Raw genomic sequence first — 288,358 nt, forward strand, 5'->3', positions numbered from 1 at the left:
TTGACCGGTGGGGGAGCCGTAGGACCATAGCTTTCTTTACTTTTTTTTTTTTAATAATTTACTTAATTAGTTTGTCAATCATTTTTAACTTAAAATTTTTATTTGTATCGTTTTAATTTAAAAAATATACATGCTACGTTATTTTTATTTTAATCCATAATTTTATTTTTTATATTAAAAAAAATATTCTTCAAATATCATACTATATCATATATCAATAAAAGTAATTTTTTTATATTTACAATTCATATTAATTTTTTTAAAGAAACAAAATAAAAATAGATAAATATGCAAAAAATAATAATAATAAAAAGGCAATCCCGAGAATTGGCTTAGGATTTTATATATGTTGAAACAACCCAACGTCAAATTTACCAACTCAGTATCATTAATGACCCTGAGTTGGAAATGCCCTTACCATAGTTTGTGGGGCTCAATATGAAAACCGTCGTGTTACCACCATGATGGAGGTTAGATGTTAGACTTGGTCTTGTGTTAATTTGATCATGTTAATAAGCACACTAATGTGAAGTAACTAGTGTCTATCACAAGACAAAAAAAAATATATGTTATGTTATATATCGAATTATATAACGTGTTAAATTTTGTGTTAATACTTACTCCGTCTTAGTTACTGTGTCTACCTTTTTTATTTCTATATGTTTTTTTTTTGAAAAAAAAAAATAGATACTTAGTCGCATATTAAATTTTTTAATTTATAATTTTTTTAATTTTAATTAGATTAATTAGTTATCTTAATTTTAATATAAAATTATTTTTATTATACGATAATTATTTTCACTAATACATTCCTAATTATTTACTAATTATACTTCTCCTAAATTTTTGTGTCTATAGTAAATGGGACACCGGGACGGAAAGTATTTTTTATGTGGGTTATATATAGTGATGTGTCGTATAACCTGAGTATTGTGTTTAAATTAAAATATATTGTGGTATATATAATTATATAATGTATTATCAAAATATGTACTATATATTATATCAAAATGTGTTGTCCCGTAAAAAATGACTTGGTGGTGTAGGGGTTAGACTATGTGTTTGTTGTAAAAAATACATTTTTTTCACAAAACATCACATCAAATATTATTTTTATGTCAAATCGAAAATAATTTTTTTTCCAAACTCATCAAAAGAAACACACCCTTAAACACACAAACATACATACCTATATATATTATATATAGAGAGAGAGAGAGTGAGAGAGAGAGTCTACAATATATATATATATATATGTATATGTATATATATCTACATAATAGAGCAGGCGTGGGGGTTGTCATCGCTGAACATTTGGGCGTATTTCTCCTCGACAGGGTTGAGAGTGCCGACGCCGGGCTCGTCCGTGCCCCTCACGTGATTAGCAGGAGCCTTCTTGTCGTAGACTCCCGGGGCGTAGGGATGCGCCATCAGCTCGTAAGGCACATAAGGCCACGGCTCGCACTTCTTCCCCATCCTCTTCGCCTTCCTTAGAACCTTCTTCGCGTCGACAAATCCGTACACCGTCGCCTTCTGCTGCTTCCAGTCCACCTCCACCGATCTTGCTCCTATAATCATCAATAATTCAATTCGATTGAAAGAATAATGTTATAGAACAAAAAGAGAAAACCCTAATTTATTTTATTTATTTATGCTTAGGATTGATTGAAATCTCTTTAATTTGTTTATAAATGCCTAACCTTGATGTAAACTACAATTCTTGTGTTGAACACTTAATATTGTAATTGACGATATGATATGATGATCGGCAACACATAATTTAATTATGTTAATATAAATATATACGTAACAATAGTCTATATGCATTATATAAATCTAAAGATTCCATCTAAAGATCTGAAATGTTAATTAGGATTTCAATCCAAAACCCTAATAGATTACGACCGCTTCAAACTAAAACATCGACAAATGTTAATTAGTTCGATCTAATTTGTAGTGTTACAATATACTTACTCCATTGAAGTCTTCCTAATGAAGCTCTAGTTCGACGTTCTTATTTTTCGAAGATCGAGTAGCAAAGATAACATGTACACACATATGTGTACATACTTATGTCACTACAAAAAAATATTTAATTAACTACAATATTTTTAACTACGAAATATTTTTGTAGTTAAAACGTGTCATTTAGCAACAAAATTTAATTTCGCTAAAAGTATATTATGTACTACAAAATTAATTTCGTCGCTAAAATTTTTTTGCTTAAAATTCTAACTTCATAACAAAAAGGTTTTAGCTACAAAATTATTTTTCATAACTAAAATCATTTGGCTACAAAAATCATACATATTATGTTGCTAAAACTCTTTTGTTATAAATTTTAATTTATAGCAAAAGAGTTTTAGCTACAAAATCATATTTTTGTAGCTATATCTCTATTCTTAATTTTCATTGCAAAAAAATTTATTTTTTGTTACTAAAGTCATATTTGTCGCCAATGACCTTTACTAACGCGGTATAGGTGACGAAATGAGTTTCATCGTAAAAATATTTTTGCTATGAATTATGCTACGAAAATTTTTTTCAATTAAATTTCAACTTTATTGTAGTGGGTCTATACTTCAATTTGATGTATAAAAACCCTAATTACAATTAAGCTATAGCTAAATCGCTTTCATTGAATATAATGCAAAAATGATGGATATATATTGCAAAAACCATATTTAATCAAACAATTTGATAAAAGTTCAGCATTTAACAATGTTTTAGGCATAATATGAAAATAATAATAATAATAATAATAATAATAATAATAATAATAATAATAATTAGGGTTTGGAGATTCGATCAACCTTTGAGGGTGGAGAGAACATTCTTAACATTATGGCCGCAACCTTCGCAATCCATTCGAACCTTGAGATCGACTTTGTTGAGCTGCCTCTTTTTCTTCCTTCGGGCAGCGCTAAACACATCCGACAAGAAATCAAGTGTCCCTTCGATTCCCATTTTTTCTTCTTTATTTTCGCGACAAAAACGATCCTTTGTATGTGTGTCTTCGAGGGGGACAAGCCCTAATCTTTTTCTTGACTCAAAATATTATAGCAAGAGTTGTAGCTTCTAAAGACCAATGTACAATGTGATATAGAGAACAATATTTACGACTTATATATGGAAGGTTTTTTTTTTATTGGTGTGGCGATGAATTTTGTGTGGCCGGAGAAATTTATACTTAGGGCACATGGAAAGTAAAAAGTGTATTATTCCGATGAGTAAAGTTGGAGGGTTACACTCAAAAAGTTTGGACCAAATTTTTTAGGCTTTTATTAGTTTGGAATATTTCGATGGTGTGCTCTCTTTATTTAGATTTTGTATTTTTGTAGATCTAGATTTTATTTTTTTTCCTTCGTCTACTCATATAGAATCATACTTGGTGCGTATCATTATCTACTTTCAATATGTTTTGTCATTACCCGCATTCACTTCAAAAATTATTTAAAAATATATATATATTTTTCATTTTAAAATAATTTCGAGACGATATAACTCTAAAGCTAATCGTATTGTTCTAAAAAAATAGATGATATGAATTGTCTTACTAATTTTTAAAAATTCCATCCAATTATAGGGTATTATTACTTTGTGGATTTGGAATTAAGGTTTTGTTGAATTAGTGTAGTTTATGGTATCATGTGATTAGGATTTTGTTAATTAGATGTATCTTATAAAGTTATACATCATGTGTATAATTATGGATTTTTGTTTATTTTATTTAACTTACTATTTGTGATGAAAGTTTTATTTAGTATATAACTTATTATTATTTATAATTAGGGTTTATGATAATCATACAATATAACAAATTGCCAATAGTGGGTTTTTTTTTTTTTTTTTTTTTTGCCTTAAGTAAATTTGAATGAATGATATCATGAGTTACTAAGCTCGATAACCATATCATACTTTAATTTAATTTAACTCGAAAATTGTAACAATGCCTTATTTTTTTATATGTGTGTGTCCTTTGGTCCATGCAAGAAATATATATTTTAATTTCTATTTTATTTGCTACATATATGTATATGTATATAATGAGAATGTTATGCATGGTCGAATTTATTGCCTTACTCATGAAGGTATGAGAATGTAAAAATATGTTTTTATTTTTTATTCTTTTTTTTTTTTCTTATTATTATTTCACTATCAGAAAAAATGACAAATTCTTTAAAGAATTGGATAAAGGTAATTTATTCTTGGCTGGTTCTACTATAGTATATCAATTTGGATATGGCTGTCACCGTTGCCGTCAGATCATGTGACACGTGGCAATGAATAGATGGTTGAGATGGTCACATGTGGAAAGAAGCAAGAGTATTGACTGAATTCTTTATGAATTATTTGTGGTAAAAAATAATATATCGAAAATAAATATTAAATGTAATATAATAGTAATATTTTATAATGAAGAAATAAGAAGATTGTGTTGGTTGTGAATTTTTAAGTTTTCCACTATTTCAAAATATATATATATAAAAAAAAAGTCATCAAATGTTTAATTTTAATTTATATATATATATATATCGTACTAAAGTTTAATTTTACTATTCAAAATTTAAATTTAAAACATACAACCAAACACACCAACTTTTGGAGGTTTTAAAGTTTTTGAAGAATTTTAAAAATAAATTTTTTAGGTATTTTAAGTTCATACCGTACACATTATACATGGATATCATACCCTATACCAAATGCAACCAAGGGCATCAATAGTGTGATCCTTTTGTCAAAAACAGCACACACATTTAAAAAAAAAAAAAAAATAATATATTACACACCTTCATTATTTTTATATTACCTACACAATTTTCTATAATCCACGTAAATATATATATATATTTTTTTTTCAAACCATTTCACAAAAACAAACGGACCCTTTCACCAAACATAAGAACAGTTAGGCATAAAATTTTTCCGTAGAAAAACTTAACATAAACTAAAAAAAAGAAAAAATTGAATAGTCTCATAGCATCAAAAATTTTTGTCTTATCAGACCTAATTAGTAGACTATTAGGTTCACCTAGAGCTAATTAGTAGGCTATTAGGTTCACCTAGAGCTGTTAAACGAATCGAGCCGTTCGTGAACTCGACTCGGTTCGGTTAAAGCTCGTTTGCAAACGTTAACAAATCGAGCCGAACAACATAAACAGGCTCATTTGATTAACGAACGAGCCCGAACTTTGATCGCGAACGTTCGTTTAAATAATATATTTATTATAAATATTATATATACATATAAAATTATAATTTATAAATAAATAAAACATTAATTTAAAATATATAAATAAAATAATTTTAAATTTTCTTTATAATTTACATATAACTTTTAAAAAATAAGACAAACGAGCTCGAACGAACTCGAATGAACTTAATCGAGCCTAAACGAGCCGAACACGAGCTCAAACAACAAAAAATTCTTAACGAACCGAGCTCGAAAGCTTAACGAACGAACACGAGCCTTGTTCGCGAACGTTAACGAACACTTAAGACTCGACTCGACTCGACTCGACTCGGATTGTAAACAGCTCTATGTTCACCTGAAAATTTATTCAGAGCGCACGTGAAGGGTAGCAGTTACGAATTTCCACTTTAAATCGGCACATTTATTTGTAGATAATTTGGCTTAGACTATACGAAAAATTCTTAGAAGTATATTTTATTTTTGTTTTATCAGTATTGTTTATATTGCATTTTCATTTATATATTTTGGGTCATAGTAAGTGTCGAATGAGCTTTATATATACATATATACATAAATATATAATATAAAAATGCACATCAACTACTCTTTAAATGGTAGATGATAAGTTCGAATCATTTTATTTAAAAGATACCTATTGACGACTGCATATTATTTATATTAAAATATAAATATGTTAAATGAACTAACATCAGGTGACATTTAGAAACAAATAGCTCATATTTTTATTTCACTCAATGCTGTAAAATAAAAACACAATCTGTAGTTTTACAATAACCGAAAGTATTCCTAAAAAGAATTATATTCAAATACTTATATAACTCCGAAAAAATATTATATCAAATATTATTTAACTTTACTATTAACCAAAATTTTCAAAACTCTAAAACTTTCAAAAATCATATCTAACCGCAGCTAACGTACCTTGTAGTGCCAAGAGGACGACGTCAATGTCGCCCCATTCGACCCGAGAAAAAAGAACAAACAAAGCTAGCCATCCATAACCACCTTACCCTTTGCATCTATCTACTCATCCTTTAATTTTTAGCCAAGATTCTTCAAAGATCCCACACGATTCATCCATCCCGGAGCCTATCCGAGAAGGATCGATGAAGGAACGAGCAAAAATAAAATGGCGAAAGATCTAAAAAAAAAAAAAAAAAGAACTTGAATAGGCCCCAAATAAAAGTTGATACTACAACCAATGGTAAATATTCTTCGCGCCAAAAACAGATATACATGATATATATATATATATCGATTCTAGACTGACCTAAATTTCGACATATAATTTATATATATGCAATCCAAAGTAAAACTACGAGCAGAAAAGTTATCAAACAATTCTGATAATGAATGATAGGGCGGAAACCTGGCGAGTGACTTGGAGAAGCTCTCCCAGCCAAAGCAGGTGCAACTGCACGGCTATGGTTGTTTTGCTGCTCAGTCGTTGGCAACGGATTTGGAGATGCGCCATCGCTGTTTGGGGATGGAGTCGAATGTACTCCATCAATATCCTCACCTGGCATGAGAAAAATAGTGAAGTGTGATCGTAGCGAAAATTGAATGAAAATTACTGCAATAATGGAAATATCAGCTTACAATTGGAGGCGGACCAACCGAGCTTCTGCTTTTCCCAATCAAAAACTATTCGATAGCCCATCATTAAGTTCTCTGGACAAATGTTCGGCACAAATTGTTGGAAGGATTAAATAGAACTAAACATAAGAAGTCACCAATCTTCGAAATAAATTAAACTACATTTAGGTGTACTTAAACCACAAATAGGAAAGTGAATTCTTAGAAGTGAAGAAAGTGTACTTACGTCCAATGAGGCCGATATTCCCATCTATCCGCAATATACCCAAACAACGTACATCGACCTGCATAAACATTCCCCTTTTTAAATACTCAACTATAACTTTAACTTGGCTCGTTAATCGTAACAACATGCTGAGCTAGAGGTCAAAAAAATACTCAGAAAATTTGAGCTCATTTAATCAATTAAAGAGCTTGCTCGACTCACTAAAAGCTCTAGTCAATTCGGGTTAAAGAACAGAGCTAACTATCATTACTCAATCATTGCAATGGATAGTATAATTATAGTCGATGGATATATTTTTAAGAAGAATAAATGAATAAAAATACACTCAAAACACCTAATGCCCCAAAGGCAACTTACACGACAATTATATAATCACTATTCTTGCTTGATTTATTTGTACTCGTAGAAACACTATACCCAGCTTTGTCGAACTAATATCAGCTTAGTATCCAATCAGCATCATATTTTACATCAAATCAAACACGTATTTCAATTAAGTTACCAATCACTAATCTTCAAATTAACACAGAAAGATCACACACTTAAAGCACTACACATGGATGTATGTGACCGGACGATTAAATTGGGCTAAGAAAACAGTTGATGGTCGTACATTATACTAGTTCGACAGAAATTGAAGAGAACCATGCAAATACACACCTCATCCTCAATAGCATGGAATGTAGGATTTTCAACCACAAAAGTTTGGTTCAAAGAGAACACAAGTTTCAGGCTTGGGATGTTCGGGCCTTTGAGTGCACTGTACGAGAAAGAATGGGCAAAACCAACCGTAAGTAAAAAGAGCAAACTGCTAAAGCTACCGTAAATAATTCCACATATCAAACAGAGCAAATGCACACAATATGTATATTTACCTAGCCTGATAACAATAATCAAACACGTCATAGGTAGTCCTCGAAGCATTTGCTTGTCTGTGAAACTGAAGATGGAAAAGAGATTTCAAGAACTCCTCAAAGCAGATATTCATGTCAAAATAAGATTGATGGACAAGAATATGAACCTCAGCAACAACTTGGTCGTAGCTGTCATCCGGAAGAAAGGTGAAAGTCGACCCAGTATCAACTTGTGCTGTGTTCCCAGTTTGCTTCAAGCAGGTACCCTCAACACAATACATTTCCACTTCAACAAAGTAGGCACTGTAAGGAATCAAGCAAAATTGTTAACGTAAAGTGGGCACGGGCACCTAAACTGCATTGCACATATAATAAGGTGGGTGTCAGATTGCGTCGGGTACCAAAAATTTTGGGTTAGACCTTTTCATACTAAAGCCTGAGTTGAAAAAACAAAGTACCAAGAATTTCGAGTGCCCCAAAAGATATATATGTATATAACACATTAATATTTAGTGGTATTTAAATATTTTCTTCTTACGTATGGTTTCTGTGATTTTTTAAGCAATCACACTGCATAAATTGATAATCAAACATACCCATAACGTTTTAATAATAATTTTTTCTTAATATCGATGCATAAAATTGAAAACAAACTTTTGATTCACCCCAATCTATGCATGTATATCTTAGTTAAAGAGTTAAGGAGGCCAATATAAGGCTGTTTAAAACGAAGACCACAACATACCGTTGCTCTGAATCTAAAAAGGAAGTGGATTTTTGAGATGGAGGCCCTCGGTCCCCAATGAAGAGCCGACCAGAGTAGCTCTTGTCATAACAAAATGACAATGAGTGAGGAACAAAACCAGACTTTGCAAGCAAACTTGGAACTGAAATGTCGCCAGGTCCCAATCCCATTACACCATCAGGTGCAATTCCCTCTAAATACTCACCACTTTGCCTGCTGCCGCAGCTGCAATCAAGGCAAGAAACAGGAATAAATATTAAGAATCAGGAAACAGAACTTCGCATAATCAGCTACACACACCCCACAATTACTGTTGCACGGTCAGAGCTATTATGTGTATTTCCTCCCGCTGAGGCCAAATGTAACAGATCCTCGAAAAGAAATCCCGAGCTCGAAGTGTCATCAGACATATATTTGGTAGCGTAAGGGCAATGCTCCTTTGGAGTGTTACAGTTAGGCGCCATTTCGCACAACTCATGGCTGCACGGTACCTGCTTGCTACTACTGGAATGGGCCGGGCTATACTCTCCGAGTTCTTTATCCTGCACAGAAGATGCCCCAAACACAAGGGAGCACCTGCCAATCAATCACTGAAGAATTAACAGCTAAACCTAGTACAGAGATCCGACCACCATATAAGGTTTCGAGTCTTAGCATGCACAAGAAAAATTGTGACTCGTGAAGATGTTTCAATGAAGAAATAAATTTTGATTCTTGCAAATTTTCTAGCAAATTATTGTGTTCCCAATGTAGCGATTGAGAAAAACAGTCACTAACTAGAAACTCAAGTAATTTATCCATTCATACGATATTATATCAGTTAATATTATGAGTGTGGGAGTTCAAACTTTGAACTCAAGATCTCCCACTCTACACTATGGTAATTAACCTCGTCTTTTTAGTAGCTTGTATTGATCGAAAATGTATTTTATATCTATTTATATATAGTTCTCTGGCAATGCATCCAACAGAGTATAAAGGGTTCATTTTTCGACACAAATTAACAATAAATAGACAAGAGGATCCGATGTGAAACCAGATAGCATACCAACTTGTTATAGTTGCTCAACGACAGAGGAGCACACTTAACACAATCACATGGGACCCAAAACATATCACTTCCAGTGTCCAGGGCTACGAGGAAAGAATTGTTTGGCGTCCCAACATTGATCCAGGCATAATGCAACCTGAAAATTAAAAACATATATCATCATCCATTGCATTACAATTTACAACAAAATTTAGAAGAGATGATGTGGTAAAAAATTAAATAATCGACCATCACTGACCAACTAACTCCAATAACTCACCTCTCATCTATTTTTTGTTTCCATATATTAAAAATAAAGTAATGATATTAGTCTATAATAAGAACACAGAACTCAGAATGCATAGTACTTAGACTATAATAATTATTTCATCCTATTTATATATGATCTCTTTCTTTATTTACAATTTTCATCCAATTAAAAAATAGGTATGTATTTTTTAGATTCCAAAAGAAATAAGGAATCCAGGTTTAAAGGCACCCGGGATAAGCTTCATTAAGGCAATGGTTGTTGATGAAGGCCAGAGATATTCCTCGACCGTATCTGCTTTATGCTTACCACAATATGTCTATCTTTGCATCATGTTCAATATTCAACAACGTAAATTAAATACCCCTTTCCATTAAAGTTTTTAAGAAAGGAAAATTCCTTGAAGCAAGCAACAAGTACAGAGACAACAGCCATGTATTAGATAAATTTCCTGGGCCACGATTTATGCTTCTTGCTACTTTTAATCTGCAATACTTTAAGTTTTCGAACCAATTCTCAAGTTGTCCCTCTACATTACCGATCTAGCTGTATACAGTTTGAGGTTGCTATCTATGCATCCTCATTCCAAAAGTTATCAATTATGTATAGATGTCCGTGACTCTGATTATCTAGCATCTTGAAACTATTTATCCACATCGAACATGTAGCAAAACCCTCATGTGTTAAACTTGAGAGAAAGTAATGAGAATGGGGTGGTCAGTGAACATACAAGTTGGAGCACAATGTAATGAAATTCAACCACCAACCAAATTATAGCCAATCTGATTTTGACTCCATAGTGAATTGATAATTGTAATAGACTAATTAATGATACACAAAAGATTCTGTAGTAAATTGCTCGATTTTATTACAAAAGAATGTACGGATTCAAGAGCTAGTTAGTTAGAAGACATATATTCAAAACAATGACCGGGCTTATTACCATACAATTCATTGATCAAATTTCTTCTGCCTCGTTGGTAATTTGGGGTGTACATAGTAAAAATGTAATATTATTACACCACACTATAAAATAGGAAATCAGACGAACTTATGTTCCATGTTCGACTAACCTTTTGTAATGGTGGCAATAAATCACCTGCTTATATTCGAAAGTAAAAATTAACGTTTCATGATCAACATATACAATGACGGTCATATCTAGATCTTAGTCGTGACTTCTAATCGAAGGTTTTGGCATGCCGCTGACACTATGGCCATTACGTCACTTCCATTCATGCATATAGATGACGAAACTCATTAGAGGATTCAGATTACTAATTGTAGGAAAAAGGTCAACTTGTTATGCGGTCACCAAAATACCTGTCTTCAAACAACAGTTTGCTTTTCGCTTCGCTGCGTGTGACGCTAGACGAAAATTTTGATTTATCTATATGGCTATAGATAGCTTCTTCCTTTCTTTTTTTCCGATTCTCTCGTATTGTCTGTATGCTTTACTTTACACTTTTTGAGTTGCAGGCAAAACAGACTCACTTAGTTTGAGCAGCTGCTTACGTAGTTTAGGATGGCATTGCACCACTGTCTCTGTATTTATACTGTCCCCCAACCCCCACCCCCACCCCCACCCCCCCACACCCCAACTTTAGATGTGACTAAAAATGAAGAGAAAAAGGAACCCTTCATCCCAGTACACTATAATTCACAATGCCAATATCAAGCTACTCCCTTGTTTTAATTTCCATTTTCATATTTTCAATCTACAGTCCCACATCTATGTTCTATTCCAAAAAATCATGTCAACAACCATTTCCCCTCAAAAAAATTTCGAATGATCAACAAAACCACTCTGGCTAATCCTCATCCAACAATAACAATCAAACTGAATGATCAAAAGCCACCTTTGTTTACACTTAACAAAACTTCAAATCTCAATAGTAATTCACTGAATTGTTCTGTATCTATTTAATCATTTCAACACTAGACCCACAAGAATAGGAAAACCCATGATCAATCAGTACAATGCCCAACTCTAACATCCAACAATCAAGTGAAGATCTGAGAGTATTTTATTTAAGAAATCAGCAGAAGAAAGAAAAAAAAAATTAAAATTAAAAAACCTCAAAACATCCATCATTTTTACAAATATGGCTTCCAAACCCTTTCTGCAATCGTCAGAAACAAAAGTTGCAAACCACATTCCTCCATATAGCAATCAAATATTCAAAAAAAAGGAAAATCCAAAGCGCAAAGGCATTTGAGGGAAAACCAAAACCTAGTAAGTGAAAACAAGCTTACCAACCCATGTCATTGCCATAGTTGGAAGTCTGGCCACCCTGAGAAACCACCAGAGTTTGATTATTAGGCCAAAGCCTCAGCCGCTGGCGCTGCCGCCTCAAATCATTCCCCAGAAGCAACCTCATATGCCGGAAGCTCTTCCTCTCCGGCCACGACGCGGTTCCGGTCCCCATCAACAAAGCCTGCACTTCATCGGAGAACCTGTGGATGAGCCTGGAAGAGTAAATGCGACCAGCTACAAAGCTGTCAGTGGCGAGCAGCATTACTAAAAATGCAGCGATGGGATGGGTTTTCCCCATGGAGATTTGGGAGTGATTGGAAGCGGCGAGGGGAAGGGAAGGGAAGTAGAGAAGGAGTAGGAGAGGTTTGGATTGATGCGCGTAAATGCACGGTGCTTACATTACATTACATATCAGCTTGACAGCTATGGGAGTTTGTTTCTTCTTCTTCTTCTTCTTCCAGTTCCCATTACAATTTACAGTACACCTCCCTCTCTCTCTCTCTCTCTCTCTCTGTCTCTCTCAACTTACTTTGCCTTCTCTCTTTCTTTTACTTCCCAAATTACCCTTGTATTATTTGATGTGATTTTTAAATTCTCAGCGGTTAAATAAAATTTACTTAGTCCGTCCCTAATTATAAATTACAAATTTTAAAATTAAAAAAAAAAATTATGTAAGATAATAAAAATAAAAATAGTAAACAAATTAAATATGATAGATGGTGTATTTTTTAAAAGTTATTATATTAAAATATTATTTTAAAAAATTAATTAATAATTAAATTCAAAATTAATTTCAAATTATTTATATTTATTTGCTTTCAATTTTTATTTTTTTTGTTTAAAAGATCGTTGCAGTTGATGTGGGATTTTTTCTTTTTTTACTATGAATTATGTTCTTTAAATATTTTATTATAATTATAATAAAAAAATAAAATAATTTATAATTAAAAATATTCATATTTTACTGAATTATATGTTACATCTATAATAATTCTATGTTGCATATGTGCTTAATAGAACATATCAGCTCAAAAATAAACTATCATTGATTATTTTATTTTTAATAAATACATATTTTTTTATAAAATATCTTATTCAAATATTATATAAATAAATTTTTCAAAAAATTAAACAAATTTTTTTTATTTTAATAAGTATAACAATACAAGCTTTGTAAAAATAACTAAAAAAATATTTCATCTCTGCCTTTAAGATCACATTTGTATATTGTATAATTTTTTTTACAAATATCTTTCTATTAGTATTAAGACACTGATAAAAAAATATTTTTACAATTTTTTCTTAATTTATACTACGTTTTAATGTAATAATTATTATTCAAATATCAATAAATAAACAAATGGACTCGTACAGCCGAACAAAAATAGTATATTTTAATATAACAATACAAGCTTTGAAAAGGAATTATATTGTTTGATTTTGGATTTGAATTTAAATTAAATAATATATTAAATAACAGTATCACTAAGATTGTTTTGAAATATATGAAATAGTTTTTTTAATTATTATTGATAAATATTGTACAAAGTTCTACCAATATACTCCCTCCCTCTTATATCTATATATATTCATTTGTTTCTTCATCGAGTTTTAGAAATATTAATATTATATTGTGATAAAATAAAAATAAAAATATAAAGACTAAATTAACCATATTAGTATTGTATTATATAAAGGTAATGGCATTTGTGTAATATATTGTAAATTGAAAAGGTGTTTGTAATATTAGGTAGATAGTACAATTACTAAAAAATAAAATTGATACTTTGTTATGAGACGGATTAAAAATAGATAAATTGTTAAGGGATTGATGGAGTATATTTTTTTTATTTCAATTCAATGTATATTTTTATCGTTTATATTTCTCTCATTTAAAATTTGTTAATTATAATAAAAGTAACTATATTTAAACACCAAAATATTTTTTATTTTTATAAAAATATTTACTTTTTTACTTTCAAAAGTAAAAATATCAATATGATCATGTATATTTCCACTAATTAATAAAATATTATTTTTTTATTTCACTCTAAAAAATATATTGAATTAGAATGAATAAATCATATTAGACCCTTAAAATTCCGAAACATTTATCCACCTATTGTGATGTGTTGATAATTAAACTTCAATAAATGTAGGGTATGTTTTTTTTTTTTTTACCTTATTTATAGATAATTGTGTAAGTAATATAAAAATAGTAAGTGTATGATATAATCTCCGTTTTACATAAAAATGTTTATTTTTTTATTTTCTAATTTTTCCTTTTTTATTTTTAACATATAATAATTAATTTTAATCACATTTTAAATTTCATAATTTATATTTTTTAAAATTTTAATTAAAATATTTAATTATTTTAATTTTAGTATATAATTATTTTTATTAATGATTATTTTTAATAATACACTCTTACTTACCCAAATTCTCATGTATATAATAATATAAACATTTTTAGTGGGACAAAATAAATAATAATTTTTTGGAAATTATATATTATACGTTTTCACAAAACAAAGAAATTTGTACTTTTTATAAATATATATAATAATAATAATAATAATATGTTGATATATTTAATCAATTTAATAAAATAATAATTAATATAAAATATTGTTTTTTATATTAATAATATAATGTTTTATATCGAATATATTTCAAACTAATAATTAATTTTTATAAATAAATAAATAAATAAAATATTAAGGGTATTATTGTCAATTCCATTGATATATGGTCTCGTGGGCGTGTCGCTCTATGCGAACGGTGCTCCCCTACAATGTTAAATAATTAGTTAATTGTTTTTTTTTTAACAAAAGGAAATTAGAGGACACGTGGCAGTTGGTAGGGACGGACCATGCCAGCCTCTCTGAGTAATGAGTCACGTCATTGTGTGGCGACGTCTGATTGGTCCCCTAATAAATAGTAAGTTCTATTTTTATTAGTTTTTAAATTATAAAATTATTTATAAGCACAATTGACTCGATACAAAATTAAAAAATAATAAAAAATAAAAGAATAATTGAAGATATTATTAAAATTTAGTTAAATTAAAATAAAATAAAAAGATAATGTAATAAAAATATGATACTCCTTTCTGTCCTCCGTCTCATATAATTTGTCTTTATTTTTTATCTTTGTCCGTCTCACATAATTTGTTCTTTTTATTTTTAAATATAATTATATACTTTAATCGCATTTTAAATTTTATAATTTTTTTAATTTTAATTAAATTATTTATTTATCTTAATTTTAATTTTAATGCATAATTATTTTTATTAATATACTTTTTAATTATCTATTAATATTTGGGGACAGAGCATTTGTTTGGTCAAGAAAGGACTTGGAGGAGAGGAAAAAATTTACAGTTACCTCTTATATTCTTAATATTATATATTATAGTATTTTTATTTAATTATACATAAATTATATTATATGTATTTTATAGTTAAAAATTAGTTATGATATTTTCAAATTATATAATATTGTTAATTTATAAGATAAAATTTTATATTCATTAGATTAAATTATTTTTCATGTAATCAGTTAATTTAAACGTTAAGATAATACTCCCCTTCATCTAAGATAAATTGTCCTATTTGTTGTAGATATTATAATTTAGGTAATTATAATTAATAAGTAATTAAAAAATCTATTAATAAAAATAATTATAAATTAAAATTAAAATAACTAAATATTTTAATTAAAATTAAAAAAATTATAAATTATGAAATTTAGAATATAACTAAACATATAATTATATTTAAAAAAATAACAAATTATACGGGACCGATGAAAATAAAAAATATTGACAATTTTGTTAAAATTAATATTTCTTCCGTCGTGCAAAAATACAGACATTGCATGGATGGAGGGAATAATAAGACAAATTTAATTGATAGATTAAAAAAAAAATATAGTATTATATTGTAATAACATCCGTTGAATTATAGTATTGATAAACATATAGTAATAGGCCGCAATTGATTTATGTCAATATAATATAAATATATTATGTGAACGGACAATATACACTTTAAAAATTCTATTTTTTTTTAACAAAAAATTTATACATGTATATTAAAAGAATATTAATATATCATATATATATTCACTATTTTATATTTTTTTATACATTTTTTCATATTTTATATATATAAAAAAAATATTAATTTAAATTATTTCACAAAACAAATACATTCTAATTGTCTACCCAATATATATTATTATTAATTTCAACGTAGAAAAATATATTTGTATAATACATTTGTAAGTATAAACTATTAATATATAGTTTCAATTAGGAAAAAAATCAATTTTAGTCATAATATAATCAAATTTTATCAATTTTGGTCCCAATATAAAAAATTCATCAATTTTAGTCTCATTATAAACAATTTCAATCAATTTTGGTCTCATTATAAACAATTTTAATCAATTTTGATCCCACCGTTAAAAAATTAACAAAAATTGCTGACGTGGACATAACGGAAATTGTACATGGCCGTGTAAGCTGCCACGTCACATCCGTTATTTCCACGTCAGCAATTTCCGTTAATTATTTTTTAACAATGGGACCAAAATTAATTGGAATTGTTTATAATATGACTAAAGTTGATGAAATGTTTTTTATCTTTGGATCAAAATTAATAAATTTTGATTATATTACGATTAAAATTAATTTTTTCCATTATATATTATATCCTTCGATCATCTGTTTTCACGTGACAATGAAGACAAATCAATCTATCCCATGATATAAAATAAAATTTAACACTTTTTCCAAATGTACCAAACTTATTCAAATTATATTATTAAAAAATGACATCTATAGGACCAAATAGCATAATTATATCTATAAAATATCTTCTTTCCAGGTAGTGAAATGTACTTTACAATAAAGGGTTATTTGTTTATTAATTCCTCCGTCCCACGTAATTTGTCCCTATTTTCTATTTTCGTTAATTCTACATAATTTGTTCATTATTTTTTTGAAATATAATTATACACTTTAATCTCATTTTAAATTTTAAATTTTATAATTTTTTTTAATTTTAATTAAACTATTTAGTTATCTTAATCTTAATCCACAATTATTTTTATTATACGATAATTATTTTTACTAATACACTTCTTAATTACTTACTAATCATATTTTACATAAATTCTCGTATCTATAGTAATAGGCCCATAATTCATGGGACGGAGGGAGTAATATTTATATTATGACAAATTATAATAGTATTATATATATATGAATTAATTATTTAAGCAATGGCTACACTAACATCGAGTCACTATCACTTACCATTATATTATGAAATAAAATAAAATGAAATAAAATGTTAGGTTAGTGATAGAAATCCTATGGTGATAGCACATAACAACTACTTACTTGTCAAGAGCATGTTGGTTATTATTTAAAATTAAATTTCTTTTAAATTTAAATAATCTCTCTGTCATTCAATTGTATATTCATTTGACTTGGCACGAATTTTAAGAAAAATATGTAAGAATAGAAATTTTTAATTTTTTGTAAAGAAAAGTGATATTTTTTTATTTAAAAAGAAAACGGAAATAAATTTGGATGACAATTTAAAAAAAAAATAAAAATATATTTGAATGACTGAGGAAGTATAAAAATTTAAAATATTTATTTATTTATTTAATATTTCAGGAAAAAAATAGTGATAGTGATGAAAAATACGAGTTTGTTTGTTTAATATTTTGATTTGAATTTTTTTATATAATGTATAAAAAATCTTATTGATAATTTTGAAAATAAAATTTTATTTTGAATATTGAATTTTATAAAAAAAATAGAAAAAATATATTCACAATTGTATCGAAAAGAAAAAAATTATGGGCAACCAAACCTGAAGTTTTGAATCAAATCCAAAATATACAATTTGGGTTTGAATAGCATAATTGTTGAATATGATCTTTTAAATGAAAATTTATATGTTATTACTATAAAAAAGATAAAATAAAATAAAAATATATAAAAATTAGTTGTATTAATTCAAAAGTATATTCCATTTTATTTCAACATTTATTCTCAATTTTTTTTTTGAAAAAAATAAAGTTTTGTTTTCGAAATTTGATTTCGCTTTTTTTATTATTATTATAATCATAATTTTATGAAAAATATATATTTTCTAATATTCAAACAATTGTTTAGAAAAAAAAAATACACAGGTCTGTTGGGCTCGGTTTCCAAATAAAAAAATTTCTAATTCTATTGCATTATATTTCATAAATTATGCTCCCTCCGTCCATCACAACGTACACATTTATTTTTGACGCAATATTTAAAAAATAATAGTATTTTAATTATAGTGGATAGTTAAAAATATTGTAATGATATTTTTGCCCTTATTTTTTTTTTTGTGTAAAAGTAATGATGTGATGTGAAGTAAGGGTATTTGTGGAAAAAAGTAGGTATTTAATGAAATGTTTACTTTGTAATTGGACGTTTCAAAATAAAAATATGTATGTTTTCTAACTGGATTGAGGGAGTATTATTTTTCTTTACATAATAATCCCTCCGTTTCAACACTTTGCAACATTTTTTTTTGTCCCAAACTCATTGCAACATTTTCAAATTTAGAAATAATTAATTATATTTTATATATATATAAATATAAAATTCACTTTATCTTATTGCATCACTCAGATAAAAAAGTAAACATATATTTCTCTCTCCAATCACGTCACCTAATCTTTCAAATTATCTCAAATTACTCTACTTAATACTATCCACCTAAATTCTTGTGCCGAATTCATATGTTGTACGATGTTGGGGACGGAGGGAGTATTTAAATAAATCTTAATTGTATTTTTTATGAATTTATTTCTTTTTATATTAAATACGGAGAATTGAGTTGGTGATATAAAAAATAATATTTGTTGGTAATATAAAAAATAATATTTTGTGTTGAATTTTTAATTTTTTTAAACGAATCAAGTATATTCTCTGTCCCACTTAAATTGTCTACATTTGCTTAGGTACGGAGTTTTAGACATTGAGTAATTAGTAAGTAATTAACAAATGTATTAGTAAAAATAATTATGATTTAATAAAAATAACTATAGATTAAGTTTAAAATGACTAAATAGGTTATTTAAAAAAAATTATAAATCATGAATTTTAAAATGGGATTAAAGTGTATAATTATATTTTTTCTAAAAAATGACAAATTACATGGACAGACGAAAATAGAAAGAGTGGATAAATTAAGTGGGACGGACATAGTATATTACATATACTGAATTAATGTGTATATATTTTTAATATTAGGATTAGTGATCAATAACAAATAGAAACGTAAAGTAGACACAAATTTATGCGATTATCAACAATGTGTTGGTTACGTCCACGGGCAGAAACGGAGAACAAATTTACTAATGACGGTTGCGTTAAAATTACATATTACATTAGAGATTAGATATTACACATTTCATGTCTAAGTCTATTCAAATAAACTAAAAGAATACATCAGACGGGCTCAATCTAATACCAACTCCAAAGTCCAATAATGCATACTTCCGGGCCGACGGCCACTCCACGGCCCCAGACCCAGGCAAGGGGACGCCCTCTCGACCCCGACTCGCTGACCGAACAGGATCCCATGAAAACTCAACGAAATGGTAAACTAAATTTAAGACATATCAACATTTTTATATACGAGTCATGACAAAATTGTGTCGAGATAATATAATATAATATATATGTATATATATTATATATTCGAAATAGTATTGGAAGAAATTTTATTGTGCATACAAACTCAACCTAATTTTACATAAAAAAAAAAAAAACAAACAAACAAAAAATACAAACAGAAAGACATTTGAAGATTTTATTATTATTATTTGAATGTGAAATAGTAATTGAATATAATTATTATATGAAAAATAAATATTATGTATTATTGTCAATTATTATTTGATTTGATATTTTATTAAAAAAAAACTATATTTGATATGATATTTTTTAAAAAATAAATAGCATCAGAAAAAAATAACATGATCCTCGTACAGTACAGTTGAAATGCTCTTCTTCGCAAGGTTTCTTTCATCCTTTTCATCATTGTAACCAATACTAATATATATATATATATATAATCATCATTGTATAGACTATAGAGGATCTTTTACGTTTTTTAAGGAATGTTTCTTAAAGTTTTTCTTCTTTAATAATGATTTTATGTGATATTTTATATTATATATATATAAAAAAAAAATAAGAAAAAAGTTTATATATCTTTGTAGAAAAAGAAAGAACTTTGCTGTTAAAAAAACCATCAATGAAATATTATAAACTTTTTAATTTGTATCTTTATTATTTTATTTATGATTAAATATCAAAGTAGACGATAATTCTAATAATTAGTATGTAGCCAATTATTTTTAGATTTTTTTTATTAATCTGATAAAATGACTAGATATAATTGACGGAAAAAAAAGAAAAAAAATGAATTCCAATTTCGAAACTACTATTATTGAATGAAATAAATATATCATATCTCAAACTCAAATGAAATCTTTTATCAAGTCATTTGATAAGAATGTTTGGACATAGCCAAAAATGAAATGAATTCACCTTGTTGAATCAGATAATGAAGTTAAAGTCAAGCCCATAAGTGAACATATAACCTTATAAAGAATTGTCGAAAACTTACGACTACAATCGCTATTTTTCAAATGCGCTATTAAATCTATTTATATAAAATACAGTCATATACTCTATTTTAAACTTTTCTATCTCATGTATCTTGTTCAGGTTACTGTAGATACGAAAATTCAAGATAAATATAATTAGTAAATAATTAAAAATATAATTATCATATAATATAAATAATTATAGATTAAAATTAAGATAACTAATTAATCTAATTAAAATTTTAAAAATTATAAAATAAAAAATTTTAAAATGAGATTAAAGTGTAATATGTTAAAAAAAAAAAAAATGACAGGGACAACAGACAAAAACGGCAATGTGGACATTGTGGGACGGAGGGAGTAATATTTTACAAAAAAAAAATGCTATGAGATCCTATGTAAAATAACTTAGAAAATTAGAGGTAACAAAAAATTAAATAAAACACAACATTGAACCAAAATATTTAGTCTGATTAAATAAAGAATCCGTACAAGAACCTAAAAACCCAAGAAAAGATCCAAACTGAAGTTATAACAACATCAAAAGTTGTATGGATTAAATGGTGTTTCTCTATACATAGTTTAATTAATTTAATTTAATTTAATTTAATTACAACACCACAAAGCTAGAACCTTTTTTTTTTAAAGGGATTGATCGATCGTTCCTTTCCCTGTAAAAAAACCTTACCTTTGTCCATTGCAATAAAACTATTTACACTAAGGAGAAGAAGTCATAAAATACCGTTTCCCGTCGAGGCCGTCAATCGCAATCATCGGCTACTGGGAAGTTTGATCTGCAGCATTTGCAGACGATGTTCGATTCAGGGCAGAAAGTTTCCTCGACCGGACATTCTTAAGCGTCATCTTAAGCTTCTGTTTCTCGCCTTCGACCTCGGCAAACTGCAGGCTCAATTGAGAGTAGCGGTCATGCATTTCCCGCAATTCGGTCTCCATTGCCGCGTGCCTACCCTTCAGTTCCAACATTTCGTTTATCAACTCGTTGATGTCTCGAAAGCTCTTGAAAACTGCTTCCTCGTCTGGATGCTGTTTCAAGAACGAGCTGAAAATAGAAGAAGCACATGCATTTGGAGTTATGCCCCGCGCTTCGTCGAAGCAAGAATGTGTAATAAATAGAATGCGGCTTTTTACAATATATTATCGAGTAAAATGCAAATGACACCGCATAAACCACAGGGTATTTGAAAAAGAACTACGAGAAAACTATGAACATTATTTTATCACTAAGAACATTATGTTCAATATCTAAACTCTCCAGAACATTGCGTCCAACTACTATTTCCACTCAAAAAAATTTAAATCCAAAACACCAAAAAGGTGTGTTCGTTTGAATGATTTTATTTGATTTCGAAAGTAAAATAGACATGTTGATAACTAATTCGAGTTGACATGAAATGGATTACAGTTATTTATAATTTTTTCCCTCAAAACATCAAATCAAATACATTTTTTTTATAGTACACTAAAAGTCAATTTTATATTCAAAATATCACATCAATTTATATTTACATCACATAAAAACAACTATTTAGATTCAAATCAAATATCACATCAAACAACTATTCAGATTCAAAATCGAAAAAACATATTCAATATTACATAAGCACATTCAAAATTTCCCATAAAATCATTATGCTAAACATCTATATTTTTAAAGAAAATAAAAATTACATAAAAAGCACATTCAATATTCAAGATGTGTGTTCTCTTTATATTTTTTTCCCACACGTTTTTTCAAAAAAATTAATACTCCTTCCGTCCGACTCTAAGGGTCTCATTTACCTTTTGCGTCATTGTACTTAATATTAAAAATATCCTTATATTTGTATAATTATTTGCACAAATGTCATTATAATAGTATTATAACATACTAATAGACGTATTTTAGTCTTTTTCTCTTAATTTGTACTATGTTTTCATATAATACTTAATATTTAAATATCAACACGCAAAAAGTAAATGACACCCTTAGAACCGGACGGAGATAGTATATCACAAACATTTATTATTTTTATATTATCTACCAAATTCTCTATACCTCATATAAATATATCCCTTTAAAATATTCCACAAAACAACCACAATTTCAACTTAAAACATGATAATACAACACTTACAATATTTACTTGTATTTTCAAAACTGTCTTGGCACTATTCATAAAAATTTCTCCCTAAAAACCATCACACCCTAAACCTATTTTTTATTTAAAATATTAAATCAGAAACCTATTCTCTGTTCAAAACATCAAGCCTAACACCTATTTATGTCATATCGAATACCTATTTTCTATTCAATTTTTTTACTATTCTCAAACCAATCTCAAATTCCAAAATATATCTAAATGCAAACCTTATTTTTATTCAAATTTTTATTATTCTCGCAACACCAAACTACTTCCATAACACAACTAAACAAACCCTAATATATTTGGCAATACTCAAACAGAATGGTCAATGACAGTTAGCTCTAAATTCTCTAGCCATATGAAATGAGCTGAAGAAGGAGCTCATTAAGAACACAAATAGCATGACAAACCACAAAAAGATTCTAACATATTGGCTGGTAATTTCCCTTCCATCAAAAACACACTAATGTCACCGAGCAACGATCAATACTCATGGCTAAAATAAACACTAGGCTAAATCATCGACAAGATATGATAAACAAGTTTTTATAAAGATTTGAAGTCTTACCTGTGGAATTGGGTGCTCAATTTACTCTTCGCCTTCAAAGCCTCCGCTAGTTCAATTTCCAATGCAAGAACCCTTTCTAAAGCATTCCCACCACCCGAAATTTCATTGAACAAAGGAAACATGCTCCTGAGCTCTTCATTTGCCTTCCACGTGACAACAAGAATAAAACAGACATAAGTTGCTGCTCGACCACAGAGATGAAATAGGACAGGAATCAAACTCACCTTATGCAATTGCAACATTTCTTTTTGATGAGCTTGAAAATCCAGGTCCACATTAGCGCGATTTTCGGTTACTACATTTTCGCTTTTCATCTTTTCCAGCTGCAGTCAAGAAAACATAAATTATAATGGAGCTTCCAAGTGTAAAGCAATTCTCAGAAAGAAATACCTCCTCATGTAAATGCTCCAGGCTCAATTTTAAACTTTGGACACCAAAAAGTTCCTTGTTAACATTTAAACTCCTCCCGTTGCTCTCAGGGAGTTCTTCCATTAAAGCACCGTCCGGAATGTGATGCAGTCCCAGAGGAGGTGTAGCATCCTGCAAATTTAAGGTCAGACATCAAACAAATCTCAATTTAAAATTTTCACTATTCCCAAAGCACATTAAAAGCACCAAACAACCAAATTCGTTAAACTAATGATCATGTTTTCCTGTTACCTTAGCCCCTTAACGCTGAAGGACCATGATACCAAAGGTAAGCAGATATATATGATTTATATTTAGTTGTAAGTAATTCTTCCAAGAAAGTTAATACCTGAACATTTTGCAACTGCACAGGCTCAGTCGAATCTGCAGTTTCACCATCCAGCGTTGATGCAACTCTTTCTCTATTAACGCCACCAATCAACCCATCCCTATTCAAGAAAACAGGAAGTGAGCTTCTAGCTGATCCATTACTCTCATGCTTTCCGTCCTCTCCATAAAAACAATCATCCTTTTCAGAAGACTTTAGCTTTTCCAGCTGCTCCTTCGCTGATGCAAGTTCGATAGCAAGTTGAGTTTTTTCTGCCTCAAAATATTGCAAAAACGATGACACCTTTTCTTTTTCTTCCTTGCAGCATTCAAGGCTTAGTAGCGCACATTCCAACTCTGCTTGTACCCTGTCATAAGCATTGCTCTTTTCGCGTTTTTCTGTAAGTGCCGATTGCAATTCTGATTCCAATGCCGCGAGTCTGACTGATAACTCCTCATTCCGTTTCAAGTTCATAGCTTCAGTCTTCTTCCTATTCTCAACTTCATTGATAGCATCTTGCAGCTTCATAAGCATCTCTTCCCCGTGCTTCTTCGAGACAGAAAGAAGCTGCTTAAGCTCTTGGACCTTAGTTTCATACTGTTCTTTGATGAATGCAATCCTCAGCGAATCATTAGCGGCGACAGGCGTTACTTCTGTTTCTCTTTTTTCCCGAGCTGAAAGGCATTCAGCTTCGGCCTTGTCTTTGAGCTCTTTTAAATGAGAAGATAAATTCCTAAATTCCTCTGTCTTCAAAATCTGTTCAGAGAGTTTATGTGAAAGATCAGCACACTGAGCACGAAGCAAAGTCAGCTCATCTTTGTATGCTTCCGCCAAACTTACATCAGCACACACTTCATCAAGTTTCCCTTTAAACGCTGTAACCAAAATTTCCAATTCCTCTTTCGAGACTGCCAAGTAATCAATGTCTTCCTCAACTTCCATCATTATGGCTTTCATCCATTCAACTTCACAAGCTTGCAGAATATTAGTCAAGGAAAAGCTAGTCCCCACCATTTTCAGTTTCCAGTTACACTCCTCAAGCTGGTCCCGAATCTTTGTATTTGAATCCGAAAGGAGCTTGTTTTGATCTTCACAGGCTTCCAAATCGGATTTTAAACTGTTCAGGCTAATCAAAAAGTTAGTTTTTTCTTCACTCCAGCTAGCCTCCCGGGCTAAACAATGTTCAAACACATCCTCTTTATCATTACACTTTTTTTTAAGCTCCCCGAGATGTTCTTCAGAGGACGAAAATTTTGGGATAAGCTCCCCAAGTAGGGTCGCATACTGATTTGTCAGATAAACAAGCTTAACATCCACCACAAGAGAATACTCAGACATCTCCAATAACTGACTTTCAAGACTAGCTTGATTAGCACCATTCGTCTTAACCTTCTCTATAAACACATTTTGCTCAAACAAAAGATGGGTAAGTCTTGATTTCTCTAATTCAAGATCTGATGCCAGTTCCCTAAAATGCACGAGCTTCACATTCTGTTGTTCAAGCTCGTCCAATTTCTTCTGATCCCTGCTCAAACAAGAAGTGAGATCTGTAACTTTTGCCTCCAGCTCATCTTTGTGAGCCTTTTCCTTGTGCAACTCCTTGTGCAAATTTTCCAATTTCTCTTTCAGAATATCAATTTCATCTGAAAGTTTGGTGGATTCTTCAGTCTTATTCCTCAACAACACAAGAAGTTCAGCTTTCTCCTGCTCAAACATATGTAGTTTCTCCTGGCCCAAGTCCAAGCGAGAATTAAGAACTTTAACTTGTGCCTCCATGCTAGCCTTTTCTTCGAGCGATTCATCACACAATCTTTTCAAGTCATCTTTCAGAACATTAATTTCATGCAAAAGCTTCGTAGATTCATCAGATTTACCCTGCAAGCACAGAGCAAGTTCAGCTTTCTGTTGTTCAAGGACAAGCATTTCATTCTGATCCCTGTTCAAGTGAGAAGAAAGATCTTTAACTCTTGCCTCCAGATCCTCACTTTTATTCTTCTCCTCCTGCAAATTATCATGCAAAACTTTCAGATCTTCTTTCAGCTTATCAATTTCACCTGAAAGCTTGCTGCACACTTCAGTTTTATCCTGCAAGCAAGTTGTAAGTTCATGCTTATTGTGGATAAGCTCAGAAATGGCTAATTTACTCCTCCCAAGTTCATCTGCAACAGCATCCAATCCCAAAATATCTCGAGCAAAGTGACCATTTTTAGATGTCAGCTCTTGCATTTGGTTTTCCAAAAGGGCAAGATCAGCAAATAGTACTTTGCTCTGCTGTGTGAAATTCTCCTCAATTTCAGAACTAATGTGGATTTTGCTTGCAACTGATTCAAGTTCTACTTGAAGTTTGTCCACAAGAGCATTGGACGTGTCCAGTTTAGCCACCATGTCTTGTATGTCATTTTTGAACTTCTGCCTCATCAGAAGAATTTCGGACCGGGCAGTATTCAAGGACACATCGGCAATGTCTCTCTCACTTTGTAGATTTTGATTCTCCTCTGTCAATTGACTAATTTTCTCAGATGCAAGATGTTGGAGTTCTTCTAACTGCAGCAATGCAGTCTTCATATCCATGCTCTCGAAATTTAGACTCCGCGAAACAGCATCACAACAATGGTGTTGATTGTAAGCTTGCAACAGATTAGATAACCTGTCCCGCAAAAAACTTGTATCCTCTTCACGACTTGCCTTAAAAGAAGTCAATTCATCCTTCAGAAGTGACAATTCATTCGTAAGTCGCTCGTTTTCAGAGGCTACATGTTTTAATTGCACTGATATCTCTGCATTCTCACCCAAACAAGCTTCATATTTGGTTCGGTAACTTTTGCATTCCATCAGGGAGCTTTCGCAGTCTTTCAGCTTCTGATCAAGAAGATAATTCTCCTCAGTTACACTTACTAATTTATCTTCTACAAGTTGATTCTGTAAAGCCATATCGCTACATTGCGAAATGCTACTCAACTTGAACTCATTAAGCGCATGAATATCATCCGTAGCTTTCTGCAACTTCATCATCAACTGACTTTGAGATGTGGTCGAAAGCCTTAACTCCTCTTCAAGTTCATTGAGCCTTTCCTTCATGATCCTAATGCTCATATCTGCCTCATGTAAAGATTCTTGCAACGATCTTGAGTACACATCCAAATTCAAATTTAGAGAATACATTTCGATCAGTTCTTGTTCAACCTTTTGGTAAAGTTCTTCCTGCACGGAAAACGATTTTTTCAAGTCTTCTAAGAGCACATCCCCACCAGCAGATCTTTTTTGCATACCCATCTTAACGTTCTGAAACTGAGAGGATTTCCAAACATCATCTTCCAGATTCTGCAATAACTTTGGATCTCCTGGAATTTGTGGCGTCAATGGTAAAGCCTGCTTAATGAGGTTTTCATTAGTTTCAAACATGGAGATAACCTGCGAAGAAAGTAGCTCAAGGTCCTTCTGTAGTTTATCCACCGCAATTGAGTAATTTAAGCGGGCCCTTCTCAAGGCAGCTTCTGCAGTTGTCGTTCGCCTCTCAAGCTCCTTGTTAAGAGCTTCCAAATTACATCTCTCTTCAGCAAACTGTAACATCTGCTGGTTCATATCTTCATGTAGCGATTCCATTTCAGCTCTGCTGGAGGACAGTGTGTACATGCAAGCAGAATGCTCGTTCCTGAGATGATGTAGCTCCCCAAGCAAGCGCTTCTGATTTTCCTCCAACTCCTGAACAAGGGCTTCATAGTAACATTCCATTTGATGCATTTTTTGGGTAAAAGCTTCCTTTTCGACTTTCGCCTCATCCAACTCTCTTACAAGGTCAAAAATTTTTCCTTTCATTGCGTCAATGGCACCTAAAGGGCTAACCTCAGACACAGAAGGATTCAGACTAAAATGCTGGAGAATACTCTCAGGCGGGCACAGATCCGAACCCAGCTCATTTCCTGATACAAACTGTTCATCCTTACACATGCTCCGTGCTGTAATTGTCTTCACATCTACATGTTCTGATGGTACTATATTCATGTTTGGGTCAGTACTTCCAAATTTAATAGTGAGCAGAAAATTAAGTAAAGCTTCCAACTCTAAGTAAATGAACTTAGTGTCGCCATCGTGTGGAACAACATACACCTTGTTCTGAATTTCTCTTACTTTGCTTTCCACTACAGCAATCGCATTTAAAAATTGAAGCTGCGTGTTCTGAACCAAGTCATCAGCCGGATTACCACTTGCTCTGGCGACTGGAATTTGGGTGTTAACTTTCAAGTCTTTGAGGCTGATTATGTCATCCCTGAGCATCTGACACTCCGATCTCATGATAGAGACCTCTTTTTCCAACATTTTAGATGAAGATATCTCAGAAGCAATCAGATGGGAAAACGTTTCTGTCTCGGATCCTAACTGGTCAGCTATGCTTTGCAAAGAGGTGACTTCCACCTTAAGATTGAGCAGAGACGATTCAGCCGATTCCAGGCTTCCTCTAAGCCTAGTATTCTCCTGGAAAACCATAACAAACTCGTTATCCATAGAAGTGACAGACCCCCATCCTTGAGCAGAACCAGGACTCTCTTGTGCCACTTTCTGATTAGATGGAATTCCTTTGACAGTATGTGGACTCTGACATTGATAAACCGCATCATCGGGTATTGGACTTTTGAGGTTTTCAATCCCATGTCCACCAGAGGCCTCATGCTTCTCAGCATATAAACTTTCGGAGGTATGGGATGAGCCATCAAATCCAGTAGCAGAGTCTGCAGATTCTTCGTTCAAGTTTGCCTCTTCATCAAACGAAGAGAGCTCACTAGGATCTTGCTTCAATTTCATTCTTTCACCGATCTGTAGAAAACTAAGAAGGAAAAACAAGAATTAGATTTCGGTCACAGAAGACACTCAAACTGATGCAGCTATACAATCAATAAATAGTATCCTCACTAGTCACTACAGATAATTTTTCTACCCGTCACATATAAGAGATAGATTCCATGACATTACACTGATTCCGCAACCAATTAAAGTAAACTCAAATCATGAAATGCCATTTCACTTTCTGTTATTATGCACTAATAATGACAATTCAGAAGACCTAGCTGTCATATTGCATCAAGAGAAGGAGATGCACCAGAAATACCCTCATCCCAAGTTTGCTTAACTGAAAAGAGCACTACTACAATAGGAAATCAAATTAAAATGTATTTGAACCCAGGTTATGCAACACAACAAGCTCAATGTGTATCATGTGCAAGCACAAATCAAGAAGATAAGAACAAGTACGAGACCTTTTGAGCATGATCAGTGGCAGCATCTTCTGGATATGAGGCTTTATCAGTGGGGCTTTCAACCCCCGATTGTAGCCCCCTTTCCCTGAGCTCTCTTTGCTGCTCAAACTCTCTGCCATGTATGATATATATGTTCATGAAAATGGTACAGAAACACAAATATGCATATATATATATATATATGTATATCAATGTGTGCATTCAGCAAAATTGCTTGGTACCTAAATCCAGTTTTTGAGGTCAGGAGCTGGACGGTAATCTGGCACGAAAAAGGTGCAGTCAATCAAGTATAACATGTGGTTCATATTACATAACAAAAAAATAAAACTAACCTCTGTCAAATACTAAACATTTAAAACACCTTGTGGTTTCAAAAAAAGAAAAAGAAAAGAACTTCCCGCTTTGGAAGGTAAATTCCTAAATTTCATGAGGGTGTACTTTTCTTTCACTGAGTAAATTCCTAAATTTCATGAGGGTGTACTTTTCTTTCACTGAGTAAATTCCTAAATTTCATGAGGGTGTACTTTTCTTTCACTGGGAATTATTTTCTTTAGGGAAAATAGACTATGTGACAAATGAGACCATGCATCAACAGCTAGCATATATATCCATTCGAAAATACTATGCCTTCAATAATTCCAGAGGAATATACCAGTGTTTAAGAGAATAGAATTAAGCAACTGAAGACAAAAGGCGAGAATTGGTTAGATACAGCAGTGGATGCAATGAAGTCCTGTACTTGAATTTTAAAACAACTGTAATTATGCTATTAAACTTGCCACAGTCAATTAGAACCCTCCTTGAACAGTTTTACGTAATCTCGTGATGGTACATCTTGCATTAACTATTTAAAATATGAATTGGGTAATTGACCTTTTTCTTATAGATTATAATTTCAAGTAGGTGTAAAATCTCTCAACACTGTAGATCAATTATGAGGTAATAAAAGCTTTTCACAAGTATGGAGTTGTTGGCATGCACGTATAGCAATTTGAAGCAATTTTTATGCAAGACAAAGATCCCATTACTTGATGTGAAATTCTTGCATACTTACATGTAATATAGTACCAAAGTTGCATCCCTGAAGAGGAAGTGCTACAATAGAAGGCTTTAGAGCATCAACATAGTCAGCAAGGTTGATGGTAGCCTCACCGAGTGTGCTCGCACGTGAAGAACCCTGGATAGTTAATTTTAACAGAAAAATGATCAGATAAATGTGTCTGATATGCTGTGAGAAATCCATAAGCATGGAAATCTTAAATCATTTAACTAAGAGCATAACAAAATCACAAACATGCACATGCCATCAAGATTGTGCAGCTCTCAAATGAAATTATCCGATCAAGATTCACCTCATTTTTGAAACATAACTCTCCCATTGACAGAAACCAAAAAAACCATGGGCCCATTAGTCTTAGGCCATTAACCTTATCTATCCCAGGTTTCATTTTTGCTGAAAAGAAAGACATTTATATCCACTATCACTTTGTTGTTGGGAACCAATGTATGATATCCTATAGAAGATCCCACAGACATATCCGAGTAAGAGTAGTTCTTATAATGTGTTTAGTTAGCATTTGATATACAATGTAGGCGCACTAGTCCCATGCCTACTTTCATATCTTGTGTTTCTCTTGACAAAGTTTTAACTTTTGATATTTGTCAAAAAAACTTAGGAATCAGAGCAATAATATAAATGGTACAGACAAGACAGAGAAAGAAGACAAACATGAATTAATGGATTCATCTTATTTAATAGTAAATATCCAAATCGAGATGTAAACCAGTACCATTGAGACAACAAATTTGTAAAGCTTCTCATCATATTGCTTGCTTTTTGAATCCTGAAGAAGTCTTGTAGTTTCATATATAGGATCACCCCATTTGCAAGTTCCATTCCTCACATTTGCTTTGGTAGTTTTTGCTGTTGCCTTTCCAGAATCAGCAGGTATAAATGATATAAACAGCTTATCCCATCCTGTCTGTGGAATCTGAAGGATCAAATGAAAAGGCATCCATTAAGCATCACAGATAAAATGATGTATGCCATTTAACAGTTCACAGTGTTGCCTTTAATCCAATAGGTCAGAGAAAAAGAAAAACTAAAGGAAAAAATGAAAATTAGGAGACTTGAAAATTCATACATTTAAATACCAAGTTTGATCACCCATTTTCCCATCAAAATAAAATAAGAGGGATTTAATAACCACCTCCAAATTTGTGTCTATGCTTCAATGAAACTAATTCAAACTCGTTTCACTGCTATCACAACGCCAACTCATCCTGACACGCCCTTGCAGTGCCTCGTAGTTACTCAACGAAGAAGGCATCCCCCAGTGCTTTTAACATGCTATTGAATTATTTGTTCAATTTGGTTCCACCACTTAACATAATGTTAAGATCTAGAAGAGAATTTTTCCGATAAAATTTAATTAAAAAAAAAAAAGAAGAAGAAGATCTAGAAGAGTATATATTATGTATTTGATAGTTTCCCATGTATCTGATAGTTTCCCGCCTTAATCTTTGGCCAGACTGAACACATTTGTCAAATACTCAAAATCTCACATAGGTACATTAAAGTTCACAATTACATATTACTAAGTAGTAAGTAGTCCTAAGAATGAAATAATGATATGATACATAAAATATAATGAGCAAGGGAATATATAATGAAAGGAATTTTGAATAATATTAAGGGTACCTAATTATTGCTGTAACTTATTAATAATAAAACAGGTGCTAATGTAATCTAATTGTCCTTCTCTATGGTTGATGGAAAACTAATGAATCTACAGAACATGAGATGAAACACAAACCGAAACGGGTGAAACTTTTGGTACAAATCAAAATTGACCACTGAGCAATAAGAGCATATTACATGATATTACTGATATAATCAAGCAAGGTGAAAACATACGTGAGTAGCATGAAATTGAAGCCGAAAGACGACTTTAACTTTAGTCTTCTCAAGCTTCCACTTCGAAATCCTCGACATTATTTCAGTCCTGATTTAAGCATCCTCTGGTAATAACAACATTTGGAGATACTTCAGCACGACGCCAAAAGTTCAACACCTACACCCCGTGCAAAGGCAATGCATATCAGCAGTCAGCAGTGTCTATGTATGTATCATGCATATACATATATATATGTATGTAAGTATGTATATGTGTGTGTGTGTGTGTCAAAAGATTCACAGCATCGAGCATAAGCCTAATTCGCAAAATATTCAAAGCCATAAAAGCAAAGAAGAAGATCACTTAATAAACCCAATTTGCATATAAGGAATCCAAATTGGACTGAAAAAGTTAGATTACGGATTCGAAATGACTTCTAACTGACTTTCAAATAGGCATCTCAATAGATCAGACAAGTAATATACATTTATACTGAAAATAAAACCATTCAAACAAGGAATCTGTTTTCATGGATTTAAATCTTGTTCCAAATCATTCAACCCCCCAAATCAGCCATTGCTTCAGCTACGCATTCAAACATATACGAAATAGAAACAAAACTACGAATACCGGTGAACTATGAGCAGAGAAATCACTTTCTCGTAATCAATTTCGCAATACAAGAATTGTTAAATTCTAGTCAAATGGAAGTCAGAGAGACAGAGAGAGAGAGAGGGAGAGATCTGGAAACTCATTATAACCAAAAGAAAACACAATTTAAAGCATACATTGAAATAGATCAAGAAGAAAAAAAATTCTTCAGATTAGTGCATGATTTGATTCTCCAGCAGAGACAAAGTAACCCGGAGCAACGCCATTAAAGAAACTCACGCTTGATTCGATCAGAAACACTCTTTTCTTCAAAAAAAAAATCTCGAAACTAGATTCCCAAATACATCGAAAAAACAAAAAATTCCTCGAACAAACTACGCCAGGACAACTTTTAACTGCTCCCACAAAGTGTAACAGCAAAAGTATAATCAACAAACAGACAAAATAACAGCAACAGTAAAAGAAATCATCAATCCCAATTCAAATCAACACTGCACAGCTCGACAAGCTTAAGAAATGGAGGAAGAAAATAAAATAAAATAAAATTAGAGAACCCAGTTGTATTACAGAGGGAATGTCAGTAATGTTTCAGCTCTCACATCGATTCCACCAGCGCACAAATCAACATCCACAATAGAATTAAAGAAATCAGCAACCCTAGTAAAAAGTTGGGTTGTCTTAGTACCTAATTATGGATCTGAGGTGGGGCAGCTTGAAACGCAAGTAAAAATGAGAGGTGACGAAAAAACATAGGAAGAAAGAAATCTTGGGAGTGAAGGGAGGTTGCAAGTGTCCCCAACAGTGTGAAAATGGCGGTGGGCGAAAATTTGAAGAGAGAATTCGAAAAATGCAGCAGCAGAACAGGGAATTTGGAGGATCAAATGGGATTGGGAATGGGAGTTTGATGAAGAAGGGGAGGTTTTGGTTTTGCGTATTGAAAGGAGGGAAATTTGGTGATGCGACAAAAGTCTGCGATGGGAAGTGTGGAATTTTTTGTGCGTTTGGTGTTTTTTGAGATTTTTTTGGTGGCAGCGTAGTGTAGTGTAGTAGTGTGTTTAGTAATAATTTGGTTGGGGACAGTTTGGCAGAATTTAAAAACCAAATTTTTTTTTTTCGTATTTTTAATATATATAATATTTGTACTTATTATTTTTTAATTTTGTTCGTCGCAAGTTATTATTTTCTAACTTAGTAATTGTATAATACTCTTTAATTTATACACTATATTACATAAATGTCATTACTTTTTTATTATGAATATTTTCGTCTTTTTTACTACAACTCATTATAATACTACTATTAAAAAATATACGTGACAATCTTGCAATCGGGACAGGGGAAGTATTTTATTATTTTACAAAATCTAGACTTTGTTTATTTAACAATTTTTCACTCAATTTGACATTATTCATTTTTCAAAAAAATATCACATCAAATATATATATATTTTTTAAAAAACATCAAATTAAATACTAACTTTTTTATTTTTTCAAACTTTCAAAATTCCAAAACTCTCCAAAAACCTCTGTCTAAATGGAGCCCTAATAATTCAAGGTTCTTTACACTCAAAACTTTGTGTTTCTATTATTTGGACTCTAAGTTTTTCGAAAAAATATATATTTTTTTCTGACAAAATATCTCATTATACATTATTAAATATCAAAAAAATATTAATACACTGTACACATTCATTATTTTTATATTCCCTACACGATTTCCTATACCTCACATAAAAAATTTCTACAATATTACGAGTATGTTTGGTAATTAACTTTTTGAACAATTTTTGAGTTTATTTAACAGTTTTTAAATATTTGACCGGTCAAAAAATTATTGAGTAAATAAGTTGTTTGTCTAGTGTTTATTATTTTCTTAGATTAGTATAATTTAATTTAATATTTTTATTAAAAATAGTACCCCTTAAATGTTGAAGATAATCTTTTTGACTAGAGACATAGTTATGATATTATTTTATTATTTTTAACTAATATTATTCATATTTTAAAAATATAAATTAATATATATATAATTAAAAAAAATTAAAATATATATTTAAATATTTTTAACATCATATTTCAATAAAATATATACAATGAATATAATTTTTTATAATAAAATTTATATAATACGATATATATAAAAAAAATTATTTATTTATAATTAACATGAATTAATTTTATGAAAAATAAAAAAATTTAAATATAAATAAAAAAATTTATTTATTGAGGATAAAGAAAAATAAATAGAATTTTGAATGATCATACGTGTACGATAATAGAAATTTTATTAAATTAATTTGTATTTATTAAATATGTTTAAAATGAATAAATTTATTAAAAATATAAATGAATAACATGTTAAATTAATTTGTATTTATTAAATAGATTTAAAATGAATAACATGTTATGGTGCCGAAATAGAGAACTTCAAAATCTTATAATAGGGTAATAAGATGAAATTGCTAATTATTTTATTTTAAAATGTAAATTAGAAATATCTATTGAAAATATAAACAAAATGTGGAGTTAGTAAAGCTGGGAATGCACAAACCCGCACAACCCGAAACCCTGATCCTGTAACCCGAACTAGATTCGGTCTTCGATGAAACCGACAGTCTACAGCTGAACCAAACCCGGTCCGGTTAAGTGGCTTATATATAAAGGGGCAGGGGGGCCCGGTTTGAAAGATACACAGACCCACTCACTCACTCACTCTTGCGTTTTTTCTCTCCTCGATTCTCAAATCTTCTCTCTAGAAGCTCTAATCGCGACGACGGTTTCCTGCGATCTTCCTTGAGTCTTCTCCGACGATCTGTCCGGCGATTTGACTGGTTCGACTGAGTTCCTTGATAAGCAGCCTGTGCTGAGGTTGTTCCTTGGTTCGATTTACGATTTTGAGCATTCCTTTACATTGTATTGATTAGATTGTCTGTTGCGAAGGGTTAGACTTAAATCGTTGATGTTTTCGTTAGATCATGGTCTGGTTCGCATGTTTGTTGCATTTCCGTGGATTTCGGTTGTGTTTGGGTTGTTATTGTGCATTACAGTAGGTGTTGGGATCGATATTAGATTGGGTAAATTGAGTCCGAGCATTTGCTTTCGTTTAATAAAAGATTCTTTAAGTTCTTTTAGTTTAATCCGTGTGTTTCTTGTATATATATATATATATGACATATTGATCTTGAATGTGTAACAACACAAAAGATTAAATAATTATTGATTTTAGTAAAAACATATATTATTCAACTCATAAAATAATTTAAAATTTAGTAAATTATATTTTTATACTTTTTAATAACTAACAATAAAATATTGTAAGATTTTGTAAACACTAAAAATATAATATTTGGACAATTTTTAAAAATGAATATAATCTCATATATGCAATTCTAATATAAGATCGTATTTATTTTGTAAGATTGTTGAATATATATATATTGTAAAATATAAAAATTGCCAATAATATAAAAATAATAAATATATGCGTACTGTATTAATTTTTTTGAAAAAAAAAAATATATTGAAAAGAACAAAGCCATTATAAGTTATCATTTCCAAATTACATCAATGTTGTCCTTAATTATGGAACTACATCAATGATGAGTTCCTTTATATAAAGCTCCATTTACTTATATATTTTTATTTTATATATGTATCTTTTACTAAAAAATAAAATTTATAAATTTTAATATTTTATTTTATTTTTAAACATTATATACAAATAATTGTTTATTTAAAATATTATAATTATATCATGTGCTAATATATTATTCAATAATTTATTATTCTTGAAACAATTCAAAATATTAAAAAGTGTGGTCATTTGACAATTTTTTTTTTTTTACATACTTTCTAATCAATATTATAAAAATATAACATATGCATACTCTTTTTACTAATCAATTACATTTTCTATTACTTCTCACGTTATCTTTTTAATTTTTATTATAACAAGGTCTAAGTTATATATGTTGAAAAATACAGATAATATTTTTTTATTACCTTTATTAATAATTCATTACATTTATAAAAATAATAAATAAATAATTTTTTAATTAATTGTAATTTAAAATTTAAAAATTTAAATTTTTGAATTTATCACTAATTTATTTATATAAATACAAATTCAAATTTATTTCAAAAGATCACGACTCATCTATATATTTTTTAATAATATTTTTTATATATCAAATTTTAAGATAATTTTTTTAAAAAAAGAGATATATATTCAATCTCTTTTCAACTAGTTCTTTAACAAAACTATCGAAAACGATATATTATTCCGACAATATATTAATTCGAATTTATTTTAATCATTCAAATTTTTAAATGTCTATAATTTTATAAATTCGAATAATTTTAATGTTTCATAAAATAAAAATCTATATAATATTATTATAGTTTATATAAATTAATAAAGATAAAATATTATACTTAATAAATACTAGTATTATTTATATATTATTAGATAATAAAAATATATAAAAATAAAAAATTATGATGAATTTTATAAAATTGTAGAAGATAATAGGTAAAAGTGACGATGCGAGTGTTAAATAAGTAATTTGAATGTTGATGTGAATATGATATGAAAGAAAAAGATAAACAAAATAATGCAACAAAGACACTGACGGTGACAGATGCTTTAGCAAAGGTACAAAAATACAATAATAAAATATAAAATATTTTATTTTATTTTATTTTATATTATCAATATATTTTTAATTGTTGGGATGCAAACCAAGTCCCACATTGAAAGATGTGAGGAAAAATTCACACTTTATAAATCCCACGTAAACTCTATTAGTACGAGGCTTTTTAAAAAAAATTAAAAAACAAATGCTTAGGAACTACGCCCAAAGCTGATAATATCAGCGTTGAGTTGACCTAAAAAATAATAAAAATGACTTCACTGAAATTTTTTTGAATGATCACACGGTATTTTAGAAGGGGTGTAACTAGTAAATAATTAAGAATGTATTAGTAAAAATAATTATCATATAATATAAATAATTATAAATTAAGATTAAGATAACTAATTAGTTTAATTAAAATTTTAAAAAATAAATTAAAAAAGTTTAAAATGAGATTAAAGTGTGTAATTATTTTCCAAAAAATGAAAGTAACATAAAATGTGGGACGGACAGAAACGACAACATAAACATGGTATGTACGACGGAGGGAGTACTAAATTTAAAAAAGATTATCTATGCAAACAAACTAATTTACTAACACAATATTTATGTGGCACTAGAGCCGTCAAAATGGGTTGAGCTCGTCGGGTTGGCCCGCCCCGCCTTATTCTTAAGGAGGTTGAATTGTGATTTTTTAAACCTGTTAAAATGCGGGCCTAAATGGGCCAACCCGCATGGACTGCGGGTTGAGGGTGGATTAGCCCGCGGACCAATTAAATATAATAATTAATAGTCAATTTTTACTTGTCACATTAAAAAATTATAATAAAACTAATAAAATATTAATATTAGAATATATTTTAATTTTATATAAATTACAAATATACCATTAATTTATAAATAATGTACAAAAGTAAAAAATATCAAAATCATCTTGTACACTTTATTTAATAAATAACATATGATTATTTTTAATCTACTAAAAAGAAATATTTTAAGTTAAGACGAATAAAATAAAATTTATATTATCATTAGCTTAAATAAATTATCAATATTTTTTACACGATTGTTTTTATTTTGTTATCCATGTCACTGTTGTTTGTTTCGATTTTTCATCATTTGTTTTGTTCGTCTTCCATTTTATAATTTTACAAATTCATAAAATTAATTATGATTTATTTTAAAAATAAAGTATTTCTTCTTATTATATTTTTTTAAATACACCAACTAATAATATTTAGAATTGAGAATTTTTATATTTGTTATTTATTTTAAAATATTTATTATTTAAATTCTACAATAAAATTATTTTTAGCTATTTTTAAATATTAATTACAAAAATATTTATAATATTAATACTATTATTTTAATATTTTTAAAAGGCTCGTGGGCTAGCCCGCTTAGCTCGCCACCCGCCAGTGGGCTGAGCTGATAAAATTTTGATCCGCCCCGTTGCGAGTTGGCCCGCAAACAATCCGCTTATTTGTGGATTATGGTGGATTGTGGACCAATCCGATCAAATCCGTTCCACTAACCCATTTTGATATATACTAGATAATATATTCGAATGATTAATTGCATATCTACATAATACTTATATAATTAATACTATATGCAACAAATGACAAATTTATCGTATGCATAAATTAATTAATTTGCTTTTTTTGTCAGTTTTGATAATTAAAAAATTAATATGTAATTTTAAAAAGTAAATATATCAAATAGAAAGGATATATATATATAAATATAAACCAACCCATGAAGCAATTTTGGCATAATGCTTATTGAAGTTGGTCTGGGCCACAATTGACCGACTATATACTATACTCGAATACTCAATACAGATTTGGTGGGCACCTAAACCACATGCATTTGGCAGGATAATAATTGTGGGGACAGACAGGGGTATTATGGTCTTTTACGCACTCCCACTTCCATCATCCCATTAATATGACATAGTGTTGTCTGGTTTGAATCTCGGATCTAATAATATCTATTCGAATCGGATCTCTCCAGAACCCTAGATCAAGATCAAGGGTTTATTTTTTTTGATACAAAACTAAATTTTTATACACTTTTTATTGTTAGTTATGAAACACAAAATATATTATCATAAGTTATTTTAATATCAAACTCAAACCCAAATTTTGAAAAAGAAACATACCCTAAGCTTTTGCATGTATATATAGATAATAAATAGTAGACAAAATTGCTCATAATTCCCTTGTGATTTCGAAACTCAGCATAAATTCCCCCTCTACTTTAAAAATTGCATGGTACCTCCTTATGTTTTAAAAAATATTGCATGAAACCACAAAAAACTCATCATAAATTCTCATTTTACTTTAAAAAATTGCAGCTCATTTATACTTTCAAAAATATTGCATAAAACCCCTCCGCCATGCAAAAAACATATAGATAGGAAATCATCTTCTTATCACATGAAGAAAGTTTCATGGTGGTGGGGTTTCATGTAACGTTTTTTAAAGTATAAGGGTTACCATGCAATTTTTAAAGTAGAGGGAAAATTTACACTGAGTTTCGAAAGTACAAGGGAGTTATAGACAATTTTGCCTAAATAGTACTACCTCCGTCCGGCTCTAAAGATCTTATTTATTTTTTGCATATTGATATTTGAATAATAATTATTATACCAAAACGTAGTACAAATTAAGAAAACTTTCAAAAATACTTTCATTAGTGTCTTATAATACTAATAGAAAAATATTTGTAAAAAAAAGTATACAAACATAAAGATATTTTGAATGCTAAGTACAACAACGAAAAACGTAAATGTGACCCTTGTACGGACGGACAGAATATGTCATTTGACATACATAGAAAATCCCATTTAACAAACCAACTCATACAATTCAACAAAGAATACCAAACAAATCAATTCACAGTATATATAGACAAGTCCTCTCCCCCCAACCACCCCCCACCCCACCCCCTACTATCAACACATATGACTTAGCAGCTTCATCATATGTAACTATGTAAGATATTCACAGATTTCTTCAGTTATAAAACAAGTACTCGCACAACTGACCATATATATATATATATATGTGTGTGTGCATGTGCATGTGCATGTGCGTGCTATTGATTCAATCCCCAATCATAAGGCAGGTAAATTACCTTCAGCTGAGTATTGGAAAGCAGTTCCAGCAAGGGCTGCGACTCGGCCGCATCCAGGTAGTTTGCCGCGTGCCTCAGCACCTCTATCTCGTTCTTCCCAAAATCTACACTGTACCTATCACAGCAAATCATCCACTATGATTTCCGAAAACTAGTAATTTCCTTCTAGATATAACGACAATGTCCGTGCATGGGCACAAATATTTCTTGTTTTGATAGCACCATAGACGAAAAATTTTCGTAATGGAGAAACATGTGTGAGAAGTAGTAACTGAGCTTTACATGTTTGGTTGTAATTAATTCATCGACATTTTCAGCATAAAAGCAAAATTAATAACATTTTTACTTTTATCCAATTTCAGGTTTATCGATACTAAAAGAGCATATAACAAACACTCTTCTTCAAATTCACACATTCTATTGTAGATATACTCCCAATGTAAAAAAGAAAAAAGAAGTCAAGATTGAATATTTATTAACAATATGTCACCCTTTTTACAAAAAAGAAACTCTTGAAATCAACAATAATATGAATTGGAGCACTTAAATCAATTAAATATAGAATTTTTATATACTTCCCTAGTAACTTAAACTTTAATGCAATATTATTGTTAAACTAATGTGTCATGATATTGGACGGCGCCGACTCAACTAAAACAACTTTGTATTAAACTGTTGCATATCCTTAACAGCTAGAGATTTATTTAAATAAGATTATTATGAATAGGTGAATAACCAACAATGATAATGCATGAAAATCTTACCATTTCAATATTTTACTGACGTACGCAACATTGGTAACAAGATCGACACAAAGTCCTCCAATTCTCAGAAAATTACGAGCAGCATCTGCTAACTCTTTGTCTATGTTACCAGGTGAGTAGCATCGAAGGGCAGGTCCAGATTGGGTACCACAAACCAGTGCAAAATGAACAAGAGGCTCCGGATACGGAAGCGCAACCTGTGCGTGTATGATGCAGATACATTATTCATGCTCAACAACTTCATGATCATATCAATGTGCATTTCAGCATTGTAAACCAATCTAAAACTAGCCAAATAAAATGGTATCTAAACATTCAGTACTTTGATGTAAAAATCACACGTCATATTCTCATAATGCATTTCGTCATAGAGAAAAAATTGCATCTGGAATTTCCATCACAGGTCAACTATATTAAAGCTCCATATCAATAGCATACTGCAATATATATAAATTTTACTTTCGCTATCAAATTTATGAATCTGGAGAATATTAATCATCCAACACAAACACTTAAATAAATCAAACATATATTTCCTAGTAACATACTCACCGAACCAGTTTCAACATGAAGCTAGAGAATATATTAAACCTTAAAAGCATTCCCTGTTTGAAAGTTATCTAACCTTTAAACGCTCATCTTTTGCACCAAATGGCTTGACGAGATTGTATGGTGGTCTCTGATTCCCCCTCAAAATGCCGTTATAGATGGCTGAGAGGGAATATGCGGATCCACCGATAACATATTTGAAGTCTCCCAAAAGATTTCTCCTCTCTAGTGCTCCGGAAGGGTGACCCCACACCAATATTGCATGAATGGCCATCATATTGTAAAGATTAATGAAAAAGGATAGTTTTTCCTCTCGAGACATTTCATGTAGATCTACGCGCTGAAGTTCCTCAACTATCCTCAAGTACCTACAAATCAAATTCAGCAGTTGATTCCAGAAGAACAATAAAATAATACTGCCTGCCCCATCACTCTCTGGCTCTCTCTCTCTCTCTCTGATTGTGTGTGCAACCCCCCCCCCCCCCCACCCCCCCCCATACACACACACATATACCTCTCAAACCAAAACATCTTTACCTAAGGGCTCTCCTTTCCCCCCACAGCAGAACTGAGATATTTAAACATACCTTGCAAACTCTTCACTCCCTTGGATGCTTTTGTAATCGACTCTCCTTCCATCTTCCAAAGTATAAGCTTCTATCATTGCCTGAGACAAAATTCTAAGCCTTGAGGAAATTTCTGTAATAGATTTTGGTTTCACTTCACTAATGCCCTTTGGGATGTTTTGACATCGAGAGATCAAAGGATCATCGTCCAAGAAACGATATAAGTGGTGTCCATCTTCAAATACATTCTCCCTAGTAGTGACAAAAGGACAGATTTACAATAAAATATTAGGAACAGTAACAACATAAACCACTATTCTAGCAAGGTAATAAATCCTAATACTGATAAAAAAAAAATTATAAAGCAAATAGTAAATAGACAAAAAAAATAGGAACACTTACTGGACGACATTTTTGAAGAAGAAATTTTCAGCAAGCTTTCTGCCAAACTCGACAGCCTATTTCAAGCCATTGAAACCAGTCAGAATAGATACAAGAAGACAGGTTTATAAAATCATTAACTACACAACTGCTAAATAGAAAAATAAATTTCCTTCTACAGCTTTTCTCCCCTTTGTTTATAATATGACTAATGGTTGGTTAAGTTCATCGAACAACACAGCATAAAACAGGCATTCAAAGTTCCTATTTATAAGACAAGGGTGGCGACGGTGGAACTTGAATGTGATTGTCTAATCCATAATCTAATTTAACAAGTCTTTTGATTAAATCTTTGCATTTCTTCGGTGTTGAATGAAAAGCATAAGAAAAAATTAACAAAATGTTTCCCAAGAATGTAAAAAATAAGAACTTACATCTTCCCTCTCCAAGTACTGATCTTCTGACAAGAAATCTACAGCTTCTGAACCTAAAAAACAGTTGACAAACCGCCGCAGTTTGTAAAATCGATCTTTCACAGATATTGTCTCTTTCATTTTCCGAACAATAGCAGCCAGCTCATCAACAGCTCCACTATTTGACAAATCATCTTCACCGGGAAGGGGTGGTAGAGGTGCTTCGTATGATGCTGTTTCATTGATAACAAAATCAATCTTATCTCCAAGTTTTCCAGATTCCTCTAATGTCTTCAGTTCATTCAATCCTCCAATCAGGACTTCATTAAAAAAAACCCTAGGTACTGCAGAAGATCCTGCAATCTTTTCCAGCTCTAGCTTTCTCATTGGGTAGACATCAGTATTGATCTCAACATATCCGAGCCCTTTTTTTCGCAGATACATGCGTGCATCTTTACAGTCCTGGCAACCTAACTTCGTATACAAAATGATTTGCCCCTTCATTGCAATAGGTTGTCATTGCAATAGGTTGAGATAAACCTTCCATGAAGTAGTTCTCAGGCTTAGTTTGTCCGCCAGAATCCTGTGATATGCGAATGAGGCTAAGTGGATTCCATCCAGATCTCTCTGCAGGTTTTGGGGAGTGCTCTTTGCCTGCATTTTCCGAAGATGATTCAAAATCTTCATCAGCAATATCTTGACCATCATCACTTTTTCCAGAAAGTCGACGCAGAACGGTGGATACTGCACCGAAACTTTTCTGCTTTACATATTTTGAAAGAGCCACTGCCTTCTCAGGCCAAGCAGAGCCCTGCACTTCTACTTCAGTCCCATCGAAAACAGGTTCTTCCGCTTCATAGGAAGCTTCCTCCAAATTCTTGTCAGTTACCCCTAAATCTACATTACCGACCTCTCCCTTCAAGTTATTAGATCCTTTTTCAACCACTGTTTCATCACTTTCTTCTTTTGTATCCATTTTCTTCTCCTCAGTTTGCTTCTCTATTTCATTCCCATCATTTTGTGCCTCAGATGTATCCACTCCACCTAAATCAGAATCGATTTTTGCTTCCTCAGGAATACTTGCTTCATCTGAGTCATGAGGTTCAATACAGGTGTTTGGATTTGTCACCTCATCTTTCTTCTCTGAGGATTTTTTCTCCATGAAGCGAGAGACTTATTTTCTAAAACATGTTTAGGGCAACTTTTAAGATCACAGAAACAGAAAAAACACACTTATATGTCGAAACTGAAGTATGAAACATATCCCAAGCTTTGAGCAAAAGTGTAAGAAGGATAGCAATAACTATAGTCCATACATATAGAACTGTTCAAAACTGTCAGAATATAGTGTAATTTCGAAAATAAGAAAACAAAGAATGATAAGAACATTCAACATACAACAAACTGAGTGTGTACTCAAAGTCATCAGATCTGTTGTCTACAGTTGATATTTATTCTACTCCCGTCTGCCAGTGCACAAGTTTATTTCTAGGAACTATACAAACAAAATTTGTACTCATCGAACAGTCCAATGACAAATGTATCATCTAAAACTTCCAAGATTAAGGCTTTATCATTAAGCAATGCTATAATTGCTGTGAGTCAGGGCTCTAGTGTTCAAACTATTTATAAAAAAATTTCTTCTACTTAAATTTGGTTGTGAATCTATAAATATACATAAACTCCACACAATAAAATCGAACAATATGATTGTAACACATTTGCCTTGTTTTTCAGATAATTCCATTACCAAATAACATCCTTCCTCAACAACGTTCTCCCCAAGTGGTATTCAAGTAAAAGTATTGAACCATCAAGCAGAAATACTCAAAAACACCAAACAGTTTTACAAAACCCGAAACCCTAATCAGCAATGCAGAGTGAGTGCAGAATGAGCGTTTAAACAGGGTGAAAGCACGAAAGGATTACTCAAGCAAAAACCATACACCGACAGCAAGGAATTGTTGGAAGCATACCTACTCCCATCACCCTCTCCCCACCCCCAAGGCAAAATTAAATCAAAATCCTTAATAATCTTCTGATTCCAGGTACTATAAAAACTCATTCAACTATTGCTAATTAAAATTGAACTCATTCACCAGTTTCCAACAAAACTGCACGGACTAATCATACACAAGACACTAACAGCGACGAACTCGTTCCAGAAAACGATGTACCAAGAGAAAGCAGAACCGGAAATGGATTCTCTCCTCACAAAACATCACACAATCAACCAGAAAAAAAAAGAAGAAAAAAAAATTAATGAAAAAGCGAAAGGGACATGACATACAGATCTGCCACGGGCGAACCGAGCAGTAATTCGCGCAAGAACAGCTTACCTTGGGTTGTAGCGGACGTTGTGAGCGCGCACGAAGACGAAATCACGAGTGAGGAAAAGTGCTAGGACGGATTCAGTCCATAAATATGAGGAAAATGGAAAAGGACGACGACCCTTGTGAATGTTGACAGGAAAACGGAAAAATCGGAGACCGGACTGAGAAGCGGGAAGCCTTTCCTGTGCTGTGCATATTTTTGCAAATTAGTACCTTATAATTACTCTTATTATGCATTGATCCCCTAATTAATGTCCATATTGCCCCTTTTAATAATAGAGTCAATAATGTCAACGAAATGAATATAAGGCATTGATCCCCTAATTAATGTCCATATTCGCCCCTTTTAAAAACAAAGTCAATATTGTCAACGAAATGAAAAATAAAAAATAAAAAATCATATATCTATATTAAAATAATACTCTTTTAATTTATTTTTTTATTTAAATTACAAAGTTACCTATACTTGTGAAATGACAAAAATATCAATTACATTTCATTTGTCACAACTAAATAGAGTCACTATTTCATTTAAAACACATTTATTAAATTAAAATATCTTTAAGATGTGTTTGATTTTAATTTTAATTTAAAATTTGATTTAAAATTTACTTTAAATTCATTTTTATATAATATTCTGTAAAAATAAATAATAATGAATTTTATTTGAAACGGACAAGTTAAATAATTATAAATTTATATCTTAAATAAAAACAAACAAATCCTATTTGTTATGATTATTTTTTTTTGTATTGTTTTTAAAATTTATTATTTTAATAATTTTATAACTTAATTTTTATTTTAGATAAATTTATAAATTGTGTTTTCATGAATAAAATAGAAAAAATCATCTATAAATAAAAATATTAAAATCGGTGTGCCGTATTTGTGTGTGATTCATTCATGAACGTGGCGCGGTGACTCTTTTTTGGCCCAAATTTAGTCGGACCAGCCCATTTAAGGCCCATTAATATTGCTACAAAATCAAAAAATATCTGACTCGCTAACGCTAAGGCGATAATTAAGCATTGTCGCCGGGGCTCAGTCCTCTTCCGCCGTGTCTCTCTCTCGCACTCTCTAGGAGGTCACCGGAGCTCTGTACACTTCCGACGTGTCTCTCGCACTCTGAAAGCTACTGCTGATTTGCGCTGTTTCAAGCTCTATACACCATTGCAAGGTTCACTACATATTTAAATATGTGTATGTATATGTATGTTTATGTGCAGATATTTTGTGGCCGTTAAGTTCTAGTTTGTGTTTTAAAGTCATACATGTATGTGCTAGTATAAGTGAAAGGTATGCATAAATTATTTATGATTGAGTGTGTGAGATACTGGATTCTGCTGTAAATCATTTGATCATCCTGTGTGTTTTTTTTTTTTTTTTTTCTTCCTGTGTAGTGTTTCACATAGAGTCAATCAGTATATTTCTACTGTGGTTGAAGTTCGATTCGCCTCTGGAAACTGAGTGTACGATTATCTAACTCAGCAAGTCATGGAAGAAACCAAAACGATTAATTAATTATGTTGATGTAATTTTTCAACAAAAATAAAGTAAAATTCAAAGATATAGAAAATATCCTTAAACTTGATTAATTAGTGCTGAGATTAGGAATCTCTAAACACTATATGGTACAGAAAATAAACTGGAAAATAAAAGACTGAAATTTAAAGTGGTGATCCCCAAATCTGACTTTGCTTTGTTGAAGTTGATTGAAGATGCCTTGCCAAATGATGATCCAAATAGAACCGTCGCACTGTTTCACCAACCGTTCCCACCAGTTACAGAACTCAGAACTGCCTCTTTCATTGACACATGTCTTTAACCGCCTCGCCAACCGCATAACCCAACGACCGACCAACCGACCAATCTAGATACATAATTGGTCGCCAGATCAAAAGACTCACTGGTCGCCCCATCAAACGACCACTATTTGGTCTCTTCAATCGTCTGACCTATCAACAGACATTTCTTCGCCCGACTTCCTTTTTCGACCGACCCCCATAGCAGCCAACCTTTGTATCAACCGACCCATTTATCCGACTGCGGATAATCCGACCTGCTTGCCCGACCGCGGACCATCTGACTTGCTTATCTGATTGAGAACCAACCGACTGACTCTGGATACCTTATTATTATTATTATTATTATTATTTTTTGTGCGTAACAACATGCCTCCTCCTCAAGACTCCTAAGCATCATTTCTTATGATGTTTTAGGAGTTAGTAGGTTAGCATCCGAGGCTACGTCAGCCTCAGATCCGACTTCCATCCTTTGAGGCTACGTTGGACCCGACCTCCATTTATCGCGGACTGGTGCTGGCCTGGACGTTGGTCGATCTTGCACTACCATTGTATTCAGACTCCCGTCCGACTTATTCCTCCTTTCGGCCACTGTTGTTCTGTCATTCTTTTGCTCGCCTGAAAAGTTATGGTCGGCGACCTGACCTGTATCCGTCCATTCGGCGGGGTCCTCCTGACCTGTATCCGTCCATTCGGCGGGGTCCTCCTGACCTGTATCCGTCCATTCGGCGGGGTCCTCCTGACCTGTATCCGTCCAGGTTACGTAGTCCTCCCGATTTTTGTCCGTCCAGTCGGCGTGGTCCTCCCGACCTTTGTCCATCCAGTCGGTGTGGTTGTCCCGACTACGGTCCGTCCATTCGGTGTGGTCCTCCCGACCATGGTCCGTCCAGTCGGTGTGGTCTTCCCGACCATGGTCTGTCCAGGCGTCGTGATCCTGCCGACCTGTCTCCGTCCATTCGGTCGTCCCTGGTCGGGCCTGTCCTCCTGTTTGGTCCTGTCTCCAGTCTGTCTGACTGGGTATATGCTCAGGAATGGCGTTGTCCGTTTGGGGGCATGACATTTCTGGCGGTGCAGGAACCGAATTCAACATGAATTTTGATTGCTCCATCAAGTTTTGCATTGCGTCATGTATTGCCTGCAGATTTGCTATCTGCTGGTCGTACATTTGCCGAAAACCTGCTGTCAATTCGGCCCGTAGTTGGGAAGCTTCTTCTGCCGTGATAAAGCCAACGGCTGTACTGTGGAATTGAAAATTTGCCATATGGATCAGCAATTTTCTCCCACTGTGGTCGCCAATTTGTTGATGTAATTTTTCAACAAAAATAAAGTAAAATTCAAAGATATAGAAAATATCCTTAAACTTGATTAATTAGTGTCTGAGATTAGGAATCTCTAAACACTGTATGGTACAGAAAATAAACTGGAAAATAAAAGACTGAAATTTAAAGTGGTGATCCCCAAATCTGACTTTGCTTTGTTGAAGTTGATTGAAGATGCCTTGCCAAATGATGATCCAAATCCTTAAATATTCTCTGGGAAACTGTACTGAAAACCGTCACCCGAACGGTTACAACGTCTCCTTCCCAACCGTCTTCCAACCCTTCTCCTGCTGACACGTGTCCTCAGCAAACCGAAATTATCCCTATATTTCACTCTTTGAGCCAACCACAGACCTTCCGCCCTTTAGGCCCGACTGCCAAACTACAATAGTATGGGTCCGACCGCCAATCCTCCCGACTTGCAAACCATCCGACTTGTTTGGATTAGCTACAGACATCCCGACTAACAAACCACCCGATTTGTTGGTTCTGCCGCAGAATTCCGACCTGAGAACTTCCCAACCTGAGGACCTCCCGACTTGCGGACTTCCCGTCCTGAAGGCCACCCGACCTGCGGACTTCCCGTCCTGAGGGCCTCCCGACCTGCGGACTTCCCGTCCTGATGACTTTCCGTCTTGAGGACCTACCGACCTGAGGTCCTTCCATCCTGATGACTTTCCGACTTGAGGACCTCCCGACCTGAAACCCTTCCGACTTGAGGTCTTTCCGTCTTGAGGACCTACCGACCTGAGGTCCTTCCGTCCTGATGACTTTCTGTCTTGAGGACCTCCCGACCTGAAAACCTTCCGACTTGAGGTCTTTCCGTCTTGAGGACCTACCGACCTGAAGTCCTTCCGTCCTGATGACTTTCTGTCTTGAGGACCTCCCGACCTGAAAACCTTCCGTCCTGATGATTTTCTGTCTTGAGGACCTCCCGACCTGAAAACCTTCCGACTTGAGGTCTTTCCGTCTTGAGGACCTACCGACCTGAGGTCCTTCCATCCTGATGACTTTCTGTCTTGAGGACCTCCCGACCTGAAAACCTTCCGACTTGAGGTCTTTCCGTCTTGAGGACCTACCGACCTGAGGTCCTTCCGTCCTGATGACTTTCTGTCTTGAGGACCTCCCGACCTGAAAACCTTCCGACTTGAGGTCTTTCCGTCTTGAGGACCTACCGACTTGAGGTCCTTCCGTCCTGATGACTTTCCGTCTTGAGGACCTACCGACCTGAGGTCCTTCCGTCCTGAGGACTTTCCTTAGAAATAAACCTATTTTCCTTGATTTCCTCACGGTGTCCTTTAGCCAGTTCAATCAACTTTATTGCCAGGCCCATTCTTCTTTTTACCTTGGGCTTTTAACCTAATTCTAAATTTCGTACGTAACAAATTAATTTACAATTTAATGATGATTATCAAAAGTTTTAATTTGTTGGAAATGGTGGTTAGTGAGTATTTTAGGAATTTTAGCTAGATCAGAGTATATATATAACAGTGACTGGGTTCTCATGTCATAATATAAAATAGAAAATGTTACCACGAAAGGCATTAATGCATAAAAGAGATATATAAGTTGCTTTAACTTTTGGGAAGCCTATATTAGATAAGGGCACAAGTGTTCTTAAGGGAGGATATAAAAGAGATGAGTAATGACATTATTTAATATATGAGATGTATAAAATGCAATAAGATCTGGAACAATATTTCTTGATGGAACATTTGCATTGTTTTGATAAAGTACAAGTGTTCTATTTACTGAAGGAGGCATCATATTTGAAAATCATAGTATATGCAACGACTTGAGGTTAAGGTATTAATATGATGAGAATCATATTAATGCAATAAATTTTGGTAAATTACATCTTTTAAAGATCGTTGCATGTTTTAGATACGGGTCAAAGTGTTGAAATTGGTAAGTATCCGAAGAGAAGAAGGTTATGTTATGGCCAATGAGTAGTGACAGACATGTAAATTGTAAAACTAACATTGTCTTCGAATTTCCCGAAATAGCTTCAAATCTCAATATTTCCTTTCTATTTTCAAAAACAACCAAGGGCGTTTTCAAGATATATCAAAAGATAACTTACAATTCTTGCTATTGTCTAGGTGAAGCTTTTTCGTTCGAGTTATGAGTTTACGCTGGATTTGAGCCCTTACTGCAACTTGCAGTTTAAATTCTTTCAATAAATATTTTTCAAGGCTTCTCCAATTCGAGTATATATTTAAAATTTGCTTCTCTTATGCTTTTCACCCATTTCCTTAGGTTCCATTACAAGTGAAACATATGGAGTTTCATATTGATGTTTTTCACTGCTTGTTTTCTTTACTGGTGATTAACCTTGCTGCATGTAACTAATTCATTTGCTTTTGCCATAGGACAGAACATAACAACTAATCAAAATCTTGGGAAATCAAGTGCTCAAGTCTTTTCTATGTTTTCACAACGTCATCTCTCTCCACAACTGTATATACATCAACGACAAACACCTTGCGATGTCAATGCTCAACCATCCAAATGTCGAAAGCTCAAAAGGTACCCTGGAAAAACAAAAATCTGCAGTCTGAGACTCCCTATCTCTGAAAACTTGCCTTCCAAAGCCCATTCTCAATCTCCCTCGACATTTCTGGAATATGTTGATGGTAGCACAGCTGGTCATTGGCTTCAGTCCTGCTCTAAGATTGAGGAAGTTAAGAAGGTACATACTGTTGTTCTAAAGTATTTAAAGGATCCAGGAGTTTATGTTAACAATAACTTGATTAGTATGTACATAAAATTCGGAAACTTGAAAGTTGCTCGCGGCGTGTTTGATGATATGTCGGAGAGAAATGTCGTTTCTTGGACTGCAATGCTGAATGGCTATGAAAGACACGGTGATGCGACTGAAGCTTTGAGTCTATTCATGGAGTTTGTCAACAGAGGTTTCTTAGGTAATGCGCAGACGTACGTTTGTATACTGAACTTGTGCAGCCGAGTTTATGATTTCGATCTCGGAAGACAGCTACATGCTCGTATTATAAAGACCCGAGTGAGTAATTTGATTCTTGATTGTGCTGTTTTGCATTTTTATGCTCGGTGCTGCGATCTCGATTCTGCATTCGAAGTCTTTGATCGAATTCAGAACCGGGATTTGATTGTCTGGACAACCATGATCACAGCTTGCTCGCAAAATTTGCGCGGGCAGGAGGCTTTTGTTCTTCTATCAGAAATGCTGTTAAATGGACTTGATCCGAATGAATTTACTCTTTGCAGTGTATTGAATGCTTGTGGTGAGGAAAAGGAGCTACGATTCGGGAAACAAATACACAGTCTCGTCGTTAAAAGGGGCTATGTCGTCGACGTATATATCGGGACTTCTTTGGTCGATATGTATGCCAAGTGCGCGAAAATCGACGACTCAAGGGCGATATTCGACAGTATGAACAGGCGTAACGCTATCACGTGGAATTCTATAATATCGGGATATGCTCAAAACGGAATGGGAGATGAAGCTATATCACTCTTCGTAGTGATGACAAGATTAAAAGTGCCAGGAAACAGCTTAACCATGGTCAGCATCCTTCGATCTTGCGGCTTACTCCGCGCTTTATCGACGGGTAAGGAAGTTCATGCTCAAATTGTCAAGAAATACTTACCGACCAATATTTTCATCGGGAGCGCGCTCGTGTGGTTCTATTTCAAGTGTCGGGACTACACTTCCGCGTCCGACGTTCTCCGGAATCTGTCGAATAAAGACGTAGTTTCATGGACCGCAATGATTTCCGGCTGTTCTGGCGTCGGCCACGAATACGAAGCGCTAGAATACTTGAAAAAAATGTTGGGCGAAGGTGTCGAGCCGAACTCGTTCACTTATTCGTCAGCGCTGAAAGCGTGCGCGAAATTGGAGGATATTCAGCAGGGCAAACTTATTCATTCGTCGATAAATAAGACCCCGGCATTGTCGAACGTGTTTGTCGGCAGTGCTTTGGTTAATATGTATTCGAAATGTGGGTATCTTCCGGAGGCTGTTCGAGTGTTCGATAGTATGCCGGAGAAGAATTTGGTGTCGTGGAAAGCTATGATTGTAGCTTATGCTCGAAACGGGCTTTGCGACGAGGCTTTAAAGCTTGTGTATCGGATGCGGGCTGAAGGCGTCGACGTCGACGATTATGTACTTTCTGTTGTTCTTACGTCCTGTGGAGATTTTAAATGGCACCGGGAACGTTCTTCACTGCCTGAGCATTATGTGATGCCTTAGATGAACAGAGCAAATATCGTTAAGGTAAATTTATTTTCGTAGTTGCACAAAGTTAGATGCTTGCTTTAGTATACAAGTTTTTAATTGTTTTGAGTGTTAGAATTATGAAAAAAGTTGCTCAGTACATCTGTTATGCCTTGAAAATATTGAGATTGGTACGGTTAAAAAAGAAGATATTTTTCAAAGTGTTCGTTAATAATAATTTTTGTTAGGAAAGAATATTATATCAGATGTTCTTGTTGCTCATACAAAATATAACATCATATGATTTTGTATCGTGTTAAAAAATTTTCAAAAGTTAAAATCTTTCATGTAGTTGGAATCTGGGCATGTATTCATTTATTGATTCAAATTAATTGTTTTCTTTAATTGAAATAATAGTGTTTAAACAATAATGATATCCTATTTAGTACTTTAGGGGTGTGATTACTTATAATTTATATGGTGTGTGTTTCAACCCATTTATTAATTTAGTTCTTCAACTTAATTAGGGTCATATGCTATTTCGTGTGATTAATGTTTGTTTAGTTATAGTTTAAAATTGATTTGAAATAGAGCTGATTAAAATTTTTGTTTAAATAGTATTTTAATACAATATTTTATGAAAAAAATATCATATTTTTATTAAAAATTGTACATAATAAATAGTATTGATTATAATTACCGGATATGCTAAATATTTGCTATCGGCAATAGGGGTGTCAAAAGTAAACCCAACCCGAAAAATCGAATTCGTTCGACATGAAATTTTTCAGGTTCGGTTTTGAAAAAGATCGGATCGACTTGAACCCAAAACGAAAAAAATTTGTGTTGTGTTTGGCGTGTTTCGGGTTGACCTGGTAAATTAGAAATATAAAAATCAGGTTAAGTTTTAAATTTCGGGTTGACCTGAAATCTTTATTATTATTATTATTTTAATTTATAATATTTATATTAATTTATATTTAAAATAATATAAAATTTAAAATAAAAATAATATTTTTTAGGTCAATTTATTTCTTTAAAAATTTTCGGGAATATTTCGTGTCGGGTTCGTATCGGGTTTGTTCGGGTTTCGGGTGACCTAAAACTAATTGGGGTCAACCTGAACCCGACCTGAAAGAATTCGTGTCGGTGTTCGGGTCTAGGGTTTCAGGTCAGATTTCGGGTTCGGATCGACAATTTTTTTGTTATCCCCATGGCTCAACCCGACACGAACACGACCCAAAAATACGAATTGACACCCCTAATCGGCAAGGTGTGGATCTGAAATTCTAATAGTAGAATTTGATAGAATACTTTATTGGAACCTTTTAGAAAATCACCCATAGAATGAAATTCCCAAATAAAATACATAGTAAGTAATCTTCAAATTTCATTAAAATGCTCTCTCATTCACCTCTATAATTAGGCTTTCGTCTCTCCGCAAACGCTGCCAACCCTTCCAGCCGATCTTTCGTGTGCAGCAATTGCTCGTAGCACTCTTCCTCCAAACTCAATCCCGAACTCATATCAACCTCCATTCCCCCGTCAATCGCCTTTTTCGCCATTCGGATTGCCAATGGTCCCTGTATAAGTAAAACAACAAATGGATCTAAACATTTGTGTTGGAAGTAGATATAGATCTATCTGTCTATCTGCATATATATTTCACATCTAAGTGTATCATTACATGTGAAATTTTGCAATCTACATTTCCTACCTGAATAGTTAGTTGAAAAGACCAAGATAAGAATCATTAGGCTTCATTTACTTGCAACAGTTTTTACATTTCCGACTATTCATTATACATTAAACTATTCTTTTTTCTTTTTTCCCTAAAAAGATATTACATCGAATATCTATTTTTTATTTACGAAATTACATCAAATATATATTTTTTATTCAAATATTTACTATCATCTAAACAATCCGTAACACTCCCAAAACATAAACAAACCTAAAGTGATTTGAGAATAATATAGCATGTAGTTAGGGTATTTTTTTGTACCCTTACATCATTCCCAATATATATACTCCCTCCGTCTCATTCAATGGTTGTTGTCTACCTTTTGTACGTAGATTTTTTAATATTAGTATTATATTGGATTTTCGTAAAAAAAGACAAAAATACCCATATTAGTATTGTGGAATATAAAAGTAATGACATTTGTATAGCATATTGTAAGTTGAAAGGGTATTTATTATGTTAGGTAGCTAGTACAATTATTATATTAGAAAATGACAACTTTATTTTGAGTCGGACAGAAATAGAAAATGACAAATCTTTCACTACAAGAAATAATTTTTTCCCCTTATATTTTCTTTAATAAAAATATACTATTTCTCATAAAAATATTTAAAAAGTATAAATATTACTTCCTCAAACAAAATCACAATTCTCCATAACTAACAAGAAAAATCCCAACAAATATAACTACTAAAAGAACAAATTTTTATAATCCACAGTTAATTGTTTACCTTTTGATTTATATCCCGAGCAACTTCAAGAGCTTTGTCACGGACCTTACTACCTGGTACACAGTGATTGATGAGCCCTGCAGAGTAATCTAACTTCAGTATGCATCACTACACAAGCTACACGATAATAAAATCACGACCAATTCATCCCTAGCTTAGCATTTAAAAATGGAACTCAAATACTTAAGCTCTAACCGGACTTACCCAAGGACAAGGCATCCCTGCCCGCTATTCTCCTGCCGGTAAATATAAGTTCCTTTGCTCTAGATTTTCCAACCAATCTTGGAAGCCTTTGTGTCCCTCCGGCCCTGAGAAAGCCATTAAAAACATAGGGTATTTTAGACTGTAGGTGCCAAGGGTGTCGTTCCACCACAAAATAAACGATAACTAACAACAAATGCACATAACAAAAATTCATGGAGACGTTATAAGAGGTTAAAAGCCATATTCTGACATAAAATGACAGTCGCTGTTAATATGGACAAGCACTGATGTGAAACTACTTAATACCCCGGAATAATGGCAAGCCCAGTTTCTGGCAATCCTAGCACCGCATCTTCCCCTGCCGTCGTTTATTGCAAAAGTTTCAAGTTAGAAACACTGCAATAAATTACAGAACCGAGAAAGTAAAACCTTTCACTGACCACATATTCGTAGATCACAAGATAGTGCCATTTCAAGTCCACCACCTAATGCAGCACCTTCAATGACAGCGATTGTAGGGATATGAAGTGCCTGAATGATTATACCTTCTTCATTCAAGTTCATGTTGTGAAAATGGAAGCCTCGGGAAGGACAAGGAGTTCACAGAAAATATGCGTGAACATTGAATTTACAAACAAATAAATAAAAAAAGCAATAGAACAAGAAAATCTAAGGGTGTAGCATAATGCCACACAGTTGGAAAGTCTAAAAAAGAAATATTTTTGTGCCTTTGCGGAAATAGAGCAGTGAGTGAATTAGTTCTTACTACTTTTAAGACCAGCAGGTGTCTCATTACAGATAAAAATTTTAATAAGAAGTTGGCCGGGCTTATTTATTTATGTTTTTAAATACTAATAATTAATCTACATTAGTCTTTAGCTTTATTTGCAAATATTCGATGTAAAAGACAGGTATCTAGAGACATAACTTTATTACTTACTAAATGAATGACAAATGATTGACTTAATATATTATCAGCAAAATTTCGCAAGATGGAAGGATAAGTTTAAACCTCCAGATAAGCAAATGTGGAGCGTAGTGAGCGAACATAATTCTGGACTTCTGATGGAGTCATTGCCTTCCTTTCCTACAAAATTCAATAAAATGCATCATAGAATAAGAAGGGTACCCATTACCCTTTGAAATATGTAATGCCTTAAAAATTCCCTTTTGAAGAAAACACCAATAACTTCCCTGAGTATTATTGTTAAGATCCGTTGGTAGCAAAAACAAATTCCTAGAAACCAAACAAGAAAAGAAACTGCCGAACAATTAAAAGATGCAAGGAAAGAAATTTAGAAACATAAATACGAGGGACACAACAATTTACGTGGAAACACAAATTGGATAAAACCATAGGGCATATGCAATCAGAAGCTACTTACTTATAGGAAGTATACAAAGTCAGGATGAAGGCAATGAACTCAATGCACACCTAGTGAAGCATCCTATCATAGTGGCTGTCACACAACATATTCTATCTTGTGTACGAACTGATCTCAATTACGAGCTGATTTTGTTATACAAAGGATAAAATTGAATGTAACATCTATACGCCGACTCCATAAACATTTAGGAAGCAGCTAGTTTACTCTTATTAAAGATAAATCAACATCAAATGATATATATGAATCTTAAGAACAAACTCAAATACAGTAAACATTTCCAGCAGAAGATTTGCATAAAATACCTTCAAATCAGCACCTGCACAGAACACTTTTGGAACTGAGCTGCTGATCAACAGAACTTTTGATGTATGATCCATATTAACAGCTTCAAATGCATGCTGTAACCCCCTCAGCATGTCATTTCCAATAGCATTTTTCGTCTCAGGCCTTTCCAGTTTGACTTCTGAAATTCCTACAAGTTCAATTGATAAAACGATGAAGCAAAAATAAAAAATAAAAATGGAAGAGGTCTAAATTCCGAGCTCAATACAAAGCAACAGATCCCCATAATTTGATACCGTTCGTCCAAGTATTGTTTAACTAATAGAATAGTAAAGCTAATCTAGGAAAGTATCACGCAACTTCAACAAAAAGCTCGAATCAATACCGAAAACAGTGTTGCTAGGGCACGTGAATCAGTAAGCAGCAGAAACAATCGGTAATATGGCTTTGTATTCAAATTCAACTTTCCAGTAACTGAACTAACACCAATATGAATCAAAATCAAAATCAGAATTTCTCAGATTAAAAAACACTAACGCGAAATCCTAAATCGACACACTTACCGGCGTCAGAATCGGTGTGTTGCAGCAACTTGACGGACTCGGAAGCAGACTGCAGCAGCAGCGTTCGAACATTCTGCAACCGGAACAGCTGCGGAGGCGAATTTCGCAGTATGCATAAATTCTTGAGCGAATTGTAAAACACAACCATTTCTTCTCTACCTCTTCAATTCAATTTGCTGAAATTTGTGGAAAATTTTAGAAGGAGATGCAAAATTTAAAAATCCGACTCTGCCGTTTGTCCGTGTTCAATTGATTATTACTGAGAACGAAACAACAGGCACAACATATCAGCACATAAACAACATATATATACACATATTTAAATATTTAGAGAACCTTGCGACGGTGGAGAGCTCGAAACAGAGAGACACGGCGGAAGCCGGAAGAGGAGAGAGCTCCGGTGACACTCCTTTATTGTCGCATTGGTGAGTCACAGATTTTTTCGAAGCAATATTAATATTATTGGGCCTTAAATGGCCTAATTTTTAAAATTGGGCCCAGAAAAGAGTCGGCCCGTTTCCTATATACACATAAGCCTAAATGAAACCAGCGAATGAATAAGGCTGTTTTCTTAACAAAAATTTATATTTCCAAAAAATATTACTCCCTCCCGTCTCACATATCATATACCGTGTCTGCTACTCTGCAGTAGATATGGTATTTTAGAAATGGTGTAATTAGTATATAATTAGGAATGTATCAGTGAAAATAATTATCCTATATTATAAATAATTATAAATAATTATAAATTAAAATTAAGATAAATAATTAATTTAATTAAAATTTTAAAAAATAAATAAATTAAAAAATTTAAAATAGATTAAAGTGTGTAATCATTTAAAAAAAAAAAAAAAAGTGATATGGAACGTAGGACGGACAGAAATATCAACGGAGATATGATATGTGGGATGGAGGGAGTAATATATTACGTATATTTTTTTTATATTACATAATTTCTCATACTTCACATAAAAAATATCAAAATATAAAACAAACACACCCTCCGAAATAATTATGTCAGTTTTTCAGTTATCCATGTATAATTTATTTATAATAAATAATTTTATTTGCTAATAATTTTATTATACATATTTTAACCAATAATAACTAATTTGCTACTGTTTTTTTTTTACTTATCTTATTATTTTTTTTGTTTTTTGATAAATTATTTATAATATTCTTAATTTACTTACTTTACTTTTATATTAAAATATTATTATTTTTTTATATTTGAACATTGTGGCAAAAAAGAATCCGGACGAATATAGTATATTTTTTACATATAAAATATCACATTAAAATTTTAGTATATTTGTTTCGTATTTTTAATTTTAAGTATTTTCTTTTCTATTAGATACCATGAAACTTTTGAAAAAAAAATCATGAATATTGATTTGCCCATGAAATATTTTATCATCTTGATGCTCGATCTCATCTCCGGATAAACATCATTTTATTTAGTTCAATTTGATTTTAGATTTTTTTTTAATCAAAGTTAAAAAGTGCATGACTAACCCGATAACGAAAACTTCAAAAGGAGTTTTTTATCAAGAAGTAGCATTAGAAGGAGGTTGACACCCTATCCAACCTAGTAGTAAGCGATCTGACCATCAGTGAATAACCAGTCCTCTTTTCTGGGGCGCTTTTGATTTTTTCAGTGCTTGAAACAATTTTGACCTAAGGAAGAATTAAAATGAAAGATCCGAGTTTATTGAGTCTTGTTCGAGCAGGATTAATAAAAAAAACTGTCATGTTGATAATATATTAAATAATATATGTCCATTTTTAAAAAGTTACGAAATTGTAAAAACTCACAAATTTATATCAAAATTATGGTTTTATGTATCGTAATTTTAGCTCAAATGTTTGATAATAATTGTTGTTAGATCCAAAAGATACAAGGGTAAATTGATTTTATTAGTCCCGTAATTGGACCCCTTTATCATTTTAGTCTCGTAACTGGAGCAAGTTGCAAACTAGTTTCGCAAGTAAAAATTTTTTGCACTTCTAGCCCTCAAACGCCGGAAATACTTACGTGGCACCCGGGTGGCTCGCCAGCGGATATATAGATTTTTTTTATTTAAAATTTAAATTTATTTATTTATTTTTTTTTTTTTTGTAAAAACAAAATTTTCAAAAAAAAATCCATTTGTCCATTATGTGTCGTTGATCTGGCAGACATGTGTCATCCGACGAGTTACATGGGTGCCACGTAGGCATCTCCATGCCAAAATGATTAAAATTGCAAAATTTTTTAACTTAAACTAATTTGCGATAAATTACGAAATTAAAATGATAAAATTGTACTTAAAAAATCAGTTTACCCACCGAAGGAGAGAGGTAATCGAGGCCCAAAACTAAAGAGGATCAGCCTAATAGTAATAAATGAGATATACAATTCGAGTCCGAGTCAATTGGTGTGATTTTTTATTTTTTTTCAACGGATTTTTATTTCATTTTATTTTATTTACCAAATCCTTAAATACAAAATATTATATCATAAAAAATTTCTAGAGTAATTAGGAAATTCATTTACCTAGTTTTTGACTGATTTTCTTAGATCATTTGAAAATTGAATATCTAAATTCTTAATAAAACATTAATGGATTATATTTTCTTGAAAAATAAAATCATAATTAATAGAAAAAACGTGTGTGTGAGATGATAGTAGTTGAAGCTGTCTACTACTCTATTAAGAAATTGGATATTTATTTATAAATGAAATTATACTTACAAGATATGTTTGATAAAGTCATCTCCAACCCACCGGGGTTGGTAAATTTAGTTGTCCAACCGACAATCGACAACTGACAACCGACGCTAAATTATAAAAAAATAAAAAAATAAAAAAAACCGACTCCAAATTGTGCCTCATTTTTTTGCTTTGCACAGTAGCAACGCCAATTTTTTATTTATTTTTTAAAATTTTTAATTTTTAAATTTTAAATTTATTTTTAATTTTTCTAAATTTTTAAAAAAATTATTTTAAATTATAAAAATAAAAGTTGTTTAAAATAATAGGAAAAATTGAATATTTGAAGAATAATAGTAAAAAAATGGAGTTATGATTAAAATAAAATAAAAATTATTTAAAATAATAGGAAAAGTTGTTTTTTTTTTTAAATACAATAATTATTAAATTTGATATGAGTATATATATTTTTTTCGTGACCATACGGTACTAATTTGGTCAAATCAACTACTATTATAAACTCTTTCCGTTTGACTTAAGGTCTTATTTATCTTTGGCGTACTTAATATTCAACATATTTTTATAGTTATATAATTTTTTACATAAAGTCGTTGTGATAGTATTATAAGATATTAATAGAAGTATTTTTTGCAATTTTTTCTTTCATTTGCATTATGTTTTTATATAAGAATTAATATTAAAAAATCAACACACAGAAAAATAAACATAACTCTTAAAGCCGAACCAACGTAGTATTATATTAATATTTGTTATTATTTTTTTTTTTTTTTTGAACATTTGCTAATAAGATCGAATCAATATTTTCTAATTGAGTCAAACCGCCAATTTCAATATTCTATAAACAAATTATTTCTATGATACAAAATTTATGTACATTTTTATTTTGTTGTTATCATGAAATTGTATTCACACGATTTTTAGAAAAAAAATATATGCATATATAGATATTTATATATTTTATAAGAGACAAAATGTATTAATTATAATTACACACTTTAAAATCCGTACGAAAAAATTGAACACGCATCTATATATATATATATATATATTCAAAACAAAAAAAAATAATCAAAACATATGTAAATTATTGTTCAAATAAAAAATCAAAACAAAAAAAAAAAATCTAAAATTTCATGATTAAAAAAAGGCTAATATTTAAGAGTTTAATTTTAAAATTTTACTATAAAACAATTGCGATTTTATACACACCTAAGTATTCTTAAAAAAAAAAAAAAAAAAAAAAAAAAAAAAAAAAAAAAAACACAAACAAACAAATATATACCCAATTTTTATTTTTATTTTTAAAAAAACGAAAACAACTAAAAAAAAAATAAAGACATACCTATCTACTATATTTCTTGCACATATAATTCAATAGTATTCATATTCAAATGTGTTGTTGGTAGGATATAGAATATATTTCATCAATACAAGAATTAAAAATATAATTAATAATAACCACTCCATTTTCTATGTCTACATATATATATATATATATATATACACCTCGTGGATTACAGTGTGGAATATAAAATTCAATGTGCATCATAAACAACACATAATATACTTTAATATATACAAATACAACATATGACTTAACAGCAGTACATGATATATTCTCATAAACAACTATAATTATGAACTAACATCATATGTTTTGAAATAATTATTTGATGTGATATTTTGAATATAAATTAAATTTTAATTAATCTAATAAATAAAAAATAAATATTTAATTTGATATTTTTGTCAGATAAAAATTGAAATAGTAAAATCAGATGAAAAATCTTACAAGTAAAGACACTATATTCTTTTCTATATATATTTTGCATGTAGACTAAAATCAGGGCTCTATTTCTCTCTTATTATAATTATAAAATATAACAAATTTAGATTTACTTGCTAGTCCGCCTCACATTTAACTTTTGTGTCATTGTACTTAATATTAAAAATATTTTTATATTTGTATAATTTTTTTGTACAAATGTCATTCTATTAGAAATACTAATTGAAGCATTTTTGTAATTTTTTCTTAATTTGTACTACGTTTTGATATAATAATTAATATGTAAATATCAACACGCAAAAAGTAAATTAAATGAGACCCATCGAGCTGGACAAAAATAATATAATATAGATAAACAAATATATATATCTATATTGTCTATATAAGTATAGTGTATATATATGGGTGTTTATAAATGTATAGATATATGTATATTATATAGATAGATGTGTGTAGATATAAAATATATTTGTTGGGAGATTTCCGGGTACATTAGGGTTGATTGATCGCCTATGTTGTGGTGCAATGTTCCTAATAATTCTTCTATCTTATATAGTATACTCAGGCTTGTTACGACATGAGACGGTTGGTCTGGACTTCAGCACGGGCGTGATTTAGGCGCCGGACATGTTATCTTTTGGGTATGTTACATATGTGCGATCCGTTTGTCATGTTTCTTTAGAATGATGTGTACGACTGTATTGAGAGTCTCGTCATTTCTTATTCTAGTTAAAATTATGTTGTTTCTGACTTTGTGGAGAGCTCCGTCGTTTCCGGCTCTGGCGGGAGTCTCACCGTTTTCGATTCCGTTGAGAGTCCAATTGTTTTTTAATCTATCTCAGTTGAGAGCGTTGTGTTTAGCTTTGACATGATAGAGGGGCAACGACAACGATAGACAAACTTCTGTTATTTTTGTTTGCATCCTTAGCGTTTAGTTCAACTTTCTTATTTTGATAATTATATAATACAATTTTTCAAATTTTTTTTGTAAATTAATTTTAACAAAAGTAAACATATGATTAAATTAGATAAAATAATACTATCCATGATAATAAAATAATACTTCCTCCGTCCAGCTAAAATGTATACATATTTTTATTTGGGACGTCCAATTACAAAGTAAACATTTCGTTAAATACCTCACTTTTTTTCACAGATACCCTTACTTTACATAACATCATTACTTTTACACCAAAAAGCAAGGGCAAAAATGTCATTACACTATTTTTAACTACCCACTATAATTAAAATACTACTATTTTTTAAACACCGCGTCAAAAGTAAATGTATACTTTGTGTGTGAACGGAGGGAGTATTAGTGTACTAGTAAATTTTCATTATTTTGAAAATAACTTATAAGAAGAAATGGTATAGTTTTATTGAGAAATATATGTATATATGTTGTAACACGTTATATCTACAAATACAATATGTATACAATAGATATCTTCTACGTCGCTTTTATGTGGCTTTTGTTACATCCTTCAGTAGCCAAAACTTGTACCTATATAGGTGTGTTTGCTTAATGAAAAGAGAGCAGTGCATTTTATCTCTCTCCCTTTGCACCTTCCTCAAGCATTTATTGCATTTATTACTATCTTATCAAGAATATACATACATACATCAACATCAAACATACACATATATATATTTATATTATACAATATATTAAAAAAGTGATTAACGGTAGAAATAATTAATATTTTTATATGTTAATTCTATATTAATATTACAACAATATACATATATACATTTTTATTTTATTGAGAAATAGAAAAAAATAAAAGAACAAACACACTATATTTGACATTTAACAGTATAACTTAATTGCCATTCAATACATGCCATATTTTTGTAGATCAAGTTGGCTAAATATACTTTTTAATTCCAATATATATATTTTTTTTCACAAATAAATTACACAATTAAGTTTCTATATAATTGCTAGGGTAAATTATATAACACCCTTTTGTGTTTTTAGTAAAAATATACAAAACACTTTCTGTTCTATTTATTGTGTGAAATCCACTTGTGTTAATGTAAAGTTTGCACGAAATACTCTTCTTGTCCAAAACTGATATTTAGTTCTAAATAAATACCTAAATTACGCAAATTTTATACAAATAAAAAACGTAAAATATCTTAAATAATTTTTTTGCATTAAATAAATAAATAATTTATTAATCATTCATTTTATAGTTTTTGGAGACAAATTATTATCTGATTTTTATAAAAATTATAAAAATAAATGATTTTGATCAATTATTTATTTATTTATTTTATTCAAAAAAATTATTTAAAATATTTTACGTTTTTTATTTGTATAAAATTTACGTAACTTAGGTCTCTATTTCGAACAAAACATCAGTTTTGGACAAGAATAGTGTTTCATGCAGGCTTTTTATTAACACACGGGGATTTCACGCAATAAATAAAATAAATAGTATTTTATATATTTTTAGCAAAACATAAAAATATGTTATATAATTTATCCTATTGTTATAAAATTTAAAGAATCAATCAATTAATGTAATTTAAATGCTGCACACCTTTTATCGAATTATTGAAAAAGAAAAGAAAAGTGGGATAGTTCCAAGAAAGTGGATTAAGTTGGATGGAAATAATACAAAATAAAAATAAATAAAAGTTTATAGATTTTGGCATTTGTTAATTATTTCAAAGAATTAGGTACTCAGTTTAGCTTCGATATTTTAATTTGTATTACCAACCTAACCACACCTAATAAGGAAAATATCTGATTTTTATTTATTTATTTATTTTTTAGACTCTTGAATTTATGGAGTTGTTACAATCACAAAAGTTGGGTATATTTTTCTTCTTGAAAATATCATAAAACATAGAAACACCCGTGTTTACCTAAACATTTTCAAACCAACTGTTTTAGTTATAGTTTTTTTTTTTTAAAAAAAAAAAAAAAAAAAAAAATCAATTTTGGTCTCAATATAACCAAAATTCATCAATTTTGGTCCAAATATAAAATTTTTTATCAATTTTGGTTCTAATATAATCAAAACTCATCATTTTTTGTCTCAATATAATTTTTTTTTTTATCAATTTTAGTCCCAATATAACCAAAACTCATCATTTTTTATCCCAATATAATCAAACATTATCTTTTTTGAGTCCTACACTTTCAACAAACTGACGGAAAATACTGACGTGAAAATAAATCAAACCTTATATTTATATTTGAAGAAACTGCACAATCTTGCAACATTTTTCGTCGGTTTGTTGACGGTGAGACAAAAAAAGATAAAGTTTGATTATATTTGGACAAAAAATGATGAGTTTTGGTTATATTGAGACTAAAATTAATAAAATTTTTATATTGGGATAAAAAATGATGAGTTTTGGTTATATTATAACAAAAAATGATGAGTTTTGATTATATTGGGACCAAAATTGATAAAATTTTTATATTGGGACTAAAAATGATGAGTTTTGGTTATATTGAAACAAAAAATGATGAGATTTGATTTTATTGGGACCAAAATTGATAAAATTTTTATATTGGGACTAAAAATGATGAGTTTTGGTTATATTGAAACAAAAAATGATGAGATTTGATTTTATTGGGACCAAAATTGATAAAATTTTTATATTGGGACTAAAAATGATGAGTTTTGGTTATATTGAAACAAAAAATGATGAGATTTGATTTTATTGAGACCAAAATTGATAAAAATTTTATATTGAAATCAAAATTAATGAATTTTGGTTATACCGTGACGAAAAATAATTTTTTTTTTAAAGTAAAATAATTACTAAATATAGTATTTTATATAAAAAAATGAGTTTGAATCTAATAAATTTTGTTGTGAGAAATTGATGGTGTCATTGGTGTCTTTGTTTTTTTTTTTTAAAAATAATTTCAAAGGATATTATGAGATATACAAAATTATTTAAATAATATAAAAATAATAAATATATGTAATATTATTTTTTAAAAAAAAAATATGTAGAAGAAAAAAAAACAAAAAAAAAAAAACACATGCTGAATAGTAAAAAAAATAAAGAAAAAAAATATATACTCCCTCTGTCCTATTGAAAGGTTACCATTTTTTATTTTTGTCATTCCCAAAATATGATTACAATTTCCTAATTTAGTAATTGCACTATCTACCTAACATAATAAATACCTTTCCAACTTACACTATATTACACAAATATCATTACTTTTATATTATACAATACTAATAGGATCATTTTCGTCTTTTTCACTATATTTTTTTTATTTAAAATTTTATATATTAATTAGTAAAAAAAAAATTATAAAAACAATGAAATGTAAAGTGAATAACCTTATATCTTCCTTGTTATTTAATGATCGGTTATGTTGCTCCAAGGAGGTTTGCCCCATGAATTATTTATTTATTTATTTATAAATGAAAAAAATATATATACAGTATATATGTTATTTTGTAGAGAATAAAATTTTCTATAATATAAATAAATAAAAATTTAAATATATATATGTCGAGTATAATATAAATTCATAATCAAATCATACAATATGAATTTTAACAATTAAATTTAATATACATTTATATTATTTTATTCATTATCCATTAAATCAATACACATCAAAACTCCCCAAATTCCAACCAAATCCAAACACAAAAGAAACAATAAAATTCAAACTCTTCCCAAAATTCAAATAAAAACAAAACAAAAACCTAACTTTTCCGAAACTCCCCTGAAGAAACACACCTGAAATAAATTGAGTGGCAATGGTGTGTTTTCATTTAATTCCTGGGGGTCTTTATTTGAATAAAAAATAAGTACAGAATATAATTAATATTTTGAAGAATTTATAAATTGTAAACTAACATGTTCAATGAAAATAAATGGAAAATATAATACTTGTCTCGTCTCATATATTACGTCATGATTTTTATTATATATTTTAGTCATATTTTAAAATTTTATTTTTTTTTAATTTTAATTATATAATTAATTATTTTAATCATAATTTATAATTATTTATATTATATTATAATTAATTTAAAAAAATATTTTTAATTATTTATTAATTATATCATTTCTAAAATTGTATATTTACAGTAAATAACCATAACTGTAATATTATATCAGGGAGGGAGTATTATTTTAGAAAAACAAAGAAAAAAAAGATTAATGTAGATTAAAATATAATACTCCCTCCGTACTGGAACAAATAGTTTTGGTTGTGTTGGATACGAGATTCAAATAATATTAATATTATATTGATAGTGGGTAAAAAATATAGGTAAAAAATATTTTTGCCCTTATGAGTATATTAATGTAAAAGGTAGTGACAATTGTGTAATAATAATGAAAGAGTAGTTATATAATGATACAGTTATTTATGAAAAATAAAACTATTGTTTTAAAACGCACAAAAATAGTAAACAAACTATTATATTGGGAGGAGAAAGTGCCAAAAATGAAATTAAAAAGAAAAAAAAAAGGAGAGACAAGAAATTAGGAATAGATATTTGACAGCACAACATTTAAAAAGAATATTAACGAACAATCTAGAACCATGAAATTAATTAATTAATCAATCAAACCCCACAAACAAATTTAATTAGCGAAACACACAAACAAATAAAAAATACATTTAATTAATTGTGGTTCACAACAATAATTATTTTCCTACCCTCCCCTCAAACAAGATACATACATGGCCTTGATTTTCTCAAAAATTAAAAATTCAGAAGATCAAAAATTTAAATTGCACATATATTATGAAATAAGAATATCTACTATTAGGGGTGGAAATACACTGTGAAAAATTAATCACTGAGTTTAACTTATTAGTCTGTAATAAAAAAATTATACGGTCTGAATCTGACCTATTTTTAAGTCTATGTAGTCTACGAGCCTATTTAAAAGCTTATATAATATTCCCTCCGTTCACAAACTAACGTCCTACTTTTCTATTTGGAATGTCCAACAACAATTATTGTATCTTTCTATTTGTATACAAAAAAATTTACTCTTTCACCTTTACTTTATTTACTCTTTTATTTTCTATACACAAGATTAAGGGCAAATTTGTCATTTTATAAAAAAAATCCTAATTGTCTAAAAATACGTGTAAATATCAAATAGGACATTAGAAAATAGACGGAGGGAGTAATTAATTTTTTATTTTTTAAAATGCAATTATCATTTCATATATATATATATATAAAATTATAGTTACAACTAATCAATTTTATATTTGGTTATTATCACTAAATTAATTTTTTTTAAAAAATATAAATATATAATAATTTTATATATTAAATTAAAATTATATATATAAATAGGTCAGCCTAACAGGCCTAAAAGACTTTTCGTAAAGTTCAAGCCTATTCTAATTAATTAAATAGACTTTAAAATAACCCTATATCGAATTATTTGAATAAATAAATCAGACCGAGTCAAACCTTATGCAGGCCAGACTGTAGAGCCTTGGTAAGCGCCTAACCTATTTCCACCCATGTGTACTATATTTAAATATGTGATTTTCCATACTTTTGATTGGTGATTTTTGAATTATTAAAATAGTTGATATTTGTACTTTATAACAATATGTTATATGCTCTCTGTTCTTGTATTATTAATATAAAGTTAAAAAAGCAAAAAAATATCTAATTTGTAAAATTTGCTGGAAAGATTTCTTGTCCTAAAATTGTGTTTTACCATATTGTGATTAAGATAATATTGTAAAAAACACTCCACCTAAGGGAGATTGTAATAATACTAGTTTCATTTATACCTTATTATCTATAAATCTGTAATAATTTTCACAGTCTAAGAACAACATTTGAACCGCAAATAAGTAATACTCTCTCTTTTCAAAACAATAGATTCATGTTGTCATTTTTGTTTATTTTAAAACAACAGTTTTATTTCTATTTTTTAGCGGTTAATTTTTTATTTTTTTTATAAATTTATCTCTATTTTTTTCAAAATAATTACATAAAGTAGTAGGTGTATTTTAGTCTTTTAAAAATACTTTTATATCCACCTTTAATATAATATAATTATTCATTAATTTTTGTGCTATTGCTAAATGTCTGGGACGAAGAAAGTACATAATTTTAAAATAAAAAGTCTTTTCAACAAAATTCCCAAACTAAAAAAAATTTCTAATTGTTAATTTTGCCTAATATAAATAATATGCTATTTGAACATTCGATCGGTGCTATTTGAAAAAATCAGTTCAATACCACAACCGAACCACAAATGTAAATACAACCATATATATATATATATAGATACAAATACATACATATATATATATATATATAGGTAATGAGTGTCCATCCCAAATTATCCAAATAATAATATTATCCACATTAATCAATGGGAGGTTATCTAAGACAGCTATTGTCTTTCTCCTCATCCCACAATCTCTTCTACCTTAAAGTCCTCAAACTGTTGCTGAGGTTCATAACATTATCCATTTTCATAATCTCCAGCCACCTCAAACTCTCCAAAGCTCGCCGGAAATGTCTACGCCAGATACGTCGGAAAGTCCGCACGTTCCCAATAAAAATATATAAAAATGCGACCGGCGCCGAAAACATCGAGCGCTGCGTCATATGCTTAGCGGAGTACGAGGAAGATGACGTGGCGTCGGAGGTGTCTGAATGCAGACACTCGTTCCACCGGCATTGCCTCCGGCGGTGGCTGATGGAGGCGGCGGGGACTTGCCCGCTTTGCCGCTGCGTGGTGGTGGCGGAGGAGGCGGTGGCGGAGTATCACCGGAAGCTCGAATATCGCGGACGGGATCGGATTGACGAGGTCGAGTTTGCAATAATTTTGATCAGAGTATTGACGTTAGTAGCTGCTGTTGGCAATTGTTGTAGCAATGGGGGAGTAATTTGTTAATATGTTATTTATTTTTTGGTTCTATTTTTTTTTTTTTTTTTGGATTGGTCACCGTAATTAGTGGTTTTTAGGAGATGCCCCCGAGAAAATTTTTGTTTTTAAGTTTTTACCCGACAGAAGGATTTATTTTGTTTTTTGAAAATATGTTTTGAGATTTATGTAAGATAATGGAGGTTGATCGATCTTGTCGTTCTGTGTTTGGTAATATGGTTAAGGTTAAATATGAATATATTTATTTATTTTTTTGTATATAGGATTTGAGACAGAAAAAGTATATTGTTTGTTTGTTCATTTTATATTTCTACACCAAATACTTAACTTGCTTAACTTATGAGAATAGTTAGGACAACCCATATTTAGAGCGATTAATGATTATAAGTTAAGTGTTTACGATCGTTTGCTAATATTCACAAACAAAATTTATGTTCGTCCATTAAACATTCGAGTTCATTTGTATTGTTCAAGCTCGATTTGTCAAAAAATTTTATTGTTCGAATTTGTGAATAGCTTGAATAAGCTTGTTTGAGTTTATTTGAGCTCATTCGAGCTCGTCAGATATATATGATATTTTATTTATTTTTTATTTTATATATTTCTTATTTTCTTTTTTAATTTATATATAATATTCTATTTATTTATTTTTAATTAATAATTTTATATATTTATTTTTTAACAAACATTTGCAAGTCAAGGTAAAAGCAATGAACAATTATATTTATTTTTTAAACCGGTGCAAATATATCTAGTAATTTATTGTGACATTCCGGCTCGCAAGCCACGCAAGTCGGACATGTCGGAATGTCGTAGACTGCCCCACAAGTCAATACGAATTCTTTCAGTGCGCTTTTGTTCTCACACGCGTACACTCTGAGAGATTTGCACGTTTAATTCTAGAGTTCGGACTTTCAAAATGAATATGCATACAACCTCGGATGACCTGAAACCTGCTCATCCATGGAAGTTAGCCTAGCTCCGGCGTAACTATAATGTATTACATTTATAGAGTATATAGAGTGCTCTATACAAATATATCTGGTGTTCTATATAGTATATATTATGGTTTATATTGTATTATTAGTTCACCAGATAATATCAATTCAAAGGTTCATATTACATCGATCAAGAATCCAAAAAGCACCAATAAAATATTCAGAAAATACACATTTTAAATATCTGCATGCTATGTGAACAATTGAATAATACTTTCAAAAAAGACTTAGAACGATGCTATATGAGAAAATGGACATCCATAAATTATTATTAATACTCCCTCCGTCCGATAACAAAGTATTCATTTTTCCATTTTAGTCCGTCACATAACAAAATATCCATTTCTTTTATTAGTAACTGTACTATCTACCTAACATTACAAATACCCTTACAACTTACAATATATTACACAAATGTCATTACCTTTATACCATACATACTAATAAGGTTATTTTAGTCATTTCTACTTTATTCCTACTATATCCCAATATAATATTAATATTTTTAAAACTACGTGCAAAAAACAAATGAATATTTAGTTTCGGGAAGGAGGGAGTAATGTTAATTTATATTTTATTTATGTTAACCTATTCAACTTTAGAAAAAGAAAAAAAAGAAAAGAAAACGAACATTATATAAAAAATGATTATATCAATGTAAACACCAAATTCCCTGCAGAATATTAACATAACATATGTACATACTTAAATCCAAAATTGGAAACATAACTTCGAATTTATGATAATAAACCTGTCATTTCACAGTAAATAAAAATATCCAATATTTAACCAACACATTATTCATTTTAGTATGTTTCAATATATTTGGATTTTGACTATCAAACAAATTTAATAAAGTGCAAATAACTAACCATTAGCTTATGAGGTATGGAAACAAAGGATATATTCACAAATGCTTAAATCATATATTATAAAGATTGGAAAAAATAAAATTCTATACCAGAAACTATTTTCACTTACACATACTTAGTTTAATCATTAGACACAGTCTATACTGGTAATTATCTATAGCAACAGAAGTTGGTTGAGTAGCAGAAAATTTTACCTCAGTTAATCACATGAGTAGTCTGTTCAGAGACTTTATGAGCAATTTTAAATTCTCTTTCAAGGTTTTGTCGCCGGTCAATCCTGATATATCGGTACTAATGTTCTGCATATATCGGTGGGAGAAAATCGGGCATGAATTGGGACAGTTGGAAATCTGAGACTGAAAAGGATATGTGTATAAATCATCTTAAAATGATAACAAACCAAAGGACATTACCTCGATGTTCTTCAATGTAAGAACGAGAGCATGGATGCTGTTTTGAATTAGTTCTGTGTTTTCGGGTGCCAAAATGGATGAATGTACTCTACTGTAAAGTTCACAAGAACTGTCAATTTCCATACAATGGACCTTCAAGAACAAGATACTACGCTTTAACTATTCCATGAAGCTCTTGTAAAGTATATCATTTTTATGTAACATCACATCAAATACTCAATTTTTACTAAAGGGGAAAAAAATGAGGCATAGAAGGGCGATGAACCATCAAATAGTTAATTGAAAAATTGCATAATACTAAAGAAAATGTCTTCACATGGAAAGAGCACAAAAAAAATACTATGGTAGGCTTAAAACTGAGTCAAGCGTAATAATATACTACCTTAGATCATCAGAAGCTCTTGCAAGGGTTTTGGTCAAAGTCTCGACTTTTTTTAATAAGCCCCTGTTGCGAAGTTCAGCAAGCAGAGGTTCTGCATCATCGACCATGGATTCGACCTGTTAAACATCACAGAAAATACATGTCTCTTAATGAGAAAAAATGACACCATGTTGCAACAATGAGAAGCAGTCGAGTAGAATCTGTTTATCAAGAGAAGTCATACTTTTACATGACCCTTGATGATAAGTATGTTGAGCAACAAACAGTCGATTAGCACTCAACATTTCAATAAAGTACAGAATGTGTAAAGGCAAGATTCAGTATTAGCCTCACAAGTTGTGTCCAGATCTATGTTAGTGAAACATCATAGGAAAGTTTGATTATAGTTCCACAATATAAAATAAATTGCAATAATAGAGCAACTTTTGGCAATTTTAGCCCCGTACAAGTATTGGGATCTTGAAGATGATGAAATAATATTACATGAGACACAATTCATCTAATAGTACATTTATTCATCCATCTTCATTGTGAAAACTATGGACTTGTGGAACTAAAATTGTACTTTGTCATATTGCAAACAAAATTGAACGAGCAATACAAGAATATCCGGGAACCACAGCATGCTTCGAAGCCAGACAGGGCTCCCTTTTACACTGGTTACATGAGGAGACTACAATTCCAAGTATCTATATAGCATTCAAACTGTCAACACTAAGATACAATACCAAAAACAAAACGACCACCTAATTACAGAAAATGCTGCATCGTGCTGAATTTCTTCCAGTCGTATCAGAAATCCATTATCACAATAATGAAAACTGAGAATGGGGACAACATTTCATAAGAAGAAATGCAAGTAAAAGTGACATCAATACATATAAGTAACCTAAGGTACTTCCAACTGAATCAAGACGAATTAGCTAGGTCTCAGGATCAATGATTCCGTGGTGTAGATAAAAAAATCAAACATACAGACATACCAAATCATATGTTATATAAATGAAACAATCAGAAATGTGCTGCTTCACAAAGATACTACCACAACAATTCAAAAGCAATTATCATACATAAAAACACAAGATTTATAAAAATGAAATAGAAGCATTGATATCTGCACGACACAACCATACATATGTGAAACAGATTGCCTATTCACTTTGAAACAAGAAGATACTTAGGGACGACTGTTATCTAGTGCCTTTCGAGAAGATACTGTATATATTATTAAATAAAACAACAACAACAACAATAATGGTGTAAATTCATTTTGAAACACATACCACACCTTTCTAAGCAATGGATATGCTTCCTCAATAACAGCAGCAGCATGATCTGACAAAGAATAGGACTTAGAAGCATCAATGGCTTCGACTTCTCTCCCAAGACGAGTCATTATTCCAACCAATTCATCGAAACTCACTCCACGTCGCCCTTGCATCTTTTCCCTGTCACATACAATTAACCCTTCTTCCTTACACCCTGCATCAAGTGGCCCATTGGTAGGCTTCGGAATTCGATTTCCAGGCGTAATATCAATGAATGATCCCATAAGAAGCCCCGATTGATTCACTTCAACCAATGAATTCCTAGGAATTACAAGTCTATCATCTTCAATCTAGAAAAACAGTAAGAGATCATCAGTTCATCACAAACAAGTAACAACTCACAGAGACTTATTGTATTGTAATTTGTAATCATTAGTTCAAAGTTATTGAGGCATCTCACCTCCGCTACTGCTTCTATGCTTCGCAATGAAGGATGGACACGAACCACACTGCCGACGCCTATCCCTCTGATCCGTACAGGCGTTCCGATGCCAATGCCACAGGCGTGGTCGAATTCGAATACGGCTGAGTACTTTCTGAACTTCGATTGCAGGTTGAAAGTCCTCAACCAAGCCAAGCTGAGAACGAATAAAACTATCCCCGAGACGACGAACTGCCCGGCGCCCCCTTCCAGTACGGCTTTCCTACCGAATCCAAAGTTGTTCAACGGCTTCAATGTTTCTCTCCAAATGCTTCGAGGAGCGTTAATTAAGAGTGAGAGCGGATTCCTTGAGTGAGAAGGCGACCTGTAATCCGATGGATCCGCCGCTGAAGCGGCGGTCACGCACAACTTTTTCCTCTTAAGCTTTGGTGGAGTGGAGAGATTCCTTGCCAAATTGGTGATCGAAACGCAATGCAACAACGTGGAACTCATGATTAATTATTCTGGAGCAGGGCAACAAGAGTTCGATCGTATATTTGTAGAAATGAGCGACGAATCGTTGCCGCGTTGGTGGGGGAAGGAGGCGGCAACTGCTGGACTGATGTAAGAGTCTAAGGATTTTAGACTTTTACTGTGGTTAAGCGCGGCGGCGGCGGCGGCGGTGGCGGCGGTGGAGAGAAGGAGACGGCGGTGATATTGAGCGGCACCGGGTGGTCGGAAGGCTTTAAATATTACTCCATCATTCCCACTCCCATCACAATCGACCGCTATTTCCATTTTTTTTCGTCTGTTGACGTCTTTCTATTTTCTTTTAAAAAAATTATTAAATTAAAATAAATATAAATTAACTTAGCTACGTAACCTATCACAAACATTCATTCAATTTTTTTTTTTTTTATTTCTCTTTAAAAAAATAATTATTTTTATTTATATTTAAAACTATACATCTTTTATAAAACTGATTTATATTAATTATAAATAAACAAAAATATTTTTTATTTACTAGTATAATAAAAAATTTATTATTACTAAATGATATCCATATTGCATATATTTTTAATTGTTATATAATTATTAAATATTTAAACGTATATTTTAATTTTTTTAATCATATATATTAAATTTATTTTAAAAATATAAATATTATTAATTATACAAAAAAATAATATCATAACTAATTATTATTATTAACTAATTAAACATTCTTACCTTAAATACAGCGTCTCTAATCAAATGGTTCAATTCACATGGAATTAAGAGAGTATAAACTAATAGTAAATAATAAAAAATTATATATTAGTACTAAATAATTAGAAAATATATTAATTAAAATAATAAAATACAATCCAAATAATTATAAATTAAAATTACAATAATTATTTTTTAAAAATTTTAAAATATAGTATAATTTTATTCATTTATTTTTTAAAAATAAACATCTAACTAAAATAATAATGCACAAGAGGCTTCACACCGACTCTTTTATTCACATTTGTTATTATTAATTTTCATACTTATGTTTAATAAAATTATACTCATTGCCACTTGTTTATTTCTTTTAATTAAAAATTATTTTTGATCATATTATATCATAATAACAATAATAATCCCACGTATTAGAAATTTATGAAATGATATAATTAGTAAATAATTAAAGATGAATTAGTCTTTTTATAAAAAATAGTTAAGGTTTAAGATTTAAAATAATCAATTAATCTAATTAAAATTAAAAAATTAAAATAAAATTAAAATGTATAATTTTTTTTTAAAGAAAATAATAAATAAAACGGACGATAAAAAATAAAAAGAGAGAGAGTATTATTATTATTATTATCAATTTTAAAATTAAAATTAATTATTTTTTGTATCATAATATCTCACTTAACACGACAACTAATACGGACGACCGATTATATGTCTGAATACAGACATATTCATATTTATGTTCATAATACTGTTTTTAAGACCATAGTCTAGGTAAATGTTTACCGTCATATTTTAGATTATATTCATTATATTTATTTTTTGAGTAAAATTATTTTTGGTCTCATTCAATATCATAATTATCAATTTTGGGTCTATTCAAAAAAAATTATCAATTTTGGTCCTATTAAAAAAAATTATCAATTTTGGTCCCACTCAAATGAAAATTTATCAATTTTAGTCGTTGACTAGGACTGAACACGGCCGTATTGGATGACTCATAAGGTGACTGGGCGTACCAGGCAATCAAAGTTATTTAGGTTGTTATTTATTTTCAAAGTTATCGAAATCATTCTAAGTAATGGCAAACAACACACGAGGAGTTCATTTTGTGCAAATTTTATTTGTGATCTCCCTGTTTACTTTAGGTGATATTATATCATTTTGCTTAATTACTCAAAATTATTGACTTATTTTTTCTAAGGACAAATATAACTTTTTTAGACATGTTATAACTTTTTTTTTTTCCTTAAAATGTAGGGCAACTAACGAGCGAGGGAAAGCTGCTTCTTACACAATGCATAGGAAATGTTCGAATTTTAGAGCCAAAAACTTCTTATTTGGGCAATGTATTGAGGTTCCGATACCGTCCAGAGAAGTTGACTGTTGTTGTGCAGCAAAATCGCCGTTGGGGAGAAATTGATTATTATATGATGTGAAACTTTGCTATTCGATAAAGATTTATGTATAAGTTTGAAGTTATAAAATAGGACATCTATGAATAGATAAAAAATAGGTAAACTGTTTTTTTAGTCCCGTAACTGGACTCTCTTGTTATTTTACTCTCGTAAATAGAGCCTATCGCAAACTAGTCCCATAAGTGAAGAATTTTCGCTGTTTTAGTCCTCCGGCACAGGAGATGCCCGCGTGGCTCGCCGGAGGTGACATGTCCGTCAGGTGTCGCTGACCTGACGGACACATGGATTTTTTTTTATTTTTTATTTCATTTTTTAATTTTTTTAAAACTTATTTTTAATTTATTTTTAATTTTATTTGTATTTTTTTATTTGTTACAATTAAAAAAAATTTTTAAAAAAATGAAAAAAAAAATCCACGTGTCCGCCGGGTGTCACTGACCTGGCGGGACACCTAGCGGACACGTCACATCCGGCGAGCCACGCGGGCGTCTCCGGCGCCGGAGGACTAAAACAACGAAAATTTTTTTACTTATAGGACTAGTTTGCGACAGACTCTACTTACATGACTAAAATGATAAAGGAGTCGTTACGGGACTAAAAAACAGTTTACCCATAAAAAATTTATTGTCTTGATTGGTCTTCTATTTAGATTTATATGAACAAATGGTCTGAAAATGCACGCCAATGAACTAAACATGTCAAGAATCCGAAATACTGCTTTATATGTTATTCAAATTTATTTTAATTTTTCTTTTTATTGTCATTTAAATTTATTCTCGTCATTTTAGTTAAAAAAAATAATATTTTTTCTTCTTTTTCTTTATCCTAAAAAATAAAAATTTCTATTTTTATCAATTTTTCTTAATACTCGTGTCCGGTCAAAGGATAACACAATTGAATGGCGGATGGAGTATGATAAATATATTTGTCTCAAACTTGTTGTGTTCTTTTGTGGGTTTTAGCATTCAATTTTTTTTTTCCTCCAAAAATATCATATCAAATAATTACTTTTCTTTTTTTATATTAAACTACAAATTTATTTTACATTCAAAACATCACATCAACTTCTATTTATATCACATTAAAAAACTATTCAAATTCAATTTTTTACTATTAAAAAATTCAAACCCAAAAACTAAAATCCACAGACAAACACACCGTGTTTTATTCAGATTTTATGCAAAACTGAGTATTGCACACAGAATCGTACGACAAACAAGCAAAGTCATATTATTCATTTGATTTCAAAGTAACAAAGCAATAATTTTTCGATTCGAAGAACACAAAAGAGAAAAAAAAAAAAAAATTCTTCAGAGTTATGAAGTAGAACTCGCGTAGGCCAAATACTTTTCCACGACAAGCTCGATCAACGGGTCCTCAACATCTGCATCCGGTCGAGCCATGTCTCGGCTCACATTAATGTTTCCATTCTTTGTTACAATTATTACTCGCTCTTTGTAACTCGAAAGCTCGTTTGCTACTACCATATGCATATCATACTTCTCAAGCGCCATGCCGGCCTTCTCTAGTAGAATCTTCGTATCCGTCTCTAGCTGGTAACATGTTAGAGATCAGACAACCTTAACGGATTAAATCCTCCGCCTAAAACTATCTCCTGAATGGGCCATCACGGTCTGAAATACATCTATTTTTCACATTTTAATTAAAACGAGAAGGCAGAATGGTTTATAACTCATTTGTGATTTGAAAATTGCATAGGCTATCTCGTATTTTGGAAAATATTGCATAAATTTTTTAAAAATTGTCCGAGACTTCTTTGTATTTTAAAAAATATTGTACACAAACTTTTATAAACAATTTTATTCAAATATTTCTTTAAAATATAATGGGGTGTTATGCAATTTTCAAGTCATGGAAGGGAACAATGCAGATTTTTTAAATCACACTTGAGTTGCGAGCAATTTTGCCGAATGAGAAATTAAAAAGGTTCAAGGAAAGACTATCAGCATCGGATTCATTACACATTCTGCAATAATTTGAAGTTATAATTACAACCTCAAAAACTTGACCAGAAACAAACCCATACCTTAAATGAAATGCAAAAGGCCAACGGCGCCCACTCTTTCCTTAGTATCGAAAGCATTTTTGGGACCTCAACAAGTCGAAGGTCTAGAGGACCGGAGCGTGACTGGATTTTATGAACTGCCTGTTTTGGACAAAAGGATAATTATACTATAATACTATTTGTTAGAACACTATATAATATGCAATTAATTATGCATTTCTCTCGCAGCTTGTATTTTTAGATATAAAAGTCATAGATAGTTGACCATGTCTTGAAAATAGTCCTGTAAGTAAATTTTTTTCGCTAAAATAGTCCTTCGGTGCCAAACTCGCCATGTTGGCCCGCCGTAGCTGACGTGGCGTTGACGCGACTGACATGTCATCACCACGTAAATGCCACGTCAGCGACACGTGGAATTTTTTTTAATTTTTTATTTTACACAATGTCTTGATGAAATATATTTTTAGTCCTGTATATAACCTCCTTTATCATTTTTAATATATTTAAATGGACTTTGTCTCAAAATAGTTTTGCAAAGTAAAAAAACTTCGCTAAAATGGTCCTCCGACGTGGCATCTATGTAGCGATGACATGTCAGCTGTGCCAGCGCCACGATAGCAACGACTGCCAGCATGGCGAGTTCGGCACTGGAGGACCATTTTAGCGAAAAAAATTTACTTACGGGACTATTTTCAAACATGATTCACTTAAAGTCCTACAATGATAAAGAGGGTAAGATACGAAACCTAAAAAACAATTTACCCAAAAGTCATTTAACACTGGTGTTTTCGTGAAATGCCATAATAAGACAGAAACTGGTTTATTACCATGCTCCCTGGTGGAACATAGAAGTCGGAAACAGCTGCAGCTAGGAAGAACAAAGCTCTCGGCCCGAATCTTCTCAACGATAGCGCAATCAGCTGCAAAATCTGCATATCAATCAACACGGTATGCAATCTCATGAGAGCGCTAATTTTCGATGTGAATTTGTTAATTTAAGAGTAATATAAGGTGACCTGAAGATACTCGAAAATTGTTGTAAAGGGGATTTTCAACAAGGTGCCTTGATTAATCGCCTGCAACGAGAAATCGGATTCGATTCATTGTTGTCTGATTTGGACAAATCACTTGTACGATGAAAGGGGGGATTGTCCTTACGGTACAATTGGCGCTCACGGCTTTATCGATGGTTTTCGCGTACGTTGGATTTACTACAATGTCATAATCCGCAAGTTCTAATATTATGTGACAAATTGTCTCCCTCTGTCTTAGAAAAAAAAATTTATTTTCTTTATTTGTCTGTTACAAAAAAAAATGACTGTTTTCTTTTTTAATAAAAAAATTACACTCCCTCGGTCCAAAAACAATAAGAAAATTTGACATTGACACAAGAATTAAATAATAATAATAGTATATTGATAGTAGATGTAAAAGTATTTTATAAGACTAAAATGTCTCTATTTATGTAATTATTGTGAAAAAAGGGGAATAGATTTGTAAAAAAGTGAAAAATTTACTACCAGAAAATGAGACTATTATTTGTGAACGCTATAAAAATGACAAAATAAGACTATTGTTATTGTTTTGGAACGGAAGAGAGTATATTTTTACTATTTTAACCATTTTTTTAATAATTTTTTTTTACTATAAATGACAAAAAGTACAAAGTACATTCAAATCCATATCCAAACTAAATGAACATGTTTTTACACGACAGAGGGAGTATTCGATAAATAATGCAGAAGAAATTAAACATGTTCCAAACCTCGAACATTTGAATCGCCATCGACTTCAAAACATTCGAGTAATTGATCGTAAGGAAGCGACTGACAGTACGGCTGGCAGGTTCCTCTGCAATCCAACGAATATATTTCGATTGAGGAAAAAGAAAAGAAAAGAAAAGAAAGGCGAGACGGTTACGAAAGTACTTACCTACGGTGAAGAAACACGACAGAAAATCCAGCTTTTAGAAAATATCTGTAGTTTCATTAAGAAAATTTGTATTAAAAAAGTTGGCAAAAAATAAATATCCGAATTGCCCATTTGGTAAAAAGACGAGGAGCTATGCAGCTTACTCGGTGGCTGCAGCTCCTCTATGGCCGGAAGCAAAATTGTCGATATAACGAACACATTGCTGTTCCAAAGGAACAGTTGTACCTCCCGATGTTACGCACGCAACTTTTCTTAATCCTTGATTATCTGAAAAAAAAAAAATTCGTCGGCATAAATCAAATTATGCATAAAACATTGCATATTTGAGAAAAAATAGCCAGAAAAATGTAGAATGGATTACTATGTAGCACATTAACCATGCGAAGAGGCTCGGTTCTTTTTTAATTTTTTTTACTTTGCAGTCAATCGTTTTTATGAAAATACATTCGTAAAACATCAAATTTAAATACTATTTTTAAGGGAAAATGAATATAGAGGGATGCATAACAAACTTACTAGAAGAAGATGAGAAATTTCTTGCAAGAAATTCTTGTAATTGTCTATTGATTTCTGCAGCATTCTTCAAAATGGGAGCAGAGTCAAAGAAGGACTTGATATCGGCGTAATTTGTTTCTTCGAGAGATCCCAAAATATCCATCAAATGAACTTAATCCCACCTGAAAAAACAACAGATGTACGAATAAAAGATACGAACAATAGGATCGATTCAAATGCATATCCTCTTGTCGAGCATAAATGGAGATTCACAAGCACAAACCAAACACAACCTAAATAAAAAGATTTGCTGAAAATTCATAATGCAACAACATAAATAAAGCACCAAGTGTTCTTCCGTCTCTTCTTGTGTTGGAAAAGATATTCAAATTTATATCGAGTTGTGAAGCTATCCAGATGAAGGAAAAAGAAAATGACCAATCGGAGGTGATAATCAACTTGTAAACAATCTTACTCTCGGCTAAATTGGTAATCTATTGGTATTATTGTTACCGTGTAACTATCAGCTTCTTTTGTGTTCGGCTAAGAGAGCCATAAGAAGGAATAGTTTGTATTGTACCGAAGCTTGTAAAAATAATGATGGATTACTTCTAGATTGGAATCCCCAATATAGGTTTTGATACAAATTGAGTATACAAAACATTGTGTACTTTTTATTAGTTTACTCACTTGTAACGCTGGTAAACAAACCGAGTCGTTCGTGAACTCGGCTCGATTCAGCTCGGTTAAAATTCGTTCGCGAACGTTAATGAGCCGAGCCGAACAACATAAACAGGCTCGTTTGGTTAACGAACGAGCCCGAGCTTTGTTCGCGAACGATTCGTTTAAATAATATATTTATTATAAATATTATATATACATATAAAATTATAATTTATAAATAAATAAAATATTAATTTAAAATATATAAATAAAATAATTTTAAATTTTCTTTATAATTTATATATAAATTTAAAAATATAAGACAAACGAGCTCGAACGAGCTTAATCAAACCGAACACGAACACGAACACGAGCTCAAACAACAAAAATTCTTAACGAGCCGAGCTCGAACACTACCAACGAGCTCGAAAACTTAACGAACGAACACGAATCTTGTTCGCGAACGTCAACGAACACTTAAAATTTGGCTCGGCTCGGCTCGGCTCTGATTGTTAAGAGCTTTACTCACTTGTCTAACCATTGGCCTATGCTTCACTTACACACTAATATTGTAACCATACCATAACCATGTATTAAAATTGTGTTAACCTATTACGGTTTTATAATTTTGTTGCCCAAAAACTAGAATAAATTGACTCTTATATCACGATGTCTAAGTGATTGTGTTCCAACAATCTATTTATTATTTAAAATATAGTGTGAGTATACCTGTTAATAGTTATTGGGTCAAAATGTTAGCCTTTGTTTACAGAACAAACTTTCACGCACTATTTATTCTTTTAAAATATCATATAAAAAGATATATATATATTTTTTTTATAAAATATCAAATTAAATAAATCTTTTTACTTCTTTTCAAACTTTCAAAATTTTAAAAGTCTTCAAATCTTTTTTATTTTTTTGTCTAGGCTGAGCCTTTTATATTTCTCGCAACAGCAAAAGCACACAAAATTTTTAGGGAACATTTGTTTAAAGAATTTTGGTAGATTTTTACTATTCATACAATTTTTTTCTTAAAAATACTAAATCAAATACTTATTTTTTATATTATACCAAAAATTAATTTTATATTTAAAATATTACATTATTAGTCAATATTTATATCACATGTATTCCAATTCAAATTTCAATCTAAAATCCAAACCTCAAACAAAACACCCTAATGTATCAATGTGAATCTTTCTACGCATCCGTACCGTAGATCAATCCCCAATTTCACCGCTAAACTAAACTAAACTAAAGCCATATATCATTTGAGTGCGTCAGTGTAGCCCTAAAATTTGAAATCAACTCACCCAGTAAAAATATATAATCATTCATTCCCGCAAATACGTAAAGATTTAATTAATTAAAGGAGATTGAAGAGAAATTAAAGTTACCTTGATCAGAGCAGATGAGATGCAGTCGAATGGTTAGTTGCAGCAGCTATTGCACGAAGAAGAAGAAGAAGAAGAAGAAGAAGAAGAGAAGAAGAAGAATCGCCGTTTCCTCCAAACAAATGATACGATACAGACAGACAGACAGACAGACAGACAGGCAGTAGTAAGTAAGTAGTATGTTGTATCTACCTCTTTCTTGTTGCCATTTGATTTGGAAGTGGAGATCAATTTTGGCGTTTGGAACTGACACTGACGCGGACGGCCGGACGGACGGATTCTTTGCCGTTGTCTTGTATACTACTCTCACATTTTTCATTTGAATTCAACACCATAATTAAGTAGATAATACTCCCTCCCTCCTTAAGTCTGCTCATATTTATGTTTTGTGTCACTCTACTCTTAAAAATATCTTTTTGTATGATTTTTTGTTTTTTACAAATATTCTTTTATTAGTATTATAAGACATAAGTATATTTTTAATTTTTTTTTAATTTTATAGTATATTTTGATATAATAATTAATATTGAAAGTTAAACACCAAAAAGTAAATGAGTAGAACGGGACGAATGTAGTATTAAATAAGATAATTTAAAAATTAAATAATGTAATTAGAGAGAAAGATATATATATATATATTCCCTCCATCCGTCTTTGTGATCACATTTATTTTTTGTCCAATTATATTTAATATTAAAAATATTATTATATTTATATTTTTTTTATACAAATATCCAGTACTATAAGATAAAAATATTTTTTTAATTGTTTTAATTTGTACTATATTTTAATATAATACTTCCTCCTTACGCACTTACCATAAATGATTACACACTTTAATCTTATTTTAAATTTTTTAATTTTTTTTAATTTTAATTAAACTAATTAGTAATGTTAATCTTAATTTATAATTATTTATATTATAGGATAATTATTTTCAGTAATGCATTCTTAATTATCTATTAACTATACTCCTGTATGTGAGACAGAGCTAGTAATTAATATTTAAAAATCAATCTTAATAAACCCTCAGAGCCGAACGAAAATAATATATTTTCTTATTTGAATAATATAATAAAATAAAGTAAAATATTTATTTATATATAAATATATAATTAATTATTTCTAAATTTAAAAATATTATTCATAGAGGGAACGAATATATATAGATAGGATTGATCCAACAATGTGAAGGAAAATATTTCACATGATATGACCCCCAAAAAAACACAATCATTTTTTTCATATCATCATTTATATATATATTTAAGAAACAAAGCATCAATCACATTAAAGTTAAAACACATCCAAACACTATTCAAATCAATCAATAAAAACATAGTACCTGTCAATTTCTAAATAAATTCATGTAAATTCACAAGATTTATTTATTCATGCTCGTATCTGTAAAATATGTTGAATACACCTGAACTTAAATATACATAAATACAAGTGAAAAATAAAGAGGATGATATATGATATGTCTGTATCATATATTTATTGTTGGATCGATCCATTTAATAACATGCGCGTATATAAATGCTATATTAACATAGAAATACCTAATCCCAGAATCATCCAAGCTTCATGTAGTTGTTCTCAATCATCCACTTGAAGCTCCAATAGTTTTGATCGCACTTGTATGACCAATAAGCCCACCCGAATGTAGCCTTTCCGAACACATCCAGCTGAGCTTTGGCAAATTTTTTGTAATCTTCCATGGAAGCATTGTCATTGTACAAAGCAGCTGTCCATTCCCCTGCGATCCCGTGTTCGATTGCATCAAGAAAGTAACTCAAAAACGGGATATAACAAGCATGTAGGATTTTGGATTGGCTCGGGGCTTTCGCCATGTTCTATGAATACAACAATCCTAAAATACACAAATATAACATTTGTAAATTTAGTTTGTTCTCTTCGATTACTCTTCTATAAACAATAACTATTTGCTTATATTGTGGCTAGCCAATGTTTAAATTCATAGCATGAACTCTTGAACCCGAACTTGAAACTATAAAACTATCATCAGTCTTATAATTATATCTAAAATACTTTCGATCAAAGTAAATTTATCTTTCGAATGACAATACGATAATATTCAATCAGAATACATATCTACATACGATTACACACAGTGAAAATGCTCCAATGATACATCTAAACAAAGCAATTGCTTCGAATATTTTTACCTCAACCGTATTGTTTGGCTTGACGGACTATGAAGTCAAATATAAGTATACTACTGAATACTAGGCTCTGTTCTTTTTGCATTTTTCTCAAATTTTTTTACGATAATTATATCCAACTATTGTTTCACCTACAAAACAACAAATTTATAATAACACAAACCAAACAAACCCGAAAATTCAATTCAAAATTTTCAACAATGTTAGTGAATTCGATTCTAGGGCCTCTAAATTCAGCGATGGGCAGCATTTTTCACAAATGGAGAAATTTAATATCATGCTTGCCAATGATAAAAAGTAATGCTCGAAATGATAGAGAACAAAGGCAACTATTTAGATGAGTATCAGCCATCTTACCAACAAATATCAGAGGACCTTTTTTACGAGTGATTTCCTGCAGCTGCTTTGATCTTTTCTTGTAGACGTACTCAGCGTTTTGCTGGCCATTCAAACCCTTAAAATAGTCTGAATACCGATTGTAGTAATGCACGTCTATGACTGAGTACTTGAGCCTTGCAGCAAATGAAAGCAGCTCTGCACTGTCTGCTTCGCCCAATCTATTTGACAGAATCACATAAACAGTCGGATTATATTCTCGGACTGCTTCATAACCTGCTGTATAATACTCTCTCAAGCTGTCCAATGTTACACCTGGAGCCAGTGGCTCATTCATCAATTCAATAGCTCCGAGACTTGGGTGTGCCCCATACCTGAATAGTTATAAACAATGCGTACAGTGAGATTGAATCAATATGAAAATCAGAAAATATGAAAAATTTGAAAGCAAAGAATGATGTTAGGGAGTTTTAATCGTTAAGTTGATAAAGATATAAACCTTCTTGCCAAGAAGTCTATGACTGCAACTGTTTCAAGTATTTTAGAATCTCCCCATTCGATAAATCCATCTCTGCTTCCACTGTGATGCTTACCATTTTGAGATCCCGGTGCTGCATGGAGATCCAAGATGACCTTCATATTGTTGTTGCTACAGCAAAAATGGAGATAGAAGAAATTTTACTGCAACCAGACTATGTTGTTGCTTTAGTTGTAATTGCTATATATATGACAAACGGAAATATGTAACAGCTAAAATAAAAAAATAGTTGGATGGATACTCACAGAGCCCACTTGAAAGCATTATCTAAAGCTAGCAAAGAGCCGGGGACAAATGGCTGTGGTGGCATAGGATCGTACATGATCCACCAACCGACTGGAATTCTAACAGCATTGAGACCATTCTGCCTCATAAATCTGAAATCGTCTTCCACAATGTAAGTGTTCCAATGATTCTGTGATTCTTTAATGTTGTTAGAAACACATTGTGTTGTGATACACGGGAACCTTGTTGGGATTCTATACAATGAACTAGACAATCAACAATCGTATTACCATCATTATCTTTGAAGCTTCATCATAACCATAGCCATTGGTCAACTGATACTCCCCCTGTAAGGACTTCACAATATGCATTTCAAATACTGAGGGATCTTGATCCTCCCATTGATCAAGATTTCCGGAGTAATCTGCTGTCACGGCACTTTCTGCCTCGGCCTTATACAGATCATAAAGTCCGCACATACAAGAGAATTAAAACCATAAGTTGATTTAGCAAACCAACAATCAATCAGAATCATGAGGTCTTTGAATTTTCTAGCTAGAATAGCTCAATCATCTTAAGATAAGCTCACCTAATTATCTATCAATTTCATCTTCATTTTCAGGTGTTGGGCAAAGATTACCGTCAGGTTGTGTTTACTTACTAGAATTATCAATTTAAGCATATGTTCATTTGAAGGGAGAAAAAGCCTTAAAGCCTGTTACATATGAAGTCTGTAGTGAATTTATTACGGATATTTATCTAATGTATGTGATGATAAATGAATCTGTTAAAATAGTCATATCATAGAAAGTAAACATGATCCAACTGCTTTACCTGCAGAAAAAGGCCATTTGATGCTTGAATTCGTACTCGCAATGGATCATCACTGTTTCTTATAATATTGAAGGTTCCATTTGTGCCTGGTTCATCATCACGAGCAACGAGTTTAACTCCTCGGCCTTGAGTGCTAAATCCGACAAAGTCTTTGTTGGAAACTCTAAAATTGAAAGTTGTTGCATTGATTCTCCATAACTTCAGAGTTCAGATGAGTTCATAAAGTACAAACAAGAACAACAAATTAGACTGACTTAACCAGGAAACAAAAGTAAAACATACACACACTAACAGAGTTAAAAACAGAAAAAATGGTCGAACATACCCTGAAAGTTTCCCATGTTTTAGGGATGTCCCGGTTCGCCATTAAGGCTGAACCACCACCATTTTCTGCACATATATACTTATTGAGCCTTACAGACTTTATATGTACTTGAGTTCCATCCTGCCAAACAAACAGCAAGTGTCTTAAGAGGTCAAAAGGTCCCCTTCAGCTGAATAGTCTTTTTTTTTTGTTGCATTTCCTCACTTTAAGGTCACTAAAAAATATCTACATCTGAATTCAAATTAAAATCATAGTCAAACTCCCTTGTTAAGATTTTCAATCAAAATAATAGTTGGGATGCTTGTAAATAAAATTATAACTAAAAAAAAGGTTTTTCTTTTTGGCATAGGAACCCGCTGCTTGATTGCGCTTTGGGTAACCTCGACCAAATTAATAGGCAAACTAGGTTCAACAAGTCATATCACATTAGGCAAACCATGTGTGCCACACAAGACCATGGAGGGTTTGAATTTTGTTATAATTACAAGAAGGAAGAGTAGTATTTGTGGAAATATAATTACTAGGGATTATAACGTCGAACTATATATATATATATATATATACAATTAAAAAGAAAATACCCTAGTTATATCTCAAAACTACTTCCTAATTTGGCAAACACCCTTTGACTACTGTTTCTCGGCAGAAGCATAAAAGATTAATTTGGGATTGCAAAGAATCCGGGAAATAACTTCACAAAGAACTCTTATCATATATATATATATATATATATATATCCTCAGTTTATTTTCTTAATTAAAAATATCGAAGTTAGCTTATCTAAGTTAAGTTAATTTTTTTATAAATATCATGAAAGGGGCCAGTCTAAACTACTACACAAGATCTCTTTCTTCGCCCATTTATGGAAATAAATTATTTCAAACAATAACCAGATACCACAATTAAGCTATTCAACAATTTCTATTTTCAAATCATCTTCAACCCAGAATTCTCAATCCACAGTGGTAAGTAGCAGTATGCAGTTATTTTAGATAAATACTTCGCCGTTAATTCGAGACAATCAGATCGATTTCTCAAGATCACGATGCCATCACCGACAGATCCACAACAGAGTAAGAAATTGTACAATATATATTTAAAAAATAAAATGAAATTGAAATGCTAAGCAATAGATTCCTCAGTGTATCGTTTAACCAAAGGAGGCACTCAAATCGATTTCTCGATATAGCTACACGATCTCAGGTAGGTTAAATTCAGAATAAGAAATCAAGTGTTGTAAAGTAAAATTAAACATACAACTCACAAGAAGATCGTTATTAGGAATGGCGTCAAAAAGCGAGGGTGTCATCCAGCCTTCGACCACCAGCCATCCGCCCAGATTCGCTGCCTTGAAGAGCGGCAAATCTTCGCCGGCAACACCACCGAGCAGAACCGACGGAAACAGCAGCATTGCAGCTGCAAACAGCATCTCGACACGCTTGTAATGCAATGCCTGTGACTGTGTAGCATGATACATTTCGGGAATCTCCAATTATGCAAATCTTGGAGCTCAGTATCATCATTCAGAGCAAAATCGGTCTGTTTGGTATTTCTAGAACGTTTTTTCAAAAAACAAAAAATATATAAAAAAATATTTATTATTTATTTAGTATTTAATTTAATTTAATATATTTTGCTGTTTAGATATTTTTATTTATAAATATTATGTTTTACATTTATTTATTCATAAAATGTAGTGTTTAATAATTATTTTATTTTAAAATTTCAAAATTTAGTTGATTACTGTGTACTGCCTCCGTCTCATATAATTTGTTTCTATTTTCTATTTTAAATTTTAAATTTTATAATTTTCTTAATTTTAATTAAACTATTTACTTATCTTAATCTTAATTTATAATTATTTTTACTAAATAATACTCCCTATGTCCCATGTAATATAGGTGTATTACTGTAGACACGGGAATTTAATTTAGGTAAAGTATAATTAGTAAGTAATTAAGAAATATATTAGTAAAAATAATTATAGATTAAGATTAAGATAACTAAATAGTTTAATTAAAATTAAAAAATTTTAAATTTTAAATTTTAAAATATGATTAAAGTGTATAATTAATTTTCCAAAAAAGAAAAGGACAAATTATGTGGGACGGACGAAAATAGAAAATATGGACAAATTATGTGGGACGGAGGGAGTAATTATTTTTACTAATATACTTTTTAATTACTTAATAATTATACTTTACCTAAATTTTAGTGTCTACAGTAATATATCATATATGGGACAGAGGGAGTAATTTGATTTGGTTTTTTTATCCAATTCAATTTTATTGTCACCGTTTTTAATATATATGTACATATATTTTCAAAACAAATAATATTAATATTTTATATTATCATACAATTTTTATATTTTATATAAAAAATTATATATATCAAACTAAAATACTTAGAGTTTATTTGATTTAAATTTGAAATTTATTTGAAATGTGATCCTAATTTAATTTTTTATTTAAATAGTATTTAAATGTAATATTTAATAAAAAAATATTATTATTTTATTTAAAAACTATGACGAATTAATAATAATAATAATAATAATTTTAATTTAAAATGTTAAATAAACAAATCTTAAATAAATGCATAAAAATTCCCAACCAATTCCAATTTTACTTCCGTTGGTCTCGTTAGATGCAATTGTTTTCATTATACCTCGGCCCCGGTAGAGATAGAATCTTTAGACATAAAAAAATTTAAGTAGTATAAATTAATTATTTAGATAGTAAATATTAATAATTTAATGATTAAAATTTTTTAATATATTTGTTTATATTATTTTGACGTTATATTTCAATAATATATATAATATAAATATTATTTTATAAATAATAAAATTTATTTATTTATTTATTTATCATTACTACAAATTAATTTTTTTTAAAAGTGAAGAGTTTTAAAGGTAAATAGAGTTTTGAGTAGGTTGATAAATTTATTAAAAATAAAAAAGATATCTTTTGTGAGACCAAAAAAAATACTCCATTCGTCCATAAACTAATGTCCTACTTTCCTATTTGGGACGTCCAACAACTATTGTCCTATTTTCTTTTTTAAACACAAATTTTACATTTTTTCCCTTCATTCATTTATTACTTTTAATCTCTACCACATACTTAAAGACAAATTTGTCCATTCATAGCAAAAAGACAATCACCTAAAAAACCGTGCAAATATACTTTAGGACAATAGAAATTGGACGGAGGAAGTAGTTATCTATGACGAAAAAGAATTACTCTCTCCGTTCCAGATACCATGTCCACGTTGCCGTTTCTGTCCATCCCTCGTACCATGTCACTTTTCTTTTTTGGAAAATGATTACACACTTTAATCTCATTTTAAATTTTTTAATTTTAATTAAACTAATTAATTATCTTAATATTAATTTATTATTTTCACTAATACATTCTTAATTATCTACTAATTATACCCCCTTCTAAAATACCGTGTCTTAAGTGTAACATAGCAGACACGACACGGTATCTGGAACGGAGGGAGTAATATTTAGTATAGTATGTGTATATATATATACACGCATTAAAAGAAAAAAAAATGCTTGAGTAAATAGTAAAAAATATTTATGATAAAAACTTACAAGTAAACATTTAACTAATATGATTGATGCAAGCATTTTATTGAAATCCATAAAAAAGAAAAGAGGTCATTTCAAATATTGTCCGTTCTTACATAAAATTATGATAATTTCATAATTACTAGAGCTTAATGTAGTTATTCTCGATCATCCATTTAAGACTCCAATGATTATATTGACATTTATAAGCCCAATAAGCCCATCCAAATGTCGCCCTTCCGTACACGTCCAATTGCGCACGTGCATATCTTTGGTACTCTTGCATCGGTGCATTTTGCACGGCCCATTCTCCCGACCATTCTCCTATAAAAAATCATCACATTTTTGTAAGAGTTTTTACAAAAAAAATTAAAAATACTCCCTCCCTCCGTCCACCCATTAAATAGTGTAATGATATTTTTATCTTTATTTTTTGGTGTAAAAGTAATGATATGACGTAAAGTAGAGATATTTGTGAAAAAAAAGTGAAGTATTTAACGAAATGTTTACTTTGTAATTAGACATCTCAAAATAGAAATATGTTACTTTCTAACTAAATGAAGAGAGTAAAATAAAATACTAATTTCTGTAATTATTGCATAAACTTACCAACGAAACTCAAAGGGCCGTTAGAAGGAGTAACTTCCCGCAACGTTCTCGCCCTTTCGTTATAAATGTAATCAATGTTTTGTTGTGCACTTAGAGACGAGAAATAATCCGAGTAAAGATTGTAATAATGCACGTCTATTACAACTCGGGAGAAGCCGTTGGCGAGGGGAAGAAGCTCGGAGTTGCTAGCGGGGCCCAATCTATTCGACAATATGACGTAAGCATTTGACGTGTATTTTCTAACTGCTGCGTATCCTTGTCTGTAAAAATTTGTTAAGTCGTCGAATGTGACGCCGGGTGCTAACGGCTCGTTCATTAGCTCGATGGCCGCTAAGCCCGGCCGGCTGGCGTATCTGAAAATAATATTTATTTTTTATTTAAGATATTGAAAGTACGGAAAGATTTTAATTATGAATAAAATTTAAAATTTTATTTACAATAAATAAATATGTGTATATATAATGATTTATTGAGAAAATTGTAAAAAAATATTTTACACTTATAGTCAATAATATTTGTCATATATTTATGTCGTCAAAATATATCCTACATGTTTGCAAAATATATTTCGGCACATGACATTCACACTACAAGGATAAAAATAATCTTTTGCAAACATATAAGATATATTTTGTCAATTTACCTGTTAGCTAGAAAATCAATGCAGGCTACGGTTTGGGGAATGTAGGATGGGCCCCACTCTATATATCCATCTCTTGCTGCGCTATGGTCGTTGCCGTTTTGTGATCCTTGAGCTGCATGGAGGTCTATTATTACCTTCATTCTGTATTGCCTGCATCATTTTATTATTTTTATTATTATTAATTTTTATTTTGAAATACTTAGAATTTTAAATTAATTTATAATAATAAAAAATTGATTATAAAATATATCTTAAATTTTGTATTTTCTGTGAAGGATATATTTATAATATAATACCTAATAAAGAATAATAACTATTCGATGAAATGTCATTTTTTTAAAATGAAAATATTGGCGAGTAGTGCAAAAACAAAATCGAAATTGAAGAAAGGCTAAGGATTATTTATGGAAGTTTTTTTAATGGTAATTTAAATGCAATACTTTATAAATATATATATAGTTAAAAGGAATCACAATTACTACATAATAATAATAATAATAATAATGATAAAAATATAAAATAAAGCCAAATTTCAATAAAATAAAATAAAAAATATATATTACTATATTTATATTTATATATATATATATATTTTTATAACGTAAGAACGCGCAACAGCTACTCGTTGAGTTAGTATATTTGTATACTTACTCAGCCCATGTGAAGGCATTGTCGAGCGCCTCCAAGGAGCCCCCAACGAATGGCCTTGGTGGATTTTGGCCGTACATAATCCACCACCCCACCGGAATTCTTACAGCTGTCAGCCCATTTTCCGACATGAATTTGAAGTCACTCCCCGTTATGTATGTATTCCAATGATTCTGCAATTCAATTCAATTATATATTTTCTAAATCATCCAATTACAAAGCTAAGTACAAACAAAACACACACACATATATATATATGTTGGAAAATAGTTTAGCGAAACATGAGATACGGCGAATTCCGAAAACATAAAATCAGATAGATGTTAAATCAAATTTGAGCTTCGCGTAGCACGCAATTTCCTTGAAGCGAATTCGGCCCTCCACCGATCGCCTCCCAGGATAGAACGAATTATGAACATAATAAAATGGTAGAGAAATTTTCAGAATGAATTTTTAGAATTGATATTCCGTCTTCTATTGAAAAATGGGAGGAAAATATAATATATATATATATTTTTTATTTTGTATTTAATCACGTGTAGAAAAAAAAACTGTCCATGTTCTACCGGACGTTGCATTCAGTTGCAACAAACTATTTATTTGATTATTTAATTATTAATTTATTTATTTTTCAAATAATATAAATTAATCAAATAAAATGTGAGACAAATAATTTATTTCTCTTTCACCTATTTAATTAAATGCCCAACAATATATATATGATATACTCGATTATAAACATTTGTAATTAATATAGTTATAATAATTATTATTATTATTCGGACCTTCATCACCGCGGGAGCTTTATCCGGGCCATAGCCATTAGTCAATTGATACTCGCCTTGTAATGATCCGACAATTGTCATTTGGAACACCGACGGATTTTGGTCGCTCCAATCGTCTAGGCTTCCTCCATAATCGGCCTTCACTGAGTCACCCGTCCATGCCTAGAACATTGATTGGAAATGTAAAAATTATTATTACAATTTTGTTCGCTTTGAGTTTTTCTTTTTATTATTATTATTATTAATTGAAATATTAAATATAATATAATTTTATCCAAAAAATATAAATTAAAAAATTAAAATCAAATAGTAAATGGAGTAAAATTCATGTCAAAATTTCTTGCTACAACTTATATGAGTTTGTTTACTATTAAAATTTTGTATGAAACTAAATAGTAATCTATAGTAGTTAGTGTATACTTTAAATAATTTACAGTATATGATAGTAATTCACACAACACATTTCGATGCCAATAATATACTGAGAAATAATTCTTGAGAAATCGATTAGCCTTAATTGGTACCCTAAGTACCCTCTTATCCTACTTAAATATTTCCTAATCATAATATACATATGTAAATAACTTACCCGCAAATAAAGGCCATTATGGGCACGAATCCGGACTCGATTGTTATTGTTGTTTCTTGTAATAACAAAGGTTTCATTCGGCCCTGGTCGCGATACTCTTGCATATGCCTTCTTACCATCCCCGTAACTCGTTAGACCAATAAAATCTTTGTTGAACACTCTCAAGTTGAACGTATTTTCATTAATTCTCCACAACTGCAATAAATATATTTATTGAAAAACAAATAAAAGTCAAAGAAATCAATGGATTCACTATAGATTTATACGAAGAACACAATACATCGAGGCATATATATAACATTGTACGATATACTCCATCCGTCCTAATACAATAGTCCTATTTACTATTTTTATCCGTTTTAAAACAATAATCTCATTTTTATAAATAATCATATCACTGTAAAACTATCTTTACTTTTTCATTGATATTACACAATTGCCACTATTTTTTACACTAATACATTCGTAAGGGCAAAAAAGTCTTTTACCCGTACTTTTTATTCATTACCAATATAATATCAATATTTCTTAAATCCCGTGTCAAACACAACTCAGACTATAATTTTGAGACGGAGGGAGTATTAAACAACTTCAAAGTTTTTTTTGTTCTCCATAATGTAATGATCTCTTCCTTATCGATAGAATTCAATAATGAACAAGTCAAGACACTCGAAGAGAACAAAAACAAAATACTTCATTCGGCATCTCATTTTGTTTATGTCATTTTCACTTTTGGCACAATATTATATAATATATAATTCCGATAGTAAAAAATATTTCAAATTAAAAATAATAACAAAAGATTTGTAATAGATGAAGTATTATTATGTACCCTAAAAGTTTCCCAACCGGATGGGCTACTCCGATTGGCGACCAAAGCCGAGCCACCCCCATTTTCGGCGCAAAGATACATATTTAGCCTCGTCGACTTGAGTTGGATTTGAGTTCCATCCTATGTAAGTATAATCAAACAAACTAGGTTATTAAATGCAATTAAAAATAAAAGGAACAATAAATTATGTATATGTAATTAAAGGCTTGCCAAACCTCATTAATAATAGGATTGTTGACTTAGCTAGATCCAAGAAAATATATGCATGGCCACATAATTTTGCAATGAATAAATTAAATTGATGTTTATTATTTATACAACAACAAATAAATAAATAAATAATTTATTATTTTGCATAGCAAATTGTAGATACATTATTTCCGAATTCACTTAAATTTATATCAAATTAAGCTCAAATTTTATCTATTTTATATTAAAAATATAAAGTTATCATATTGAGAGAATTAAGCTTGAGTGTTATATAGATATATATATATTGTCTTTAATGTTAAAAGCATTTCTTTAAAAAAAAATTAAACTTAATCTCCTACTATTAATAATTTTTTTACTTTAAAAATTATCAAATCAAATAATTACTTTTTAATTTAATACTCTCCCGTCATCTAATTGTGTATGCATTTAACCGGACATGAATTTACTTTTACTTTTTTTTTTGTAAAGGAAAAATGATATTTTTTTACTAAAAAGAAAACGAGAATAAATTTAAATGACAACCGAAAAAAGAGAATAGATTAGAACGAAAGAACATTTATTTTAAAAAGTCAAATTACAATTCAAAATTACTGTATTAAATATCGATTCATTTCACAATATATATATTATTTCAGTTTACATTTTTATTATTTTAAAACTTCAAACCTTAAAGAAACATACCCAAAGAGTCACTAGGAATGAGTTTGTTCATTTCAAAACAATATTTTTACTATTTAATTTATAAAAAATAAAAAATATTTCTTCCACATACAATATTATATAAAAAATTCTAACCCTTATACAAACAAAATATATATATATATATATAGAGAGAGAGAGAGAGATCTAGAGAGAGAGAGAGAGAGACAAGAAGATCCTTGTTGGGAATGGAATCGAAGAGGGAGGGAGTCATCCATCCTTCAGCCACAAGCCATGCTCCCAAATTCACTGCTTTGTATGGAGGACTCTCACTCTCACTCTCACTCTGACCTAATATTAATATTTCACCTCTCAATAATATAATAATAATAATAATATTAATTATCATTAATATTAACCTTAATTTCCTCATATCCTAACTAATTTCTTATCGAAATCGAAATTGAAAGAAATTAATTCTACTAGTTCGATCTCTGAATAATTTTTTTTTTTTTTTTTATGACTGGTAAGCAACTTAGATATATATATATATAGATAACAGATCTATATATATAGGGACGCCAAACATTTTAATAGAAGATATTTTAGACTTCACTTTTCTTTTTTTCCTTTTTATTTTTATTTTTTGTGTATTTGTTTGGGATTTTGGATTTTGAATTGGGAATTGAATAGTAAAAATTTTGAATTTGAATAGTTGTATGATATAAATAAGTGTTGATGTGATATTTTGAATGTAAAATTAATTTTTAGTATAATATAAAAAAATAAAAAATAATTTTTTGATTTGATATTTTTTGAGAAAAAAAATGGGATGAATAGTGGATTTAAAATCCAATCCCGAACAAACACACCCTAAATGTTTTTCCACATTACGTGGGGTCAAAAATGTCAGCTTCTCGATGTTTTCATATTTTAAATTGTTTTGAAAATAATATAAACTGAATATGGAAATATTAACAAATAAAGAGGAGACAGATATTATTAGCCTATTTTTCTCTGAGTTTGTTATTTTTAAAATTTTATTATTTAATAATATATTTTTCCTATAAAAATATATTCATGTTTATGTTTATAATATATTAAAAAATAATAATATTTTATTGATAGATTACCTAAAAATATTTTGAAATTTTTCTCTTGTATTTTATGAAAAAAATAATTATAATTATAATTTATGTGAAAATTAATATTATTGTTATTTGTATGAAAAAATAATTTTATTATAATAGAAAATAAATATATTTGTATACGGCAAACATAAATAATAAAATGTACTTCCTCGGTTCGGCTCTAAGGGTCTCATTTACGTTTTGCGTCATTGTACTTAACATTAAAAATATTTTTATATTTGTATAACTTTTTTGCACGAATATCATTATAATAGTATTATAAAACAATAATAAAAGTATATTTGTCATTTTCTCTTAATTTGTATTACGTTTTTATATAATAAATAATATTCAAATATCAACATACAAAAAATAAATGAAATTCTTAGAGTCGAACGGAGGTAATATATCTTTTGAGAATAGAATAAGTATAAAATGGAGTACTATGTTTAAAGATTATTTGACTCCAAAATTACAGTTAAGAAAAAAAAAATAAAAATAAAAAATAAAAAAAATGACTGTTCTTTTAGAAAATAATTATTAGATTTTACTATTAATTTTTTTTAAAAAAAAATATCAAATCAAATAATTATTTTTTATATTATACATTAAAAATTAATATTATATTCAAAATATCATATCAATATTTATTTATATCATAATAAAAAAAATAATTCAAATTCAAATTTTTAATATTTAAACAATCCAAACCCCAAATCAAATCCACAAAAAGACACCACTTCCGTTGAATTTGAAAGTCAGAAGTCACAAGTCAAATTTAATTATTTTGCTCATTGACTTTAGTCAATGGTCAAAATTCCTTGTTTTGGAAAATGCATCATCAGTCAACGGTCATATTTTGCTTGATTGAGTGTTCCTCCACCTAAAATGTATCGTATTTGAGTTTCACCGTCTATTTTCATCAAAATAATCGATATAAATTTACGTTATATACGAATCTTATACATAGACAATTTTTTTTTAAAAAAAAAACAATAAGTCTCGAATGCCAGATATTTCATTCTAATATCATATTAAATAATTATGTCACATAAAATATTAAATCAACATACTATATAATATGTTGATGATGATGCATAACTCTATAAAAATCCAATAGGTTACTCCATCCGTTCCAATACAATAATCTTATTTATCATTTTTATTTATCTCAAAATAATAATTTTATTTTCATAAATAACCATATCACTATAAAACTACTCTTATTTTTTTATTTTTATTACACAATTGCCACTATTTTTTATACTAATACACTCACAAGGGCAAAAAATTCTTTTACCTATACTTTTTACCCACTACCAATATAATATTAATATTGTTTAAATCTTGTATCAAACACAACATAAACTATAGTTATGAGACGGAGAAAGTATTTTACAATCCAGGTGAAAAACAACAAAATAATAATGATTAAAAAGCTCGAGCTATTGAAAAAATTTCTTTTATATATTGATTTTTTATGGCCAAGAAATGACATCCCGTGAAATTTTAAGGAAATTTTATGCATCACTTCACGTGAAAGATCTCTTAATATCCTAATAGTGGAGAAGTAGTGGCACTGGGGACCGGTTGGCCTAATGGCAACGTTGGTCCCAAAATTGGATTATTCAACCAATTTGAGAAAACATTTTTTCCTTTACAAACCCAATTAATACATATTTGTGACCAGTGACAAAATTACCATCTAAATTTCGGAGGACAAAATATTATAATTTATTTAATATTTAGCTAATAAATTTAAATAAATAATAATGACAGAATTAGATATGAATTTAGATAATTTGGGAGGACAAATTGTATATAAATACATAAAAATTAATATTTTTAATACTAAAAAATCATAAAAAGTTTGATTTAGGGGTTGACCCCCCGAGCTCTAATGTAGTTCCGTCCCTGTTTGTGACGCATCTTGCTTGCTTCAATGTGAAAATTATGAGCTGAAGGCTTAGTAAAAGTGTTACTCTTCATTGATTGTATTTATACGGATTTACATATATGTTAAATTTTGAAATCATGCCAGCTAGGCTTGATCTGAGTCCAAAATCTAAACCTGAGTACATTTCACTTTGAAATCGTGAATAAAAATCTATATGTTTTTTCTTACAAATCTATAGAGTGTTCATTTTATATTTTATTAATATATGTTGATTTTTAAATATTAATTATTATATCAAAATATAATATAAATTACGAAAAAATTACAAAAATATTTTTTTTAACGTTATAATACTAATAGAATGATATTTTTACAAAAAGATATATCAATAATATAAAAAATAATAGTTTAAATATAAATAAATTAAATGTATTTATTATATTAACATAAGTATATTATATATATATATTCTTCGATAATATTTATAAAAAAATCATATTATTTTAAAATTATATATCTTGCTTTCATCATTAAATAAAAAACTCAAAACTTAAAATGGACGATCCAACAACAAAGAACAACAATCTTAATCAATCAAAAGACGATGTTAACAGGATACTCTTCGTCTTCAACAACGAAGAACACCTCCCCCTTCTCCATCACCATCGTTCCATCTTCCATAGCCTTGCTTAGATGCTCGCATGGCCTCACTTCAAACGAAACTTCCCTCGTCTCTCCCGCCTCCAACGCCACGCTCTCAAACCCCACGAGCTTTTTCATCCCCCGTCTTCCATCCCTCGCGAAAAGCAGCACCGGATGCCTCCCGCCCGCGCTTCCTGTGTTCTCCACCCGAATGCTCATTGACAACCTCGCCCGTTCGCATCCCTCCGCCCCGACTTCGGAAACGGCTATGTGCCGGAGGAGCGATTCCGAGGTTTCATTTGATGCAACTTTTGAGGTTGTCACCATTAGCCGGTTAAGGCGGACAACGGTGTTTAGGGTAGAATGAATGAAGTTGTATGAGTAGGTTGTGTAGCTCAATCCATACCCATACTCAAACACCTTGGGCCCGTTGTAGAACCGGTACGTCCGGCCCGGGTATCTCGTTGCCGAGTCGGGCCTCATTCTCATGTCCGTCATCGGTATGCTCACAAACTCCTTCGGGTACCATGTTACAGGTAACTTACCCCCTACATCGATAAAATTTTAAATTTTGTTAAATAGAATATACAAGCCTGAATATTAAAAAAATGACAAGATTGTCCATAACTCTTTTGTGCTTATGAAATTCAGAGTAAATCTCCTCTTTATTTTAAAAATTGCATCACGCCTCTTTATACTCTAGAAAATGTTGCATGAAACTCCTCTAAGTTTTTTAAACTCAGCGTAAATCTTCACTTTATTTTAAAACTTGCATAGTATCCCTTTATATTTTAAAAAATATTGCATAAAACCTCCGACCATGCAAAAAAATACATAAGAAATCACATAAGGGAGGTTTTATGACGATGGAGTTTCATGCAACCGTTTTAAAAAATATAAGGGGGTATTATGCAATTTTTAAAGTTTAGAGAGATTCTATCCTGAATTTGGAAATCACAATAGAGTTACGAGCAATTTTACCAAAAAAAACTTACCGGGATTGTGTAATCCGAATACGATTTCGGACAACGCGATCCCTCCGGCTTCGCCGGGATATCCCGCCCAAAGCATCCCGCCAATTTTCGGGTCGAATTTAGCGAACGAAACATCGACTGGGCTGCCGCAAACCAGGACAAGAACCACCGGCCTCTTTGCCGCCGCAGAAACAGCCCGGACAAGCGCCTCCTGCTGTCCCGGCAGCGTCAGCTCCTCGCGGTCGCGATCCTCCGTCTCCTGAGTCGTATCCAAACCCATCACCAAAACCACGTACTCAGCCCGCTTAGCCACGGCGACCGCGCCATTAATATCCGGGTTCGCGCACGCCACGTTGTCGCACCCCTTGCTGTACAACGTTTGCGCGGCGTGGCTCTTTATGGCGTTGAGTATGGATAGAGTCTTACAGGGAGGGCCATCGTAATTTCCGCGGAGGGTGTAGGCGTCGTCGGCGTTGGGCCCGATGACAGCGACGGACGGAGTCCGGGACTTCGACAGGGGGAGGAGACGGCCGGAGTTTTTTAGGAGGACGATGCCGTTGCGGGCGGCATCGAGGGCCAGCTGTTGGTGCGCTGGGGAGCAGACTTCGGCGGCTTTGAGGTTGCCGAAGAGGGCTCCGGCGGGGTTGCCGGTGAAGAGGCCGAGGCGCATCCGGACGGCGAATTGGTTGCGGAGGGCGCGGTCGAGGTCGGCCACCGGGAGCTTCTTCTGGGCGATGGCGGATTTGGTGTAGTTCTTTAAGTAGGAGCCACACTCCACGTCCATGCCTGCATTTCGTGTGTGATTAGTAAGTACTTGTTGGTTTACCGTAAACAAATGAATAAATGATACATATTCTAATAGTTTAAGACAGTTATTCATATTAGGTTGTAGATCGGTGATGGTTGATCGGATTCATATAAAGGTAATTAACATATATTATATACTATCGTAGTATATTTATATTATACGGCGGCGACTATAGTGTTGAATGTAAAATTCAGCAATGTGCTAATGCATAACATACGGTATAACCACAAGCAGCACACAATATACGTTAATATAATATAAATACAACACATTAATTAAACAATACAAAATATATTATCACACAACACATGCACCAGTTAATTTTAGCACCTAACATACTCAGCACACACAACAGTTGTTTCTGTATTTTAGTGTGCAAATTTAGAAAATTAACGTAGTGCTGACTTTTCAAATTCAACACCGGAAACCTTCCCTATAACTTAATATATGATATCTTATGCCACAATATGTTAGATTTATATGATATATTAACTTGATCCAATCAACACTATGCTGATTTAATTGGATAAGCACTTTATATTATTTTAACTATTATTAATATTTAATATATTCATTAAAATGTAAACGGATACTTGTTAAATGAACAAGGAACTCATGTAACATGAACACATGCTATATCATTTATTTTAATATAATAAAAATATATATAAATTAACAACGCATATTATATATTTTAATTATATTTTAAATTTTATAATTTTGTTAATTTTAATTTTAATCTTAATTTATAATTATTTTTACTAATAACATTTTTAATTACTTATGATTTATACTTTAGCTAAATTCTCATTATTTACAGTAATATTACATGGGTCGGAGGAGTATAAATCATACTCCCTCCGTCCAAGTCAAAAGTAATTACTTTTGGCGCAGAGATTAAGGAATAATAGTATTTTAATTATAGTGGGTAGGTAAAAGTAGTAAAATGACATTTTTGCCCTTACTTTTTTTGGTATAAAAGTAATGATGTGATGTAAAATAGGGGTATTTTTGAAAAAAAATGGGGTATTTAATGAAATGGTTACTTTGTAATTGGACGTCCCAAAATAGAAATATATATACTTTCTAACTTGATGGAGGGAGTATTTAATAGAATCTTTATTCAAAAAATTATACTTCCTCCGTCTCAGTTCAAAGTACTTTTTATACCATTTTCGTATGTTTCACTTTAAAGTATTTTTTTCCTATTTAAAAAAAAATAATAATAATTATACACTTAATACCAAAATACTTTAATTTTTTTTTAAATTATAAACATATCATTAAACATACAATAGCACAAAAATATCAAAAACCTTTACACATTTCAACTAATTAATAAAATATTACTCCCTCCGTCGCATCTAATATGGGTGTATTACTGTAAATACAGAAATTTACGTAAAGTATAATTAGTAAGTAATTAAGAAATATATTAATAAAAATAATTATTATTTAGTAAAAATAATTACAAATTAAGATTAAGATAACTAAATAGTTTAATTAAGATTAAAAAAATTAAATTTTAAATTTTAAAATATAATTAAAGTTTATAATTAATTTTCTAAAAAAAATGACAAATTATTTAGGACGGACAAAAATAAAAAATAGGGACAAATTATATAAGACGGAGGGAGTATTATTTTTTATTTTTTAATTTACTACAAAAACTCCAAAAGACAGCTGAATTGGGAGAGTATTTGAAAACACTATATTTAATCCCTATTTCCGCATCACATTTTTAAGTTTCTTAATAATTACCAAAAAAAAAAAAAAAACCTTAAAAATACATCTAAACACGAGTCATCTGGAGGGAGTACTTCCTCAGTCCAAACACCGTACAACATTTTTTTTTGGTATATCCCAAATACCTTACAATATTTTTAAAATAAGAAATAATTAATTATACTTAATCTCTACCCCACGCTTTATCACATCATTACCCAAATAAAAAAAATTAAATATAGATTTCTCTCTCTATCATATCACTTAATTTTTAAATTATCTTACTTAACACTACCCACCTAAAAACTCGTGCCCAAAACAAATGTTGCTCCTTGTTTGGGAGGAAGGGAGTATTATTTAAAAATGACGAATTAAATGAAGGGTACACAGGAGCCCAACATACCATGTGCAAATTAATTAAAGCATACGAGAGGAATGATGAGATACATATTTTTCTATCTTAACATTTCTAAACAAAATACACATTACTGATAATTAATTAACAATTAATGAGACACGAGACATGAATTTAGTGTGGACAAGACAATATTGAGCTGTCCACATATTTTTTAAAATTCTATTCACTTATAATATTTTATTATTACTCCCTCCGTCCTATGTATTATGGGCCTATTACTGTAGATACGAAAATTTAGATAAAATGTGAATTAAAAAGTGTATTAATAAAAATAATTATCATATAATAAAAGTAATTGTGGATTAAAATTAAGATAACTAAATAGTTTAATTAAAATTAAAAAAATTATAAAATTTAAAATTTAAAATGAAATTAAAGTGTATAATTATATTTCAAAAAAAAGAATGGACAAATTATGTGGGACTGAAGAAAATAAAAAATATGGACAAATTATGTGGGACGGAGGGAGTATCTTTTTATTCGATAAACAAATATATGTGTATATTCAAACAAATATTTCTATATAAAATGAATTTATACTAATCATATACAAGTTTATATTTTTATTTATTTCTTTCTTAAAATATAATATCTCTTGAATATATTTTTTTTTATTGAAATATAATTTTAAAACATTCAAACACTAATTTTAAATATATTATACCATAAAGTAAAATATTAATACAATAAATTTCATCTATCAGAATTTCTAACTACAAATCCAATTATCAACCAAATGCACCCAATATTCAAGTGTCATTTTCATCCTAGTCTACAGCCACTCGCGCAATATTGATTGAACTTGGTCCCTTAAGTTAGGAGTAGGTTAAAAGGTTACAGCTTCATACAGCTGTATAAATTTATGTGTTCATTATAATTACATAACAAAAAAAAAAAAAAAAAAAAAAAAATCCTACAAATTTCAATGACTTTGAAGAAAATTTGAAAAACGTCCCGTATGTATGTATATGTTTGCTTTTTGTACGAAATTTTAAAAATATTAGTATTATATTAAAATATAATATAAATAAAGTAGAAATAGTTAAAATAACTCTATTAGTATTATGTGATATAAATATAATGATATTTGTGTAATATATTGTAAATTATAAGAGTATTTGTAATGTTAGAGAGATAGTACCGTTACTAAAAAGAAATGGATACTTTGTTATAGGACGAACCAAAATAAGAAAATGGATAAATTGTTAAGGAACGAAAAAAATATATTAGTTTATTATTATTTTTACAATGTTTTTGAAAAATATATGATAACCCCTGAAAATACAGCATTTTCTTTACTTCAATTTTAAATTTCGTTTATACACTAACATTTTTATTCTTTTTCGAAAAATATTATATTCAACACCAGATTCTATTTAGGTATGTCTTGTACTTTAATATTATAGTCACCATGCTGCTGATTTGATCGAATCCTACGCCACATCGGATCAGTAGCCATATCTAAATCACTTAGGACAAGAGTTGGCAAACGAATCAGGTCAAGTCGGATTCAGATTCGGGTCAGCTATAAACGGGTTAGAAAACTTCTGACTTGAACCTGACCTATTTAATTAAACATGTTGATATTTGCAACCTTAACTTGACCTTCTATTAATCGGATCAATTTGAATCTGATCTGTATAAGCTGTTTAAGTCTAAAATTTCTAAATTTTAATTTAGAATTACAATTTCTACTAACAAAATTTTCAAATGCATAATATATATACATAATAAAGCAAAAACTATTTATTCATATTATTAAAACTGATATTCAAGAGTCGAATTAATAAACACTACACAATAGTACACAACACAATCCTTTGTTTAATCCTAATTTGTAGAATTTTAGCTTAAGTTTTATTTTATTTTATTTTTATAAAATTGGCCATAAACATTTGAATCGAATTGGTAAAATTAAATAAATATATTTAAATTTTAAATCATATTAATTAAGCAGATTAAATGAATTATTTTCAGGTTGAAAATTTAGACTAAACTTGACTCATTAAATTAAATGAGGTAAACGAATTTGACCCAATTATTAATTGAGTCAAAAATCTCAACTCAAACCCAATTATTTCGGATCAAGTTCAGATCGAATTATCAAGTCGAGTTAAATTTTGCAAGCCCGGGTAGGACTATCTATAACCATAATAATAGTAATTAAGGAAGATACGATATGCGTACCAGCTTTGAGGACATCGGCCACAGCATCTTCTCTCAACCTTGCATATTTATGATAATCATGGATCGCCAGAACCGCGTCGCAGTCGGACGTGATGTACCTACACCATTAGATTAATTAATTGCATTTGCATGGATGGTAAGCTCAATTTACAAAAATGCCCTGCCCTTGTTGCAATACGGTGTTCGGTTATCATCACCGTAGACATAAAAATTTAGGAGAAATATAATTAATAAATAATTAAAAATATATTAATAAAAATAATTATTGTTTAATAAAAATATTTTTAAATTAAAATTAATATAACTAATTAGTATAATTAAATTTTTTTAAATGAGATTAAAGTGTATAATACCTTTTAAAAAAAATTAACATAATAGGTTAGACAAACGAAAATAGAAAAATGAGTAGGACGGAGGGAATACTACTTATAACAATATAGATATATATATATATATACTTTTTTTTATTTATTTAAATTACTTTAATTTTATTTTACCCATTGAATCCCCAGTTTCTGCGAGCGGTTACAGTCAAGAGATTATAGTCGGCACAGTTGGGAATGCCATTGACGCGATTGTAGGCGCACATTATTCCGCTGGCTTTCCCGTCTTTGATACACCTCTCGAATGGAGGCTGATACGTGTCTGCCAAATCTTGCGCTGTTACCTGCACTACGTGTTAATAAATTAATTAAATCTAAGCATTAAATAAATAAATAAAATGTCATTTTAGATTTGAAAAAAACTATTTTATTTTTTTTAATTATGTATTTGACTCTTTAAATCATTTTAGAATCAGACTTAGTATTTTTATATTGGATTAATCCGGCAGTTGGAAATTTTTTGGCAGAAATGTCCTTGGGTACCGGAATTACTTACGTGGCAACATCGTAGCACGCTAGAGATTGTAAAATGACATGCGACTAACCTTTAAAATATTAATCCAATTTAGGATCGAACTACGATTCTAAAATATTTTTCACGCGTCATCCACACAATCTCCGGCAGCATGCCTCGATGCTTCAGCAAATCATGCCTAAAAACTATTTCTGTCAATATTTTTTAATAATGTAGATAATCTAATACAATATCTAGTTATGTTCCTAAAATAATAAAAAATTATATAAAGAGCTAAAAAGGAAAATTGCTTTAGATTTTGGTGTGTTGTGGGTGTCTCACATTGAAAAAATATTAAATTTCCTAATTTATAAAGGTGAAAATTACTTCCCTTAAAAACGTTAAAAGAGTTAAGTAAATACAAAGCACATTTAAAATAGTTTAATGAAGTTTCAATGACCTTAGGCTCTATCTAGACAGAGAATAGTTATGAAACTTTTATACTATTCGATTTTTTCAAAAATATTATACTCTTTCCGTCCCAAAACTATAGTCTGAATTGTGTTTGACACGAAATTTAAGAAATATTGATATTATATTAGTAACGAATAAAAAGTACGAATACAAGATTTTTTTGCTCTTGTGAGTGTATTAGTGTAAAAAATAGTGGCAATTGTGTAATATTAATGAAAATGTAAGAATAGTTTCATAGTGATATGGTTATTTACGAAAATCAGACTATTGCTTTGAAACAGATAAAAATAGTATACAAGACTATTGTATTGGGACTGAGGGAAGTATCAAATATTTTTTTATTATAAAAGATTATATCAAATATTAATCATTTACTATTCCCAAAAATTTTTAAAACTTCAAAACTCTAACGGAGCCTAAGTTTTGTTTAGATTGGAAATTTGTGTCTTGAATAAAATTTTATTTCGTCCATTCCAAACACCTTGCAATATTTTTTTTTTATTTGTCTCAAACTCATTGCAATAAATAATCATTTCTCTCTTCAATCACATCATTTAATCTTCAAATTATCATACTTAATATTATCTACCTAAATTATCATACTTAATATTATCTACCTAAATTCTCGTGTCAAACACAAAAAAAAAATATTGCACAATGTTTAAGACGGGAGGAGTACTATTTTAAAAATAAATTAGATCAATAAAAATATTCTTAACACACAACTACTTTAACCTAACCCCCCAAGCAAGGAATCTACAGCTGTGTAAAAAGTACAGATCAATGACAATGGTGCTGGTCAATCATTTGGTAGAAATCAATTATTACTACGAAAGTGGATTAAATTAGGGTTTAATTCCTACCTATGTAAAACAAACATACAAACAAATGAACATGGGAACGTGAGCGTGATTATCGGGACGTGTACTATTAATTCAAGGATATTGTTCCAACATGGAAAGTTACGCCGCGAGCACCGGGACCCGCCTTCCAATAAAAAGGACCCACCCCTCTCCCCCTCTGACACTGGTCCTTCCCTCCCTCAATCAGTTTCATCTTTTATCAGTTTTACCATAAATTTCAGACTATTTTTTTAAAATAAATATCAAATTAAATAATAATTATTATTTTTTTATACTTCATCCTTCACATAACAAAATATCTATTAACAAAATATCTATTTTTTTATTTTAATCTCCTAGTAACAAAGTATTTATTTCATTTTTTAGTAACTATATTATCTACCTAACATTACAAATACTCTTACAACTTACAATATATTACACAAATTTCATTACCTTTACATCACACGTACTAATAAGGTTATTTTAGTCGTTTCTACTTCATTCCTATTACATCCCAATATAATTCTAATATTTCTAAAACTAAATGTAAAAGTAAATAAATATCTAGTTATGAGCCGGAGGGAGTATTCTATTCCCTTCATCCCATTGAAAATTTATCATTTTTCATTTTTATCCGTCACTAAATAAGACTAGTATTTTCTAATTTAATAATTATATTATCTACGTAACATAATAAATATCTTTCCAACTTACACTATATTACACAAATATCATTATTTTTATATTATACAATACTAATATGGGTATTTTTGTCTTTTTACTACAACACAATATAATATTTATATTAAAAAATATACGTACAAAAAATAAACGGTAATCTTTATACGAGACGGAGAGAGTACTATAAATTTATTTTACATTTAAAACATCACATCAACTTTTATTTATATTATACCAAACAACTATTCAATTCAATTTTCTACTATTAAAAAATTCAAATTAAAAAACTAAAACTCACGAACAAACACACCCTAAACTTGTTTTTTTAACAAAAAAAATCACACAACAAATTAATTTTAAAAGCCAAAAGAGTAGGAGATATAATGAATACAGCCATATTATGACGTAGAGGCTGCATCCAAGCCAACAAAATTCATGTAATATTAGGGGTGGACAGTGTTAGAATATTTACAAATATGCAAGACATTTTATATTTGAATCAAATCGAACAAAATACTTAAAATTGCGAATCGTATTCGAAGTGAAAATCTCAATTAACCAAAAATATTTGCAATATCTACAAATAATTCGAACCGAACCGAACCGAAATTAAAAATACATATTAAAAAATAATTAAAATTCTAATTAAATAAAAATATTTCAAATATTTGAACCGAATATAACTACTAATATAAATTTTAAAATATAATAATATAAATATATTCAATTTGATTAATCGAATCGAAAAAATATCAAAAATTAAACTGAATCAAACAAATATCAAATATACAGTATTGTATTCGAACTGAATTTGTTCAGTTAACCAAAAGTTAGTTCAGTTCAGTTCTGATCAACTATTCGATTTTTTTGTCCACCCCAGATAATATTAATTGATATTATGATGCAGTATGAATTAAGACACTCGATTATAAATATTTTTTTTTGACCGACCATTATCTTATTCGATTTCTATATCCATTTAATTGGGCATGAAATTTTAAAAAACTGGATGACAATAAAAAAAAAAAAATTATAGTAAATAAAAAGTAGTTAGGTGTGTTCTTTTAACAAAAAATATATATATATATATATTTTTTTAAAAATATTAATATACATGTATTCATTATTTTTATATTTTTATACATAATTCTTTATACTGCACGTTAAAAAAATTCTACTTCAATTATCTTACAAAATTTGTAAGTTTTACTAAAACTGATTAAACAATCTTCCTGTGGATTTTCAAGATGCATGTTATAGTAATTGATCTAAATACGCTGCTGTTAATGGTTCTCTATTAAACTATTTCGATGGTACCAGCAAACGAATCTTATTTTATTATAATATAGGTTATAGAAAATATATTAATTTGTTCAAATTTTTAGATATTTACTCAAACGAGATACTAATATTTTAATAGAAATTGTTCAGTTAAGATTTCGTACGATTCCATCAACTAATAAAAATCTAATTTAACCTATTTTAAATTGAGTCCAGCCATTTACTATTTAAATTTAAATTCTTCCAAGGTAGAAACAATGATTCAATGGCTAATCCATTCACAGCCCCTAATGTCACGTTTTAAATGTTTGATTAAAGCTCCAAAACTAGGGATGAGGTTAGTATATTATTAGCATAAGTTATTTAGATCATCTCCGAACCTTCACTCAATTTTTAAAATATAAAATTATATATTACTTTTTAAAAAATAAAATTACTCAATACATTCCAAAGAATAATAAAAATACAAAAAATACCACAAAATACTATAAAACTTCCACTTCAAAAATGGAGTGGAGGTACAGCCATAATAGAGTAACACTGTACCTTAACAAATCTATTTGAACTGGTATGATACCATGTTAGATTATCATCTAGAAGGAAAGTGTTAATATGTCCCGCATTGAAAAAATGATTTATAGAGATGAAGTGTTTTTCCACTAACACCAATTGATTGATTTTAGGTTGAAAGTTCGGACCCCTTCTTAATATATTAAATGACCTGAATAACCGTTGGAAACTCAGACTCCTTAACATGTTCAATATGTTAAAAGATCGAAATAAATGTCTCACCTAAAAATTTAAATTTTTTCTAACATACGGGAGTTCCTAACACATCCCTCATGTGCAAATAGAGGTATGTGAAACTTCCACTTTTTTCTTGAATATCATTAAAAAAAATTCGGTTTGTATCCCAACAGCTGTACAAGGGTTTATTTTGCCACATGAATATAACGAATGGAGACGAGGAGACTCAAACTTAAGACCTATGTCTATGTTAGACGATGGAATCACAGTCTCACTTAACTTTTATTGAGAGTGTGTTTGTTTGGAGATTTGGATTTTAGGTTTGGATTTGAATAGTAAAAAGTTTAAATTGAAATAATTGTATGATGCTATATAAATAAATATTAATGTGATATTTCGAATGTAAAATTGATTTTTAATATAATATAAAAAATAAAAAAATAAGTATTTAATTTGATTTTTTTTTTTTAAGAAAAATTTAGTATGAACAGTGGAAAACTTTGAACATCCTCCAAACAAACACACTATGACTTAGAGCCAAGTTTATATAATCAATTTTCCTAATTATCATGACACCAATTTATACTTAATCCCACCAAACCAGATTGAAACAAGAACAGCCATAGAACCCTAAAAGAACAAATGCACATATATATATATATATAATTGAAAGAGACAGAGAAAAGGAGAGAAGTGATGGATAGAATCAAACTAACCCGAGCATCAAAGCCGAGACGATCGACGCCTTTCCACTTGTCCAAATCATAGGCAGTGAAGTGTTTGCAGCAAGCAGAGGCTTGCAGGTGACCATTCCCAAGCTTCCCGCCTTCGAAAACGTCGCCTTGAAATCCCCTCACAAACGCCACGGCGTATTTTCCGGCGACCAATGGATCCTCGCCAGGTGTCTCCTGGCCTCGCCCCCACCGGGGGTCCCTGTATATGTTTATGTTTGGTGCCCAAAACGTCAGCCCTTTGGCCTGACCTTCGTTGTACATTGCTCTCGCCTCTTTACCAATTGCCTGGAAAACCCCCAAACAGGAATTCAAAACGACATCGTTTTGGCCGAAATTGAAAATTCCTCACAAACCTAATCACATCTGCTCAGATTGTGCTTAGAGTAAAACTGTGGAGCAATTATTTGAGTTCGATTGTAATCGAACCAGGTCAAATCTGTATTATATCTGCAGTTAATGACTAGTGGCGTTGGCGGTGGAGTGTCGTACGAATATGTGGATCAGAACAAATTCAATTCACAGCAAAACAGTTACAAGCAAATGCAAGGCAAGCGAATTCGGAGAAGAACAAGAGCAACTATAACCTACACTTAAATCGCATTTCTCGGTGAAAAAATCGTTTCAGGATTCTAGCCCTTTTACGCATTACCTGACCAATGCGGTACCAAAGCTGCGCATCGAACGTGGAGGCGGCGAGTATAACTTGGGGGAAGCTCGTGGCGGTGGAGACTCTCCCCTGGTAGGAGATTCCGCGGCCGTAACCGGAAACGCCGTGCAGCGCTTCCGACCACCACTCGTACGCCGGGATCCCGAGGCGCGGAATCGCCGGCGCTGAGTTCACCAGCTGCGAAATTTTCTCGTCTAGCGTTAGCCGCGACACGAGGTCCTGCACTCTCCGATGGATCGGCATTTTCGCGTCGCAGAACGGCAACGACTTTGTTCTGCCATCGGCGGCGTCGCAAGCAAAAGGAGGCCGCTGAGCTGCGGCGGCGCGGAGGAAAACCGCCGTGAGGACGGCGGAGAGCGATAAACGGAGACTCATTGGGGAAATGGTGTGGAAACGACAATTGATGGGAATATCTCTGAGCTTTCTCACTGTATATATATATAAATCGCGAGAAGATAAATCAGAATTGTTCTAAATGAGAAATTAATTTAAATGGGAAATAAAGCATAATTAATTAGGTAAGTATTTATGGCGTGTAACTTGATACAACGGTTTTGGTATTTTAATTAACCTAAAATTTATAAATTGTGTATTTTTTTTTTTAAAGGAAAAAATAATTAATAGTAGACTACTAAAATATACTCTTTTGGTGTGTCTTATAACAAAATATCTGTAATTGTACTATGTACCTAACATTCAAATACCCTTCCAATTTACAATATATTACATAAAATTACTTTTATATCATACAATACTAATAAGGTTAATTTAGTCTTTTCATCTTTATTTATATTTTATTTCAATATAATACTAATATTTATAAAACTCTGTGCAAAAAAACAAATTGATATATAGATATGGGACGAAGAGAGTACACCTTCTTTATACGTTTCTCCTTTTTATGTTTAGTTTATTATCCCCTCCGTCTTATCTATTATGTCTATGGTATCGTAGAGATGAAAATTTAAGATAATATAACTAGTATATAATAAAAAATATATTAGTAAAAATAATTATTCTATTATATAAATAGTTATATACTTCATCTGTCTCAGAAAAAATGTCTCATTGGGAATATGCAAATGAATTAAGGAATAATAATATTTAATTGAAAATATATATAAAATAAAAGGTAAAAGACTAAAATACCCTTAATTTTTTAATGATTTTAAAAAATAAGTTAGATTAATAATTATGAATAGTTTGAAAAAGTATGAATAATTTTGTTATAAAATGAGGATCACGATTACTAAATAAGAAAACAAGATAATTGTTTTGGGACGGACGAAAATGAAAAAATAAGACAACTCTATTGAGACGGAAGAAGTATTAAAATTAAAATAATCATTTAGTCTAATTAAAATTAAAAAATTATAAATTAAAAATTTTAAAATAAACTTAGGGTGTGTTTGTTTGGGGATTGGATTAGATTTTCACTATTCATCTCATTTTTTTCCCCAAAAAAAATCACATCAAACACATATTTTTCATTTTTTATATTATACTAAAAATCAATTTTACATTCAAAACATTACATCAATACCTATTTATATCACATCATACAACTATTCAAATTCAAGATTTTTACTATTCAAATCCCAACTCAAAATTCAAACCCCCAAACAAACACACCCTGAACATATGTAATAGTTTTAAATAATAATAATAATAACATGAAATGTGAGACAAACAAAAATGACAATGTAGAGATGGAGGAGTAAAATTTAGTAAAAGATAATTATTAAATAATTAAAAAAATATTCGTAAAAATAATTATTATATAATATACTATATAATTATAAATTAAAATTAATTTAATTTAATTAAAATTTTAAAAAATATATTAATTATAAAATTTTAAAATATAATTAAAATATACCATTATCTTTTAAAAAATAAAATAATAAATTATGTAAAATAAATCATAAATAAAATAATAAATAAATAAAATATAGTGAAATAAATAATTTTTTAAAAATAATAATATTAATATATTAATGAGAAAGTGATTTGAGTGAGGTGGTTGGGTAGCATCACAATTCACATGTACGTCCATTATTTTTATTTGGCCCAATCTAATTAGCATATCGAGACACGCCCGTGTTGTTTGGCGGGAAAGATGACGGGCAAGATCCGGTGAATGTCGGGATTTTAGCCTGTCACTTCACGATTACAAATTTATTTTCACATTATCATATCACCTTTTACTAATATAATATTTTCGTCTAATCCTAAGGTTTTATTTACCATTTTTTTTTTTTTTTTTTTATGTTGGTCTTTGAATATTAATTATTATATTAAAATATTGTACAAATTAAAAAAAATTATAAAAATATTTTATTTAATGTCTAATAATACTAATAAAATAACATTTGTATAAAAAATTATACAAATATAGAGATATTTTTAAAGTTAAATACAATAACGCAAAAGATAAATATAACTTTTAGAATTGACCGAATGAATAATTTTTATTCTTTTAATAGAAATATATGTTACATTATTTTTTTGTTATCTCTATTATTACCTTGTCCAATATTTTATTACGAAGAGTGTGCTCGTTTCAAAAATTTCATCCAATTTTCTAATATTCATAAAAAAAAAAAAAAAAAAAATTCTGTAAACATCAAATCAAATATTTATATAAAAAAATAAAATATAAATTTCAACTATAACCAAGCTCTAACCATATCATTTCAAACAATTATATTTTATTTTTTATAATTGGGTCGTCATGCCGGGTTCGAGTTGAGAGGTTCAATCCTAACCCGACTCGTTTATTATTGTTTGGGTTCGTGTCAACCCGAATACATAATCGGATTAAAATTTTTTTATTTTAATACAATTATTTCGTGTCGAATTTGTGTCAGATTGTCGTGTGGTATCAGCTTTTACCAGCTCTAACTATACAACACGACAACTTGTCTATTTGTCAAATTCTAATAGATTATTTGACGATCAAAGTGAAAGAGTTTGGAGGTTTCGGAAAAAGAAATTGAGGAAGGCTTGAATTTTAAAAGAGTTGTAAGCAAAACTGAGGAGCTAGAAGTGGAAAATATGGAGTGTAAGTCGTAATAAAGAGGAGAAAGCAATAGCGAAAGCTGGTGGCATTTTCCAAAGAGAAATAGTCCGGAGTTTTGTTTTATAATAAACGTACTAACAACGTGTCAGATTTTTTATTTTTGTACGTCCTTAAAGAAGGATATCATTTTCTAATTTAGTAATTGTACTATTTACCTAACATAATAAATACTCTTTCAACTTACAATATATTTATTACACAAATGTCACCACCTTTATATTACATAATACTAATAAAATTATTTTCGTCTTTTTTACTACAACCCAATATAATACTAATATTCAAAATTTACGTGCAAAAAACAAATGTTACTCTTTATATGGGACGGGGGAAGTATAAAAAATTGTGGCATTTCATAACATAGAGTAAGGAATCAACTAAATATAAAAAGAAATTGTACAAAATGCAAAATACGTTGTTTGTATTGGAATTTATTTTTCGTAATTTAAATTAATAAGTTATTAATAATAAATTATAATATTATTTTATTATTTTTTATATTAGTAGAGTCGTTGAAATTTTAAATATTTTTAGCATTACTTATTTATTTATAATTAATTTAAAACTAATTTTTAAAAAAATAAAAGTTGTGTTCTTTTATGAATTTTATAGTTTTTACTATTCAAATTTTTTCCTTAAAAAATATTACATCAACCAATTATTTTTATATTTTTATATTATACTATAAATTTATTTTACATTCAAAATATCACATCAACAACTTTTATGTTCAAATGCAAATCCAAAAACTAAATCCCACGAAACAAACACGCCAAAGAGTATATTTATAAATAAAATATATATTTATTGAAGAATAATAGAGATAGAAATAATGAGTGGATTATGTTTAAGAGGTAGTTTTCCGTGCCAACAGAGTTGTCTTGTTTTTCCATTTTCGTCCGTCTAAAATCAATTGTCTTATTTTCTTATTTAGTAATCCCACTTTATAACAAAATTATTTCTATTTTTCCAAACTTTATTACTGTAATCTACTTTTTAAAATCATTTAAAAGTTAAAAATATTTTAGTCATTTACCTTTTACTTTATACCCACTTTCAAATTAAATACTATTATTCATTAATTCTCGTGTCCATTCCCCAATAAGAGACGAGGGACTTTTTTATGAGACTGATAAAAAAAAATGAATCAATCCGTTGCGAAACTAAAAGAGTAATTGTTTGGAGTTTAAAAATAAATAGTTTGAATTCATATTTAAAATTAAACATCAATAAATACATCTAAAACTATTTATATTTATATTTTAAATTAATTAATTTTATTTGTAAATAAACATAACTAAACACCAACTTCAATTTACATTTAACAGTTCCTACAAATCGATTAAGTTGTTGCAAACTCTAACATCAACTCTTACTTGATATCAAGGCTTGCCCTTTGATGCATTATGCCACTGCGAGAACCCTGAGTTTTCAACCTTCTTTTACTCTTCAGCGCCGGAGAAGACGAAGATCCGCCATGGCTGCTGCTGCGCCGGCTACTTCTCCGGCCACCGGAATTTCCTCGCCGCATACTCCAGCTGCTGTTGTTGCTTCCAAGAACAGCCTTAGCTGCCCCGATTTCGTGAGCCTTCTGATCGTTTACCGGCTGCCGGTTGAGCAATGCTAGCTTCGGGAGAAGACTGCACACGGCCCTTCGCAGCTGATCGTTGCTCGAGTTGCTTTGGATCGGATTGCCTAACAGGTTCACTGATATTAGAGAACCGTAGTTAGCCACGAGCTGTCCCAACGCTCTCGCCGTCGTTATCCTGTTAAAGCTCAGGTCCAACTCCGCGAGCTTCAGAAGTCTGTGGAGTCCTTCGACGTTGCTGATCTTATTTCCGGCGAGACTTAGCTCTTTGATCATCCCACAGTTCGACAGCCCTGGAAATGTCGAGAAAATCAAACCTTAATGTAGTTGTTCATAGGGGTGAGCATTCCGATTTTCGGTCCGAACCAATCCGAAAATCCGAATTTTTAGCTAAAACCAATCCGATTCGAAATAACCAAAATCCAAGCTAAAATATCCGAACCAAAACTAAGAAATCCGAAATTCTCTATTTTTTGTTCTTAAAATTTTATATTTTATTTCATATTTTTATAATTGTTTTATATTATTGAATATATATATAGTAAAAAAAAATAATTATATTAAATATATAATTAATCATTTTTAGTTCTTATTTTAATTAAAATATTATATTTTTACTAAAATATTTAATAATAAAATATATTAAAATATTATATTTCGGATTTGGATTGGTTCAGAGTATACCGATCCGAATTTCCGAACCAATCCAAAATCAAAATTTAAATTTCGATCGAATTTTCGAATTTCGGATATTTCACTCATCCCTGAGTGGTCAACATGAAATATCAATGTTTGTTCATACCCTGACCGATGGTGGAAATACGATTGTAACTGAGATCAAGTACACGGAGGCGAGTCAGCTCCCGGAGACCTTCGATGGTGGCTATCTTGTTCTTGGATAGATTAAGAATGTGGAGAGCTTTTGGGAGAGATCCTGGAGCTATATGAGCTGCAATCACAGTGATTACAACATAAGAATTACGAACATTTCGAAATCAAGAGCAATCGAAACGAGAAGAAGAAATACCTATGAAGTTCCCGGATAAATGGACTGCTCGAAGGCTGACAAAACGGGAGATCTGGGGAATAACTTTTAGGCCAATTCCAGTCATATGAGCTACAGAGGAGTTGTGATTCAGAGACCGGATAACGTAATTTGCATGAAGAACATCGACCGGTAGTTGAGCCGAGCGATGCGAGTCTCTTATGAGCGATGTATCATTTCCACGATCGATTGGATTTTCATCGTCGCCTTGGCTTGGAGGATGTTTGGAGCTCTCGGCTATCCACTCGCTCACTCTTTCTAAAGGCGAAGAAGAGTTCGCCGGGAAAGCGATCCATTGATTGTGTGGCCATTCATCCGAGCCTCTGTAAAACCAACCCCGGCCGTGATCATCGCCGTTGTCTCTCAACGTGCTCGAATCCACGGCTTTTGTAGGCTCTATAGAGTCGGAATGGTATCCGCCCTGCTGGTCGTGGGCGGATGGCTTCACTTGAATCGGTTGCGGCTTTTTATGCAAGTTCCGGTGGCTCCATAAGAACAGTTTCCACCACAATTTCCGGCTCCGGGAAGGAAGTATCTGACTCGAAGAATGCTTCTTCAGAATGACATTATCGGCGCTGCAACGAGTTGTTATGGAGACGGGACTTGTGGCATCTTCGCCCACTGGAATTCTTGGTCCGTGTAATTTGGTGTATCTCATCTTTTCCTTGTATGGAAGTTCTTCGTCGTCATCGAGTCCTTGGTACATACTTGTCAAGGCGAGATCAGAACAAGAACGCTTCAGCTCAGGGGATGCCCAGAACTCGGCTTTCCAACCTCCCGGATCACTTAAATGATCGCTTACAATAGTGTCGTTCAAATTATTGTCATCATCGGAGAAATGGACCGGATTTCCGTCTTCTTCTTCCTCCTCCGTGTGGGCTGCAATCGGACTGGAGTCGTGGCTTGTTACCTCGACCATGTACCTGGAACTCCCAACAAACGGAAATGGAACCGGAACAGCTAGCGAAGTCGGGATCGAGTTATTACTTTCTGTAGATTTCTTAACCTCTACATGTAGCACAGTCTTGACACTCTCACTACATTGAGTGGTACTTTTCTTGTCTTCCTAAACACATAACAGGCAAAGTAAACATAACAATTATAGCAGTCGATCGAAGAAAGTTTGTCCAAAAAAACTATTCAGTTTTGATTTATAGCAACAAAAATCTCTTGCTCATAGGAATATGTTTTTAGTAGATAGAGAGAGTATATAATTACTGACCTTAACTTTCCTTCTCCACCAAGAGGAACAACCACACTTAACAGGCATCACCATCCTCGACAAATTTATGAAACCAAATGACTAATTGCTATTTATCTACAATCAAAACGGAATCAAAATATTAGAATTGTGAGCAGCAACACAATGCTAAAGGAAAGGCAGATTTGTCTTTCTTTCTTTCTTTCTTTTAATCATTCCAAAGAAGCAAGAAAGAAAGCTCGAGAATATGAACCTCAGCCAGAATGATTACTGCCTGTAGTTTATCCTCACAACACTGACCAATCTAATTCCTGCAAATTACATCACAAATAAAGCTCAATCAAGTCCGAATTAAATAATAATCTCCTTTAACATTGAATAAAGTGAAAGAATCATCCGAGGAGATTTGCATCAATCAGCAACTTATTTCGCAGGTAAACAAACTAAGAACCCTAGGAAACACCATATCCATCAAATAACTGTAGCTCATAGAGTGGCCAGTAATCTTAACAGCAGAAAATCAGGAGAATGCAATTACCACCAATAAACAAAATTGTTCAACAAATCCTCTCCATTTCACTGATCGATCGTCATTTATATAGAGCAGCTACATTGGCCTTGGCACGTTGAGGACGACGGAGTTTGAAGAGTGGCCTGTGACGTTTTTAATAGGTGACGGAATCGACAAAACGACGACGTACGCGACTACGCGCTTTCTACGCGGATACGATTTTTAAAATTAAAATAAAATAAAATAAAAGCGCAATAAACGGAATATTATTAATTTGGTGAATTATTGAGATAATAATTTTATTGTTGAGTGCATTAGGTATTGAATGATTTATTATTTTTGGAATTTGGATATTGTTGTTAACTACAATTGGTTTTTAAAGAGCACAAATTCTTTTAAATAATTTTAATTTAGGTCACTTTTTTGTTTTAATAATCTCAAAATTATGTTCAAAATGGATACTTAAGTCGTAGTATTATTGAACTGGATGAAAAGTATGGGCATATCTTGAATTGTTATAGGACCATTCCATGACCCATAGTCGCATAATAGAAAATTATTTAATCAGTAGTTTTCGCTCCAAATAAACCAAAACCAAATAAATCTATTCTTTAATCAGATGATAGAATGACAGTAGGGGCGACAATTCGGACAGGCCAACCCGATTTCAAATTGTGCTGTGCCAGCATGGCCCAATTGAAAATCGGATTTGGAAAGCACGATCCGGTTTGAAATTGGGTCGTGTTGTTTCGGCCCAAAAATTTTACCATCAAATTATATTTTAATTTTTATCTTTATTTTAAAAATTTATTAAAAGTTAAATATTAATTTTAAAAATCGGGCACGGCTCGGTAAACCAGACAAGGCCCGAAAATTTTCGAGTCTATTTTTTAAAGTCTCTTGGACCGGATTTTCAGACAGTGCTTATTTTCGGCCACCGGTGGTGATGACTTTCACAAATTTAATTTAATTTAATTTTTTCTATTATATATATTGAATTATTATTAGTAGTAGTAGTGAAAATTTGATGATGAAGTATGATTCGATCCTTTCAATTTTAAATGCAATATTTTATGAATGGCGTCAACCTAAAAGTATCAATGTAAAAATAAAAATAATAAACGTCCGGGTGTGTTCGTTTGTAAGATTTGTGCAAAATCTTACTATTTATCCAATTTTTTCCCTCCAAAAACATCAAATCAAACACTTATTTTTCATTTTTTATATTATACTAAAAATCAATTTTACATTCAAAACATCACATCAACACCTATTTATATCACATCGTACAACTATTCAAATTCAAAATTTTTACTATTCAAATCCCATCTCAAAATCCAAACCTCCAAACAAACACACCCGAAAGATATTGATGATGTGTGAAATAAATACCAAGATACACTTATCCCTTGAGCTTCATCAAATGGTCGTTGCCGGACCTTCCACCGGAGTTTTGATCGGAAAAGATGCATTTCAAAGCTGTGATAAAATACAGTGCATTTTTCAGTTGCCCGGCAAAGGAACAAGTAGAGTTTAAGGCCAAGAAGGGGCTTTACTTATCTGTAGCTGGAGCATTCAAGATATGAAAAAGCCCGGTGAAGAGTCGCAAAATCCAGCGCCATCAAGAGACTTGATACAAGCAAGATAGTCGATCGAGAGCTTAGACCAGCAAGAATATAATGACCCCTTTGCCATGAATTAAACCTAAATTATGCAAGTTTTATACAAATAAAATAAAGTAAAAGATCTTAAATAATATAAATGATGAAGAAGGTGTTATGTACAAATTTTAATATAATACGAGAGAGTTTCACGCAATGAATAAAGTACGAGGTATTTTGTGCAATTTTATTAATTATATAATAATTAATGATGTTTAGCATGTTAAAGCTTAAGTTTAAAGAAATTCGCATTGGATTTACGGACGTCTCAATTCTAATATTATGATAAATGTCTATCTCACATAAAATATTAAAATTTTAGGTGGTGGGATCCTTCGGCTCTGATAGCATGATAAATAACCATCTCATCTAAAATATTAAGCTTTTAAATGGAGAATGGCAAATGAAAAGTGGTGAGACTCAAATACAGAACATCTCGGCTCTAATACCATAATCTTTTCCTAAATATTAAGCTTTTAGGTAAGGTGAGACGATGCTTTTAAATAAGATGGTCGTTTAACAATATTTCTATTCTACATAAGCATAAGCATAAGCAATGCCTGATTCTCATAGTCAATTATAGCAAAGATTTTCAGAAAGTGACCGGGGCCAAAACAGCTAATGAAATAAAAGAGATGCTTTTTACAAGGGGCAGGGTCGAATAATAACCAAGTTACCTCAATTTTTCAGCAGTATTTCTGTACAACTTCTCCTGCCGAACGCCAAAACAAGTGCAATGTTTTCCAAGCATTACAGGACGATAGATTCAGCAGCCGAGTAAAAGTTGTACGATTAAAAAGAAACAGGAGCATCACCTATCACAGTCAATTACCGATCAAAGCAGCAAAACAGATGGAACATATTTCAAACATTGCTTTCATATACTTCAATGCCCCTTTAAATTTTCTCTTCGAGGCAGACCATGTCCTGACAACATATGAACCACAAAACAGGCACCTGGTATACCGTATATGGTGTTCTACTATATTATCAAGTCATTTAAAAACTAAAACAAATGACAAGACGAAGAGTACAAGCACACCAATGACTTAAACACATCAAGAAATAATGCAGAAGATCGGATATTTGGACACTAAACGCCTTCTCTGTTATTTCTAGCAAAGATCCATACAAAACCAATAGAACAAAACATGTAAAATCAACGAGCAGTACATCTTCATTCGATACAATGAAAGATGAGGAATTATGTATTCAATGTGTGCTCCAAAATCGTTCCAAGTGTTTAGCATACACAAGATTATTATAAAAACTGATATTAGCTTAAAAGAATCTAATGCTAATAAACAGAACATACTCAAAACAAAACGTTGGCTACTACCCAATTAGCATAAAAAACCAACAAAAGAGTAACTACTACTTCCTATACCTCCACTCCATGATTCATAGCTATTTTCTCATTCGGCTATTGCCAAACTCTTTGCAGCATACACTTTGCCAACTTCATCTATATAAGGAGCAACAAATTTATCGAAGAACCTCTGTTCTGATAACAAGGTAACCGCGCCAAGGACAGGACGGCATTTAATCAACTTCTTACTAACCAAAATTTCCACAACCCGAAAGCGAGGCTTCAACCTCTTCTCTATGCTACATCCAAGCGCCGTTGGGTATGTAAGAATGCAAGCCATATTGTACTTGCCATTGATGATAATAAAATCTGTTGCTCTTATCAATCTTTCTGCGGACAAGCAAAACATTTGCGGTGCCTTCCTAAAAAGTGTGTTTATGTCACATTCCGAAAACCCACGATCCCGCAATGCCTGCAACTTGAGCTCCCAAGTCTTGGGAGAAAATGAAGCAATAGCTCGAATGCAATAAATGAACATGTTAGAGCATCTTTGAGCTCCCATTTTCTCAGCCAGTTCTGCAGAGTTCCTAACAACTTTTGGATTCAACAACAGGCAATTCGGATCCTTGTTGAGAAGAACAAACACGCGCTCCATAGGTATACCACAGCTCTTCAAGAATTCGACATTGGGAACCAATGTCTTCTCCAAATTACCAACTAAAAACCATGGCGATGCCTTCCAGAGCTTCGCTACAGCATCATTTGATCCCAACAAACCTTTCAGAATAGAGAAAGAAGGAATAACTCTAGTTTCCAAGTTTAACAGCAAAATCGAAGGATTGGTCGAGAGCATCTTGGCAACGTCGTCTGAAGAAAATCCCAAATCTGTAAGAACCCTAATTTTGGGTTTAACGGTACTCTCGAGATCTACTTTGAGAACATCAGGCCTGTATTTCGCGAATTTCTCCAATTGAGCGATCGAGAAGCCGCACTCCTTGAGATATGACAGTATTGAATCGGTATTCTCAGGGTCTTTGACTCTGCTTTTCACTCGATTTAGATAAGAGGTGACTTTTGAAGCAGCTTGAATCGAAAATTGGTGCTTATTGCGCAATAAATCGAAGAGTGCAGGCGAGGCAGCGCACTCCCCGTCCTTGGAAGTGGAGAAATAGCGCAGAGAAGAAATCAAGGGAGAAAGACGGTGGTAGGAAGCATGATTCGGAAACAAAGAGGTGAGATTTTTGCGCAGAATTGAAACCATTTTGGAAGGAATAAACCACCCTCCACTGAAATGTGGAGGTATATCAGTTGAGGTTATAAAATCAAATCACTTGCCTGCAGAATTGAGAGCTCGAGGATGAAACTGGTGACCTGCGGGACGGAAATCACAGTTGGAAGATGATCCACGCCATCGCCATCGCCATTGACATTGCCATTGCCATTGCCTGAGAGGTCTAAAGGGTTAGGAATTTAGCAAGGGCTCTCTAATTTTAAACACAATAACATGTTTTTAATCAAAATTGTAAAATAATAATATAAGTAAATTACATAATGCGTTCTTATATGTTAGGGTTTGTTTTTTTTTTTTTTTTTTTTTTTTTTTTTTTTTGAGTTTGGAAAATTTTAGTTTTATTTGATATAAAAATAATGTTTGATGAGATATTTTGTTTGAAAAAAAAATATAGCAAATTAGAAATAGTAAAATTTTAAAAAATTAGAGTAAAAAAAACATACCTTTAGTATTAAAATGTGACATAATAAAATATAATAAAATTATTTATATTATAATTATGGCATAAAATCTCATTATTTTAGCATAAAATTTGTATACCAGAAGTTTTTTTTTTAATTTATTTTATCATTTATTAACAAGATGTATTCTCTTGTTGTCTCTAAAAATGTAAAAATTTAAAAAAAAATTATGGGTACATTTTTCTATTTATATACTCTTTTGTCCCATAAAAATGAGTAAAACTTTAAAGAAAATGTACTCTCTTTTGTTGGTTATACGAAAAGATAGAAGTCGATGTATTTTATTCTATGTTATAATTTTATTTTATTTTTGCAATTTTTCATTTTAATATTCCTATATTAGATGATTGGGAAAAAAAAAATTATGTTTCATGATTTATTGCAAGATTAGTGATGTGATATTTTGGGATCATTTAGTCTCATCTCAAATGAACTTATATAAATTTAATAATTATATTAAAATTGTAACATGCTTTACTCTGGATGTTATAAGAGTGTATTTGGAATCAAACATACTCATACGTACTCATGTATTTTAAGAAAATATACATGTGAAGTGTGATTTGTCTGTCGGACTTAGTTTACAGAATATTAGGTTCGTTCGAAAGTTTACTCAGTGCGCACTTTCGATAACGGTTACAGCTTCCCATGTCATAACAAATAAAAATACTATGATTTTATTGTGATCCCTTAGGCCATCTCCAACTCAAGGCCATGGCGCTTGGTCCGACACCAAATCGTGCCCATTTTTTGGCGTTGGCACAGAAACTCTAATTTTGGTGTTCCATTATAGCAATTGCTCCCTTTTTTTTTAATTTTTAAATTTTTTAATTTATTTTTTATTTTTCTAAATTTTTTTAAAAAATATTTTAAATTATAAAAATAAAAAGTTGTTTAAAATAATAGAAAAAATTGAATATTTGAATAATAATAGTGAAAAATGAAGTTATAATTGAAATAAAATTACTGTAGCAATTGTCAGTTAAAACTAAATAAATGAAATTGAAGGGTTGAAGATGGCCTCAATATGGCATAGGATGAATTCTTACCATTATATCATAATGATTAAGACTCAATTTATACAGAGACTTTAGAAATTTCAATTTTCTTTTAAGATAATAATAAAAAATAATAATAATAAATTAGAATTTGATGTAATGTTATGTTTTGTAATAATGAATATGTATTTGATGAGATATTTTTAAAAAGAAAACAGTGATTTGTTTCTTTTAACTCAAAATCTCAAGTTACTTTGCATTTTCCAAAAAAAAAAAAGAAAAATTATTCTAATGTAATATCTCATCATATACCCAATGTAGAGCTGTAAATAAAACCTAAAATTTGCAGAAATTGATTAGATTAAACTAATTTTACAATATATATATATATAATGAAATAATTTTGCACTAACCAAACTATAGTAGAACTAAAAAATGATCTTTTTAATCATGCGGATTCTCGTATTATAAAAAATAAAAATACTCTTTTTTCTTGGATAATTTGAGTGTGTGTAGGAGGTCAACAAGACAACAGAAAATATAGCCACAAAATTATCACCATTCAAAAGCTTGCAAAACCATCGATCATGGAAATTGCAAGAGACAATCTATACATAGAAATGAAATGGTAGATACCTTAGACAGCGCAACAGTCAAAATTCCAGTGCTAACAAATGGTAGCAAATTGCAGAAGCAATGAGAAGGATGTAAGAAAGCACAAAAACTCCAATCCAGCGTCTCATATGCTTAAACTTTTGAATCTCCTTCACTAACTCTATCTTTAGCATCTCAATTTTCTCCACATCCTGAATCCAAGAGAAACAAATCATGTTTCAAGCATTTTGTAGATACATTTAAAATTTCATTGAAAATCCATGGATTGAATCCATCTTTAATTCAGACTGGACCTAATTTCATCCACCAACACAACCACCACTTTTGAAGATTTATGTTAACGGATCAAAATTTTAATTCAATTGAAAAGCCACAAACTAACCACTCTGATTATAGTCTAAAATTTTCGTTCCATGATAATCAGTTCCTCGATACTGATATTTCAATTATAATTAAGAATCATAACCACCACAACCACAATTTCCTGTGAAAATGGACGATTGAGGCATATGCAGTGTAAGGTTCACCAAAATAGTCCACCAAATCAACAAATCTCATTCTCAAGCAACAATTTCATGAAATTCAATCCTCAGAATCTTAGCGTACAAAAATATGGAACTCCAAAACAGAGAGATAAACACAGTTTCACTCCAAAACGTAGCGATAAGTTCAGAATTGAATTCCGAAACTCCATTCGTGTTAAATGCGCGCAAAAACGAACCTCGAGTTGGTGAGCCGTCGCCTCGGCGGTTGAATAAATTGTGAAGGTTTTAAGAGAAGACAACAGCAACGCAGCTTTGGCGCATCGTATTGCAGTCTGGCACTTAAGTTCTTCTTCTAGCTTACGTTCCCCAACCTTCTCCATCTCAGAATCTTCCTTCTCTGTGTTAACGTTTTCCCTCTCCTCGAAGCTTTCGCGCGAAACAACGAGGAAATCGAGAAAGGAATTAATACTGCTGTATCTTTTCTAAATTTACAACGAGCGTGTATAATAAGATGAGATGAAAATAAAAAAATACTCCCTTGTTAGTGTCCACCTTTCCATGTCTCATTTACTTCAATCATTTTTCTATTTTGAAAAGATTTATATATTTTAATTTACTTAATTTAATCTTAATATATAATTATTTGATTATATGATATTATTTTTATTAATACATTTTTATTAATTACATATTCATTATACTTTTTATAAATTTTTGTATTTATAATAAGCATTATATACTTTTTCATTATTAGCAACATAATATTTAATTAGTTAATAATAATACATTATATATTATTATATATCAATTTTTTTTTAATTTTTTTTAAAATAATTGTAATATTTATCTAACGTTACAAATATCATTATAACTTACAATATATTACACAAATGTCATTACCTTTATATGACACATAGTAATAAGGTTATTTTAGTCGTATCTACTTTATTCCTACTATATCTCAATATAATACTAATATTTCTAAAACTATGCGCAAAAAATAAATGAATATTTAGTTCCGGGACGAAAGAGTATTATTTTTTATTTAATTAATAATATTAATATTATAAATAAAATTAAGTGCAATTTTTTATGACGTTTGAAATTTTTTGTTTGAATTAAATATTAAAATAATATATGGTAAAATATTGTATAGAAAAAGTATACCTTTATTCTGAAAAATGCAAATTTTAAATAATAATGACCGAGTTTGGAGTAAGAAATAGACCCTTAATATATGTTATTAAAAAAACTTATAATATGCATTTAAATATTTTAAAAACTTAGACAATAAGATTTTTATAATGTAAATAAATAAAAAAAACATATTTATTTATAAGTAACATAAATTAATTTATAAAAGATATAAAACTTCAAATATAAATATTTATTTTTTTAAAGAAAAATAAAAATAAATAAATTTTCAATGAATTGATATACCATGTTATATGTTATTCAATTAATTAAATTGATTTATATTTATTAAGTATATTTTTATTTAAAAAAATTTACTCAATATATTAATATGTTAATTATGATGAGACAAATAAATAGAAAATATATCAATCGAAGTAAGACGGAGAAAAGATTTAATTTAATATTTTGAGAAGAAAAAATAATAATAATAATTAAAAAAATTTAAATTTGATAAAGAAAAAAAACACACCGATCATTCGGGGGAGGCCGGGGTGGGGTAGTTTATCTGGGCTTCTAATAATATTAAAATTTACATATACAATATATACATAATAATAAAATTGAGTAAAAATATATAAAATATTTATTTTCTAATATTTTTACAATATTTATATCCCACGGTAAAAATACCAGTAACTATATGAGTTTCTTTGTTTTGTAATAAATATAATGATGTTAGGTATGAACATTAATTTAAAATTATTGTTTTTGTTTGGGGGTTTGGATTTTGGATTGGGATTTGAACAGTAAAAATTTTGAATTTGAATAGTTGTATGATGTGATATAAATAGGGTTTGATGTGATGTTTTGAATGTAAAATTGATTTTTAGTATAATATAAAAAATGAAAAATAGGTGTTTGATTTGATGTTTTTGGGGGAAAAAAATTGGATGAATAGTGGAAATCCTCCAAAATCTTTCAAACAAACATACCCTTAATAAACTTTTAAATTATTTACTTCCAAAAAAAAATATTCATTTATTTTCTGCAAGTAATTTTAGAAATATTAGTATTATATTATAATATAGTATGAATAAAGTAAAAATGACTAAAATAACATTGTTAGTACATGTGATATAAAGGTAATGACATTTGTGTAATATATTGTAAATTGTAAGGGTATTTGTAATATTAAGTAGATAGTACAGTTACTAAGAAAGGAAATTGATACTTTGTTATAAGACGGACTAAAATAAAAAAATGAATACTTTTTATGGGACGAAGAGAGTATTAATTATATTTTACCTAAAATATTGTATTTACAGTAATACGATGATATTGCATGGGACAAAGAAAATAGTAAAATAATACTATCAAAATATAAGGGTGTGTTTGTTTGGGGAATTTATACTATTCATCCAATTTTTTTTCCCCAAAAATATCAAATCAAACACCTATTTTTTTTATCTTCTATATAATATTAAAAATCAATTTTACATTCAAAATATTACATCAACACCTATTTATATCATATCATACAACTATTCAAATTCAAAATTTTTACTATTCAAATCCTAACTCAAAATCCAAACCCCCAAACAAACACACCCTTAAGGGTGTGTTCGGTTGTAGGATTTTGATAAAATCCTACTATTCATTCAGAATATTCCTCCAAAAACATCAAATCAAACATCTATTTTTTATTTTTTTTATATTATACTAAAAATCAATTTTACATTCAAAATATTACATCAATACCTATTTATACCACATTATACAACTATTTAAATTCAAAGTTTTTGCTATTCAAATCTCAACTCAAAATTCAAACCCCAAGCAAACATCCTAGCTTCTTTATCTTAGAGAAGATATAATTTGTAAATAATTAATAATGTATTAATAAATAAGATAATTAATTAATTTTTAAAAATTAAAAAATATATCTAAATTAAAATTTTTAAAATAAGATTCCACCAAATAACTGTAACCAATGAAAAATAAAAAAAAATAATAATTAAAAAAAACTGATAAATGAATGGGATGGAGCGGCAATTTGTGGATTATTTTGTACTAAGGATGTCAACTGGACGGGTTCGGGACGAATTTTGCAGGCCCCGAGACCCGCCCTGCTAGAAAATATTAGGCTCCGAGACCCGCTTCGCCCCGCCTCGCTAGAAAATATTAGGCTTCGCGCCCCGTCCCGCCCGGCAAATCTATTTTTTTTTTAAAAAAAATATATATAATAATAAATATTTTTTAACAATCAAATACTAAAATAAATAACATTAAAAGCACAAAAGAAAAATCTAAAAACAATCAAATATTGATCCATAAAAATAAGATAAATAAATAAATAATATATTTTTATTATATAAATATACATATATTAGGTATAATAATTTTAAAAAATTATTTGGAACTGGCGACTAATTGAATTTTATATTTAAAATTATTTAAGTGAATAAATAATATATTTTTATTATATAAATGTACATATTTATTAGTTATAATAATTTTAAAAAATATCCAAGTTCGAGTCCGAATCTAGATTGAGACGAATTTTTAGTAAAACTCATAATCCATCCCGAACCTAGCCGAATTTAAAATTTTAAATTCACAACCCGACTCAAAACATATTATTTAGATCCGAATTCGCCCCATTAAAAGCGATTCCGGGACGGGTACGAGCTAACCCGCCCCATTTGACATCCCTACCGGTAACAAACTATTCAAATGTAGGGTCCGTGGATGGCAGGAAAAGAATGATTTGGCGTGGCGCTCCCTTCTAGGAGCTTCCAACATGGATCACAATCCTTATTAAATATAGTAGTAGTATTTAGTATATTTTAATTAATCTTTATTGACTAACGTAGTCACCGACATGATTAAGGGACCCCACCACTTTGCATTATTGAAAATATTTTGTCGGATAATGCGTGGCATTATTGCTGTCTTTCCACCTAATGTTTGAGGCTATTATTTATAATTCACTCTTTTTTATTTTATTTTATTTTTATTTTTTTATTATTGAAACATTGTTATTTTTTAAGTTTTTTCTCTCAAAATAAAATTATTATTTTTTAATTTAGCAATTATATTACCTAATTAACATAATAAATACTCTTTCAATTTATATTATATTACACAAATATCATTACTTTTATATTACACAATACGAATTGAGATATTTTTATTTTTTTCACGACAACCTATTATAATACTAATATTAAAAAATCTACTTGCAAAAATAAATGACAATCTTGCACAAATTATACATATTATTCTTTTTTAAAAAATATATATATTTTTTAATATTTATAATTTATAATTTTTATAATTTTTTTTAGACTAATTAGTTATTTGACTTGTAATTTATAATTATTTAGATTATATTATAATTAATTTTACTAATATATATTTAATTATTTACTAGTCATATTTCTCTTAATTTTCGTGTCTAACAATTATTCGGAGACAATGTTTGCGACGGAAAAAGCATTTTCCTATCAATAAAAATGTATTGAAAATTTTAAAAAATTATTGTTAATAAATAACTAAAAGATATATTAGCAAATATAAATACAAAGTAATATTAAAATAACTAAATAAATTATTAAAATTAAAAAATATATATAATTTTAATTTAATCCTACTAATTAGTTATTTTAACTTTAATTTATAATTATTTTACTAATATATTTATAATTATTTATTAATTATATTACTCATAAATCCTCGTGTTTACAATAATTAAAAATAACAATGAGTCAGGTATGAGTCGATCAAACCGAACACGAGATCCAACCCGAATGCATATTGTTGGACCTAAGACCCGAATTGGGTTCGATCTTAACTTAATTAGTTGGACCTAATTCCCGAATTGAGTTCAATCTTATCCAGATTTGATCCAAACAATATCCGACAAAATCCGCAAAAATATTTTACAATTCTTAAATTTTAACTTAAAATTAGACTCGAACGACCTTTACCCGACATACATTTAATTTTTATATTATAATAAAAATAAAAGAAATAAAAAATATTTTTAATATAGTTTATATTGTTAAAAATATATATTTTATTTATAAAATTGATATATTAGTCGGATTCGAGTCCGGATAGGATCCATCCTTAGACCCGAAATCCAATGGTAAAAGTATATAATATCCTACCTGATATTCAAATAATTAAACTTGACTTTAAATAAATGAGTTGATCTCGAATCTACCCGAATCCATTGTCATCTATAACAACAATTGAGACACGTATGTAGGATAAATATGAATAATTTTTGTGAATGAATAAAAAATATATACTTTCTCCATCCGATCTATTTTTTTATTTTGGTATGTCTCATAGTAAAATATCCATTTTTTTTTTTGTAAATGTACTATCTATCTAATATTACAAATACCCTTACAACTTTCAATATATTACACAAATATCATTATCTTTATATCACACAATACTAATAAGGTCATTTTAGTCATTTATACTTTATTCCTATTATATCACAATGTAATACTAATATTTCTAAAACTCCGTGCAAAAAACAAATTGATACATAGTTATGAGACGGAGGAAGTATATTTTATATGAATAAGATACTCTCTCCGTCCCATAAAAATAGTTCTATTTTTAATTTTCGTTTGTTCCAAAACAAATGTATCATTTTCTAATTTAGTAATTGTACTACCTACTTAAATAATAAATACCGTTCCAACTTACACTATATTACACAAATATCATTACTTTTATATTACACAATATTAATAAGAATACTTTCGTCATTTTTACTACAACTCAATATAATACTAATATTAAAAAATATACATGTAAAAAACAAATACTCCCTCCGTCCCAGATACCGTGTCCGCTACACCGTAGACACTGTATTTTAGGAGGGATGTAATTAGTAGATAATTAAGAATATATTAGTGAAAATAATTATCCTATAATATAAATAATTATAAATTAAGATTAAAATTAAGATAACTAATTAGTTTAATTAAAATTTAAAAAAATTAAAAAATTTAAAATGAGATTAAAGTGTGTAATCATTTTCCAAAAAAGAAAAGTGACATGGTACGTGGGACGGACAGAAACGGCAACGTGGACATGGTATTTGAGACGGAGGGGGAATATTATTTTCGATAATACTATTTTGGAAAACATTGCAAAAAAATATTGAAGAAATTTGAAAATGATTAAAACATACACCCTCCTCTCAAAAAATATATTTCTTCCGTCTTTTCATAATTTAAAATAATTAAATAATTTAATTTATATTAAAAATTATAAAGTGTAAAATTTAAATTATAATTAAAAATATATAATCGTATATATTTTTAAAAAAACAAATAAATTAAGTAAAACAATCGAAAATATAAAATATAAAATAAAGATTAATTATGTAAAAAATTTCATCAAATAAATTTATATTATTATTATTTTTTTTTTCAAATTGTCATAAAAATATATATATATATATCTTACTTTTAGTTAAAAAGTATTTTTTTTTTATATTTTTTATTATAGAAAATAAAAATAACATGTTATTATTAAAATATATGTCCACATATTTTAATACACATTTGGACGAAGGGAAGAATATATGTGTGTATAAATAAGAGCATCGTATCTGTGATCTTTCTACAGGCAAAACTCAAAAGGTTAACAGATCATTCTCATCTTCTGGCTATGTCGACTCTCTGCGTCCCATCTCAAGTTCCTCCCGTATCCGAAGACTGCGAGCAGCTCCACAAAGCATTTTCAGGTCTCATTAATCAATAATCGATCACTATTGTTGCGCCTTTTGTTGTTTAATGGAAACATTATCTCTAAAATTGTTTTCGCTTTTAATTTTATTCTCGAGTTTTGGTGATCGTGGAGCAGAGGTTGTGGTTTGTGCGATGAATGTTTGTTGTTTCGCGAATGAAACTTTTTGGTCAGATTTGAATAGATCGCGGCAGAATTGGATGCTTGCTGTCTCTGGAATTTTACAGTTAATTCTCGCCTAAAAAACATGATTTATTTGAAGATGTTTGTGCCTGGTGATAGTGTTTATGTTTCACTTATTCGTCTTTAATTTCTCTCCTGTGTTGGATCGAGAAGTTATGATCGATCGATCGATCGATCGGTACTGTTTGTTGATTGAAACCGATGATAGAGTGATGAGCTTTCACGATCAAAGGCAAAGGATATAGAGATGCGTTGGATCTAATAGAAAAGCAACATACAGATTGCATTGACTTGCCCGATCTGTTGCACTTCGATAGATCTGAAGAGAGAGATCTTTCCTGCCAGATTTTCCTTCATGAATATTTTGTTTTTTTTTTTTTTTTTTTTTTTTTTTGTTTTTTAGCTCCATTAACAAAAACTTTCTGCTTAATCTTAATTCTATGTGTTTGTTGTGTTTGTTTTTGTAGGATGGGGAACAAATGAGGACTTGATCATATCGATTCTAGGTCACAGAAACGCATCCCAGCGCAAATCGATTAGAAAAGTTTATGCAGAGACATATGGGGAAGATCTTCTGAAGTCCTTGGACAAGGAACTCTCAAGCGATTTTGAGGTTTCTCCTAACCTTCACTTACAATTACTTGTTTTCAGTTACTAAGTGATAGAAAATTTGGGAATCCTCAAGTTCAAAAGCAGAAAAGAGAAAAAAAAAAAAATCCTTACTCATCTAGCCCTATTACTAGCAGAATCTGATCAAAATCCAAAGATCTAACAATGTTACATTTTTTTATATATACCAGAGGCTCATCTTGCTGTGGACCTTGGAACCTGCAGAACGCGACGCATATTTGGCGAACGAGTGTTTGAAGAAGCACCATCAAATTATTGCGGAAATAGCTTGCACAAGGTCCCCAAAAGAACTTATTCAAGCACGAGAAGCGTATCATGCTCGTTTCAAAAGATCTCTCGAGGAGGACGTTGCTTATCACACAACCGGAGACTTCCGCAAGGCAATAATAAGAAATCCCCCGACCACCTCTACAAATTAGTCATTTAAAATACAAGCATCGATCCGATTTATTAGCTAATGCTTTCTTGTCGAATGTTTTTCTTCAGCTCTTGGTTCCTCTGGTGAGTTCATATCGTTACTCAGGAGACGAAGTGAATATGCATCTTGCGAAAACAGAGGCCAAACTTCTCCACGACAAAATCTCCAATAAGGAATACAATTGCGACGACATCATCAGGATCCTGACCACGAGAAGCAAAGCCCAAGTCGAGGCTACGCTGAACCAATACAAAAATGAATTCGGAAACGATATAAACAAGGTCTGCAATCTGCATTACCATTCGAAAATTACACAACTTATTAATCTTTTTACAATTCTTTGACATAAATATGTTTTCGCAACAGGATCTTAAAGAAGATCCCAAAGATGAGTTCCTTACCCTCCTAAGAAGCACAGTGAAGTGCTTGGTTTTCCCACAAAAGCACTTCGAAAAGGTGATCCGTCTGTCAATCAACAAACTAGGGACGGACGAGGGCGCCCTCACCCGAGTTGTGGCAACTCGGGCTGAGGTGGACATGAAGATCATCGGCGAATTGTACCACAAAAGGAACAGCGTGCCGCTGGAGAAAGCCATTGCTAAGGATACCCGGGGAGACTACGAGAAGATGCTCTTGGCACTGATCGGACACGGTGACGAATGAGGTGAGTGAGTTATATAAAGTGCTGTGTTTATCTTAATGCTTCTGCTGCTACTTCTTGATGATCTCTTGAGTTTTTAAAAACTGGATGGAGTTTTATGTGTGGTTTGGGTTTGAGCTGAAATAAATGACGTTGCTGGAGCAATGCTTCCTTCTTGATTTTGAATAAATATCACATGCTGTTTCGAATATTTTGGTTTGGTGTGATTTCTTTTGTTACTAGTTTTATGAGTTTTGAGTCCAGAGGTATTATATCAAAACGTAATACTCTCTCTCTCTCTCTTTCGTCTCGTTAAAAGGTTGTTATTTTTCATTTTTGTAAGTTCCAAGACAAGATTATCATTTCCTATTTTAGTAATTGTACTGCCTATTTAACATAATAAATATCCTTCAAATTTATACTTATATTACACAAATATCATTATTTTTTTTATTATATTTTCGTTTTTTTTTTATTACAATTCATTATAATGCTAATATTAAAAAATCTATGTGCAAAAAAGTAAATGACAACCTTGCACCGAGACGAATGGAGTACAAATTAATAAAAAATTATAAAAATAATTCCATTAGTGTTTTATAATACTAATACAAGGACATTTGTTCACAAAATTATACAAATATAAAAATATTTTTAATGTTAAGTATAATGACGTAAAAAATAAATATAAAAATAATATGTTTAGAAAGAGAATTAATTAATTAATTAATTTTATTGGGAATTGGAAAGGCCTGTAAGTGCAACCACAATGGTTTTTCTTTAAAAAAGCTTCTAAATTTGTTTTAAATTTGATGTATCAAAATCTAGATAACATCCAGTGAAATGATAAATTTCTATCCAATGGCTTCATATGCAAGAAGGTAGGAGGGAAAGAGAAATAAGGAGAGAGAAAAAAATAATAAGAAAGAAAGAAATAGAATATGGATTAAAAAAAATTAAAATAAATAATAAAAATAGAGGAGAGAGAAGTAACAAAGAACAGAAAAATATTTTGGACATAACTTCTCCTGCACTATGTCATGTTCAAAGCTTTCGTTATTTTTACACTAAAGATTAAAGTCACTGCATATCATATTTTTCGAATTTGTTAAAAAGGTGTCTGAATCAGACAGAGAGGCCCGGCAAACAATGAGCCATTACAATTACTCTAACGGGAGAAAAAGTGGTTTCAAATCAGTTTTGTTAGGCCAGCCGTTTGGATTGGAAGATTTATTGCTTTAAATAAAGGATGTATTATTTGTGGTTTTGTTACTATTTCGCATTTTTAATTTGTTGTTTTTAAGGTGAAAACAATTGCTCTTGTATCAAAAAGTAAGCGCTATCTTCCGTTCACAAAAATAGTTTATTTAGGTTTAGCACAAAAATTTTATAAGGTAAAGAGTTTGTTTGTCTTAAAATTTTCTTTCCTACATCTTAATGTATAAAGGACATCTTAATGTTATTTTTAAATTTTCTTAATGTATAAAGGACATCTTAAGGTAAAGAGTTTGTTTGTCTTAAAATTTTCTTTCAAAAATCTTAATGTTATTTATTTTTTTAACCTTTATATTATCAATATAATTATCTGATCAAAATTTGATGTACATATGAAATAATAAATAACATGTTTTTTAATGAAAAAACAAACAATAAAAAAAAAAAAAAAAACAAAGAAAGGAAAAAAACACAAACATACACAGACAAAATGAATTCACCAAATTTGAAAGACATCTGGGTTTGATATAATAATACGGACCTGGGCCATCATATGAGTCCCATATGGGCTCATTAGTCACAAATCGGCCCAAGGTTATTTCTATCTAAAATTGGTGGTGCAGTCGGACCTATTCTCACACCGCTAGGTCATCCTTTACGGGAAAAAAAAAAAAAAAAAAGGTTTAATCCAAACATTCCGGATACTAATATGACAATTAAATTAAACACCTTATTTATTATTTATTATATTAAAAGTTAATTGTACAATTAAAATATCACATCTATACATATTTTATTTTATATTAAACAAGCATTTCAATTGAAAATTTTACAAAACCTTAAAAAGTACTCCCTCCGTCCACACATAAAGTTTTACTTTTATCGCAGTATTTAATAAATAATAGTATTTTAATTATAGTGGGCATTTCAAAATAGTACAATAACATTTTTGCCTTTGTTTTTGTTTTTTTTGTTTTAAAGTAATAATGTGATATAAAACAAAGGTATTTGTAGAAAAAAAAAAAGAAAATATTTAATAAAATATTTACTTTGTAATTAGACGTCCTAAAATAGAAATATATATATCTTCTATATTATATTGGGATATTAAAAAATTTTCCTAAATACATGTACGTAAAGGAAAAGAAGATGGAATCCTTCCAATGAATCTAGTTTAGTCGAAAACAAGTAAAAATGCAAGGTATCCTAATTAGATACGTTGGATAAAATAATATTATTCAAAAATAAATCAATCATTTAAAAATAAACAAATCCCGAGTTTGAGTTGTTAGGTAGCTAACCGATTAGACGAGTGCAATGCTGCTCTCCCCGCCGGGAGGCTTGCGGACGCCTCCAAAATAGTCGCATGTTTCCACTTTCCCGTCGGCGAAAATGTCGCTGCCACTCATCTCCCGCAACTTAGCTGAACTAAGAGACTTCTCGGCCGATGCCGGGGGCTCGTCTCCTTTAAAAATGTTGTTCCCAGAAAGCTCCGAAAACTTTTGGTTAGGGATCTTCTTTGCTGTCTTGCTCACTGAACCACCATTTCCATGGCCTCCACCACCCTTTCAATATTCAGTACAAGTTCACATTCATATTTATGATAAATAAGATTGATAGTATAGGTACAAAATTTGAGTGACAAAGCTCAATTGACATTATTATAATCAAATAGCAAGTGAAAAGGCTACTTCAACTAATGATTTTTTTTATATACTCCATCAGTACAATTTCTATTGTCCTAAAGTATATTTGCACGATTTTTTAGGTGATTGTCTTTTTTGTTATGAATCGACAAATTTGCCCTTAATTGTATAGTAGAGATTAAAAGTAATAAATGAATTGAAGGTAAAAATGTAAAATTTGCGTTTAAAAAAAAAAGAAACAGGACAATAGTTATTGGACGTTCCAAATAGGAAAGTAAGACATTAGTTTGTGGACGGAATGAGTATAAACGAAAATGATTATTCCCTAGAGTAAATCATGTTACCAATAAAAATACATTATTTTTTTTAACAAAAGTGCTATATATCACGTCAAAATACTATTAAAATAAAAAAATCAAATAAAAAAAATTCAAATCCAAATCAAATTAACAACAATGATAAAATTCAACGTAGTACTAACAACAAACAATCGTTACATATATATGAAAAAATATCACATAATTTATGTTAACATAATACAAATGCGGCAACACATCACATAAGTCCTATACAACATATGTTATACTTAATTTTAGCATAAGAAATGCGTTCATATGTTTAAGTGTTAAATAAAAACATGTATTGTCAAGACTGTTTTACATGTGTTGAATCAGTTATTCATGTTTATGTAGAGATGTTTACTTTGCATGATCATGTTTATAATGACATGACTGATTAATAATCATGCAAAAGAAAAGGACTCCTTATTGGACAAAACTCCTATAACAATAGTGTGGCTAATTATCATATAATGAACATATGATTACGATTATGAATTACCAAAGTGCACACTAATCATATCCATGTAACTATGGACCTAAATGAAATCCCAACAAATAAATAACCAAGTAAACAAAGGATGTGTAAAATGAAAAACTTAGTAAAGTTGTATGAACATACATTATGTGGTGTAGTCTCTCCAATGGAAATGCTTTCTCGTAATGCCAGAGCTCGAGGAGCCGCCGGGCGGGGCTGAATTTCTGGTGGCGGGGCGAAGATATTATGCCCGCTGAGCTCCTTGTTTTTGGCTAAAGAATTTTGTTTCTTCATTTTAGCATCGTAGTCACTCTCCAGATTTCCGCTCAATTCGCGCTGTTTCGCGAGTGTGATTGGCTTCTTAGGCGAAACTGTTTCTTCCTCACTGAAGGAAATGTGGCTGATACCTGCTGTTGCTTGCTGGTGATGGTTTCAACCCTCAAATGCATCAGGACACAGATTATCGAAATCCTAAACAGCATGTCTCAAGTGAATTCAATAAGCGGAAAACACTTGAAAAGATTACCTGATACATACGCACACCAGTTTTGTTAACTGGGGTCTGATCAGCATCCTCAGTTTCGGATGCTCCTGTTTCTCCTTTCACTTTGAAAATGCTGTTTCCGGTCATTTCTTTCATTTTATAGCCGGAACATGGTTTCCTGGAATTAATACATTATATGCAAGGGGTAATGACTATCATGGCAAAAGATGAAGCCTTTCCAAAAAATTGATTTACGCAACAAGAGGTGAGTGTGGTTGCAAGTAGTTCATCTTTAAGCTATTATATCATATGACAAATGGATCGTCCCATCGGAGAAAATTCACTAGACAACTTCTAGAACTAGAAACTAGGAAAAATTATGCAGGATTTTCAATTCGGAATCCAAAAAGGATGAAACCGTTGTTCATTTTAAAATATGTTTATATGTGTATGTATATTATGTCATTGTATACATGAAAGTAATATTGTAGTATAAATTTAAAATATAAATGTGTAAGAATCATAACCAAGCCAAAATCATTCTGGAATTAGCATCCAGTTCAATTCCAATTCCAGTACCAACTCCAATTGCAATTCCATATTCTAGTGAAATTTAAACCATGTGTATTTTCATCCACATCTAAAGCCCATTAATTAAGATTTCATGTTAGTTCGACGTTTCTAGAAATCACTAGTTATTTTATCATAGAATTAAAAAGGTGGGTTAAGGCAATCCCAACTCCCATGCTTTCTGCAGGCGCTAAATTGAAACAATGTCATTCACAATGCAAAAATCCAAAAAGTAGCGAATTTCATGAGAATCTCGTGATCATACATAAAGAGGAGGAAACCACAGAGATCGAGATATTTTGGACTTTTGGTTGCTTTCTCGAATTGACATTAACACAATTAACTGAACATGATTGGAGCCAAATCTTCACTATCTTAACCGAAAAAATGTACAGAAGCAAAAATTTCAAGGAAGAAAAAGCAAAGAGTAATTCACACACGAAAAACCAAAATTAATAAAAGTAAAAACAAATAAATAAATAAAGCTAGATCTCTAACCTTTTGTTCAAGCTCTCAACCTCTTCATCAGTGACCTGACCTCCAAACACCACCTTTCTGATCCCATCTGACGGCTGTCATCTCACCGAAAATTTTAGCACAATTTTGAATCCAAAAAAAAAAACAAAAAAAAAACAGAGGAGTCCAAAGAGAGTAAAATTAGTGGTTACCTGGTGAGAGCGTGTCTCCGACACCGGTGCAGGGGAATATTCCGACGGATTCTCCGACCACGTGAGCAGATCTGCCGTCGAAGTGTGAGGCTTCCTCACCGGAGTCGTTTTCTTCATTGCCAATCAACTATTCTCAACCAAACAATTCCTTCTCCACGCAAAAAGTAACAACAAAAACTCAAAATGCAATAAAAATCCTGCGCTTCGTGCCTTCAATCGAACACACAATTGAATCAACCGAGGGAACGAGATCCGGAACCTGAATCGTACGCTATTCTTCTCGAAGATCTCAACGTTGCTACTCGTTCATTCGTTCGTTGGGAGCTGCTGCTACAGATGACAGTCCGTCCTTCTCACTTTGTCTATTTATAGTCCTACAGTGAGATCTCTCTCTCTCTACTCACTCCCGATCCGAGCTTCTATTTTTGGCCTTACGCGTGGATACTGCTTTTGGAAAAAGAAGGAACTGCAGGGGTAGTACTGTAGGGGTTTGATTCCCCTGAAATTTAAAACCCCCGTTCATAGGGTGGCACGTGCCTTACCTGGAAGGCACATGACAGAAGATTTCACGTTTACTAAAATACCCCCATGAATATATATTTCTATATATAAATATTTTTTTCATATTCTCAATATTTTATTATTTTTAGTAAAAATATATTAATAAATTATATTTAATTACTGTTTTTTACTTAAAAAATAATAACAATAAAGACCTATATAATACAAACCAAACAATTTCTTCTAGTTTTTACGTATTCATCTAAATCTAAACACATAAAGTTAATATATATATAATTATTAACCAGAATTAAGTTAAAAACGTTTTATTTCCCAGAATATTGAATTTACAGGTTCACGTATACTGTTACTATATAATCTATAATTATCATTGTTGTCTCTTAGGGTAAATTATCAAGAAGGGCATTCATGTCATTTCACAGGCTCAGCTCAATAACGTTATAATGGAATTCAAAATTTCAAATTCTTCAAAGCGCTTCATAGGTCAGATAGTAGAAGGATTCGGTCAAGTGAAATTTTAAAAAGAATATAATATTAATTAATTTTAAATTAAAGTTTAATGGTAACAAATTCTTTTAATATTAATATTAGAGTGTGGTTTTCTGATTTTGGATTTTGAATTGGAATTTGAAAAATAAAAAATTTGAATTGAAATAGTTGTATAACATGTTATAAATAGGTGTTAACGTAATATTTAAATGTAAAGTTGATTTTTAGTATAATATAAGAAATAAAAAATAAATATTTGCTTTAATATTTTTGAAAAAAATAAAAATTAGATAAATAGTAAATTTGGATGAAAATTCTCCATGCTTTTAAAAGATGTACCGTATATTAAGGGTGTGTTTGTTTAGGGATTTGGATTTTAAATTGAGATTTTAAAAGTAAAAAGTTTGAATTGAAATAATAGTATAATATGATATAAATAAGTATTGAGGTGATGTTTTGAATGTAAAATTAATTTTTAATATAATATAAAAAATAAAAAATAAGTGTTTGATTTGATATTTTTCAGAATAAATTTTTGTATAAATAGTAGAAGTTCACCAAAATCCTTCAAACAAATACACCCTAAAGACCTATGCTCATATACACATATTTTTACAATTTGATCTCACGGAACTTGGGTAAATAAATAGACCTACAAATTGTAAATGATTTTTTTGGATCATTTGAAAATAATAGAAACAAGAATAATTAACTTTTAATATAAAATGAATTACTATTAAAAATAATAGTAAAATTAATATTAAAAATTAATTATATTTTTAAATAGATTTCTCGATTTGGATTGTCAAAAATGAAAAACTAAAAACTTGGCAATGTAAGGAGAATAATTTCTATAATTAAAAATATCATTAGATAAAAAATAAAAATTCTTAAAGTACTTTTCCATAGTGTATTATGGAAAACATTTGAATCAAATCAAAATATCATTTATGATAGTGATAAAGAGTAAAGATGAGGATGATAAGAAGTGAAGAATGTTGGTCATGAGTGTGCTGATCTAGTGTATCCAAGTTCACAGCATCATCCAACTGCTCTCGTTCCAGCTCATCAAGTTTGTTACAAGTCTGTTAATTTGTCATGGTGTTGCAGTCGTGTGTGGTCCTTGATTTTAATTTGTTATATTTGTTTAACAGATGATTCATGTGGTCCTGAGTTTGCTTATAAATCTCAGTTGGAGATAGCGGATGTAAATGATGTTTTTCAGATATACAAAATAATTTCTTCTCTCAATTCTCTGTTCTGCAAGTTTCTATATTGTGTTTGTCTTTGTGTTATGATAATGAAGACTGCACAATTCTATTTGTTTCTTCATGGTATCAAAACATGGTAGTGATTCATTGCTCTTCATGGCTTTCAACAACGAATCAACAACTGAACACCACCAACAACAAACATTTCAGCCATCTGAAGCCACCATGCAAGCTGCAGCAAGACTAGCAGCTCATTCTCTCTTCGCTGCTCAATCAAGTCTTCCAGAAGCTCTGCAATTATCTAGTGGTGATTAACCAAATCTAACTCTATCCTCAGTTCCTCTTAATGGCACCAACTACTTTACATGGTCACACCGGGTCTTCAATGCTCTCATTGCAAAAAAGAAAGGTGGATTCGTTACTGGGAAAACTCCAAGGCCACGCAAAAATGATCCAGAACATGAAGCTTGGGTGAAGGTTGATGCTTTAGTTAGGACTTGGATTATCAACTCGATCAGTCCAGATATACAAGGTGCATTTATATTTGTATCCACATCCCAGGCTCTTTGGGAAACTCTCAAAGAGAATTATGGACAGTCAAATGGAAGCTTGATCTTCGAACTACGAAGATCAATATCATCCCTCAAGCAAGGAAGTGATACTATAGCCACATATGCCACTCATCTGCAAGAGCTTTGGCAAGAACTTCTCAGGTGGACACTCCTGTAGAGTGCTCTTGCGGTACATGCACATGTGGAATTCACAAAAAATTAACGAGCAAAATGGATTGTGACATGGTCATTCAATTTTTGACTAGATTGAATGACAATTATGAAAGTGCTAGGGATCAAATTTTGATGATGGACCCCTTACCCAACATGAGCAAGGTATACTCAATGGTTGTGCAATATGAGAAACAAAGAGAAATTTATATAGCTACAGAACACAATGCCTTGGCTATTCCCAACCACACTCAGGCTTCCAAATCCTTAGTTGAAAGAAAGAAGATGCAACAAGAGAAAAAGAACATGATATGCGAATTCTGCAAGAAAAAGGGGGCATGGAAGGGATACATGTTTTTCCTTACATGGTGTACTTTCTTGGTTTAAGGAATTGAAGGAAAAGAAAGCTGCCACAATCAACAACCTGGTGACTGATCAGAGGGAGAAAAATAGAGCTGAAGTTGGAAATTCTGTGAATAAGACTTCATCTATTCCAAATTTTGCAACACTAATTAGAGCTGAACTTCAGAAGATAATGCAACAAAATATAGGTGACATCACAACCAGACAAAAAAGCTCAAACATCGAATACTCACGTAATTTCTCTTCTGTGAATAATGTGAGTATTGATGACACTTCTTGGAGCATCATGCCATATATGCAAAAAATGCCAACATGTTTACCTCCTTGAAACCTCTCCCCTCAAAACCAAGAATATACCTTCTTGATGGCTCTCACCTAATAGCTGAGTTTGAATGAGTTGTTACCATAGCTTCTGCAATTACTCTCCTTTGTGTATACTTTATCCCAGATTTCACCTTCAGCATATTGTCTGTAAGCAATCTTCTAAAACACACTAACTATACTATTGTGTTTTCTAAAGATAAATGGCTTGTACATGACCAGAGATTTAGAATCACTTTGGCCACTGGATATCAAATGCAAAACCTTTACATTCTTTCTGGCTCTTCTCATTCTTTCGACTTGGCCACATCTCTGCCAACAGATTGAAACATCTACCATTTGTTTCCCATTGTGATATCAAGCCATGTGAAACTTGCCACAAGGCTAAACAGCCTAAACACTCATTTAATAAAAATGAGTGTCGCTTTATACGTGATCATTTTATACGTGATCATTTTGCCACTCATTTGATTGTCACTTTATACGTAATTATTTTGCCAAAGGAAATATCAGATTAACTTATGTGTCATCCCATCTTTAAATTGGAGATGTGTTTACCAAAGGATTACAAACCTCTAGTCTTAAGAATATGATTGTCAAGCTCAACATGGGTTACTCTTGCCATGTCAAGCTTGAGGATGAGGTGATAAAGAGTAAAGATGAAGATGACAAGAAGTGAAGAATGTTGGTCATGACTGTGCTGATCTAGTGTATACAAGTTCACAACATCATCCAACTGCTCTCATTCCAGCTCATCAAGTTTGTTACAAGTCTGTTAATTTGTTACGGTGTTGCAGTGGTGTGTGGTCCTTGATTTTAATTTATTATATTTGTCTAACAGATATTCATGTGGTCCTGAGCTTGCTTATAAATCTCAGTTGGAGATAGCAGATGTAAATGACGTTTTTTCAGATATACAAAATAATACCCAAAATAATTCTCTATTCTGTAAGTTTCTATTCTGTATTTGTCTTTGTGTTGTGATAATGAAGACTGCACAATTCTATTTGTTTCTTCAGATAGCTTTTCAAACATATGGAAAAATATAATTAAAATAATATTTTAGATAGTATTTTTAACAAAAAAAAAAAAAAAATACTAATAAATAAAAATAACATTCATAACTAAAAATTTCATCAAACAAATTAATTATATATTTTAAACTATCCTCAACATACAATGATATTGGGGCGACTACGGTATTGAATTTAAAAATTAAATTTAGAGTTGACAGCACATCGTATATTTCATCAAACAAATTAATTATATATTTTAAACTATCCTCAACATACAATGATATTGGGGCGACTACGGTATTGAATTTAAAAATTAAGTTTAGAGTTGACAGCATATCGTATATTAACAGATAACACTATATAAATTAACCACACATAATACAATTCTATACCGCCAATATAGTTCTACACAACACATATGATATAAAATTTCAGTATATAAACCACATGTTATGAATATAAAAAGACAACACATACCTTTATTTTATACAATATATGTGCTATATGAAACAAAGATTCTGTTGTTGATTGTTTTACCTGTGCGGATTGGAGAAATCAATATTGATTGGTAACAATATTATTAAGGTACCATAATGCTTTATGGATTGTTAGTACATGGTGCTTGATCTTATTTTATTTGTAATGTGTAAATATATTTTATGAGACCAATTATCGTGTGGAGTTTATATATTGTAGTTATATTATATAAATATATACTCAATTTAATCACTTATTTACTTTAATGTATTAAAATTTGGGATTGACTAAAGCTCGCTATAATAATATATTAATTAAAGATAATTAATCCTATCTAAATGAATGAGATTAATTTATCTTCAATAATAGTTGTTATTCTATTATATTTAATCAAAAGTAAGTGTAATATTAATTAATATAATAATTATATAATCTATTAAAATAATCGTGTGTATTAATTTAATAACAGGTTATAATGAAAATATACTTGTATCAACAACAAGGGTGTGTTTCTTTACAGCCGAAACTCCGGTTTTTTACTATTTGAATTATACGTTCTTTTTAAAAAAATACATTTTTTCTTCTCACAAAACATTTTATCATATTTTAATACCAAATCCAAACCAATTTTTTTTTTCAAACCTATAAAAAGAAACAAACCCCAAATCTATTACTAGTAACACACTAGAAATAAGAATGACATGATTAATAAATAATTGAAAATATATTAGTTAAAGTATATAATAATTTTTAAAAAAAAAAAGTGACAATGAAATGTACAACAATACAGGAACACCATATTAAAAAAAAAAAAAAAAAAAAAACCCTAATATGATATGAAGACATTATTATTATATCTTTCACCCAAAAAGGAATTGTCTAAAATAGGATAACACAACAAATGATATCTAAAACCAAAAAAACAGCCACAAAATTATCACCATATAAATGCACATGATAGCAAGAGAAATGCATACAAAGCACTAATTGGCATTTTTTAAGCTTGCGGCTAGCGTGTGTGGGTAAAAAAAAAAAAAAAAAAAATCTCAAAATTCCAGTACTAATAATAAATGGTAGCAAATTGCGGAAGCAATGAGGAGGATATAAGAAAGCGCCAAAACTCCAATCCACCGTCTCATATGCTTAGCTTTCTGAATCTCCTTCACTAACTCTATCTTTAGCATCTCAATTTTCTCTACATCCTGAATCCAATAGAGTCATTTTTTACTATTATATATATACCTACTTTATAAATTATATTTTCAGAAATCGAACCATGTTTCAAGCTTTTTGTCGATATATCAAAAATGGCAACTCAAATGAAAAAATCCACAATGAAAAATTCAATCAAGTCGATTGAAAAGCGATAAACTAACTACTCGGATTATAGTCTAAAGTTTTCATGAAATTTAAATCTTAGCGGACAAGATATGGAACTCCAAAAACTTAGAGATAAATTCAGATTTGCACACCGAAACTGCAATTGGATGAAAAAAAAAGGTGCAAAAACAAACCTCGAATTGATGAACCATTGCCTCAGAGGTTGAATAGATTGTGGAGGTTTTAAGAGAATACAACAACACCGCAGCTTTGGCGCATTGGATTGCCGTCTGGCGCTTAATTTTCTCCATCTCACAACCTTTCTTACTGTGTGTTATGTTTTCCCTTTCCTCAAAGCTTTCATGCAAAACAATGGAGGATATTGAGAAATCACTTGTTATTTTTATCTCAGAATTAAAAGGATGGATTAAGAAATCACAACTGCCATGTTTTCTGCAGGCGCTAAATTGAAACGATGTCGTTCAAATGCATAAATCCAAAATTCAGTGAATTTTCATGTGATTCTCGTGATCGTAGATACAGAGGGGGAAACCACAGAGATCGAGATATTTTGATTATTTTCTCCAATTGACATGAACACAATTAACCGAACATGATTGCAGCCAAAATCTTCACTATCGTAGCTGAAAAAATTGTACAAAAAGCAAACATAAAATTGAAGGAAGAATAAGCAATAAGTAAATTCACATGAAGTAGATCTCTTACCTTTTGTTCAAGCTCTCAACCTCTTCATCAGTGACCTGACCTCCAACCACCACCTTTCTCATCCCATCCGACGGCTTTCATCTCGCCGAAACTTTTAAGCACAAATTTGAACAAAAAACCAGAGGAACCCGAGGACAGTAAAATTATCGGTTACCTGGTGAGAGCGGGGCTCCGAGACCGGTGCAGGGGAATATTCCGACGGATTCTCCGACCACGTGAGCAGATCTACCGTCGATGTGTGAGGCTTCCTCACCGGAGCCGTTTTCTTCATTGCCAATCAGCAATTCCTTTTCCATACGCACACAGACACAAATAATAGTATTTCAATATCAAAATGCCAGGGAATTCCTCTCGCTTCGCGCCTGCAATCGAACACAGAATTGAATCAACTGAGAGAACGAGCTCCAGAACCTTAATCGGAAGCTATTCTTCTAGAAGATTTCAATGTTGCCGCTCGTTCGTTGGGAGCTGCTGCTACAGATGACAGTCCTTCACATCCCTCTGTTGTGTATTTATAATCAGTTCTATAGTAAGATCTCTCTCTATTCACTCCCGATCCGAGTTTCTGTATTTCGCACTGGATACTGCTTTTGGAAAAAGAAAGAACTGCAGTGGCGGTACCGGAGGTGTTTTCAAGTTTGATACCCCTCAGATCTAGATAAATCCGGCTGAATCTAATACGCCGGTTACAAATTTAACCCTCACACCACCAACAAGATATCCCTTATAATATTAGTTCAATTATATATATATATATATTTTATAATGTATCGTTATCATTCGAATGCACTTTGGATAAATTTTCAACAGTAAATCACACGAACCATGTGTAACAAATAAAATTTAAAAGGATCGGATTTGATCCTATGACTTAGTTCGATTATATCTTACAATATCATCCATAGACACAAAAAATTTCAATGTAGAAATGTAAATGAAACTAATAACTTGAACAAAATTAAAAAAAAAAATTAAAATCTCTCAAAATCAATAACATGGTGCAATTTAGATGATGTAATATTTTTAATATCTATTTATTAATAACCACTTTGTATCAAGTCCTAATCTTTGACTAATTTCATAAATTGAAATACATGGACATCAATATGTCGAGAAAAACAATTAGAAACCTATATACACGAATAATACTGAATTAAAGCATTACATTAACATATAATTCGTGATCCTATATCAAGTGTAAAATTAAAATTTACAAATAAAATATAATATAAATCTAAACCTAATATATTCAAATTTTACTCAAATAAAGACATTCGAATATTCAATTCCAACTCACCATGCTCCAAACACAAATTTTTTTAAATTTATACACAGTTTTTTTTTTTCTTTATTTTATTAAATCTATAATTTATAAAATAGTTAATATAAAAAATTGATATAAAGTAATAAATAATTAATAAAATAATATACTTGAAATAATAGTAATCTAATATTTGAAAAAAAACAAAAATAATAAAAAAAGGAAAAACGCAAATAACGCACCTTTTTATCAGCACTCCACGTCCAAAGCTTGTTAAAAAAAAGAAGAAAGCTAGATACGAATCATACGATACGAAGCAAACCCTAATGGATACTTTTGAAATCGCATTCTAGGGCTTATGGTGTTTGTATAGATTGAATTGCTGCAAAGGGCAACCGCACTACGGAGGGCTTCAACTCTGAGCTATCAATTTTGCTGCGGACTGATTTCAATTTGTAAGTTGCGTCGTCGATTGAGTTTACGCGTTTTAGTGGCGGTTCTTCTTTTCAAAAAAATGATTTCAATTCTGCGCAGAAATATTACCTGCTTGTTCACGAATTATGCTTCGACCCACAGTATATATCGCGCTGTTTATCTCCGCCTTTTCTCTACTTCGAATGAAGAAGAGTACGCTAGTTCTGCTGCAATTTTTGATTTATTGCGGCACAAGCACCAACTTTCGGCCGAAGTGGCCACTAAAGCTGCCTCTGTTTTGAATCGAGTGAAAGATCTGGATCAGTGCGATTCGATACTGTCATTTCTGACAAAGAGTGGATTTTCAAATGCTCAAGTGGAGAAAATTGTCGAGTCCAGGGCTGTGTTGCTCTTTGCTAGCCTTGAGGATTCAGTTAAACCCAAAATTAGGGTTTTCCAGGGCATGGGGTTTTGTTCTGAGGATATTGCCAGGATAATCTCAACCAATCCTAAGCTTTTGCATTCAAATTTGAATAGTAGAGTAGTTCCTTTGTTATCGATGGTAAAGAGCTTAGTAACAGACGAAGATGCTATTGCCAAGTTTGGGAGGAGATCTGGGTGGTCATTAACCTGTGACTTGAAAAGGTCTATACTTCCCAATATTGAGATCTTGAAGAGCTGCGGTGTACCTATGGAACGCATCATTAAACTCATGTATACATATCCAAGATGTATGATGTTGAAGCCAGAAAGGTTTAGGATGTCTGTCGAAAGGGCTGAGGAAATGGGGGCTAATAGAAACTCCAAAATGTTCATTTATGCTCTTCGAGTGGTATCTCAAATGTCTGCAAAGACTTTGGAGCTCAAATTGCAGGGTTTACGGGATTGTGGATTTACAGAAAGTGAAATAACAGCAATATTTCAGAAGGCACCATCTGTGTTTTGTTTATCCGTGGATGGGGTGAAGAGAACCAAAGATTTTGTTCTTTCTAATGGAAAGTATGATACGAGATGCATTGTTAATAGCCCGACAATACTGACGGGCAACCTAGAGAAAAGGTTTAAACCACGGTTTCAGATTTTAGAAAAATTGGAAGCTAAGAAACTGATTAAAAGGTGGCCCTCTTTGTCTACACTCCACCAGCTTCCGGATGAAAAGTTTTACGAGACTTTTGTTGGCCCTTATCTAAGTGAACTCAACAATGGAAAGAGTTCCATTGACGTCAACAAAGACAATGAAGTTAAAGCAATTGGATAGAGAAATCGATTTTACTTTCAAGTGATTTGGGGCTATTTTGATGGCTTGCACCTGTTGAAGCTAGAAGGTCAGTTTTCAGTGTTTACTTTATTTAGTGTTATTTGTATATGTTAATTCCTTTAAACATGATTTTAGTTTCATATAAATTCTGATGTCCCTTGAATACTATTCTTTTTTACCAATCTTTCTTTAGGATAATCTGTCATGTGACTGCAATAAATTTTGTGATTATCGTTTTGTTTCATTGGGCTTGACTATTGTTATTTGTTAGTGTTCTTTTTCTAACCTGGTGCCCTTTAGCTTGTTTTGAATTCTTGTTAGGACTTGACAATATTTGGTAGTATCTTGGTTTTCGATTCTTTGGGAACTAGAGGTTTTAAGTCAGGGCATCAAACTGCTATAGATGTGGGGCGGTAATGAGTTTATTTTTCGGGTGGTTGGTGTTGGAAGATGTTTTTATTGTTTGTCTGTGAAATATGTGTTTGTTTTGTGAGAATGTTGGAGAATTTTTTTTTTTTAATCTGAGGTATAGAGAATCCGGGAAATATAAAAATAGTAAATGTGTGTAGTTTATTAATATTTTTGAGAAAATGTGAGGGAAAAAGAAAACTTGGAAGAACAGAGCCATTGAAAAGACTGTTTTATTGATAGATTCAGTGACCTGACTGAAAAAATGTGAATTCGTAGTCGACCAAGGGCTTGTTTACTATAGAGGATAGGATATGATTATACTCCCTGTGCTCAGCGTCTATTTTAAAAATATATATATTTTTTAGTGCAAATTTAAGGAATAATAATATTAATTGTGACAAGCTTAAAGTAATGTAAAAATAAATTTGTTTTTTTTTTTTAAATAATGATGTAAAAGGTAAATAGAGGTATTTATAAAAAAAAGTAGAGTCATAGCAAAAGTTACTAAAATAAAGGAAATAATTAGTTTGCAATTAGACTTTCTAACATAAAAATAAATAAATATATATACTTTGTTGTGGAAAATAATTGAGCAAACAAACCCAATTTATTTTTTACAATTTTTTGATTTTTCTATTTATAAAACAATTTATTTTTGTTTATATATATTTTAATTTTGTAATTTACATTTATAATAACTTATATCTTTATTGATATATTTAATTTTTATTGATACTTATAGGGTGTGTTTGTTTGGGGGTTTGAATTTTGAATTGAAATTTGAATAGTAAAATTTTTGAATTGGAATAGTTGTATGATGTGATATAAATAAGGTGTTGATGTGATATTTTGAATATAAAATTAATTTTTAGTATAATATAAAAAATGAAAAATAGATGTTTCGATTTGATGTTTTTTGAGGGAAAAAATTGAATGAATAGTACTCCATCCGTCTCAAATAAGGTGCAATATTTGTTTTGGGCACGAGTTTTTAGGTGTGTAGTATTAAGTATGATAATTTAGAAATTAGGTGATGTGATGGAGAGATAAATGTATATTTTTTTTTTTTTTATTTGGGTGATGTGATGGATAAAGTGTGGGGGAGAGATTAAGTATAATTAATTATTTTATATTTTGGAAATATTGCAGGGTGTTTGAGACATACCAAAAAGAAAATGTTATACGGTGTTTGAGAAGAAGGGATTAGAAATTTAAGAAAATCCCCAAAAGAACACACCCGTAGTTAATTAGTTCTGTATAATTATGATAAAATTATTATAAATTTTAATTTATTGTATAATATGTTTACTATTAGGGTGTGTTTGTTTGGGGGTTTGGATTTTGAATTGGGATTTGAATAGTAAAAATTTTGAACTTGAATAGTTGTATGATGTGATATAAATAGGGTTTGATGTGATGTTTTGAATGTAAAATTGATTTTTAGTATAATATAAAAAATGAAAAATAGGTGTTTGATTTGATGTTTTTGGGGGGAAAAAATTGGATGAACAGTGAAAATCTACCAAAATCCTTCAAACAAACACACCCTTAGTATAGAAATTTGTTATAAAATAAATATTTAAAAATAATAAAATATTAAATTGTTATTAATAATTTAAATAATTCTATAAAATAGTAATGTAAAGGAATATTTTCTATAAAAACAAAAGATAAGTATAACTGAAAATAAATTGCTATAGTAAATCCAAAAATAAAATAATGTTGGGAAGATCTTTCCGGCAAATCAATGTGGTTTTTATCATCAAAAGTTTATTAGGCTGTAGGTTGTGGACTTTTACACGACTTTTTATTATTCAGAATTTTTCTCTTTTAAAAATATTACATTAAACAGTTATTTTTATAATATTTCAATAGTTATTTAAATATATTGATTGTGTCTATTAGTTTACCATTCTTTCTTGTTTCAGCTAATTTTTGGTAATAAATGTTTAAAAAGTGTATTAAAATAGTAATTATTATTTAATAAAAATAATTATAGATTAAGATTAAAATTATTAAATAGTTTATTTAAAATAAATAAAATATAAATTATAAAATTTAAAATACAATTAAAATTTAAAGAACCAATTATTAAAACTTCGCATTGTAAGGAAGCACGTATCTTTTAAAATTCAAAATCAAAATTTTACAACGAAACACACTAGTTGCTTACAAGAAATAGTCATAAGTTTTGTGATAAGAATATAATATAAGTATTATATACTCCTATATTTGTTTGATTAAATAAACAAATCCAAAAAATAAAATAAATATCAATTTAATATTTCCTCCATTTCGCAAAATTCATTTTTTTTTTCTCTTTCCCAAAAAAATAATCACTTTTTATTTTTAAATAATTTATCAATATTAAATATTTGAAAAAAAATAAATCAATTTAATTTTAAATTTATAACGGCACCTAGATTCACTCATGTTTATTTCTATCTATCTCTTCAATTAACTATATCTTTATTTACTTTCAAAATTCATTATTTTTTTTATAAAATCAATTTATGATAATATATAAATAAATAAACAAATAAATAAATATTTTATTTATTTTTATTGTATAAAATTTTATTCTTATTATATACTCATTCCGTCCATAACAAGGTATTTATTTACTTTTTGCATGTTGATATTTGAATATTAATTATTATATCAAATCGTATTACAAATAAAGAGAAAATGACAAAAATACTTCTATTAGTATCTTATAATACTAATATAATGATATTTGTATAAAAAATTATACAAATATAAAAATATTTTCAATGTTAAGTACAATACAAAAGACAAATAAATATTTTGTTTTTATAGAAATATAATATTAAAGGTATTTAAATACATAATTTAAATTTTTTTAAATTATTAAATAATTAATATTTATAGTCTAACTAACTAATCTATGGTGCCTAAATTTGCCTGACCAAATAGAAAAAAATTCTCTCTCCCAAGAAAGAAGTATTTTTAAAAAATAATTAAATAAATAATAAAAAACTATCAAAAATACCCCACTAGCTAACAAAGATATACTCCCTCCGTCCACAAAAAACGTATACAATTACTTTTGACGCGGTGTTTAAGAAATAAATAGTATTTTAATTATAGTGGAAAGGTAGTGTAATGACATTTTTGCCCTTATTTTTTGGTGTAAAAGTAACGATGTGATGTAAAGTAGGGGTATTTGTGGAAAAAAATAAGGTATTTAATGAAATGTTTACTTTGTAATTGGACGTCCCAAACTAGAAACATGTATACTTTCTAGCTGGACGGAGGGAGTATTCTTTAATAAAATTTTAATATTTTTTACTATACATCATTTTTTTAAAAAAAAATATAAAAAAAAATATTTATTTTTTATTTATATATTATTATAAAAAATAATTTTATATTAAAAATATCACTTGTAATTATATTTTAAAATCTTTATTATTCAAATTCTAAAAAAAATTGTTATAGTCAAGAAACACCCAAAACAGAGAAACGGGTAAGGGTGGTCTAAAACGTCGAAGTCAAGAAAATTATTATAGAAGGAAAATAGAAAACAGAAGGTTTAATGGCATTTGGAATATGCGAATACCGAAACGTGTTTGACTCTTCAGTTCCTCACTGCTCCGCGCGGCAATTTTCCATTTTCCTCTTTCCTGCTACCGGAGAAGAGAATGAAGATCTCAAGAAGACGATGAGATAGCAGAAGCAACCTAAACCCCCACCCAGAAAATAAAATTAAAATGAGAGCGGAGACGCTAACCCTGGTGCTGGTAAATCTAGCTGGAATCATGGAAAGAGCGGACGAATCGTTGCTTCCGGGAGTCTACAAAGAGGTTGGGGAAGCGCTCCACGCCGGCCCCACCGGCCTCGGCTTCCTCACACTTTTTAGATCCATGGTGCAGGCCGTTTGCTACCCCTTGGCGGCTTATCTCGCAGCTCGACATAATCGGGCCCGAATCATCGCTTATGGCGCATTTCTCTGGTCTGCCGCCACCTTCCTCGTCGCCTTCTCTTCCTCGTTTTTCCAGGTGAAACCCTAATTTTATTTCATTACTACTTTGTTTTCTTTACTGTGAAAATGATTGGCTAATTTGGATTGGATGGGTATGCTTGCGTTGCGTTGCGGATGCAACAATTGTCGTGAAATTTAGCATTTGGATAAGCATTTCTATAAATATTTGATGAAGATGTTTCTCAATAGGAGAGTGGAAGGTGCACATTTAGAGGCTGAAAAGCTTCTATATCTATGACATGTTCTAGGCTAGGCTAGGAATTATATTTCAGAAATTCTGATGAAATTTTTGGGGAATGTTTGAACCAACTTGGATTTCAATATTGAGAAAACTTGCAAATATTTGCAAAAATTTGGTAAATTTTAAGTGATAACAAATCCAATGCTATCCATCCAATTTTTTTTGTGTTGGATAATGAGTTATTTATTTATCCATCCAATGCAAACCAAATTGTGCGCCCTAAGTTAAATCTGGTATATGGCCTAAGTGGTAGTATTATTTGGATAAAATATTATCCGTTGGATGGGATTATTATAATCTCAAACAGAAGATTTTAAATTAAAATAAATTACAATCGTTTCAAATGGAAGGTTTGAAATTAGACTAAATTACTATAGTCACAAACGGAAAGTTTGTTATTAGAATCAATTACGACCGCTTTAAACGGAAGGTTTGAATTTAGAATAAATTAAATATGTAATTAAGGTCGTAATTATAATCGTAATTGATCCTCTGTCATTTTGGCCGAGTGGGCCTTCATTCTAAACACACCAACAACTCTGTCTTCCTTCTTTCATCTCTTTTAGCTTTCCATCAACCTCCCTAGCTTAGTTCTTTCCTCGCTTTGTTTGTCGGAGCTCCAATGATCAGAGGTGTCACTCTAATTGGGGACGGAAACTGATTTATCTTTGTGTTAGAACATCAGCCACTTGAGACACTATCGGGGCGTATCTAATTTTAAGAAAGAGGATTCATCCTCCACTCGGTTTCACGGTAAATTTTATTATCACAATACCCATTTAAACTAACAATCGAAAATTAGATACTACTTTGCGAGAATGTTAACCCCTGTTGGAGTCTCCGGAGCCTTCGCCGCCGCTAAAGTCGCCAAAGCAGAAGTCAAGGTGGCTTTTCCACTTAGGTTAGTTCCCTTTATGGGTAGCCCTATGTTTTCTGGATTTTCCCCATGAGATGTGGGGGCATTCTTGGGTTTGTGACCGCACCCTCTACCTTCGCGATCCAAACTGTTGATCCTGGTCTTGGCCCACGGATGATGGCCCATGTACAAGATCTACAACTATTTACTGTAGTGGACTTTAAGAGGTGAAGAAGATGCTCTTCTAGCTGACTGCGATTAGGTTTGCCATGTTCGTGTTGCACGATGACCCAATTACTCCAGAGCCCGGTGCGGACCAACAGACGCATGCGAATTATGCATCGTGGGTACGTAGAGACTACATGACAAGAAATACCCTATTAGATAGTTTCTCTAATTCTTTTTATAATGTATATTGTAAAATAAAAAGTGCGAAAGGGTTGTGGAATGCCCTTGAGAAAAAATATAAGTCCGAGAATGCCGGGTCTAACAAGTGTATTGTAAATATTTGTTGTGGTCCGGTTTATAGACTATAAGATAGTAGATGACAAGTATGTCATCGAACAAGTGGAAGAATTTCAACACATTGTTCACTTTGTTATCGACGAAGAGATGCCACTACCAGAAAAGTTCATCACGAGTGTGATGATCGAGAAATTGCCCCCGAGTTGGAGCAACTTCAAGCACGGGCTGAAACATGAGCTAAAGCAAATGGAGCTTGAAGATCTGATTGTCCGAATCCGGATAGAAGAGGTCAACAGAAAGCAACACAAAGCGGAGATTTGCTAAAGCCAACTTGGTCGGAGATCCCTGATAACTAAAATTTGTAATTGTTTCTATGTGTATACATTCACAGGGAATTTCATTCGAAGAAAATAATGTGGTGAATTATAGAAAGTGGGCAGATATGATAAACATTTGTGGTTGTAGACCCTGAGTAGTCATCATAATTATTTATACTCTTTAACTGATGAGTTTACAGGTCGAACGCAGGGATTTTAAGTCATGAATTTCAAATCAAGTGCAGATCTTGTAAAAACGGCGGGAAATGCAGTAAGGGAACCGCTTGCAGCGGATCAAATTCTACGGAAAGTGGTAAGAGAAAGCGGTAAAGTTTTGTGAAGGCAAGCGGAGCGGAGGTGAGCGGTAGGGTGCCAGTGATGGTCGAGCGAGCGGGACGTGAGCGGATGACACAATGTATATATGTATATATATTTAAGCGATAAAGAGTGAATGAGAGGTGTTGTGTCTGAACTGTGAGTTACTTAATGACTAGATTTTCCTGGATGAAATGAGCGAGTTGTGATAGTGTTTAAATGGACATATATGTATAATACAGAAGCGGGAGAAGGAGATGATGTAAATATATAAACCAGATTATAGAAAATCCTTATCACTGGTATTTGACCGGATTTACAACAAGATTTCAACGACACCCAATTGGAACATTATAAGAAAGAAACCCTATTGTCACTAGGAATTTCTGCGACCTAATAGACCACCGCTTATGCCCTATTAATTATCCCAAATTCTGCCTCATTAGTGGCTTTACCATTCTGTTACCTCTTTTTAATCAAAATTGAATTCAAACCAGTAGTTAAGCAGGTCGACAAGGCTCCCGCGTACTTAACTACATTGAACTACATTGAAAATGCTTGTGGCAAAAGACAAGGCTTAGATAAACAATTCTTCTGTGCTCTAAACTAGTGAGACGAAATTCTTTACAATCAAGATTTATATAAGTATGAAAAAGTATGAAAGAATTGGGGATGAAAAATTGAATGATATTACATTACTTACTAGTAAAGCTGGAAGTTCTAACTCTACAAAACTGTAAACGAAAGCAATTAAACTACATTAAGCAAACAGTAAAATATTGGCCAAGGGAGAAGGGGAATCCCCACTCCTTTGGCCATTCATGCGAAGAACTCCCTTACAGGGTCTGAGCTCTCAGAGAACAGAAAGACAACTAGAATGCACAGAAAATTAATCGCTAGTATACTCCAGTCGAAGTATATCTACATACAGATATCTGGTCCTATTTATATTAAGTAGAAGTAGCGGTTACAAGCAGTTATAAAGTGGTTTTAACCGCTAGGCAGTTAGGCAGTTGATGACGGTTATTCTGTTGAGGCAGTTGTTGGTCATAACTCCCAGTGTGCTCGCTCTGCTTGTATGGATTTGTAAGGGCTCAGATCTTCCTTGCTTGCCGGATGGCTGGAGGGTATCAGCGCAGCTAGGCGGGCTTGCTTGTGCTGGCCGGTAATGGAATGGTTGTACCGCTGCAGTTGGGACACTTAGTCAATATTTGAGTTGGGTTGCTGTCACTCTGCAGCGGTGGGTGTCTGGGCCGTCGCTTGTGAGCGGGAGAGACTGCCGCTTGTGAGCGATGGAAGCTACCGCTTGCCTCTCTTGCCTTAGTTTTCTGGGTGATGGGATCACCGCTTGCGAGCGGAGATGGCTATCGCTTGTGGCGTCTGCCTTAGCTTTTCTGGTAACAAAACACCTCTTAAAAGGGCAAAAATCGTTAATAATCTCAACAAACCAACTTTGGATCATGCCAAGTGATATAGATCAATAAAATATGCCATTAATCACCTATTGTGATGGTTTTTATACAGAAATTCAAGTAATACGTAGTTTTGTCAAGTTAAGAATATGCTTATATTTGGGGTCATCAATCCCTTCAAAAGACGCGCACGGCCAACTCAAACGGACACGGACAAAAGCAAACAGTCCAAGTTTACAGGTAACTGTTTTAATTGTGGTGAAACAGGACACCAGATTAAGAACTGCAAGGTACCGAAAAAGAAGAAACCGATTTCCCAAGTGGTCGAGACGAGCTACCAGACTGATCTCAATAGTGACGACCTTGTCGGTGTTGTGTACGAACCAAATAATGTGGAAAATCCGAGAGCTTGGTGTGTTGACACCGGATCAACCTGCCATGTTTGCTCCGACAAAACAAACTTCTCGACCTACAATAAGACCAAAGAGAGGAAATTGCACATGGGAAATGATGAATGCCTTATTGATAAATTCATGACTTCCCCAAAACTTATGGGAGGAGGCAGTAATGACGGCAAATTATATCTTGAACAAAATTCCACTTAAGGGTAAGGATGTTACCACTTATGAACTATGGAAAGGTAAGAAACCCACATACAAATACCTCAAAGTGTGGGGGTGCCTAGCAAAAGTGGAAATTCCGCCTCCAAAGCAAGTCCCTATCGGCCCAAAAACGGTAGATTGCACATTTATCGGATACGCATTAAATAGTATTGCTTATTGTTTCATAGTTCATAAATCGGATATCCTTAGGATGGCCGAAGGAACTACAATAGAATCAATGAATGCCAAATTTTTTGAAAATATATATTCTTGTAAGGAAATGATACAATCCAACCTAAAACCTGTAGATGAAGAACTACAGGTAAAGAGACAAACAACTAGTAGCCCTGATCAAGAGGTTTTAGAATCTAGGCGTAGCAAAAGGTCAAGGGTCGAGAAAACCTTTGGTCCAGATTTTATTACGTATATGTTGGACAATGATCCAACAACGATCAAGGAAGCACTATTTAGTCCTGATGCTCTATTCTAGAAGGGAGCAACAAACAGTGAAATAGACTCAATAATGCAAAATAACACTTGGGTGTTATTTGACCAACCCAAAGGCTGTAAACCACGACGGTTCAAATAGGTATTGAAAAGGAAACTCAAGGCTGATGGGTCTAGTGGTAAATACAAATCCCGTCTCGTAGTAAAAGGCTAAAGACAAACCAAAGGGTTTGACTTCTTCGACATATATTCACTAGTAACTAGATAACATCCATTCGAGTGCTTCTTTCAATTGCGTCTTTGAACAATCTTGAGATTCACCCAATGGATGTGAAGGCTGCTTTTCTAATTTGTGAATTAGAAGAAGAGGTATATATGGAACAACCGGAAGGATATGTCGTTCCTGACCAAGAGAAAAAGGTGTGCAAACTGATAAAGTCTTTGTACGGATTGAAACAAGCATATGTACAATGTCACTTAAGATTTGATAATGTCATGTTATCAAATGGTTTTAATATAAACGAGTGTGACAAGTGTGTCTACATTAAAGAAACACCTTCCGGTTTTATCATAATCTGTCTATTTGTAGACGACCTACTGATCATGGCTAAAGAGGTCAGTCTGATCAATGAAATCAAATGCATGTTGATTCGTAACTTCTATATGAAAGATTTAAGGCTAGCCGACGTCATCCTTGGAATGAAGATTCTAAGACAAGACGAAGGTATTGATCTGACTCAGTCCCACTATGTTGAAAAGATATTGAGAAAATTCAATGCCTACGACAACACTCCATTGAAAACCCCAATAGACCTCGGCATACACTTTAGCAAGAATAGAAGAGACCCCGTAGCTCAAGAACACTATGCCAAAATTATTGGAAGCCTAATGTACTTAACAAATTGTACAAGGTCTGACCTGGCTAGCAACCCCAGTCATGAACACTGGAAAACGCTAGTAAGAGTATTAAATTATCTTAAATTTACTCAGAATTTTGGCATATACTACGCGAAATAGCCACCAGTACTCAAAGGTACTGCGATGCCAATTGAATGTCCGATGCAAAAGACTCACTGTTTATAAGTGGATATGCATTGCACGGTCCACAATGGAATCGGAGTTCATCGCCTTGGACAAAGCTGACGAATAAGCCGAATAGCTGAGGAATTTTATGGATGATATTCTACACTGGATTAAATCAGTACATCTCATAATGATTCAATACGATAGCCAAGCTGCCATTGTAAGGGCTAAGTATGAAATTTACAACGGTAAATCCCGATATATCCGACGTAGACATAACACTGTAAGGCATTTGATCACCAATGGGGTTTTGACTATCGAATATGTAAAATCAATAGAAAACCTAGCAGATCCACTAACCAAATGGTTACAGAGAGATCAAATATACAAACTGCTAAAGGGAACAGCAGACAGTTACAGTGGTAACCTAATCAAATCACTTGGAAATCTCAAGCCTTGGTTCAATGGGAAAACTAAGCTGTGTGAGTCCGACACGAACACTCAATTACAATTCCATGAAAGACAATGAGTGTTATAATGTGCAAAAGTTGTGAGGTTGAGTTAATGACTTTTAATGATCCTAAAGGTATGAGTGGATACCTTGAAATAGGATTACCTATATATAAGTGTGAAGTGTGGGCCGCTTCAAACGAAACACTTATGAATCCAAAGACGAGATCTATGGCCAAAATGGATCAAAATGTGAGAACAAAGTTGAGACTGAAATAGCGACACATTAATATTATTGACTAAGTGCACGTAGACGTGGAACAATTCAATGCATCACGTCAACTGGACCACCAGTACACTCTGTAATGTTGACAATGGAAGGTTCAAAGCCAAAAACTACATGTCCTGATGTGTCAATGTCTCACGGGGATTGAGCTGGGCTTCTGTCATTTATGGGCATTTTCACTCATGTGGGGAATTGTTGGATAATCGGTTATTTTGCAACTTATTAATTTGGTAAGTGAAAATGTGACTGGTCGGTGTACCAAAAGTAATTAGATTACTTTGGAAGAAATAAATAAATATTTATTTATTTATTTGTATATGGGATTCGGTTAATATTTTGGCTATTTTGTTTATTTCGACCGCTTCAAACGGAAGGTTTGAATTTGGAATAAATTAAATCTGTAATTAAGGTCGTAATTATGATCGTAATTGATCCCCTGCTATTTTTGCCGAATGGAGACGCCTATATAAAAGGCCTCCCTCTTCATTCTAAACACACCAACAATTTTCTCCCCATTCTCTCATCTCTTCTAGCTTTCCGGCAACTTCTCCAACTCAGTTTTTCCCTCGCTTTGTTCGCCGAAGCTCCAACAATCAGAGGTGTTACTCTCATTAGAAACGGAAACCGTTTTATCTTTGGGTTAGAACGCTAGCCACCGGAAGTACTACAAGGCGTATCTAATTTTCGGAAAGAGGATCCATCATCGACTCGGTTTTACGGTAGATTTTATTATCGCAATACCTATTTAAACTAACATATAGTTTGTACTGAGTAACATGTGGACATAAGATTAATGTAAATCTTTAATGTAACTGTGAATACATTATGTGGGCATTTTTTATAATTTCATTTTCTTAATAAATGCTATGTGGACAGGCTGAATTTGTTTATTATGAATTCATACAATTCAAAATAAAATATTATTGAGCTTTTTATTGAGAGTATAGTTGAACATAAAAGAAAATATGGTTGGTGTAATTGGTTTATTAGGAGTTTATATTGATATAGGAAAAAAATAAATAATAAAAAAGTTTTCGCTTTGTGTTTTTGGATGGATGTGTTTTTTATGTTAAATAGGGAGAATTGGGTTAATAATATAAAAAATAATATTTTGTGTTGAATTATTAATTTTTTGTGAGCGAAAAAAATATATATGTGTTAATGTGTGTATATTAATTTTTTATAATAATATTTATGAGGAATTGTACCAACTAAAATTTCTAAGGAACAAACACCTACTTTCTTAAGCTTGTACAAATAATAATTTATTTATTTTTATAGTGTTTACACTTTTCCTATATATATATATATGTATATGCTTTGGATTTTTTGGGGGTTATGAGCTACTTAGGGTGTTTGTTTGGGGGTTTGGATTTTGGATTGAGATTTGAATAGTAAAAATTTTGAATGTGAATAGTTGTATGATGTGATATAAATAGACGTTGATGTGATGTTTTGAATGTAAATTTGATTTTTAGTATAATATAAAAAATAAAAAATATGTGTTTGATGTGATGTATTTTAAGGGGAAAAATATTATGAATAGTGAAGTTTGGGGAAAATCCCCCAAACAAACACGCAATGTCTTACGTAAAAATTTAATAAGAATGCGCCCAACTTAATTGACATCAATTCGGGTGTGATGCATGATCTATAAAATTTGCTTTCCATATAACAAGATAGTAAGTTGATAGGACTTTTTTGACTTAAGGATGCAATGATATTAACTCACCTACTTTTCTTTCTATTGTGTGTTAATCGCTATCTGAAAATTTTTACTAGAAGGCTATCGATTAGGAGAATCATGCAATCCTTGTATAGTGTGGGCGGATCCTAAGCTATCCTTTTATAGTAATTATTATAAGGAAGCTAATGTATATATTTCCTCCGGCGGAACTGTTTTAGCAGCTTTGCATCAATTGCTTGTTTGTGCTCATGCATAGGCAATATAAATGATTAGATAAGGTGACGTGAAAATGATGCTACTGTATGTTTTTGGTGCAGTCTCTTCAAACTTGGAAAACCGAAGATCTAATCTGTCCTACGGCTTTGCAGTTGCCTGTGTAAATTTTTAAATCTTATCTCCCAGGTAGCCGTGTCAAGAGCTTTGAACGGGATTGGCCTTGCCATTGTTGCTCCTGCAATCCAATCCCTTGTAGCCGACTCAACAGATGATGGAAACCGTGGCATGGCTTTTGGGTGGTTGCAGCTCACCAGCAACCTTGGGGCTATCATTGGTGGATTATTCTCGTTATTGATAGCCCCGCATACATTTCTGGGGATTCCCGGCTGGAGAGTTTCCTTCCATCTAGTCGCCATTGTTAGCATAATTGTGGGCATTCTAGTCAGGATATTCGCTACTGACCCTCACATTGACAATGGAACGATTAATGAAGCCTCTTCCTCCAAGTCATTCAAGTTGGACATACACAATCTTTTAAATGAATCAAAATTAGTAATGAGAATCCCATCTTTTCAAATTATTGTAGCTCAAGGTGTCACCGGTTCGTTTCCTTGGTCGGCGTTGTCATTTGCTCCAATGTGGTTAGAACTCACTGGTTTCTCCCACGAGAAGACTGCTGTCCTTATAGGCATGTTTGTTATCGGGAACTCTCTTGGTGGTCTATTTGGTGGTAGGATGGGCGATTTCCTGGCAAAGCGCCACCCTAATTCTGGCCGGATAATTTTGTCTCAGTTAAGCTCTGGATCAGGTATTCCACTTGCAGCAATTCTCTTACTTGCTGTGCCAGGAGATCCCTCGACGCCGCTCCTGCATGGTCTGCTGCTCTTTGTCACGGGCTTTTTCATATCTTGGAATGCTCCGGCCACAAACAAGTAAGTACATTCCCCTTTACTCGTTTATTCCCTTTATTAGTTTTCGCCTTTTTATTGGTGTTTGTTTCTCTAAAAATGTTGAACTACATGACTTTTAGGCCCTGTTTGCACTCTTTAAATATTAGGAGAGTATTTGCAGATTGTGATTTTTTGTTTTAATTGCTTAAGAAGAATAGGTTTCGCCTAGAAACGGGAAGCACTCCTCAAAAAGTGCTTTCCATGGCTTCTTGATTTTTGAATAAAATAATTGTATTCTGAAAATTTGTAAAGTTTTAGTATAACATATGTATATATTGTAATTAATACCCATCTCCTTTGTACAATGTCTTTTACTATAGATTTTAAGAGAAAAATATCCATATCCAGAAATGATCATTTATTTTACTTGTCATCGACTAATGGTTTTAATTCTAAGCATGACACTCACATGTACATTTTAGACTGTATATAAAATGGTAAGGGATGTTACCGTTCTAAAATTTCATATTTTCTGAACTTTTAATTATGATTTTCTTTTTTTAAGAAAATAAAATCCAAATACCACCCTTTTTTTAATGATTATGAGTTTATAGGCTAACAATTGTTCTAATTCTAGAAGTTTTGGCTTTTTGCAAAGGTACCCATAATCAAATTGTGTTTGTTCAATGATAACAATGAACTTCTTTGGTGATATATTCTATTGTGATGTGGAATGTGGTAATGGAATTGCACTAGACAGTCCAATTTTTGCAGAGATCGTCCCAGAGAAATCCCGAACAAGTATATATGCATTAGACAGATCCTTTGAATCCATATTGTCATCATTTGCTCCTCCCACAGTTGGACTATTGGCTCAATACGTCTATGGATATAAACCAGTTCCGGAAGGCACCCAAGATATTTCTACCGACAGAGAGAATGCTGCATCTTTAGCCAAGTCTCTTTTTGCAGCTATAGCCATCCCAATGGCACTATGCTGTGTCATTTATTCATTCCTCTATGTCACATATCCAAGAGATAGAGAGCGAGCTCGAATGGAAGCTACCATAGCATCAGAGATGGAACTCATTGAATCAAACTCTCCGGTCCTTATGGGGATTCAATCAAGTGAAGCAAAAGAACTTAACCTGACCATTGATGACGATGCATCTGATTACGAGGAAAGTGATGAAAGGACATTGATTCATCATAAGGTAATATAAGCATCCTTGTGTATTAAGGAGTTGTTTCTTTTTTGTGATCAACTTAGTTTTATACTACCTCCGTCCCGGAAGAAAAGAAACTTTTGTTTTTTGTACGTAGATTTTTTAATATTAGTATTATATTGGTTTAGAGTGAAAAAAGACAAAAATGCCTCTATTAGATTGTATGATATAAAAGTAATGACATTTGTGTAATATATTGGAAGTTGTAAGGGTATTAATTATGTTAGATAGGTAGTACAATTACTAAATAAGAAAATGGTATCCTTTGGGACGGACAAAAATGAAAAATGGTATTCTTTTTATGGGATGGAGGGAGTATTACTAATTAATCATACATTATAAAGTATAAACAAAGCCTAAAGGTTTTATAATGTTGCCCTGCTATGGCGAACAACAGGTACACATTCATCGTTGTATAGATATATACTTAGGGTGTGTTTGTTTGGGGGTTTGGATTTTGAGTTGGGATTTGAATTTCAAAAATTTTGAATTATAATAGTTGTATGATGTAATATAAATAAATCTTGATGCGTAAAATTATTTTTTAGTATAAGAAATTGAAAAATAAGTATTTGATTTTATGTTTTTGGGAAAAAATAATTGGATGAATAGTACTAAACGAATACACCTTTAGTGTTGTTGAATTGCTCGGTTCATTGGCGAAACTAACTGAGTAGGCTGTGATCATGTTGCTTAGTGGATGGTTACCTACACAGGTTTAAACATTCTTGTTAAGATGGTTCGGGTGAAGCTGTTAACGCCGAGCTGATTTCAGGTATGCTTTTCTTGCATTGATCTGCTGTAGTAAAATTTACTTTTAGATGTGCCATTTGAAGTTTTTGATTCATTTGAAAATAGTTAAAGTTGAAAGAAATAAATGTATAATAGTGACATAAATTGCTGAATAGTTGATATTTATATGACAATATGAGTATAGCTTCGTTTTAATCATCTCTATCTTCTATCTGTAAATTTTCAAGAATATACAGAGTTTGTCTTAGTTGTTTATTTTTATCTATGCCTTACAGATTTAGCTGTTTCTATTTAATTTTGTCGTATGTTTTTTTTTTTTTTTTTTTTTTTTATGACGTACTAAACCGCACGCTTTTAAATAAACTCTTGATCGAATATAAACTCTTGAAAGAAAGATCGGATTGATTTCATTTAACAAACATGCTGAAAATAATAATTATGTTGCTTAATAAAAATGTTATACAATTTTCAACATACAAACATATATTTATATTGAAAATTTTAAAAATGAAATAAAATATATTGACAGTATAAGTATTAATTTGGAGCCTACGAGGACAAACAAACATTTTTATTTTTTTAGCAGTTGCAAATTAAGTTCTAAAAGACAAGTCACATTAAGCAAATATGTGTGGCAGGTAAGACCAAAATGCAGTATTATAAAAACAAACATATTTTTTTTAATATGCATTTTGATCAAGTACTCTTTATATGTTTTGGATTAAAAAATATTTTAATATAAAATATTATACTGAGTACCATATTTTTAAATGATAATATTATAAAATAAAAACAAAACATAAATATATTTTTGTAATAAACAATAATATTGAAAGTTGTATATTTAAAAAACAATTTATTTATACTGCTTTGTAATTAAAAAAAAAAAACAAAAAAAAAACATATTAATAAAACAAGTGCTTCTAGTTATTTTGAACTTTGGACTGAGCCCAATATAAAAGTCCAAAACCCTCAATTAAAGAGCCCAATCAAATTAAGCTTAATCATATGGCCCAATTTCAGCCCGCCAAGTAAGTTTTATCTACTCTTATTCAACCCAAGTGATAGCCCTAATTCTGATTTGCTCAGAACACAACCGTGCAATTCTTTGATTCGCAGCTGCCGGAGCCGCTCCGAATAAGTTAATCCGACGAACGATGGCGGCGAAGTACGATTTGACGCAGCTTATAGCACCGCATCTGGACAGGCATCTGGTGTTCCCGCTGCTTGAGTTTTTGCAGGAGCGTGGTCTGTATGAGGATATTTTGAAGGCGAAAATTGAGCTTCTGAATCATACCAACATGGTTGATTATGCTATGGATATTCACAAGTCGCTCTACCGGTCCGACGATGTTCCGCAGGGTACGTGTTTCGATTGAAATTTCGTTACATTTTTCGAGTGGCTGCAAATATTTTAGTCGTCTCGACTGTTCAGTTTAAATCCAGCGAGAATCTTTCGATTCTGACAAAAACTTTAACCGAATTAAATTCGGGTTATAAACGATCCTGGTCGATGCGTCGACTTGGTGGAAGGTGTGAGAGAATATTGAGTGAATTTTTTTATTTTTTATATGATGACCTAGTTAGGGTTTTACTGCAAATTTTGCTCATGAATGTTAATATTTGAATTAAACCATCTTATAATTTCCTTGATTTTCTGTATGATATAGAGATGGTCGATAGGAGGGTTGAGGTCGTTGGTAGACTGAAGGCATTGGAAGAGGCTGCAGCTCCTTTGATTGCTTTTCTGCAGAATCCAAACGCTGTTCAGGAATTGAGAGCTGATAAACAGTACAATCTGCAGTTACTTAATGATCGCTATAAGGTGATGACCAAATTGCAGTTATCGTGATATGCTTACTTTCAGAACGTTTTGTATATTCAGTTACACAAACACCTTGTTTGATATACATCAGAATAAAAAAAAGTAAATAAAAAATCACATTTGCTAATTTACTTCAAGAAAACTTATAGAAGTAAAAATGCATTTACTTTTTTCAATTATTTTCTCAATTAGGTTGGGTGATTGACTAGTAAAGTGTTCTAAACAAAATCTCGAAAGGTTATGTTTCGGTCTTATGTAAATAATTAAAATTTAAGCTTAATCAAAGTTGCTGTTCAGATTGGTCCGGAGCAGATAGAAGCACTGTATCAGTATGCCAAATTCCAATTTGAATGTGGAAACTACTCTGGAGCTGCTGATTATTTGTATCAGTACCGGGCCTTGTGCCCTAACAGTGAGAGGAATTTGAGTGCATTGTGGGGGAAATTGGCTGCAGAGATACTGATGCAAAATTGGGATGTTGCATTGGAGGAGCTTAATCGATTGAAGGAAATCATCGATTCTAAGGTCGATTGATGCACTTAGTAGCTTTAACAATTATACCCTTTTTGATGTGCTAATTGAACTTACCGTGACATCTACTCCTTACAGAATTTTTCTTCACCGATGAATCAAGTGCAAAGCAGGATATGGCTAATGCACTGGAGTTTGTTCATCTTCTTCAATCATGACAACGGAAGAACACAGATAATTGACTTGTTTAATCAGGATAAGTATGACTCTGAAATAGATTATTTTTTATTTTTCCCATTCGTACTTTATTCATATATTTGGTTGTTGAAATTGATTACAAGACTTTTCACAACAGAGGTGTTTGCTATGTAGATCATCTTTTTTTATTTTCTTGTTATGTTTTTCCTTTTATTTTCATGCTTACGTAATATTGAGGGATGATTTATCTTGGTTTTCTTGGTCATATGCTTAAAAGATATTGTATGAGATATTCGATATCTTAATTTTCAACTAGTTACATTCATATGTCTCGGCATGCTGTGTGCTTACCTGGTAGTTTTCTGTTCTCTTTGCTCACACCAATTGAAAGTGTTATATTACCCACTCATCCGGCATGTTCTAATTTAAAAACGAATTCAGGTATCTGAATGCCATTCAAACAAATGCTCCCCATCTTATGCGTTATCTGGCAACTGCCTTCATTGTCAACAAACGAAGACGCCCACAATTTAAGGAATTTATAAAGGTGATCCAGCAAGAGCAGTACTCTTATGAAGATCCCATTGTACAGTTTTTGGCATGTGTCTATGTCAACTATGACTTTGACGGGGCTCAAAAAAAGATGAAAGAGTGTGAAGAAGTAAGCCCTCCTAGTTCTTTATTGCCTTGTAACTCGTGTTTTTTTGGAACTTATGGCAACAGGATAATGTGCTCAGTTTTTATTTTATATTCGTTTATATATTGCTTGGGTTCTTAAAATTGCATGAGAATTAGTTTACCAATATGCAGATCTGCTCTAGTCCAGCATTCACAAAGTTAACCAATGACTTATGTTTGAATTAGACCCGTTTGCTCTGCAGTTCCCTGGTTTTGTGTCATATTTTGTTTTCTCTTTAAATAAGTAGTCACTTTATTTTGTTACAACTGTTGCTACTAAGTTTTGTTCTCGTGTCTTATAGTTGTTTATTTTTCAATCCCGAAGAAGTTAATTTTGGCCTTCTTTAATGTAACCTTTTAAAAGCCAAGTGAATTTTATCCAATTCATTCATGGAATGGAAATTTTAATTAATTGAGAATGCTATGCTTTTTTCTTCTTTCTTTTTCTTCGAGGGAAGTAAGTATAAGCTTGTGAAATTCTAATTTTATTCTGTGGATTGATTTTGCAATTGGCCATTGTAGTATTGATCCTGTATTGCATAATTTTAGTCATCAACTCATTGAATGTAGGTTATACTGAATGATCCATTTCTTGGGAAACGAGCTGAAGACGCTAATTTGGGCACTGTGGTGGTTCCATTGAGAGACGACTTCCTTGAAAATGCTCGTCTTTTCATTTTTGAGACCTACTGTCGCATTCATCACCGCATCGACATGGGGTATGTTCCTGAAATTCTTTTGTTGTTGGAACATTAGTCCTATTAACAGTGTCGGAACACATAGTTTTCTCTTGATCTGTAAAATAGAACCCAAAGCTTTTTATAATCCAAATTCTTTACCATAACATTTTCATGTTTCATATTTGTAATCACCGTCTGAGTTACCGTTTGGCAATCTTTGTGACAGCGTTCTAGCAGAGAAGCTTAATCTGAATTACGAGGAAGCGGAGAACTGGATTGTAAATCTCATTAGGACTTCGAAGCTCGATGCTAAGATTGATTCAAAGACAGGAACTATAGTCATTGAACCCAACCACCCGAATGTGTAAGTTCTGCAAATATGAATATTCCTCATTCATGATATTCGAACAACCAAGAAAAAGCACTCTCCCCTTGTTCGTTATTACCTACTTCTTGTCTCTATGATTTATGAATCATGTTTATGGTGCAGGTACGAGCAACTCATCGATCACACTAAGGGCCTTTCCGGGAGGACTTATAAGCTCGTCAGCCAGCTTCTCGAACATGCCCAAGCACAGGCTGCTCGATGAGGCATTTGTCGATTTCACCGCCAAGTTTTTCTGTCATACTTGTGGATTGGTAGTAGTTTATATTCTTGCGCAACCTTTTACTGTTTTATGTTCGTCAGAAATTTTATTCTTGGTTTTTTGCCCTATCGCCGTCGCCGATTCTGTATTTCTGGCTTGCCATGAATGTGATGATATTTCTTCAACCTTTTCACATGTTAGTGTATTTTATTTTTATTTTTAATTTTAATTTTCTTCAACCTTCTTGTATCATGCTCGGTTGTAAGAAGGGACAAGTTGATGTTCTGATGAGTGTTGCACTGGACTGATCATAACCACTTAAACTACGTGGGAGAATTGGATTTAGGAAAACCGAATTTCAAGTTTAGGTCGAGAAATCGCACCACCTTCCGTGGACGAAAACTTACTGTTGCAACAGTGCGGGAGCTTGAGCTGAATTGAAATTCCAATTGCCGCTTGTTGGCTATTATTGAAGAGGTACACGAGAGTTGGTGATTGGTCAACGGTAATGGATCGTCGGGTTTGTATTGATCCAATTAAATAATTTTTTTATTATCGTGTTATATTAATTTTTATTGAATTATTTAAAATTAAATTTAGTTTAAATTAATTTACAATAAAATTATTAAATTTTGAGTTAAAAGCCCCAATTCTAACTCGATCCGTTTATTATCGTATTGAACTTGTGTCAATTCATATACAGACAAAAGAGAAAATTGGAAGGAAGAAGACAGGTTGGGTGTGACTGTACATTTGGAATATTTTATGCGTTTCTTTACACAAAACTTCCGATTTTTTACTAAAATTGGATGTTTACTACTTAAATTGGACGTTGTCGTTTCCCAAAAAAATATATATAATTTATTTTTTAATAAAATATTTTATCAAATATTATTTTAATTTAAAAAAAGAAAGATTTTTTTACTTCATAATTAAAGTCGCGTTTATTTGAAAAGTGTCGTTTATAAACACGATTTATGGCCATTTCTTCCTTCTCTGTAAGTAAAATTGGTGCCAGAGCAACCCTAATTCTTTTTTACTGTTCCACAAGTTCTTGGCTTTTTACTTCAAAACTAAAGTCGCGGTTTATATTTGGAAAGTGTCGTTTATAAAACAAGATTTATGGGCATCTCTTCCCTCTCTGTTCGTAACAATGGCGCCAGAGCTGAGCAACCCTAATTCGTTTTGGCACTGTATAAATTCTTTTCGTCAAAAGCACTGAGCTTGACTCCAGACTACATTAAAATTGTTCTAGAGTGTCAAACATCTGTGTAATGTACACATTTCAAGCAAGTTATTTGGTTAATATAACTTTGAATGAATCCAAAATATGTGTACACCATATGTATAGTTAACTATTAATCTTTATCAATTCAGCCATACCTCTTTTGTGCTGTTTCTAAGATAAAGAATCCAAAAGTGTTCGAGGCGGCCACCATGGAACCATGAAAGAATGCTAAAAGCAGTGTCTAACTACGAAAAGAATGCTCCGAACTGTAGAATATTCACCGGGTTATGACATCAGAGACTTTTCTAACACCAATCGATAAGCCACACAATAAAGCTACATATTGATTAGCATTGATTTACCTTCAAGAACAGTCATCACAATAGCCCCCGATAACTTGTAAACTATTGACTACACCAATCTCCAATTCTTGAATCAATTGCTCAAACTAACTTTTGTTTCTTCCTCGACACTGCCCACAGAACTCTCTATAGGATACACATTGTTGAGTTCGCTTAAATAAGGGCCAACAAATTTTTCGAAAAACTTTTCATCCGACATCAGGGAAAGCATGCTGAGAGAAGGCCATTTTTCAATAAGATTCCTACTTTCCAAAACCTGTAAAACCTTACATCGCGGCTTATACCTCTGTTCAAGGCTGTACGACAGAGCCGTAGGATATTTCCCAATGCAAGACATATCATACTTTCCAGTAGCAAGAAGAAACTCTATAGTTCTTTTTAGTCGATCCACTGAGGAAGAAAACAGAGATGGTGCCTTCTGAACTGTTGCAAGAATGTCACTCTCCGAAAATCCAAAATTCCGAAAAGCCTGCAGTTTCAGCTCCATAGTCTTGCCAGACATTTGGCTTACAGATTGAACTGTGTAAATAAACATTTGGGACTTTCGATCAGCCCCCATCTCCTCAGCCTTTTCCACAGCCTTCTTAAAAATTTTCAGGTTCAACATCATACACCTTGGAAAAGTATACATGAGTTTAATGATGCGTTCCATAGGCACACCATAGCACTTCAATAATTCGATATTCGGAAGCATAGTCCTTTTCAAGTCACTACTTACACACCCCCCCATTCTGCTCATAAACTTGGCAACAGCTTCATTGTTTCCAAATGAGCCTTTTAGCAAAGATAATAAAGGAATGATTCTGCTATTCAAGTTTATCTTCAAAATGGAAGGATTAGCTGAGATCATTACGGTAATATCCTTTGAAGAAAAGCCCATATACTGAAAAACCTTAATTTTGGGTTCAATGGAATTGTCAAAACGAGCCAAGAGCAATTCAGGCCAGACCTTCACCATTTTCTCCATTTGAGTATTTGAAAAGCCACGCTGTTGTAAATACGACAGCATCGAATTGCATTTCTCGGTGTCTTTCAGTCGTCGATTCAAAACAGAGGCAGCTTTAGTGGCCACTTCGGCCGAAAATCGGTGCTTCTTCCGCAACAAATCAAAAATTGCAGCAGAACTAACGAATGCTCCTTCGTTCGAAGTAGAGAAAAGGCGGAGACAAAACGAGCGGGTAATACAGTGAGGCCAAGCATAATCCGCGAAAAAGTAGCAGGTAATTTTTCTACGCAGAACAGAAATCATTTTGAAAGAAGAAGCACGTAGAATCGATCGATACAACTTACAGACTCAAATCAGTTCTCTGGACACCGGATTTGCATTTTGCAGTAATCGGAGACGTAGAACAGCCGGAGACGGGGAGGAAAGTGCGGCCATATCAGCGAGCCGCTAGGGTTTGCAGTCGATCGTCAAGCGACAAGAAAATAAAAAATACGCGGCCTTTTTTATCAAGTCTTATAAATATTTTTATTATTGATGTTTTTGCTTAGGCTTTGTTTGGCGGATTTGGTACAATTTTTACTATTTACTAATATTAGTCTTGTAAAATACTCCCTCCTTCCATTTACAAGGGTTACATTTACTTTTGCCCTTATTTTTTTTTATAAAAGTAATGATGTGATGTAAAATAAGGGTATTTGTGGAAAAAAAGTAGGGTATTTAATGAAATGTAAACTTTGTAATTGGACATCACAATATAGAAACATGTAAACTTTATAAGCGGACGGGGGGAATATTTTTTATTTTTTATATTATACTTTTTTTTTGTTCTGGTCCAAAAGGGGCGGAGATTTAGCCGTAGATTAAAAAATAATACCTCCCTTCGTCATGCAAATATGTGCTTATTTAATCGGGCACAAATTTTAATAAAAATGAGTAATAATTGTTATTTTTCCTTTTATAGTAAAAAAAAATGCAAAAATATAATAATTTTTTACTTAAAAAAAAAGAAACGAGAATATTTTTCAATGACAACCTAAAAAGGAAAGTGAGTATAGATTTGAACTACGAAGGGAGTAATATTTTATTAGTTAATTGAAATGTGTAAGGTTATATCAATGTAAAAAGTAATTGTATAGTATATAAAAGTATGTTTATAATTTAGGTAAAAGTTAAAGAGTATTTTAGTATTGATGCATGATTACTTTTACTCGAATATGAAATAGATATTTTGGAGTGAGACTGACGAAAATGGTAAAAATAATACTTTGAATTAGGACGAAATGAGTACTAAAAATCAATTTTACATTCAAAACATCACATCAATCATGTTTATATCACATCATACAATTATTTCATTTCAAATTTTTAGTTATTCAAATCTCAATTCAAAATCCAAACCCTAAACAAACACACCCCTGATAAATTTGGTTTTAAAAAAATCAATGAGAACAAAAACAATCAATTTTAAATTTGCATTATATAAAAATATCAATTGATCTCATCATAGAATGTTTAATTACTTTTAATCCAACCATTGAAAAACTAACAAACGTAACGGATCTATGTAGTATGTATGATTAAGAAACAATTTGCAACATATTGAATCTAGTTGATCGATGCTTTTGATTAGGACTAGGAGTGAGAGATGGCGGGAGTCAAATGGCCCGTAATTCAACTTTTCCGTTCACTAATAAACATTCAATAAATTGGGGTAGATATTCTAAGAGCAACTACAATTGTTATATTGAAAAAAAAAAAAATTTAAGTTTATCATAAAACTGACGTGATCAAGATTTTTAAATTTAATTTATTTTAAATCTACAATTTACACACGATAGTTATTTGAAAGAGAAAGAAAGAATAAGAAACAAAAGAAACAAAAGAGAATGTAAGAGAGAGGAAGAGAGAAAGGAGAGACAAAGACAAGATAAATTTGTCGAACAAAGATAAAGAAAGAGAAAAAAAAGTAAAGAAGAAAAAAGAAAACTTGGATATGGCTTCTTCCGAAGCCACGCTAATTTGTGGTGGGAAGAGTTATGGCAGGAGAGGCGAGGAAGAGACAAAAACAGGATAAATTTGTCGAACAAATTTTTCATTATACACGGTCATATTGTTTAGCTTTTTCAGCGTACATGATTGTATTCGGTCCAAATATATGACACATTAAATCAGTTGCATTTACATCACCTCGCCCGTTCATTTTTCTAATGGTAAAATCGAAAGTAAATATTTTGTTTTTATATAATAAAATTAAAATTGATTATTGATTAAAGTTTATTCTCTTTGACTTACGAGTGAAGCTCAGCTTTCCTACCTATTTCTTATTTTGTGTAGATTTTTCTGTTCTAGAAATTATAGATTATTGGTAATATATTTTAATATATTTATATTTTCTCAACAGTAGATTAAGTTGGAAAGAATCCATACATACAGATAATGATCCAAAGTATCTCTTTCACCTTTAATTTACACTCTCTTAATTATCCTCGTATTCTCTTTTATTCACATCAATAAAAAAATACATATATATTTATATTTATATCAAAATTATTTATTTTTAAAATTAGAATTTTAAAAAATATATCAATATATGTATCATTGTACAGAGAATAAAATTCTGTATGATACGAAAAATATAAAAATAAAAAATAAATAAATACAAATATACTAAATATATAAAAATAAGAGAAGGAGAAATTTCTTGGGCGCCCTTATGTTGTTTAAAGTAATTAATTGGGTGCTAACTAGTAACTACATATGCATTAAAAAAAATTTCTTTTTTCTTTCAAATTAATCAATGCAGGTGCACATTCGTAGCTTCCCAAATCAGTGATTGATATGGTACATAACTTTAATTTAATTTGTTCATGATAAAAATAATTAAAAACATCAAATTAAATTAAAGTATTTCACATTAAACTATAAATATTAAATTGGTGTAGGTTGTGGGCACAGATGGAAATAGGCCAGGTCTGTCAGGGCTACCGCCTACGTGAAGCCTAACCTAGCCTGATCTATTATTTAAAAAAGTCTTAAAAGTAACTTTTTTAATTAACAAGCCAGCTTATGTACTATTATTATTATTTTTTTATAAATTTTTTTTATTATTATTATATATTAAAAATAATTTTCTATCTAATAATAATATTTATTAAATAATTTTAATTATAAATTTATTATAAATAAATACAATATTTTAATTTTTATATATATTAAATAATTGTATATACTTAATTTTTTTTTATTTCTAACTAAATTTGCAGATAATAAATAAATAAAAATATCATGTAGTCCTTTAAATAGACTTTTAGATCAGGCTTTTAAAAATACTAATTCAAACTTATAGGCAAAATATTTTTGAAACAGACCAACCCTATCTCCACACCTAGTCGTGGGGTATGCTTTAGGAAGTGGACAAGGTATATGCTCGATCAAAATAATCGTGAACTTTAATAATGTTATTTTTTGTTAGACAAGACCTAAGGTAAAAAGAAGACTTGAAAAGGATATATAATGCTCAATTCATTTTTTAATTGTACTGTAATTTAATTTTTTAATAAGGCTTTTGAAATTTTGACTCAAATCCTAACATGTTGAACTACCAATTTGGCTAAATATATTTCAAAATTAGGCAGGCTAAAATTCAGCATTGTGTTGTCAACGTTGTAACCATAAACAGTACACGATATACTTTAATATAATACAAATCCAGTACATAATCTAACAGCACATGATATAGTTTCACATAGCACATACAATACTTATTTTAGCACATGACATACTCCCATACATCACACGCTATAATTATGAAGTAACAACACATGTTTATATTACAAACAACACATGCTATGTATAATAAAAACGTATGCTATTTCTATATTTTATATGTGCTGATTTTCCAAATTTAGCACCCTACAATTTCCCTTCAAATTAAATATCATCATTTGTGCTAGAAAAATCTATCACACAAATAGTATTTGACTCACCAAAAAAAAAAACATAAAAAATGAGCGCAACTTAGGCGGCAAAAAATAACAAAGAGCACATTAATACCCCACCCCTAACGCAAACATTGCTCGCAAGCAATATTTGATTAATTTTGGTTAGATTCTACTTAATTTGTTAATTTGTGTATACATTGTTCATTCTCAGTCGAAGAAGTGTATTCAGCACAATTATTAAAACAACAATATCACATGTAAGATAAAACGGTTCCATTCTAACGCCTATTGCTATAATAAACTTTTGGCCAAAGACGAATACATTTTTAAAAATGCAACCAAGTAGAAAATTTTATTAAAGCATGTTCCGATGTATTTATTTGTAGTTTAAAAAATTACATTCATATATAAATTTCTCTAACACATGTTTCATCAATGATTTAGAAGCAACTCAACGATGGCACAGTACTAACTGTGGTGCCCTAGATCCCACAACTACAAAACTAGTCGGTACTTCTCAGCCAATACTAATCTGATTCGAAATGCAAAAAGTACAGCAAAAATCACATAATGAAAACGCGAAAACTAGGGTGATAGGAACAGTCATGCCTAAATAAATGTCTGCATAGCACAATTATAGGAAACCAACAGATGCGACGCAAAATGAAAGTAAATATAGATTACCATTTCAACAGTGGTCGCACCAGTCGTCACTATAACCGCAATCACTTGGAAACTCTTGGCTACATCTATTTCCGATTCCTCAACCAATGCTCTAACTTTGAAGAACAATTTGCAGTGTACACATTGCTGAGTTCACTCAAACTCAGCAAGTTGTCGCTATAACCACAATCACTTGGAAACTATTGACTATAGAGAGCTATTAACAATTCTCCAACCAATACTTTAACTTTAAAGAACTATCTGCTGTGCACGCATTTTTTAGTTCACTCGAATAAGGGCGGATAAATCTCTCAAAGAACTTCTCATCTGTCAAATAGCAAAGTACGGGGAGGGTGGGCCAATACTTAATCAGACTCCTATTTTCCAAAATTTCAAAGGCCTGAAACCGCGGCTTAAGCCTCTGCTCTACGCTGAAGGTAAGTGATGCAGGGTTACTAACAATGCACGACATGTCATACTTTCCATTAGATAGAATAAAATCTTTTGTTCTCCTAACGTTATCCGGAGACATAATAACCACAGATGGTGCCTTCTGAAATAATAACAGTATGTCACTTTCTGTGAATCCACAATTCCGAAGACCCTGCAATTTGAGCTCCAAAACATTGCTAGATATTTGTGCTAAACATCGAACAGCAAGTATGAACATTCCGGAGTTTCTATTGACACCCATCTCCTCAGTCTTTTCCACAGACTTCCTAAAAATTTCAGACTTCAACAAAAAACACCTCGGATACGAACACAGGAATTTAATGATGCAATCCATAGGTATACCAAAGCTCTTCAATATTTGGATATTGGGAAGCATCGTCCTTTTCAAGTCACCGCTTACAAACCACCCTGATCTGCTCATAAACATGGCAACAGCTTTATTGTTTCCTAATAAGCCCTTTAGAATAGATAATAAAGGAATGACTCTGCTATTAAAGTTTACATTCAAAATGAAAGGATTAGCTGACATAATTTCGGCAATGTCCTTAGAAGAAAAGCCCATGTCCTGAAAAACCTTAATTCTGGGTTCAATGGAATACTCGAGACGAGCCGATAGCAATGCAGGCGTGAACTTCACCATTTTCTCCAGTTGAGTATTTGAAAAGCCACGCTGTTGTAAATACGAAATTATCGAATCGCATTTCTTGGTGTCTTTCACTCGATTCAAAACAGAGGCAGCTTTAGTGGCCACTTCGGCCGAAAATTGGTGCTTATGCCGCAATAAATCAAAAATTACAGCAGAACTAACGGACTCTCCTTCGTTCGAAGTAGAGAAAAGGCGGAGACAAAACGAGCGGGTAATACAGTGAGGCGAAGCATAATCCGCGAAAAAGCAGCAGGTAACCTTTCTGCGCAGAATTGAAATCATTTCGAAATAAGAAGCACGTAAAATCGATCGATACAACTTACAGATTCAAATCAGTCCTCTGTAAATAAGATTTGCACTGTGCAGTAATCGAAGACGTAGAAAAACAAGGCCAACAGCCGGAGACGGAGAGGAGAGCGCGGCCATATCGGCGAGCCGCTAGGGTTTGCAGTTGATCGTCACTGTATCTGTAATTTAAGCGACCGACTTTTTTATTGATAGTTTTGTAAATATTTTTATTTTTTATTATTTATATTTCCATTAGAAAATAATTCTAAGTATAAATTGTGTTTAGTAGTGTTTATCTATCAATTACCCCAATTCGATTTGGCTAACTTCAACGCACAGACTCTATCTATATAGTTTTTAACTCAAAAAATGAAATTACTATAGCAGTTTTATTTCGATTCACAACTATATATTAGTCCAAAAATAATATTCTGGATAATATTTTATTTTATATATTATTTTATACTAGTTTTTATATCTACAATTAATATTATTATTTTTAGATAAAATTAAAATAAATAAATAAATAAAAGAATTAATATATAAAAAATTTAAATAAAAAAAACAAAAACCAACCATAAAATGACGTTGCTACGTGCAAAAACTTGAGGATGACTGGAGAGTTGTTTATTAGTCCGATTAATTGAATATATTATCTATTTTGTAAAACAGTTGTTTACACATTAAATTATATTTAAGGTAGTATTTTATATTTTACTTTTTTAGTTGTATAAGATTTTTTATAATTTTATTCTTAGTTATTGAAAATTTAAAAAAAAAAAGAATATATCAAAATATTTACTTTTGTTATTTTTTAAATATTTTATATGAAATTGATGTATCTTTATTTAAAAGAATAAATATTCCTTTGTCATTTGAAATAAGGATAAGTTGCAATAAATATTTCGTATATGTATTTAATTATCATTTTTATCTTTTAATTGTAATAATGGTAAAATATATGCTATATATGTCATTTTTTTCAATTGTATGAAGGAGCGATAGTTGATCTAACAATAGTCCCAAAATAGAAGATGTTATTTTTAAGTCGGACAGAATCTAAGGCAAAATTTTAAAAACTTATTTAATGTCTTTATAATTTTCAAAAAATCATTATAGGTTCATAATTAATCAAATTTCAAATCATATAATGGAGCACTCAAATTATAAAATATTTTCAAAAGTTGGAATTATAAGTAATTTACCTTCTAATATGAACTTCTAAAATTTAGACCAAATCCTCACATGATTCAAATACATCATAGCTCAATATATTTCAATTAAATATCATAAGTTCAACAACAAAAATAGCACATAATACAGTAATACTCTCCTCACATCTATAGCAAATATTGTCCGCAATATGAATAATACTTCCTTCGTCCAATTTCTATTGTCATAAAGTATATTTGCATGGTTTTTTAGGTGATTGTCTTTTTGTTATGAATGAACAAATATGCCTTAAGTGTATGGTAGAGATTAAAAGTAATAAATGAATGAAGGGTAAAAATATAAAATTTGTGTTTAAAAAATGAAATAGGACAATAATTGTTAGACGTCCCAAATAAAAAAGTAGGACATTAGTTTGTGAACGGAGTGAGTAATAATTATAAAGTAAAAGAGAGTATAAACATCATTAGAATCCACAGAGAGCAACCATTGTACTTTCTTGGTTAGTTGGAGGAGGATGAAGGATGAAACCAATGGAAAGAAAAAGGACAACAATGTATGTTTTTTAACTCAAGAAGAGAGAACCAACCACTTCAGCCAAAGCTCATCTTGAGTTGGTCAAATCAAATCCTTAACTATAAACAAAATGGTCCGGATAAATCACTGTTTATTTGTAAGATTTTACTTATGATTTTAATATTTTAATTTTATTTTTCTCGCAAAAATATCACATCAAATATCTCATTTTCATTTATTTTATTACACTAAAATTTAATTTTACATTCAAAATATCACATCAATACATATTTATATAACATCAAACAACTATTTCAATTCAAAATTTTACTATTTAAAATCAAACCTCTTAAGTAAACACACCCTATATATATATAATCTATCTCGGTGTAAATGAAGACGGACGATCGAAATCCACTAACTAATGTAAGTAAAGTATTCAGTGAAAACTACATAGATAAGACCAAGATCAAGGGTTAGAAGCATGATGTAGGAGCCATGAATGAAACTACCGCTTTTGGTAGTGAGCACCCGAGCAAATTTGTCGGCTAGACGAAAGACAAAGTTGATTTGAATACCACAGTGTTCCAAAATATGTAGAACTTGACCTTGGATTCTACGCTATCGTTTCTACGAAGCAAATTAAAGGCAATAATGGTTTTCAGAGACAAAACCATGGAAACCAAATAAAAAGAAAAATAGAGGTGAAGGGCAATCTTGGACGAGTGAATCAAATAAAAGAAGCACGATCGACAAGAAAAATATTTTCTTTTACTCTCTAATATGAGTTGTATTTTCGTTTTCTCTCATTTTCTACTTGATTATTGACTTATGGATGGAGTTATTCATGTTTTTCTAGTTTAAAAGATTATAACGAATTGATACCTAAATTTGAGAAATTTCTCATTATTGTGATTATTAATACTTCATCCGTCCACTACTAAAATTTCTAATTTTTCATTTTAGTTTGTCCAAATAAAAAAATTTCATTTTGTTTTTTTAATAATATAAACTAAATATCAAAATACTCTTACTTTTTTCTTTTCACGTTACTTTTTTAAGGGTAAAATAAATATTACATTATTTGATTACACTATATATCTATAAAATACTAATTTACTTTGATTCGCGTACAAAAGTCAAACGAAAAGTTTATTATATTAGATATTTATAAAAATACTAATTTACCTTAATCCGCCACAAAAGTCAAACAAAAAATTTACATCACTCCTTGAACTAAACCTTTTTATTGGTAGATAAAACCCTAAATGTTATTTTATATTCTTAATTACTTGATAAATTACCATTCTTAGTTAACATAAGAGGATATATCACACAATCACGGTAAACACATTCCATAGCTAAGCACAATTTAAACATGTTTAGCATGTAAGCAAGTGTGATTTTGTTTTTTTTAAGCACTTATCAATTTTACATTTAAAATATCATATTCAATCATTACTTCACCTAAAAAACAATACAAACAAAAATTTACAAAAAAACAAACATAAACACACAGTGTTCGCCAACAAAACATCCAACAAAGTAGACTACGCAATAGTTGAAACAACCACCAAAATAAAGGGAAGAAGAAAATAAAATGGAAGTTAGTAGGATCTATTGTAGGTTTAGAGGCATTGATTTGTTGTTAGGACTAAGAGTCGGAGTCGTATAGCAAGGATAAGTGAGTGATCTCAGAAGAAAAGACATATTCAGCACAATAGCAAAACAACAATATCACAAGCAACATACAATGGTTCCATGCTAATAAGTATTAATAAACTTAGGGCCAGAGTCGAATATAATTATAAAAATGCAACCAAGTAAAAGTAAATTATTAAAGCATGTTGGATGTATTTATTTCTAGTGTAAAAAATGAACATTAACATATAAAATTTCTCAACATGATGCATCAATGATTTAGAAGCAACTCAAACATGGCACAATTGTTGCTTCTTAGCCAGTAATAATCCAATTCGAAATGCAAAAAGTAGAATGAATATCACATAATTAAAACACAAACACTAAGGTGCCAAGAACAAAGATGTGCCTAAAGAAATGTCTGCATAGCACAATTATATGAAACCAATAGATTCTGCAGCAAAGAAACTAAATACAGATTACCATTTCAACAGGAATTGCGCCAGTCCTCACTATAACCACAATCACTTGGAAACTCTTGGCTACATCTATTTCCAATTCTTCAACCAATACTCTAACTTTGAAGAAAAGATTGCAGCGTACACATTGTCGAGTTCACTCAAATGCAGCAGTTGTCACTATTACCACAATCACTTGAAAACTACTGGCCATAGCTATTAACAATTCCTCAACCAATGCTGTAACTTTAAAGAACTATCTGCTGTGCACGCATTTTTTAGCTCACTCGAATAAGGGCAGATGAATCTCTCAAGAAACTTTTCATCTGACATCTGGAAAAGTGTTGTGAAGGCGGGCCAACTTTTAAGCAGATTCCTATTTTCCAAAATTTCTAAAGTTTGAAACCGCGGCTTATATCTCTGCTCTATGCTGCACGAAAGTGATGCTGGGTTATTAAGAATGCATCTCATACCATACTTTCCATTAGATAGAATAAAATCTTTTGTTCTCCTTACGTTATCCGCAGACATAACAAACACAGATGGTGCCTTCTGAAATAATACCAGTATGTCACTTTCTGTGAATCCGCAATTCCGGAGAGCCTGAACTTTGTGCTCCAAAACATTGCCAGATAGTTCAGCTAAAGTTCGAACAGCACGTATGAACATTCCAGAGTTTCTATTGACCCCCATCTCCTCAGCCTTTTCCACAGACTTCCTAAAACTTTCTGGATTCAACAAAAAACACTTTGGATACTTAGACAGGAATTCAGTGATGCAGTCCAATGGTATACCAGATCTCTTCAATATTTCAATATTGGGAAGCATAGTCTTTTTCCAGTCACCTGTTAAAAACCAACCGGATCGGATCAAAAACTTGGCGGCGGCTTTATTGTTTCCTAATAAGCCTTTTAGCATAGATAGTAAAGGAATGATTCTTCTATTCAAGTTTATCCTCAAAATGCAAGGATTAGCTGAGATTATTTCGGTAATATCCTCTGAAGAAAAGCCCATGTCCTGAAAAAACGTAATTTTGGGTTCAATGGAGTAGTCAAAACGAGCCAAGAGCAACTCAGGCCAGACCTTCACCATTTTCTCCATTTGAGTATTTGAAAAGCCACGCTGTTGTAAATACGACAGCATCGAATTGCATTTCTCGGTGTCTTTCAGTCGTCGATTCAAAACAGAGGCAGCTTTAGTGGCCACTTCGGCCGAAAATTGGTGCTTGTGCCGCAATAAATCAAAAATTGCAGCGGAACTAACGCACGCCTCTTTGTTCGAAGTAGAGAAAAGGCGTAGAAAAAACGAGCGAGGAATAGAGTGAGGCGAAGTATAATCCGCGAAAAAGCAGCAGGTAATCTTTCTTCGCAGAATCGATATCATTTTGAAAGAAGAACCACGTAAAATCGATCGACACAACTTCCAGATTCAAATCAGTCCTCTGTCAATAAGATTTGCACCGTGCAGTAATCGAAGACGTAGAAACACAAGGCCAACCGCCGGAGACAGAGAGCGGCCATATCGGCGAGCCGGTAGGGTTTGCAGTCGATCGCACTTGTTTGTACATCAACGGGCGTTTGTCCCGGGGGTTTGGATTTTGAAGTCAACAGTGAAAATTTTTAGTTTTGAATTTGAATACTCCTTGTTTTTTAATTTTTAAATGTTAAATTAAATTTTAATATAATATATAAATTAAAAAATAGACGTTATGATATAATATTTTATGAAAAAAATAGATAAATAGTAAAATTTAAAATCTAAACAAACGCACGCTAAACGAAAAAAAAATATAATAAAAGCCTTTTTATTCCTAGTTTTGTTAATATTTTCTTTTATTTATTTAAAAATAAGTTTTAATATAAATTGTGTTTAAATATATGCATTTCTATTATTTTCGTCTCATTTAATTTGTTCACTTTTTATATATTTTCGTCGGTCTCATACAATGTATTTTTTTAATATAATTATACACTTTAATCAATTTTAAAATTCATAATTTATAATTTTTATTTTAATTAAACTATTTAGTTATTTAATTTTAATATTTAATTATTTTTATTAAATTATAATTATTTTTTATTATATTTTTATAATTATTTACTAACTACACAAGTTCTAAAACTTCGTGCCCAAATAAAATGAAATAATTTAAGTGGGACAGTGAGGTATAACTTTAGAGTGCTTATTTTCCTTCAATAGAAAAATAACTTCAATTCAATATACTAGTTTTGTTTCGCAATAAAAACATTATTTGTTTTTTGCTTAAATTTTTTAATATTAATATTATATTGGTTTGTAGTGAAAAAAAATACACTTTTAGTATAGTATAATATAAAAATAATAACATTTATATAATATATTGAAAATTATAATGATATTTATTATATTAAATAACTGTACCATTACCAAATTAAAAAATATTATTGATATAGTTAAAAATAAAATATATTATCATTCTTACTAGAAGGATTGAGTATTATTTAATTTGTTTATAAGTAACTTTACTAGTGATTAATGTATAAGATAATAAATGATATTACAAATAGTATATTTCATATTAAGGGTGTGTTTGTTTGGGGATTTGGATTTTGAGTTGGGATTTGAATAGTAAAAATTTTGAATTTGAATAGTTGTATGATGTGATATAAATAGGTGTTGATGTGATGTTTTGAATGTAAAATTGATTTTTAGTATAATATAAAAAATGAAAAATAGGTGTTTGATTTGATGTTTTTGGGGGGAAAAAATTGGATGAATAGTAGAAATCTTATTAAATCCCCCAAACAAACACACCCTTAGAATATTGCCCCGACAAAAATATGATCTTGTTTTCACAATAGTTATGTCGATTTATTTATGTTTTGGTATTTCAATCTTTTAAAATAGAATTGTCTAAAAATGATAGTAGAAAAAATTATAATTAGAAAATGATAATTGATTCCTTTATTCTATAAAACGAGGAATTCAATTTAAAAATATACTCCCTCCATTCCATAACAAAGTATCCATTTTTCTATTTTAGTCCGTCCCATAACAAAGTATCGATTTCTTTTTTTTTAAGTAACTTTATCTACCAACATTACAAATACTCTTACAACGTACAATATATTACACAAATGTCATAACATTTATATCACACATGCTAATAAGGTTATTTTAGTTATTTCTACTTTATTCCTACTATATCCCAATATAATACTAATATTTCTAAAATTACGTGCAAAAAGCAAATGGATACTTCTTTATGGGATGGAGGGAGTATATACTTTAAAAATACAAAAAAAAAAATAAAAAAATTGCGCTATACTGCTAATTAAAATATAAATTGAGCACTAAAAAATACTTTCTCCGTCCCAGATACCGTGTCTGCTGCACAGTAGACACGGTATATTAGGAGGGTGTAATTAGTAGATAATTAATAATGTATTAGTGAAAATAATTATGCTATAATATAAATAATTATAAATTAAGATTAAGATAACTAATTAGTTTAATTAAAATTAAAAAAAATAAAATTTAAAAATTTAAAATGAGATTAAAGTGTGTAATCATTTTCCAAAAAATGAAAGTGACATGGTACGTGAGACGGATAGAAACGGCAACATGGAGATAGTATTTGGGACGGAGGGAGTAATAACTTGGATAACAAAAATATTATTGTATTTTTTAATTATATTATTAGTTTGATAACTTATTTTAATAATAATTTAGATATGATATTTTATGATATTTGAGTAATATAAAATCATAAAAATTAAATAATAGAAAAAATAAAAATAATAATAATAAATACAAATTAAATTGTAAAAGTTAATTATAAAAAATACAATAAATAAACAAAAAAAAAATACACACAGCAATATCAAAATTTCATTTATCTATCTCATTTTTCTTTGTACTAATTACTTTTTATATTTTATTACTTCAGCTCTTTAACTTATAATTTTTATTATTATTATTTTGTCAGTCGTTTTTTACATTAAAATTATTCATCCTTTTCAATTCCAAAGACTATGGCATGTTTTTTTAGTAAAATTTTTTCAAATTTTATTATTTGTACTCAGCAATTTTTCGAAAAAAATATATTTTTTTATGTTACAAAATATTTCATCAAACATTATTTTAATGTCAAATTCAAACAATTTTTTTTTAAACTCAACTAAAAAAACACACCCTAAGATATATATATATATATAATTACAATTTCATCTTCAAAATCAATATCAAATAAACAAAATTTCGAAAAATACTCACAACACGAATCATCATTGGTTTTTGTTAAGGCTTTTGTGGGAGTAGTCTCTATCTCTTTTCTAGTTATTTCTTCTTCTATTTTGTTATTTTCTACATTATAAATTTATTGATTATATTTTAATATTGTTTTTTCTTTAACAACACTTTTAACCTTCTTTAACATTTTAGATTAATTTGTTTTGATATTCCCTATTAGTTATATTAATAATTTTTAGCCTTCCTTTTGGTTCGTTTAATCTCTAATTACAGGAAATTTTTACTGTGTTAGATTTTAATTTCGGAATATATTTTAGTTGATATTTTCATTGGTTGACAGATTTATCAAAACATAGCGTGTATTTATTTGTGAGATTTTGATTTTGAGTTTTGATTTTAAATAATAAAATTTTAAATTGAAATAATTGTTTGATGTGATATAAATATGTATGTAATATTTTGAATGTAAAATTAAATTTAAGTGTAATATAATAAATAAAAATTAGGTGTTTTGATTTGATATATTTGAAAAAAAAAATTGTTCGGAATAGTAAAATCAAAAACAAAATTCTACATAATAATTTGCATGTATACACACGTACACTCTTCATTCATATTCTCATAAATGGTGGTGTCGTGTTGACAGCATACCGCATCACACGCTATAGTTTTATATAGCATAAACAATAGTTGATTTTAGCACACCACATATTGTTATACAATACATTTATAATTATGAACCAACAACACAAATACAACACATGAACTAACAACACATGTCATAGTCTTATACAACACAAATAATAGTTGATTTATCATACCACTTACTGTTATACAACACACTTATAATTATAAATAAACATCACCTGTCTTTATTATACACAACATGTGTTGTGTATTATAAGACTATGTGTTGTTTGTATATATTGCAGGTGCCGATTTTTCCAATTCATCACCCTAATTGTTCCCTCGTAAATATATACATATGCTTATGACGTTATCTTTGGTTTATTATGTAATAACTAATTAGGAATTATATTGTTAGCTAAATTGGTATTGCGATAAGTAAATGTACCGTGAAATCAAGTCGAGGATAAATTTTTTTTCCGAAAATTAGATACGCCCCGGTAGTGCCTCTGGTGGCCGGCATTCTAACCCAAAGATAAAACAGTTTCTGTCTCCAATGAGAGTGACTCCTCTGATCGTCAAAGCTCCGGTGAATAAAACGAGGTAGAAACTGAGTTTGAGAGGTTTCTGGAAAGCTAAAAAGCAATAAGAGAATAAAAAGAAAATGTTGTTAGTGTGTATAGAATGGAGGGAGAGACCCTTTATATATGCGTCTCCACCCGGCCAAAATAGCAGATGATCAATTACAATCACAATTATGACCTTAATTACCGATGTAATATATTCTAATTTCAACATTCCATTTGAGGTGGTCGTAATTTATTCTAATTACAAACCTTCCGTTTGAGATGATCATAATTTATTATATTTTCAAACCTTTCGTTTGAAACGATTGTAATTTTTTATAGTTTCAAACATTCTGTTTGAGATTATAATAAATTCATCTAACGGATAATATTTTATCCAGATAATACCGCGACTTAAGTCATATACCTGGATTTAACTTAGGACTGCATAATTTGGTTTGTCTCGAAACAGGCAAAATAGTCAAAATATTAACCAAGCCCCATATATAATAAATAAATAATATTTATTTATTTCATCCAAATTAATTCAATTAATTTGGTTCATCGGCCCGTCACATTTTCACTCACCAATTAATCGATTGTGTAAATAACCGATTATTCAACAATCCCCTACGTAAGTGGGAATGTCCATAAAATGACATAAGCCCAGTTCAATCTCTCTTAAACATTGATACATTTGGACAGGTAGCTTGTGGCTTTGAACCTTCCATAGTCAACATTACATAATGTACTGGTGGCCGTGATGCATTGAATTGTTCACCTCTGCGTGCACTTAGTCAATAATATTAATGTGTTGTTATCTCAGGTTTTGACCCGTTTCAGTCATAGATCTCGTCTTTGGATTCATAAGTGTTTTGTTTGAAGTGGCACACATTTCAGACTCCTATGTCAAGATATCTAACTCACACTTTTAGGATCATTAAGAACAATTGACTCAACCTCACCACTTTTATACATTGTAACACTAATTACTTTTCAAAGAATTGTAATTGAGTGTTTGTACCGGACTCTCACAATTTAGTTTTCCTATTGAAACAAGGCTTGAGATTTCCTAGTGATTTGGTTGGATTATCAATGTAATTGTCTTGTGGATGTCAAGCTCATTCTATTTATCAGTTTGTACATTTGATCTCTCTGCAATCCTTTGGTTAGCGGATCCGCTAAGTTTTCTATTGACTTTACATATTCAATAGTCAATACTCCACTAGTAATCAAATGTCTTACAGTGTTATGTCTATGTCGGGATTTACCATTGTAAATTTCATTCTTAGCACTTGCTATTGCAGTAAATTATCACGGGATGTACTGGTTTAGTCCAGTATAGAATATCATCCATGAAGTTTCTCAGTCATTCGGCTTCCTCGCTAGCTTTGTCCAAGGGGATGAACTCTGATTCAATTATAGACCGTGTAATGCACGTCCGTGTTGTAGATTTCCACGAAACAGTTCATCTTCCAATTGTAAATACATATCCATTTGTAAACAGTGAGTTTTTTGCATCGGATATTCAATTGACATCGCAGTACGCTTTTAGTACCGGTGGGTATTTCGAGTAGTGTATGCCAAAATTTAGAATAAACTTAAGATAATTTAAGATTCTTTCTAGCGCTTTCCAGTGTTCATGACTGAGGTTGTTAGCGTATCGACTCAACTTATTTTTAGGGCAAGCCAGGTCAGACCTTGTACAGTTTGTTGAGTATATTAAACTTCCAATAATTTTGGCATACTCTTCTTGAGCTACGGGTTTTCCTCTATTCTTGCTCAAGTATACATTGAGGTATATTAAAGTTTTTACTAGAGTGTTGTCGAAGGCATTGATATCTTTTACACATAGCGGGACTAAGTAAGAACAATATATTCAGCTTATCTTAAAATCTTTATTCCAAGAATAAGACCACCTATCTATCTGTGAATGAGAACAGACAATCGAAATCCACTGACTAATGTAAGTAAAGTATTCAGTTAAAACAACATAAATAAGACCAAGGCTAAGGATAAGAAGCATGTTGTATGAGCCATGAATAAGACTGCTGTTTTTGGTAGTGAGCACCCGAGTAAAATGGTCGGCTAGACAAAAGGCAAGGTTGATTTGAATACCACACATTGTTCCAATATATGTAGAACTTGACCTTGGATTCTACGCTATCCTTTCCACGAAGCAAATTAAAGATAATAATAATTTTCGGAGACAACCGTGCAAAACCAAATGGAAAAAAGGTCAAATAGAAGAAGCAAGATCGACAAGAAAATTATTTTCTTTTCACTCTCGAATTAGAGTTTTATTTTTTTATTTTCTTTTTCATTTTCTACTTGATTGTGGACTATTATGGATGGAGTTATTCATGTTGTTCTAGTTTAAAAGATGATAACGAACTATCACTTATATTTGAGAGATTTCTTATTATTGTGATAAAGTTCTTATTGATTATAATTATTTGTTTAATTCTTGAATTGGTATTTATTATTGTTGGATTGAATGAATATTTTAGTACCAATGTTCATTTATGCAACGGTCAATTTGACATTTGAACTTAATAGTTTCTTCCCGGACTTAGACAATCCAATTTAATTTGCTCATCTTAAGCAATAATTAATTGAATTGAATTTTTCTAAATTGGAAAACAAGTTAGCAATAAATCTTACGATCTTACAATTTAACATAAGAGAATATATCACACAATCACGGTAAACACATAATCACGGTAAACACATTCCTTAGCAAAGCACAATTTAAACATGTTTTGGCATGTAGGCAAAGGTGTGTGATTTTGTTCTTTTTAAGCATCTATAAATTTTACATTTAAAATATCATATTCAATCATTATTTCACCTAAAAAAACAATAAAAACCAAAATTTTAGAAAAAACAAACATAAACAGAACATCCAACAAAGCCGACTACAGGGGAGAAGAAAATAAAATGGAAGTTAGGAGGATCTATTGTAGGTTTAGAGGCATTGATTTGTTGTTCGGACTAAGAGTCGGAGTCGTATAGTAAGGATAAGTGAGTGATCTCAGAAGAAAAGATGTATTCAGCACAAGAGCAAATCAACAATATCACAAGTAAGATAAAATGGTTCCATGCTAATACGTATTATTAAACTTAGGGCCACAAAGTCGAATATAATTATAGAAATGCAACCAAGTAAAAGTAAGTTATTAAAGCATGTCGGATGTATCTACTTCTACTGAAAAATATGTACATTCACATATAAAATTTCTCAACATGATGCATCGATGATTTAGAGGCAAGTCAAACATGGCACAGTAGTTGCTTCTTAGCCAGCAATAATCCAATTCGAAATGCAAAAAGTAGAATGAAAATCACATAATTAAAACACGAAAACTAAGGTGACAAGAACAGAGGATGGCTAGAGAAATGTCTGCATAGCCCAATTATATGAAACCAATAGATTCTGCAGCAAACAAACTAAATATAGATTACCATTTCATCAGGGAAGGCACCAGTCGTCACTTTCACCACAATCACTTGGAAACTATTGGCCACAGCTATTAACAATTCTTCAAAGAAACTAAATACAGATTACCATTTCATCAGGGAACGCACCAGTGGTCACTTTCACCACAATCACTTGGAAACTATTGACTACATCTATCTCCAATCTTCAACTAATGCTCTAACTTTGAAGAAAAGATTGCAGTGTACACATTGTCAGTCGTCACTATAACCACAATCACTTGGAAACTATTGGCCACGGCTATTAGCAATTCTTCAACCAATGCTGTAACTTTAAAGAATTATCTGCTGTGCACGCATTTTTTAGCTCACTCGAATAAGGGCGGATGAATCTCTCAAGAAACTTCTCATCTGACATCTTGAAAAGTGTTGGGAGGGTGGGCCAACTTTTAAGCAGACTCCTATTTTCCAAAATTTCTAAAGTCTGGAACCGGGGCTTATATCTCTGCTCTATGCTGCACGAAAGTGATGCTGGGTTATTAAGAATGGATGACATGCTATACTTTCCATTAGATAGAATGAAATCTTTTGTTCTCCTTACGTTATCCACAGACATAATAATCACATATGGTGCCTTCTGAAATAATACCAGTATGTCACTTTCCGCGATTCCACAATTCCGAAGACCCTGCAATTTGAGCTCCAAAACATTGCTGGATATTTGAGCTAAACATCGAACAGCAAGTATGAACATTCCGGAGTTTCTATTGACACCCATCTCCTCAGCCTTTTCCACAGACTTCCTAAAAATTTCAGATTTCAACAAAAAACACCTTGGATACGTACACAGGAATTTAATGATGCAATCCATTGGTATGCCAAAGCTCTTCAATATTTGAATATTGGGAAGCATAGTCGTTTTCAAGTCACAGCCTACAAACCACCCTGATTTGCTCATAAACATGGCAACAGCTTTATTGTTTCCTAATAAGCCTTTTAGAATAGATAATAAAGGAATGATTCTTCTATTCAAGTTTATCCTCAAAATGCAAGGATTAGCTGAGATTATTTCGGTAATATCCTTAGAAGAAAAGCCCATGTCCTGAAAAAACGTAATTTTGGGTTCAATGTTATAGTCAAGACGAGCCAAGAGCAACGCAGGGTCGACCTTCACTATTTTCTCCATTTGAGTATTTGAAAAGCCACGCTGTTGTAAATACGACAGCATCGAATTGCATTTCTCGGTGTCTTTCACTCGTTGATTCAAAATAGAGGCAGCTTTAGTGGCCACTTCGGCCGAAAATCGGTGCTTCTTCCGCAATAAATCAAAAATTGCATCAGAACTAATGCATGCTCCTTCGTTCGAAGTAGAGAAAAGACGGAGACAAAACGAGCGGGTAATACAGTGAGGCGAAGCATAAAATGAGCAGGTAATTTTTCTGCGCAGAATTGAAATCATTCTGAAAGAAGAAGCACGTAAAATCGATCGACACAACTTACAGATTCAAATCAGTCCTCTGGATATCGGATTTGCATTATCCAGTAATCGGAGACGTAGAAACACAAGGACAACAACAGCCGGAGACGGAGAGCGGCCATATCGGCGAGCCAGTAGGGTTTGCAGCCGATCGCACTTGTGTGTAATTTAAGCGACCCAAAAAAAAACCAAAAAAAAAAAGAAAAATCGTGGCCTTTTTATTCATAGTTTTGTAAATATATTTTTATGTATTAGAAAATAAATTAAATTTAAATTTTGTTTAAGAGGGTGTTTGATTTTATTTATTTATTTATAAAAAAAATTAAAATATAATTTAATATTTATTATAATTATAGGGAAAATATATATATATACAATATATATATCATTAAAGAATAAAATTTTTTATAATATAAATAAATAAAAATTTAAATATATATATTGAATATAATATAAATGCATAATCAAATCATATAATATAAATTTTATCCATTAAATTTAATATATATTTATATTATTTTATTCATTGTCTATCCAATCAATACACATCATTGTTCAAAAAAAAAATATGATTGTATTTTCACAATAGTTATATCCTTTTATTTATGTCTTGCTATTTCCATATTTAAAAATAGAATTGTAAATAAGTGATAGAAAATAAAATTGAGGAGAAAAAAATTAATTAAAAAAATGTGCTTTGATTCTTTTATTTGGTATAATAAAGAATTCAAATAGTATAACTTAAGAAAATATACTATATTGTTAATAAAAATAAATTGATCACTAAAAATAATAAATTGAATAACAAATATATTATTGTAATTTTTAGTTATAATATTAGTTTGATAATTTATTTTAATAATAATTTAAATATGATATTTTATGATATTTGAATAATATACAAATTTAACAATAGTAAAAAAAAAAATACAAATTAAACTATATTATGTCAATTCTATTTCTCTCCACACAAGAAGAACGAAACTATAAAATAAAAATAATTTATTTCTTAACCAAACAAAAAAAATATATAAATTTTTTCATTTCTCTATTCCTTCCTATTTATCTTTACCGAATACCCCTTATATTCTTTTTCATTTAGCTCTTTAACTTATAGTATTTTTTTATTTTTTATTTTTATTTTCAATCGCTTTTTATTTTAAAATTGTTTCATCATTTTCAATTCTAAATACTAGAATAACCCTGAGAATATACATGTATATATATATATATAATACTACCAATATTCGGCTCTAAGGGTCTCATTTACTTTTTGCGCGTTGATTTTTTAATATTAATTATTATATGAAAACGTAATACAAATCAAGAGAAATAGGCAACAATACTTTTATTAATGTTTTATAATACTATTATAATGATATTTGTGCAAAAAATAATACAAATATAAAAATATTTTTAATGTTAAGTACAATAACGTAAAAGGTAAATGAAACCCTTAGAGTCGAGGGAGTAACAATTTCATCTTCAAATTCAAAACCAAACAAACAAAATTTTAAACAATTTCATCTTCAAATTCAAAACCAAACAAACAAAATTTTAAAAAATATCACACTCGCATAGAGGCCCACAACATAATCAACGTTGGTGTTTGTTAAAGCTTTTGTGAGAATAGTCTCCATCTCTTCCTTTTTTCTAGTTATCTCTCCTCATGGTCATAGTCAATCCCTACACCACCATTCTTTACGGGACAATATTCATCCTCATTATGAAAATAATTAAAGATTTCAAATTAAATTAAAGTATTAGCTATTACACAATACTTTATCTGTCTTAAAAGCGTGTGTTTGTTTGGATTAGATACGAATTTGAATGAACATAATATTATAACAGTTGATTGTAACATAAAATTATGCATTTTGAAAAATATAAGAGTGACTTAATCAAATTGAAGAATATTAAATTGCATATATTAATGTGTAAGATTACTTGCTATAAATAAAAATTCATACTTTTTTAAAAAAAATAAATAAATTTAATGAATGGATAAAGTGGGTTTGTTTGGTTGAGGGTTTAGGAGGGGAGGGAAGGGGAGTCAATTTCATCTATTTTTTTTTTCCTCCAATTTAGGAGAATTTGGAGGGGAAGAATTTTACCAAAATATTTTTTATCTATTATACCCTTTACATATTTTATTAGAAATTTCATAACATCTTTTAAAATATTAATATTTATTTATTTTATTTTTAATTATATCAAATAAATATTAATATATTGAAATTATATTATATATTTTGAAATAGTTTTAATTAATTTTTTTAATCAAGTTTAATTATAATAATTTTTTAATAAATTACAAATTAGCATATAATTATATCTATAATATTAATATTAATTTCTTTTTTCTCATGTAATATGATCATATTATTAATGACCTTATAATTTTCAAAATGTAATATTCAATAATTGTAGATTAATAATTAAAGTTCTAGATCATGTAACCGTTTTCACGGTTTAGGCTGCTCCCATTTCGCTGATTTTCAAAAGCTTGAATAATAGGTATTTTATATTCTAACATGAGCTTCCAAAAATTAGATTCAAATCCTCGTATAATTCAAATATCAATTTGGCTCAATATATTTCAAATTAAATATATCAGTTATGCAAGAAATCTATCACGCAAATCACCGTTAACTCACTTCAAAAAACATGCAAAGGGAGTAGCAAGTTAAGTACCAAAGACAGCATAGAGCACATTAATACTCTTCCTACATCTAAAGCAAATATTGTCCGCAACGTAAATACTCTCTCCGTCCCATAACAAAGTATCCATTTTTCCATTCTAGTCAGTCCCATAACAAAGTATTCATATCATTTTCTTTCGTAATGGTATTATCTACCTAACATTACAAATACCCTTGCAATTTACAATATATTACACAAATGTCATTACATTCATATCACACAATACTAATAAGATTATTTTAGTCATTTCTACTTTATTCCTACTATATCCCAATATAATACTAATATTTCTAAAACTCCGTGCAAAAATGAAACGGATATATAGTTATGGAACGGAGCGAGTAATAATAATAACAAATGTAAAAAATGAGAAACGTTCTTGAGATTCATAAGGAGCAACTAACCAACAAGATCCATTCCATCTTCAATCAGTTTCATTGTCTTCAAACAGGGCATATCTATAGGTTTCGAATAAGACTCAAATATCATTTCTGTCCTCAATTGGTTCTGTGGATCTTGTAAAGGGAAAAAGAATTAAGTCATTAAGTGAAAACATCGTAAATAAGACCAAGGCTAAGGGTGAGAAGCATGATGTAGAAGCCATGAATGAAACTGCCTTTTTTGGTAGTGAACACCGAGCAAATTGAATAGCTAAACAAAAAGCAAGGTTGATTTGAATACCAAATGCATTTCAAAATATCTTGAATATGACCTCGAATTCAACACATATGGTATATTACTAACTGTGGTGCCCTAAATCCCACAACTACAATGCTAGATTACTAATAGTTAATTCTTAGACAGTAATAATTGAATTCGAAATGCAAAAAAGTCGAATGAAAATCACATAATGAAAACATAAAAACTAAGGTGACAAGAAAAGTCCGCCATAGAACAATTATATGAAACTAGTGACTTATCTTAAAGAGGCTCACACCAATAGAGCCGAAACTAAATATAAATTACCTTTTCAACAGGGGTCGCACTAGTCGTCACTACAACCAGAATCTCTTGGAAACTCTTGACTACTTCTACTTCCAATTCTTCAACCAATGCTCTAACTTTGAAGAACAATTTGCAGTTTACACATTGCGGAGTTCACTCAAAAACAGCAATCGTCACTTGTCACTATAACCACAATCACTTGGAAACTATTGACTATAGAGAGCTATTGACAATTCTTCAACCAATGCTTTAACTTTAAAGAACTATCTGCTGTGCATGCATTTTTTAGTTCACTTGAATAAGGGCAGATGAATCTCTCAAAAAACTTCTCATCTGACATCTGGCAAAGTGAGGCGAGGGTGGGCCAATATTTAATCAGACTCCTATTTTCCAAAATTTCTAAAGTCTGAAACCGCGGCTTATACCTCTGCTCTATGCTGCATGAAAGTGCTGCTGGGTTATTAAGAATGCATGGCATACCATACTTTCCATTAGATAGAATAAAATCTTTCGTTGTCCTTATGTTATCCGCAGACATAACAACCACAGATGGTGACTTCTGAAATAATACCAGTATGTCACTTTCTGTGAATCCACAATTCCGAAGAGCCTTCAATTTGAGCTCCAAAACATTGTCGGACATTTGACATAAAGCTTGAACAGCATGTATGAACATTCTGGAGCTTCTATTCGCCCCCATCTCCTCAGCCTTTTCCACAGACTTCCTAAAACTTTCTGGGTTCAACATCATACACCTTGGAAAAGTATACATGAGTTTAATGATGCGTTCCATAGGCACACCATAGCTCTTCAATAATTCGATATTTGGAAGCATAGTCCTTTTGAAGTCGACGGTTACAAACCATCCCGATCTGCTCACAAACTTGGCAACAGCTTCATTGTTTCCTAATGAGCCTTTTAGCATAGATAATAAAGGAATGACTCTGCTATTCAAGTTTACCTTCAAAATGGAAGGATTAGCTGAGATTATTTTGGTAATATCCTTTGAAGAAAAGCCCATGTCCTGAAAAACCTTAATTTTGGGTTCAATGGAATTGCTAAAACGAGCCAAGAGCAATTCAGGCCAGACCTTCACCATTTTCTCCATTTGAGTATTTGAAAAGCCACGCTGTTGTAAATAAGACAGCATCGAATTGCATTTCTCGGTGTCTTTCACTCGATTCAAAACAGAGGCAGCTTTAGTGGCCACTTCGGCCGAAAAGTGGTGCTTCTGCTGCAACAAATCAAAAATTGCAGCGGAACTAACGCACGCTCCTTCGTTCGAAGTAGAGAAAAGGCGGAGACAAAACGAGCGAGCAATACAGTGAGGCGAAGCATAATCAGCGAACAAGCAGCAGGTAATCTTTCTGCGCAGAATTGAAATCATTTTGACAGAAGAACCGCGTAAAATCGATCGATACAACTTACAGATTCAAATCAGTCCTCTGGAAATAGGATTTGCACTATGCAGTCATGGAACACGAACTAAAACCGTGCCAACAGCCGTAGATGGAGACGGAGAGGAGAGCGCAGCCATATCGGCGAGCCCCTAGGGTTTGCAGTCGATCGTCTCTTGTGTTTAATTTAAGCGCCAAATAAATACATAAAGAGGCCTTTTTATCCATAATTTTGTAAATATTTTTATTTTTTTATTAATGATGTTTCTATTAGAAAATTTTGGTATATTTTGGGTTTGAATTTAATTTTAAAATAAAAACGATGATATATTTTGTTAGAGAACTTTTTTTTTTTTTTAAGTTTGTAGACAAAATAAACAAACCTCTTTTTTTTAGGTTTTTTTTCTTTTCTTTTTTTAATTATGAGATTTAGAGAGTGTGCTTATTTTGTGATAATGTTGAATTGAAGAAAAAAATTTATGTGAAAACAAAGCTAGAGTTTAGTTTAAATGAATTAAATTATATATTTATTGATAATATTACTATAAAGAATTAATATAAAAATTCGAAATGAACAAATATTTAAAGTAAATATATTAATAATCAAATCCAAGATTTCTTGATTTATTTTTAACAAAAATATTAAAAAGGAAGACACAATGGTGCACTTTTGGAAATTATTATTACAACAAGGCTTGACAGAAGTCTTATGCAATCGAATCCATCAAGTCTTATACAGTCGAAAGCCATTGAGAGGTCCAAAAATTTCCCCCAATCCGCCCATTTTTTACTCTACGAGGCAATGGAAAACTAAATGTCAGTTTTTTTAGACTAATTTTTTTAAATTTTATTATTTAAATTATATGTTTCCGGAAAAAAATATATATTTGTTTCTTTTACAAAAATATTTTATTAAACATTATTTTAATAACAAATTTAAATCAATTTTTTTAAAACTCAACCAAAAGAGCAATTTGTTGAGTTGAGTCGCAAGTTTTTTTTTTGTCAAATTCTTTGTTGGTCTTTTTTTTTTTTTTTTTATTGTTGAGCAAATAATACTGAATTAATTTGTTGCAAAGACATTTGGATTGAAAATTTCTGTAAAAAAAAAAGTATAGAATGTGGACGTTTTAAGTCTTGAGTTCGAGTCTATTGTTAGGTGAGAATTTCACTTTAATGTGTACAACCATGTATATGATATATTATCTTGTATAAGTCTCAGAATTTTTTTTTTTTTGGGTGATGGTGAAAAAGTTGACAGATAAGTCGAGGAAAGGTTGTTCAAAAAGAATTAAACAAAATTTTCGTTTATTAAGAATGAACGAACGCCTTCGATCAGTGCAATGTGATGTGTCTATTTATATATCTCTTGACTCATTTTGGTCGGAACAGATCTACTAATTTTTTGTAGGTCTTCAAATTGTTCATTTGAAAAAATGGAAACCCAGCCTTCTTAAGACCAAAGAGTCGGGCGGAAGGTGGGGCAAAATCCTACGAAAAGAAAATTGAGGATATGAATTAACTATATCAGATCCATCGGATGGACGTCAAGCAATGCCGCGTGGAGGTAGAATGCCCACGGGTCGTGAACTTCTTTTCCGAGAGAAGAAGCAATGATGGTATTTGGGGAATAAGTATCAGCTAACTTTGTACCAGGCGGTCACTAATCACAAGATATCTCCAACATCTAAATACATTTATTTTCAAACGTCAATGTGTGTTTTTGTTGAAAATATTATTGACTATACATACATAATTTTATTTAACAAAATATAATGGTAATATAGTTCTATAAGTGATGACATATAGGTGTGAGAAGTGAACTTTTGACCATAAGGTCCAGAGCACAGTTACTTATAATGTAACTGTATTTGTATTTATTTATATTTATATTTTATATTTATTTTTTTAATGATAAAAATTATTTATAATGAAATCAAATTGATGATTTTTTTTTTCTAAAACAAAATTGATTACTCCCCCGTCATTCAAATCTATCCTCACTTTTCTTTTTAAATTGTCATCGAAAAATATTCTTATTTTCTTTTTAAGTAAAAAAATCATTTTATTTTTCTTGGTCAAATAGTATTGTTTTTTTTATAGGAAAGAGATTTTTTTTTTCTAAAAAAATATGTTAGGACTGAATAAATACTCCATCCGTTCCCACATAATTTGATAGGAAAGAGACTTTTTTTTTTTCCTAAAAAAATATGTTAGGTCTGAATAAAATACTATGTCCGACCCATATAATTTGTCCGTATTTTTTTTTTGTTTCGTTCTACATAACTTATCTTTTTTATTTTTAAAATATAATTATGCACTCCCGTTTTAAATTTTATAATTTTTTTAATTTTAATTAAACTATTTATTTATTTTAATCCTAATTTATAATTATTTTTATTAAATAATAATTATTTTTACTAATATATTTTTTAATTATTTATTAATTATATTTTAGTCGAACGTGGGAGTAATTGACTTTATATAATAACCCTAATCTAATTCGCTCGTATCCTTCTTCTTCGAGCGTTTTCTTCTTCCTCTTCCTCTGCTCGGCTTCGTCTTGCTGTTTCTTTCTGCTATCGTCTTCGTCTTCCTTTTCCCTACCTTTTACTTTCCTCGACCTCGTCTTCGGCTGTAGTCGTCTTCGTCTTCGTCTTCCTATTCCCTCGCTTTTCTTGATTGATCGTCTTCCTCTTCCTTTTTGGATCCAACTGCCATCAGCTTTTTGGCAGGCCTAACACAGAAACCCCAACGTAGCATAGGTCTGGCGTGAGGGCTCTCGCCGATAATTTGGCTAAAGGGTAGACTACAGTACCGACCCTTAAACCAAAAACACCCTTAACCTTACCCGAATTAAATGCAGCTTACACACATAGACCAATAGACAGCGTAGAGTCTCTCCCACGAACCTGCCCCGGCGGCGGCCTTCCATTCTCCGGTGAAATATTTTCCGGCGTTGATGTATTAGTTGTAAACCTAAAACTTATCGCCCCGAGGCTACGGGGGAAATTGGGGCTTTGACCATCCGGTGTTTGATCACGTTTTGTTTTGTAGTTGCTGAACTTTTTCATTTTTTTTTCTCGATTGTTTGTGGTAATTTAGTGTGAGATTATGGAGAGCATAATTGGGAGGATTCGGAGCTTGGATGTGTACCCTAAGGTTAACGAGGATTTCTACAGCAGAACTCTATCGGGAGGCGTTATAACCTTGGTTTCTTCCGTAGTTATGCTGCTCCTGTTCATCTCGGAACTAAGTTCGTATTTCTTAATCTCATCTCTCTGTTTTCCTGGACTGGTAATTCTTTGAGAAATGAGAAATTGACATCCACATTAAGTGAAACAATTTTATGGCAAAGTCAATCAATCCTATAGGATTAAAAATTAGTTGATTGACAAGAAAATGAATGAACCAGTTTCCTGTTCTATGTTTGTGCGGTTGTGATATGTTTTGAGAAACTTTGTGTTTATGTGCAGTTTAACTTTTGACATTGTTTAGTGTGCTGGACTTTTTATTTCCATATCTGCTGAAGGGTCGAAGTTATCTGTGTAATTTTGGAAAATTTGATGGTTTTCTGTTTGGAAAGATGTGAATGCCATAAAGTTTTTTATATTGTGAGATAGTGGGAATTAAGTAAAGAGATTTGGTTTTGTTCATATGCTTCTTTGGCAGTCAAATTAGCTTTTATGTTGTTATGTAAGCCCCGTGAGGCTGTGCCTTTTCTGGATTTGACACTATATGCTGCCTTCATCTTCTCCATCAGAATACTATGATAAAAATATACTTCATTGCTTTCACTTACGTATGTGGTTTAATGTATTCATGTGCCTGGGATTTTAATATCTGTCCCATAAGACATTTCATATTTAGCTCTTGATATGATATTTATATTTGTGTTAGATTATTTGTAAACATACGAAGGAACAGAGGGTTGGAATTTATTAAGGTTTAAGCTATATAAGTTAACACACGGTATCATTATTAACTTATGGCATTTAAATCTTTGCTGAGATTATACACTAGATTACTCATCTATTCAAATTTGTGTTCTTCAATTGAAATCTTCTTGATACATTTGGTGTTTAGATTGTTTAAGTTAGTTTCAAACTTTTGAGCCCTTGCTATATGTGCATTTTCATGAGGTTTATAGCTTGGATGTCGTACAAAATTTGTATATCATGCTTGTGATTATGGCAAGTTTTGTATATTGCTTGAATGTCTTTATGCTTCTAGCCATATATTTATTGATACCTTACCTACGAAAATGAAGTCATATGTTAATTGTGATAATTAATATACTATTTCTTAATGATAATGTAATACATGCTATAACCTTGTTATGGGGTAATTGCTTGCTCTGGTAAGTTTCTTTGGGTTTGCTTGGATGTGATTTGGGAGTGGTTTTGTGGTCTGGGAATAGTAAACATTTGAATCGAGATAGATTTTTGATGTGATGTTTTAAATGAAAGATGATTTGTGATGTAATATTTAAATAAAAATATAGGTGTTTGATGTGATGTTTTAAATGAAAAATGAATTTTTGATGTAATATATCAAATAAAAAAAGAAAAGGAAAAAAATCACATTTTGATCTGAAAAAACAATATTGAAGTACCTTATTAGCAATCCTGCAAAGCAGCAGAATGAAAAGTTGTCTGTATAATTGGAATCAATACTCTAATAAAGCCCTGTTCTAAATTAAAGGAAACATATTTTGAACTAAATAAATTTGAAGGTCAGCGCACATGGGTTGATTACTCTCTATACTTTTCTTTTGTTGGCTATTCCCCTGTATAATGCTTTGAGTTGATGCTGCTTTATGGGGAATGTGTGAGGGCCCTAGAGAGCTTTTGTGATGTGCAATGTCAATTCCATGTGTTTCACTATTATCAACTATAGGATGCCTTTTGTTTCTCATCGACCCTAACCTCCACACACTCCCTATAAAGGTTGTTATGGTGTTGCTAGTCATAAACATCGGAAATTTAATGTTGGTTATTTGGTATGTATATTCATTTACATGTTGACATTTTGATATCTCCAGAAATGCTAGTGTCAGTATCTCTGAGTATATTACTTCTAGTTTCTTTTGATATGGGGTCAGCCTACATCAGCTAAGTAAGTGGCTAGAAATGAATTTTATCCTATAATATTTTGTTCCACCCAGCTTTTTGTTTATGTTGAATACTGTGTAAAGGGTAAACCCATATCCCTTCCTTGTCCATGCCTTAAGAAGATTATACATTAGTTTAAAGTCTTTTCCATGACCAATGTGAGACAAGTGCCTTATATTCTCCTTCACCCCCTTCGTGATTGAGCTCGCGTGCTGTCACCTTCACTTGAGGGTAGCCGTCCTTGATCATTTACTTTAGTTGGCCTCTTTGGTTGGCTTGTTTTGAGAAGTCACACATTTTGATCTTCACTATTGTGTTTCACCATTTTTGCTGTTTACCCTTTAGGATTCGTTTTATGATATTTGTCTCTACTAACTAGTTGAAGTGAATTCATGATTGAACAAACTATGGCTTGCCTATCCAGAAGGATTGTAATGTGTGCATTACCTATTAGGTTTTCCAATATCCAAATGTTGATTTATTATTATTATTATTCAATATTTTTCCATAGAATCAATAGAGTGTGTAGTTAATTGAGGTGGACGTTTGAAATTTTGAACTTGTTGGGAAATTGCTAATTAAGAGCATACATCTACCAGATATTCTCTTTTCGAAATTTCCTATTTATGTCAAGCATTCATCTTTTGAAAAATACTAGCGTTTTCTTGATATATATTACACAATTTCATTTTTTGCTCTTGCCCCTTGTCACCCCATCTCCCTTCACTGTAATGGTTGAATTTGCAGGATTATATCTTCATGCAGTAACAGAAACAAAGTTAGTGGTAGATACATCAAGAGGGGAAAGGCTCCGTATTAATGTATTATTCCTTTTTTGTTGTTTATATGTTTAGATATTACTATTGTTGCTTGTTTAAACATATAATGGTTTCTTCATTTTGTTTTCCTGAAATGTTTATGAAATCATGTCAACCTTGAATTCACAGCATCATTTGTGTCTCTTTTTGTGAAGTAATTTTCATTTGCCTTTTTTTTTTTTTTTGTCCTTTCAATGGGTTGGTTACTGTTGGGCCTTCTTAAATATATATATATATATATATTTTATGAAAACATCTCAATAGAGTTGTTTCTTTTGTTTTCTTTTTTTTTTTTTTCTTATGCTGTTAGTTCGGATTCTCTTTATGTTACCTGAGATTTTGTGGCCTTTGAACTCAACTAATATGTGCATGCCTAAAATGTGAGTGATTGTGTAACAAAAAAGGGAATGACAGAAATAGACAGGAGACCTGGCCATATATGTGTGTGTGTATAATCTATACTCACAAATCAATTCATCTGAAATAAAGCACTACTGAATCAGCTAGAGAGCATATCATAGTCTATAACACTTTCTGTTCTAATTCCAACTACAACGTTCTACCTTCCTTGTAGTTATTTTAAATTCATTGCTTCATCTCATTAATGAAAATAACATGATTTATTGAACGGGCAATTTCATTTATGACCTTTTTGCCATATCATGAGACATGAATTTCTACCTTCATGCCCCGTTGCGTTTTTATCTACTTTTGTGACATGATATAGTTTGCTAACATATAAGGGTCTTTAACTAGATAAATTTTGTTTATTTCATAAAAACTTGCAGTTTGATGTGACTTTTCCAGCACTCCCATGCTCTATGGTCAGTCTTGATGCGATGGATATAAGTGGAGAGCAACACCTGGATGTTGTAAGTGCTTTAATGAGATAATTTCTTTCAATTGCTTTATGTGTTGAAAGATTCATCTCACTTTTTTGCACTGCCAAATATATGTAAATATTTTAAGCTAGTTGCCTAATATCCTGTTTTTATTTTTATTTTATTTAATACTCCCTCCGTCCCCGAAATCATGTCACTATTCCTTTTTTGGCCGTCCGCAATCCATTTATAATAAACAATTTTTTTTACTCACTTATATTTTTTGGTGTTTGTAAGTTGTTGTTTGATGTATAAGTTTATAGCAGTGTTAAAGTTTATATCAGTGTTATGTTCTGTGTGTATACAGAAATACATAGTATAATATGCTTGTCTTATCCGATATTTTTGCGTCAGTAGAAAACAAAAGTGGGTCTCCTAGATATAAGTTTGTTAAAGAATGCCAACCGTAGAAGAACTAGCATATATGACAGGTGAAAAATTTTGAGAACTGCTAATTGATGGATCTCTCCTGAAAATTGATAATACTGTTTAGTTTTTATTTTTGTTGCTCTTTAAGTGACATTGGATTATTCCTGCAGAGGCATGACCTAATAAAGAAGAGGATTGATGCCAATGGCAATGTGATAGAAACAAGACAAGATACCATTGGAACTCCCAAGGTTAGTATCTTTGTTAAATTATGGAGAATATTTCAAAAACTTTTGGATCAACCACTTTTATAAGTTTGCATAATTTTTGTTTGTGATACCTAGTCATGCAGTGAGCCACAAACTTTAAATAGGAATATCCTATGATATGTAGAAACACCCTTTCTAGATCGCATTAGATTAATGTTTTTGCCTTATGCAAGTTATGTCTAATTCTACTACAAACATCCATGTGTGATAATATTTGTATTTTATTCTGGCAATACCTATTGTAACTATTGTGAATGGAGTTTGCACTTACTACTTTTAAAGAAATGATGTCTTGTTCTGTTTTTATGTCTTTTGATGGCCAAGATTGAACGACCATTACAAAGGCACGGTGGAAGGCTAGAAAAAAACGAGACCTATTGTGGCTCATGTTATGGTGCAGAAGCGGTACACTCCAATTCATATTATATGCTGGTTTTTGTATAGTTATTGTAATTACTTCATCTAACATTGTGCTTTACCATGCAGGCTGATGACGATTGTTGTAATAGTTGTGAAGAAGTTCGGGAAGCATACCGAAAAAAGGGCTGGGCATTGTCAAATCCAGATTTGATTGATCAAGTTTGTGCCTCTTACTTATTTCCTTATTATATTCTAGTGCTTTCCAATTGATATATGCATTTTTAGCAACACAAACATATTTCCCTTCCTGTAGGTTGTTTTTATACCAAGATAACATGATACCTGAAAATGTTTTGATTTCATTGTCTCATAAGCAATTGTTGCTAGAATTTCAACAGGCTAAAGGTCCACATATTCATGGTTGCACTTAATTCCATTTTGGCTGTTATTGTAGACTATGCTTATGATGACCGTTGATTAGTATAAAAATGCTGTACATTGTAATTGCTGGACCGTTAAAACTTTTCCGTGCAAGTTATTACATGATATTCTTTGGTTTTTGCATCCATATTTTCAAAATTTATCTCAGAGGTGAATGCATCTATAATCTAATGTCCTGTTCTTGTAGTTGGTCATTGAATGCAGAAACAATTTATTTGATTTAGTGAGACAACTATTCTCACACTCTTTGTACATTTACTCTGCAACCAATGTGTAATTTTCTTGAACTATTTACTGTGCTGGGTGGCTGGATTGTATTCCCAACCGTTTGTCAGATCATTTTTTATATATGCATGCTTCAAGTTTATGGCTTTCCTTCTGCCTGCAACTCTATTAAGCTAGAAAGTATATGCTTAAACTTTTATTATATGTTTTACTGCAAATGTCCATTGGTTGATATGTAGACGTGAGCCCTCTAATGAACCAAGATGATTACAGACTAATTTTTTGTTAGAACCTGGAAGCTGCTTTATTTTTTTCTTTGTGATGGTTTATACATAATATAAGTTCAATTCATTTTCCAATCACATATAAGTAAGGGTGTGCTTGGTTTCAGTTTGAAACCGGTTTGTACTATGCTCCTAATTTTTTCCATCTAAAATATTTATCAAATTTAAAATTAGACTCACTTAAGGTGTGTCCTTTTTGTGTTTTTTTTATACACATTTTTCCAAAAATAGTAATACATTACACACATTTATTATTTTTATATTACCTACGTAATTCTCTATACTTCACATAAAAAAAAATATTCCTTCAAACTATTTCACAAAATAAACGCACCCTTATATTTTCATATTTCCGCCTCCCCTAAATAAACAAATACATTGATAAACATTTAAAATTTCTTATTTCATGGATAATTATATATTATTTATTTATATTATATAAAATTTTATTCTCTATTAAAATAATATTCATATCAAATATATTTTGTTAGTGTACGTTAGAATATAGGAAAAGATATCTAATCTTGTAATGAGGAATTCATTTTAGTGTATAGATAGAATTAGTGTAAGTTAGACTAAAGGAGAACATATTCACTCTTATAAGAATGTCATTTTCGTATGTAGATGCAATCAATGTAATAAATTGGAATTTTGACATAATTGTATCTTTGTAAAGTCTGAGACAAAAGACAGTATGATAGTTTTGATGTAATTATATTATGGGATTATGTTTTATTTGTTTCTTTTGTTGAGATATACTCTTGATAAATACTGTGGTTAATATTATTTAGATTTGATGGTTATTATTTAATCATGTCTACTAGATTAATGTGTTATTATTTGCGTTTGTTCTTTTTGTGTCATCCTGGTAAATAGATTTTGATTTTATTACTAATAAACAACTTAGAAGTTAGAAATTCTACCAAAATGCAACGTGGTATTAGAACCATAATTTTTTGGATACTTCTGGTAATTCGAAATGTTCCTGGAGGATTGCCTGAATTTGAAAAAATATCGTACCTATTTTAAGACTTGTTTAGCACTTTCCCATGCATCCTACCTACACCCCAATTGCCCACTGTAAGACGACACTGGCCATTGAATACCATGAAGTAGCATGTGTGAGCCATCTGCATTTGTCAATGTTTTTACTTTTGCCGACTCCGGCCATGCTCTGTAATTTTTCATTGACAACATATTGAGAATATTTCCCACCTATCTGTCAAGTTAGTTTTATGTTCTGATCAAGTTCTTATTATTATTATTATTATTATTTTTAATTTTATGTTTTGTCTTCAATTATATGTCAATTAGAGTTTAACTTCTTGGAGTTTAGCTCCTCTCATCTGACGGGTATCACTACTGCTGCCGCTAGAAACCCTAATTTGACTAAAATTCTAATTTCTTAGGGTTTTAACACCATGGCTGCGATAGAGGATTTTTGGATGGTGCCGTTACGATAGAGGATTGATATGATTAGTCTAAAGTTAAAACCCCATGATATGCCATACTGTAGAACTCTTTGAACCCATCCATACTACCAACAAATCAAACATTCAAAACTTGCTGCGAAGTTTGTCTAGATATAGACTTCATCGCCTTAAGTTGGCATCCATAGTACCACCTCAAGTTTGAGGGAATGTTTGGGATATATTTTTTATAGATATTTTGGTTAATATTATTTAGATTTATTATTATTCATACATATCTATTGGATTGTGTTATTATTTTTCTTTATCTCTTTTGTACCATGTTATAGTAGATATATATGAATAATAACCACCAAATATGAATAATATTAATTAAAATATCTATAAAAATTATATCTCAATATTCCGCCTCAAACTAAAATTGGGGCCGTAGAAGCCAATTTGTGGCAAGAGAAACCAGAGGAGATAAAGTCTGAATTTGGACAGGCTTCATAGCAAGTTCCACCTTAAGCTTCATAATTGGACATCGGATTAGCTTGGAATCCCTATCAGTCGAGTGCTAATGCCCTCAGCCGGTACGGACCATTCAAATGGATCATATGTTTGGCAATCCTCTACTGTGGCAGGCGGTGCTAAACCCTAAGAAATTAGAATTTGGCCAAATTAGAGTTTATGATGATAGTGGTGGCAGTGATTCTTTTTGGAGCGGTAACACTAGACATTAAGAAATTAGGGTTTTTGGTGACAGCTGTGGCGACCTATGGTCGCGATGCCAGTAATCCCTTTTCACAGCGGTAGCGTTAAACCTTAAGAAGTTAAATCCTAATTGCTAGGAACTCTGGATAGATGACTGAAGATCAAACAAAAAATTTGATCAAAATTCGAAAATAACTTGACAGATTAGCCGGCAATATTTCTAGTATGATGTTGCCGGAAAAATTTGGAGATTGGACGTATCTCCATGTGCGGCCGGAGTTGGCGGCTGTAAAAATGTTGACCAACATGGGTGGCTCACAAGCACTGCTTTTAACGACGATGTTCGGTTGTCAATGTTGTCTCAAAGTCAAGAATACAGTTGTTGTGTTGGTTGAATGGTTGGATGCATTGAGAAAGTGACAAATAGATGCGATCAGCACGGACTTGTTATTTTTAGGTGTGGCTGATATTTTCGGAGTGGTAAAGGATTTCATATTCAAGAGGTTTTTCTTCGAGTACATTTCGGATTACAGTCATGTATTCCGAAAAAAAATGACTATGATACCATGGAACATTTAGGGAAAATTTCTAAACTTATATTATTAATAATGAAATTAGAGCTTATATATAAGCATGTTATAAAAGAGATAAACACATCTAATAACAACTTAATCTAATAGATATGTCTAAATAATAATCACCGAATATAAATAATATTAACGAAAATATATCTCCACAATTACTATGTAAGATTGCATGTACATTTAAATCGTATGTTCTTTAGTTTTTTACAAGGATTATGGTAATGTTGTAATTCTCATTTTATATATTTAAATGAATTGTTTAATTGAATGCCAGTTTATTCTTCTGAGTTCTGATCAGTCTAGAATATGTGTGAATTAGAGATTGCAGTGTGTTAACATAGATATATTCCTATAAAAATTAAGTCTAAATATTATCATGATCTAACTGAAGTCTACACCATTGTTGTTGCCAAAAGTTAATACTCTTTGTAATGCATCACCGCCTGACTATGAAGAATCAATCTAGAGAGTGCAAAATTATCATCAATCTGGTGTACGGATTGGGGTTTTGTATCTTTTATGGTGGCTCTAAGTACTCACCTTTTGGGTTTGTATTTATGATTTCAAATCAGTGCAAAAGAGAAGGTTTCCTTCAAAAGATCAAAGATGAAGAGGGAGAAGGGTGTAACATTTATGGATTCTTGGATGTCAATAAGGTAGGTGGTAACTTCCATTTTGCACCTGGGAAGAGTTTCCAGCAGTCAAATGTACATGTTCATGACGTGCAAACCTTTCAGAAGGACAGTTTCAATGTAAGACATCCTTCTACCTCTCAAGTTTTCTGAACTTTGTGGTTTCAATCAAATTATATATTTCCTTCATGTCACATATACAGCTATGTAAGTCTAAATTGAACTGATTTAGGAGTTGCACTGCAGATAAGTCACAAAATCAACAGATTAGCATTTGGAGATTACTTCCCTGGTGCAGTAAATCCTCTTGATGGGTATCTAGCCCCTTTCCTCCTTGTCTGATAGATGTGTTATTTTTAGTCTGATGTGGATAGTTTTCCATTTACTGTACTAATGTTTCATGCATCTGCAATTTTATCTTTATTCTTTCATCCTGCAGTGCACAATGGGTACAACATACACCAAATGCAATGTACGAATATTTCCTTAAGGTTTGAATTTGCTTTATTTCTTCATATATTTCCACATTCTGTCCATTTTTTTTTAAATTTGTGTGTTTCTTAATACTGCTTAAGGGTTGTTTGGATGTTGGCTAGCATATAGTTTCCTATTTGTGTGTTGTGCTCATGATCTGTGTAATTTTGCCAGCATGATTTACTACAATAATTTCATGGATGCACATAAATTTCTCTACCAGTTATAGTATCAATTTACTATGACCAATTGTTCTGCAGTAATTTGATGTTGGATAATATGCTCGCTCGAGTTCAGAATATAACAGTTTACTAACTGGTTCCTGGTTTAATCCTCGTTGATACTTCATTCTGTTTCCCTTCTCAAATTTTTGTTTCGGTTTTTTGTGTTTTCGGTTACCAACTAGCATTTTCCTTAGATACTTCATTCTGTTTCCCTTCTCAAATTTTTATTTCGGTCTTTTGTGTTTTCGGTTACCAAGTAGCATTTTCCTTAACATATACCTACTAAATTTATGTCCGTCTTTTTTTTGTTTGTCCACGAGAATATGACTTTTTATTTATAGTAAATAATTCTTCACTTTTTAATTTATAACTTTTAGTGTTACACATATTTATAAATATACCACAATCACTTGCACACTCAATTTATTAAAAATAATTCTCACCTTATTAACTCGCTTATGTACTTTCTAAAATGTCTCTATTTTATATCACAATCAACCAATATCATACTATATTTATTAAAATCTGTGTCCAGCTCTAATAAGCATAAATTTCATGGACGGAGGGAGTATATTTTACGGCATCTCTTTTACGCCAACATTATTATACCAAATATTGCTAATTGCCATGCTATTGGAATATCATCACCTTATATTGTTACCTACGTCAAATTTATTATTATTTCTTTTCCTTCTCGACCCTCTTCTAATTTTCTTCAGAAAGTTCTGTGGTGGTAAAGAGGGGAATATTCTCCTTCCAAGGTTAATAAGTGTTTCAATATTAACATATGTTGCAGGTTGTACCAACTGTGTTCACAGATGTCGATGGACACACAATTTACTCAAATCAGGTTCGTCATCATTACAATTCATGCTTCTGGCTTTGCTCAAATTGCCTACACAAATTATATTTGCATATCTAGCCTCCTTCAGTTTAGCAATGGCCAATTTCTTTTCTCTTATGTAAACTACCTAGGGGTGAATAGATTAAATTATCTTTTAATTTATGCTATAACGGTGTATTATGTTCTCTCTCTCTCTCTGCTGTTGTTTGGAAGTGACATCAGATTAATGTATGTGTGTCTTGATTCAGTTTTCAGTAACAGAACATGTTAAAGGCGGGGAGGCAGGTCAACTTCAATCTATTCCCGGTGTATTTTTCTTTTACGACCTCTCGCCAATTAAGGTTGGAATTCTGTTTCCATTTGATAGCTCAAAAATAGGAGTTTTACTTGTGTTTTTCCTTTTACCAGACAGCCCTTCGTAAAGTAACTTAATACATAAAGAATTTAACATAATACACATCTTGGTGTGAAGGATATTCTTTATTGTGGTATTAGAATAGAACAAGAGAGGCAGTGTGTTTGCACATTTCTACCCGGCATGATATATCATTTTACGTGCAAGACTGTAAAATGTACATCTTATTCCCGAGACTGGCGTGTGAGAGGCAAACAAACGTGATATTTCACTATTAGTTCGAGTTTCTAAGTGGGTTGATCATTTGATAGCTCTCTTTTCATGATTGACATATCTTTATGTGCTACATTCAAATTCCAATATACATTAATTGGGCACTAAATATTTCGACTTGTTTTACTTTTTCTTGCGACAGGTGACTTCTATAGAGACATATTTCCCTTTCTTGCACTTCCTGACCAACGTCTGCGCCATTGTTGGGGGTAATTACTCTTTCACCAGAATATTCAGATTGTTTACTTTTTTCCCTATATTAATTGGTTCTGCTTTGTCTTTAGGAGTATTTACCGTCTCAGGGATAATCGACTCGTTTGTATATCATGGTCACAATGCAATTAAAAAGAAAATGGAAATAGGCAAGTTCAGCTAACCCTCGATGCATTGCAAACAAAATTGAAATGAGCTTGCTCGAGAGAAGATAAAACCTTATAATCGAAGGAGTTACATCCGGTACTCTTACAATGTTTGCAAATCATTTTCCATTTAATTTGGAGTTCTCGGTTCAATTCGATTTTGTCTTTTGGGAGAGGTTTCGAAGACGAAACTTGTTTGGATGTTAGTTTGAACATGTAAAAATAGTACATATTTTGTTGCCAAGTTAATTATTACCATTTACCAACGTTTATTTTTTCTATCATTTTTTGAAACTATTTATTTTTTCGACTATATGTTATATAGTACTCCTCAGTCCCATATAATTATAAATTAATATTTAGAAATAATTATTGTATAGAAAAAATAATTATAAATTAATATTTAGATAACTAAATAATTTAGTTAAGATTTAAAAAAATTATAAAATTTAAAGTTTAAAATGGGATTAAAATGTATAATTATATTTTTTAAATTAGAAAAGACAATATGTGGACAGACGAAAATAAATTATATGAAATGAATGGAGCATTGTTCTTAGCTAGAAACAAAAGCCCATGAGACTCAAAGTTGTTAAGCTAAGCTTTGTTAGAAGAACGGATGTGAATTATTATTGCACATCCGGGACTATTCGTCTGTCGGGCGATAGTTAGAAGCTACATAATATCCGAAAAACTTTGTCCCGAAAGTAGAGCTGTTAAAAGAGCCGAGCGAGCTTGAGTATTGGTTGCTCGAGGCTTGAATTTTATACATATTATTTATATTTGTAATATATATTTAATTTTATTCATAATTTTTTATAATAAAATATTCAAATTTTAATAATAAATATAATTTTTGATATAAAAAATTATATATATTATCTTAATATATAAATAATATAAATATATTATCACTAACGAGATCAATTGAGCTACTCGCGAGCCGAGTTCGAGCTCGGCTCGTTTATAAAAAAAATAACTTTTCAGATCGAGCTCGGCTCGCGAGCTACTCGATTCGTTTAACAGCTCTACCTGAAAGTAGTCAGGTTCACAAAATTGTTTGTAGTTGCAACTATTTGCTATCGGAATGGGGAAGCAGATGATACAAAGTCATGAAAGATGTGATATGATCGGAGGCTTGCGCCCGAACTAGTAAAAAGTGGACACAATGGCCATCAATGAAGACATCATTCGATGGGTAATAGATCGAGTGATGATGAGAATGGTGTTTTTGTCCTAGCACCGGAGAAACCGGTAATAGGAATAAAGCGAGAGTTGCTTCTCTTTGTTGCCGGCATGGCATAGCACATATCAGGTTTAGGAATGAAAATGGGACGGTGTGGGGAGGATTTGTGACTCGGTTATGGTTTAAATTTTCGACTCCTTCGAATTTTGTTTGCACCATATAATTCGTGTAATATGATTTGTTGTTGGGCCTAGTGGTGCAATTTGGATGTGAACATGATTGTATTCAGTATAAAACACTTTTTATCTTCTTATTTTATATTTTTCGGTTATTGTCGTCGAAACTAATAAAATTAAATTTAAATTTACAAAATAATGTTACTTTAGTCCGACTCTAAGGATCTCATTTACTTATTACGTGTAAATCTTTGAATATTAATTAGTATTATATCAAAATATAGTACAAATTAAGAAAAAAATTACAAAATGATAGTTGTAAAAAAAATATACAAATACTACAAGGGGGTATTTTCAATATTAAGTACAAGGAGAGATAGTATATTTTAAGTTCACTCAAAAAGTATATATTCTCTCAGCCCCATATCTATATATTCATTTGTTTTTTGCACGAAGTTTTAAAAATATTAGTATTATATTGAGATAAAGTATAAATTAAGATAAAAAGACTAAATTAACCATATGATATAAATGTAATGACATTTGTATAATATATTGTAAATTGAAAGAGTATTTGTAATGTTAGGTAGATAATACAATTGCTAAAAAATGAAATAAATACTTTGTTATGAGACGAACTAAAATAAAAAAAAATTGATAGATTGTCAAGGGACAAATTGAGTCTATATCTATTCCATTCATTTAGATATAAAATGCATATTTTATTTTTATTAAGTTTTAATCATACCAAATATTACAAATATATTTAAAAAATAAAAATATAAAAAATTTTAAGTATACAAAATATCTGTAACTTTTTCTCCTGGAAAATTATGTATATTTAATTTTTGGATTATCATCAAAATTCTAATATGTATATATATATATATATATTTCTTTTTTTCTAACAAAAAATATATCTATAAAAGCTTATCTATTTTTATTAAAATCGTAAGAAAACATTTTAGCATTCAAATGGACGGCTAGAGAAAGTATTATTTAGGATCTTTTCTTTATATTCAACTAGCAGAATACCCGTGCTGTGCTATTTTTTATTTTTTTATAGTAATTTCTTTATCTATTATATATTTTTAATTAATATAAAAAAATAAAATCATATTAATAAATTATACTATTTTCGTAAATATTTAATTTTGTAGTATTTTACTTTTATTTCTTAATTGAATATAATATTATAATATAATAGTATTATTCAAGTAATTTTAAATGCAAAATAAATTACATTTTAAAAAATTAATATAATGTTTTCTATATCTTCTTTATAATCATAATTACATATAAAGTTATTTATCAATATATATGTTGTAATTCTAAAATAAATTTAAAACATAAGACTATCATTATTAAAATTCACATAAAAAAACAAAATAAATATATATATACTATTTTTTAAACATTTATATGTGGTTGCATAATGATTTTTTAAATTAGTAAATTTTATGCATTTACTTTGGATATTATTACGCATTTATTATTTTTCCATACGAACATATTAAAAGTTTATTAATAAAAAATATATCAAGAATCTACATACCAGCCATCTTTCTATCATATTTTTTTTTGTTTTACATCAAATTAATTTCTTTCACTAAATATCTTACAATAAATTAAAAAATAAAAAATATATATAATCCAACAATACTCTACAAAACAAATTTCTCATTCTATTGCAAACAAAGGAAAAACAAATAAAATTTCCACTACACCCATAGCAATAATTTTAACACTTCTTCTGATTTAAACTACAGCTGCTGTAGGATCATCTGCAAGTTCGAACAAAAACATCATCATCATCCACTAATTCTCGGCAAAACAGACACAACAAATAGAACCAGCATCAGTCCACCACTGCAGACGCCCACATCAGACAAGACTATCCGAACACAAACTTTACCGGAAAGAACTTCGATGGGTACACCAAATTTAAAAATCGGCAGCATGCCGAACATGTCATTGCAATGAGAGACACACTATTGATGAAAATGATGAAATAGATCAACTATTATTCACACATATATATATATATATATATATAGAGCCATATTTGGAAGACAAAGTAATAGAAAAAAAAGACTCTTCGATTCCTCTCCATTATCATAATTAAGAGAAATAAATACAAAAACTCTTCATTTTACTTGGAGCCATTAATATTAATTAAAAACTCTTAATTATACATAATGTTTATCCAAGATAAATATAAAATATTATATAAATAATAGTAATATACATAAAACAAAAAATATTTTTGCACATAAATAAAAAAATATTTTTATTCACGGTCTTTTATAACTAATAATTTTTTTTCTTTAAAAAAAAAAACTAAAACTATTGAAATTTTTTACTTGGGGCCATTAATATTAATTAAAATAATAATTATGTATCATGAGAAATATTAATGTCTTAAGATATGTGAATGATCAATTAATAACAAAACTAAAATTGTTAAAAATTAAAACTTTTGCAAAATCTACAAATATTTAAGTATATAAAACGATTCTATCAAATAATCAATAAAAATAAATAATTATTAAAAAAATAAATTTAATATTTAAATTACACCATATTTAATATATATACGCATAAAAAATTATTAGAAATTAATATTATACTATTATTATTAAAAAATATATATATAAATTATATAAACATATTATATGACATAGAATAAAAAAAAATGTATTGGTCTACATTCATATAATAGTTAATCAAATTCAATAACAAAAGAAAAAATTCAAAATTGTTGAAAATTCATAACCAATCAAATCTTTCACCAAATCAAATTTTTTTAAAAAAAATTTAAAAATCCTATAAATTCTTGTCTTATATTGTGGTGGGGGCGCAACGAGCTCAAATATATATATATATATATATGATATAATATGATATGATTTGGGCAAATTCACAGTTCAAACAATGTGCATATTCAAAAATATCTCAAAACTCCTTCTACTTTCCCTTTTATTTTATGATACTTGATTGATTGTGTTCAATGGCAATTAACATAAATTAATTTTCAAAATCATATTATTATTATTAATTTTATAAATTTAATCTAATATAAATTTATATTAGGGTATGTTTTCCCAACTTGATCAGGAGGAATCTTACTGTGCAGTACACAGTAAAAATTCAGCTAAATCACCCCTGTCTCTCTATCCAACCGAAACATTGCAATTTGTGCAGCTTTTTTATTTTTTTAATATTTATAAAATTATTCTAATAATAAAATAATAATATGATAATTATAATAATTATATATTATATAGTAAAATTTTTTTATAATACAAATAAATAAAATTTTTAAAATATACATGTAGATATAACATAAACTCATAATCAAATCATATTATTATTACTTTTTAAAATTTAAATTTAATATATATTTTTATTTTTATTTTTTATTATCCATTAAATCAATATATTAAAATTCTTTAAACTCAAACCAAATTTATATTAAAAAAAAAAACACATAAATTCAAATTTATCTTAAAATTCAAATAAAAATCAAATTTAAATTCAATTTTTCTCAAAATCCTCTAAAGAAATACATCCTTATTATTTTTATTAACTATCATATCAAATAGACGTGAAACAAAAACTCTAAACTCTAATAAAATTTAAATTATTTTTAATCGAGTTCTCACATTTTACTATTTAGTATTTGCATTTTTTAATTTCTTTTCGCAAAATAAACATTATTTTCGTACTAAATTCAAATTATTATTATTATTATTTTTTAAAACTGATACAAAAAACACACCCAATATCTAAACTTAAATTCAATTTCTCAGAACATTCGAAAAACACCCTTATTTATAAGAAAAAACAAATGTATAATTGGACGGATTTATAGAAAAACCCTAATCTAATTCGTCCAGTGGGTGCGTCGTCTTTCTTCGTCGTCCCCAGCTTCCTCCTCGCCGTCTTCCTTGTCGCCGTCTCCACCGAATTCACTCTCCTCTTCCTTGTCTTTCGCATCTGCTCCATCTCTCCCTCGGTTCGACTTTTCCTCTTCTTCGTCCTCGTAAGTCAGTTATTTAGTCTGCAACAAGCCTCTACCGCTACTGCTACTGCTACTGCTGCATAAAAATTTGTGACTTGGGTACTTCACACATAGCTAAGGCTTTCGATTTTCGCCCAATTTGTTATTTTAAATTATATTATTGACAGGAGAATGCTTAAATTAGAACTATGAGGAGTATTTGCTTGTATTGTTGAAGTAGAGATTTTGTTGGCAAGGGGTGGACGTGTTTTGAAGGTAAAGTTTGAGAAAATGTCGTGTTGATATAGAAGTGATTCACTGGAAGAAATAGGAAAACTGGCAAATCAAAATTGGTGCATTTGTTTGATTGATTGCTAGTGCATTGAGAATTATTCTGTAATGATTAGTTAGTTGTAGAAATTGAAGACAATGCATTGTTTTTCGGTTGTCCAGTGATGAGTTTATTTGTCAGTATAGGTTTTAACAGCTTCATAATTTTGGCCTAAACCATTGAATAATCTCATTTAGATTGTCACTTTCAGAAGCTTGGGCCAAACTTTCAAGAATGTCACTTTTCCATTTTTGTTGAAATTTCCATTTTCCAATTTTATGGAGCATTTGTTATTGGGACTTATATAAAAAAAATGGAAATGTTCCTTCTGCATCTTTTTATACTTTTGGGTATTTGTTTCTTTTTACTTATGTTTATCTTGTTTTTAGAGTAAATCTAACCATTTGTTGCCATTCATTTAATCACATGCTCATTTTCATTGAACAGAACTCGGAAAAAAGCTCCATTATCCCCGGGCAATACACTAGTTGCTCGTCTATATTGTTGGTAGAAGATGGCAAGTGCAACAGGACTCGAAAACCTTGTTGACCGTATGAATCTTTATTTCTTCCATTTACACTTTTGTATTTAGAACATGTGCTTGAATACCTATAGACACAGGGACAATAGTGAGTGATTAACCAGTGGAAAGCTTAGTAAGAGATTTCTCTTAATCGCCACTCTATTTCAAACTCTATCGAGGAAGTCATGTTTTTGTTTTAATATGAACTGTGAACTCTTTGTCTTCTACATTTTGTACTGAGACATCCAGAGTCTACTATGGGCAGAGCCAAATCCTTTTTGAATACTTCTTATCATTTTTTTCCACTTCCTTCTATTACATTCATTATATAAATTATATGTATACACATATTTTTCCAGTTTAATGTGTTCATAATTCATTTCAACATTTAACTTCTGCTATCCTATTTTTTATTTCCTGTTCACATTTAATTCCTAGTAGCAGAATTCATCAAGCATTGTGAGCCTTATATTTGTCCTGCAATTTATTATTATTATTATTTTAATAACCTACATACTGGATCATTCTCAATACCTCCATATGCATTTCAAGTCTTTTGTAAAACTTCTCATTTTATGGGATAGTCTACACTATTACAAAATATTTGCAAACTTCAAGTGTTTGTTTAGTTTGTTTTGGAAGTATTTTACTGTTTTTGATTGCTTTAGGAATATTAGAAATTTGAATGGAAAATGGGTGCTGGATGAGTACTTTAAATATAGGTGGTTTATACAATGGGTTTTATGAGGATTTTTTTTTCTTAAAATGAATGGTGCAAAAATGTAGTTAAAACATAAGTTTTGCATGTTTGTCTAATCATGTTGGGTGTATATCCAATAGATGCATATACCTGCCTTACTAATGATTATATCAGGAGCTATAATTTTATCCAACTATTTATACAACATATGTTATGAGTAAAGGATCTACAATAATTCCTACTCCCTTATAGTTCACTTTGTTACAAAGTATATGTTTCTTTTTGTTGTTTTTTAGAACAATAAAATTTAAATGGGTATTAAAGGTGATGTTTTGAATGAAAAGTAGTGTGTTTGGATGTGATAATTTAAATGAAAAAAAAAATAGGTGTTTAATGATATGATTTTTAGGGGGGGAAATATGTTAACGTAGAATGAATAGTATTCAAAATGGCTGAAAACACAGCCAACCAGACCTGAGTCATGCTTACAATGAGCTACAATTAATGTATGAAGGCTTGTGTTTGTATTGCTGTATATCCTAGCCTTTGTACGAATGTTGCAAGAAACCTTAATGGGGGAATCCTGTAGCATTTACAGAATGAATTATATAATCTTTATATTGAAGGATGACATGTTTTTATTTTGGTTTTCTATTTAATAAATTTCTTATCTATCTTGGTCTGATACTAGCAGTGCCTATAGAACACCACAGAGTTACGCGAATAATAAATTCCATCATCATAATGTTGGCAGTGTCAGCTGAAACTATGGGTTCCTTTAATATGTTGCACTTCAATTTTGAAGTTGGTTGGATTCTTAGTTATGGTCTTGAGTAATGGAACAACATCTTTGCAAGGGCATGCCAATTTTGACTGTTAATGCTAATAGCTTTATCTCAAAATTTTCCTTGAGAAAGATTTTCCTTTTAAATTCTGATGTTCTGCATTTTATCAATTTATGACTTTCCTTCTTGTTATTGCCAGAGACAATTTCAATCATCACAAATGACGGACGCAATATTGTGGTAAGCTTCATGTTTGGGATATATGGTAACTCATATTTGTCTTGTTTTTGGTTTACCGAAATCATTGATCGTCTCATTTAGGGAATTCTCAAAGGATTTGACCAAGCTACCAACATAATCCTCGATGAGTCTCACGAACGGGTGTATTCTACAAAGGTATGTCTCTTACAAACAGCAAACATATAAATCAGAGTGCCTATTTAATGTGATCTTGGATATATTATTTTTTTTAAGTACCTTTTCTTCCTGCACTTCAATTTTCCCCCGGGTTCATTCTTGAATCAACTTTGGTTGAACCTTAAGCCAATTATGCTCTAAGGTTCTCTAGAGCACTTTTTATTTTATACTTTAAATTTTTTAAGATAATGTTACTGGCAATAATTTTATTGCTTGTATCTGTTTACCTAATGGTAACTTTGGCTTTGGATTTGGGAGCTCTTTATGCTTAAATTTTACTTTTGTTTAATGTTTCGTCAATTTGATTTCTCAACGAGATGAAGATAAGAGGGTAAACTTCACTTCCCTGATTCTTGATAATGATATTTCCTTTGCCCTTAGCATTCACAACAAGTGACACCGAGACTACCATATTGCCATTCTTTTTATTTTATTATGTCCGATGTGGGGGGCTGGAGAATTAGAAAAATGATATTCTGATTGACAAATTTCTTCTTGTTTGTAGGAAGGTGTACAGCAACTTGTGTTGGGGCTCTACATAATACGAGGCGACAACATGTATGCTAGTTTCTGTTTTTATGAACAATCGTCTAATTCTGCTTCACTTCAATCAATGTGACTGTTGGTCATTTACATTTGTAGAAGCGTTGTTGGAGAGCTAGACGAAGAGCTAGATGCGAGCCTAGACTTGTCGAAACTCAGAGCTCATCCATTGAAGCCAGTTATTCACTGATTTGTAACATCTTGTGAGTATGTTTCTGTGTCTTATGACTCCGGTGTTCGTCGATTACTTGCTTGTGTGTAGAAAATTAAGGAATCTGCAAATGAAGTGTGGCTTTGCACATTAACTTGATATTTTGATTGTTCATTGTTGATTGATGAATACAAATTTCTTAGGAGGGTAGAGAGAGAGAGAGAAGGAGAGAGAAAGGCAGATTTTGAAGTTGTATGAAAACTTGAATTGATGGATGCTTTTCTAAATTGATTCTCACCCTGTTGCTGAAGCATTATCAACTTCCATCAGTATGTATATAACTGTTGATTTTACAAGAGAAAATGATATATTTTTGAGGGGTTGTAAAATTGTATAGTGACGCAACAAAAATTGAGATGGGATCTCTATGTGAAAAAGTTCGAGAGTCTAAAGAAATAATTTAAATTGGAACTGTTAACTTTTATTTTTAAATATACTACATTTTACACTTTCCGCGGTCCAAATTTTTTTACTTTTTATTTTTACCTATTTTACTTCAAATCTGTGCCTTGGTCAAATGAGCACACAAACGAGCAGACGGAGGAAGTACTACTTTTAATCATTTACTCGTAGAGTTTCTTTATTTTTTTTTTATATATATTCTCTTTGTTCTAAATAGAATAGTCTTATTTATTATTTTTGTCCGTTTTAAATCAATATTCTTATTTTTATAAATAATCATATCACTATCTTTACTCTTTTATTATTATTACAGTATCTTTTTATCCTTCTTAAATCTCTTGACTAAAACAATCAACATTATAGTTTCGGGACTGAAGGGAGGAGTATATATATATAATTTAAATATATTTAATAATTACAATCAAAATTAATTAATTTATATATAAAATTGAAATATATGTAATAATTACAATTACAATTAATTAATTAATTATTCATTAATAAGCTCGTGGATTCCAGCTTCCATTGCGATTTATCCTTTTTCCTCCAACAAAAAAAATAAATAAATTCTAGTCTTTCTTTCTTGATGGATTCTCTCTTCCCTGTGCTGTGCCGATGTCCGATGGTCCTCGGCCAGTCGCCGTAAATGTCGAAGGGAGAAGCCATAGACTATGATTCCGAGACCACTGGGTAGTATTTTCCCTTCAGTGGTGTCTAAGACTAAATTTTATGAGTTTATTCCTAAAATTATTTTTCCGATTTGATAAATCGGTGGCAATGTTGCTTGGTGACTACCAGACGACTTTCTGCTATGTGACTATTTTTGCAGCTTTCTTGTACGTGAATGTGAAGATATCAATTTTTTCATATCGACCTTATACAATGATCTCAAGAGTGTGCATATGAAGATGATAAATGTTTTGTTTTGATATGTTTTATGTAGATAATCTTTATCTCAGATATTTGGCAATATAAAATTATTTCTCATCTATGACATGACATTATCAATACATTTAAAATCAATAAAATCTTAAGTTGAGGTGTAAATAAGCAAATTGTAACTACTTGAATAGTTTGTTTTGTTTGGTGCTACCAAATTGGATTTGATTTAAAAGCCATATTTGAAATCTACTTCAAAATAATATCTTTAGAACAATTGATTGACACAGTCTAACTTTGAACACACACACACATATACATATATATATATATATATTACATCCTTTCGATACCGATTAATACTCTTAAAACATTAAAAAAGAAAAATTGTCTCTGTTTTTTCAAAAAAAGTTGTCATTTTTAATGTTCATAGGTAAAACTTAAATTATAATACTACCTTTTATCATCCAAATCTGCTCAATTCATTTGTAAAATGCAAAAAGAATAAGTACAGATTTTGATAGCGGAATGAGTATTATGTTAATTAATATTAAGATCTTTTTTCTTTGTTATTGTAAACAAGATATAAAAAGAAAAACTTGTATTAAATTGATCAGGAGGAAATTACAATATAAGATAAAGTAGAAAATTAAAAAGAAAACTTTCCTTACATAGTTTATATAGTGGAATGATCCTGAGATAAAAGTTTAATATAGCAATTGGGTAAACTGTTTTTTTAGTCCCGTAACTGGACTTCTTTATTATTTTAGTCTCGTAAGTAGAGTCTTTCGCAAACTAATCTCATAAGTAAAAAATTTTCGCTGTTTTAGTCCTCCGACGCCAGAGACGCCCGCGTGGCTTGCCGGAACCCGTCAGGTCAGCAACACCTGGCGGACAAGTGATTTATTTATTTATTTTTTTCATTTTTTTTAAATTTTTTATTTTTTATTTAATTGGACCAAATTAAAAAAATAAAAAAATACAAATAAAATTAAAAATAAATTAAAAATAAGTTTAAAAAAAATTAAAAAAATGAAAAAATAAAATAAAATAAATTCCACGTGCACATCCGGCGAGCCACACTGTCATCTCCGGCGCCGGAAGATTAAAACAGCGAAAATTTTTTACTTATGGGACTAGTTTGCAACAAGCTCCACTTACGAGACTAAAATGATAAAGGGGTCAATTACGAAACTAAAAAAACAGTTTAGCCATAGCAAGTTTACTTTACCGAAACAACTCATAAATGATTATGCTCTCTTTACTGCATAAATTTTATTTATTTATTTATTTTTGTGTGTGAAAAAAATTACACATTTGTGATCCCTCTACTACATTTATAGGAGTAATAGCAACATATATTTTTTTGGAGGGAAAGCAAATCATTGGGAATATCATGGCGGGAATAATTATTTGGATTGGTTCATCCATTATTCATCTTATTTTTTTTCCCCAAAAATATCAAATTAAATATTTATTTTTCATTTTTTATATTATACTAAAAATCAATTTTACATTAAAAACATCACATTAACACATATTTATATCACATCATACAACTATTCAAATATCAACTCAAAATCTAAACACCCAAACAAACACACCCCAAATGTACTCCCTCCGTCCAATAACTATAGTCTTAATTGGTTTGAGCACGAGATTTAAGGAATATTGATATTATATTGGTAGTCGGTAAAAAATATGAATAAAAGATTTTTTTGTCATTGTGATTGTGTAATAAATATGAAAAAGTATGAAGTAGTTTTACGATGATATAATTATTTATGGGAATAAGACTATTGTTTTGTAACGGATAAAAATGATAAATAAGACTATTGTATTGGGACGGAAGGGAATATTATTATCTATATTTTATCTAAATTTATATCTTTCTTTTTATATTATTGAAAAATATTCTTTTTTTAAAAAAAAAAAAAGTTAGAAAAAGAATATATTTTTATTATAAAAGAAAAAAAGTTATTTTTATCAATTTTTTCTTAAAATTTGTGTCGATCAAACAGACATAAGTTTCAATAACGGAGGAAGTACGACCTCTGTTTGGCTGTAAGAGTTTTATTTATTTTTTGCGTTTGATCTTTGAATATTAATTATTATATCAAAATGTAGCACGAATAAAAAAAAAATTATAAAAATACTTCAATTAGTGCCTTATAATATTAATATAAAACATTTGTACAAAAAAATTATACAAATATATTTAAATGTGACCCTTAAAAGTGGACGGATGAAGTATAGTTTATAGTTGTTGTTTTGTATTACGAGGGTGTGTTTACTTTTGAGTGATTAAAACGGATAATATTTTTTTATCTACTATAATCATATAATTACTATGTATTAATATAATCCGAAATAAAGTAAAATTTGGTATAATAGCAGTTTAATTAATCTACCATTTATAGGTACAATTAAATAATACTAAGATAATATTAATATTCAAAGATATTTTAGAAAAATAAAATAAAATTATACAATAATCAATTAAAATATACATTGGATTTATTTATTTATCATGTGATTATATAATTGTTCTGAGAGCACTTATTTGAATTAAGATTTTTTAGTGATTAGATTAAATAGGTTTATGAATTCACTAAATTAATTAAGATTTTTTTTTTTTTAAGCTAATGCTAGTTGTTGTTTTTATTTCTCATTTGTTGTAAAAATGATTTATTATTACGAAAATTAATTAAAAAACATATATATATATATTTTATTCGGACTTCATTCAAAATATAATACTCTATTCGTTATTCAAATCTATACTCACTTTTTTTTTTTGGCTGTTATTAAAAATATTTTCGTTTCATTTTTAAATAAAAAATTATTACACTTTTATATATATTTTTTACTATAAAAAAATATAACAATTATTACTCACTTTTATTAAAATTCATCTCAGTCAAATGAACACATATTTGCATGTAGGGATTAAAAATTTTCATTATTATTATTCAAATAATTTCAAATTCAATTCCAAAAACGTTTCTCCCTTTAACTTTTAATATTCATATAGTTTCAAATTCAATTCCAAAAACGTTTCTCCAAATTTAATAAATTAATTAGATTGAATCCTGTAGCATTAACTATGTGTTTGTTCGGGGGATTGGATTTACACTATTCATCTAATTTTTTTTCCCCAAAAACATCAAATTAAATACTTATTTTTTATTTTTTATATTATACTAAAAATCAATTTTACGTTCAAAACATGGCATCAACACTTATTTATATCACATCATACAACTATTCAAATTCAAAATTTTTACTATTCAAATCTCAATTCAAAATTCAAACCCCGAACAAACACACCCTATTATGCAAGTGCATGTCATAACCGTTATGTATATAGAGATAAAAAGGCGTTGCTGGCTAGCAAACAATTTTTTATTTTAGATTTTAGATTATTGTTATTAATAGATAGGTCTGTTTATAAAAATAAAATAAAATAAAATAAAATAAAAAAAATTGAATTTGGTTTGAGAAAAATTTATTTGAATTCAAGATATATATTTTGAATGATGTATTACAACACATAGATTATTGTTTTTTTTTTTTTTTTTTTGACGTAGTATAAAGTATATTAATATTATATTAATATATATAGTAAGAATAAAGTAAAATAATCTTATTAGTATTGTATAATATAAAAATAAGAATATTTTTATATTATATTGTAAGTTATAAGAATATGTGTAATATTAGATAAATAATATAATTACTAAATTTTTTTTTGATATTTTGTCATGACAAATAAAATGAAAAAAAAAAAGAAGATATTTATGAGATGAAGAGAGTATAAAAATACTCCATCCGTCCCACATTGCATGTCCGGGTTACGAGAATTTATGATAAGTATAATTAGTAGATAAGTGAGAATGTATCATTGAAAATAATTATTCTATAATATAAATAATTATAAATTAATAGTATTGAAATAACTAATTAGTTTAATTTAAATTTAAAAAAAATAAATTAGGAAATTAAAAATGATATTAAAATGTGTAATATATAAGATGTGAGACGGATAAAAACAGAAATATAAACATGGTAAGTGGAAGGAGGGGAGTACTATTTATAATGAATTTACTTGTAATAAAAAATCTAAAAATACTTGAAATTTATTTTGAGAATATAAACATATTACCTCCTTCCCATAAAAATACTTGTAATGCCTGGTTTGCAGGGTATTAGGTTCGGTCGGGGGTTTACCTGGCGCGCACTTTCGGGTAGAGGCTGCGGGTTCCCACATCATCCTAAAAAAAATAAAAAAATAAAAATAATACTTGTTTTTTACACAATTTTTTTAATATTAGTATTATATTGGTTCATAATAAAAAAGACAAAAATGTTTTATTAGATTCTGTGATATAAATGTAACAACATTGGTGCAATATTGAAAGTTATAAGGGTATTAATTACGTTCGGTAGGTAGCGCAATTACTAAATTAAAAAATAATACTCTTATTTCGAAACAGACAAAAATAAAAAATAATGTCCTTCTTATGAGACGAAAGGAGCATTACATCTTCATTCTTATATATATAATTAAAAAATAAAAATAAAATTCCAAAATCCTTCAAATGAAACCAATATTTTTGAAAGAAAATGTATTATACTCTATTCCCTCTTCACTTGTGTTTTGAATGAATCCTGTTTTTTTTACTCAATGTAGAGAATTTTATTAGTGATAAAAAAATAATATTATTCGTCCCACAAAAGAAGAGTACTATGAACTTTTTGTATATAAATTTTTAAATATTAATTATTATATCAGTATGTAATACAAATTAAGAGAAAATGACAAAATACCTCTATTAGTCTCTTTTAATATAAATGCAATAATATTTTTGGAGTAAATTATACAAATACAAAAAAAAATTTTACTGTAAAATAACGCAAAACACAAATAGTACCTATCTTATGAGATGAAAATTGTATTTTATATTTAATTATTATTTTTGCAAACAGATAATATATATTAGATATATTATGCTAACTTGTATATATTGTATTTTTTTTATAATATAAAAGAAATCATGCCAAAAAACACACTAAACTATTTTTACTTTTGCCATGGTATATTAGGTGTTATAATTTTGATAGATATATATTTTTTTTTTCAGTACTTTTTATTTAAATTATTTTTATGATAATTAGGGTGGAAAAAAAAATTGTATGCAAATAAAGTTACAAAAGTCATAAAACATTCCAAATTAGTACGAATAACAAATGGTTTGTTTAGTTGTTATTATTTTTATTTTTTATTTTATCAGAATGGTTTGTCTAGTTTTGTATTTATGTAAAATGTGACTTTTACCAAAAAAAAAAAAAAAAAAAAAACATAAAAACCACACACACATTTCTCAAAAATATTAATATATTATATATATTTATTATTTTAATATTATTTATATATTTTTTCATACTTCATCATAAAAAAATTTCCTTTTAAATTATATCACAAAACGAACACACCAGAAAATTTTGTTTTAATTTTAATTTAAATAGTATTTAGATATTATATTTTATAAAAAAAGGTTCTACATTTTTATTAAAATCTAGTATATAAAATAAATAATAAAATGAGTTCGAAGAGCAAATCAAACAAATCCCAAAATTTTGAGTCAAAAAATAATTAAAAACTTACAAACAAACAAATTTATTTTAGCCCCTACAACCCACCCCACCCCCAAGTTGCTTAAAAGTGAGTATAGGTGTGGGGTAAGTTATAATGACATATATATATATATATAGATAAACGTGGTTGTGATTTGAATCTTTGCTGGTTCCGTCCGGCTATAAGGTCTCGTTTATTTTTTGTGTGTTAATATTTGAATATTAATTATTATATCAAAACATAGTAAAAATTAAGAAAAAATTGCAAAAATACTTTCATTAGTGTCTTATAATACTAATAGAATGACATTTGTACAAAAAATTATATAAATATAAAAATATTTTTATTGTTAAATACAATAATACAAAGATAAAGTGACTGATGAAAGGTATTTTAGTCACAATTCTCAATAAAATCATAGTACTATGATTTTATTTCAAAAATATTGTATCAAACCGCTGCTTCCTATCATCCAAATTTGTTCTTACTTTTTTCATTTTTTTTTTTTTGGTTGCAATCCAAATTTATTCTTATTTTTTTTATAGTAAAAAATACCATATTTTCTATATTTTTTACTATAAATTTTTTTATACTTTTACTCATTTTTTTTTAAAACTCGTGCCCGATCAAATGAACATAAATATACACGACGAGGAGAGAGTAATTCCAAACCAAACACACCCTAATATATATATATATATATATATATATACTAAAACTTCAACTCTCACTTTTCTCCTAAAACAATGAAGGGAGAATTAGACATGCCCACACTTGTCCTATGCTCTATCTTCTTCTTCCTCCTTTTTGTTGGCAAAGCTCATTCATCCACCAAACCTCCATTTTCTTGTGACCCCTCCATTCCATCCACCTCTTCCTACCAATTTTGCGACGCCCGCCGTCCGATTTCCGACCGTGCCCGCGACCTCGTCGCGCGCCTAACTCTCGACGAGAAAATCTCCCAACTCGTCAACCAAGCCGCCGCCGTTCCGCGCCTCGGCGTCCCGTACTACCAATGGTGGTCCGAGGCGCTCCACGGCGTCGCCTACGCACACGGCGTCGAGACCGGCGTGATGTTCAATGAAACGATACGCGCCGCCACTAGCTACCCTCAAGTCATCCTCACCGCCTCCTCCTTCGATTCTGATCTTTGGTATCGCATCGCTAAGGTTTTTATTTTTATTTTTTTTAAATTGCTTTTTTTTTTTTCGGTATTTAATGTGATATTTTTTTAAAAAAATTATTGTCTTTAATACTAATTGTTTATCTAATATATTGTAGTGTATAATAAATGTTTTAATCTTGAAAATGTATAAATTTAGAATATCAAATGAACTTTGGAATATAGCATTTTGTAGAAGAATTTTAGTTTGGCTGCAATTTTTATTTAAGTAGTATTTTGATACGATATTGTATAAAATAATATATTTTTATTGAAAATTTAACGAATTGAAGTATTTGAAATCATAAAAAAATCAACTCCAAAATTTGTTTAATTTCACTACAAGGAAAAATTGTTTTTGTAATAAAACTTTTTTGTCTCTAAATTTACTTTTTCCGTTACTAATGACATTAGAGACGAAATTAGAAATAAAATTACGTTAACTGCGTGAACTTTAGGGACGAAATTCTATTACAAATATATTATTTTTTTGCAGTGATTTTTTTTACTATATAATGTGGTTTTCAATATATATATATATATATAAACGGATGAATGGGATGATGTTTGAATGTGTTTTCGGAATAGACATATATTTTTAATAAAAAAATAAATTTAAATTAATTATATATTTATAAAAATTTGAAAATGATTTATTTAGAGATGTATAAAGAAATATTGAAAATGGATCATACAAAATTGAGATCGGATCTCTATCTTTGAAAAATGATAAAAAAAAATTAAACCACTTGGTTCATATTTAAATTCAATACTATAGTATTATGTATAGACCGTATGTTATATATGTCAAAAAAAATAATAATAAAAAATAAAAAATTGATGTGTAAGTACAAATTAATTATTTTTAATAATGTTAATTAATGTTTCCAATATATATTTAAGGAAAGGAATCTTGTGGGTAGAAAATAAAATTCGTATTATTTAAGGATATCTTATCCGTGACTTTAGCTCAATTATTTTTTTGTTGTAGGGACAAAAAAAAAAATAAATTAAAATAAATAAAAAGCATCAATCTCTAGAACTTTTTTCTTTTCAAATATTAATTATTGAATCTCTCTTTGTCTCCAGCCTCGTCATAGGCTGGGCCTGCCCATACTAAATTATTTTATTAAAAAAAGGTTTAATCTATATATATATATATATATATTCTGTATGACTGAAACAAAATTAAAATTATAAAAATTTCATGGGTGTGTTTTTTTTTTTTTTTTAATATTACATTTCCTAAATTTTTTTTTTAAAAATAAATTAATATATTACATATATTTATTATTTTTATATTATTTACATAATTATATATATATATATATAAAATCTCTTCAAACCATCTCACTAAATAAATAAACCCCACACATTCACATGGTATGTGTGATATTTGAGAGATATTATTATATAACAACATTGTAGTATATTATAATCCAATGTGGGAGACCATTCTCGACTTAAGGATTGACCAAAATTTACTCCTACTCTTCGTCCATAAACTAATGTCTTAGTCTTCGTCTACAAACTAATGTCTTATTTTTCTATTTGTAACGTTTAAAAATGATTGTTTTTTTTATATTTTTATACATAAAATTTATCTTTTTACCTTTACTTTATTTATCTTTTTTATATCTATATACAAAATAAATGATTATTTTGTCAATTTACAACAAAAAAAACTAATTACTTAAAAAAACGTATAAATATCACTTAGGATATTAGAAAATAAACTGAGGGAGTATTACCAATTTGTTTGTATTTATTTATTTTTAATGGAATATTACCAATTTGTTTGTATTTATTTATTTTTAATAATAGTACTTTAAATATAATATCTTAAATAAAAATATACCAAATATACTATAAAAATTCAATTTAAAATTAACATTTCAGATATTAATAGTCAAGTCAAAAGCATATTGAAAACATAAAACATGTAAACAATTCAATTATATATTGAAATTATACATTTATTTGAATTAACTTATTGATTTACCTAGGGGAGTTCACATATTTAAGTAGAGAATTAGAAATATATTTTGATTAACTTCTATGAAATATATATATATATTTTTATAATAAAACATGCATATTGTTGTTGTTTTGGAGTTTCCAAAATTAGATTCAAAATTTTTCGGGACATGCTTGCCCAGTTCTTTAAAGGTAATATTTTAAAGTTAATATATTTATATATATATATATTCATTAATGAAATAATGATAAAAATTAAACCATGACCCATTAATTAAATTGTTGTCTCATTTGTTTTATTTGATTAAATTAATTTAAAGAAAAATAAATAAATAAAGGATTGATCCTTTCAAATCGGGTTATGCTCGGGCCTAGCTTTTCGGGTCTAGTTTATAACTAGGCCATACCGGTACAACACAATTTAAAATCGGATCGGGTCCAAATTGCCTCCCCTATTTTTCTGTAGTGTCCACTTGCTTGCCGTACATTTTGGATAAATAGACATTTTCACATTTAACTTCATAGTTAGAAATCAACTGGGCCGTACATCAAATAGAATTATAATAAGTCTCGTAAGGGATGACCTGGTGGTGTAGGGGTTGGATTAGTGACATTGAGGTCATGAGTTCAAACCCCCGAACGCCTCAGATCACCTGCCACATATGATTGATTTACCCAGTGCGCTACCCGACACTTTCGGGTAGCAGCTGCGAATTCTTCATTTTAAATGCATCTACACAATAGTATCCCAACATATATGTTGTACAAGTTATATATGTCATAATTCTTATAATTTGTATATATTTTTGTTTACTTTGAAATATTATTTAATATTTATTAAATTATATAGTATTTTACAAATAATCAAACCTCATGTAATTATAGACAATATTAGGTGGTTTGAACATGTTTGTTTAGTGTTTTTAATTTTATGCATGGAAAATATGTCGGTAATATAATTAATAATTTTTGTATAGAATTATTTACTTTTTTTTTTGAATTATTAACTTTATATATTGTATTTTTTGGTAATATTATTTAGATGTATTTATATGTTGGATGAACAAATTCCAAAAAAAATAAAAATCAATAGATTTTATACATAATTGAAATATATATAGTATAAATAATTTTAGTTCAAGTAATTATTTATTCAAGAAAAAAAAATTTAAAATTTCACATGATAATACTCCCTAATAGTATAAAAATTACCATGAAAGATTAGTCGATAGATCAAATTAAACCATAAACTATATTGCAACATTTTATTTTGTGAATATTAATTATAAGTTTTGCTAATTTACTATTTTTTTAAAAGATTTTAAAATGTTAATCTAAGAATGTATTTTTTAGGCTACCGGAAAGGAGGCGAGGGCGATATATAACGAGGGCGAGGCAAATGGAATTACATTTTGGTCGCCAAACATTAATATTTTTCGCGATCCGCGGTGGGGGCGAGGCCAAGAGACCCCCGGCGAAGATCCTTTGGTCACTAGCCGATACGCTGTATCGTTTGTGCGTGGAATTCAAGGCGACACATATCAAGGCGATGGCCTTAAAGATGGTCATTTACAAGTTTCTGCTTGTTGTAAGCATCTCACCGCTTACGATCTAGATAGCTGGAAAGGAATAAATCGATTCACTTTCAATGCTCTGGTAAAATTTCCTCGACTTTATTTATATTTGAAAACTATAATTTTCGTTATATATGATGCTAAATTGAAAACAAATAAGTTAGATTTTAAAAGTACAATCTTATTTTTTTCCCTACAATTTTTTGTAATACAAGTATGCAGAATGTTAATGATGTCAAGTTTAATGTTCTGATTAGATAGAGTTTTTTCGATGTTTTAGTGCAATATTTTATAAAAAAAGATATTTGATATAATATGTATTTTTATTATTGAAAAAGTTGTTAGATTAATAGCGACAAAACTTCAAAAAATATGTATGTAAAGAAAATTTAAATATTTGTAGGTCACAAAACAAGACATGGCGGACACATATCAACCTCCGTTTAAAAGTTGTGTCGAGGAAGGGCAAGCCAGTGGGATTATGTGTGCGTACAACCGCGTCAATGGAGTCCCAAATTGTGCCGATTACAATCTTTTAACCAAGACTGCCCGTGGCGACTGGGGATTCCAAGGGTAATTAATTTATACTACTTTTGTCCTAATTTTTTTGCAAATTTTTGTTCTATTGCAGCCTTTAGATGATATAATTTTGATATATATATATATATATATAAAGTTACAAATATTTTGAAATATTTCAAAATAGACATAATAATAAATAGATTTGGATGGAAGAAGTGCACCTATGAGGGTGTGTTTGCTAGTATTTTAGTTTTATTTTAGTATTTTAAATTAATTTTCATTTTTTTTTAAAAAAAATATTGATGTGAAATTAACAGTAAATGTGATATTTAAATAAAAAATATACAATGTATGTAAATTTTCTTTTAAGGAAAAAAAATAAAAAAAATACTATCATACTAAAGATAAATAATCACATGTGTTCTAACGTCCTCTTTTAAATTGTAATTGTTATCGACTATTCCTAATATTTATTTCTTAATTTATTTGTTCTCACATATTATTGTGCTGAGTCATGCAAGGAAAAATAGTTTTTTATGAAGGTCTAACAATCCTTGTATCTTCTTCTTTTTTTTCTTTTTCTCTCTCAATTTTAAATTTAATTGTTTCGATAATTATTATTCAAAAAAATAAAAATAAAATAGGTATATAACATCGGATTGTGATGCGGTCTCACTCCTATACGAGAAGCAAAAGTACGCAAAATCGCATGAAGAGGCCGTTGCGGATGTCCTAAAAGCGGGTGAGTATATAAACGGTGTTGATGTTGCAAGAATGACATCGATATTTATCTAACTTAATTTTCAATAAAAATATACTATTTAAAATAAGCAGAACACATCTATTACCAAACTTGAAAAATGCAGGCATGGATGTCAATTGTGGTTCTTATTTGAAAAACCACACAAAATCAGCCGTCCAAAAGGGCAAGGTGTCCGAATCCGACATAGATAGAGCTCTTCACAATCTCTTCTCGGTGCGGATAAGGTTAGGCCTTTTCGACGGCAATCCAAAAAAGAATCCGAATTATGGAAAGCTCGGGCGAAAGGACATTTGCACGCAAGAACACGACGATTTGGCCCTTGAAGCTGCTCTCCATAGCATTGTCCTTTTAAAGAACTCCGGGAATCTTCTTCCATTGTCTAAGACAAAAACCTCGTCTCTCGCCGTTATTGGTCCTAACGCCGATGTAGCTAAGACCCTCGTGGGGAACTATGCCGGGCCCCCTTGCAAGACCGTCACGCCCCTCGAAGGGCTAAAAAGTTATATGGACAAAACGAGCTTCCATCCAGGTTGCAACACCATTAATTGCACGTCAGTTGCCTTAGGACAATCGATCAAAATATCAAAAAAAGCAGACTATGTCGTGCTTGTAATGGGACTCAATCAAGATCGTGAAAGTGAAGATCACGACCGCGAGGATTTGGTGCTACCGGGTGAGCAACAAAGCCTTGTAACGAGCATTGCAAGAGTTTCCAAAAGGCCCGTCGTATTAGTGATGCTTTGTGGAGGCCCGATCGATATATCATTCGCCAAGAATGACCCGAAAATCGGTAGCATTTTATGGGCGGGATATCCCGGGCAAGCCGGAGGGAGAGCGATTGCACAAGTCATATTTGGAGACCACAATCCCGGTATGTTCCTCAAATCTTATGTTCTTCAAGATGCATATAGAAATTTTCTGAGTTATTCTGTTCACAATAATAGCTTTGAAGACTTTAATACTATTCAATTTTTTTAAAAACATCACATCTAGAACGGTAAACGAGCCGAACATAGTCGAGCTTGTCATGTTTGAGCTCGGCTCATTAAGGACTTCAGCTCGACTCGTGTTCGTTCGTTAAGAGAAACGAGCTAAATTTTTTTTTTTTTTTAGCTCGGCTCGTTAGGAGAAATTTAATTTAATTTATTTAATTTTTCATAAATTTTAAATTCAATTAATAATAATTATAATTTTTATTAATAAATTTAAATAAAAATAGAATAAAATATAATATTTTTAAAGATATATATACTTATTAAATATAAAATTATTAATTAAAATTTTATAATAAATACTGTCGAACGTTCTCGAACACTTGAGCTCGTTCGTGAACATAATGAGCTAAAATTTATGTTCGTGTCCGATTCATTTAGCTCAACGAAGGAGCTCTTAGCGAGCTCAAACGAACCGAATCGAGCCAAACTCGAGAACTGTTGATTTGTTGTACAGCTCTAATCACATCAAATACTCATTTTTTTTACTACTTCTAACTTTCTAAAACCTCAAAATTCTCAAAATTCTTTTGTCTAAACAGATAAAATTTCACTCGAAAAATTTACATTTTTTATTTAATTACAATATCGCATGTTATATTTCTCTACACATTTTGTTTTATGTAGGAGGAAAATTGCCTATAACATGGTACCCAAAAGATTTCATCAAAATTCCGATGACGGATATGAGAATGAGGCCGGATCCTCGTACGGGCTATCCAGGTCGAACTTATAGATTCTACCAAGGCAAAACGGTTTTCGATTTTGGCTATGGTCTTAGCTACTCCAACTACACGTACAAGTTCGCTTCGGTCACTCAAAGTAAACTAGATTTCACTACTACCAATCAACATGAAACAAATACAGAATTTATATCCGTCGAAAATATTGGTTCGGAGACATGTGAGAAGACAAAGTTTTCCGTCATTGTTAGAGTTGGTAATGAAGGGACAATGCCCGGTAAGCATCCCGTTCTTCTATTTGCAAGTCATGCTCGGACAAGTAATAAAGAAAATCCGGTGAAACAATTGGTCGGGTTTCAAACTGTGAGTTTGGGCGCAAATGAGAAGGCCAATGTTGAGTTTGAAGTGAGCCCGTGTGACCATTTTAGCCGAGGGACAAATGAAGGAACTCTCGTTGTTGAATCCGGCGATCGTTATTTAACGGTGGGCGATGAAAAGTACCCTATCAATGTTAACATTTGAGGAAAAAATTGTTGATTTTTGGTAGGGACTTATTGCAATGTTCGAAAATAAAGTTTTCTATGCTTGGATTTGCAAAACTTGTTTTTAAAGATGAATATGTTGTTGTATTGTTCTTGTTTCTTAGTTCATAACTTAGTTATTTAATTGACCTACAATATGTTATCAAATTATAATATCACGAGAATATCAAATAATTATCGAAAATTAAAATTCGATATCAAAATAATTTATCGAAATAAATTCGATAATTACAAAAATTTTATCGAAAACTCTCTTGTAAAAATGATTTCCTATTTGTATATTTTACATGGCGAAGGGGTTTCACGCAATATTTTTTAAAGTATAGGTGCAATTTTTTAAAGTAGAGTGAAGATTTACGTTGAGTTTTAAAATTACAGCGAGGTTTCATGTAATATTTTTCAAAATATAAAGGGACGTAATACAATTTTTAAAGTAAATGGTGGATTTATGTTGAATTCCGAAATCACAAGAGAGTTATGGACAATTTTGCCTTTTTTTTATTAAGAAATTGTGTGCAAAATATATAATATACTCATTTCGTCCCACATAATTTGTCAACTCTTTCTATTTCGATCCGTCCCACATAATTTGTTCCATTTTTTTGAAATATAATTATATATTTTAATCATATATTAAAAATCAATTATCTATAATTTTTCTATTTTGATTAAAGTATTTATTCATGTTAATCTTAACATATAACTATTTTATTATATCATAATTATTTTTACTAATAAATTTCTTAATTACTTATTAATTATATAATATTATTCTCCAGATAAGATGGACAAGTTAGCTGAACTGATGAAGTATTATTTTAAATTGAATATTTGATTTTTCTTTACTTTTTATAATGAATATTTGAATATTTTATTTTTTTTGGTATTTTAACTTTTATAAATAGTTTTTTTTTTTGTATTATTTATTGTTATTTTTGAGAAATTTAATTGAAAAATAGTGTTTGAAGACAGAGAGTGAATGTATGTAGATGTTTATAAGCAAGAATTGTTTATACTCTTGCTTTAGTAGACCTGCGCACCTATCAGTCCGTGAAGAGTAAGCAATAGGTATAGGGCATTTAGCTTGATTTTTCAAGAAAATACGAACAGTAATTTTTTTTAAAAAAATTGTTGATATTTATTTTCAATTAAAACTATAAGTCCGAATTTTAAAAAAAATGAATAATAATTATTATTTTGTCTTGGTGTGTTCTTTCAATAATTTTTAAAAAAAATATATATTTTTTAAAAAATTAATATATTATACACTAATTATTTAAATTACTTACATAAATTTTTTATATTTCACAATATAAAAATATTTATTCAAATAATTTCACTAAACAAACACACAATTTATCTTTCATAGTAAAAAATACAAAATATATTTTTTGATAAAAAAGAAAATAAAAATATTTTTTGATGATAAAAAGAAAATCTAAATTTGGATGAATTATGAAATACTTGTTTAATAATAAATTTGTACAAATCGCGTGAAGGATGACCTGGTGTGAGAGGATGGACTCGTGCAAGTTCAAACCCCGACGCCTCCACGTCTTGTCTGTCACACATAATTCGTCTAAAGTGACTTGCTTTGTCGTGCCTAGTTTGCAAACTATTAGGTTCGACCGGAGATTTTATCCCGAGCCCACCAGATGAATAGCGGCTACGGATTCCCATATTTAAAAAAAAAAATTAAGTTAAATAATTTGTACAAGTATCAAATAAAGTTACATTACTAAAGGGTTTGTTTGGTTTTGGATTCAAATAAAAATTACAACTATTAAGTCCATGTAATTTTCAATAAAAATACATAATTTATTTTTATAAGTATCATATTAAAAAGTTATTTAAATTAAAATTCAAATAAAACCTTAAAATCAAACAAATCTATCATCTCACTCCAATCACCATTGATTGAAAACTTATAAATACGATATAATTGAACATGAACAAATAAATTGATCATTAAGTTTGGATCCATACTTTTTTTTTTAATATTATTATTGAATTAATTATAACATATAAAAAAGCGTTTAGATATAACTTTATTTCCGATGCATTACTTAAACATCACAACTTTATCATCGTTAGAAAATCATGATACAATTAGAAAATCATGATACACTCTCTCTTATATATAGATTGAGTTGGTGGAGTCAAGAAAACAACTAACAAAGCTTGTTAAGTACAAAAAATTGAAAATTAGGGTTTAGGCCCGAAGAAAAGGAAAAAGTGTGGACCCGGTGATGGGTCAGGTTGCTTCATGGAGTGAATTTCAGTTGGACTGATTGGCAGACCATCAAATGTGATCGGTCGGTTCATCGGATGAGGAGTTTATCCGAATTTGAGTGCTGAGTCGGTTGGTTGTGAAGGAACCGACTTGAACTATCAAATTGGTCGTTTAAGGTTACAGTTGACCATGTGTCGGCAGGAGATTGACAAAGAATAACTGACGGTTGTGCTGACAGGGTAACCGACAGACGACAACGGTTCAATGCATGATTTTGGTAACCAACTGAGAGACGGTTTCAGACGGTTCAGACCGATTCGTTATTTAAGTGATCTGATGGAGAATGGACATACATCTTCAATCATCTCATGAAAAGTCTTATTATTGGGGATCACGCTTTTAGATTTTTTCAATTATTCGCATATTTTCTAACTTTTTATGTACTTTGTTTTACTGATCTCTTACGCCTTTTTATTTCAAGTTCGAAATATATTTTTGGAATTTTACTTTATATTATTGAATTTCTACATCAACAAAGCTATTAGTTAAAATCTTTGTAGATCAAGTGGATCCTGAATTCTATCTCAAGTAGGTGTGTGTATTTGAATTGGATGAAATTTTCGTCTTATGCATACCTGTGTGGGTAAAGAAAAAAACAAAAAAGAAAAACTAAGAGAGCTATTAAAAGTGTTGGGTGTAAACCCAAGTCTCACATCGGAAGTTGCGAAGAAAATTGCATACCTTATAAATCCCAAGTGAACTTCACTAGTATGAAATTTTTTGGAGAATATTAAAAACAAATTCGTGCGGGTTTAGCCCATAGCGGACAATATCATAGAGTTGACTCAGTCCCAACGGCAAACAAAATTCATTGTCCGAAGATCAAGAATATTAAAATTTAAACGGTTTATCTAAATTTTTAGGATAAAAATCAATTTCAAATTTTAAGTGGTGACACTCTAATTTTTTAGTGATTGCATAATTATTAAATTATAAATAAAAATTATTGGTAGTGTGTGCTATTACCAGATATAATGTAGATCCGCCCATGGTTGACCATCTCCATCATATTCATAATAGATTTTTTTTACTTTTGTGTTGTTTTGTAACAAAATCGTATTGTATTGTTTGATAAATTTGTTACCGAATATTCATACCAAAGGTTATGTTCAAATTTAATTAATTTTATTTTTATTTTTATAATGATATTAAAATTAATGATTTTTTTGTAATGACATTAAAACTTTCTCTTTCATATTGGTTCTGATTTTTTCTGATTTTCCCTATTTTAATTTTGGAGAAAAAAAAATTCATAAAAATGTCCTAATAAGAATAAAAACAATAAATTTTAATTACACTATTAAAAAAAAATTGATCAATTTAGATTCTGTTGTAAAAGATTTTAATCATTTTGATTATACTATTGAAAAAATTAACGGCAACTCTACTCTGACATGGACCTAAGAAATCTGATGTAGCATTCCATCAGAAATTTGAACACAGTAGTGTTTTGGTAAACACGGCCGTGTGTCATACTCAGGTGAGTTTCCTTTGTTTAGATCGAAGCTTTTCACGTTGCTCCGGAGCTTGTACTCCTTAATGACCACGGCGGGCACCGACGGTTGGCGAGAAGGAAAAGAACCAAGGAAAATAAAATCCAAATTGAGTAAGATTTTGTTTACTCAACTAATTTTTATTCATTTGATATTATTTATTTTTCATAAAATTTTAAATTAAATACTAATTTTTTATTTTTTTTTAAATTTACAAAAATCCAAAAACCTCCGACAACTTCAATCTAACCAAAACCCAAAGCTTTGATAATTTTTTATAATGGGACCAATTTGATCTTTATTGTTATTAGAATCATTTTTTTATTTTTTTTTATTTTTTCCCTTTAATTTATAATATATTGAAATGTAAGTCACACCTTGCCGCCCCCCTCCCGAGCCTCCCCTCGCCATCTTCTTCTTCTTCCTCTTCCATCCTTCTTCTTTTTCCTTCTTCTACAGTGACTTTCCGAATCCAAAACCCAAAGAAACAAACACGCACGCAGGCCCGAAGCCGCCGAAACCAGGGAGGCTTTGCTACTGCAATCGCCAAGCCATTTGAAGAAGAAGAGCTCGTGAGTGAGTTGATTCCAATAAGAGGTTTGCTTTTTTTCCCCTCTGTCCGTCAACGCCCTACACTAGAACCTATGCTGCAGAAATTGTCATTGTAGGGCTGATAATTTTTGTGTTATATATTATTTATGAAAATGAATGCTGTGGAGTTCATTACCTGAGATTCATATTATTGTTTTGTCAAGTTAATTGTATTCTGAATTGAGTCAAGAAGCTAGTTTAGTTTAGTAGTTATTCACCATCTAAATTCTGTCAGTGGCTTCATCTTGGCTGAGAACAAACTCAAACTTTGAATTGACTCTGTTTGTTCGTAAGAGCTCCTCTAAGATTAAGTACAGGGTTGGTGTAAACTCTGAGCTTAAGCTACAATGATATTAACTAAGAAGCTCTGGAAAGTCGCTTAACTGTTAATGCATATGAACATAGCGTAAAATGGAAGGATAGGTTAATTGAGTTATTTGATTGTAGTTGTACTCTGCCTTCCAGAAGGATGGGACCTGTTGAAACAACTAAACTTAAAAATTTTGCGTTAGGGGCTTAGGGCTATAATCCACTTCACTAGATTGGAAAGCATGAACACCACATAGATATCGAAGACCTGAATTTTGGTAGATTCCAATCAGAAAGAGTCTTTTCGATCATTTTTAGATTAATAATCAACAAGAGAGTTCATTCCTACTTCTATGTAGTTCCAATTCACTTTATGTTGAGCAAAGATATCTAGCTTGAGGTTTAGGTTGTTAGTGGTTTTTTTTTTCAAACACCGGTATTGCACAGCCCATAATGGATTCCTCAACCTTTCAAAGAATCATAAAAATTTAGACTTTCAAAAACTTAGGACATTTAAAAATTTAGTAATTGAAAGAATCAATTTTATTGTTCTTTTGGGTAAATCTTTCTTTATGTAGGGGTAAAAAGAGAAAAAGAAAATGCTAAACGATTATTACCATAATTCCATGGAATAATTTTAATCTAACTAGGATTCCAACTCCTAGTGGAAATCCAAATATATATAAAATAAAGGCTAAATAACAAAATGCTTAAAGATTAAATTTTGGGTGTAAGGATATGCTGCAGATAAACTTTTACAGAATTTCGACCCAATTGGGATTCGGACTCCATTCAATAACTTCCTTTGTTGTGATAATTTGTTTCAGTGTGTTCATATCAGTTACAGATAAACTGTTCATGTTCTTGTTCTTTTCTATGTCTGCATTCCTTTTCATGGACCATTCTCACACCATGTCTCTTATTTCTGATGTAAATATGTAATATATTGCAGATGAGAATAGCTGTTGAAGGTTGCATGCATGGGGATTTGGATAATGTCTACGGTACTCTGTTGCACCTGCAAGAAGTTGAAAAAGTCAAGATTGATCTTCTGATTTGTTGTGGGGATTTTCAGGTACATTATTGGAATAATTTGCCCTTATTGCTATTCTTGTTGAAGTAGTTTCATCTCTGCTGTCATCATTAATCATCACTTTTATGTGATTACTTAACATCAACTATCTAGGTTGAACACTAATGAAAATCCTTATGGTAAACATGGAAAAGAGTGTTAAACAACGGCTTCTACAACTTTTACAAGTCTTCTAAAGTATGTCCCATTTTGTTATATTAGAATTATGTATATTATATATACACTGTAAGATTTATCTTGTTTAAGTCTATTTGGATAAGATTCTTGATTTGCATCATGTTTAGGTAACCTGACTCTACACATATTATTACTTAAATTCAGTTAATGGAAGATGCAATCCTTTTTAATTGCATGGTATTCGAGCCACCATTTACCCATCAAACCCTAATATGGCTTCTATCTTTCTGTGATCATTGGCCATTAATGAGGAATGGCCACCGTGGGAATCATAAGAGTGCTGCAAGATTTGGCTCCAAATGTTTTGACAAATTCAATCAAGTTGTTTTGAAATATGAGATGCATAAGTTCAAATATGTTCACTCAGGTACAAAACAAAAAATCAACATTAAGGTACCTATACTATTAGAGGCCTAACATAAAATCAAGATTAAGAATATAGATTCAAAAAATATATATATATATCTTAAAGATACAGACGAAAAATTCTTTCCTAAGTTTACACTACTTAATGGCTATTTATATGGTCAACAATGAATAATTTAGTTCTGTAAGTAAGTTGCTAGTTTATCATTGTATGTTGGTAATTGAATCCTATGCATTTAGTTCAGCAAATATGTTTGAATGTACAAAATAATTCTTTGTAATTTTAGTTGTGCTTGTGTCTTTTTTGGTTGATGTTATTTCAAAGTTATGGAAGATTTCTCAGTATCTTTATGCAACTTATATACCCAACCCTGCAAAGCGGGATAAAGAGTTAACGTAATTTTGAAGATTTGATATGTGAACAATCAGGCTGTTCGAAATGAAAAAGATCTAGAAAGCTTAAATGTACCACAGAAGTATCGAAGCATGAAGTCATTTTGGAAGTATTATTCGGGGGAGAAAACTGCACCATTTCCCACTATATTCATTGGTGGTAATCATGAAGCATCCAACTACCTTTGGGAATTGTGAGTACAATAATTTGCAGTAGTAATACATATTGAATTGACTGCAAATTTATGTTTTTGTTGCCTAAAGCATAATTGTTGATACAATGGATGGGTATTTTGGTTTTACAATCACCGCCTTATCAATTTTATGCTTTAGTAATTGTGGACTTCTTGTCTTGGTTTGAAATATGCTGATTTTTCTTTTGTGTGTGGTTTAGGCAATAAAATAGTTTCTTGCTTCATACCTTCTAAAAAAACACTAAAAAGTAGGACTTGGAAATAATCAAGCTTCGCCTCTGTATAGATAAGTTTCCCTTCACTTTTCAACATATTCCCCAGAGTGCAAATGGGGTTGCACACTTCTTTGCTAAGCATGGTGCCCAGGGAAACTTGAGTTATCTATTTGGTCGTACCTCTAATTCTCAATCAAACTTTCTATACAGAAAATCTACCTTTACCCTTAAAAAAATACAATTAAAAAAGAAAAGATCAAACTAGTAATTTTGTTTCAAGTGGTAAATTATGCTACACCAGTGAAGTATTATAACTGTCACAACCTTTAAAGAACTTATGCAAGAACAAATAAGAATGCAATGCAATTCAGTATTCTACTTTGTAGGAATTGTTTCAAGACATTATCAAAGCTTTCAGTGGATTTCTTCACTGATACTAAAATAATCTATAATGATGTAATAAGGTTTATTATTTATTTTTGTGTCTGTGTTTTGGTTTTGATATTTTTTCAGGTGAAATAGTAGTTGAATATTATGTTGGAAAATGGTGTTGGATGTGATGTTTATGAAGGGACATTGAGAGATTGATTTGCAAAATTTAAGAAGACAGAACACAATGTAATAAGAATTTTCAAAAACAGCCTTCATGACCTTGGACGCTAATATAAACAATTTATGATTACTGATTAGTGTTTTGTGTAGGAGTAGAACATGTAGTTTTATAGTGATTGAATACAAATCTTAGCAAATCCTTTGAAGTCTAATGAAATGAAACGATAGAAAAAGAAAAGAGGAGTGTTGGAATGTGATTACTATATATCTAGATTGCTAGAAATAAGAATGTAGCTTTTCTTATAAAGGGGTGCTTGAATCTAAAATGATAATATAGTATTAAAGATGGAAATAGAACTACTATCCTAAGTTCATTGAAACAGATTTGGGATACTAGATAACCACAAATATTGTTTACTAAATATTAAGCCTTTCATTTGGAACAATTTCCTTATAAAAATGTACCATGTTCTGTTGTTTTCAGCAGCCACCACATGAAACTGAGAACAGCATTGAAGATGGATATGATTTAGCTTGAGTTTAAAGTCATACGAAGAATTTCCACTAAACCAGGAAACATTTGCATTAAGTTTAAACCTGGAAGAGTTTTATATTAAACCTTTCTGTTTGATTAGGTTGCTTCTAAGTCTAATATTTCTCTTCTTGGTCTTAATTGAACACAGTAATTCAGTGATCTGAACTTGTAGGATGGTAGACTAAAACATTGGTAATATTTAGAACATTTGTTTCTCTGGATACATCCTGCTTAATCAAATTAATGAGAACTTCTTAATCCTTATCGACTCAGATACTACGGTGGATGGGCTGCACCAAATATCTACTTTCTAGGATTTGCAGGAGTAATAAAATTTGGAAACATTCGCATTGGTGGACTATCTGGAATATATAAGGCACCTCACTATTATTTAGGTAGGTGCAGTAGCGAATGGTTGGTCCCTCTTCACATTTTAATGTTTGATATTAATAAATTTTGTGTATTGAAAAAATTAGTTAATGTAATATTAATTATTATGATGCTATGCTTATTGATGTTTGGAAAAGCTAAGTTAAGAAAATGTCCAGGAATAGTCTGTAGTTTATTTCCTTGCTGCTTGCTGGTTTTCAAGTTATAGTTTTTATTGGCTGTTTTGTATAATGTATATGTTAATCTTATGAACAGGACATCATGAGAAGATGCCTTACAATGACCGGGATATTAGGTCTATATATCATGTTCGCGAATATGATGTTCATAAGCTCATGCAAATTCAAGAACCAATTGATATCTTTCTTTCTCATGACTGGCCTGTTGGTATTACTGACTGTGGAAACCTGAAAAATCTACTGCGCCGAAAACCATTTTTTGAACAAGAGGTACTAAACATGTCTCATGTTAATGTGCTCAGCTAATCGATCTTACATTTCTCTAAATTTGCATTAAAAACCCTTCTAATGAATCTTACATGACAGTATCTATGCAAAATAATTCTGAAAGTTCTGTAACATTGCTCTGAATGATGGTTCTTGTTGGTTGTGTCAACACACACACACATACATCATAAAAAAAAAATAAAATGATGCTTTTTATTTTACTTTTTTTTTTTTTTTAATATAGCTCAGGACTTTTTTGTGGGTGCTAGTCATTCTAATATAGTATTGGAAAGGTTCTGTATCTAACCTCTACCACATTTATTAGAAATAAGTATTTTATGTGTGACCTTTTGAAAAACAGTCTCACCTAGATTGTTGTTTGGTAGAAAGATTTGCATGTGCCATGTAAATTATTTTCTTGCATTACTGTGTAGGGGTGGGGATTTTCATGCTGAGATCCTATGATGTCTTTTAGAAAGACCACCCTGCCTAATATATATTACGTAGTAATTTAAGTGCTTTAACTTCTATTTTAACCTTAGTGTAATGAGGCGGGGAGGTATGTATTTTACACAATTTTCAAATTGCTTCAACTCCTGTCAATACATACTTATTTCTTTTTTTACTGACAAATTGTTCCACAATAGATGCCAATTTATTTTTTGCTTGTGATTTTCAAGGGGATATGTGTTACCCTTTTCTTTCGATATGAAATCTTGAACTAAATTCAGATTCTGGAAGGAAAACTGGGAAGTCAACCTGCAGCAGAATTATTGGCAAAGTTGAGACCTTCTTATTGGTTTTCTGCACATTTACACTGCAAATTTTCTGCTCTGGTCCAACATGGAGATAATGGTCCTTCCACAAGATTCCTTGCCCTGGATAAGTGTCTCCCTGGACGACAATTTTTGCAAGTAGTTACTCATCTTTTCTACCATATCTTGAATATCAAATTTTGTAACTAAATTATTAACTCAGGGATCGGCTGGCTGGCTGGCTGGCTTTTTAATTGATACAGGTCATTGAAATTGAATCGGAGATGGGTCCTTATGATCTTCACTATGATGAAGAATGGCTTGCAATCACAAGGAAGTTTAACCCAGTCTTCCCTCGGACTAGAGTTCCTGCATATTATAGGTCTGTCTATGGCTATACCAAAATAAATGTACATTGCTAAATATTTGCTAAATTTGTCTATTTTTATTGATATATAGTGATGCCAAGCTTGAACTGGAAGATTGCCGCCGATTTGTGAAGAATAAAATACAAATCCAGGGTGGAAAGCCATTTGAGTTTGCGCGGACTGCCCCATGCCATGACCCCTCTCGATCCTTCGCTGAAAATCTTCCTTCTGGTGAGTGTTAGTACTAAGTGCCTGAAGAAGTTATCTGAATCTATGAATAATACATATTATCGTTTACAAATAATTTGATAAATGAGAAACAGTGATTAGCTTTGTAGTACTAAAAAAACTTGTGCGTGAAAAACATATGATAGAAGCGGCGAATTTATTTGAAAAACCTAAGAAAACAGAAGATCTATTGAATTTTTATATTTCTATCTGGATTATGGGATGAATTAATTTAGGACGTTGATTATAAATACTATGGCCAATGTTAATATGGGAATTAATAACTTCGTATTATTTGTTGAATGTAACAACTACTTTGCTGAGCTTTTTAGTACTTAGTGAATGATTTTCTTGAATAGCTTGATGATGTTGATTGTTGAATGTACACTATCTTTGTTCTAATATTAAATGGCTTTAGGATATGATATGTATATATATATATATATATGTATGTATATACATATCTGTGAATTGGGCACCAGGTTATCTTAAATGTTTTATCGATTTAGATGGAATGGGTATTTCTACTTGTTTTAATGGATAAGTGACATTAGAAAATTGATATCTATAAAATGGGCAGCATTCAGTATTGAATGATTTATTAATTTTGGAATTTGAATACCCCATTCCTGGGGTTGATTTTTTGCCTTTAATTGCACATGTTGATTTGATTTCTTTTCGGAGTTTGTTATATGTATTGAAGAGTGAGTCACACATATTGAATGATTGTCAGAGGTTGTCCCCAATTGAATCCTAGCCGTTAATTAAATGATCCAAAGGTTAAGGATGTGTCAGAACTGTTGAACCCAAATCCATACCGGACTAAGATGGTGTCTTTTTTATCCTGTAGGACACATTCGAAACCCCCAAACAGAAGCTCTCTTGCAGCTACTAGAACTTCAATACTGTCTGGATGCAGCCGCTGAATCAGGACAACCATCACAAGGTAAAGTATCCATTTATCTTTGATGTTAGAAAAAATATAATTCTCTAGTGAATTATTCCAACTCGTAAGGTGTATATATACATATTATGAGCATTTAGCCATAAGGGCTCCATTCTTCCACTATTCAAATACATCTTAACACATTGCGAATGCAGAATCCAAGGTTTACGACAATGAAGATATCCCAATCGATGATATTGAGGATGCAGATGAACCGGAGGAAATCGATGATGACAATTGACATAACCAAAGAAGATTATGCATCACCTTGTCTAGGTATAGCTCTTTTCTTCACACCTTTCGTAGGTTGAAAAAAACTTATCAAAGTGCTAATTCCACCCCCCCCCCCCCCCCCCAAAAAAAAAAAAAAAAAAAACATGTTTCTTCTGCATACCTTAGTTCTCCTTGCCTGTAGAATACTTACACTTGAGTAGACATTCAGTTTGAATAATTCTCGTATTAAAAAACATCAATGTTGTATTAAGGCGAATATCGATAGTTAGTGCATCATTTTCAAATACACTAAGTTAATGATTTTGATGGACAAATTAAGACAAGTATACATTTTAGTAATTGTTTACACCATTCTCCCAAAGATATAATGAATGACCTATTATTGCAACCAATGTATTATGGCTAAAGTAAGATAGGGAAAAAACCTTTACTGATCAAAACCACCACTTTAGTTTCGTTTCAACTTCGCCCGAGTCTCCGAACCAAGTCATTTTCAATTTCTGCTCTTTTTATCATTAGCATAGTGTACTTAGCAACAAGCTGTGGATCACCTGCGCGCGCGGATAGCTTGCAATTCAAAGAAGTTTGCTCGAGTTTGTCCATATACAAGGATTCGATGGGCACAAAAGCTCCGTTTTTGTGGCAAAGCCAACCATGGGCAGCCCTCAGTGCCGCCCCTAAAGAAGCCGAATCTGGAAATAAAATAAAAACTATCATCAAAACACTTAACATAAGCATACCTTTGAATTTGCTTTAATCGTGTGTTGTGTTTTTAATGAAGTTTTAGACTCTGATACCATGCAACCATTGCGATTATCAATAAAAATACACTAATTTTCTCATGAAATATTATATTCAAATTAATTAGTGTTCGAATCAAAAACCGAAACACAAATAAATAAACCCTCAAACATGTAATGCTTTCTAATATTTACTCCGTTCGGCTAATAAGTATATATTTATTTTTTTCACGGAGGTTAAGAAATAATACTTTCTCCGTTTCAAAACAATAAAGATATTTGAGATGGACACGGAAATTAAAAAATCATTAATATTATATTGATATTTAGTGCAAAAGAGTTTCTAGACTACCAAAATATCCATATTTTATGTAGTTATTATGAAAAAGTGGACATAGTTTTGTAAAAAGGTAAAAAATTAATTACCAAAAATGAAAATGAGACTATTGTTTTGGGATAGACGAAAATGATAAAAAGATACTATTGTTTTCGGACGGAAGGTGTAGTATTTTAGTTATAATGAATAGTTAAAAATAGTGTGAAAATAATTTTGTTTTTTTGGTGTAAAAGCAATGATGTGATGATAAATTAAGAATAATTGTGGAACAAGTGGAGTATTTAATGAAATGATTACTTTATAATTAAACAATCTGAAATAGAAATATGTATACTTTCTTGCTGCACGCAAGAAGTAATTTTTAGTAACTAAGAAAGCAAAAAAGATACCTGGCCTTTGAACAGTATATACATCACAACCGAAAATGGAAGCCATCAAGCTCAGGATGCATTCATTTGCAGACGCTCCACCGGTAGCCACTATTCGCCTCGGAGGAGAAGGCAATCCGAGTCGCGCTGCATGAGCACGCATCGACAGTAACTGGCCCTCAATAAGCGCTCGAACCTGGCAACAACTCAAAATTTGCATGTGGACAAACAATTAAAATCGAAGAAAAAACATCCAGTTAAGCGCACATCTTATTTTGGTTAGTACTACAAACCTCAGATGGAGCATCGAACTCAGTCACCCAACGCTCCTTGAGCCCGGAGAGAGAGACATTAGCGAAGTTTTCAAGAATGCAGCGATGCTCGCCAACTGGATACATCATTATGACATCGTATGAGCGTTGGATATTCGCATTAGCAAAAGAAACAAAGAAGAATATACGACAACACTATCAAATACGACGAATGATTTCCATCATTTTTATTTTTACTTTTTCTTTATCCGTTTCCTTTTGAATTTTTTTAGCTCTCATAAATAAAGGATACTTTCTGATTCCTTTTTAGCTTCCTTTTTCTTTCTTTCTAAAACCTTTCCATCACAAGTAGCCATTGTCCTCATTCAAACTATATCTAAAGCGCAGGAGACAGTTTATTCCGTTTATTAATTTAAATTTTGTGCAAAAATAACAAAATACAAAAATGTTCAAAAATTTCTTAAATGATGGCTCTCCATTGAAGAATTTTCTGACATATATTCATTTAAGTAGTCCTGAGGGGGAAAGGGGGAAAGGGGTTGGGTTGGCATGTCATAATTTAAATATATATATATATATTATATCTTATAATTGACATAGTACAAGTATTACAAGATTAGTATAATTAGGGTGTCGTTTACTTTGTAGGATAGGATAATAATATATGTTATTTTAATGGATTATATAATCACATGATCTTGCCTGAAATGTCCTTAATTAAATGATAAAATTAATATTAAGTTAGGTATTAACTATAGATAAAATAGTTTTTTTATATTAATTATAATTTAGTATTATTTAATATCACCTATAAGAGAAGGATTAATAATTCTTTGCTTATAATATTATTATACTGGACTTTACTTAATACCGGGTTATAGTAATGCATAGTAAACACATAATTAGATTGGATAAAATAATATTATCCACTCTAATCATGCAAAGTAATCACACTTTTAAAATGTAATCCCCAAATTAATGAGTAAGTGTCACAGTTACAATTAGTACTCCTTCCACCCCCAATATATTTGCTATCATTTCTAATTTAAAATGTTTCAAAATGTTTGAAATTTTTCTTATTATGCTTAAATTTACATTTTTACCTTTATAGATACAATTTATAAAATCATTTTTTTCTTTAAAAAAAGGACAACATTCTATCAAAATTATATCATATCCAAATTAAAACTGACAATCTTAATGAGTCGGATAGAATATAAAATATAATGACATTATACACTATTTAGGCAAAATACTTTGGAGTAAACTTACTTGGAAGAGGTGGGAGTATTTCATGCTCCTTGTAGTAAAACCCCATCTTTCCACCTGAAGTACAGAAGATATTGCAAGTAACAAAAATGAAAAAAATAAACACATCTATTCTATATGGTAAACATATAACTCAGACTGACCGTTTAGAGGTGGCGTTTGTTGCAAATAAGCATTGAAGACATCCCAGGAATGATCTGCATACCTGTTACGAATATCTATTTATGTTGTAATCAGATAATCAATCTGAACTTACGATATTTTGATTTCTTGAAAATCAACATCACACATAAAATCAGTACCTTCACGCGTTAATGAGCCATTTTTATAGACCAACATGACCATATAATTTTCTGTATCCACTGGACTAGGGAAAGTGTGTCCTTCAAGGCTAGGTTTATGCTCGGTAGCCACTCCAAACAACTGAGATATTACCGACTCTGAATTAAGATACTAACAATTAATGTATAACTACTTGCAGTAAAGCATAATGACGTAAAATTGCAGTTTTAATCTTACAACAACTGGTCATTTACTTTCACTGTGGACATTCAGAGATTTTAACTATGACAATGTAAAGCATCGTGCAAAAACAAATCAGTTGTTAATAGTTTCAGTCCCATAACTCTTAAAAATTATAATAGAAGAAAACAAACTATAGTCATTTTTAATGGCCCCAAAGCTATAGATTATTAAAATTACTAAAAGCTTGTCTCTATTTTGCAAAGAAAGATATATGTTTAGATAAGAAGATGGAGATACAGAGCTAAGGCTCCCGGAAAGGGAGAAACAAATTATAGAGACAAATTATAGCGAAATTATTTGATCTTCCCTACCCTTAACACCACACTTATCAAAATAGTTCGGAGACTCATTAGCACCTTATATGCTGAAAAATTATAAAGGATAATTTTTCAATAGCAAGGTGGAGCCTATTAATGTTGAAGTTAAGTCTCAACGGAGGAGCAGGACCATTAATTCAACCGAGAGCATTTGTTGAGTTACATTCAACAAAAATTATGGGAAGCAGGCTGAGATTAATCAGAAGTAACAACTTTTTTGTCAACATACTTACAGTATCACTAGTTCCAAGGCTTATCGCTATGTCTCCAGGTGTGTTGAGGGTCAGCCCTACAGATTGCAACATAAACTTCATTAATAAAGTGAATATAATTTGTAAATTAGCCACATAAAACCCAGAGAAAAATAAATTTATCATACAATACCCTTATATTTGTGAAAACTTCAAGAAAAAAACAAACAAACACATACACACAAAAATACAAACATAGAGGTGTAAATTGCATTATATTTGATAAGAAGCTTTTTTCCTTATTATTTGAAAAATAATCTTATAAAAATGATGCCACTACGTTGGCTTTTTTGTAAATAAAAATGGCACTTCATTGGAATTGATAACCTTTCATCAACTCAACTCAGAGTCAAGAAAAGGATGCAGGGAAACATAGATTTTGTTTGCACAAAAGTTTTGTAGCTAAAGTAAATATAGAGATGAGAAATGTACCAAGAAAATGTGTTCAAACATTTTATAACGGATAGGGATAGACCCACCGGCTAAGCTATTAGGGTTGTCTCCAGACCACTGAATGATGAGGCAATCTCTATTGAAGTTGTATCTGAAAGAATGAACCAAACATCAATGTACCTTCATGAATTTTCTAGATATACATAAGAAAATGATAAACCAAATGCATCTTCGAGACTTCCTCTCAAATGAAGAATGATAAATGACTGTCATTATCATTTTTCCACCTACTTACCGAATAGCTGGATCTAGATTATGCAATGGACCTCATAAATGCATAGAATGATGGCACTAGAAAATGTAGCACCAAGAAACATGCATCTTTTCTTCCGAAGATACAAATCTAGTGATATACCTATATATGTATGTATATGTTGAATTCTCAATTGAGAATTAATTTCTATTAATCACTTTAGATACAAGGAATACATATATAAACATAAAAAGAATTACCATAGTCCATGGAATAAAAAAGGTTATATATGTAGAGAGAGAGAACAGTTCAAGCAAAGTACATACAATAGTAATTTGCTAACATTCCAACTACAACTTTTCTAATTTCACTTGAAGAAAAATATCACAAACAATTGTCATAACTTTCTATGGTGACTTTTAAAGTAATATTGTCTCAATTTACCATTAGAACGACAATTTCGAGGAGGTGTTTTTGAGCGTAGATAATAATTCATCACCAACCTTTCCACATTATACTTAGAGATTAAACCAGAAACAGCATATGCTGGCGCTAATCTTCCAAGTCTTCTCTCCAAGTCTGGAGCTGTAGCCTACAAAAATCAGCAAATGCAAACATAAACAAATTGAGCTCGGGAGGGAAGTTCTTAGGCGGTAAGAATGCAAAAGTGCCCGTTTTCGTTCCATAAAGTGTCCATTTCTATTTTAATCAAACAATATACTAATAATTTTAAGTGGTTGCCATAAGAAGCTAGGTTTTAGTAATATTAGTAACTTAAACTTTCATGGTTAATTTGTGGACTTAAAAGATATGTTTCATTTAAAAAATCTCTAAGTCTAATTTAATGACTTGTAGAACTAACATAAGATTTATAACAAGCTTTAAAATTACGTAGTTAAGGTTAAATTTACTATATTTTGGAACCAAAATAAAAGTAAACATTTGTTCATGGGACTAAAAGCATAGTGTTACCATGGTAAGTTAAAGCTACATTAAGAAAGTAAGCACTTTAAAAGATCAACAAAAACAAGACAGAAACCTGCAAAGCTTTCTCAGACCACTCTCTTGATTCAATATTCATCAGATTCATTCCAGCTCCATCAGTGTGATCGATGCAAGCATACTCTCCAATAAGTAGAGAAGCCATGAAAGAACTAACCAGTGAGATCCTTTCTGTATTCTCATATACTTCTGGCTGTGTCTCGAATATTTTCCTAATCTGCGGTCCTGCATATCTTTCATGAGCACAAGATCCTGTAAGCTTAGATAACTCTAATGCACCTCCAACAACCTTCTCAATGGCTCGGCACTGAACTGTAGTGCTGCAGTCCATCCAGATTGGTGATTCATTTACTGAGAATGCACCAGAGAGTTGATCTACTAATGGTTTCTTTGAATCCAATGATGCAAGTATAGTCGAAACCCCCTTCTTCCAATACACACTGCCATGTTGCTGTGCACTGCCCGAAACAGCAACAATCTTACTGAAATCTAAATTTGTGTTCTTTAATCTTTCGAGTACAGTGTCCAGTGCTTCTACCCACATTAATGTTGGTGAAACAATCCTCCCATAGACTGATGGATCCCGGTAGACACCACCCTTTGTTTTGTAGTGAGGCAATTCAGTGTCGAAGTTTACCACCTCTGTAGCACATATGTTTATATTTGCATCTAGTACAGTTACTTTCAGTGACCTGAAAACAGCATTAGACAAGATTATAAGTTGAACAGGATTAAATTTTGCAATTTGGCATCAAATTTATCACTTCTATGGGACAGCCGGGGCTGGAGAAGCACCAGGCAGTGTACCCCTCAGGGTCTGCACTTTCTGGGACAATCTGGCTTCCCTTATTTAGCCCTATCATGGCCTATCCTACTAATCCTGGTTTTATTTCCATCATAACTGGAATGTTCTTCCCCTTTAACTAATATACCAATCCAATTAGACTAATAAAGGGATTAGTCTTAGTTTTAAACATTCCTGGTTTTGGAATTTGGTATGACAGGTTAGACGGTGAAATTGATAGTTATTGATCCGACTTGCCATATCACTTCCGGACAATGGTTTTGATGCATCTGAGCAGTGACAAGACTGATTTCAAATGGTGAATATAAAAGACAAAATTTTGACATCCATGAACACAGATGAGGGTGATGTCTTCAGACAGGCTGAAGTTCTTAACTGAACACTTACTGAATGGTGTGTGTGTGTGGGGGGGTGGGGGCGCAGAAAATAAACAAAGGATGACTGTATGGATGAAATTCTCAATGCTGTTTCGGCTTCAAATATTCCAGAAGCTGCCGGATTAGTAAGTTAGAAGAAAGGTATATGGAGAAGTCCCTGGTTGATAAATTATGTCTCGGACAAAGGCCATATTAATGTCTCAAATAGGATAACAAGCTGACTTGGAGAGGCTTTGTAACACTCTAGCCCCCACCCGAGCTCTCTGTTGCGAGTTGGGTATTTTATATGATTGAAATATTTCCATCACTTTTGTCATCACTCATGCACCCGGTAAGAATTCTAAAAGGTTAGCCATCCTAAAATTACTTCAACACGAGCATGCTAACTTTAGGATTTTTTTCTGGTGGGCTCCAAAAAAATAGAGTTGTACTTTGTTGACATAATTAGTTTTATCAATCCACTTAAACGTTGTCCAAATCCATGATTGCTCAAACTTCGTAGCTCCAATAGAGGAAGCTTAAGCCAACTACCAACCACATGAACTTCATCTTCTTCCCAGTTCTGATCCAAAGTTCAAAGTCCAGTAGGGCAATTTTGCCTCCTTTATAGATATTAAGGTCAATGGCAGTTGAGTTGGACGGCGAAACACATTTGACCAGCTGAAGTTCGACTAAAACGAACCTCCTTTGCCTCTCCAAAATGATCCACCGACAAAAATGGCATTTGACCCAATCCAAACCACCTAAATATTTATCCGGGGAGACTCATACCAATGGACAGAGCCTGGGTAGTTTGAAACCCTTGCCCAGTTCCAAAAATTATCTAACTCGCCCGTGGCATTAAACGTCAAAAGGTTCATGAATGTCAATTTCGGAGAGTTCTACGGCTCTGGCTCTAGGGTCGGGACTTATAGTGGTTGCAAGGTTTGCTCCTCCAGTGTCAACGGAGGAGGTTTATTTAAATCGAACCTCAACGGTCCTTTCACATGTCGGAAGATCATATTATGAAAATTCAAGGAGATTCGTTTCAATCGAACCTCAATCTTCCGGTCGGACATGTTTCGTTGTCCAACTCAGCAAACATTGCAACCTCAATACCTATAGCAAAAAGGCGAAATTATCCTACTAGAGTTTGAATCTTTGGTAAGCCTGTAAATAGACCACTGCTTTTATCATCAGACAATATACACAATTATGACTGCAAAATATAACATGATATCACAGTTATATTTCTTCGGGTACACTCAACCGGAATGTAACTAGAGGCTTCCTCAATTTAAGATTCTTGCCATCATATCTTTCCTGTCAAATTTATTTTGGTTTTAATAAAGTTATATATTCAGCCAATTGTTGTCTTTGTTCAAATCACTTCTTCTTATGATCCTGCTAAGAGCCCCGTTTCTGCTTCTGAACTATATTAAGAGACCTATTTATGCTTCAAACGCCAACTAGTTTAGCGCCCTGCTTATACTCTAATGCGTCCAGAGCTTTTTTCTGCTTGACTTTAAATGGGTTCAAAGGCTTACTTCCGACTTTGACTCAGTGGACGATTCTAGCTACATCATCTCTATTCTCCAATCTCTCCTGGCAAATTCAAGTGGGTTTCTACGACGCCACTTGAGTTTAAAAGAGATGTTAGATAATTTAGATGTTTGGTACATGGTTTAAATTAAGTTTCTATTATTTGAATCTATCGAGTTGATTTCATTATTTGCAAAATGTACCTGTTATCATGATCATAATCTCTTGTGCAAACTCAAGTTGGTCTCTTTGATACCACAAAGTTGGAGGAAGCGTGTTGCTATATATATGGACTATATTTACATATATATATATATACATAATAATAATAGTCCGAGCCTTAGAGATTTGTAATATTCTAGACTTATTCTAGAGATGTATGCTATTCTATGTGAATGAAAATAGCGAATTTAATTTTACAAAGTAACAAGTCGGAAGCTGAAATCTAGAAGGAAGAGATTGTTGCTTCCATTAATCCGAATGCAAACTTAACAACAAAAAGAAAAAAAGAAAAGAAAAGTGGTCTACTCCACCAAGTAGAAACCATGCTGATGCAGATTCACATGCTCCAGCATAAACTGGTAGGAATTCAGTTGTTCATGCATGAAGAGGGGGAATAGATGAAAAGAAAAAACACTGAGTCTCTGATGTTTTTTCATATTGGATTTCCCTATTGCTTAATTTCTTAAACCAGTAATTTCAAAAAATCTGATTGTTTGTATTCACACTTAAATGTTTGGAACATGACCCAATCAAACAAGTGGTATTCAAAGGTTTGGGGGAGAGAAATTCATCCGAATTTTTTTTTTCAGATGTATTCTATTCTCGATTCTCACAGATTTGTCCAGTTTTGGATATATATATATATATACACATATATATATATTCTCTGTTCTTTTAAAAAGAACACTTGTTTAATTTCTCAGCAAGTTCTATTCGCAACAATCAAAACATGAAAACCATATGCATACTCATAAGAGAAAATAGGGAAAATTCGAAGGAAACAATTTAATGGAAGCAAAATAATCATCGTCATCATACAAATTTGCAAAACAGTAGAGAGAGAGAAGAGAGGATGTTACTGAGTGGAAGAGTCGAAACCAAGGAACAGAGAATCAGGTGGGAGCGCGCAGTCCTCCATTCAACAAGCAGCAGGGCCGTTCCAATCCTGCCCCAAAATTAAATAAATATAAATAAATAAATAAATTTTGGTCCCGCTGTTTGACGTGCACTAAAATAGATAAATAAAATTTTATATAATAGTATAGGGTGTGTTTGTTTGGAGGATTGAATTTAAATTCAACTATTTATTTAATTTTTTTTCCCTAAAAATATCAAATCAAACACTTATTTTTTATTTTTTATATAATACTAAAAATTAATTTTACATTCAAAACATCACATCATCAGTATGTATTTATATCACATCATACAACTATTCAAATTCAAAATTTTTATTATTCAAATTTCAATCCAAAATCTAAACCCTCAAACAAACACACCCTAAAAATAATACTATAAAAATCAACTAAAACAAAAGTTAAAAAATATCATGGATATCTTTTTAAAAAGTTAATAAAAAAATATGAGCCAGACATATTAAGTGGCTTTATTAAAGAAGTCTTCCACTGTAAATAAATGCTTTTCTTCTCCATCGCTGTAAAAATTAATCCGTAGTGACTTTGTTTACGATGTTAAAAAAAAGGGTCGGCGCAGCCGGTGACAAAACTAACGTCAAAATTTACAGGGCAAAATGTTATAATTTATTTAATATTTAATTAATAAATTTAAATAAAAAATAATGATAGAATTATAATATGCTCAAACAGCCTCTGTTGCCAACTCAGATGTTGATTTGACTGGGTCAATATATGCCACCCGGGTGACCAGCGACAACAGCTAAAATTTAGCACTGTGCACATTATTTATATTAATATATTACAAATAAAGAACATGAACTAATAACACATGTTATAGTTTCATACAATATACAATAGTTTATTTTAACACATGACATACTCTCGTACAATACACATGTAATTATGAACAAACAACACATGCTTTTATTACACACATAATATGTTGTGTGTAATAAAAATATGTGTTGTTTGTATATGGGTGCTGATTTGGAAATTAGCATGATGCTGAATTTTTCAAATCAGCACCGTTAACTTTCCCTATAATATATGTTATATTATAAATATACTAAAATATGTGTTGATCGCTTTTATAGCATATGGTAATTCGATCAAAATCAGCACCATATTGATTAGACCGGATTAACAACTAATCAATGTTTCGATCAAATGGTCGGTTTGAACGAGATTTAAAATAAAAAATAAAATTGAAAGGAATAGTTTAGATAAGATAAATATTGATTTGACGGCTGTAATTAGTCGGGACAATTGATTTGGACACAATATGATCGAATTGAACTTCAACATTCTCAAATTGGTACAATTTAATTTGTGAATATATCAACATTTCTAAATTCAATATATATACATATTTTTCAATATATATATATAATTAGAAAAACAAAATTTTAGATCAAATTAGAAAAAAATACGGATATATACAATTATACATGACCGTATGAGAACATGCGTATGTTGTACACAACAGTGTTGTATTGGTGGATCAAAATTGATTAAATTTATTTATAACGAGACTAAAATTGATGAATTTTTTGTATTGAAAACAAAATTAATACATTTTAATTATATTAAGATTATATTGATTTTATTTTTTTTAAATTCATTTTCATATTTCATAATTTTTCTCTAAAGTTCTCAGTCTTAGAGTTTATATTTTCATAATTGTTCTTCATTTTTTCTTAGTATATATTTTAATCATAAATCTTTATACAATATTCTACACTATTCTACAAGAATTAATTTTAAAAGTAATAATATAATTTTAAATTTGCTATTCTTTTAAGACTTTAAAGTATGTTTATATATATATATATCAAATAAAAATATATAATTATATCCAACTTTGACTATTTTCAAACATATTATTATTTTTTATAAAGTACTAATGGTGTGTCTTTTTTATCAAAATATTCAATTCCGTTTCAAAAAAAAAATATATTATATATATTTATTATTTTTATATTATTTACATAATTTTTTATATTTCACATGAATTTTTTTTTCTTCAAATTAAACCACAAAACAAACAAACCCTAAATCAAAATACTATTTAAAATGAAAGTAAAATAAAAACTCTTAATTTCTTATTTACTTACTTTCTATATATAAAATGACAATTGGTCTATATGAATATAGAAATGCACAATATGATATTTCCTTCGTTTTGTTTTGTGTTTTGTGTTTTTTTTTTTTTTTTTTATTTTCTCACGAAAAGAATGCTAGTGTGGTTTGTTTAGAGGTTCGAATTTTTTGTATGAGTTTTGAATGGTAAAAAAATTGAATTGAAACAATTATATGATTTGATATAAATAAATATTGATATAATATTTTGAATGTAAAAATTATTTTTAGTATAATATAAAAAATAAAAAATAAATGTATAATTTTATATTTTTTTTAAAAATAAAATTGGTGAATAGTAGAAATTTTTAGAAATCCTTCAAACAAATACAACCTTCACGATGTATTTGTTTGGTAAGTTTTGGATTTAAGTTTTTAATAGTGTTTAATTTGAATAATTATTTGCTTTAATATAAATAGATATATTATATTTTGAATGTAAAATTAATTTTTAATATAATATTCCCCCATCCCATATCTATATATATCAATTTGTTTTTTACACGGAGTTTTAAAAATATTAGTATTATATTGTGATGTAGTAAAAATAAAAGTAAAAAATTAAACTAACCTTATTGGTATTGTATGATATAAATGTAATGACATTTGTGCAATATATTGTAAATTGAAATGATATTTGTAACGTTAGGTAGATAGTACAATTACTAAAAAAACAAATAGATACTTTGTTAAGGGACGAGCCAAAATAGAAAAAAATGATAAATTGTCAAGGGACAGAGGGAGTATAAAAATAAAAAATAAGTATTTAATTTGATATTTATTTTAGAGAAAAATAATAAATAGTAAATTTTTTTTGAGAAAACCCCAAACAAACACAACCTTATTATTTGTTACAAAATATTGTTACTCCAAAACTTAAATGATTTAATTACTTTTGCATTTATTTGATATATTATTAGTTGTTAAATTACTTTATCGCATAATAAGGTTAGATGCGATAAACCATTATTATTAGTATTTTATTATGACTCATTATTTTATGAGAAATATAATGAAACCTTTGAGTCAATATGACACTCCGGCCCGCAAGTCACGTAAAGTCGGCCGTGTCGAAATTATAGACTGATCCAGTCTAGTCCTCACTCACACGTACTCTAGAAAACTTCCTAAGTAGTCTATTCAATCCATTTAACCTCTAATCTACTTCAACCTAACTCCGGAGGTATCACAACTGTGGGTTGTAACAGGTCCGCTTTGATAGCAACTGTGACACCCCGACTCACAAGACACGCAATGCCGGACATGTCGGGATCGTAGACTGGCTTCATAGGTCAACACGAGTCATTCCACCACGCTCCTGTCCTTACTCACGCTCAGACACGCAACGCCGGACGTGTCGGGATCATAGACTGGCTTCATAAGTAAACACGAGTCCTTCCAGCACGCTCTTGTCCTTACTCACGCGTACCCTGAAAGACTTCCCACATGATCACCCATTCTCAAATTACTGTAGGCAAGCACACTTAACTTAACTGTAAAGTTCTTTCAGATTGAATTTTCCGAAAAGGAATATGCACATTGTTGACATAAATAGTTTATTCAATCAATTTAATAACATTAGGTACAAAAAAATGCTTGCACGTTCCATATTAACCGTAGCCGCCGAACAATATTTAGTATAGGTTATACATTAAGTGCTAGACATTCTTAACTAACCGCTGAATACTTAAAAAATCAATATTTGCTTGATGATTACGTGAAACTTAAAGATATAAGTCAATATAAACCTAATAGTTTAAATTCAAGTGATAGAACTTTAAAATATAACCATAAGTGATTATTAACGATTACTAATTTTAGATTTTAATCACAACTCTTAACAATTTAAATTAATTAATTTTTTTTTTATTTATTTAAGATAATTAGTTGGTTATTAGGATTAAATCACAGATGCTAAATTAATTAACATATCAACCTATGATCTTTTTTTTTTTTTTTTTTCCCCAAAACTCTGATTTCAAATATTAAAAATTAGCTAGAAAACTTTTGCAAAAAAACACACCCTAAGTTAATTAAATAAATAAAAATTTCATTTAACATACATAAAGTCATAAATCTAAGATATATTTTATAAATGTAAATTACAAGGGGCTTGTTTCTTTAGTATTCTAGTTTGAGGTATATATTTTATATGAAATATAAAAAATTGTATCGATAATATAAAAAATAATATTTTATATTGAATATTGATTTTTTGTGAAAGAATAGAATATATATATATGTTATATTCAAAATCATATCGAGAGAATTTTTGTTGCACAAACAAACCCCATATAACTTAAATATTATTAAGATTTTTTTTTTTTTTTTATATAATTTTTTATCTATCCCAACTTCTTGATGATACTTCTTAGTAGTAGGTGTATAATTGCAACCATGCATTTGTATCTAAATCCAATTGAGCAATGAAAAACCCCTTTATGCTTCTATTGTAGCAAAGTAATGAATTTTCTTCTTCTTCCGCTACAAAAAAAAATAGTATATTTGTAACGGAATTCCGTTTCTAAAGTTCACGTAGCTAACGTAATTTCATCCCTAATTCCGTCTCTAATATCATTAGTAACGGAAAAAGTGGATTTAAGAACGAAAAAATCTCGTTACAAAATTGATATTTTTTTGTAGTGTTCTTCTTTCTTCTTCTTCTTCTTCTTTTTTTTTTTTTTTTTTTTAAATGTATAGAGACAATTTAGATTTGGAATAGATAAGGTCCACATTTGATTTCTAGATATAGTTACGACCAACAAGTTAGTTCTATAATTTCTTCTATGAACATTTTGGTTAATGCTAGTGAAGATCTTGTGATCGTGCAGTTGAAATAATCTCATCTTCCATTTCAAAAATAACGTTAAACACATGAACTTCGATTGAAATTTATAGCGACTCTAAATCTAAACAAAATCTACTTCATTTAAAAATGAATTGAGTTCATATTATTGGATTGTGGGGTAAGGTTGAGTTGGCGAAATTAAGTTTGAATTAAATTTTGAGGCCAAAGTTCAAATATCCCCATCAAATTAAAATCGAATTTCTCCCTCTACCAAAAGTTAAAAATATTCGAACAAACATATCAATATCATGTAATAACCATATCATTTTCCGAAATCAAAATAGTGAATGCCATGAATTGTTTTTGTGGGTTAGTGAGATATCGACAACTCGTTAAGTTTTTAGTCTAACTCTTGTCAAGACTCTCAGCTTTTGTTAAATTAGAAAATATAAAATATGAAATTTAAATTTATGGGGTTTTGGATATTGGTTCCAAGTATTATTCATGTTATATCTAATTGGTAAGCATTTGTGGGTTCAATGCGAAAATTGTTACATGATAGTTTACGCTATGGTGAATGTCAGCAATCGGATATGTAATTATTTGGAATAATTATTGAAATAATAGTTGGAGACATGCCGTACTACAAGAAAATATCATTTTTGTAACAAAGTTTTTTCGTTTCTAAATCCAATTTTTCCATTACTAATGATATTAGAGACGGAATCAGAGATGAAATTACGTTAGCTACGTGAACTTTAGGGACGAAATTCCGTTACAAATATCCTATTATTTTGTAGTGACGGATATGTTATATGATGTTCTATATCTCTGTTCTTCTTTCTTTCTTTCTTTTTTTTTTTTTTGTATGAAATTCTAAGAAAGAAAAAAAAAGCGTATATTGCACAAAAAAAAGTTTTCGAAATTTTGTATTGTGGATAATTTTTTTTTTAAATGTAAATAAATACAAAATATATATTTTTTTTACATAGAATTAATAGGAGACACAAACTTCCAAATCTCATTAAATGTTTAGAAGCATTATTGATGGTCCATAACAAGTGACAAAAATTTGAGGGTCCCCAAAGTTGAAAAAGATGGGAGAATATAACCAAAAACATTAATTAAGATGAAATGCACCATTCCATCAAGGGATAACATGATTGTCTATATTTATTAAAAAATTTATTGTTTTGGTTTGAGTTTTAATTTTTTATTTAGTTTCGATCGAAATAATATTTTGATGTGATATTTTATAGAAGAAAATAATATTCGCTTGGTCGATGGATACTTATGCATATTTGCTTTGGTATGAAGATTAATATATAATAATATTTTAATATAAAAGTGAAATAAGTAAAATGTAAATTGAAATATATTATGAAAATTTTACTAAAGAATTGATAAATACTACTATGTAATAGACTAATTTTAGAAAATAGTTACAAATTAATTATATATAGTTGATATATATTGTCAACTGATTTGATATATTTACTAATATTGTTTAGACAAATATTTATTATTTGAATTTATTTATTTTGTTTCAAATCTTAACTTAAAATTTCATTATTAACATATAATTCAGAAGTTCTATCAAAATGTAACAATTGGTATTATTTCATACTAAAGTAAACTAAAATTTGGCCAAGCTTTTGAACTCACAATGTAAACCATATTATTAGTAGTGACGATTTCTTTTTATTTTATTTTTTTGAATTGGTTTTTAATTGAGTTAATTTTTGGATTTTGTAAGTTATCCCTTTCGTCCGAAAAATTTAGTCACATTTCTTTATAAAAATACGAAGGGATGAAGCTAAATTTTATGGACGGAGAGAGTATTATTTGTGTATTTGAACCCTATTATTGCAATAAAATTAAGAGTAAACTGTTTTTTTAGTCCCGTAACTGACATTTTTATCATTTTAGTCCCGTAAGTGGAGCATGTCGTAAACTAGTCTCATAAGTGAAAAATTTTAGATGTTTTAGTCCTCCGGTGCCGGAGACGCCCGCGTGGCTCCCCGGAGGCCACACATGTGGATTTTATTTATTTTTATTTTTTAAATTTATTTTTTAATTTTTTTAAAAAAATTTATTTTTAATTTTATTTGTTTTTTTTTAATTTTTTTTATTTGGTCCAATTAAAAAATATATAAAAAACACCCACGTGTCCGCTAGGTGTCGCTGACTTGGCGGGACACCTGGCAGACACGTGGCCTCCAGCGAGCCATGCGGCCGTCTCCGGCGCCGGAGGACTAAAACAACTAAAATTTTTTACTTTTGGGACTAATTTGCAACAGACTCCACTTACGGGACTAAAATGATAAAAGTGTCCAGTTATGGGACTAAAAAAACAGTTTACCCTAAAATTAATAGTAATCCATGCAAATATGACTAAGGTTCCAAAATCTCTTTTAGGCACATATACAACTAAAATGTTTATAATTTTAAGTATTTTTAATGTGAGATATGAAAATTTATAAAAATATTATGAAAAACAATATTTTGTATATTTTTTGTTTACTTTATGGATTTGTTCACCCAATGTTAGTTGACATTATTTCTATAAATATTATAAAAATAATACAATATATACAATTTAAATATAATACATAAAATACATATGTTTTATTCACCAACAAAAATCAATAATTCAACAGAAAATATTATTATTTTTATTATCGGCATGACTTTTTATATTTAGCATAAAAAAAAACTCGTTCATCCAAAAATACAAAATAAATACACCCATTATACATATATATATACATTGTATATTATACTATTCATGTCTCATAAGAAGGGTATTATTTATTTTTTGCGTCATTGTATTTAATATGAAAAATATCGTTATGTTTGTATAATTTAGCCCACAAATGTCATTGTATTTGTATTATAAGAGACTAATAGAAGTATTTTTTGTATTTTTCTTTTGATTTGTATTATGTATTAATATAATAATTAATATTCAAATATCAATACGTAAAAGTCAATGATATCCTTCTTACGAGACAAAAGTAGTATATTTTACTTTTTAGATAATACCCCCTCCTTTCATTTTTTATTATCCTAAAGTATATTTGTACAGTTTTTTAGGTGATTGTCTTTTTATATGATAGAGATTAAAAGTAATAAATGAATTAAGAGTAAAAATGTAAAATTTGTGTTTAAAAAAAAATAGGACAATAGTTGTTGGACGTCCATATAGGAAAGTAGGACATTAGTTTGTAGACGGAGGAAGTATTTTATTTTTAGGAATCACGAATTATTAAAACATTAATGAAACACACACACACTCTCACACAAGAAAACACAAAATTGAATTAAATGTCTCCTCCCTTTCCCCACATCTCCTTTTATGCCATACCCAAACATTTCCTTTCTCATCTTTCCTTGCTAGATTCCTTCAATTCTTCATCTTCCTCTTCAAATCTTGGAACCTTTTTCACTACCCTCTAATGTCAATAGAGTCACAAAAAACAAACACAGCCGTGTACATGGAACAAACCCCCGAAGTAGACAAGCTAGACAAGAAATTTGACGATGATGGTCGTGCTGAAAGAACCGGTATCAATGCTTTTAGTTTTCCATCATTTCCTCATTAAGTATAACCATAAATAATTTTCTCGCAAATCTTTTTCTCGCCAAATAATATTTCTAAATATGTGTATATAAATGTACACCGCGTGCATGAAGGGACACTATGGACGGCGAGCGCTCATATAATAACTGCTGTGATTGGATCGGGTGTGTTGTCTTTGGCATGGGCGATTGCTCAATTAGGTTGGGTAGCTGGCCCCATTGTGCTCATGGCCTTTTCGTTCATTACCTACTTCACTTCCACATTGCTCGCCGATTGCTACCGCTCTCCGGGGCCTATCCATGGAGATCGGAATTATACTTATATGGATGTGGTTCGATCCCACTTAGGTATGCTCAAATATTTTTCTAAATTTTTGGTACTATTCACCAAAAATAATTTTTTTTTTCAAAAATATTTTATCAATTATTTATTCACTTTCATGAAATATCACATGAAATATTAAAATATTATTATTTTTAATTTTTTCTTTTTATCAAAACTTAAAAAGTTTTGGTCTAAATAGAGATATTTTTAGTTACATAAATGAAAAATTAAACTTAGATGTGGTTTTTCAAAATATAATTTTTGTATCATATACAGTGTTTTGTGTCCTTATATAATAAGTGTGGAGCCTATAATATTAATAAAATATATTTTAATTTTAGATATAACTATTAAAATACTCCTTTCAACATACATTTCGTAGTATTACAACTTATTTTCAAAATATCTCACAAAACAAACACACCGTTTTTACATGCACAAATATTTCCTTTGTCTAAGAGTAAGCTTTCCATATACTTTTTGCATATTGATTATTATATCCAGAAGTAGTATAAATTAAAAAAAAATGACAATTTTTTTCTATTAGTGTCTTATAATGCTAATATAATAACATTTGTATAAGAAATTATACAAATGTAAATATGTTTTTAATATTAAAAATAATAACGTCAAACGTAAATGAGAAGTTTACTGACGGACGAAAGGAGTATAAAATATTTTTAGTTTCTAGTAATCATGCTAACAATAAATATATTTGTTCTTTGTGTATTAAAGAATAAATAGTGCGGCAAAAGGAGTTTTAAAACATAAACAAGCACGCCCAAAAAGAATTATATATTAAATATAATACTTGTATAATAAAATCATAGTAATAAAATTTATTCCATCTTTTTATTAGGAGTATAAACTTTATGCAAGAAACATATACATAATTCATAATTTGAAATAAAAATAAATATATGAAACTATCGCTACAAGAAAATATCATTTTTGTAACGAGATTTTTTCGTCCTTAAATCTACTTTTTCTGTTACTAATGGCATTAGAGACGAAATTAAGGATGAAATTACGTAAGCTTTACGGACGAAATTCCGTTACAAATATACTATATATATATATATATATTTTTTGGTGTAGTGTATGAATATTTTGTTGCTAGTTTGATTATTAATGGCTTAATGTTATAATTATATTTTTATGTTGTAGGAGGAGTGAAAGTTCAGCTATGTGGATTGGCTCAATACACCAATCTTGTGGGGATTAGCATTGGATACACAATTACTGCATCCATCAGTATGGTGTAAGTTTATTGTATTATATATATATATATATATATATATTATATTGATTAATCAATAAAATTTTTAAAATAAATAAATAGAATAAAATCAATACAACTAATCAAATTTTAAATTGAATAGTTAAAGGATAAATTATTTTTTTTGTCCCGTAACTTACCCTTTTTATCATTTTAAAACTTTAAGTGGACCATGTATGAAAATAGTCCCGTAAGTAAATTTTTTTCGTTAAAATGGTCCACCGGTGCCGGACTTGCCACGCAGGCCCGCCGTTGCTGATGTGGCGCTGACGCGGCTGACATGTCATCGCCACGTAGATAGTCACGTCAGCTACACATGGATTTTTTTTTTCTTTTACAAAATGTTTTGGTAAACTATTTTTTTAGTCTCGTATATGACCTCCTTTATCATTTTTAGGACATTTAAATGGACTATGTCCAAAAATAGTCCTGCAAGTAAAATTTTTTCCGCTAAAATGGTCCTCCTACGTGGCATCTATGTGGCGATGAAATGTCAGCCGCGTTAGCGCCACGTCAGCAACGGCAACCAGTGTGGCAAGTCTGGTAGCGAAAAAATTTTACTTACTTGACTATTTTCAGACAAAATTCACTTAAAGTCCTAAAATGATAAAGGAGGTGAAATACGATACTAGAAAAATAGCTTACCTATAGTTAAATTTAGCATGACTTACATTGATTAAGAGTATTTGCACATACATGCAACAAAGTAGTAGTAGTAATAATAATAATAATAATAATAATAATAATAATAATAATAATAATGTACATGCATTTTATTCTTAATTTAGGATAAGATCAATGTCAAACCTTCGTGGCTACGAAATAATTATTTGATAGGATATATATTTAAATGAATACTATATGTTCAAAGCTGCCTTTGATGCTTTTTTAAACAAGAAAATTAGTAAATTTAATAGTAAAATAAATAAATAAAAAATAGGCCCACAAATGAACAAACTATAGAGTTTATTCTTGTTTTTGTTGTGTGAAACTTTCCTATTTTAATTTATTGATTCTAGTTTTGATTTAGCAAACATTACATATAATTTTGAGAAACTTTTAATTTAGCATTGATTAATTGATTTTTTGTAATTAATAATATACTAATATTAGGGCCGTAAAGCGATCAAATTGCTTTCACAAGAACGGTCACCATGTCGAGTGTTCGATATCAAATTATCCATTCATGGTGATCTTCGCGGCGATTCAAATATTTCTAAGCCAGATCCCGAATTTTCATAAACTATCTTGGCTCTCTATTGTTGCAGCCGTAATGTCGTTCGCGTACTCTTCCATTGGTCTCGGATTATCCATCGCCAAAGTGGCAGGTATGTAGATACACAATATTTAAGATCGATATTTTTTTTTGTATAAAAAAAATAAATATATATATATAAATAAAAAGCCACAACTTCAAACAATCATCTTCAGCTAAAAACGACACAATCAACGCAAAAAATATGCTAAAGATTATATAACAAATTTCTATTTTATGAAAATTTTGAAAATTTCATTTTTAACTAGTTAATTATCATGGTTACTCTATCCGTTCCACTAAAAGTGTTTGATGTTACCGTAGACATAGGAATCTAAGTAAAATATAATTAGTAAATAATTAAAAAGTGTATTACTAATAATAATTATTATATGATAAAAATAATTATAGATTAAGATAACTAAATAATTTAATTAAAATTAAAGAAATTATAAATTCTAAAATTTAAAATGTGATCAAAATGTATAATCATATCGTTATTTGGTTGTATACTTGTATATATACTTCTCTACCTTGTATAACGACAAAAAAAAAATAATAATAATGATCTTCTTATATGAGTTCATACTATACATGACGATTAGCCCTAATCATCGCACTTTTCATCCCATTATGACCAATTAACACCTTAACTATCGTCATATATATTTATATTTATCGTAGAAAAAGGGCACAATGTTAGGACAGGAATAACCGGGACAAGAGTAGGAGTAGAGTTGACGGGTTCTGAGAAAGTGTGGAGGACCTTCCAAGCCATTGGAGATATTGCCTTTGCCTATGCCTTTTCTACTGTCCTTGTCGAAATCCAGGCAAGTTATTTCTTCTTTCTTTTATATATGTTTAAATCATTTTTATTTATTTAATTTATCATATTTAATTATTATTTTAATTTAAAAATATCAAAACAAAAATAATAATAATAATAATTATTATTATTATAATTATAATACAAGATCCACAAAAATATCAACCTCTATCTTTTGCGTCGGTGACTATTTTAATTTTTGGAAGTATTATCCAATTTCTTGATTGTGTTTATAATTTATGAGTGAGCACATGTCAATTTAATATAGACCATGGCACGTCACAATTGACAATTGGGTCCTACTTACTTAGGCTGTCAATATTGAATACACTTGTTCGACTTAAAAATAATATTCCCTCCGTCCCATAATAAAATATTCATTTTTTCATTTTAGTTCGTCTCGTAACAAAGTAGTAACTGTACTATATATATTATACAAATGTCATTACTTTTATATCACATATACTAATAAGGTTATTTTAGTCATTTCTACCTTATTCCTACTGCATCTCAATATAATATTAATATTTCTAAAACTACGTACAAAAAACAAATGAATATCTAATTATGTAACGGAGGGAATACTTATTAGATTTGGATTTTGATGTTTTTAATTTGTAATCAAACCAAAAATGAAAATAATTTAAATGGGATTAAGTCGGGTTTCCAATTAACCTAATGACTTAAAATACAATAACCAGGTCACTTAACATACAATAACTTGATAATTTAAATTCCAATGATACACATTACAACAATTTGGTTGATTATTTGGATTTTTTTTCATATATTTTATTACTCCCTCCGTCCCATAACTAAGTATCCATTTACTTTTTGTATGTTGATCTTTGAATATTAATTATTATATCAAAACGTATTACAAATCAAGGAAAAATTGCAAAAATATTTCTATTAGTGTCTTATAATACTAATATAATGACATTTATATAAAAAAATATATAAGTATAAGGATATTTTTAACGTTAAGTACAATGGCGCAAAAGGTAAATAGATACCTTATTATGGGACGGAGGGAGTATTATTTTTCCCAAAAATATTATATCTTTTTTAAAAAAAAAAAAATTGCAAAACATTAGACGGACAATCCATTTAGCACTCTTCTTTTGATTTTACGGCCTAAAAAACACTCCATGTTCGGGTTTGCCAATTTATATTTATCAATTAGAGTACGAATCAGTCTATGTTATAAAGGTAAATATTATATACTCCATCCGTCCTATATAATTTGTTCTTATTTTTTATTTTTGTACGTCCCATATAACTTGTCCTTTCATTTTTTGGAAATATGATTATCCACTTTAATCACATTTTAAGTTTTAAATTTTATAATTTTTTAAATCTTAATTAAACTATTTATTTATCTTAATCTTAATCTTAATCAATAACTATTTTTAGTAAATAACAATTATTTCTACTAATACACTTCTTGATTACCTACAAATTATACTTTATCTAAATTCTCGTATCTACGGTAACACACCCAAAAGATATAGGACGGAAGGAGTATTTACATAGTACAACATATGTGTGTAAGAGATTATATTAGGTTATAATATAACATATATTGTATTATATTATAAATATACTGCGATATGTATAATATATGTTGTTTATCTATATCATATATATTGAGCTACACATATATATTATAGTTAGCAGAACACATTTATTACCGCAGAAATTTTTTTTTTTTATATATATATTTGGATTTGATTTAAAGCATAATTTGAATATGATGTTTTTATTTTTTTTTTGGATGACATGGAAATCCATAGTCGCTACCCGAAAGTGTACACCGGATAAATCCCCGGCCCAACCTAATATGATGTTTTGGGGATAATGAGAATTGTATGGTAAAAAAGTTAAACTCCAACCTAAATAATAATAATAATAATAATAATTTCTAGGTGGTGAAGAATAATAGTAATTAATGAATAGCAATGCAAAATAGGATGTGATATTCGGTAGTTTGAAAATAGTAAAATTTGAATTAAAACATGTTTTCATGTGATATAAATAAAATTTTAATTTGATGTTTTGAATATAATATTTTGAATCAAAAAATGCAAAATAAAATCCAAAACACATTCGCTTTATTTTTTTTCATAATTATATAATGAGTTATCCCTCTTTTCTTTACAAAAAATAAAATAAAATTATACCTATAAAATCCAATTCAATCCTACCCAAAAAATAAGCTAAATATGCGACAAAAAGGCACCATGTGTAGTACAAGAAGTAACATACTTAGCTTCGAAATTTTGATCTAATCCAATTGAGATTAGATAGCGTCTAGTGGAATCGAGTTAGGCGACAAACTAAAACTTGGTTACATTTTCCAAAAAAAAAATCAAGTGCTTGCGAAAAATGCAAGTAATAGTAAATCTCGATTGAGAATTGATTGACTTAGAGATAAAAATAAATTTAAAGGAAAATAGTTTTTCACTAAATTCTCGATTGATATTCTTCCTAACAATATATTTTGTATAGGACACGTTGAAGTCGCCACCTCCGGAAAATAAAGTGATGAAGAAGGCCTCTTTTGTGGGAGTGTTGACTACAACAATGTTCTATGTTCTCTGTGGTTGTGTCGGCTATGCTGCATTCGGAAATGATGCTCCTGGAAATTTTCTCACCGGTTTTGGTTTCTACGAGCCCTTTTGGCTCATCGACTTTGCCAATATATGTATCGCTGTCCATCTCATCGGGGCTTACCAGGTATGTTTTGATTAGTTTGAGTATCTTGGATGATAGATTCGATAATATAATACTTCATTCGTCCCAAATCTTCTACTATTACTTTTATTATAAAAATTCTCAAAACTTCTGAGTTATATACATCTTTTTTTCCATTTTAACCTTATAAGGCCAACTCAAAACCACAAACTCTATTTTTGGCAGTTTTAACTTCAAAATTGCAGTTGTTATTTTTAATAAAATTCACAACTCTATTTTTTATCCAAAAAAGAATATTTTTCAAATATTCTATTTTAGCTCTGAGGTCTTGTTTATTTTTTATTTATTTATTTTTTTTAGGTTGATATTTGAATATTAATTATTATATCAAAATTTAGTACAAATTAAGAAAAAATTGCAAATATACTTTCGTTAGTGTCTTATAATACTAATAAAAGAACATTTGTAAAAAAAATTATACAAATATAAAGATATTTTTTAGGTCAAGTACAATGACATAAATGTAAATGTGACCTTAGAGGTGGACGAAGAAAATATTATTTTAAATCATTTTTTAGATCTATAATTAATATTATTTTATAAAAAAATAAAAAATTAATACTTTTTTTATGTTGGACTGTGGCAACGCCCCCAAATATCGAATGGATTGGAGCAAATTCTCCCTATCAAACTCCATATTTGGTGTGTGTGTTGGAATTTCATATATAAACAAGTATGAACAAAAGTAATGAGAAATAAATAAATAAATATATATATATTAAAAATTTATATCACCTAAAAAGCTATATTAAATAAATAAATAAACAAGCAAAAAGGAAAAAAAGCAAAAACAAAACAAAAACAAAAAACAGTGGTATAGTAAAAATAAAAAATAAAAAATAAAAAATAAAACCTTTTTAAATGCATAGTAAATTTGATAGGTTTTTCCTTTTTTGCCTTTTATTCTTGTTCACATGTGGATTATTTTCAAATATCTTACCTATTTTATAATTAAATTTCGATTAATTGTTACTTTTATTATTATTATTTTACATGTAGGTTTTTGCCCAACCAGTATTCGGATTCGTCGAGTCCAAATGCACGCGAAAATGGCCCGATAATAAATTCATAACGGGCGAGCACATGGTGGACATTCCATTGTGCGGGCCTTACAACATCAACTTGTTCCGATTGGTGTGGCGAACAATGTATGTCATTGTAACAGCGGTGTTTGCGATGATTTTTCCATTTTTCAATGATTTTTTGGGCTTACTCGGCGCGGCATCCTTCTACCCATTGACCGTTTATTTCCCCATAGAGATGCACATCGCCCAAGCTAAAATTCCTAAATACTCATCCCCTTGGATTTGGTTGAAAGTATTGAGTTGGGCCTGTCTTGTCGTGTCATTAGTCGCGGCAGCCGGATCCATACAAGGGTTAGCCCATGATGTCCGGCGATATAAGCCCTTCAAAACCGAGTAATAGTGTGTGTGTGTGTTAGATCGCGTCAATTTGATTTGTGTATGTGTGATAAGGTATTTGCTAAATTGTAAGATTGGCCGATGTGCTTTGGGATATAAACTCATTTCCTCTTGGTCGTTTAGTAGATGCAAATGATCGATGATGAGCAAACCTTTACAATTTTTTCTTAATATTAGATAATGAAAAAATATAGGGGTTGTTTAGGTGGTGACTTGTTTGGATTCTGATTTTTAGTTTTGAATTTAAATAGTAGTTTGAGTGTATTTTTTGTGAGATAAAATTATATATTTTTGGTAAACTGATTTTTTTGTTTCGTAAGTAGATCCTTTTATCACTTTAGTTCCGTAACTAGAGTACGTCGCAAACTAGTCTCGTAGGTGAAAAAATCTTGCACTTTTAGTCATCCGGCGCCGGAGATGCCTATGTGGCACCCGCGTAGCTCCCCAGATGACATGTATCCGTCAGGTCAGCGACACCTGGCGGACACATAATTTTTTTTATTTTTAATTTATTTATTTTGTCTTTTTTTGTAAAAATGTTTAAAAAAATTAAAAATTAAAAATAAAAATAAAATTCCACGTATCCTCCAGGTGTCGCTGACCTGGCAGATACGTGTCATCCGGCGAGCCATGCGGGTGCCACGTAGGCATCTCAGGTGCCGGATGACTAAAATTACGAAAATTTTTTATTTACGAAACTAATTTGCGACATGCTCCAGTTACGAGACTATAATAATAAGGTGGTCCAATTACAGGACTAAAAATTTATTTTACCCTATATTTTTCACTATTAATAAGTGTTGAATTGTAAAAGAGAAATGAGTCTTCCATTTCAATTCCTTTGACCAAATCAGCTTTCACATAACTCTCAATTATTATTTTTTTCCCACATTACTCCCCATTTTAAGTTATTTATTATTTTCCAACTTTTATTATTATTAAAAAGACTTAAATACCCCTATTATCTAAACAGACTTATATACTTTTAATATACAAAATTTAAACAAACATAAAAAAAAAAATCTCACTGTTTGAATTCTATTCCGCCGAGACCATCCACGCGTGCTGAGACTAGGTTTCTACTGGACAATTTTGTGGGTTTTCTCGTATCATCATCAATAGAGTCAAGTGAAGAATATATATCTAGTATTCTTCTTGCTTGTAAGAACGACGGTAAGCTATACATAACGTCAATAAAGTCAGATGCTACCTTGGTAGATATTTTTCTGAAACTAGAGTGAAAATGGAGATACATTCATAATGATTTACGAGACTTCAATATATGACTTCACTACAAAAGTTATTTGTCACTTGGATTGCGGCGAAGATGTTGCAAATATGATACGTATGCATCTAAATTTGAAATTAATGATGATTGACATGATAGTATTATCGAAGCAACGAGGCAATCCGTTCAAATCATAACAGGTATTGTTTGTCCATCCAAATATATTATATGTAGTGTGTTTATATTTATACAATTTACTAACTTATTCTTTTTCCTGCAGAGACATTGACATAGAATCCAACAATAAAATAACAATTATTAAATCGAAATCATTAGATTCCTTTTCTCGCTCTTTAATCGGGAACAATCAAATTTTTGCTGATGTCAATGATTTTTGTATGATATTAAGAATTATTCTATTGCCACTCATCGTTCTTTCAAGTATTAAAAAAATGGCGACAAGAAAATTATTGTTGTATGCAACAAGTAAGGTTGTGAGTGACGAATATATGCCGCTTATCACGTAACAAATGGGCTATTTCGCACACGTAAATCCAACATGCAACATACATGCGGTGAAGATAATCTTCAAGATTGAGGCCATCCACGTTCCAACTCCCCATGGGTAGCCGAGATCGTGAAAGATAAACTAAGGATAACTCTGTCGTATAGGCCAGCTCATATAGTGAAAGACATATATTCAAGCCGACTACTGGAGTTAAAATTAGCTACAAGCAAACATGGTTAGCAAAAGAGATTGCGGTTCGAAGTATATATGGCGTAGAAGGTCATATCTTTGATAAGTTGCGATGGTATTGTAATGCTATAAAACAAACAAATCCTGGAAGCATTGCATACTATGAGACAGAGCCGGTGTGTAATAAATTTTACCGTCTTTTCATTTGTTTATATGCATGCCTAGTTAGATTTGTCGGTATATTAAGACAGATTATTTTTCTTGATAGAACGCACTTGAAGTTAGAGTATAAATGCTGTTTTCTAAGTACAATTACAGTTAATCCTAATGATGACTTATTCACAATTGTCTTTGCCGGTAAGTTGTTGCACAGTTAAATTTTTATCCAATTGTATATGTGTTCAATATTCATTCAACATTCTTGTATATCAAATGATGCAGTTGTTGATGCTGAAAATGAAGAAAATTCAGATTGATTTTGCGGAAAGTTGCGAGATGTTGTTGAATCTAATATCCCAAGATACTTGAATGAATTCACTTTTTTCCCCGTCATCTCGGGCTTAAGGTTATTTCGAGCTTATAAATTGAGTATATTAACCAATCTATTCTATTCTATTCAACCAACAAACAAACAATCAAATAAATATTCAATATTTTCAAACATAAATAACCAAACCAAGTAACTAAAATATAGATATATGGAATACAACAAAAAAAAATCAAATAATAGTACAAAATAAGAGTATGATAAGAACATTATGCGGGAGAATAAAACAAAACTTAAAACACACATTTTTTTATAGGTAGCCATTGTGAGAAAATTTCAGAGGGCAGTGACAAGACAGCGAGCAGTAGGCGGCGGCGGCCTGTGGGCAATGACAGACGGTGGGCGGGCGACGGTCCGATGAGTATGATTGATCGAATGTGAGGCAACAGTACAAATTTAGAAGGGTAGAAATTTATTTTCAAAGTATTTTAAAGTTATGTTCAGAGAGTTTTAGGGAAAAATAAAAAGAGGAGGATTTTAAAAAAGGTTTTGAATATTTTAGGGATTCATGTACAATTTATCGTTTAAAGGGAAAGAACTAGTAATAATAATGATAATTAGGGGCGGTAAATAAGGTAAATCCAATTTTTTTTATACCGGGCTGGGCCAAGCCCACAATATTTTGGGCCAGACAGGAATAGCCCATTTGGCCCATTAATTTTTTTAAAAGAAATTAAAGTTTTATATATATATTTTTAATTCTAAAATAATTTAATAAAACTTTATATATTAAGTGTGAGAATTAAATTCATAACTTGGTACCTACACCACACATATTAAATCATTGAACTACATTCATTTCTAGCATAAAGTAATTTGTTAATATATTTATTAAATTAAATTTCAAAATTATATTTAAATTGAACCGGCCAAGCACGATCGGATTCATACTCAATCCGGACCATGATCCAAAATTTTTCGAACTATTTTTTTTTTTAAGTCCAAGCACAATTTTTTCGTTTTTGTTTAATTTTCTCTAATAATAATAATAATAATAATAATACATCAAATCCACCGCCAAGTGTTTCGAGGAGAATTGTACTTATTCCACAATTATTTGTTGTTGTCAGATAATGAATCAATCGGTTAATCCAATACACCCACCCTGTTTGCTTGCGTTACAAAGTTATATAATACTAATTTATGTTTCTTACATTTTTTTTTTAAAAAACATCTTATAATATATTATTTTAATACCGAATCTAAACCAAAATTTTCTTTTATTATGTCGAACCCTGACTTCAATTTTAATTTTATTAGTTTAAAAAAATACTAGTTGAATTTAACCAACCACCCAAACAAAAGCAACCAAACAAGTAGAACCGATCGAAGCAGCAGGCAGACAGGCAGGCGACCGAATAATTTGATATATACTAAAACATATTGAAAACTAACCACTGACAGAAGAAGAGGAAAGATGTGCTACGAAGTCACGTGCTCCACGTGCGGCAAAAAAAGCTGGGGCGGGTGCGGCAGCCACGTCCCCGCCGTCTACAAACGGATCCCTCAAGGCCAACACTGCAACTGCAAGGCCTGGCCAGGCGTCGCCGCCGACACTTGCGCCGCCGATTCCCAGGCCAAGCCTTCTCCTTCTTCCGGTAATAACTGTACCATCATGTGATCGATCGATCGTATGCTCTGTCTATCTGTCTGTCTGTCTTATTTAGTATTCTGAAGATTGGGGACGACGACAATAATAATAACAATAATAATAATAATCGATCATCATCTCGGTGATCATCATAGAGAGTTTATGAGTTCAATCATCTGTGAATTGAAATCGAAACAATCTCATCTGTAATATATTGACCAACGATCATAATAAGTTTGGGCATTCAATTCAATTCTATCGTTTTTTGTTTATATTGCTCTACTTTGTGGTGAATTCAACGTGTAATTTAGATAAATATTTTAATATAATTAATTAAGAGAATGACTGACAAATTTAGTGAATGTTATACCCCTCCTATATTTCCATTTTATAGCTCAGGCCAAGCTCCAAAGCAATGAAGAACCAATAATACTCATTAAAAATAGGAAGCCCTGAGAGATGCATTTATATATAATATGTATGGATGTGTGTTATATACATATTCCTCAAATTATACACACCCCTTCTTCTTCCAACTTAGTTTCATACCTTCATGAATGAGGTGATTCCAAATCAGGGCTTTCTGCTTTCTGCTTCTTTTCTGCATTTTCAAAACAAACAGATGCAGGATTCCGGTATAAAATCTAGTCTTGCGACGAGGAGAAAAAGGATTGGAGTAACTACCTGCCGCAGTTTCCTCCATATCTACTTCGACTGTGGCATTGTTGCCTTTCTCGGTGCTATCCAATGCTAACTCAGACGGGCTTTGCTCCGTCTCCTTGTGAAGATTGATCTTCTTGGATTTGAACTGGCAGTAGGAAGATTGTACTTTTTGATGGAGTTCTTGGATCTTTCCAGTGGCCTCGTCTTTACGATCCATCTCCAACAGGGTCTGAATGAAAAGTACCAACAACCAAACATTTCACAACAAAATTCAGGTGGTGGGATTGGATTAGATAAACTGTTTTCTTCAATTTAATGAGATATTCACTTTGAATGATTGAAACCCTGATTATGCTCACTTTGAGTTAGCCTAAGAGATTAACATCCAACAAAAATAACATATCCCTGTGACACTTTTAGTGGGAAAAAATAAAATAAAATTGAGGCACAAAAGGATTTATCTTAAAGTAATTTATTAACTCATTCATATAGCACTCATCTGTAACTCATTGAGCCTATACCTTATGATGAAAGTATGTATTAAACTTCAGAATTTAATCTATCCTGCCTAACCTTCAAGCTAAACATATTTGAAGGATATCTTTACTTTGCTGTAAAAAATTTAATTAGTTCACTGGTAACGGGGGCTTAAGTTTTAACCAAAGGCTTAATATATTACACAGAATTCAGGAAGATAAAGTGGTATATTCAACTCAAATTACTTGTAGGCAGTGGGTTTTAAATCAAGCAGAAGGAAGGATTGAGTGTTATTACCTGGGCCGGTATTTTTCTGAAGACTGGGTGGAACCGTTGTCGGCAATACTCATGGAAGAGAAGTGTGCAGATGATCAATGGAAAAGTGAAACCTGATGCAACCGGCGATTTTTTCAAACCAAACACACCCAAAGCAATTGTTTGTGTCAGGACCAATGAGAATATCGTTGTATTGTGCACGATAGGCCAGTATAATCCACCAGAGTCGTACTCTGTCACGTATACATTCAATATCTGGTAACATACATTTAGAGAATCAATAAAAGAATGGCTTGGTATGGTAAATTAAATCTTCTCAAACAAAAGGAAACAGCAAAATTGGAGAAAACTATACTGACCAAAAGATTATGAAACATTCATTGTAATTGAGGAGCCGTAGATCATATAACATATCAAGAAATTGCATAAACTTAAGATGAAGTTTCAGACAAATGGCCGACTCTAATAATGGCATGCCAAGGCATCATCTCAAGGGGAAACCATGAGTTAGAAAGCAATTTAACTTGTCCCTAAACGTCAGAAATATATAGAGATTGCAAAAATGCACTTATATAGCTAAATGGAATACCAGACTATAATTACTAGTAATTTGAGCTATGATGATTGAACTCAAATTACTAGTAATTAAAGGCCTAAAAATTAAATTTAAACAGGAACAAAATTCAGATTGTGTGGTTAACACATTTTTCTCTATCATGGAGCCAACACGGACAATGAAAACTGCGAATATGATTAAAAGCATAATTTTATCTCAGTGAACTAACTCAGATTATGTTTACTGCACATCTTGCTTTTTGGTAATTAGCAATACCAAAAAAAGTAGGTGCATGGCAACCATCCTGCTATCATATCCCAGTCTAGAGCATGCAATATTGTGCTGCAAAGCAAGGGATTTAGCAGGGTGGAAAAAGAGAATTTTAATTGCAAAACCTCTATGAAAAAGCATCAAAGCTGAACACAGGCACTGTACAACATTAAGGAAATGAAGCCTTTGACATTACAGGAGCAGGGCTCATATTTTAGCTGCTAGTGTCATAAAATTTTTGGAAATCTTAAAATGAAGGTCTAAAGTTTGCTGCAATGTAGTTGAAACTACCAGTTTACTACACAATTCAGAAAACAAAATCAGTCAAAATAGCAGAAGATTGTAAGAAACATTAGTACAACTAATCAGTCAAAATAGCAGAAGATTGTATGCAACATTAGTAGTTTTTCTAATTGGGAACATGAAGCAGAAAGGGCATAATGAAAACATTAATGATAGGTAAGCATAATCCAAACCTGATTGCGGTACACTAGAAAGGCGAGCACAAAGTAAAACAGCAATATGGGCAATATTAGAGGTGCCAATATGGAACAACTGAAGCCAAGAAGACCAAACAAAAGGACTCTCGGAACTTCTGTGTGATAAGGGAAGGTATAGGTGCCATAAGATAAATCATCTGTGTTTCGAAGAATAAATCTACAAAACGAGTTGAAAATAAGAGGAAATGGCTGAATTAGCTCAACCGACAAGCTTGCCCAGCCTGATGTGAGGACATAGGTCGTAAAGAAAGTTGCCTGCAAAAGATAAAATCTTAATAAGTTTGAATTATGAAGATAATTGTTTATCTTATATATTACATAAGAAATATGGAAACTTTGAGCTTTCAATGCATAAGAAGCATATGTTTCTATCTCAATTTCATGACATAGTAAAATTTATTTTTTATATCTATAAATCTAGTCCAATAATAGGCTAATTCATTTAGCAATTCCAATCCATCTAAGGTTGATTTAAAAATAAGTCATGCATGACCATTTTAATGATTTCTCTTGCAACATTTTAAAGTCAATTTTAACATTCTCGGATATTACAAAACTTAGATTACAAAGAAATAAGACATGCAAGACCATTTTAATGATTTCTCCTGCAACATTTTTAAGTCAATCTAAACATTCTCAGATATTACAGAACTTAGATTACAAAAACATAACCTATTTTTTGCAAATCAATTCTAAATCATGAAATTAAGATGAAATTTAAATCAGAAATTTACATTCTTGGAACTACATAACTTCTCCGAATCGCCAGAGTGTCAAAGATTCCAGAAATAACTATGACGATGATATCTCCAAGCAAAAGCCAAAAAGAGATGCACTCATGATGAAACAGGGGAAAAAGGAAAAGGAAATACAAGAAAGAAGAAACTACCGTGGATGGTACAGCTTTGGCAAGTACATGTGGTATGTTTTTTGGATCTCCCAACTTTTGGATTGAAACTTGATAATGCTCAATAGCAGCCTCTGTGAGAATGTTGGCAAAGAACACATTCCAGATGACAAAATATATAGATTTAATGCATGTGCTTCTTTTCCTGCCACTACGAGATATGGCACCCTCCAATGTAGAAAATAGCATCATTAATGGAGGGACAACGGACAAGAAGATGATGAACACAACGCTAGGTAAATATCCTGTGATCAGCTGTTCAAACAATTTCCTGAACATAAGAAAGAACCAGTTTCAATCCTTTGTAATTCTAGTAAATCCGGGAGTGAAAGGAAACGGCATGTAATGATTTTCTACGTGAATTAATTTAATCACTTGGCATACTTTTAATCCATAACAATAATGTGGAATCCATGATTCAAACTAAACAGGCTAATCAGCATGTGAAAAACTAGTGTTCAACACAAGCCTCATGTTATATATACTATATATATATATATATATATATCCATAATATTAAAGTGGAATACATGAAGTAAACAGTACAATCATCATGCGAAAAAACTAAGTGTTCATCCCTAGCCCCATACATGTATATCTATATATACCAAATCATTCTCTTTATTTTGTTAAAAGTTCCAAAAATAATCAACATAACACCACTGTGAGGAGGTAGATTGGGTACTCTTCAACAAACATAGTGGGTATTCATGGGTATTTTCAAAGATTTTTTCTAACGTGTCATGTTGTACCGGACAATTTGTAACTAATTATATCTCAAAAACTCCTGCCTCCAATGAAAAAAATACTTTGTTACTGATTCAAAAAATAATCTAATTCTTAGAGTCAAACCACAACAAGAATATCGAAAATTTTAAATGTGCAAACATATAGCTAAAGCACCATAATCACTTTACCTTTCCACAACATTATTCAGGAATGGCATTATCTTCTTTAGCTTATCAAGATGAACCAGACTTTGCGTAAACACCACAGGAATGAGAAAGAAAATCACGAAACAAACAGAGGCAACGATGACAGCTATCCTGCGAATCCAAAAAAGTCGGTGCGGCACACTTAAGTTTGACCAATATATATCACTTGGTTCTGGGGCAGCATCTGTCACCCACAGCATGGGGTTTGGTGATTGGAGAGCCTCTGAAGCAACCAATGCAGCATATCGTGTCCTGAAGAAAACCAAAGCAGCTGCACACTCCTGAAAGAAAGATTACAATCCTTTATACATACAAGATACAAAATCTATACCACAATCACCAACATACCTTACAACAGGTCCTTAATAAACTAACATTTTTGTTTGGCTATGTGAATTAATTTGGCACTGATAGCTTTAGTACTGAATACTAGCAATATATAGCGCTATTATAAGAGACTTCTATGTTTCTTGTCATGGTAGTGGTTTAGCTATCTTTTAGTCATCTGCTATGTATCTGTTATTATACAGCTTTGTCCTATGCAATTCTTTTCATATGTCACTTCATTCCTTTATAATTCATACAAAATAAAATAATTCAATGTTACGCATACTAAATGTTCAAAATGAAAATGAAACAACCCAATATTTTGTCAGCTTCCTATTCTATGGTCAGCATGGTGGTAGACGTCTAGGAAGGCTTCCGGACACTACAACTACTTTACACTAGAAATGTTAAAAAATTCCTAAAATATATATACACAAGTTGCTATACTTTTGATAACCACCAAGCATAATTTCGATGGAAAAGTGCACACATCTACCCAGAGCTGTGGCCAATGGTGCAGTGTGGTGCGGATAAGTAATATAGTTTCAACATTTATAAACAAATAACAGACATAATTATACTTATTTGCAAACAATGCAAATAATTCTAGAAGAATTATAGTTCACTCATACACAATATTTGCATTTTTTCTATGGGTTCTGTTGTGACTCATCAACAGAGTGCCACAAGTATAAAATACGAGTATTATCCATGTTGATGAGTCACAACAGATGCCATAGAAAACCTTGTCTCCAGTTCTAACCTAGCATTAGAAAAAAGGGGCACTCAAAGTCTCAAGTCATGATGACTCGCTCTCTCCTGGGTGTGTTCTGCCTATGTGGCTATACTGTGTGCCTGGCTATCTGCTATTTGTCTCATACATACTCAGGTATCTTCTGTGTCTCTAGCTATCTTCCAGTTGCTTACCAGATTTAGAAGTTGACACTTCTTGCCAGTTGACATCAACAATCAAAGCAGAATATCCGTACATAACTATATGATATATATATATATATTTCTGACATTATTAAAATTCATCAACACTGTATTAAGGTTCTAATTTACCTAAACAACACTTATTTATGCAAGCAGTAAAGTTTTTTTTTAAGCTGAGCTTCGCAACTTACATAATCTCATTTATACAAAGAATTTAGTCAATGAAGGAAGTTCGATTCTTCATTTCCAAGAGAATGAAAAACTGAATAGCTGATATGTTTTACAAGATGACAGTACTACTAGAAAGTCTAGAATTACAACTTAATTTTTTCCAGCATTTTGCTACAGAAATTTGATGATTGAATGCTTCCAATAGTTTACACATACCATGCACACAATGATAAATGTAGTTAATGGAAAATATGAGATGTTGAATACATGTAACAATTAAAACCTTTTGTTGAAGATCTGAAGTATCAAGGGATGTTTCCGCCTTACAGCTTTTGCAATCATTGTCAAGGATGTTGAAAGATGTTGTTGTGCCTCCACAAAAGCCACATCTCACTAATTGCACACAACGTTGCTCCACGCGGTCAGACTTCATTAGCTTATACATCTTCTCCGCATCATGCTACACATAATAAAAGACTTAAGAGAATGATTCCATCATTGAAAACATAGTTTGAGATGCCGATTCCACAGATCAAAGCTATTTCAATGCAAAATGTAGCATCAATACACCAAGCGATACTCTTCAGAATATGGTGGCATAGAATACTCATGAATTCTAGTTATAAAAAATCACTCATGTAAAATGCAATTTCCGATGCTCACAAGCATGTCAAACACAAGAATTCCTACAAACACTAAACATGGAACCTTGAGCAAACTAAGGTACATCTACTCTTAAGTTTAATTGGTGGCATAGGATCAACTCTTGTTAATAATGCATCATACACTCAAACATGAAGATGATAGAATTATGTTATTAATGATATTGAAAGTGTCATAGCTAGAATGAAACTGTCAAACCCATGTTGTTCATTGTGGATTTTAGGAAGCTGTATATTTATTCTTATTGTAGATTCAATTCTAACACTAGGATTACATGTTTAAAACAATCCCAAAATCGTAGGGATTTGTCACCCTGGAAATTGGAATTAGTTGACCACATTTGCTGCGTTGTGCATATATATAGGTAAAATTGAGCCACGCACCAATGTAATTACACGTATGGAAAAGTGATCAGAGATGAGAATATATTAAAGGAAAAACTGACTATGAGACTTACATGCACTAACATGAACTATTAAATCTATGTAAACTCTTACTATCAATTTCTGAACTGATCCAGAGTGATAAACCATTTGGTGTGACAAATAGCTTGAAGGATAGAACTCGGTGAAGAATTTAGTTAAAGTGCCACTGTATGATCCTTCTTGATTCCATGGAATTGCACGAACAATTACAGTCAAGTGGCTTGGGTGGGAAAGAGAGTTAGCAATATGTGCCAGCCTCATTTTTGTCATGTTCTTGTATTCCTGAGGTACTCAACAAAAAATGATCATAGGGAAAGAAGACTTTAAATTAATAAATTGTATGTGTTAACCAAAAAGACAAAACACAGGTAAAGTCCTTACAAAGTAAAGGAGAACGCTTGTAAAGAAAGATATGATGTATAATGCAAGACAATGGAGCAAAAGCCTGCAAATGTGAATTTTAATGAATATTTAGAATAATAAAAATCCAGCAACAGTGAAGAGCACAGAAAATATTTAGCATTTAATATGATTTTGGGATTGAAGATGATAGGAAGAATTTTATCAGTTAAACCCTTCATGTGTGATTCCAATAAATGGAATCTCAATATCAGTCAAATTTTGTATTTGGCCCATGACAACAGGAAAAATATTGCTACAATAATCCATTGATGTCATGGGAAATGTTGTGAGGACAAAAATCCTAGTCATCGTGGAGAGGGATCTAAGCACAACTAGAACCTGAACTTACTCTTGGTAGTAGAAAATAAGTGCAGTCATTCCCAACAATTTATATACAAGGCTTTCTGAGTGTTTTTTTTGGTTTTTTGTTTTGATATGCAATAATCATTCTCAGTAAAAACATACCCATTTCCATACAAACCATCATGTCCAACCACTATTTCACCTAAAAAAGAAAACAACAAAATTTAAAACCTACAATAAACACACTAATTTAAAAAAAAAAAAAAAACTTAAATATTGCGTATGCTTCTTAATCTTGCAAAGAGATGGAATGGAAACAAAAAATAAAATACAGGAACTTATCCAGATGGTATATAAATATATGAATGCCAGACCATTGTGAGCCTTCACGGACATTCCCAATTGTGAACACGTCCAATGGTTCATCTGGAATTCCCTTGTGATTCATTTCTTTCCCATAATAATTAACTGGAAGAACAATAAGCAAGCATACAACAGCAGCAACACTGAAAACTCTGATACTGCAATAAGTAAGCAAGAGATTATTAACACAGTGGGGCTACACTAAAATATTGGCAAATAAGGTGTATCCAATTCAGTATTCTTCCAAACTCAAGTAAACCTGATGAAAATGTAGCTTCCTGTTTAATAGTTTGCACTAGAGGGGCTGTATGGATGAACTTATGTATAAATAATAATAATAATAATAATAATAATAATAATAATAATACACTTTGCTGCTAATTTGACTTTTGGGGACATGGTTATTTTTGCAGTTTCATTGTATGAAAAACTGCAAGGGAAAAAAAAAAAAAAAAAAAAAACTACATTCAGCCAACAAAAAAAACTACTTTCTTTTACTGCAATGCCTTTGGTAGATGAGGAAATGAACATGGGGGTACTGGCTACCACATAAAAGGATAATCAATAAAAATTACTATTTTACCACTCAATTCCAGCCTCCTTAAGCCGGATACAAAGTTATAATGCAGTCAGCAAAACATGTATATACCTGAAAACAACAGCGCGGAGAAATACCACGGCATC

General features: G+C 30.8%; 32 protein-coding genes across 65 annotated transcripts in view; 11 read left to right on the forward strand and 21 right to left on the reverse strand.

Moving 5' to 3' along the window:
* Positions 1-1,095: 1,095 nt before the first annotated feature.
* On the reverse strand, positions 1,096-3,169 carry LOC127256873 (heavy metal-associated isoprenylated plant protein 24-like). The gene is made up of 2 exons (XM_051283095.1): positions 2,814-3,169; positions 1,096-1,568 (listed from the first exon to the last, which is right to left on the reverse strand). The coding sequence occupies exons 1-2, from the start codon at positions 2,965-2,967 to the stop codon at positions 1,273-1,275; spliced, it is 450 nt and encodes a 149-aa protein (XP_051139052.1). The 5' UTR covers positions 2,968-3,169; the 3' UTR covers positions 1,096-1,272.
* Positions 3,170-6,038: 2,869 nt separating this feature from the next.
* LOC127256883 (aspartic proteinase-like protein 1) lies at positions 6,039-12,703 on the reverse strand. 2 transcript variants are annotated; one of them, XM_051283110.1, is made up of 11 exons: positions 12,191-12,703; positions 9,685-9,823; positions 8,937-9,178; positions 8,637-8,861; positions 8,059-8,194; positions 7,913-7,977; positions 7,698-7,797; positions 7,038-7,095; positions 6,815-6,886; positions 6,585-6,734; positions 6,039-6,356 (listed from the first exon to the last, which is right to left on the reverse strand). In XM_051283110.1, exons 1-11 carry the CDS (start codon positions 12,487-12,489, stop codon positions 6,289-6,291), a joined length of 1,554 nt encoding a protein of 517 aa, XP_051139067.1. In that variant the 5' UTR covers positions 12,490-12,703; the 3' UTR covers positions 6,039-6,288. The 2 variants fall into 2 exon arrangements, with proteins under 2 accessions (XP_051139067.1, XP_051139066.1); XM_051283109.1 differs by lacking the exon at positions 6,039-6,356 and having other exon boundaries at positions 6,391-6,734.
* An 8,620-nt stretch (positions 12,704-21,323) lies between these two features.
* On the reverse strand, positions 21,324-34,092 carry LOC127257040 (uncharacterized). Of its 3 annotated transcripts, none has more exons than XM_051283302.1 (11): positions 33,768-34,092; positions 32,491-32,647; positions 31,364-31,564; positions 30,628-30,750; positions 29,795-29,832; positions 29,574-29,685; positions 24,343-29,133; positions 23,976-24,125; positions 23,810-23,908; positions 23,586-23,728; positions 21,324-21,933 (listed from the first exon to the last, which is right to left on the reverse strand). In XM_051283302.1, exons 2-11 carry the CDS (start codon positions 32,566-32,568, stop codon positions 21,651-21,653), a joined length of 6,018 nt encoding a protein of 2,005 aa, XP_051139259.1. In that variant the 5' UTR covers positions 32,569-32,647; positions 33,768-34,092; the 3' UTR covers positions 21,324-21,650. The 3 variants fall into 3 exon arrangements, with proteins under 3 accessions (XP_051139259.1, XP_051139260.1, XP_051139261.1); XM_051283303.1 differs by having other exon boundaries at positions 33,650-34,092; XM_051283304.1 differs by lacking the exon at positions 33,768-34,092 and adding an exon at positions 33,259-33,578.
* Positions 34,093-40,670: 6,578 nt separating this feature from the next.
* Positions 40,671-46,036, reverse strand: LOC127256815 (uncharacterized). The gene is given in 8 exon segments (XM_051283021.1): positions 40,671-40,971; positions 41,621-41,817; positions 42,246-42,537; positions 42,757-42,987; positions 43,138-43,193; positions 43,551-44,054; positions 44,056-44,710; positions 45,869-46,036. Coding segments are annotated over 7 exon segments (2,070 nt in total). The 5' UTR covers positions 44,692-44,710; positions 45,869-46,036; the 3' UTR covers positions 40,671-40,817.
* On the reverse strand, positions 45,625-48,964 carry LOC127257240 (uncharacterized). The gene is made up of 4 exons (XM_051283625.1): positions 48,376-48,964; positions 48,176-48,309; positions 45,869-46,044; positions 45,625-45,739 (listed from the first exon to the last, which is right to left on the reverse strand). The coding sequence occupies exons 1-4, from the start codon at positions 48,923-48,925 to the stop codon at positions 45,625-45,627; spliced, it is 975 nt and encodes a 324-aa protein (XP_051139582.1). The 5' UTR covers positions 48,926-48,964.
* On the forward strand, positions 46,888-53,461 carry LOC127256826 (pentatricopeptide repeat-containing protein At4g18520, chloroplastic-like). 2 transcript variants are annotated; one of them, XM_051283034.1, is made up of 2 exons: positions 46,888-47,039; positions 51,356-53,461. In XM_051283034.1, exon 2 carries the CDS (start codon positions 51,412-51,414, stop codon positions 53,212-53,214), a length of 1,803 nt encoding a protein of 600 aa, XP_051138991.1. In that variant the 5' UTR covers positions 46,888-47,039; positions 51,356-51,411; the 3' UTR covers positions 53,215-53,461. The 2 variants fall into 2 exon arrangements, with proteins under 2 accessions (XP_051138991.1, XP_051138990.1); XM_051283033.1 differs by having other exon boundaries at positions 51,361-53,460.
* A 999-nt stretch (positions 53,462-54,460) lies between these two features.
* On the reverse strand, positions 54,461-58,534 carry LOC127257468 (probable enoyl-CoA hydratase 2, mitochondrial). 5 transcript variants are annotated; one of them, XM_051283907.1, is made up of 9 exons: positions 58,427-58,534; positions 58,091-58,349; positions 57,548-57,717; positions 56,870-56,944; positions 56,298-56,388; positions 56,164-56,215; positions 55,858-55,961; positions 55,654-55,730; positions 54,461-54,761 (listed from the first exon to the last, which is right to left on the reverse strand). In XM_051283907.1, the coding sequence occupies exons 2-9, from the start codon at positions 58,236-58,238 to the stop codon at positions 54,585-54,587; spliced, it is 894 nt and encodes a 297-aa protein (XP_051139864.1). In that variant the 5' UTR covers positions 58,239-58,349; positions 58,427-58,534; the 3' UTR covers positions 54,461-54,584. The 5 variants fall into 5 exon arrangements, with proteins under 5 accessions (XP_051139864.1, XP_051139865.1, XP_051139868.1 ...); XM_051283908.1 differs by having other exon boundaries at positions 58,091-58,266; positions 58,427-58,520; XM_051283911.1 differs by having other exon boundaries at positions 58,091-58,178; positions 58,427-58,504.
* An 11,414-nt stretch (positions 58,535-69,948) lies between these two features.
* Positions 69,949-70,476, forward strand: LOC127257241 (E3 ubiquitin-protein ligase ATL59-like). The gene has a single exon (XM_051283626.1). The coding sequence runs from the start codon at positions 69,949-69,951 to the stop codon at positions 70,474-70,476; it is 528 nt and encodes a 175-aa protein (XP_051139583.1).
* Positions 70,477-71,297: 821 nt separating this feature from the next.
* LOC127257259 (protein TRIGALACTOSYLDIACYLGLYCEROL 2, chloroplastic-like) lies at positions 71,298-75,596 on the reverse strand. 4 transcript variants are annotated; one of them, XM_051283644.1, is made up of 6 exons: positions 74,861-75,596; positions 74,421-74,750; positions 73,133-73,248; positions 72,751-72,841; positions 72,532-72,636; positions 71,298-71,420 (listed from the first exon to the last, which is right to left on the reverse strand). In XM_051283644.1, the coding sequence occupies exons 1-5, from the start codon at positions 75,332-75,334 to the stop codon at positions 72,541-72,543; spliced, it is 1,107 nt and encodes a 368-aa protein (XP_051139601.1). In that variant the 5' UTR covers positions 75,335-75,596; the 3' UTR covers positions 71,298-71,420; positions 72,532-72,540. The 4 variants fall into 4 exon arrangements, with proteins under 4 accessions (XP_051139601.1, XP_051139602.1, XP_051139600.1 ...); XM_051283645.1 differs by lacking the exon at positions 71,298-71,420 and having other exon boundaries at positions 72,296-72,636; positions 72,751-72,838; XM_051283643.1 differs by lacking the exon at positions 71,298-71,420 and having other exon boundaries at positions 72,297-72,636.
* A 3,183-nt stretch (positions 75,597-78,779) lies between these two features.
* On the reverse strand, positions 78,780-84,267 carry LOC127257412 (phosphopantothenate--cysteine ligase 2-like). Its single transcript, XM_051283817.1, has 10 exons — positions 83,980-84,267; positions 81,938-82,098; positions 81,565-81,688; positions 81,422-81,466; positions 81,255-81,340; positions 80,648-80,700; positions 80,506-80,565; positions 80,317-80,418; positions 79,511-79,630; positions 78,780-79,016 (listed from the first exon to the last, which is right to left on the reverse strand). The coding sequence occupies exons 2-10, from the start codon at positions 82,077-82,079 to the stop codon at positions 78,780-78,782; spliced, it is 969 nt and encodes a 322-aa protein (XP_051139774.1). The 5' UTR covers positions 82,080-82,098; positions 83,980-84,267.
* Positions 84,268-85,346: 1,079 nt separating this feature from the next.
* Positions 85,347-89,956, reverse strand: LOC127256818 (probable glucan 1,3-beta-glucosidase A). Of its 2 annotated transcripts, none has more exons than XM_051283022.1 (8): positions 89,685-89,956; positions 88,421-88,540; positions 88,096-88,293; positions 87,552-87,713; positions 87,282-87,451; positions 86,998-87,147; positions 86,520-86,872; positions 85,347-85,735 (listed from the first exon to the last, which is right to left on the reverse strand). In XM_051283022.1, exons 1-8 carry the CDS (start codon positions 89,895-89,897, stop codon positions 85,551-85,553), a joined length of 1,551 nt encoding a protein of 516 aa, XP_051138979.1. In that variant the 5' UTR covers positions 89,898-89,956; the 3' UTR covers positions 85,347-85,550. The 2 variants fall into 2 exon arrangements, with proteins under 2 accessions (XP_051138979.1, XP_051138980.1); XM_051283023.1 differs by having other exon boundaries at positions 89,678-89,818.
* A 2,080-nt stretch (positions 89,957-92,036) lies between these two features.
* On the reverse strand, positions 92,037-97,472 carry LOC127257359 (probable glucan 1,3-beta-glucosidase A). The gene is made up of 8 exons (XM_051283744.1): positions 97,191-97,472; positions 96,110-96,229; positions 95,278-95,472; positions 94,689-94,850; positions 93,907-94,076; positions 93,256-93,405; positions 92,613-92,965; positions 92,037-92,327 (listed from the first exon to the last, which is right to left on the reverse strand). The coding sequence occupies exons 1-8, from the start codon at positions 97,392-97,394 to the stop codon at positions 92,146-92,148; spliced, it is 1,536 nt and encodes a 511-aa protein (XP_051139701.1). The 5' UTR covers positions 97,395-97,472; the 3' UTR covers positions 92,037-92,145.
* A 3,014-nt stretch (positions 97,473-100,486) lies between these two features.
* LOC127257418 (probable beta-D-xylosidase 7) lies at positions 100,487-113,432 on the reverse strand. The gene is made up of 6 exons (XM_051283824.1): positions 112,991-113,432; positions 112,324-112,626; positions 107,240-107,409; positions 106,743-106,840; positions 101,626-102,390; positions 100,487-101,178 (listed from the first exon to the last, which is right to left on the reverse strand). The coding sequence occupies exons 1-6, from the start codon at positions 113,381-113,383 to the stop codon at positions 100,583-100,585; spliced, it is 2,325 nt and encodes a 774-aa protein (XP_051139781.1). The 5' UTR covers positions 113,384-113,432; the 3' UTR covers positions 100,487-100,582.
* A 3,919-nt stretch (positions 113,433-117,351) lies between these two features.
* On the reverse strand, positions 117,352-120,597 carry LOC127257475 (uncharacterized). The gene is made up of 6 exons (XM_051283919.1): positions 120,463-120,597; positions 120,178-120,235; positions 119,946-120,041; positions 118,706-119,789; positions 118,481-118,627; positions 117,352-117,971 (listed from the first exon to the last, which is right to left on the reverse strand). Exons 3-6 carry the CDS (start codon positions 119,997-119,999, stop codon positions 117,463-117,465), a joined length of 1,794 nt encoding a protein of 597 aa, XP_051139876.1. The 5' UTR covers positions 120,000-120,041; positions 120,178-120,235; positions 120,463-120,597; the 3' UTR covers positions 117,352-117,462.
* A 1,027-nt stretch (positions 120,598-121,624) lies between these two features.
* Positions 121,625-127,720, reverse strand: LOC127257482 (uncharacterized). Of its 2 annotated transcripts, XM_051283929.1 has the most exons (5): positions 127,492-127,720; positions 126,792-126,961; positions 122,774-124,850; positions 121,992-122,139; positions 121,626-121,914 (listed from the first exon to the last, which is right to left on the reverse strand). In XM_051283929.1, exon 3 carries the CDS (start codon positions 124,664-124,666, stop codon positions 123,512-123,514), a length of 1,155 nt encoding a protein of 384 aa, XP_051139886.1. In that variant the 5' UTR covers positions 124,667-124,850; positions 126,792-126,961; positions 127,492-127,720; the 3' UTR covers positions 121,626-121,914; positions 121,992-122,139; positions 122,774-123,511. The 2 variants fall into 2 exon arrangements, with proteins under 2 accessions (XP_051139885.1, XP_051139886.1); XM_051283928.1 differs by having other exon boundaries at positions 121,625-122,139.
* A 6,280-nt stretch (positions 127,721-134,000) lies between these two features.
* Positions 134,001-136,252, forward strand: LOC127257188 (annexin Gh1-like). Its single transcript, XM_051283564.1, has 5 exons — positions 134,001-134,168; positions 134,821-134,966; positions 135,154-135,363; positions 135,470-135,682; positions 135,768-136,252. Exons 1-5 carry the CDS (start codon positions 134,093-134,095, stop codon positions 136,062-136,064), a joined length of 942 nt encoding a protein of 313 aa, XP_051139521.1. The 5' UTR covers positions 134,001-134,092; the 3' UTR covers positions 136,065-136,252.
* Positions 136,253-137,745: 1,493 nt separating this feature from the next.
* Positions 137,746-149,300, reverse strand: LOC127257466 (uncharacterized). Of its 7 annotated transcripts, none has more exons than XM_051283902.1 (9): positions 149,019-149,300; positions 148,608-148,894; positions 148,076-148,238; positions 141,441-141,982; positions 141,271-141,344; positions 140,245-140,380; positions 139,863-140,138; positions 138,558-138,821; positions 137,746-137,909 (listed from the first exon to the last, which is right to left on the reverse strand). In XM_051283902.1, exons 4-8 carry the CDS (start codon positions 141,555-141,557, stop codon positions 138,561-138,563), a joined length of 864 nt encoding a protein of 287 aa, XP_051139859.1. In that variant the 5' UTR covers positions 141,558-141,982; positions 148,076-148,238; positions 148,608-148,894; positions 149,019-149,300; the 3' UTR covers positions 137,746-137,909; positions 138,558-138,560. The 7 variants fall into 7 exon arrangements, with proteins under 7 accessions (XP_051139859.1, XP_051139863.1, XP_051139857.1 ...); XM_051283900.1 differs by lacking the exon at positions 137,746-137,909 and having other exon boundaries at positions 138,343-138,821; positions 141,441-141,588; positions 141,700-141,982; positions 149,019-149,299; XM_051283901.1 differs by lacking the exon at positions 137,746-137,909 and adding an exon at positions 148,324-148,525 and having other exon boundaries at positions 138,343-138,821; positions 149,019-149,299.
* Positions 149,301-150,135: 835 nt separating this feature from the next.
* On the forward strand, positions 150,136-151,784 carry LOC127257560 (uncharacterized). The gene has a single exon (XM_051284030.1). The coding sequence runs from the start codon at positions 150,383-150,385 to the stop codon at positions 151,538-151,540; it is 1,158 nt and encodes a 385-aa protein (XP_051139987.1). The 5' UTR covers positions 150,136-150,382; the 3' UTR covers positions 151,541-151,784.
* A 3,640-nt stretch (positions 151,785-155,424) lies between these two features.
* LOC127257185 (uncharacterized) lies at positions 155,425-167,411 on the forward strand. 5 transcript variants are annotated; one of them, XM_051283557.1, is made up of 4 exons: positions 155,435-155,973; positions 164,461-165,206; positions 165,925-166,378; positions 167,107-167,411. In XM_051283557.1, exons 1-4 carry the CDS (start codon positions 155,686-155,688, stop codon positions 167,110-167,112), a joined length of 1,494 nt encoding a protein of 497 aa, XP_051139514.1. In that variant the 5' UTR covers positions 155,435-155,685; the 3' UTR covers positions 167,113-167,411. The 5 variants fall into 5 exon arrangements, with proteins under 5 accessions (XP_051139518.1, XP_051139517.1, XP_051139513.1 ...); XM_051283561.1 differs by lacking the exon at positions 167,107-167,411 and having other exon boundaries at positions 155,425-155,973; positions 165,939-166,192; XM_051283560.1 differs by lacking the exon at positions 167,107-167,411 and having other exon boundaries at positions 155,427-155,973; positions 165,921-166,192.
* Positions 167,412-168,212: 801 nt separating this feature from the next.
* LOC127257129 (eukaryotic translation initiation factor 3 subunit E-like) lies at positions 168,213-171,805 on the forward strand. The gene is made up of 8 exons (XM_051283454.1): positions 168,213-168,505; positions 168,814-168,968; positions 169,266-169,493; positions 169,578-169,699; positions 170,079-170,298; positions 170,886-171,034; positions 171,222-171,359; positions 171,486-171,805. Exons 1-8 carry the CDS (start codon positions 168,301-168,303, stop codon positions 171,583-171,585), a joined length of 1,317 nt encoding a protein of 438 aa, XP_051139411.1. The 5' UTR covers positions 168,213-168,300; the 3' UTR covers positions 171,586-171,805.
* Positions 171,806-173,022: 1,217 nt separating this feature from the next.
* On the reverse strand, positions 173,023-175,006 carry LOC127257130 (uncharacterized). 2 transcript variants are annotated; one of them, XM_051283455.1, is made up of 2 exons: positions 173,173-175,006; positions 173,023-173,076 (listed from the first exon to the last, which is right to left on the reverse strand). In XM_051283455.1, the coding sequence occupies exon 1, from the start codon at positions 174,419-174,421 to the stop codon at positions 173,246-173,248; it is 1,176 nt and encodes a 391-aa protein (XP_051139412.1). In that variant the 5' UTR covers positions 174,422-175,006; the 3' UTR covers positions 173,023-173,076; positions 173,173-173,245. The 2 variants fall into 2 exon arrangements, with proteins under 2 accessions (XP_051139412.1, XP_051139413.1); XM_051283456.1 differs by having other exon boundaries at positions 173,023-174,309; positions 174,463-174,975.
* A 2,382-nt stretch (positions 175,007-177,388) lies between these two features.
* Positions 177,389-180,320, reverse strand: LOC127257498 (uncharacterized). Its single transcript, XM_051283953.1, has one exon. The coding sequence runs from the start codon at positions 180,101-180,103 to the stop codon at positions 178,943-178,945; it is 1,161 nt and encodes a 386-aa protein (XP_051139910.1). The 5' UTR covers positions 180,104-180,320; the 3' UTR covers positions 177,389-178,942.
* Positions 180,321-183,669: 3,349 nt separating this feature from the next.
* LOC127257107 (uncharacterized) lies at positions 183,670-185,491 on the reverse strand. The gene is made up of 3 exons (XM_051283417.1): positions 184,740-185,491; positions 184,411-184,622; positions 183,670-184,324 (listed from the first exon to the last, which is right to left on the reverse strand). Exons 1-3 carry the CDS (start codon positions 185,275-185,277, stop codon positions 184,307-184,309), a joined length of 768 nt encoding a protein of 255 aa, XP_051139374.1. The 5' UTR covers positions 185,278-185,491; the 3' UTR covers positions 183,670-184,306.
* Positions 185,492-188,840: 3,349 nt separating this feature from the next.
* Positions 188,841-194,443, reverse strand: LOC127257105 (uncharacterized). Of its 4 annotated transcripts, none has more exons than XR_007839935.1 (2): positions 192,783-194,442; positions 188,841-189,386 (listed from the first exon to the last, which is right to left on the reverse strand). XR_007839935.1 is itself a non-coding variant. In XM_051283414.1 (2 exons), the coding sequence occupies exons 1-2, from the start codon at positions 194,212-194,214 to the stop codon at positions 193,060-193,062; spliced, it is 1,089 nt and encodes a 362-aa protein (XP_051139371.1). In that variant the 5' UTR covers positions 194,215-194,443; the 3' UTR covers positions 192,239-193,059. The 4 variants fall into 4 exon arrangements, 3 of the variants coding, with proteins under 3 accessions (XP_051139371.1, XP_051139372.1, XP_051139373.1); XM_051283414.1 differs by lacking the exon at positions 188,841-189,386 and having other exon boundaries at positions 192,239-193,857; positions 193,924-194,443; XM_051283415.1 differs by lacking the exon at positions 188,841-189,386 and having other exon boundaries at positions 192,240-194,111; positions 194,256-194,442.
* A 2,203-nt stretch (positions 194,444-196,646) lies between these two features.
* On the reverse strand, positions 196,647-199,450 carry LOC127257104 (uncharacterized). The gene is made up of 2 exons (XM_051283413.1): positions 197,902-199,450; positions 196,647-197,450 (listed from the first exon to the last, which is right to left on the reverse strand). The coding sequence occupies exon 1, from the start codon at positions 199,265-199,267 to the stop codon at positions 198,104-198,106; it is 1,164 nt and encodes a 387-aa protein (XP_051139370.1). The 5' UTR covers positions 199,268-199,450; the 3' UTR covers positions 196,647-197,450; positions 197,902-198,103.
* Positions 199,451-201,791: 2,341 nt separating this feature from the next.
* LOC127257024 (uncharacterized) lies at positions 201,792-214,210 on the forward strand. Its single transcript, XM_051283287.1, has 14 exons — positions 201,792-202,218; positions 202,383-202,533; positions 205,139-205,212; positions 205,998-206,081; positions 206,630-206,710; positions 207,053-207,133; positions 207,215-207,307; positions 211,321-211,500; positions 211,627-211,694; positions 211,820-211,871; positions 212,875-212,928; positions 213,171-213,263; positions 213,693-213,759; positions 213,835-214,210. The coding sequence occupies exons 2-14, from the start codon at positions 202,392-202,394 to the stop codon at positions 213,924-213,926; spliced, it is 1,161 nt and encodes a 386-aa protein (XP_051139244.1). The 5' UTR covers positions 201,792-202,218; positions 202,383-202,391; the 3' UTR covers positions 213,927-214,210.
* Positions 214,211-219,126: 4,916 nt separating this feature from the next.
* On the forward strand, positions 219,127-223,044 carry LOC127257503 (sm-like protein LSM8). 3 transcript variants are annotated; one of them, XM_051283960.1, is made up of 7 exons: positions 219,127-219,316; positions 219,463-219,550; positions 220,053-220,156; positions 221,813-221,853; positions 221,935-222,009; positions 222,536-222,588; positions 222,673-223,044. In XM_051283960.1, exons 3-7 carry the CDS (start codon positions 220,120-220,122, stop codon positions 222,761-222,763), a joined length of 297 nt encoding a protein of 98 aa, XP_051139917.1. In that variant the 5' UTR covers positions 219,127-219,316; positions 219,463-219,550; positions 220,053-220,119; the 3' UTR covers positions 222,764-223,044. The 3 variants fall into 3 exon arrangements, with proteins under 3 accessions (XP_051139917.1, XP_051139915.1, XP_051139916.1); XM_051283958.1 differs by lacking the exon at positions 219,463-219,550 and having other exon boundaries at positions 219,127-219,394; XM_051283959.1 differs by lacking the exon at positions 219,463-219,550.
* A 7,395-nt stretch (positions 223,045-230,439) lies between these two features.
* Positions 230,440-238,012, forward strand: LOC127257473 (probable beta-D-xylosidase 7). The gene is made up of 6 exons (XM_051283916.1): positions 230,440-230,872; positions 234,196-234,498; positions 234,820-234,989; positions 235,583-235,680; positions 235,805-236,572; positions 237,321-238,012. The coding sequence occupies exons 1-6, from the start codon at positions 230,450-230,452 to the stop codon at positions 237,896-237,898; spliced, it is 2,340 nt and encodes a 779-aa protein (XP_051139873.1). The 5' UTR covers positions 230,440-230,449; the 3' UTR covers positions 237,899-238,012.
* Positions 238,013-242,071: 4,059 nt separating this feature from the next.
* On the forward strand, positions 242,072-249,598 carry LOC127257083 (lariat debranching enzyme). Of its 3 annotated transcripts, none has more exons than XM_051283374.1 (10): positions 242,072-242,301; positions 243,557-243,679; positions 244,670-244,827; positions 246,403-246,524; positions 246,775-246,968; positions 247,697-247,879; positions 247,984-248,102; positions 248,180-248,319; positions 249,167-249,262; positions 249,418-249,598. In XM_051283374.1, exons 2-10 carry the CDS (start codon positions 243,557-243,559, stop codon positions 249,501-249,503), a joined length of 1,221 nt encoding a protein of 406 aa, XP_051139331.1. In that variant the 5' UTR covers positions 242,072-242,301; the 3' UTR covers positions 249,504-249,598. The 3 variants fall into 3 exon arrangements, with proteins under 3 accessions (XP_051139331.1, XP_051139332.1, XP_051139333.1); XM_051283375.1 differs by having other exon boundaries at positions 242,072-242,280; XM_051283376.1 differs by lacking the exon at positions 242,072-242,301 and having other exon boundaries at positions 244,649-244,827.
* A 64-nt stretch (positions 249,599-249,662) lies between these two features.
* LOC127257082 (xylulose kinase 2-like) lies at positions 249,663-259,105 on the reverse strand. 2 transcript variants are annotated; one of them, XM_051283372.1, is made up of 11 exons: positions 259,009-259,105; positions 255,261-255,915; positions 254,725-254,813; positions 254,055-254,119; positions 253,558-253,613; positions 252,785-252,905; positions 252,626-252,700; positions 252,486-252,539; positions 251,235-251,329; positions 250,963-251,137; positions 249,663-250,188 (listed from the first exon to the last, which is right to left on the reverse strand). In XM_051283372.1, exons 1-11 carry the CDS (start codon positions 259,065-259,067, stop codon positions 249,956-249,958), a joined length of 1,677 nt encoding a protein of 558 aa, XP_051139329.1. In that variant the 5' UTR covers positions 259,068-259,105; the 3' UTR covers positions 249,663-249,955. The 2 variants fall into 2 exon arrangements, with proteins under 2 accessions (XP_051139329.1, XP_051139330.1); XM_051283373.1 differs by lacking the exon at positions 259,009-259,105 and adding an exon at positions 258,130-258,991 and having other exon boundaries at positions 249,664-250,188.
* An 8,199-nt stretch (positions 259,106-267,304) lies between these two features.
* Positions 267,305-275,559, forward strand: LOC127257471 (amino acid permease 6-like). Its single transcript, XM_051283914.1, has 7 exons — positions 267,305-267,559; positions 267,689-267,922; positions 269,067-269,160; positions 270,292-270,506; positions 271,118-271,263; positions 273,771-273,998; positions 275,016-275,559. Exons 1-7 carry the CDS (start codon positions 267,451-267,453, stop codon positions 275,436-275,438), a joined length of 1,449 nt encoding a protein of 482 aa, XP_051139871.1. The 5' UTR covers positions 267,305-267,450; the 3' UTR covers positions 275,439-275,559.
* Positions 275,560-279,442: 3,883 nt separating this feature from the next.
* Positions 279,443-288,358, reverse strand: part of LOC127257142 (CSC1-like protein RXW8) — a 10,270-nt gene continuing 1,354 nt past the window's right edge. Inside the window, exons 2-12 of one of the 2 annotated variants that reach the window (XM_051283472.1) lie at positions 288,324-288,358; positions 287,686-287,832; positions 286,988-287,051; positions 286,679-286,888; positions 285,802-285,978; positions 284,067-284,365; positions 283,132-283,420; positions 282,219-282,497; positions 280,938-281,171; positions 280,185-280,392; positions 279,443-280,101 (exon numbers count right to left, since the gene is read on the reverse strand). The exon at positions 288,324-288,358 is cut by the window's right edge and continues 388 nt beyond it. In XM_051283472.1, the coding sequence (XP_051139429.1) occupies positions 280,052-280,101; positions 280,185-280,392; positions 280,938-281,171; positions 282,219-282,497; positions 283,132-283,420; positions 284,067-284,365; positions 285,802-285,978; positions 286,679-286,888; positions 286,988-287,051; positions 287,686-287,832; positions 288,324-288,358 (1,992 nt within the window). In that variant the 3' untranslated portion in view covers positions 279,443-280,051. Of the gene's footprint in view, positions 280,102-280,184; positions 280,393-280,937; positions 281,172-282,218; positions 282,498-283,131; positions 283,421-284,066; positions 284,366-285,801; positions 285,979-286,678; positions 286,889-286,987; positions 287,052-287,473; positions 287,514-287,685; positions 287,833-288,323 lie in introns of those variants that run through there. The other variant, XM_051283473.1, reaches the window with a different exon arrangement.

The sequence above is a fragment of the Andrographis paniculata genome, unplaced genomic scaffold (assembly GCF_009805555.1).
Source record: "Andrographis paniculata isolate CXL003 unplaced genomic scaffold, ASM980555v1 Contig57END, whole genome shotgun sequence".
Lineage (NCBI taxonomy): Eukaryota > Viridiplantae > Streptophyta > Magnoliopsida > Lamiales > Acanthaceae > Andrographis > Andrographis paniculata.

Excerpts from the sequence above, each read along its gene's own strand:
- LOC127256873 (XM_051283095.1), bottom strand. The coding sequence starts at position 2,967 with ATGGGAATCGAAGGGACACTTGATTTCTTGTCGGATGTGTTTAGCGCT. Across the intron at positions 1,569-2,813 it reads TGTTCTCTCCACCCTCAAAG|GAGCAAGATCGGTGGAGGTG; the intron begins GTTGATCGAATC and ends TGATGATTATAG.
- LOC127256883 (XM_051283109.1), bottom strand. The coding sequence starts at position 12,489 with ATGGGGAAAACCCATCCCATCGCTGCATTTTTAGTAATGCTGCTCGCC. Across the intron at positions 7,978-8,058 it reads ACGACCAAGTTGTTGCTGAG|TTTCACAGACAAGCAAATGC; the intron begins GTTCATATTCTT and ends TTCCATCTTCAG. Across the intron at positions 6,735-6,814 it reads CGGTTGGTCCGCCTCCAATT|GTGAGGATATTGATGGAGTA; the intron begins GTAAGCTGATAT and ends TTCTCATGCCAG.
- LOC127257040 (XM_051283302.1), bottom strand. The coding sequence starts at position 32,568 with ATGTCGAGGATTTCGAAGTGGAAGCTTGAGAAGACTAAAGTTAAAGTC. Across the intron at positions 29,134-29,573 it reads CCACTGATCATGCTCAAAAG|ATCGGTGAAAGAATGAAATT; the intron begins GTCTCGTACTTG and ends AGTTTTCTACAG. Across the intron at positions 21,934-23,585 it reads TTGAGCACCCAATTCCACAG|CTCGTTCTTGAAACAGCATC; the intron begins GTAAGACTTCAA and ends TTCTATTTTCAG.
- LOC127257240 (XM_051283625.1), bottom strand. The coding sequence starts at position 48,925 with ATGGCAAATTTTCAATTCCACAGTACAGCCGTTGGCTTTATCACGGCA. Across the intron at positions 48,310-48,375 it reads CGCCGAATGGACGGATACAG|GTCAGGTCGCCGACCATAAC; the intron begins GTCAGGAGGACC and ends GGACGGATACAG. Across the intron at positions 46,045-48,175 it reads CAACGTCCAGGCCAGCACCA|GAAAGGCTTCCCGCTTCTCA; the intron begins GTCCGCGATAAA and ends TGCACAGCACAG.
- LOC127256826 (XM_051283034.1), top strand. The coding sequence starts at position 51,412 with ATGTTTTCACAACGTCATCTCTCTCCACAACTGTATATACATCAACGA.
- LOC127257468 (XM_051283907.1), bottom strand. The coding sequence starts at position 58,238 with ATGGTTGTGTTTTACAATTCGCTCAAGAATTTATGCATACTGCGAAAT. Across the intron at positions 55,731-55,857 it reads CAGGGATGCCTTGTCCTTGG|GGCTCATCAATCACTGTGTA; the intron begins GTAAGTCCGGTT and ends ATTACTCTGCAG. Across the intron at positions 54,762-55,653 it reads CTCGGGATATAAATCAAAAG|GGACCATTGGCAATCCGAAT; the intron begins GTAAACAATTAA and ends TTACTTATACAG.
- LOC127257241 (XM_051283626.1), top strand. The coding sequence starts at position 69,949 with ATGGGAGGTTATCTAAGACAGCTATTGTCTTTCTCCTCATCCCACAAT.
- LOC127257259 (XM_051283644.1), bottom strand. The coding sequence starts at position 75,334 with ATGAGTTCCACGTTGTTGCATTGCGTTTCGATCACCAATTTGGCAAGG. Across the intron at positions 72,842-73,132 it reads AGAGCTTCTGATGATCTAAG|TAGAGTACATTCATCCATTT; the intron begins GTAGTATATTAT and ends TGAACTTTACAG. Across the intron at positions 72,637-72,750 it reads TTACATTGAAGAACATCGAG|AACATTAGTACCGATATATC; the intron begins GTAATGTCCTTT and ends CGATATATGCAG.
- LOC127257412 (XM_051283817.1), bottom strand. The coding sequence starts at position 82,079 with ATGGATATTTTGGGATCTCTCGAAGAAACAAATTACGCCGATATCAAG. Across the intron at positions 81,341-81,421 it reads GTCGTGTTTCTTCACCGTAG|AGGAACCTGCCAGCCGTACT; the intron begins GTAAGTACTTTC and ends GTTGGATTGCAG. Across the intron at positions 79,631-80,316 it reads ATGTTCCACCAGGGAGCATG|GCAGTTCATAAAATCCAGTC; the intron begins GTAATAAACCAG and ends TGTCCAAAACAG.
- LOC127256818 (XM_051283022.1), bottom strand. The coding sequence starts at position 89,897 with ATGTATCATGCTACACAGTCACAGGCATTGCATTACAAGCGTGTCGAG. Across the intron at positions 87,714-88,095 it reads CAAATGGCCTTTTTCTGCAG|GCCGAGGCAGAAAGTGCCGT; the intron begins GTAAAGCAGTTG and ends GATCTGTATAAG. Across the intron at positions 85,736-86,519 it reads AGGTCCTCTGATATTTGTTG|GGGAATGGACAGCTGCTTTG; the intron begins GTAAGATGGCTG and ends ACGGGATCGCAG.
- LOC127257359 (XM_051283744.1), bottom strand. The coding sequence starts at position 97,394 with ATGAGGAAATTAAGGTTAATATTAATGATAATTAATATTATTATTATT. Across the intron at positions 94,077-94,688 it reads AAGCTCCCGCGGTGATGAAG|AATCATTGGAATACATACAT; the intron begins GTCCGAATAATA and ends ATTGAATTGCAG. Across the intron at positions 93,406-93,906 it reads AATGCCTTCACATGGGCTGA|GCAATACAGAATGAAGGTAA; the intron begins GTAAGTATACAA and ends AAAATGATGCAG.
- LOC127257418 (XM_051283824.1), bottom strand. The coding sequence starts at position 113,383 with ATGAGTCTCCGTTTATCGCTCTCCGCCGTCCTCACGGCGGTTTTCCTC. Across the intron at positions 112,627-112,990 it reads TTTGGTACCGCATTGGTCAG|GCAATTGGTAAAGAGGCGAG; the intron begins GTAATGCGTAAA and ends GGGGTTTTCCAG. Across the intron at positions 107,410-112,323 it reads GTCTCGGCTTTGATGCTCGG|GTAACAGCGCAAGATTTGGC; the intron begins GTTAGTTTGATT and ends CACGTAGTGCAG.
- LOC127257475 (XM_051283919.1), bottom strand. The coding sequence starts at position 119,999 with ATGGTGATGCCTGTTAAGTGTGGTTGTTCCTCTTGGTGGAGAAGGAAA. Across the intron at positions 119,790-119,945 it reads GGTGGAGAAGGAAAGTTAAG|GAAGACAAGAAAAGTACCAC; the intron begins GTCAGTAATTAT and ends TTATGTGTTTAG. Across the intron at positions 118,628-118,705 it reads TTTATCCGGGAACTTCATAG|CTCATATAGCTCCAGGATCT; the intron begins GTATTTCTTCTT and ends CTGTGATTGCAG.
- LOC127257482 (XM_051283928.1), bottom strand. The coding sequence starts at position 124,666 with ATGGTTTCAATTCTGCGCAAAAATCTCACCTCTTTGTTTCCGAATCAT.
- LOC127257188 (XM_051283564.1), top strand. The coding sequence starts at position 134,093 with ATGTCGACTCTCTGCGTCCCATCTCAAGTTCCTCCCGTATCCGAAGAC. Across the intron at positions 134,967-135,153 it reads AACTCTCAAGCGATTTTGAG|AGGCTCATCTTGCTGTGGAC; the intron begins GTTTCTCCTAAC and ends TATATATACCAG. Across the intron at positions 135,364-135,469 it reads CAACCGGAGACTTCCGCAAG|CTCTTGGTTCCTCTGGTGAG; the intron begins GCAATAATAAGA and ends GTTTTTCTTCAG.
- LOC127257466 (XM_051283902.1), bottom strand. The coding sequence starts at position 141,557 with ATGAAGAAAACGACTCCGGTGAGGAAGCCTCACACTTCGACGGCAGAT. Across the intron at positions 141,345-141,440 it reads CGGAGACACGCTCTCACCAG|CCGTCAGATGGGATCAGAAA; the intron begins GTAACCACTAAT and ends GTGAGATGACAG. Across the intron at positions 140,381-141,270 it reads GTTGAGAGCTTGAACAAAAG|GAAACCATGTTCCGGCTATA; the intron begins GTTAGAGATCTA and ends TATTAATTCCAG.
- LOC127257560 (XM_051284030.1), top strand. The coding sequence starts at position 150,383 with ATGATTTCAATTCTGCGCAGAAATATTACCTGCTTGTTCACGAATTAT.
- LOC127257185 (XM_051283556.1), top strand. The coding sequence starts at position 155,686 with ATGAGAGCGGAGACGCTAACCCTGGTGCTGGTAAATCTAGCTGGAATC. Across the intron at positions 155,974-164,460 it reads TCTCTTCCTCGTTTTTCCAG|GTAGCCGTGTCAAGAGCTTT; the intron begins GTGAAACCCTAA and ends CTTATCTCCCAG. Across the intron at positions 165,207-165,924 it reads AATGCTCCGGCCACAAACAA|TCCAATTTTTGCAGAGATCG; the intron begins GTAAGTACATTC and ends TGCACTAGACAG.
- LOC127257129 (XM_051283454.1), top strand. The coding sequence starts at position 168,301 with ATGGCGGCGAAGTACGATTTGACGCAGCTTATAGCACCGCATCTGGAC. Across the intron at positions 170,299-170,885 it reads AGATGAAAGAGTGTGAAGAA|GTTATACTGAATGATCCATT; the intron begins GTAAGCCCTCCT and ends CATTGAATGTAG. Across the intron at positions 171,035-171,221 it reads CATCACCGCATCGACATGGG|CGTTCTAGCAGAGAAGCTTA; the intron begins GTATGTTCCTGA and ends TCTTTGTGACAG.
- LOC127257130 (XM_051283455.1), bottom strand. The coding sequence starts at position 174,421 with ATGATTTCTGTTCTGCGTAGAAAAATTACCTGCTACTTTTTCGCGGAT.
- LOC127257498 (XM_051283953.1), bottom strand. The coding sequence starts at position 180,103 with ATGATTTCAATTCTGCGCAGAAAGGTTACCTGCTGCTTTTTCGCGGAT.
- LOC127257107 (XM_051283417.1), bottom strand. The coding sequence starts at position 185,277 with ATGATATCGATTCTGCGAAGAAAGATTACCTGCTGCTTTTTCGCGGAT. Across the intron at positions 184,623-184,739 it reads ATCCGGTTGGTTTTTAACAG|AAAGTTTTAGGAAGTCTGTG; the intron begins GTGACTGGAAAA and ends TGTTGAATCCAG.
- LOC127257105 (XM_051283414.1), bottom strand. The coding sequence starts at position 194,214 with ATGATTTCAATTCTGCGCAGAAAAATTACCTGCTCATTTTATGCTTCG. Across the intron at positions 193,858-193,923 it reads AAATGGAGAAAATAGTGAAG|GACATGGGCTTTTCTTCTAA; the intron begins GTCGACCCTGCG and ends ACGTTTTTTCAG.
- LOC127257104 (XM_051283413.1), bottom strand. The coding sequence starts at position 199,267 with ATGATTTCAATTCTGCGCAGAAAGATTACCTGCTGCTTGTTCGCTGAT.
- LOC127257024 (XM_051283287.1), top strand. The coding sequence starts at position 202,392 with ATGGAGAGCATAATTGGGAGGATTCGGAGCTTGGATGTGTACCCTAAG. Across the intron at positions 206,711-207,052 it reads ATACCATTGGAACTCCCAAG|ATTGAACGACCATTACAAAG; the intron begins GTTAGTATCTTT and ends TTGATGGCCAAG. Across the intron at positions 213,264-213,692 it reads ACGACCTCTCGCCAATTAAG|GTGACTTCTATAGAGACATA; the intron begins GTTGGAATTCTG and ends TTCTTGCGACAG.
- LOC127257503 (XM_051283958.1), top strand. The coding sequence starts at position 220,120 with ATGGCAAGTGCAACAGGACTCGAAAACCTTGTTGACC. Across the intron at positions 220,157-221,812 it reads ACTCGAAAACCTTGTTGACC|AGACAATTTCAATCATCACA; the intron begins GTATGAATCTTT and ends TGTTATTGCCAG. Across the intron at positions 222,589-222,672 it reads ATAATACGAGGCGACAACAT|AAGCGTTGTTGGAGAGCTAG; the intron begins GTATGCTAGTTT and ends TTACATTTGTAG.
- LOC127257473 (XM_051283916.1), top strand. The coding sequence starts at position 230,450 with ATGAAGGGAGAATTAGACATGCCCACACTTGTCCTATGCTCTATCTTC. Across the intron at positions 234,990-235,582 it reads GGCGACTGGGGATTCCAAGG|GTATATAACATCGGATTGTG; the intron begins GTAATTAATTTA and ends AAAATAAAATAG. Across the intron at positions 235,681-235,804 it reads TGCGGATGTCCTAAAAGCGG|GCATGGATGTCAATTGTGGT; the intron begins GTGAGTATATAA and ends TGAAAAATGCAG.
- LOC127257083 (XM_051283374.1), top strand. The coding sequence starts at position 243,557 with ATGAGAATAGCTGTTGAAGGTTGCATGCATGGGGATTTGGATAATGTC. Across the intron at positions 246,969-247,696 it reads AACCATTTTTTGAACAAGAG|ATTCTGGAAGGAAAACTGGG; the intron begins GTACTAAACATG and ends AACTAAATTCAG. Across the intron at positions 248,320-249,166 it reads CGCTGAAAATCTTCCTTCTG|GACACATTCGAAACCCCCAA; the intron begins GTGAGTGTTAGT and ends TTTATCCTGTAG.
- LOC127257082 (XM_051283372.1), bottom strand. The coding sequence starts at position 259,067 with ATGGAGGACTGCGCGCTCCCACCTGATTCTCTGTTCCTTGGTTTCGAC. Across the intron at positions 253,614-254,054 it reads CAACCCTAATAGCTTAGCCG|GGCTGACCCTCAACACACCT; the intron begins GTGGGTCTATCC and ends TGCAATCTGTAG. Across the intron at positions 251,138-251,234 it reads AGTTCGATGCTCCATCTGAG|GTTCGAGCGCTTATTGAGGG; the intron begins GTTTGTAGTACT and ends AGTTGTTGCCAG.
- LOC127257471 (XM_051283914.1), top strand. The coding sequence starts at position 267,451 with ATGTCAATAGAGTCACAAAAAACAAACACAGCCGTGTACATGGAACAA. Across the intron at positions 267,560-267,688 it reads TGGTCGTGCTGAAAGAACCG|GGACACTATGGACGGCGAGC; the intron begins GTATCAATGCTT and ends GCGTGCATGAAG. Across the intron at positions 271,264-273,770 it reads CTGTCCTTGTCGAAATCCAG|GACACGTTGAAGTCGCCACC; the intron begins GCAAGTTATTTC and ends TATTTTGTATAG.